Source organism: Rhinatrema bivittatum, chromosome 2 (assembly GCF_901001135.1).
Source record: "Rhinatrema bivittatum chromosome 2, aRhiBiv1.1, whole genome shotgun sequence".
In the NCBI taxonomy this organism is placed as follows: Eukaryota; Metazoa; Chordata; class Amphibia; order Gymnophiona; family Rhinatrematidae; genus Rhinatrema; species Rhinatrema bivittatum.
The window spans coordinates 420,718,716-421,007,073 of record NC_042616.1 but is presented as its reverse complement, the minus strand read 5'-3'; the positions used below and the strand labels follow the sequence as shown (position 1 = coordinate 421,007,073).

The window sequence follows — 288,358 nt, the reverse complement described above, 5'->3', positions numbered from 1 at the left end:
CTGAGCAGGGTCAGGAGGTGATTCCTTGGCTGGTTGGGATTTCCCTCTTGGTTGATTTTTCTGGGTTTTTACATTTTTGTGGTAGGAGTCTTGTGATACCCTTGGATATCTCCTGGGCCCAGGGCAGGGGGAACCCTGTGTCTGAGAGTGACCTGATAGGTAAGACCTGCCCCACCACCCCCTCAACAAGGAAGGAGGTATGGTGATGATCTGCTGCAAGGAGCAACTCCGGTTTAAATTCTGTTGGAGGGGAACAGACTTAATATGTGAGATGCAGGACGAAGATTTTTTTGTTGTCCCTTCCTACCTGAGAGGAACAACTGGAGCTGCTTATTCCTAAGTGGATCCCTCTCATCTGGTGTCCTGGAGGAAAAAAAAGAGAAAAGAAGGAAAACTACCTAACTGTTGGTAGGAACTTTTTGACACCTTCGAGGGCACCCAAAGAGTCTTCGCCCCTGGGTAGAGAGAGGGATTTTGGACTCTCTCTGCAAAGCCTGTTTGCTCATCTTTGGTTGGGGTATTCCTGCTACCTAAGGATATCCTATCTCCCTGGGGTCTTCACTTTTCCTCACCCTGAAAAGTGGAGATGCCTCTGGTCCCTGTAAGATGAAACTCCTGCACAGATTGAGGGAAGAGACTTTAATGAAAAGGTCATTGTGGTGCTGAGGACTAAGTTGTGTCATTTACTCATCTAAAATAGCATCAGTAAAGACTTACATTTTGGGACTTATATCTGAGTCTGGAGTGTTTTTTGGCACTTGTAGCCCATATGAAAAAACATTACCCTTCTCCCCAGGAGAGAAGCCTTGAAAAAATACATCTTTCCCTCTACCAAAAAAGAATCCAGGCCTTGGGGTTGAGACTGTGTTCAAGTTAGCCTAAGGTTCCATCCCCAAAGAGGCAATAACAAAAATCTTTTATGGCCCCATCGGAATGTAGCAGCACCTGTGGTTGAGGTTACATCAAAATGATTTGGAAAATATTTAAAAAAAAATAGCATTATATCATTTTATATTTCTGCATTATTATCGAGATTTTGTAAGCTGTCAGTTAATGGTCACTAAATCCTGCCTTGTGCTACATATTTATGACCAAAGAATTCTAGGCAACTCCGTGCCACTGGGCGAGACATTCCGTTTTTCTAAAATATTTTAACAAGTATGGTCAGGGGTGTCCAGCTAGTCAACTCGCGACCTCTCTCTCTTCCCTTCAATTCTCCGGCACATTGGCTGTCCTCAGCAATCTTTTTTTTTTTTATGTTTTATGTAATTGATGTTACTCTATCGTTGCATCAGAAAAAAAATCCCCCAAACTTTTATTGATTTGTTGTCACAGTTTACGTTCCACAACACACCCATCGCACATTACTATTGCATTTCATCAGGCAGGTGTCGAAAATGGAATGGACCAATGAACTGGGATACGCTCACGTCTATCCGCCGCCTTATTTAATTGGTTCTCACACGCATCTATACAAATGATTGACAGCAGAAGTTTAACGCTCCCGGCTTGCCTATTGGCTATTGTACTTCAACGACCCGTCCCATACATTGACGAACCATTCCGTTCCCTATTCCGATTGGCCGAATTTGACGTTGTTGACGCTGCTTTAGTGGTTTTGTTGCAGCTATAAAAGTAATTAGCGAGGGCGCCTTGTGTCAATACAACATTTGCAGTCTAAGTTGATATGTGATTGGAACGCAGGATCCGAAAGGAAAAATAACCTACCAAAAAAAAAAAAAATATCGCGATGTGAAATTTTATTTTTTTTTAAGAGGGGGGTGGGGAAGCAGTTTAGTTCTCTTGGAACCGGAAGCGGCTCGTGGCAAAAACCAGAGTGGATTCGGAACTGGTGAATGATTTAAGTTCTTAGCAGGGAGAGCTTTCCTGCTCCACTGGAAACTCGGTACCCCATTCGCCAGAGGCGTCAGGGGCTGACGAGCACACAGTTCCTGAATAAGTAATTTCTCCTGTCGGCGGATTGGTGCCCTGCTCGTACGCGCGCCCTATCAAACACTGAGAACGACTGCTTCTGTCGGGAATCGATCAAGTTAGGGGGCGCGCGCCGGGATTCGTCCTTAATGATTCGGATTAATACAGAGTAGTAGGCGCTGATCCTCAGTGGGCGTGTCCGCGAATAAATTAGTCTAATTAGGTTTTGACGTTGCGTTTTTGAATCCTACGAAGGGGTAACTTGGGGAAGGGGGGAGGGGGGATAAAGATGGCGTCTGCAGCCGCAGTCGGGCAGAGCCGGTCCCCACCGTCGGGGTCGCCGGCTGGAGAGTCTCCGGTGCCGGCCTACATGTTCGCACCCGAGGCTGGGGCCGGGCTGAGCGGGGCGGAACAGGAGGACTCGGACTGTAGCCTGGACGGCGAGGTGCTGCGGAATGGCGAACCCGAGTTGGATCTCACCAGTAAGGTAGGCCTCTGGCTGGGGCGGCCTCGGCATTCATGCTAAGTGCTAAAATGCCCACGTTATCCTCAGACCGGTTCCGCTTTGTTACAAAGCATGCTGGGAATTATAGTCTTAGTTGGGCAGCTGAACTACAAGTCCCAGAGTGCATTGTAAAGTACTCCAGAATGTGTTTACAAGGCTCCTAAATCACATTGTAGTTTGATTTGTATGTAACGGGGGGGAGGGGAGAAGAATCATTGACAGGAAACCCTAGTTGCACAGTTTTACTCAGTTTCTCCACTTTGAGAAACCAGAATCTCCTGTGGTGAGTAGCTTAGCTCCAAGGTCCTTTTATTTTATTTAAAAAAAATTGCCTGATAAATCTTCTTGAACAATGTTCATTCCCAAATCACCCTTTTAGTCCTCTGTAAACAGTACTGATCTCGTGACAACAACAGCAATAATCACTCTGGAAACAGTATGGGTTCCAACTAGCAGGCCGATACCGTACAGTGCGCTCCGGTGGAGTGCACGGTTAACCCGCAATTGGACGCGCGTTTTCGACATGCTAGCTTTACCCCTTATTCAGTAAGGGGTAATAACGCGTCGAAAACACGCATCCAACCCCCCCCCAAACCTAATAGCGCCTAATAGCAAATGCATGTTGATGGCCCTATTAGTTATTCCCGCGCGATTCAGAAAGTAAAATGTGCAGCCAAGCCGTACATTTAACTTTCAGAAATTAGAACCTACCCAAAGGTAGGCTTTAATTTCTGCAGGCACCGGGAAAGTATACAGAAAAGCAGTAAAAACTGCTTTTCTGTACACCCTCCGACTTAATATCGTAGCGATATTAAGTCAGAGGTCTTAAAAGTAAAAAATAAAAAAATTTAAAATCAGCTCGTGGGTTGAAAACCAGACCCTCAATTTTGCCGGTGTCTGGTTTCCGAACCCATGGCTGTCAGCGGGTTTGAGAACAGTTGCCGGCGAAATTGAGCGTTGGCTGTCAAACCCGCTGACAGCCTCTTTTTGCCGTGGGCCCTCATTTGAATACAGAATCGCGCACACAAGAGAGTGGCCTGTGTGTGTGAGCCGGGAGAGCGGGCGTTTGCCCGCTCTCCTGCAACTCTTACTGTATCGGCCCAAGTAAGGGTTAATAGCGCGTCGAAAATGTGCGTCCAACCCCCCCCCCCCCCCCCCCCCCGAAACTAATAGCGCCCGCAACATGCAAATACATATTGATGGCCCTATTAGTTATTCCTGCGTGATTCAGAAAGTAAAATGTGCAGCCAAGCCACACATTTTACTTTCAGAAATTAGCGCCTACCCAAAGGTAGGCGTTAATTTCTGCAGGCACTGGGAAAGTGTACAGAAAAGCAGTAACAACTGCTTTTCTGTACACCCTCCGACTTAATATCATGGCGATATTAAGTCAGAGGTCCCAAAAGTAAAAAATAATTAAAAATAAAAAAATTTAAAATCAGCCCATGGCTCGCGGGTTGAAAACCGGACGCTCAATTTTGCCAGCGTCCGGTTTCCGAACTCATGGTTGTCAACAGGTCCAAGAACTGATGCCGGCAAAATTGAGCGTCGGCTGTCAAACCCACTGACAGCCGCTGCTCCTGTTAAAAAGGAGGCGCTAGGGACACACGGGCCCTAATTAGCATATTTTTATTTACTGTATCGCGCGCACAGGACACTGGCCTGTGCTCACCCGCTCTCCCGTGTTTCTTTCTGCATCGGTCTTTTAGTTTTATTGATAAGTTGTAAATGTGAGTTAATGGCTTGTTACAACTCAAATTGAGTAAATAGCCATCTTATTGTTACAAAACGAACTTTAATAAGTTTGGGACCTTCTTTCCTCTTCCAGCAAAAGTCCTCTAATTACTTCAGTCAGTTCTTTGGGTAACTTGGCATCTCACCACCCTCTCCAATGAAGAAATATTGCCTTTTGGTTCTGAGTTATCCTCCCTGTAGTTTCATTTTGTGACTCCGCCCCCCCCCCCCCCCCCCCCCTTGTTCCACTCTGTTTTCTTCCTGATGGATCAGGTTCAAAGTTTGTGCATCATTAAAACCTTTCAGATATCTGAAGGTCTGTATTGTATCTCCCCTGCACCTTCTCTTCTAGGATATACATAGTTAAGTCCTTCAGTTTCTCATAAATCTTTCAATATAGTCCCCACACCATTTTGGTTGCCCTTCTTAGGATGGAGGTGGTCCAGAAAAGGGTGACCAGAATGATGTGGGGTCTGTATTGGAAGCATTATAAGGAAAGGCTGAAGTATCTGAATATGTATACCCTGGAAGAGAGAAGGTACAGGGAACATGATACAGACCTTCAGATATATGAGAGGTTTTAATGATGCACAAACTTTTCTGTTAGGAAACAGTAGAACTAGGGGTCACAAAATGAAACTCCAGGGAGGACAACTCAGAACAGGAAATATTTCTTCAGGGAGAGGGTGGTGGATACCTGGAATGCCCTTCTGGAAGAGCTGGTGAGACAAAAACAGTAAACAAATTCAAAAGGGCGTGGGATAAACACTTTAGGGATCCACAGGCTAGAGGTTGGAAATGGGGGGGGGAAGGGTGCATGGGGTAACCTGCATGGAGCAGCAGTTACTACCCTTAACAAAGCACAAGGATTAATTTCTTCAACCAATTAGCCTTGATGCTTTTGCTGCATCTGTGACTGCTCTTTACTTCAGCAGGGGAAAAAGGGGAATTGCATGCAGACAACAGCCAATGCTAGGCCTTGACTCTTATTTACTAATGTAGTGATATGCAGACATCAGGCTTGTAGTGATATGCACAGGACTGCTTCTAAGTCCAAAAGCAGTTGCATTCAAGCAGCTTTGTCAAGAAGGCTGCTCATCCATAAAAAATGTTGCTTGCAGTAATTTTGTTATACATTTGACAGTTGCTTGGTTTTGATTGTAAATATTATTGCCCTTTCAAAGGGCTTGGGGGGGGGTAGCCTGCACGGAGCAGTGATTATTACCTTATGAAACTTGCTGGGCAGACTGGATGGACCATTTGGTCATTTTTTTGCCATCAGTACTATGTTAAACTGCCTCTTCGCTATGTATTTTGATTCCCTAAATCTTCCCCATCGGAATGGGCAGAAAATGTATCCCAATTTACTTCCAGCATAAAAGTCCAAGTTCGCAAATCTCTCTAGTCTTCTCATTCTGTGGTACCAATAGGGCACCTGGATTCTCACTTGCATAGGTAGCACACAAGCAAATCACACTTCACATATTTCTCTTCCCTGAGAATGGATGTCCATTCTAAATTGATATGTCCTCTTCCCAGTCCTTTCTAAGTGAAAAGGAACCTCCTTTAGATACCTGACTGTGAGTCCTAGGACCCTCAAGTCTTCAAATATGCAAAAAGTTCACTCGGAGGGGGAAACCAAACTAGAGGCAGGAAGTGTGGACAGACATCTCTTAACCAAAAGGTTTCCAATAAATCATGGAAAAAAATGTAGGGATAAGGTACTCTCTCTTTACTTGTCCCAGTCTCTATCAGAGAGACCCCAGAGTCCTAATCCAGGCAAAATAATAAACATGGACCAACATAGGACATGCTACGTTTTAGGAGGTTAATGTGGGAAATACAATTAAAAAATCCATGCTCTGAGATGGTGGCAGGGGTTTATGAAAACTTCAAACACACTCCATCTCCCTCTCCCATAGAGGGGAACCAAACGTCTAGTTAACTAACCTCTGTGCCTCCTTGGGAATTTGGCTCACCTCATCTGGTAAGAAATCCTATGGATTCTTGCACATGTAGTGCTTCCTGACTCTCTAGAGCCCAGAGAGGGAGAGACAGTTATATCATAGGTGGAGATTGGGGTGGGGGGGGGAGGCTAGGACCTATTCAGCTTTAGTCTGGAGCATTTGGGGGTTCCTCCCCCACCCCCCCCATGTCTTCACCACCTTTCCCTCCCCCTTCCCTCAACTTAGCCTGTGTCCAATGTTTTTCTCCATGTTGAAACGGGAGCTGAAAAACCTGGCCTCCTTTACCCAGTTCCTCATGACTCAGTGCCAACTGGATAATAGAGGTTTTAAATCTACTGTACGCCCTGTGTGTTCTGTAACCTTTAAAGCAAAAACAGTAATGATATACTGTCAGTCTTGTGTAATAACTGGTTTGGTCCTGAAGGAAACTGAATTATAGGTGAGTTCTCATTAGCCTAACGTAAGACTAAAATAGCAACGATGATGATGATGTACATGGGCTTTCAACACTACAGATGTATGTAACTCAGTAGCTTCAAAAGTGTCCAACTTAATTTTATTATTTAGATAATTTTTATGTTCATCCAATTAAAGGGATTGCAACCTATAAATGATCCTTTGTTTCAAAATGTTTTTTGTTTTTTTTAAATTTGTTTGAAGCACTCTTCTAGGACACTTCTGAATTCATAGAAGTAGCTGGTTTGCATAGTCACAAATAACCTCACAGGGCTAGATGCACTAGGCATTTTTCCCCATAGAGACAGTGTGCAGGCAAAACTTTTAGGACATCAGTCCCATAGGATGGGATCAGATTGGCCCAGCATATATGATAGCCTGGACCAGCTGTATCTTGACAGAAGGGTGACTTGTAACTGTTGCTATTGACTGCTCCAAGAAGACCGGGGGAATCATTCCTGAGCACTGGATCAACTTGAGAAAAAGCTCTTAATCTGGGCTGCTGTGCTTTATAGCCCAATATGGTTTGTCAATGGAAAAACACCACTGAACGGAAAATCTGAAGACCACAAAGGCTGTAATGGAACAATCATCTGTAATTTTGCAAAGGCAGCCCTCTCCTTTAACTTAACATGAGACTTCCTAGTCAAGCCAGAATCTGGCTGTATTTCCAAATTTCTAGCTTCTGCTACTATAGAAATTGCATTTCCAAATCTAATTTCTTGAATTACATCAATGCTTTTATATCCTGTTTGCAAAATCACTGTTTTTAATGTTCAAAACTAATTTGTTGACTCAACCAACACTGTATTGCATCAGTAACTGCCATGTGTCATTTATAAGCGACTACTAACTTTGCACAGTGGGATGGTGCAGTTTTGCCGCCTCTTGGCAGAAAAGTTTAAGCCCTTTCAAGTTAATTGGGGATCATCTGTGGACCGCAGTCTTCAAGTCTTGCCACAGATTTTTTTATTGGATTCAGGTCTGGGCTTTGGACCACTTGAAGGCATTCACGTTCTCCTGCTGAGCCACTCCACTTTTGCTTTGTGCTTAGGATCCTTGTCCTGCTGAAAGACTAATCTTCTCTCCGGTCCTAGGTCTGTGGCAGACTGGAACAGGTTTTTCTTCCAGGATCTTTCTGTACTTTGCACCATCCATTTTTCCCTCAATCTTCACAAGCCTCCCTGACCCTGCTGCGGCAAAGCAACCCCACAACGTAATGCCACCACCATGCTTTATAGTAGGGATGGTGTTTGTTTTATACCACACATCTCGCTTGGCATTGAGACCAAAAAGTTCTACTTTGGTCTCAGATCACAAAACCACCTTCCATAGGTGTGTAGTGGCCCCCAAGTGTTTGGATTTTTTTTTTTTTGTAAATGCTATGTAGCACATCAGATGGCTTTTCTTCAGCAGTAGCTTCCTTCTTGCCAACCTCCCATACAGGCTGCATTTTATGGTGTAATCTTGGAAGTTGTTGAAAAGTGAACATCTTCCCCATTCCTGAACATACCCAGATCATTCCAGACCAGTGGGTTTATTCATCCCTACCAGCAGATGGAGGCCGAGAACAAACCCTTGAGGCACTGCTACATAAAAGTGCTACCTGCAGTCCTTCAGTATTTCTCTGTCTCCAGCAATGGTAGAGGTTCAAACCTGCAGTCCTAACTGACCTGGAAGCTTGTGAAGTGGTGTAGCTCCCTGAGGTGCCAGGTTCTGTTGACGGGCCATCCCTTGGATACCCCTGGCTGTTTCTGGAGCCCCTAATAGCCAGGGGCTAGCTCACTCTTGGTGCCCTGAGGTCCCCTCCAGCCCACCGCTGGACTCTCCAGGGAAGTATGTAATCGGCTGGGGGGCTGTACCGGGAGCGGGCAGCCAGACTCCGGAGCTGTTGGGGCTGGTAAGGGAGTGGAAACAGTATGGGCAAATGCAGGAGCCTTCTCCTGATTGGGGGGGGGGGGGGGGGACTCGGGATTTCAGTGTGCCGTGTTTTTTTTTTTTTTTCCTGTAAACCTGCGTTTCGTGCGCTCTGCCTGCCCGTCTTGGCCTTTCTCCCGCACTCTGCAGCAGCGCTTCTGGGCAGCTCGGCCATCACATGGTGAGGCCCACTTACCACAGCAGCGCGTCTGCTTAACGGGGGGATTGAATTTCTGCTGGGATGGCAGAAAAACTGCAGGCAGCAATCTGCAAGGCCTGTGGGGCCTGAGTCCCCTCTCCCTGTGCACAGGTTGTGCCTCGGAGGGGGGGAGGGTAAGGGCTCTCCAAGGGTCCCAACCTCAGGAGGGCCTCCTGATCGGGGGGGGGGGGAAGGGTCCGCAGCAGGGGTCAAGGGGAATATTCCTTCACCTGCTGCTCCTGTGGGAGATCGCAGCAACGCTGAATCCCCTCCTCTCCCCTCCTCTCCCCTGCAGTGCAGGGATGCGGTGAGGAGGGGGGAGTCTCCATCCAGTAGCCCTGAGCAGGCCTGGGGGGGGGGGGCCCGGGAGGCTTTTCCCCAGAGTTTATTTTGCTGATGTACAACGCCTTCCTGGCTTGGAAGGCAGTTGATTGGAGAACCAGGGCGAGAGGTCCTCTAGGTTGTCAGAGATCACGCTCGGGGTTTGCGGGCTCTCTAGGTGGTAAAGCCAAGCGTCGTGGAGCACCGGTCTCTCGTCTGGACCCTGTCCCCAGGGACTTGGATGACTGGAGGACCCAGAGGTAGACTCGGATGGATGATTCGGATTCTGTGGATGCTTCTGAAGGCTGATGGTGATGACCCTCGTGTTCGCCTTTTTAAAAGGGAGGAGTTGCATCTTCTTATTCCCCAGGTGTTAGACAAGCTGGAGGTCAAGTTGGATCTAGAGGAGTCGGACGGCAAGACGTCAACCCAGTTCTTGATGGTTGGTGGCGTCCTCCCAGCGCTTTTCCCATTCTTAAGAAGATTCAAAAGCTTATTAGCCGGGAGTGGGATTCCAAGGAAGCGGGCTTGAAGATGGGAGAATAATGTCCAAGCTGTGTCTCTTGCCGGACGAGCATTTGGATCGTCTGAGAACACCTCGGGTGGATGCGGCAATCTCGCCAGTGACCAAGAAGACTACCATTCCAGTAGTGGGGTCGGCCGTTTTGAAGGATGTCCAGGATCGCAAGCTGGAAGGGCATTTGAAGTACACGTTCGAGGTGTCTGCCCTGGGCTTCCAGGCAGCCGTTTGTGCCAGCTTGATGCAACATGCCCGCTTATGTTGGATTCAGAATCTGTAGGAGCAGACTCCCTCGGGAGAGCTATCCCCCCAAAAGGCAGTGTGCTTTGAAGCGAGAGTGGCTTTTGTGGCGGATGCACTGTATGACCTTGTGTGCATGGCGACCAGGAGTATAGTCTCGGTTGCTGCACGACAACTCCTGTAGCTGCACATCTGGTCGGCAGACATGTTGTCCTAGACTCAGTTATGTAATCTGCCTTTTAAGAGGAAGCTTCTTTTCGGAGAAGATCTGGATCAACCGTTGAAGTCCCTGGTTGAAACCAGGGGCCTTAGATTGCCGGAAGACAAAAAGGGTAGTAAGAAGCCTTATTTGTCTCGTACACGTTCTCGAGAGTCCTGACTATTTTGGTCAAGCAGAAGGACCTCCTCTTCAGATTCCAAGCAGCAGTCTGGTCGCCAGCAGTCCTTTCAGGACTCAGGCAGATCCGCCAGAGGTGGTGCTGGTCAGAGGGCTGGAGCTGGTTTGCTGTCCCAATGATGCCAGGCTGGCTCACTCCTCTGACGGTGGTAGGGGGCAGTCTGTCCTTTTTTACGAGGAGTGAGTCAAAATCGCCTCCGACCAGTGGGTTCTAGGATGGTTATGCCTTAGAATTTTCATGGCCTCCCAAAGAAGCCTTCCTGGAGTCTGTTCTTCCTGAAACAAACGGGAAGCAATAGAGGGGACTCTTCAAAGGTTGATAGCTCTGGACTCCATACTGCAGGTGCTGCCCAGTGAACAGGGGCAGGGAAAGGTGCTCCATTTATTTATGGTTCCAAAAGAGGAGGGCACCTTCCGCCCCATCTTGGATTTACAGAAGGTGACCTTGAGCCTACGAGTGCCACACTTCAGGATGGAAACGCGTATAGTGATTGCGGCGGTCCACAAAGGATAGTTCCTGACGTCCTTGGATTTGACCGAAGCCTATCTGCACATTCCCATTCTGAAGGACCATTAGAAGTTTCTGTGCTTCAAAGTAGTGGGTCAGTATTTTCAGTTTTGGGCTCTCCCTTTTGGCCTAGCTACAGCCCCTGGAACATTCACGAAGGCGATCGTGGTCGTGGCCATGGCTCTGAGGAAGGAAGAAGTGTTGGTTCATCCATACTTGGACAATTGGCTTATCCATACGAAGACTGAAGAGGACTATGTTCGTTTGGTTCGGCGAGTGATGCAGACTCTGAGTACCTTGGGATGGGTGACCAACGTAGTAAAGAGCCACTTGGTTCCATCTCAGTCTCTAGAGTATCTAGGAGCCTGTTTCGACACCCTGGTCGGCCAAGTGTTCTTATTGGCGGACATGGTACCGAAAGGTGCAGGAATTAGTTTCTCGTCTGCTGCGTCTACCAGTACCACAGGTCTGGGACTATCTGCAGGTCTTGGGTTCCATGGCATCAATGTTGGACCTGGTTCCATGGGCGTTTGCTCATATGTGGCCCCTGCAGAAGGCACTTTTATCCCGGTGGAAACCGGTGATGGAGCAGGTTTTTTTTCTTCAGCTCCCCCTTTTTCTTTCTCTCTTTATTTTCAATTTTGAAACTTTTTCCAAGATATAAACTCTTTACAGAAAAATTTGATGTCTAATACATAGAAATCTAAATAAAATAACTTAAAACACCTGAAGTTCAAATTGCATCTTAATGCATTTTAGACATCATAATTATAGGATAATAAGGAGATAACAACTAAAGCATTTTACAAGAAATTAATACAACATTTTCCTATTTGTGACTAATTAACTGACCACTACACGGAACCCCCCTCATTCTACTCCAAAACTGCTGCTGATACCTGTGGGGAGTGAGCAACCAAAAACTCTTAACTGTTTAGGCTCTAGAAATATATAATTATTGCTTTTGTAGAGTATGCAAGCCCTACAAGGGTATTTTAAAGTAAAACGGGCCCCAATCTTAATTAAATCTGCTCTCATTGATAGGAATTCCTTTCGACGTTGTTGTGTCAATTTATCCACATCTTCAGCTCCCCCTTTTAAAGGAGGCCAGGATAATCCTGGATTGCTGGCTGTCAGACAAATTTGGTGAGAAGAATGGACCTTGAGATCCCGGATTGGGTAGTGGAGACCATGGATGCCAGTCTCAAGGGATGGGGAGCAGAGTGTCTGGGTCGCTTGGCTCAGGGCCTGTGGTCCTTGGCAGAGCAGACCTGGTCCATCAGTTGATTGGAAACGAGCAGTCCGCAGAGCATTAGTCGTGTTTCTGTCTGTGGTGTGGGTGCTGTCAGACAATGCAACAGTAGCTTACATCAGACACCAAGGAGGAACAAGGAGCCATGTGGTGACTCGAGAAGCGCAGTTGTTCTTTGTGTGGGCAGAATGCCACCTAGAGGGAATCACGGCCTCCCAAGTTGCAGGAGTTGACAATATACAGGCGAATTTCTTGAGCTGTCAACAGCTGGATCCTGGGGAGTGGGATTTGTCCCTGGAGGCGGTAAGAATCAATTTTACTGTCTCAGCCAGAGATTTATCCCAATCTGTACTTTTTTGAAGAATGCTATACTGGGGCTCCTTGTTTGACTGCTTCATATTCACTTCATACAAGAGAAACAGCTCTATTCTAGAGAGTGGGTTCTATTTAACTAATGGGCTTTATTAAGGCAATTTTTAGAACCAGATCTAATTTGGGTTTGTTGTGACATGGGTGTGAAGACTTCTGCAACTGAGACCTTCTATTTTTGTTGTGTTTAACTTTTAATTACATTTGGCACATTTCTATAATTGTTCTTTTATGATAGTGTAGTGTGTTGTGTAGATCAGTGAAACAAACTCCTATACTAATGCATTTTGACTTGAATTGTTAAACAGCAAAATATGAAAAATGTCCAAGGGTGCAAAGACTCGTAAGGTACTGTATATTCGTTTGAAGGCAAGGTCTCCAGATCTGTATTCAGTACTCTAAATGAGGTAAAATTGTCTCCTTTTTCCTGCTGACAATTCCTCTCTGTGCACACAAGCATCCCTCTGGCTTTTGGTTGTCGCTTTGTCAATGTGTTTGGCCACCTTAAGATCATCAGATATGATCACCCTCAGATTATTATTGTTTTGTACCCAGAAGAACTTCACCCCCCCCCCCCCCCCCCCCCCCCATATGCAACCCAAATTCATGACCCTGCATTTTTAAGAAATTAAATCTCAGCTGCTAGACTAGATAGTTCTCAAGTTTCACTAGATCTCTTCTCATGTTTTCCACACTTTCCAGGGTTTCTACCTTGTTGCAGACTTTGGTAACATCTGCCAAAAGGTCAACATTTCCCAATAGCCCTTCTACAATATTGGTAACAAAAATGGGAAACTGGACTGAACCAAGTACCAATCCCTGTGGTACAACACTAGCAAACCCTTCCCTTCTCCAGCGTGAACTCCATTTATTACCACCCTTGTCACTTTGGAGCCCATACATAGGGTGCTCAGTTTATTTATAAGCTTGCCTATATGGCAGCATGTCAAAGGCCTTGCTGAAATCCAAGTAAATGACATCTAGCACCCTTTCCTGATCTAAGTTCTGATTACCCAATTAAAGAAATTGATTAGAATTGTCTGAGATTTACCTTGTATAAAACAGCAGTAATAGTTTGATTTATTACTATATGTTGTATATACTTTAGAAGGTGTGCAAAAATATGCCTTTTGTCTTATTTTTTTTTTTAATTATTTATAAATTTTAAGTATTTAACAAAGAATACACTTTGCTTAGAAACGTAAGAGTAATAACCATACGCATTAATTAAATCCAGTACCATTCTAAGGAAACCCTACAGTCTTAATTAGACCACAGACAGAGGTAATATTAGGGGCAGAAAAAAGGAGAAACCAGAGACAAATATTCCCAGGAAATCACATTAACATGGTACAAGTCTGTGATCCAAACCATAATAGTTCTAACTTACTGACAATACTAGGGAACCAGAAGCCATAGCTTTCCTAGAGTTTACAAACACTTGCAATTATTCTGGAGCGAAAAACATATAGCTATCACTACTCAGTTTGATAAAACATGTAAAAGGATATCTTAATATAAAATTAGCTCTTAATGCAAGAACCTCTTGACAGAGGGCTAAAAAACCCCCACCCTCTCTCTTGGGTAAGTTGAGAGAGATCAGGAAAGATCTGAATAGCAGAGCCCACAAAGATTAATATTTTTAAAGAAACTTTTCATAATGAAAGATCAGAGTCTGGGGAGAACAAAAAAAAAGAAACCAGTAAAGTAGTTCTTTTAATGATCTCTAAATTTGAAGTCTCAAAGCCATAAGATCTAATGCCTCAACTTGTCTCTGTCACTCTAGGGGGTTCACCTTAGGAAAATTAGTAAATCTTAAATTAAGATGATGCGATCTATTCTCAAGAAATGCCACTCTTCGCTGAAGACTACGTCATTCTTTTAACATCAACGCTGCTACATCCGGGGTAATGTCGCACTGAGCCAGTGGCAGGCGAACGACAGGCGGGCTGAGGGAAACCTCTTCCCCACCCCCCCACCCCCCCCCAAGCTGCTGCTAGCTCTCCTCTGCCAGGGCTGGCAATGGGGGCCACGAACTCTGAATTAAACCTCTGTCCGGCTGGCAAAGTAGGCTCTGAAGGGTAAGCACAAACTTTGCGTTTTGGAGGCATATTGAATAAAGAAATCCTAGAAATAAAGAAGAAAACTCAGGCAGCCGATCCATGACCTGTACATGCTGCCATCATGTTTCTAACTTTAAGAATCTTATGAAAAAATGTCATACTGCAGAGAGAAATCAGATGGTTATCAATACGCATTCGTGGCTAGAGAGATTTTTTAACATTGTTGAGAATTCACATATTCAACATTGTACATAAAATACAGTTGCCAGGTAGCTATTAAGTTTAAATAGGTAAAGCATGATATACACTGGATGTACAGATGACCGATCACCATTCTAATCACAGAATTGTATTTAATATTTACTCCCTGGAGGAGTTTTGCGCACAAAAACTTAAAATTCTGCAAACTTTATATTGGTCAAAATAACACAATTTACATGATAGTCTTTAAGTAATTACATTTTAAATTAATTCAGAAAAAAAGTTATTACTTAGAGATGCAGAATTTTCCTAGAAATTCACTCGCTCTCCCTACGCCCCTGGCCACTTTATACCCTCTCAGGCCCCAACTCCTCCACCTGCCTGTATTTATTTATTTTATTTAGATTTATATTCCACTTTTTGCACTCTTTTCAGCGCTTCAAAGTGGATAACATTGAGTATCTCTCCCCTCACCTCTAGGCTCAACCCCTTCCACTCTATCACCAGTCCCAGAGCTTGACCCTGTTCTCAGTACTGCCCCTCACACAGGCTCCCTCTGTTGCTCCCTTTCTCTAGTACACAAACACATACCCTCATACAGGCTCCCTCACTATCTCACACACACATCCCCCTCATACAGGGTCTCTCTCTCTTCCATACCCACCCACATAAGCTCCCTTTCTCTCAAGCACCCCCTTCACGCAGGCTGTCTCACACATACACAGGCTAGCACCCTCACATACACATTCATGCTCACCGGGGCCTTCATCTTCGAGTGTGCCGTTTGCAGCATGCCGGGGTCTCCTGTGCCATTTTCTGTGCAGAATTGCCAAATTCTGCGCGGGGGGGGGAGAATTTCTGCGCTCCGTCTTGTACTGGTTTGTAAAGTTGGCATAGAAACACTTTGTTCTTTTTTCCAATTTCTAGTGGTAGCCAAGGGAATACTGTAGACTTTTTTTTTTTCTCCTTTTTTCAATGCAGTAGTTCTACTATGTTGGATTGTTAGTAATATCCTTAACCGAGTGCTGCACAATAGCTCAATAGGCTTTAACCCTTTGGTAGTCATGTGAGATATTGGCATGGATGATGGTAGATAAGGACTTACTGGCCTACCCAGTCTGAGTTATGTCAATTCTACTCAAGCCAATGATGTATCCCAGCTGAAACAGGCTTGACCACCTGTAGGATATTGCTCTGTATTGAAGTCAGTTTGGTTTTCTTCCTTATCTTCTATCATTCTGAGAAGGTGAACATTTCCATTTCATGTTTATACCCTGCTCTTCTAGATACGAAACATACAAGTGCTTTTACTTTAACATCAGGCCTTTGCTCCCTCCTCCAAACTTTTCAATATTTTACCCAACTCCTCAACCCTGTTCTTGCCATTATCCTCTGTAACGGTGAAGTGTACTTTCTCCCATAGTTATGACAAGTATTAGCATATCTCGAGCTGAGATTTCTCTAGAGTACAGCAGATGAGTAATATTATACTGAAGCTCTACAAAAGCACTGGAGTTTGGCCCCCCTAAGCCAGTAAGGATACTGCATATATTGTAATGTCATCTACTTCTACAATAACACACTTCCCTTCGGTCGGTATGACTTGATGTCCAATCGGGTGAGTACAGATTTTGGAAAGCCACAAGCTTTGCATTATTCTGCCATTCTCCCGGTTCCCTTGGAGCTATGAAAACAGCTCATCAGATGGATTTCACCACTTGTGACTAATCATGCCAGAGTGGAGCTGGAAAAATGGAAGAATGTAGATCTGTTCAATGGCACATTACAATCTAGAAACTTTGACCAGCAGTCAGAGTTTAGGAATCCCTGAGACAGCCATAATTTTGAAAGTGTTTTGGTGGTATGCTGTTGACCTGTTTTGCTACTATTTTGGCCAGCACTCCATCTCTAATGTACTTGAGAGCATGGACATGCCAGTCTTCCAAAACTGAAGGGTGTCTCAGTCATCTGGCTAGGCCAGGACTGTGACTAAGGATGAATCCCCTCATGGATGTTCTAGCTAGACCTGTGAGTGGCTTCCTCTTATGTACTGAAGTTTAACCAAAAACCAAAAGTCCACTGAATTTGTGTTCTTGATCTATGTTTCAAAGTGGTAAATTGTATAAAAGGGTTATTCAGTTTAAATTTCCATATCCTAAATAGGATAAGGTATTTCATCTGTGTGTTGCCCCCCCCCCCCCCCCCCCCCCCCCCCCCCCCCCCAGAAGGTACAAGTGACAAACACCATAATGTTGGAGGGGAGTGAATGGGAGCTTCATCTAGTGCACTGTGGGGAGGATGAGTAGATGCCTCAGTGGCTACATTCCAGGTGCTAGGTGTACTGTGCCCAGGATGGATACCTGAGTGTTTTGTGTGGGTTTTTTGTTTGTTTGTTTTTTTTCCTGGCCTGATACTCCTGTTTCACCATTCTTCTGGATTTTTATCCTGTGGTTTAAAAAAAAAAATAAAATCCAGTGAGTCAGCCCAATTCTTGAATTCCCTTAAAGTGGTCTGGTGAGATTGGTCAGAGTGAATTTTTTTTTTTCATGTGGTCCAGCTTCCTAGCACATATTGTGTTACAGTCTGTAATACAGTGTAATAATTCATACTATTTTGAGAAGAAAATTGTGGACCTTCAGACGTCTATAGATTGAATGCTTAGCTAAGACCCAGTTGCTCTACAGACAGTTAACATGTTCTCTCTGCAGCTGAAAACATTTTTCCTTATTGGATTTTGATAGAATAAATGATATTTTCCTTAATTAAAAGCTACAACCTGTAGCCTGGACCCTTATTCTTCTTGGATCATTAAGGAATGCAAAGCAGTTATTACTTATTGTGAATAAATCTGTATGAAGGCTGTTTTTCTACTTGTCTTTAAACAAGTGACAATTAGGCCTTTATTGAGAGAGCCTTCACTATCATCCTGTCTGAAATGTTCCTTTCTTGGCTAAAATAGAGAAAGTGGAAGCTACCCAATTTAAATATTTTGTGGATGAACCAAGCCCTGGATTTGTGGCAGTTGGATTTCCAACCTGGCTTTTTGACTGAAACTGCTCTTATTCTAACAGATGACCTGCATTGTCCCCTCGATATCCAATGCAATGTTACTTGTCTTCTCTCACTATGCAGGTTTAGATATCAATCCTAATCTTATTGAGCTTTCTCTCATTGGGGTAGAGAGATCTGCTTGGGAGTGGCTTAATTTTTGTATTTAGTTCAGAGGTCACAGTGAGTTATGTTGAAGTCTGGACGGTAAGCTTTATATTTCCTGTCCTCTTAACTTAAGTGTTCTACTGGGGTCAGTATTTTATTCTCTGCTTTTTAACACCTGTTTAGCTGTGGAGACTGGGAATTCTCAGGCATTTCAGGGTTATGCAGATATGGGGGGTAATAAGACATTAGCTGGCTTGCAAAGTTAGCCGGATAAACTTATCCTGTTCACCTTGGCAGGATATTCAGTAGCACAGCTGCACCATTGAATATACCTCCCTATCTTATGGGCCGATACAGTACAGTGCGCTCCAGCGTTTGGATTCGCGTTTTCGACGTGCTAGCTTTACCCCTTATTCAGTAAGGAGTAAAAGCGCGCACATTTTACTTTTAGAAATTAGGCGCTAATTTCTCTCGGCACCGGGAAAGTGCACAGAAAAGCAGTAAAAACTGCTTTTCTGTGCACCCTCCGACATAATATCATGGTGATATTAAGTCGGAGGTCCCAAAAGTTACAAATAGTTAAAAATTAAAAAATTAAAATGGGCTCGCGGGTTGAAAACCGGACGCTCAATTTTGGCAGTGTCCGGTTTCAAAAACCGTGGCTTTCAGCGGGTTTGAGGACAGACGCCGGCAAAATTGAGCGTCGGCTGTCAAACTTGCTGACAGCCGCCGCTCCTGTCCAAAAAGAGGCACTAGGGACGCGCTAGTGTCCCTAGTGCCTCTTTTTACCGCGGGCCCTAATTTACATAATTTACTGAATCGCGCGCACAGGAGAGCGGACGCTTGCCCGCTCTCCCGCAATTTTTACTGTATCAGCCTGTTAGCTGGATAACCTGATGCATCTAACTTTAGGGATTACTGTACAGCAGGGGGTAGGCAATGTCTGCTTGGAGTGCCACAACCGGGTCTAGTTTTCGGGATGTTCACAAAGATGCATGAGAGATACTGTATTTGCATGCTCTGCCTCCATTGTATGCACATCTCATGCATATTCATTGTGCATGTCCAGAAAACTGGATTGTTTGTGGCACTGTAGGACCAGAGCTGCCCACCCCAGCTCTACAGCAAGACCAGAGGTCGGATAAGTTACCCAACTAACTTAACTCTGTCCCATCATGACCCTACATTATCTGGCTAAATCATAGCTGGTTAAGGAGCTGAAACATTCAAAAGTCAGCACTTAGTTCAGTAGCTCACAGATTAGTCTACTGAATAAGGATCCCATTATGTCCAACTAAATATCTTGCAGAAACTAGGGATGGGGAGGCTGTTGGACACTTTAACAACTGTTTTAAGATCAGGCAAGTCATAGGTTCTTTGGTTTGGAAATTGTTCCCCTTTAGATGATTTTCGATGTCCGGTTGTGAATAAGGTAAAACAGTCATCAGCCTGTGAACAAGTCCACAGTGTAGCGGTACTCCTTGACTCAATATGCTGTCCCAGATTGAAGCAGTAGTGAAGACCTGCTTTTTTTTACCATCTCCACAGGCACACAACTGCCTTTTGCATCCATATTTGGAACATGATCTCATTCTCTCTAGATTGAACTATTGCAATTCCTTGTTGTAAGTCTATTAGACGTTTACAACTCATTCAGAATTTTGCAGCCAGATTGCTAATGTTGGGACCATATTTCTTTAATTTGTGCTCTTCACTGGCAGCCAGTTCTGCGCTAGATTCAAGATTTTTTTTTTATTAACTTTCAAAATGTTAAAAGTACTGGCTCCAGACGATATTAAGTAGTGTTTAATGTCCTACATTCCAGCTCATGTACTAGTCAGTAGAGAGAGGCTGTTTTAACTGTCTTCAGTATTAGAAATAAGGCTAACTAGTACTAGATGCAGGACCTTTTTTAGCATAGCTCTGGAATAGTCCAAGGCAATACATCTTATATTTAGTTTATCGACTTAATGAATTGACTTAGTCACGTTTCTTACAATAAATCAATGCAATGTACAATAATAAACATAAAATACAACAAAATATATAAATACAAGCAGCTAATATAAAAATTAAATAAAGTAAAAGCATACGTCTTAAAATGAAAAACATTAAACAATAGGCAAACTAAAATCCCACATTGAAATAGGACTTTATAAATAAAGTTTGGTAAACAGCCACATTTTGAGTTATTTTCTAAACTTCTGAATCTTTTCAAGTCGCCAAGGACAAAAGCAAGGAGTTCCACAGAGAAGGAGTAAGAAAAGTAAAAGCCATCTGAGTGTGTTCCAGAATTTCCTTTGAGGGAAGTGTTAATAGCACAAGCTGAGAAGACCTAGTAGGTGTGATTGAATTGGCAAGATAAGAGAAGTATGATGTTAAGCTTTTAAAGTTAAACAAAGGATCTTAAACTGAATGCAAGAGGAAATGAGAAGCCCATGAAGTTCCAGAAGAGGGGTCACTTCGTCATACTTGCACTTACCAAAAAAAGTGTTGTATTTTTCAGTAATTGAAGACAAATTGAGTGGCAAGTAAGGCCATAAAGGTTGTTACAGTAATTGATGCAACTAAGAACTGCATGAGTCAGACTTTAAATCAGAAGGTCCTAAAAAGAGGTGAAGTCAGTGTATAAAACATAAAAAAAAAGAATGCTGAAGTGAGTGTGAAATATGGGGAGGAAAGAGTCAAACTTAATGCCCAAGGAGGTAAATACCTCTTTTAGCTCAATGGTTGAGCCAACAAGGAATGGAGAAGGATATCTCTCAGGGTTTTTGTATCTAGAAAAACCACATGGCCTTAAATCTGCGAGAAGTAGGCCAACTGAAGACTTCAGACACATGCATTAAAATTAGATAAGTACTTCAGTTTCTTAGAATCAAAGAGGCTAAAATCTGTACATCAGCATAAAAATAGGTCAAATGCCGTATTGAAGATATAGAATCCCAATCTACTTAAAGTTCTGTCAGTGAGAAAAGTTAAACCAATTCAAAGCTATACCTTTCATACCGATGTCTAATTGCTGAAGCAAGAGATGACAATGTCAAAGCTGAAGACATGTCAAGCGAGAACATTTTTGTGTTTCTGCTTTTCTAAATGACATTAGCTTGAAACTTTAAGTTGTTTTCAGATTGCTTGGGGTGGAAAACCAAGATCTTATTGAGGTAATCATGGAGCTGAGAGAGAATGAGCTTTTCAATCATTTTAGAAAGAATCAGTAGATTCGAGATGGGTTTAGAGTTACCCAGGTCCTCAGGATCCAAATCTGGCTGTTTTTAGAAAAGCCTAACCTTAATAGACCTTAAAGTAGGAGAAAGGAATCCTGAAGTAAGGCATTTTATAATGGATGCCAAAATCAGGAATTTTCCAGAATTTAAATGGTAAAGGATTTAGGCAGGAAGAGTTCATCTGCTTTAGCAGTTCAAGACCAGTAGTGGTTACTTTATTAAAGGTGGCCAGTTTGCTGACTGGTACTAAAGGTATACTATTAGAAGGAAAGGTCTGAGCTATCAAGATTAAAATGCCCGACTAAAAGATTTAGGTCTGAGCCAGCATCCCAATTAACGGTTTGTGATAGACTAGACTGAATGTCTTTATATATATATATTTTTTTCAAATCAAATTGCTAGATTTTCAGCTGTAATAATGGAGCTATGAGAAATGGAAGCCTGTTCCTCAAGCTTGAAAAGCTGCTGAGGGCGATGGGTCTGTCTTCCTTCTTTCCTGCTGAAAAGAAGGCCTCTTCTTAGCTTGATTTGCTGTAAATGATTAATACTGTTTCTTAGTTTCCCTCTCCCTGCCTGACCTAGATTTTCTCCAAATGCTGTTTCAATAAATGAAGACCAGAGTGATACCAATTAAAATAAACAGTACAAACAAACAGAAAAACAGTACTTAATGACATGAGATTTCTGACCTAACTAATTTTCCTGACTGAGGCAGAGAGATAAGATTTCGGGAGGAGGCAACTCACAATAAGAGCGTACATGAAATAGTTTTAATGGAGGGCTCAGAAATGGTCACCAGAGGTGTAGAAGACATTTAAAACCAGGGTGTGCCCATCCTTATCTGTTGAAGTGAGTCCATTGTATCAGTGAGATCAGTCAAGATAGTAAAACATTTTTTTCTGTTTCAGCTAATTCATCAGCATGAATATTTTTTTTTAATATTTTATTAGGTTTTTTAAACAACTTTACATTGTGAAAAAAAACAGTCAAATATTCTGTATTGAAACACAAGATCATATCAGGCAATACATTTACCATAATGCTATCCAAACAGTAATATCTAGTCGACATTGCGGGAGGTCTAACAAAAGTAATAATAAATTCATAATAAATCTGTAATCAAATCTTACAGAAAAAGAGTATATCAATTTATTGCAGAAGCATGAATATTAAAATCACCAAGAACCAATACATTTTAGATTGTAAGCCCTTTTAGGGGATAGTGAATTACCTATTGTACCTTATTGTAAACCGATATATCATCTCTTTTTGAAATGAACGTCAGTATATAAAAATCATAAATAAATAAAAATGAGAGCTGCACAATATACATTCATGATATGAAGGTCAAAAGAGCTTGACTACTTGTTAGCATGTCAACCTCCACCTGTTACTAAAGTCATTGGCAAACGTTTATTGAATTGTAGAAACAAAAACTCTTGAGTATTACTTGTAACCTGAGAGCATGTGTAATGAATGACTGCTTTAGAAAAGCTTGAAGACTTGGCTATTTTTCTAAGCTTTTGATGTTGCTTTATTGGACTTTGTACCCAGGCTGTTGGATCTGGTCTACTGGGCTCTGGTGTGTGTATTGTATACAGATCTGTGCATTCTTTATTGTGCACTAAGTAAAGACTTTATTTTGTTTTTGTTTTATTTTCTCTTTGTTTGATGTGACTGCTTCGGGCAGTTTTGAAGAAAGGGTTTTCATTCCTGATTGCTATAAGTAAAAATGTTTTCTTTCATGGTCATCTTTTGTGCTATAACAAGCCTTGCATGCACCTAAATTCTTTATTGGGATGCATATTCATGTCCTGGTTCTTGGGTATCGGTTTTTCTAGTGGTCAAGCAGTACAGTTTTAATAGACTAGCTATATGCAGAGGTGAGAAAATTCTGGGCACCAGAAATTTAGCTCCTGGTGCCGCCTGCTGTTGGTCCAGAACAGTTCCTTGTTGGATTACAGGGGAGAGCAAATAAAAGTGCAAAAACATAGAAAAAAAAGGCAAAAATAACCAACAGAGTTAAATTCTAAGACTTCCCATAACAATCCTTGAATTAGAAGGAAAGCCAGCTTGCATGCCCTGTGCTTCCACTTTCACCCCCTCCCCAGGATGCAGCTCTCTAGACTAGGACTGGCAGTGGCACCCAGTGTGGAACTGTTTGAAAGGGGACCCCAATGGAGGAGAGGCCTGGCTCGGTCCCATGCTTGCTCATTCCTGCCGCTCTTTCTGCTTGAGTGCAGCGCTGTGCCAGGATGCTGCTCATGTCGGAGGTGCAAGTAGAGATGGGGGAAGCCATTGGCTGGGATCACACTTCAAGAGCATCACCTGCAGACTGCAAGCTTGAGCAGTGTTTTTTGAGAGTTGTTTCTAAAACTTTCAGTGAATGCCCAAGTTGTCTAAATGTTTTTTTTTTTTTCACACTGGCTCTGTTTTGGCTTTTTACTTTTGGGTATGTTTTTCCCAGTATCCATGATCAGTTATGTTGCTTTCAACGTCTCTTGATTTTAGTGTGGTCATATGCTAGTCCCTTTTTCTGTGCTTTAGTCTTATCACAGAATAGGACATGATTATAGCCTATTGTCATATTGACTTGTTTCATGAGTCTTCATAAATTCTCTGTAGCTAAGTGCTTTTTCTCTTTAAATTGATGTCCCTGTCCCCATAAGGGAGATATTTAAAGGAAGAGCAGAAATCTCCATGCATGAGTAGCAGGAAGTTGGATAAGTGTCTTGGCTGAATTCTGCTATTTCCTTCTGAGCCATATGACTAAACAGCCATTTTGTTTTGCTTGCTTGTTGTCTTTTCTCTGTAGATAATGTAATAATATATAGAGTTCAGTCAGTATTATATTTTAATGATTGGTAGTATTTTTATGATAATTGATGAGGTATGATTGAAAGTGAGTTTTGTGTTTATAGTGGATCATATGTCCTTTAAGTAAAGGTGTCTGAGAGGAGGAGATAAAGATGGGAATGTTGAGAAAAACCTAGTGAGCTCCATTATAATATCACTGAGAGCTAGTGACGTGTATGAGCGTAGATGTTTGGGTACAGCTCATGTGTTTTTTTTATTTACTAGCTATTGGTGGTGAAGGAGGCAGTGCCCTTTAAAAGTGATACTAGAAAATTTCATTAGGTGTCGTCTTTTTTTTTTCTTTTCATATCCTATTTGCCTGGGGTAGCATACAGAATTCATTATATTGTGTATGCATTTGTAATATAACAAGGACCAGTGGTTCTCAACCTTTTTCCCCATCATGACATACCTGACAGACAACACACTCGTGTGACAGTGTTCATTATAATTTGCTGCAGAAATTAAAAAAAAAAAAAAAAAGCTCCATATTACTTTTATTGTTAAGACTGACACAAGGGAAAGACAAGAGTACTCTCTCTGAACAGATATTATATAAATAGTAAACATCCCATACCAGAACAGCATCAACTTCCAGCACTCAAACAAAAACCACCTTACCTAAGAAAAGGCAACACTGAAAATATTACACCAGGCCTTAAAATTCCAATACTTCTATTAGGAAAACGGAACCAGCCAGGCTGCTATAGAGTCCTACACAGAAACTACATGCCAGCAGAATACCTCACCTCAACCACATGTGCAGACCCTCACCTAACAAAGAATAAAGAGACCATAAAGCATAAATAGAAATGTACAGAGAAAAACTGAACTGGAAACTGTAACAAGCCAGAGTCTCTGTATGCAGTGCAACAAAGGAAAAAGAGAAATCACCAGTCCTCATAAAATAAAGCAAGAAATATAAAATCAATAGCAGTAAAAACATACTAATAAAAAAAACAGCTGATGAATAGAATATCCAATAATTAAACTCTTTTATAAAAAATTTCTAGACACAATAAAATATTTCAAAACAGCAGACAAAAAGACCCAATGGCTACAAATACAAAAATCTGCTCTCCATACCTGGAAACATTTGATTTCCAGGTGCCCTGAGATTATGAATTAGGAGGAGGAGACTGAGTTGCTTGCAACTTTCTCCTCACACAGGCTCACAATCATACACATATACATATGCTCTCTCTTTCTTACTTAGTTTCTCAATCACAGTTACACACATGCTCTTTCTCTTATATACACACAGGCTCTTAATTGTACATACACATGCTCTCACTTACACATACAGATCTCAATCACACACATTCATATTATTTCAATCACACACAGGCTCTCTTTCACACAACAGGCTCTTAGTACATATGTGAGTGAGTGATTATCTCGCGCACACACATACACAATCTCACACACATGCTCACTTATTCACTCTCTCGTGGTCCCCACTGAAGAACAACTAGCAGCAGCAACAGCCTTCTCTTCCAGTCCTCGAAAGGAGTCCCATTGGTCATGGGGGCTGACGTTGCTCCTCTCTCTTTTTTTTTTTTTTTTTTTTGCTCTGGGCTGCCCTGCTCTTCTTTGGGCCGATGCTTCATGTACTTTACTTCATGGATGCACACCACTTCCTCTTCCGGGCCACGGGTGAGAAGAAGAGACCATGCTGGTGCCACTAACTCCAGCTGTCCTGCCACGTTCCGCCTCGGCTATCAGCATTGTAAGCCCAGGCGGAGGAAATGTTCCCATTTTGTTGGGGCAGGGGGAGCAGCATAAAATCTTTTTCAAAAAAACCAAAAGGAGATTAAAGTGTTTGGGGCACACAGTGAGAGGAGGCCCCTCGCTTATTTAAGAATGACTGATGATTAAAAATACAAGTACTTGATATGGGCAAAATTTCAACATTGCATAAGCCTATCAGAGTCTTGATATGATGGTCATTCTTTTATGAATTTACATTGATATGCAATTTCATGTATACACCTGCATCCTATCGAGTGAGATCTATATAGGGTTTTATATATAAATTGGTTACATAAGGAATGGCGATACATGGCTTACTTATCCCCCCCATCATGTCTCAATTTAGGATATATTCTATAAATGCGAAAAGGCTGAACACATATACAAAGCAACAATTATTACATAGGGGACTTCAATATCATTAGATAACTCCTCTGGAGGGAGCCAAATTTCTAAGACACAGAACAAAACTCAAAGCTCTCATAAATACTTGGAATCTTATTGATGTTTGGAGACATTTTCCAAAGACAAGCATTTTATTCCAGGCCTCAAATCTTACTCATGAATAGATTGTATACTGGTTGAGAAAGCAATCGTTAATCAAATGGTGGAAACAGATATCGGTCCTATAACTTGGTTCGATCATGCCCCTGTATGGAATGATGGTTGGTTTGTTGTTTTTTTTTAAGAGTAGATTTTTTTTTTTTTTTTTAGATTAAATGATACTTTCAGACATTGAATATTGTCTACAACTTCAGGATGAAAACTCTGAATCTTTGTCTAAACAATGTGGATGATATATCACCAATACTACTTTGGGATTGCTTGAAGGTAGTGATTTGGGGTAAATCTTTGAGGGTTTCCTATTAAAGAAAAAAGAGGGAAATTCAGAATTTGCCTTCTAATTAGGATATCTTTAGAGAGCCTTCACAAGAATAATTTGAATATAGAGATATGGACACAATTGTTAGGCTAAAGAACTTGCCGCCTTAGATTCTGATACTATTGCACACAGAAGAAACTAAACTCATTTTGAGGGTGATAATAAGGCTGGTAGATTTTTGATGAGAAAGTTGAAAGCTGTAGGTACTCAAAATCAAATTGTAAAAATTAAAGGGAACGTATGATACCATCATGACTTCAAGTACTGATGTCAGAAAACAATTTATGCAGTTGTATGGTGAACTGTATACTAAGGACTCTATGGCTTCTGAGATAGCCAGATACTTGGAAGGGGTAGCATTACCAGGTTTGTCCACTGACCATTCAGCTTTTTTACATCAAGAAATAAACTGTAGCACTGCCACAGTCAATTAAAGATCTCAAAGTTGGTAAAGCACTTGGGGTGGATGGGTTTACTGCTAAATTCTATAAAGTGCTTGCACCCACTATAATTCTACCCTTGACGAAAATGTTTAATTACCTCAAAGGTAATTACTGCTGAATTCTAACAGTGGGAATTTTGGTAATAGCTAAACCTGGTAGAGATCAAACTATGGGTTATATAGACCAAATTCTTTTTTTTTTTTTTTTAACTGGATCCAGAAATTGTCTGACAATCCATGGGTTTGTGTGAATGGAGGATATTCTGAGCTATTCCCAGTAGACAGGGGGACGTGTCAGGGTTGCCTGCTTTCCCCTCCACTTTTTGCTTTATTTTTGGACCCCTTTGCAATAAGGGTTACAGCAAATGATTTAGTACAAGGTGCTGATACTGGAGGTTATATGGTAAAAATGTGTATCTTAACTAGAATGAGTTATCTATTTCAAATTTTGCCAATTCAAATTCCAAATACTAGGTTAAAGCTCTGGCAGCAATGCATTTTTTTTAATCTTATCTGGAGGAGGTGGCCTCCCAGGGTTTCAAAACAGGTGATGTACCAACTGAAATTGAGAGGTGGACTTAATGTACCAAAGAGAATTTGGTATTATGTTGCATCTCAATTGTGGGCTTTTATTGACTGGCATAAAACAAAAACCAGCAAAACCTGGGTGATCCTGGAACCAGATATTGTGGGAGTAATGCCTTTATGGGCCTTAATATGGCAGCCTAAAAACTTGGAGACCATTATTGGAGATTGCCTCAGACTATCCTTCTTTAAAGTTATGGGCTCAATGGAATGTACACTTGGTGGGAAGGAGAGAATATTTTTAGTTTCTCAGCATTCAGACAAGTTAATCCATGACCAGTGGGTTATGCACCTCTGCCAGCAGATGGGAGACGGAGCAAAGCTGATGTCACAGTACATATATTCCCCCAGATTTGGACCTGAGAAATATCAAAGCTGTCTAATCAGGGAATATTGTGTATGGAACATCTTTGGGAGGGGAATGATTTACAGAGCTTTGAAGATTTAAAGGAAAAGTTGATACCTGAAGCTAGAAATTATTTCCTTTTATTCTCAAATTCATCACTATATAAAGATGGCAAAGATTGAGGATTTGGCTAATGGCAAAACTTTTTAGGTTATTGTAATATAGCTGACAATTTTAAAGAAGCTATCACAAAGATTAAATTTACTAAATAAGGAATTGTAGACTCCCCTTCCAATTAGTGTGCAATGGGAAAGATCTAGGTGAAAAGCTAACAGATTGAGAACTTTTAACATACCAGTAGAGTTTCTGTTTAGTCTTCCGTTCTAGAAAATGTTTACAAAGTACTATTCAGATGGTATTTAATGCCTAAGAAGTTACATGCTGCCTATTCACATGATAAATAGTGGAGGGGCTGTGGTATGCTTAGATAATTTTCATGTTTTATGGCCTTGTCCTATCATAACAGTTCTATATTCAAAAAACCTTAAGTATATCTTGGACTAGAATTGTAATTCCTTTATCTGAGTATGCTCTTCTAAATATTCCCAGTCTGCAGCTTAATTATAATCCTCCTTATTGTTACAACAGATATTTATACCTGCCACATATGAGATAGCATCACATTGGAAAGATACTAAAGATCCCTCCAGGATGCATGTCGTTCATAGCTTAGGTAGGATATATAGTCTTGAGTAGAATCGTGCTTTTTCAAGAATCATAACTATACCAAATTCAACACTGTATGGGCCCCATATGATCATTGGAGACAAGTACAATAAGTAAGAGGGGATTGATTGTGAAATCTAATGAACAGTTTAATTGTTTTGTTTAGGTGATGTATTTTATGAGATCTGTTTGATATGCTTTTGATTATTGAAATACTTCATATTATTCTCTCACCATTGTTATGTATTGCTATACTTTGCTTGTGTGGGAGGTGTAGGGGAGGTTTTTTTTAAGGGGGTAAAATGGTCTTGTGTTGAAACTCTCTTGTACTTTAAATATGTCAACTGTTGTATTCTTGTATTATCTGTTTTAACACAAAACGTAAATTTATAAAGAGCTAAGAAATTCTCAAAGCCCCACCAGTTTTTCAGATTTTTAAACAGATGGGGCAGAGATGCATATGGACCCATGACAACAGAGCAGCATTACAGAGGCTTTATAAACTGACCGAGGGTGCATAGTGCTGTGCACTGTCTATTTATTTAAAAGGGTTTATATACCACTTTTACAACTACATTGGTTCCGTTTTCCTAACAGGTGGTGTATTGGTGTCTTAAGGCCTGGTGTAATATTTTCAATGTTGCATTTCTTAGGTAAGGTGTTTACTGTTTGAGTACTAGAAATTGGTGCTGTTTTGGTGTGGGATGTTTACTATTTATGCAATTTCTGTTCAGACAGTATACGTAACCTTTCCTTGTGTCATTCTTAACAATAAAAATAATACTGGACCTTTATTTTTTATTTCTGCTGTGAATTGTAAGCGTGGTCTGTCAGGTGTGTCACGATGGGGAAAGAGGTTGAGAACCACTGGTCTAGGGTGCCAGATTTTGAAACTTCAAACCAAGGAGTAGCAAAAGCTGTCAATCTGCCTCTGTTCACTTCAAAGGGGTGCTGCTATGAGATTCTGGGGGTAGAGGGAATTCAACTATCCAGTCTCAAAGGTCTCCCCACATCTTGCTCTCAGTCCTGCCTCTGGGTGCCAAAATCATAAACCTGGTCTTGTCCAGAAGGAGCCCTCGTGCATTGCTTCTGGTCCAAGACTTTCATTGTAGTGACCAGTCTAAGGTGTATGTTGGAGGGGGGGAAATCCCCAAGTAGTTGTGTGTGAAGGTTCATAGCACCAGATTCCTGCCTGGGGGCTGACTGAGCTGGGAATTATGGAGCAAGAGAAAACTGCTGAGTCGGAAATTAATTGACTGGCTATCGCAGGGAAGGAGACCCCAGCAGCTCACCCACAGTACCAGCTTTGTGGCTGTGACTTTTATATGTTTAGGCCAATACAATAAAGTGCATGTGAAAACGGGCGCTCAGTGTTGTCCGCTTTCCTAACATGCACTCAGCCTCCTCTCTTGAGTGCGCGATATTGTATTTAAATGAGGGGTCGAGCTAAAAAGCAGGCACAAGGGACAATAGCACATGCCCCTAGCACCTTCTTAGCAGCAGAAGCCCAGGAGAGGTGGCTGTCAGCGGGTTTGGAAAATGGATGCTCATAAAATTGAGTGTCTGTCTTCCTAACCTGACCTGCTGGCACTTTTACATTTTTTTTAACCTCTTGGTTCCTCAGATTTAATATCGCCATGATATTTGGGCTGCTGAGAAGTTAAGCTAATTTCTGAGCATAAAATATGTGGATCAGGTGCACAATTTTTTTTTTTTTTCTGAATCCCGGGCGAATAACTAATAGCACTAATCACATGCATGTTGATGAAGCTATTAGTTTTGGATGCACTAAACCCCTTATTATATAAGGGGTAGTGGACGTGCTTCCAACCGTGGGTAAAAGTGTGCTCAGCTGAGCGCACTTTACTGTATTTATTTATTTATTAGGCTTTTATATACAGTTATATTAAACTAGCTGTCACATTTCAATGCATACACACATTGGAGTAAAAATCTAAGAATAATAAAAATGAGACGCAGTAATAAAAAAAAAAAAAGCATAATATTAAACTATGGTTTTAAGAACAGATAAGTCAAATTTAAAAATAAAATTAAGTAAATTAGTTAATAGTATTAATAGTATAAAATAAGCTAAACAAATCATGGTATTTGCCTATTGGTAGTGCAGGTGACAGACAAAAGCATTCAGATAATTGCTGCTGGTTTTGTTTCTCCAGTTATTGCCTATGAGTCATTTCCATGGCTCACCAGAGTTTAATTGTGCGTTGAGTAAAAAAGAACTTTCTCCGATTAGTTATAAATGTGCCCCATGCTAACTTCATGGAGTGTCCCCTAGTCTTTCTACTATCCGAAAGAGTAAATAACCGATTCACATCTACCCGTTCTAGACCTCTCATGATTTTAAACACCTCTATCATATCCCCCCTCAGTCGTCTCTTCTCCAAGCTGAAAAGTCCTAACTCCCATAGGGGAGTTGTTCCATTCCCCTTATCATTTTGGTAGCCCTTCTCTGTACCTTCTCCATCGCAATTATATCTTTTTTAAGATGCGGCGACCAGAATTGTACACAGTATTCAAGGTGCGGTCTCACCATGGAGCGATACAGAGGCATTATGACATTTTCCGTTTTATTCATCATTCCCTTTCTGATAATTCCCAACATTCTGTTTGCTTTTTTGACTGCCGCAGCACACTGAACCGATGATTTCAATGTGTTATCCACTATGACACCTAGATCTCTTTCTTGGGTTGTAGCTCCTAATATGGAACCCAACATCGTGTAATTATAGCATGGGTTATTTTTCCCTATATGCATCACCTTGCACTTATCCACATTAAATTTCATCTGCCATTTGGATGCCCAATTTTCCAGTCTCACAAGGTCTTCCTGCAATTTATCACAATCTGCTTGTGATTTAACTACTCTGAACAATTTTGTGTCATCTGCAAATTTGATTATCTCACTCGTCGTATTTCTTTCCAGATCATTTATAAATATATTGAACAGTAAGGTTCCCAGTACAGATCCCTGAGGCACTCCACTGCCCACTCCCTTCCACTGAGAAAATTGCCCATTTAATCCTACTCTGTTTCCTGTCTTTTAGCCAGTTTGCAATCCACGAAAGGACATCACCACCTATCCCATGACTTTTTACTTTTCCTAGAAGCCTCTCATGAGGAACTTTGTCCTGGAATCTGCAGGGGGGGGGGGGGGGGGGAAGTCCAGTAGCCAGATTTAAGCCACCAGCAGGATGGGGTGAGCTAATGGCTTCCTGCAGTCTTCGGCCACCAGAAGATTGGGTGTGCCATTGGCCCTGCATCCTTTTGCACCCTTCTGCTGCTGGCGGGATGGGTTGATCAAGCAGTTGTGCAATCTCCTACAATCTTCGACCACTGGCAAGGTTGGGATGTGCTGGTGGCTGCGCAGCTGCCTTCATTGCTTGGCCACTGGCAGGATGGGATGGGCCAGCGGTGGCTAGATACAAAGGTTGTGGAGATAGGTGCCCCTCTTCAAATTCTGCTTTATCAGGTAATGCCGGTGGCAGTTGCATCCACCAGGGGTGTGGGTTGTGTATACAGGATCCTTCCCGTCTTAAAGGATCTGGTCAGCGACAGAATGCCTGTTTCCGATTAACCTCTCAGAGATATGTACTGTTTGACATGGGTTTCGTCTTCATATCGCCTTCAGGGAAAGAATTCTGATCCAAACAGACAACCAAGTGGTAATCTACCTGAACATGCAAGGATCTTGTATCATTTGCCAGTAATATTTGGGAATGGCCTTTCAATCAGAGCTGGTCTCCAAGCAACTTACTTTCTGGGATGTCTAACTTGCTGGCGGATTGCCTTAGGGTTTTTTGCCCCATTGAGTGGGGTGGATAGGGTGTTTAAACTTTTGGGTTTGCCTGTCCAACAGCTTGTTTGTATCGAAAGACAACACAGAGGTTGAGTTTTGCTCTATTCTTCAAAGCAAGCTCAGATTTGCTCTGGATGCTTTTCTGCTCAGATGGGATTCAGATCTGCTGCATGCCTTTCCTCCCAGTTCCATTAACAGTGATGACAGTGCAGAAGATTCGCAGGCTAGGTGCCTCTTATCCCTTATTGCTCTAGTTTGTCCTGGGCAGATGTAGTTCTTTCAGTGTATAACAGAGGAAGTGTGTATGTGTGTATGAGAGTGAAAGAGGGAGTATATGTGTGAGAATGAACATGTGCATGTAGCTGACCCCACTGGGTTTAGATTGACTTCTGACTCAAAAGGCGGGTTGTCCGTCATTTGAGCTGCCCTCCCTTCACTTGATGAAGTGAATGTTTGGCATGCAGTAGTCTCATTATCTCTATCAAAGGAGGTTGATAATATTGTGATTTCAGCCAGAAAACTGTCTCAGGGCATATGTTCCATTTTTTATTTTTTTAAATGGAAGCGTTTTTCATTCTGGTTTCAGGCAGGGCCCCCCTAAACCTGTGCCTGTGCTCAGAAAGATCTGCTTTAGTATGTTGGTCAAAGTGCATCTCTGTACTGTTGTCACTTACCACCCTTAAGGGTATGGGAAGCAGATTGGTGTCAAAATTCATGAAAGGTTTGTAGCATACGAGGCCTCCGCTTGCAAAGCCGCAGATGCCATGAGATCAAAATGTCTTGGCACAACTGATACCTTCCTATGAACCATTGGAAGTCAGTCTCCTTAAAGTTGTCTTATCTGGAAAGTGGTATTTCTAGTTGTTTTGACTAGAATAGTCAGCAAGCTTCAAGCATTCATTACTCTCTGTACCTACGGTTCTTCCACAATAGGGTGGTGCTCCACGCTCACCTTAAGTTTCTGCCAAACATGGTTTCTGCATTCCATTTTAATGAAACTATTGTTTAGCTCACATTCTTTCCAAGGCTTTACTCACTGGACTGTAAAAGGTGTTATCCTATTGTCTGACGAAGGTGATGTCATCTGGATTCTTAGCTTTTCATTTTCTGTGCTCCTAATAGACTGGGAATAGCTATTGCCAAAAGCATGTTGTCCAACTGGCTTGCAGACTGTGTTGTGCACTGCTATGCTCTGGATTGCCTCCAGCTCTCTGTTAAGGCTCACCTAAAAGCTGTGTCCCATTTGAAAACATCTGTAAAGCTGCAACTTGGTCTTTGGTTCACACCTTCACATCTCATTGCTGTCTGAAGAATCTCTCTCAAGAAGTGACACTAGTTTTGGGCAAGCAAGTTTGTGCAGCCTGTTCACTTAGAGGTAGAGCTGTAAAAAGTACCCCGGATTTTACAAGATACGCACGTAGCCGCGTGTATCTTATAAAATCCAGGGTCGGCGAGCGCAAAATCGGCAGCCTGCGAGTGCCGAGCCGCACAGCCTGCCTCCGTTCCCTCCGAGGCCGCTCCAAAATCGGAGCGGCCTCTGAGGGAACTTTCCTTCCGCATTCCCCCCCCCCCCCCCCCCAACCTTTGGGCAAGTTACGCCTGCCGCCTCGCATCCCCCGGCACAGGCCGCAGTGCCGGAGGACTCGGGACCGCCCTCCCGACACGCCCCCCCGGATGCCCCCTCCCGCCCCTTTTACGAAGCCCCGGGACTTACGTGCGCGCCGGCGGCCTATGCAAAATAGGCCGCCGGCGCAGGGCTTTTAAAAATCTAACCCTTAGTAGTCCAGTTTTGGGGTGGGGTGGGTTGCTTTTTTCAGTAAGTGCTTGTAAAAGATTACATAGAGACCCCTATAATCCCTTAAGAGACTAGCTACAGTTACCTAGCCCATCCAGATTAAGGCGCACAGGAGGGAAGCCAGGGCAGCTCCTTGGGGAGAGACAGAAAAGTTAAGGTCCAGGAGTGAGTAGAGGCCCTGGATGAAAGGAAGAAAAAGCATGCCTTTTTTTTTTTTTTTTTTTAAATTTGTACTTTATTGCATTTTTTTGCATTTATACAAGAAATTTTAACAATGTGATATACACAAAACAGATTAGGAAAATAACATTCCAGCAATATATAAATTCTTAAGAAATCCACTTCTCATAATCATAATCTGATAAGTGTGTTTCGCAAAAAAATGCAATAAAGTACAAATTTAAATAAAAAAAAAAAGGCATGGGATAAACACAGAAGATATCCCTCTTCCTCCTTCTTTCTCTTCCCTCTCACCCTTGAGTCCCAGCCATCCTCTCAGGAGAGGAAAATGGAGGAAAAGAACACAAATCAAAGTGGGCTCTTGACGTTTTGTGAAACGCGCATTTGCTGCAAGATACTTCCTAGTAGGGAGCGTTACACGCTCTCCTGGGACTTCGCATGTGCAAGGACTGAAGAAACAGTTTTTAGTATGGCACATGGTAATACCCTTACACCAGTTTTTCCACAATCTCTGATCTGTAGTTCCAGTAAAGGGTAGGTCACAAACACAACTGGATAGCTTGTTAATGAATTACATTGTGTCTTGCTTTTCTGCTTTGTTTACTTTTAGAAGTAGAACTGGTGTCTATGAAATGATTAGTACTATGATGGTCTGGCAGATTGAAATCAGGGCACAGGTCTGCATGGAATGTCTAGAGCTGGTCTTATACCTAACCAGTTCCCTACTCTGCAGATTGGTCCCTTGGGTTCAGGGGTCCGGTAGGGCTTTCCTTTTAGCAAATGTCATAGCTGGTGCTGACGTCGGGCACAGGCAGGGTGCTGGGTTCAGATTGGGAATGGATCCAGGTACGGCTAGGAGCTGGGTCCAGGTATGGGCTGGGAGCTAGATACAGGTACAGGCTGGGCAAGGTAACCCTACTAGACTTGAAGGCCACTGAGCAAACCAGGAGAGCCAAGAAGGCTGCAAGGCAAGGAAGCCTGGAGGGCCACAGAGCAAGGCAGGAGGCCTGGGTATTCTGCAAGGCAAGATAAGGCTGGCCAGATCAAGGAGCAGAGATAATGCCATGAAGAAGCAAGGAGGGACTGGACAAGCTGAATTAAGTATGGCTGGAACTGCTGCATCAAGTGATCAATGAGGAGCTGGCCCAGGGAGCTGGGAGTGAGACTTGCTGAAGCCCTCTGCTGGTGGGGAGGCTATATAGTAGGTGAAACTGTCAGATGCCTTTCAGTTGGATTGTTACATAGTTCTCCATTTATTAAAAAATACAAAAACCCAACTAACCAGGTTTTACTTCAGCTACCATACTGGTCTGTTGTGAATTTTTGTTGCAGACCAAACCATAAGGTCTAAATGAAATTGTCTACTTGACTTAACAAATGGCAACTTATGTAAGTGGTACAACAGGTTAGGACAGGGATGGGGTCTTTGTAATTAATCTGTTTTTATATTGTGGACTTTTCTTAGAACCATAATATAAATTCATAAGCAATACATAAAACCACAAACTGTGTATATAACAGCAAAGCATACATTACAGTACAGCATAATCCAGGGATGCTTAAATCAGTGGTCGGGGGCCCCCCAGCCAGTTATGTTTTCAGGATATCTGTTTTGTTCTTGGTGACTGTTTGATTTATTGTTTTTATTAAATGTCTTTGATACTATTATGCTTTGCCTGATATTTTAATTTTTTGTAACTAGATGTTAGCTTTTATATTGATTGTGTGTTCCTTTGTAATCCACCTAGTATTTTAGATAGGTGGGATATAGATTAAATAAATGAATGACTATACATCAGATTATTTGCATGCACTACCTTTTTATTAAAATATGTATAACTCTCCTATATTACCTCAGTTATGCTAGGTGAGCTACAGCTAATGGATATTGCAGTAAAACAAATAAAAACATAGCAAAATACAAGACTAAGGGTTGAGCATTGTTTTTGTTTTAAAATAAACTCATTAATCACTACTTAATTAAAAGCTTCATCAAATAGAAATGCTTTAAGCTTTTTTCTAAACTCTTTTAACATCTTGAATATTCCGGGTCTCTAAATGGATGTCATTCCCTAATTCGGGCCCTATGACAGAGGGAGCCCGTTTCCTGGTCTCTTGAATATGGGCTACCTTAAAAGTTGGAACATCTAATACATGATTATTGATGGGGAACACAAGGCTCTCCTTGGAGTATACACAGAAAACAAATCCATTAAATAATTGGGAGCAATACTGTACAAACAATAAACAAGGGTAAGAACCTTAAACTTCAGTCGCTGCTCCACTGGCAACCAATGTAATTGAAATATGGTGCTGAGCTCTTCACTATCCTGTGTGCATCAGAGTCTGGCTTTCCTTTGCAGCTGGTGCTGGTGAGTCCAAGCGCAGAGCAGTATGACAGCCTTCTGCGTCAGCTGAGGGAGAGGATGGATGAGGGGCGTGGCGAAACCATCCACGTCGTCGGGCAGGGATCTGGTGAGTCTTCCCTTTGCTGCTTTTATTAGGCAGAAAAGATTGTGTATCTTGCTGTAACCTGGCAGTTTCTCTGTTTGAAAAGTGGATAAGAATCCTTCTTAATACGTGCAGTGACATCACAGTGCTAGCACAGACTCGACTCTGAGCTCAGTAAAAGTCTTAACTTTGCAAACGTGGGTGTTTTCCATGTGCGCGCATTGCCTCATGAGCCCCTCTCAGTCTTTCTTTGTCTAAGCTACCATTTGGATGGTGTTCCCTAGTCTTTCTGGACATTTTTTGGCCATACTATTTTTGGCCTTTTCTCCACAGGTTCACACTTTGTACACCCCTTATTTTCTTGCCACTGCCTTGGCAGCCCCTTCACAGAACTTAAAAAAAAAAAAAAAAATGGAGAAACTAAAGGCCCAAAAGCCTGCAGTCAGTGGGTTTAAGGCCAGTGAGTGTGGACATTGTATGTCCATCTGTAATATCCATTCTGTCTACATAGCTGCCTGGGGCTAGATCACGATGCCCCTAGCTGCCTTTTGTTGTGGTTGGATGTTCCAAGGATGCAGCAGTGCCACAACTGGAAAATGGAGGCCCTGCTTGAAGGTACCCCCTAGGTAAGACCCCCAAAGCCTCTGCATGAAAGTGGGCAGCTCAGCCGCTTTTCCTCTGGGAGCAAAGAATCTATGGGCTTAGTGGTGCCACAAGAATCAGAGGGGAGATTTGACTTTGTTCCTCCTGCAAGTTGGGGAAGCCTCCCCCCCCCCCACCCCCCCATGGCACTAGTTTACCACTAAGCATTAGGAGTTGAGTGAGGCGTGGAAATACATGGCACAGGATGAAGTGCACAGAAGAGCACCTAGACTGCGTAAGAGCCCCCTTTCAGCGCCATCTCCTCAACATCCAGGAAGTCAGTGCCATCTGTGTGGGGCTCTGCTGGAGCAGACCCTTCCTCAGTGCTGAGATGGGAGAACGCTTTCTTGGCGCTGGTGGCTTTTTTTTTTTTTTTGAATGGGAGATCCCTTCCATGGCATTGAGCCATCTGTTCTACACAAACCCAGCACCTTACATATTACTGCTAGAAAGATCTGATGATGCTTGTACCCTTATCAAAAATGCTGCCAGCTTTCCAGGGCCCTATGCCCCCTTGAGATATAGGTTGAGCATTGCGTTCTAAATCTAGCAGACTATGGTCACTTTAGGCACAACTTCTCTTTCCTTCTGACCAGCAAACAGAGCAACTACTTGATCCAATCTTGTGAAGGGATTCGTGACGTGTAAGTACTGTAGGCAAGCCCTGCACACATCCAGGAAATGGAGGTCCTTAGGATAAGCCTGTGAAGACTCCCATCTGAAAGTTGGTAGTGCGATAGTCTGAGTTACATGGAATAGCAATACCACTGTGGGTAAAAACAGTACTGTTCGAATAGAGAACCTTTTGCCAGAACCAAGCAGGCATGGTCCCTTACAATAAAGGTCCTGCAATTTAGATATCTTCCTCAGAACAGACAGCCACCAGGAATGCATTATAAAGTAAAATCTGGATCTATGTAGACCCTAATTAGTGTCAGAAGAAATGTTAAGGCCCTAAGCATAAAGGTAAAGTCCCATCAGCTATCATCTGAGGGTGAAGCTGATCTACTCTTTGAAAAGGAAACTTCCTAGTTTAGACCTCAGTCTGTAACTTGCTATAGCTACTGCCTGAACCTTGAGAGAATTTAGCACCAGATCCTTCTGAAGGTGATTCTATGGGAAGGCCTGGCTCAAGGACTGTAGTTTGGAAAGGAGATACGGACCTCTCCTTATGCCACATTTCAAATAATTTCTATATCTGATAAAAGCTAGCGAGGTGGGCGGCTTTAGTGCCTGTACAATAGTAGATCAAGGAAAGAAAATTAGCATATAAGTCTACATCTTTCCATCTCAGCCAGAAAGACTTTGACCAGAAAATCCTATAGGTTCAAGTGGAAGAGGTTCTCGTGGTTTTGTTTCCCTTCTCCTGCGGCTTGAGGGGCTTGTTCCAATACCTCTTCTTCCTCTTGTTCTCAGGCCACAGCACCTCTTCAATTAAGTTCAGTCTCTGCATTGTTATGGCATATCACCAGCAGGCATAAGGAACTCTGATCTCTCTACACCCTTTAGTATCCAAGTTCATGAAAAATCTGGGGCATTCTAAGTATTGTCAGAATCTCCAGTGCCTTTGGTCCTAAATGTTGTCCTAGCTCAACTCATGAAACCTCCCTTTGAGCTTCCCGAATTGGTTGACTTGGTTTCTCACTTGAAAAGTGTAGTTCTTGGTTGCTGGCACTCCAGCATGAAGAGTAAGCCAATTAGTCACTGGTTTCCTATTTGCCTTACCTACAGTTTTTGTTTTTTGTTTTTTTTTTCATTACAGGGTTGTTCTACAAACTTGCTACTTTTGGAAGGAATTTGGAATATCTGCATTCCACATTAACCAGGCTATTGTGCTGCCAACTTTTATTTTAGAAACTTCATGTACACAAAGGAGAATGGGCTCTTCATTCTTTGAAATGGTTCTGTAGGTAAAAAAAAGCAAAGCCAAAAGGGCATCATTCCAAAAAATGGAAAGTAGACCCAAATCAGCAAAATAGGAAAGAGCATAAGCAATGGTAGATTTATGTAAAAAAAAAAACAACCCCCAAAAATCTGTAACTAAACAGGCTGAGAATTTGAAAAAAAACTTGCCAGGGGGTTCAAGATGGTATCATCCTAGGAGGAAGATACTGGTTGAGTTCCAGTACCCTGCTTTAACGTCATATATTGTGTTAGTACTTTGTTACTATGGGCAAGTGTAAGCTTAAAGCACGGTCCTTCCTGGTTTCAACCCAATAGGTCCTGGGAGGACTTTGGAGTCCTGAGTCTCAACAGCAGCATTCTTGTGCTGATACGGTGCAATTGGAGAGGCAAGGAAATCAGGGTTTGACTTCTCTGGGTAATTCCAGTCGTCCCCCGTCCCCCCCCCCTGGGTCCGGAGACTTGTAACCAACCTATGATACCTCCGGGGTGCTTGAGTCTTGATGGTGGACCGAGCATTCCTCATGTTAGGCGGTAGAGTCCAGCATGATTGGGACTCCATCTTGACATCACTCCCTTTTGCCAACTGGGAAGACCTGGGTTCTCTGCAGCATGCGTACTCAGGTTAATTGACTGAGGAAGTACAGCTATAGGTGCTGAAATCAGCATGCAGTGGTTCTTTGAGAGTTCATTCCTGTTCTGGTTTCTCTTTCTCTGGGCTGAGGTTGGTTAAATCTTCCTTGGTGGCTATGCTAGTTACAATGGAGGATTTTGTGTGCTCTTTGTCAAGAATTTAGGAAGTGCTTTCTGGCTCTGTTTCCAGTTTGTGTATTATTTTCACAAGCAGTTCTGAAATTTCAGGAACAAGAAAAGAAGAGTCTTTGAGAACAGGCAGTTAAGTGCTATCGCTACTCAAATCTCTCTACTGTTCTGAATACTAAGAAAGCCTATGGAAAGTCAATATTTATTTAAGGGGTTGAGTAGAAAATTTGGAAAATCTATTAATATATGAAAACTTGAGGGTGATTAACTTTCCTCGACTTGGAATGGCTTCCTCTGTACGAGTCCTTTAAGAAATATCTTGTGGAAAATTTGAAACCTTCTCAGGAAATCCCTCCTTTGGCTAAAGTTTATTTTTTACCTACTGCAAAGAGGTCTACTGTGGATGTGGAGGATGTACCAGTGATAGAATTTTCAAGGTCAGTTGATATTACTACCTTGTTAGAGACTTCTCAGGAAGATCTTATGAGAACTGGAATGTTGCTAGTGAGTTTTGTATTGGATATGGAGATTTGATCATTAAATTGTATTTTCAAAATAGAAGTATCCCTTTTATATTTAGAAAAATACTCACTGAGAAACGATAGTTTCTTTTTTACGAGAGGAGGAAGAAATGTTACTAAAACCTCAGTGTTAGCATTGTGTGCCACTTCCCATTGTTTATCAGCAGTCTTAAATTTTGTTTTTTGCCCATTCTCTTCTACTATAGGCTGGCTTGGGCCTAGAGAGGTGGTTTTGTTTTTCCTCCATGGTTATGAATATTTGAGTTTGATAACTTTTTTTTTTTTCTTTTTTTGACACATTTTAGAAACACCCCCCCCCCCCCCCATTCGAGAGCTTGAGCTGAAAATGTACTTGTATGTTTTTTTTTTTTTTATTAATTTAATGGCTTTCTTGCAGTTGTCTTTGACAAAACAAATTTGTTTAATAAATATAAAATTGGGGGGAAAAAATCTTTCAAGTACATTTTGAAGCAAAAAGCCTGCAAGGGAGACAGGCCACTAGATGACAGTGGTTAGGGGGACAAGGAAATAGAGGCGAAGAAACTTAGTTTTTCTGCTGTCTTACATCACATCCATACGGAAACACTTTTTGATGGTGTTGACTGTGAGCAACTTGATGGAATCCCTGGAGGATATAATAACTCTGACTGGTAGAGTAAACAATAGCAAATCACTGGGACTTGATGGTATTCATCCCAGAGTTCTGAAGGAACTATTGCAGATCTGTTTCTGGTGACTTGTAACTATTATTTAAAACACACTGTACCAGAAGATTGGAAGGTGACGCCAATTTATAAAAGGGATCTGAGTGAGCCAAAACTATAGACTGGTGAACCTGACATCAGTGCTGGGTAAAATGGTAGAAGCTATTAAAAACAAAATTACTGACCATTTAAATAAACATGCTTCAATGGGAAGAGTCAACATGGTTTTTGCATAGGGAAATCCTTGCCTTACTAATTTACTAGGCTTTTTTTTTAATTTATTTTTTTAAAGAATTTAAATAGGAGGACATAGGTGAGCTGATGGTTATGTATTTGGGTTTTCAGTAGGCATTTGACAGTCTCTTATGAAAGGTCATGGAATCTGAGGCAGTCTCCTATTGTGGATTGGTAGCTCTATATAATAGGGAACAAAGTAGGACTAAATGGTCAGTTTTCCGAATAGAGAAAGGTCATCAGTAGAGTGCCCCTAGAGTCTATATTGGGACTTCTGCTATTTAATTTATTCATAAGTGATCTGGAGAAAGGACAGACAAGCGAGGTATTCAGACTTGCAGATGACACAAAATTGTTGTCATTACATGGCAGTGGATTGTCGAGAACTGCAGAAGGGCCTTGTGAGACTATCTCTCCTGTTGACCATACCAGAAACCTTGGAATTACAATTGACAAAGAATATCCTACAAAACCCATTTAACAAATAAAATCAAAGAAGGTTATCACAAATTGACACTCAGACACCTCAAACCCTTCCTCATTCAAAATGACTTTAGAACAGTTATGCAACTGCCTCCTTTTTACCACCATACGTCCACTACAAATATTCCAGAACGCAGCTGCCAGGATTCTTTCAGAAACCAAGAAACAAGAACACATTACACCTACTCTCATATCCTTGCACTGGTTCCCTATTAAATATAGAATAGAATACAAAGTTTTATCAATCCTCCACAAATTAATCACAGGACAACAAAACCATTGGCTAACCGAACACATTGAATTGCATGCCCCTAAAAGGAACCTTCGCTCAATGAATAAAGGCCTCCTCAAAATCCCTTATGCAAAAATCACGCATCTAATATCAACCCGAGAGAGAGAGCTATATCCATTGCCAGCCCATCTCTATGGAACTCCTTACCCCTAAATCTAAGAACTCAATTTGACACCAAAACTTTCAAAAAAGACTTAAAAACATGGCTTTTTACCAGAGCTTTCTCAGATGATCTCAACTACCAACATCAACAAACTCCCAACCAGACAACTACAAAGAACAGACACCACCCTATCAACTTAGGATGGACCAATAAAACCACAAATTCTACAACAGACATCAAAGAACTTTTTTCCCTTATAATCTAACCCTTCCATTGCCTCCCCAATGCTACCCAACTTTACCTTTAAATTGTATTTGCTAAATCTCTGTCGTCACTCTCCTAATGTAAACCGTTATGATGGTAAAACCGAATATACGGTATATAAAACATGTTAAAATTAAAAAATAAATCTAAATGTCAGATGCAATTTAATATAGACAAGTGCAAAGGTAGGGAAAAATCCCAGCTATGGTTACACTGTGCTGGGTTCCGTATTTGTTACCATCCAAGAAAAGGACCTGGGAGTCCTTGGGTATGATACTTTGAAATCTTTCGCTCAGCATGCGGCAGCAGTCATAGCAAATAGAATATTAGGAATTATTTGGAAAGGAATAGAGAAAACTGAGAATATCATATTGCCCTTGTATTAGATCCATGGTGCGACCATGCCATAAGTATTGTGTGCAATTCTGGTCATCCCATTCTCAGAAAAGGTACAGAGAAGGGTGACAAAAATGATAAAGGAAATGGAAAAGCTCCCTTAAGGAGAGAGGCTAAACAGATTAGGACTCTCTATCTTGGAAAAGAGACAATTGAGGGGTTATGATTGAGATTTATAAAATCATGAGTGGAGTGAAACATAAATAAAGAGCAGTTATTTATCCTTTCAAACACTATGAAGCTAGCAACTGGCAGATTTAAAAAAAATTGTAGGAAATTTTTCACACCTCGCACAATAAAGCTATGGGATCTTTAGCTGGAGGACATGGTCAAGGCAGCTAGCATAGTGGGGCTCAAAAGAGATTGAACAAGTTCCTGAAAGAAAAGTCCATAAACAGTTAATAACTGGTAGATTTGGGAAAGCCAGTACTTATTCCTGCATGGGCTTCGATGCACGACGCAATACCCCTATCTTCGACGCACAAGCCAAGGGATGAGGCCTCTGTGCACATGGTGCCATGTTGTACCACACAATCCGCATCGACAGATGCATCATCATAAACACGGAGCAGCTTTGATGCATTCATCGCGGGAAAAACGGGGTGGGGAGAGCTGATTTCACACCTGTCCTAAGTCTGCATGGACAAAAGCACAAATCTCCAAGCTGGTCTATAGACCCCTTCAAGATATATTACCTCAGCCCCCTTGGGTCTTGCCTCCCAGACCTGTTTCCATAAGTTCTTGATCATCTTCATCTCAGGACAGCCGTTCTGTATATTCAGGTTTATCTTCTCCCCCTCCTCTGTTTCATACTTCAGGAGTAACTCTCGCCCAGATGTCTGCTTCCTGACGGGAACGAGGATCCTGGGAAGTTCAGCCTTCCTCAGATTTTATCTGCGAAAGTAAGACCTCGCAGAAGCCATTCCTGTTCTCCCCACCCCCCCCCCCCCCCCCCCCGGAGGAACATCACTCAAAACCAATTGCTCTCAGCAGGCCATAGACCAGATCATCTCCATTATTAAAGACCTATCCTCAACTCTTCAACCACAGTCTTCTCCTCCCCATCATCCAAGTCCAGCAGGAGATGCAAATTCATCACACACTGTCCACTAGTGCAACCTCGATTGGCTCCGGAGGAACAACCTGAGATAGGGCAACACACTCTGTTAACCAGTCACCAAGACTTCCACCGAACCATTCCTTGAACAGCTTAACGGGGAATCCATCTGACCCACCGGAGGAGTCCCCGACCACTCCTCTCCTTCCAATGATCTCATTTACTTCAAATTTGTGGAGAAACTAGGCAGTGTACTGGGCATGGAAATCCAAAAAATTCCTGACCCTTATGAGGAAGTATTTGGAATACTGAAAATACTCGATGTACCAGCTGAACCATCAGCTCTGCTGTTGCATAAGCTGCTGGATGCTGTATTGTCTAGGATGTGGGAGTCCCCTCAATACTTACTGTTTCCAGAAAACTGGACTTAAAATTCAAATTGCTGACGTTTGCCATATACAAAGTTGTTCAGCTCCCTCAAACATCAGTACCGGTTAAGTCAACGATGAAATGAGCGAAGAAATCCAAACTCCATGCGTTAACGCCTCCTCTCAAAGAGCATAGGATTCTGGATGAATTTGCTAAGAAAACCTTCCAGAGTGCTATGTTATCTTTAAAAATACAAATAAACCAAAAAGACTCAGGATCCAAAACCTTCAAAACTGTATACACCCAATGTGCTGATAATTATATATTATAGGTAAGACTCAGCGAGCACTGAAGACTCGACTAATTGAACATCGGTCCTGTATCTCCACGGAGAGGCTGACAGCCCCATTGACAGCTCACTGTCTTCAACATCAACATACTTTTGATAATTTGAAAGTTTGCGCTCTTGAACAATTATCCCCCAGCTGGCGTGGTGGAGATTTCAATAACCGTTTATTACGTGCGGAGCAACGTTGGATCCACTGTCTTGATACAGTTGAGCCTAAAGGGTTGAATTCAGCAATGGAACTTCAAGTATTTTTGTGAAAAAATTCTTTTTCATTTTTTTGAATCTGTTTCTTCTCTGTCAGGATCACGCTACTATTTTGACAGCGCTGCTCATTGTTGACACGTCACCATGGTAACGTTTCGTCAGTGAGACGGGACGTCACACGTCACCACGCATACAAAAACGCAGGCTTTTTAAAGGGTTAGCGTCTCAGGGTTGTTCTGTCCCGTTTTGAAGATTGACTTATGGGAGACTGTATCGTCCGGGATGAATGTTAGCTCGGAGTGTTACAGCAACGCCAAGTATTTGATATAATTCTGTGCAGATTACATATTTGATACATGTTTCCTTGTTTTCAAATAGCATCTGTTCTATATTTATTGAAATCATTGCAATTGACTCCTGAAGAAGCGATTTTTATCGCGAAACACCGGCCGATGTCTGGCTTTATTCTTCAATCACATTTAAAGGAACAGATGTCACACATGCATTGATATTCCATAACAATTTATTTATTTATTTATTTAAGGTTTTTCTATACCGGCATTCATGAAAGCGTTCACATCATGCCGGTTTACATGAAACAGGGGTGTGAAGAATTGAATATAGACTTTCATTTAACTGACAACAAAGCCGCAAGTGACGAGTAGTCCGGACGGCAAGTTATCCTACTGCCGTTGTCTGGCTTGCTGATGCGGTTCCATCAAAAACTTTAAATATAATTATCAGCACATTGGGTGTATACAGTTTTGAAGGTTTTGGATCCTGAGTCTTTTTGGGTTTTTTTGTGTTTACGGTAACAAGACAGGTTGTGGTTCTTTCTATTTTTGTTTATCTTTAAAAATACAACAGCACCAATTTTATATGGTGCAGTATCTGTACAAAATCTTAACAGCTACTAAAACCATTCCTGCAAAACGAATTGGGAGAGAAAATTACTCCAACTTCTGACATGCAAGAGGATCTATGTCATTTGTTCAAGGCAGTGTATGAATCTTTTGAAACTTCTTCACAGACCTCGGCACCTGTGAAAGCTGCTCGTTGAATAGCCTGGCTCCGCTCTAGTTCAATCAGAGAAAGATGCTCATGACAAACTAGCCAATCTTCCCTGCTTGGGGGGTGATCTATTTAGTGAGAAATTGAAGAATACAGTAACCCAGTTAAAAGATCAGAACGTGGCAGTTCAATCTCTGACAGCAGTTTCAGATCCCCAGCCATCATCTAGACATATCTATCAGTATAGAAGACATATTTTATAACCAGAGGAAACCATTTTAAATATTTTCCACCTTACAGAACTCAATAGTTCCAGTAGTTTCAGCAGCCGCATTTGCAAACTCAGTCTGTTCCCCCTAGGGGATGCCAAAGGGACAGAAAACAGCAAAATTCCTTTCATCAATCTCTTCAAATGCCCCCACCATCTTTTTGAAAGAAGCCTAGCCACAGCCTCACCTTCAGGTAGGAGGCAGGATAACAACCTTTGCCTCACACCTGAACCGAATCACTTCGGATCAGTGGGTCCTACGAATTGTCTACAAAAGTTATTGTTTACATTTCCTTTCTCAATCTCCGCTTCCACATCATATGGCCCAATTTAAGGACACTTCTCAATTGCCTTTTCTAGAACAGGAAGTCTGTGCCCTAATCCAACAGGCCATTCAATTGGTGCCCAAGCATCAGATCAGCAAGGTATACTACTCCCAATACTTCCTCATTCCCAAATATTCAGGAGGTCTCCGTCCTATTCTAGACTTACACTCCCTAAACAAATACCTTCGGAAAGAGAAATTCAAGATGACATCCCTCAAACTAGTATTCCCATTCATTCAAGAGAATGACTGGATGTGTTGGACCTCAAAGATCCCTTCACCCGCATTCCATTATATCCGTCATGTTGACAGTTCCAGTGCTTCTAAGTGAATTTGAAAAACTACCAATACAAAGTTCTATCCTTTTGGTCTATCCTCTCCTCCTAGAGTGTTTACTAAATGTCTGCTTGTGGCTCACCTCAGACATCAAGGGATCCACTTATTTCCTTATCTGGACAATTGGCTGATAGGGATATCTGGTCAGGTGAAACTGTCAGGTCTAGGATCCCTAGGATTCCTCATCAACTATGGGAAGTCTGTACTCAAACCAACATGTTACAGTTCAGAGGGGCAAGAAGACTCAGTTCAGTCTCGAGCATTCCTTTCTCATGAGAGGATTGACCACATTCATGCGTTAAGTGCAGAATTACTCTTCAGATCAAAAGTCACTGCTCGCCATATTCTGGTACTGCTAGGTCACATGGCTGCAGCCATCCATGTAGTACCCCACACTCTCCTACACATTCAACATCTCCAGTGGGGCTTGAAGTCACAATGGACCCAGTATATTCAGCCAATGTCCACCACTGTAACCTTAAAACATGCAGAGGTACATAAATTGGTGGTTGGATCGGGAAAGCCTATCCATGGGAGCACCTCTTCGAGATCCAACCCATACCCTAGTTCTCATTATGGATGCCTCCACTTGGGGTTGGGGTGGGGCTCATCTACTTCACTACAAAACGCAAGGTCACTGGTTACAAAACTAACTTTGCTACCAGATAAACCTGTTGGAACTCGGAGCCATGAGATATGCAGTAATGGCCTTCACACATCTAATGAGGTCATGCCCTCATGATTTATTCAGACAATCAAGTAGCCATGTTTTATATAAACAAGCAGGGGGGCTCGGGATCCTGGCTCCTTTGCAGGGAGGCAGTTTGGATTTTGGGAGTGGGCCCTCAATACCATCACCCTGAGAGCCACATACTTACCGGGGATAGCGAATACACTAGCTGACTGTTTCAGCAGAGTATTTCATCTTTGCAAATGGTTGCTCAACCTGTCTACGGCAAGCCAGATCTTCCAGGGGTGGGGTCGACCTTGGATAGATCTCCTTGCCACAGAGCAAAATCGAAAAGTACCTCAATTCTTCTCTGTTTATCTAAGCCGATATGGAAGGATACAAGATGCCTTCCTAATGTCATGGTCACAAGGTCTTATGCATTTCCTCAGATTTCCCCTCATCCCATGAACAGTTCAAAAGTTGATTCAAGACAAAGCTCGCATGATTCTCATAACTCCTACATGCTGAGACAACCTTGGTTTGCTTATCTGGTGCAATACTCCAAAACTGATCCGACAGATCTCAGTCCAGATCTCTTGACCCAGGAGGAGGGCTCCCTTTATCCTTTACACTCCTCCCTCCATCTGATGGCCTGGATGTTGAATGTGAGATCTTACAGGGCTTAATTCTTTCAGCAGATATTCAAAGAATTATAGCAGTGAGGAAACCATCTAGACATAACTACTCTTTTAAATGGAAAAGATATGCTGAGTGGTGCCATCTTTGAGACATTAGCCTCTTCTCTTTGGCACCCAAAGATATCCTCAATTACTACATTTTTCCCAGTCGGGCTTAGCAACATCATCAGTCAGAATCCACCTAAGTGCTGTAGCCACGTACCACTAGAGAGACTAGGAATCTTCAGAGGTTTCTCACTCCTTAATCTCTCAATTCATGAGAGAACTCTTTAATCTCCATACTCCAATCCACAAACCTGCAGTGCCTTGGGATTTGAATGTAGTCTGATCAACTCTAATGAAATCTCTTTCCCAACCTCTGCAATCTGTAGATTTAAAATCTCACTTGGAAAGTGGTCTTTCTTGTAGCAATCTCTTCAGTCTGAGGAGTAAGTGAACTTACAGGCCTTAGTTCATTTTTCTCCCTGCTTGGAGTTTCATCACAAGGTAGTACTCAGGACTTATCCCAAATTCTTAACTAAAGTGGTTTCAGCCTTTCGCATCAATCAGGACATTTCACTACCAATCTTCTTTCCCAAACCACACACAAATAAGAGAATCTCTACTCCATTCCTTGGACAGCAAATGAGCTTTGGCTGCTTATAAACAGAGGACCCAGCCTCATTGCCAATCCTCAGTTATTTGTCTCTCTTAATTCTAATTTGCTAGGAGTAGTGATCGCTAAAAGAACAATATCCAGCTGGATCGCAAATTGCATTCAGTTCTGTCACACTTAGCTCAAGTGCCCTTATTGAGTTCAGTTTCTGCTCATCAGCTGCTACTTGATCATCAGTCCACACCTTTACCTCGCATTACTGCTTAGACCAGCTAACAGCTTCAGATAGTGTGGGACAAGCAGTATTATCAAGTGTGCTTAACCAGAAAACCATGTGCTCGGGGGATTAAGGTGTAAAAAAATAAATAAATTGTAATTCGGATAATACAGCAAGAACGAAAAGGTCATTTGCCTCTCCATGCCTTATATATTTTTCTTTTCCCTTAAGCTTGAGACTCCCAAATAGCATGGCTCATTCATTCTGCTTATCAATGGGGAAAAAAAGCAGTTTTGTTTACCGTAAACTGTGTTTTCTTAAGATAGGATGAATTAGCCATGCCTACCCTCCCTTCTCTCTGGACATGTTTTTCTCTACCTCTTTATGTAATTGGAGCGCTGCTTTCTAGCTTTATTACTAACTGAAGAGATCAGTACCTGCTTTACGTGGGAAGTGCTGCGCAGGTGCAGCAGAATCAAAAAATTTGACTCAGAATAGAACGTCCACGAGAGTGCAGTCTGACATCACCCATTCCCCCCCCCCCCCCCCCTTTAGGGTGTCAAAACCGCTATAGTACTGGAATAAGTTGTTAATACAGTGTGCTGTACTGACTTCCCATGCAGCCTTTGCGGAGAAGCAATATTTGATTTTCCAAATCATATTGGTGGATCTTAAAAATAGCCATTGGTTCTCTGTGCTGATCACAGACCAGATTTATTTGTCTTTTTATAACCTGCACTAGTCTAGGGTTTCAAGGTAGAGTACGGCGTAACGATCACAAAAAAAAAAAAAAAAAGTTAAGATCTTGTTAAATTGAACTGCTCCCTTGTAACACAAGATATTTGCAACACTGAATTACACATGCCCTATGAGTGGCATTGTGCAGACTGGTAGTAATCAGCAGTGACCTACAAACAGTTCTGGTTTTACCTGGATCCCTTGCATGATGGTTCTTTTTTGCTCTTTGGCTGCAGATGGAAGAGAGTATGGTCTCAATGAGGCTGACATGGAGGCCTCTGTTGCCACAGTGACCAGCATGGCCGAGCAGATTGGGGCCAATATGATTCTGCTGCGGGAGCACCAGGAAGCAGGGGGCAAGGTGCGGGATTACCTTGTGCGGAAACGTGTGGGTGAGAATGACTTCCTGGAGGTCAGGTGAGGAGGTGGATGGAGGGTGGGTGGATGTTTTTAAAAACAATGCAGTTGGTGGGGAGGCTGCTTTTCTTCTTTTTTTTTTTGGTGACTGTTTTCGTATCTTGTGAATTGTACCAAGGCTGCACACATCATTGTGGTGTGCTAGAAATGTTAAGTGCATAGGGATCACATTCAATTTAGTTTTGTTTGTGGTTTTTTTTTGGCAATTGAAGTTTTTTGTGAAAAGACTCTTGTTGCCCTTTTTCTAAGGGTAAACATCCTAGTAGCAGGCCTTGACAAATTGTCTTTGAATCTAGGAGCCAGCCCAAAAAACTTAGGAGGTAATGGCAGAGACTTTATTTCCCATACCACCCCCCCCCCCCTTAGTTGTCCCCATCAAAGCTGAAGAGCAGGAGATGGGGAGAAGGGTAGAGTGGAGGGTGCTAAGGATCCTCTTTAAGATCTTACTTAGACTGTGTTCCATTCTGTGTCTGAGTAAACGTTTAGTAAATCAGGCCCCTGATGCACCTTTGCAGGGTGCTGGTAGAAGCATGAGCCAGCAATGTTTGTCGCTCCGATGCACACACAAACATACCCTTAAGCTTGCTGTCGACAGTGCATCCTGTGATAGCTTAGACTGAGGAAATTGGCTATTCCACCTTTCCCTGTGACTTGGGTCCCCACCAGTCTTCCTTTAATACCCCTCATCCAGTCTCTCACGTAATCTCCAACTCTGTCCCCAGCAGTCTTTTTTTTTCTCTCAAACCCCCCCCCCCCCCCCCCCCCCCCAACTTACCTAGCTAGCCAGCCAACTAGCCCAAATCTCCCCACTCCTACTCAGCAGGCTTGACACGCCACCCAGGCTCCAACTAGCAACTTCTCCTCCCTCACCTAAAGATCAGCCTTGCTAAAACGTTTTTCCATGGATCTACACATCAAAGCGGTTTGGCTCTGTTTTGGGGAGCAGCATGCACTGGACAGGGTGGATTTATATTTTGGGTGATTGCTGCTTTTTCCCTCTCACTCCTTGAGTAGAAGTCTACTTCCATCCCACTCTCTCAAAGTCCTAAAGAGGGGAGCGAGGGATCCCGGATTGCCCTGTCAGATCCTTTCCCTCACCTCCCAGCCTGGTTACCTAAAGCAGCCATGGCTTGATTCTTCCCAGCCCTCTCCTCCCACACTAGCTTCCTGTTTATTATGGAAACCGTGCGAGGCTGCTGCAGGGCCTTGAACATCCAGGCAGCTGGAGTCCCTACGCTGAATTTCTTTTTTTTTTCCCCAAAGTTGTTGCTTTTGCTGCTGGATCAGGACACCACTGCCTCTTTAGGTAACAAGCGGGTGGAAGGCAGGCCCGGATAAAGTTTTATAGCAGTAGTGGTAATGCTGTGGCATCTTATCAAAATTTGGCACCAGAAGCAGTTTCCTATGCCTAAATTCAGGGCCTGGAACTAGGAGCATTTGTTTCCCTCTTGGACAGTGCTGGGCTGTACCAAAGGATTATGCATCACCTGGGCTTCTCAGTGGGGTTCTGTGAGGGCTAGAATAGGCCTAGACAAATTTTATGCTGCTGTCTTAGCTGCTGAAACAGAGGTTCTCCTCTAGTTAGCACAGAACAGCTTTCAATGGGTTTGGACCACATGGTACAGGAACCTTCCTTTCTAGTCTTATGAGACTAGAGTGCAAATTTCTGCACCATGCAGACTTGTGTAGTGTTGACTAAGGGAGCCCTTGTTTCAGCAGTAGGAAGAAAGTCCTGGGTGCCATGGGGAAATTTCTAGTTACCATGGCAGTCTTGAGTCCCAAGGATTTGTCGAATTCTGCTTATTAGTCATGCTAAGGGGCTGCAAGACCACCTCCCAAGCTTCTGGAACTTTCAGAAGTTAGCATATCCCATCAGTGGTGCAGCTCTGGGTTCCAAGCTCCTTGGTTCTTACTTGCTGTGAGAAATGGAAGATAGGCACCTGGCTTGATGTATGGTGACAGTAAAGCCAGCACCCAGAAGCAAGACAACCCCTTGGGCTGGTGTTTCCAATAGCTTTATTTATGGGAGAGGTAGTCAAGCATCCTGGGACCAAATAAATAAAGGTCAAGCCATACAGTGAATTACTACTCAGTTTTTATATGTGCAACATAATACTTCAAAAAATAAGATTTTGTTTTGCCATATGGTTTGGATAAGTGTCAGGGTTACCCCTTTGCCATAGATTTACCCATATATAGTGTAATTCAGCCCTTCACCTGGCTGGCTCAGATTCCTTAGTGCTGAGTACAAATTACCACAGTGTACATTCGAGGAAGATGTTTGATCCTTTCTTGTGCATATGGTTTGACAATTGCTTTTTCAAACACTGTGCTGACAGTTGCTGTTCTGCACCCCACGGCACTCAAGCATGCTCGCTGGCCCCTGGTGGCAAGCAACCTCTGTTCCCTGTACGTACCCGGATCAGTCCAGACCATGGGTTATGTCGTCCTTCCAGCAGATGGAGTCAGAGCAAAAACTGACAGGACACCCACCTATAAGCATGTGCACTCTCTGCATCCCCTCAGTATTTCCTCTGACTCAGCAGATAAATAACTGATTGTATGACCTGGGGCTGCAGTTATATTTGTAGAACCAAACCTTCCTGCTACATTAGTGGAATAAACTGACAAGCTGCTGAGATCAGTTACATTTTTATCTTGTATTGTTGTTTGCTCCAAATGGTGATGGCCTCCATGGGCAGCAGTTTTACATTTGGTGGGTGGAGAGGGACTTAGTAGTAAAGTTCTAGTGTTCTCAAACTTACAGCTATTTTCAAAAAGCAGTGCCCCACCCTTTTTTTTTTCCTGAAAACCCGGCGGTTTCCTCTTGCTTCTATTGAATTCACGTTCATCAGACTTCTTGGGCTATGTCACCATGATCCTTCAGTCACAACTACCTAGGGTTTTACCACACTTTTTGATCCTTCTCCCACCCTGTTTAAAACCCAGCTGTCTCAATGACTTGCCTGTGCCAGAGCAACTGATTGTGGCTCCCTCTAGAATGCAACACGTGTGCACCTTGAGCTTCCTCACTAGATGTCAAGATCGCTGGGCTGGGGCCGATACTTGCCTTGCAGAAAGGGGCAAATAAGAGCCATAACTTCAAGTTAAAGGGGTAGCCATGAAACGCTACTGTGGCTCCTGATGTCCCCAGTGATGGAAATATCAATTTGAGACTGTATTCCCCTTTGGGTTGAATGCCTGTAGAATATTTTGTGTGAAATACAATGTTGGGCCAAAAAAAAAAGGGAAACAATTTAAAAAAGAGGCAGTAAGCCAAGAAAAATAGTAAGCTAGTATTTTGAAGAAGTTAGGGCACTGTGTATTGGAAATAGTTTCACAGCATTTACAGTGTGAAACTAAAGAATGAAAAACAATGTTTGGAGAGATGCAAGCTTGTGATGGGTCTCTCTTATTTGGTCTTAACATGACCTCCAAATTATCTGCCTTTCATTTGATTGATAAATACAATATGTGCTGGAAATGCAAACAAAATGTATTTTAAAACTTGTTGGAAGGCTGCTATTGTAGCTGGTTGAGTCCAAGTACCCAGAAGCTGAGAACCATTGCCATGGAGTGGCCAGCAGGAGAGTCTGAAGAGCAGTCATCCCCAAGGGTCGGGATTCTCAAACCTGTCCTGGGGATCCCACAGCCAGTCTGATTTTTTTTCCAGGATGTCCACAATGAATATGCATGAGGCTAATTTGCATATACAGAGGCTCAATGTTATGCAAATTAATCTCATTCATATTCATTGTGGACATCCTAAAAACCTGACTGGCTGTGAGAGTCCTAGGACAGGTTTGGGAAGCCCTGCCGTAGGGGATTGTAAGCTCTCATGGAATTCCCAGGCTTGGGGATCCAACCTGGATTGCTGGTGCTGCCATACAGCCATTCACCTAGCCAATTTTTTAACTGGTTGTATTGGTGGTTGTGGGGGGGGAGGGGTAAATGTTTTAATAGGGAATATCTGCAAAGCATCACTAACTTACCAAATACCTTATAATGAAAACTAAAGGTTAAAAATGGAATATTTGTTCCAGGTTTCCCTTGACCACACCTCAGATTTCAAGAGAATCTGTACAGAAGTTTATTTTAAAATTTTGGGAGATCAAACTTCCTACAATTTTTTCATTGTTTTATCACTGGCATGTAATTTCTAAAACCATTGTTTATGGTCTAGGCCCATGTGCTATCAAACTTGGAGGAGTAAATCTTCCCTTTGTTAAATTCAGATAGTTGTCTTAAACCAGCTCTTATTACAAATAGTTTTCTCAGTAGGATCCCATTTTAAGGCTGCCTGTAATGACAAGGTGTGATTTGACTCCTGGCTCTTATTGTCTGCAGGGTGGCAGTAGTGGGCAATGTGGATGCAGGGAAGAGCACTCTGCTTGGTGTGCTGACCCATGGGGAGCTGGACAATGGGCGGGGTTTTGCCCGGCAGAAGCTCTTCCGTCATAAACACGAAATTGAGTCGGGCCGCACCAGCAGCGTTGGCAATGACATTCTAGGTTTCGATAATGTCGGAAACGTGGTGAACAAGCCGGACAGCCATGGGGGCAGCCTTGAGTGGACCAAGATCTGTGAGAAGTCCTCCAAGATCATCACCTTCATTGACCTAGCCGGGCATGAGAAGTACCTTAAAACTACTGTCTTTGGAATGACTGGGCATCTGCCAGATTTCTGCATGCTGATGGTAACTCCTTGGTGTCTGCTGCATTTTCCACCCCAGATGTTCCTGTTATCTTGCACACCTATCTCATCACATCCATGCTTCTCTGTTACAGAACTGCAGATAGGGGTTACTGAGTCCACATTATAAATGAGGCATCTCTTTATTGTGATACCAGTTAACTTCTAAATGTTTCATTAATAAATTTAAAAAATACATTGAGATTGTAGGCTAATATGAACTAAACTTCCATGCCAGGTCATTTATTGGAATTATGTGCTTTGAGGAATTTTTTTTTTTTTTTTAAGGCGGTCATTTTCTTTACAAATTAGAGATGCACACTAGTAAAAAGAGTTAATTCTTTGTAGTTCAATCATATGTTAGAGCTTTGGCGCTAGATCAGTATCTAATTCATTGCGATATGACCTGTTAAGCCATCAGTTGCTGGGAAATGGCAGATCACTTTTCAGAAATCCTCTTTAATGTCTTGGATTTCTTTGCTTGATTTGATATTCTACCTTACATTTGAGTCTTTCAGTATTTTATATCTTTTTTAATAAACTACATTCCATGGGTTAATTTGTACTTCACCACCATAAGCTGTGTGTTTTATAACTCAACATCCAGGGCAGATACCCTTCTGTTTTTAGTGTTGTCCATATGGAAAGGATGTGGCTTGTTAGCCATCACCCATTTTTTATTTTGTGAGGTTGCAAATCCCAAAGTTATCTTTAGAGGAATATTTGTCATTTCTTAGGGACTTCCCAGTTACAGCAATATTTCTGCAAATATTTGCAGAAAGAAAGGCAAGATAGCAACCATAGGGCCCTATTTACTAAGCATTTTTCCCTAGATAAAATTGGAGAACACATTTAGTAAATAGGCCCCATAAATCAGTTCTTCCCTGTCTTCCACAGTTATAGAGGGACATTGAGAGATTTTTAAATCTCTATATATGGTAATAAATTAGCAGATTGGCTAAACCCACATCCTGTGATATCACAGGATACGGTATTGATTGCTAATTGGCACAATCTCACAATTACTCATACTATGATATAATTTTAGGTGCAAGTTCGCATAGCAGACAAGTTTAAATAAACTCTCGTTACTTTAAGGATATGAGCTAGGGTCTTCAGAGCATTTAATCACACTGAGTATAGCATAACAAATTTTTGTATCTAGGAAAATTGTTGCCATCTTTTCCAAGCCTCCCATGACCATTCTAATTTGAGGAGTTTGTGTGTGCAGCTCAGATTATCATCTTGTACCAGCAAGTTCTCACTCCCTGTGTCCTCATCCTCTGGGTTTACCCATGATGTTACAGGATATTGGCAACTGTGTACTTAAGAGAAAAACAGACTTACAGCTTAATGATTCAGACCCCAATCCTACTTCACAATGGACAACTCCTTATACCCTGCAGCCATGGTCACAGTGAATTTTAGGGGTATATGTGGTTGTTCTGGTTTTGTCTCTACAGAGAAATATTTGGGCAGCTCTGTCAAGTAGTTTACCATTAAGCTTGAGAATGCAGGATGATCTGAAACTATTCAAGAAGGAATTAAAGACGTGGTGCTTTCAACAAGCATATGGAACTCATAACTAGGATATTATATAAGGCTGCAATCCACATGAGAAATCTAGTTTTATTTAAGGATTTTCTATTCATTTTAATATTTATCTAGCTTTTATTCTTTTAATTACTATTTTATCTTATTTTATTGATGTTTTATTGTATTTTCTATTTCTTATTCTTATTTTTATTGATTGAATATGTAAACCGTAAAGATAGATCCTTGTGTTCTGAATCACGGTATATAAGAAATGCATAAATAAAATAAATAAATGTAGAAGGAAAAGCCAATCTTATGTCTGTCTTGCAGCAAAGTTTGAACATGGATTGCTTGCTTGTTTTGTAAACAGGTTGGTAGCAATGCTGGCATTGTTGGCATGACGAAGGAGCACCTTGGCTTGGCATTGGCACTCAATGTCCCTGTGTTTGTGGTGGTGACAAAGATTGACATGTGTCCTGCAAACATTTTGCAAGGTAAGGAAGTTATTTGCAAGTACTCCTAGTGTGAGCCATATCTTTTCTGTCACCTGCCCCTCCAGCCTCATGATACCTCAAGTTGTCACCACAGAGTAGCTGGGAGGGCAAGTCTCTGGCTTAGGAAGCAGGAGCTCCTCCCCTAAGATCTCATGCTTACCTTTGTCCAGGACCCAAATATATCATACCTGCTAATTTTGGTCTAAAACATCTGCATACATTGTGCTTCCGAACCACAAGCAAAGGCGCAAGGAACCCTCACCCACCCAATTAGCGAAATATAAATCCCTCCTACACTCCTACCATGAAAATATTCTTAAAACCAAAAGAGACTTCTATTCTCAAAGAATCCACGACCTACAATTTAACCCCAGAGCCCTCTTCTCATTTGTGTCTGACCTCACCAAAATCTCAACCACCTCCATCCTAAATGAGGAAGCCAAAACAAACTGCGAAGAACTTGCACAGTACTTAGACGATAAAATATCGAAACTCACAACACGATTCCCCCACATCCACATCCCCTATTAAAGCCCCCCACTAAAACCCATAATGCCGAACTAAACATCTTTGAGCCCACTGCTGCCACAGAAATAGAAGCAATTCTAAAAAAAAAGACCAACCACACATCCATCAGACCCGATCCCTTCCAAATTCCTCCTATCCATCCCCAATATAATTGCCAAACCCTTAGCTAGTATTAACAGTTCCATCACCCTTGGAATTGTGCCTTCCCCCCTCAAACAAGCCATTGTCAAACCAATACTTTAAAAAAAAAAACAAACCCCAAACTCGACTCGTCAGATCTGGCGAACTACCGCCCCATATCCAATCTTCCTTTCAAAGCAAAAGTCCTTGAAAAAATTAAGTCAACTAACAGACTACCTAGAAAAACACCACCTTCTCTTCGCATCTCAACACGGATTTCACAAACATCATAGCACAGAGACTCTGACTACCCTTATCAACTGTCTCCTGAAAGGTCTAGACAAAGGACATTCATACATAGTGGCCATACTTGACATTTCCTCAGCCTTCGATACTATTAGCCACAACATTCTAATCGAACGGCTATCTGAATTAGGCATCTCTGGAATCCCACTGCTCTGGTTTAAATCCTTCCTAAGTAACAGGAATTACAAAGTCAAAATAGGTACCAACGAAACCAAGGCAATTAACATAACTCGAGGTATACCTCAAGGTTCCTCTCTCTCCTCTACTGTCAAACATCTACTTACTGCCCCTTTGCCACCTCCTCTCAGAGCTCTCTCTCTCCCGCATTTCATATATGCAGATGTGCAATAGTTATCCCCATCAATGATTCCATACCTAAAGCCCTCGAGGCTTGGGATTCTGCCCTGTCGGCCATCAACCTCCTTACCAAGATCCATCTAGCCCTTAACACTAACAAAACAGAACTTATGATCGTTGCCACCCAACACAATACCATTAATACTACCCCCCCCAACACCCTCCCGCCCACCTTCAACTTCTCTCCACACTTACGTGACCTAGGCGTCACCCTTGACACCCATCTCAACTTAAAAGAATTTATCAACACCATCCTAAAAATATTTCAAGCTTCACACTCTAAAAAAAACAAAAAAACCCAAAAACCCCCCTAAAACCTCTATTGCACCTAAACGACTTCCACTCTGTACTTCAGTCCATCATTCTCTCCAAAATAGACTACTCAAACAGCATCCTACTAGGCCTTCCCAAAAACACCCTAGTCCCGCTCCAATTGCTCCAGTGCTGCTGCACCATCCTGACCGGTACACGCAAAAAAGAGCATAACAACCCCATCCTCAAAACTTCACTGGCTCCTGATTTCCGCCAGAATTAATTACAAGACACTCCCTCATTCACAAAGCACTTCACAACCCCAACATGCACTGGTTTAGCGACTCCCTACTATTCCATCCCACCACTAGGCCCACTAGATCGCAATACCTAGCAACATTGCAAGCTCCCTCACCTAAACTCACCCACCTTGCGTCCACAAAAGAATACTCCCTATCTATTGCTGGACCCGCCTTATGCAATACCATGCCCCCTGATCTACAAGAACTATGCCCCCAAAAATTCAAACAAAAACTCAAAACATGGCTGTTCAAGCTTACAGAAACAATACTTAACCCACTTTCTCTCCCTCTCTATCATAATCTTAATTTGTTTCATCACCCTGCAATTAGTGACTTTATGACCTTATGTGACCTATTTGCCCTACACTTTTGCTCCAATTTCAACCTTTCACTATCCTGTAAATAGCCCCTGTAATTAGTGATTTTGTGATCTTTATGTAATCTTTGATCTATATGATCTTTGTAATTGTTATGGCTTGCGTATCCTATTATTTCCTAATTGCTAGTTGCCTGTTATAGCCTCCCCTTATAGACTTAATACACCTCCCCCCTTCTTTGACCTTTGATTTATGTGATTCTTGTGATTGGTTGATGTGTCTGTAACGATTCGCCTTTCTTATTTTACCCAATTTGCTTTCTGCCTACTATAATCTCCTTTGTTATAGTTTTAATAACTTGTCGTTTGCCTGTTATTTCCCATGTCATAGTTTTTAAATACCTCTCCCCTCACCCCCCCCCCCCCCCCCCCCCCCCCGTTCAAACTAAGTTCTTTGTAAAGCTCTGTTGCGCTGCATTACTAGTTCTAAGGAAACCGATGTGATGTTCCTAACGAATGTTGGTATATAAAAATGTTAAAATAGTCTTCATATAATTCCATTTGTGCTGCTGTGGGCTTCAGCTTCCTTTTATAGTCTAGTACAGTTTAAATCAAAAACAGTGGGATTGTGTTGCTGACTGTAGTTTGATAGTAACTGTAATTGGGATTTGTGGGACAAATTTCTGTGGCTCATTGGCTAGTGATTCCCAACTCAGTTTTGCTCCTCAGGCTGGTAGGCTGAAATGGCATACTCAACTGCTTTGGGAAGGGACGGTGAAAGACTGCTACTGTATTATAGCAATGGTTATCAATGTGGGCCCCTGAGGTCCCCAAAAATACTGGAGGTGGTGTTCAATTTCTCTGAGAAAGCAGTAAGAGCCGCCTTTCTGGAAGTTGAAACAAAATATTAGAAAACTAAAGTTTTGAATTTTTCATCCAAGGGTCCCAATGTGCTTTACAATGTAATGCTTTAGAAATGATATCCATGCAGTCTAGTGGGGTGCCTGGCAGTTGATCTTTGGCACCTGGTCTGCATGGAAGCCTCAAAAGGTGAAGGGATGGAGAAATCTATTGTTTTTATTTCACCAGCAGGGGGGGGAGAGGCATATTTTGCATGCTATTCCATTCAAGATACTTTTCAGACTGTCATTTGTCCTATGTATTTTGATTTATATTGGTATTTTTAGTCACTTCAAAGTGGATTATATTAAAGTACTGTAGGGTATTTCCCTGTCCCCAAAGGGGTCACAATCTAAGTCTGTACCTGAGGCAATGGAGGGTTGCAGTGACTTGCCCAAGGTCACGATGCACGGCAGTGGAATTTGACCCCTGGTTTGCAGCCCGCTACACTAACCACTAGGCTCCTCCTCCGCTCTTTATCCAGCCTGCCAGTCTTTAGAAATGACAGAGGTTAATCATCTGCAGGCTATCCGGGTAAATTACTCAGATATTCTTACCTGGGTAATTTAAGCTGTATATTCAGCACTGAATAAACCCAACAAACATTCAAGACTGCTGCTTGGCACAACTAAAGTTATCTGGTTAAACTAACTCAGCCAACTTTTGAATGTCCAAGTTATCCTCGTAAGTTAGCCAGATAACTTCAGCCTGTTCAGAAATATCCTTAGAAAGCTGTTGTTCCCGTCCCCCCACCCCCCTTTATCTGGATAAATTTACTGGGGTGGTAGTAACTTATCCAGTTTGAGGATCAAAGAAAACATCCTGAGACCTTTTCAAACTACAGCTTTGCTTTTTTGTCTTGTGGAACTAATTATTTTAGAAAACAAGATGGAACACTGTACCATGTGCGGATACATTTTGTACAAAGCGCTCTATTGAAGTGTTTGCAGAGACATCACTAAGACTCATATCTGTGAGCAAACACAGAACAGAAAATGGCAGCAGGACAGAAAAGGGCTATTCTGGCAGTGTCCAGGAAAGCTGTTAAGGAGTTCCGAGTTGTGCAGTGACAGCATGTAAAGAGAATTTTCAAAATTACAGCCCTTGACTGTGAGATTAAAGAAGGATTTGGTCTAAATATGGCCAGGATCGATAAAGCAGAGTTGAATCTCAACACAGGAGGACCTCGTAGGGATTACTTTTCAGTTTCTAACTAAAGGAAGGTGGTTTGTCTTTTTTTTTTTTTTTTTTTTAAAGAATATTCTGTTTAGTCATTAGGAACTATTAAAGTTTGTGGATAGTCTAGAAAGCAAGTATAAGAAATGTCTTGTGCGCAAGATTGTAAAGTGGGCCTTGTTCAAGCTTGATTTTTCTTCTCAGTAGGCTTTTTGGTACACTAAGACACACGTACTAATTTGAGATGCCAAAATGCTTTCTCGCAGACTTGCAAAATATAGCACTGGTAGTGATTTTCCTGGGACAACCATGAGTGCCACTGGATGCCTATCTTCATGCTGCTATCCTTTTTTCCTTCTTGGTATACTGAATGCCCTCGAATGTTGTTCGCTGTTAGGGAAGTAGATGAGATTAGCAGGGTGCAGCATAAGTCTAGTGAGATGTCTTGGTATTTATAGAGCTGGAAGAAGCCCAGTAAGATTTTGTTACTTGTACAAATGTGGCAGCAACCCAAATACCCGTTATGAGTATACCAGAGGGTCACACTGCTGGTTTTGTTAATTTATCCCTCCGTGAATAAGCTGACCAAGGCCGGGGAGGTATGGTGCTGCTGGGGATGTGAGAATGTGGCCCTCTCAGCTTACAAAATGAACATGCTGCTTAGGTAACGGTGCTCAACTGAGGTACATGCCCACCCAAGGTTAGTCATTGATGCCGCATTGGTTGGTATAAACCTTCTAGGTATGATTGATTTTTGAATGGTTGGTGAGCGAGAACTCTGGATAGACGGCACATAGAACAGGAAACCATGTTCATGTTAGCATTTTATTGGGAATAGTGAAACTAGTCACTACTTTTTGCACAGAAAAAACTAAAGCATACAGTAAATCCTCAGGGGCCAGAAAGCTGCATGTTTACCAGAGCAGGTTCTGAATCAAAATTTCATTGCTGTCATAGTAAAATTGCCTGGGTGGCACTGCATTCAAAGATTATAATCAGGATTTTAGTTAGGAACTTTTCCTTACTAAGTAGGAGAGGGAAGTGCAAAAGAGCACTGAGGTTCGTTGCTGTGACAAGATGGGTGGGTATCAATTGATCTGATATACAGTAGCTTGCAAAAGTATTCGACACCTTAAGGGGAAAGCAGACAGTCGTTCAGCAGCGCATGGTTCGGAGAGAGGTATCTTCAAAGGATACTAATGATGCATTAGAATTAGGGCATCCAGACAGTGAGGTTCCAATAATAACAGTAGTCCAAGTGCCTGTAACTAAAAACTCACCTGAGCTAAAAAAAATTCTAACTTATCCCTATCAATTAAAAAGCAGAATGAAAATACAAACAAAAAAACAAACTTTGCAATGTTTGTATACTAACGCCAGGAGTCTAAGAAGTAAGATGGGAGAATTAGAATGTATAGCAGTGAATGACTTAATTGGCATCTCAGAGACATGGTGGAAGGAGGACGACCAATGGGACAGTGCTATACCGGGGTACAAATTATATCGCAATGACAGAGGAGCACCCGGGAGGTGGTGTGGCGCTTTATCCAGGATAGCATAGTCCAACAGGATAAACATCCTGAATGAGACTAAATGCACAATCAAATCTTTATGGGAAGAAATCCCTTGTGTGTCGGGGAAGTCTATAGTGATAGGGGTATACTACCGTCCACCTGGTCAAGATGGTGAGACGGACAGTGAAATGCTAAGAGAAATTAGGGAAGCTAACCAAATTGGTAGTGCGGTAATGGGCGATTTCAATTACCCAAATGAGACAAAAGAAGCAAACCTTGCACATAAGCAAGCAACCCAAACCGGAACGTGCAAGGATAAAACTTAGTTTCACCAAAAATCAAGTGTATAAGTCCAAAGTTTATTCTCACAATCAGTAAGACATGGCAACTCCGCATATGTCTAAATAACAGTGTATCAGTCCCGACACGGTCCCGTGTTTCGCTGGAGGCTGCATCGGGAGGGACCACAGTAACAATAGAATCTGCAATATATAAATACATACAACCTTGGTGAAACAACATATAAGGCTACAACTACATCATAATCATACTATATATGCATACCTTTTAAATGGAACATGGAGCGCAAGCACCCTCACCCTGTCAACCTATTTAAAGAAGCAGGCTTGGCGCCAAAACATGATGTTCCGCAGGAATGAGGTAGACACCAGGGGGACTGGATGCCATAGTCCGTGTGGCCACTGCACTATGTGCAGTCACACTTCAGTAACTTCCTCTTTCACCCACCCTAATTCAGGTCAAATTTTTTAGCTACAAGGGGTATCTGATTGTACAACCAAAGGGGTAGTATATGTGGTACAGTGCCCTTGTCCTCTTATAAGTGGGAAAAACCTCGAATGGTGAAAACCCGCATTATCGAACACTGTTCCAATATTAGACTCTTGAGAATTGATGAACCATTAGTTTCCCATTGGACTCACTTGGATCATTCTATTTCTGAGCTCACCTTTTCAGTTTTGGAGATCGTTCCCCCCTCTATGAGGGGAGGAGATTACGCTGAATTGTTGGGTAAAAGAGAGCAAAGGTGGATTTTCACACTCAATACCATTCATCCTAGTGGTCTTAACAAAGACATCGAATGGCACCTTTTTGGCTAAATGGTGGGGGTGGGGCTGGATCTGAAGCTCTCGCGATGGCATCTGTTTTGGCGCCAAGCCTGCTTCTTTAAATAGGTTGACAGGGTGAGGGTGCTTGCGCTCCATGTTCCATTTAAAAGGTATGCATATATAGTATGATTATGATGTAGTTGTAGCCTTATATGTTAAGTTTCACCAAGGTTGTATGTATTTATATATTGCAGATTCTATTGTTACTGTGGTCCCTCCCGATGCAGCCACCAGCGAAACACGGGACCGTGTCGGGACTGATACACTGTTATTTAGACATATGCGGAGTTGCCATGTCTTACTGATTGTGAGAATAAACTTTGGACTTATACACTTGATTTTTGGTGAAACTTTAAGTTTTATCCTTGCACGTTCCGGTTTAGATTTCAATTACCCCAATATTGACTGGGTAAATGTATCATTGGTACATGCTCGAGATATAAAGTTCCTGGATAGAATAAATTATATTTCTATGGAACAATTGGTTCAGGAACAGACGAGAGGGAGCAATTTTAGATCTAATTCTCAGTGGAGCACAGGATTTGGTGAGAGAAGTAACAGTGGGGCCGCTTGGCAATAGTGATCATAATATGATCAAATTTGATTTAATTGACTAGAAGGGGGACAGTAAGCAAATCCATGGTTCTCGTGTTAAACTTTCAAAAGGGAAACTTTTAGAAAATGAGAAAAATAGAAAAAAACTGAAAGGAGCAGCTACAAAAGTAAAAAGTGTGCAAGAGGCATGGTCATTTAAAAAATAAAAAAATAAAAAAATAATAATAAATAAAAATACAGTCCAGATGTATTCCACACATAAAGAAGGCAAAACGATTACCAGCATAGTTAAAAGGGGAGGTGAAAGAAGCTATTTTAACCAAAAGATCTTCATTCAAAAATTGGAAGAAATATCCAACAGAATAAAATAGGATAATGCATAAGTGTTGGCAAGTTAAATGTAAGACATTGATAAGACTGGCTAAGAGAATTTGAAAAGAAGCTTGCCGAAGAGGCAAAAACTCACAGTAAAAACGTTTTAAAATATATCCGAAGCAGAAAACTAGAGGGAGTCAGTTGGACCGTTAGATGATCGAGGGGTTAAAGGGGCACTTACAGAAGATAAGGCCATCACGGAAAGATTAAATGATTTCTTTTCTTCGGTGTTTGCTGAAGAGGATGTTGGGGAGGTACCCGTACCAGAGAAGGTTTTCATGGGTAATGATTCAGATGGACTGAACCAAATCACTGTGAACCTACCTTCCTACGCCAAGAGACATCCCTCCACATGTCCAAGAAAAGGAGTCAAGACATGGCTTTTCAGACAGGCCTACCCCGACACTAACCAAACCTAATTTCTCCCCCCAGCTCCACCCGCCCGACCTTTCTCCCCTTGCTCCCACTCCTCTCAGCCCCCCCCTGCCCAGTCATCCACCCTTACTCCCCTTCCCCTTCCCCATCCCCTCTCCCCCCCCTAGCCATCCCTAGATCCCTGGGCCTCCCGGCCGCCACCTTCTCCCCTAGTACTCCTCTCTCCATTTACACCTCCAGTTTCCCATTAAATAAAATATATCCTAGTGAATACCGTCGCCCAATTGATACGGCCGGTTTTCCAACACTTCCGTAAGACTACTTAAGTTAATAGTACCTGTACATACTTCAACTGTACATAGTCTCCCTCTTTTCTATTTTATATTTGTTTTATATTTCATCTAGCTATGCCTTTCCCCCTCCCGCTCCCCATCCCCCTTTTCCCACACACCCCTGCCCCCCTGCCTATCCTCCCCCACCTCTCCCTCCCCCTTCCTCCCCCCTTTTTGTTATTGCTTCTTTGGTTCATTTTGTATTCTGAATTTTGTTTCTGTTATTAATGTTATATTGTTATATTGTTTTATTGTATTTCCCGCCTGAGTTCTTTGTAAACCGGCATGATGTGTTTCACGAATGTCGGTAAATAAAAAGTTAAATAAATAAATAAATAAACCTAGAAGAAGTGATAGGTCTGACAAACTGAAGAGTAGTAAATCACCTGGACCGGATGGTATACACCCCAGAGTTCTGAAGGAACTCAAAAATGAAATTTCAGACCTATTAGTAAACATTTGTAACCTATCACTAAAATCATCCATTGTACCTGAAGACTAGAGGATAGCTAATGTAACCCCAATATTTAAAAAGGGCTCCAGGGGCAATCTGGGAAATTAGACCGGTTAGCCTGACTTCAGTGCCAGGAAAAATAATGGAAAGTGTTCTAAACATCAAAATCACAGAACATATAGAAAGACACGGTTTAATGGAACAAAGTCAGCATGGCTTTACCCAGGGCAAGTCTTGCCTCACAAATCTGCTTCACTTTTTTGAAGGAGTTAATAAACATGTGGATAAAGGTGAACCGGTAGATGTGGTGTATATGGATTTTCAGAAGGTGTTTGACAAAGTTCCTCATGAGAGGCTTCTAGGAAAAGTGAAATCATGGGATAGGTGGCGATGGCCTTTCGTGGATTACAGACTGGCTAAAAGACAGGAAACAGAGTAGGATTTAAAGGTCAATTTTCTCAGTGGAAGGGAGTGGTCAGTGGAGTGCCTCAGGGATCTGTATTGGGACCATTACTTTTCAATATATTTATAAATGATCTGGGAAGAAATACGAGTGAGGTAATCAAATTTGCAGATACAAAATTGTTCAGATTAGCTAAATCACAAGCAGATTGTGATAAATTGCAGGAAGACCTTGTGAGACTGGAAAATTGGGCATCGAAATGGTAGATGAAATTTAATGTGGATAAGTGCAAGGTGTTGCATATAGGGAAAAATATCCCATGCTATAATTACACAATGTTGGATTCCATATTAGGTGCTACTACCCAAGAAAGAGATCTAGGCGTCATAGTGGATAACGCATTGACATCATCTGTTCAGTGTGCTGTGGCAGTCAGAAAAGCAAATAGAATGTTGGGAATTATTAGGAAGGGAATGGTGAATAAAATGGAAAATGTCATAATGCCTCTGTATCGCTCCATGGTGAGACCGCACCTTGAATACTGTGTACAATTCTGGTCGCCGCATCTCAAAGATATAGTTACGATGGAGAAGGTACAGAGAAGGGCAACCAAAATGTTAAGGGGACTGGAATAGCTCCCCTATGAGGAAAGACTAAAGAGGTTAGGGCTGTTCAGCTTGGAGAAGAGACGGCTGAGGGGGGATATGATAGAGGTGTTTAAATCATGAGGTCTAGAACAGGTAGATGTGAATTAGTTATTTACTCTTTCAGATAATAGGACTAGGGGGCACTCCATGGGGTAGCATGTTGCACATTTAAAACTAATCTGAGAGAGTTCTTTTTCACTCAACGCACAATTAAACTCTGGAATTTGTTGCCAGAGGATTTGGTTAGTGCAGTTAGTGTAGCTGGGTTCAAAAAAGGTTTGGAGAAGTCCATTAACTGCTATTAATCGTTTACTTAGGGAATAGCCACTGCTATTAATTGTATCAGTAGCATGGGATCTTCTTAGTTTTTGGGTGCTTGCCAGGTTCTTATGGCCTGGATTGGAAACAGGATGCTGGGCTTGATGGACTCTTGTTCCGACCCAGTATGGCATGTTCTTATGCAAATGACCCTTACACAGATTGTTCCTGACAGTATGTTTATTGCAAACCAATATGCTCTTAAAGTAAATTTTCAAAATCACAATTTATTATTTCTGTGCATTTTTTGTAAAAAAAAAAAAAAAAAAAAAAAAAAAATTAAAACCTGAAAAATGCTGCTTGGATAAGTATTTGACCCCTTCAGACTTACCCCCAACAGTTTAAAGTCTGTTGGGGTAAGTTTCTACCAGCTTTGCACACTGCTTGGGAGTGATTTTTGCCCATTCTTCCTGGCAGATTTGCTTCAGGTTGTTTGGATGATGCTTATGGACTACAAATTTCAATTAGTGCCACAGATTCAAGATTGGCTTGAGATCTGGACTTTGACTTGGCCATTATAGAACATTCACTTTTTTGTTGTTCACCCACTCCTGTGTTGCTTTGGCCTTGTGCTTGGGATTATTGCCCTGGTGAAAGATGAACTTTCTCCCAAGTTTTAGTTTTTTAGCAGATTAAAGCAGGTTGTCTTGCAGAATCTCTCTGTATGAGCACTATCCATCTGCCCTTCAATTTTAGCAAGATGCCCAGTCCCCGCTGAGGAAAAGCATCCCCACATCATGTTGCTGTCACCCCCATACTTTACTGTTGGGATGGTGCTTGCTGAGATATGGGCAGTGTTAGGTTTGCACCACATATAGCGTTTTGAATTTTGGTCAAGCTCCATTTTTGTCTCACCACAAAATCTTAGCCCACGTTTTACCTGGGTCACTGATGCTTTCTGGCAAACTCCAGATGTGATTTGATGTGGTTTTTCATCAGTGATGGCTTCTTTATATCCAGCCTTCCATGCAGGCCAGTAGTATGGGTGGTATGCCTATCTCTATGTAACCCATTGTGGGGTGGTTTCTGTGGGGTTTGCTTCAGCTGATGCCTCCCCTTTGGCCTCCTGTTGTGTCTGGGCCCTCAGCGTGGTATTGGCATGGCTCATGCGTGACCCTTTTGAGCATTTTTGCTCCTGCGATCTTAAGTTCCTGACCTGGAAGGTTATCTTCCTGGTGGCGATCACTTCAGCGCACAGGGTTAGTGAGCTTCAGGCATTGGTTACATATCCACCCTACATGAAATTCTTTCATAAGGTGTGTACACAGGACCACCCTAAGTTCCTGCCTAAGGGGGTGACTGATTTTCATCTTAATCAGTCCATCATTCTGCCCACCTTTTTTCCAAAGCCTCACTATCACCAGAGAGAACAGGATCTGCACTTGGACTGCAAGAGGGCTTTTGCTTTCTATCTCAAATGCACAGCAGGCCACAGGCAGTCCTTGCAGCACTTTGTCCTTTGACAGGAAAAGGCTGGGCGTTGCAGTGGGCAAGCAAACTCTGTCCAACTAGTTGGTGGATTGTATCTCCTTCTGCTATGCGCAGGTGGGTCTTCAGCTTGGAGGCAATGTAAAAGCCCACTCTGAGAGCCATGGTGGCATCAGTTGTCCACTTGCGAGCGGTTCCCATTGCTGAAATCTGCAAGGCTGCAATGTGGAGTTCCCTACAAACGTTTGCTGCCCACTACTGCTTGGACAAGGATGGTCGACATGACAGTAGCTTTGGCCAATCTGTCCTTCGCAACCTCTTCCAGGCTTAAGCCCAACTCTCCCTACCTAGGGCCCATTGTTCAGTTTCAGGCTGTCTCTCTATGCTATCCACAGCACTTCAGTTTTTGTGCTCGTTGGCACCCGGTTTGGTGCCTGTGGATCATGGTGGTTGGGAGCAGCCTGTGGCTTGGTATTCACCTATCTGAGGATTACCATCCTGCTTGTGCTAGGAGAAAGCAGAGTTGCTCACCTGTAACGGATGTTCTCCTAGGACAGCAGGATGTTAGTCCTCAGGAAACATGCCCACCACCCCATGGAGTTGGATTCTCCTGCATTCTGTTTTATTTTTCGTTTGTGAATTCTGTTATGAAACTGAAGGGGGACCCTGCATGGATGAGTGGTTAGTGGCATGCTGGGCATGCTCTGTGTGCCAGTCAAAGTTCTAGAAACTTTGACAAAAGTTTTCTGTGCTGGACTCCATCTGATGTCACCCATCTGTGAGGACTAACATCCTGCTGTCCTAGGAACACGTTACATGTAAGCAACTCTGCTTTTCATATTTAGTAGCCTGTCTAACCCTTGTTGGCATTTTTGCAGTCTGCTGCTCATCCTAGTCAGGTGTACAGTAGTTAACCCCCACTGCTGTACTCGTTCCTGTGATGCATGGAATTTCTAACCTTAGAGATTCCAGATTGCAGTTTCCTTTAGAATCTGTATCCTATTTAATCAAATATTTAACATATAGTGCCATGCCATTACCACTTTTCTCTATCATTTTAATATTTTGTACTCTGGTGTTGGTGGCCCCATTCATTGTTTTTTTTGGGTTTTTTTTATCAGGTCAATATCTTTGTCTAGAACCATATGTTCTAACGCTCCAATCTTATTTTTTAGATTTCTGGATCGCTTTTTGGCTAAGAAAGTGTAGATTTCCAGAATTTGTATAGATACTTAAATGTGTGTTTTTCTACAACATGCTTACTTTACTGTTTGGTTTTAGTAATCTGGAATCATTCATGTATGTCTGCTCTGTTTAAATGTACCTGGGTGGGGATGACTGAAATAAAATTAAATTTGTTTGCAGAATATGTACTCCTAACTCCTGATCCACAGGATTTCTTACCTGAGTTTATGGAATTTTGGAAGTCTTTTGCATCTGAAGATTAATTTTGGTAAATCAGAGGCATTGCCACTGACCAATGCTAGTAAAACTAAGTGGAAAGGCGAGTTTCCTCTTAAGTGGGCAATGACTACATTAAATCTGACCTACCCAGAATTTTAACACACTGTACCAGTAAACCTGAAAAGCCAAAATGAAACCAAATATTGCTCTTAGAGAGAATCCCACAGCAGCACTCAACTCTAGTCCTTGAGAGAAGCAGATTAATCAAATTGTTAAAACAAAATGTGAAAAGTGACGTCTTATTGTGGATAAACTGAAAATCAGACCTATTTGAGTCCTGTCCTACTAAATTTGAATCCTCACATATGTGTTTTGGTAGGTTGAGGGAGTCTGTGGTGTATCATCTTTTGGAAAAGTCTTTCAGATCCTTGCAGTAATCTGTAAACGTTCTGCCTCTCCTGCTGGTGAAAAACTTGATCTAAAATGATACAGGTACCACAGACTGGTTAAAAAAAATTCTGCCTTGGTTTCTCCACTTGCAGTTGCATAATTAGACACATATAATGGAGGATGTCTGGTTATGTGTTGTAGGTCTTCTGCTGACTTGTAGCTTAATACTCTTAAGACCTTTTTATCAAACCAGAGTGAACAAATGTGTGCCAGAATTGCGGGGATATGTAAATATTGTGGAAGAAGATCCCTCCACTACTCATGCTTGCTCTTTGTCCATTCTTTTTATAAAGAAACTCTGAAGCTGCTACAGCGATTGCTGAAATCCCCTGGCTGTCGAAAGATTCCTGTGTTGGTTCAGAACAAGGATGATGTGATTGTTACCGCCTCCAACTTCAGTTCTGAAAGGTATTGCATCCAGAAGAGAGAGAAGATGGCTAGGATTATTAGTTTTCTCCAGGGTGTCCTTCCAGCTAGAGCATGCTCCAGGGTTATAGATTGATGCTTTACTGTAGGACCCAATGTCTGACCAATCTTGAAGGATGACTCAGAAAAGTTACCTTTTGCTTGTACAACTATTTTCTGCACTTGATCTGAGAAAAGACTAAGGATGCACATTGTCAATGGTGCACTTCCAACTAGGAGGGGGAAAATGGAAGAAAAGAATGTGTCCATAGAAGGTATTGATATTGGTGTTAAATTGGTGCAAGAGATGTCATAAATTAGGTAAAAGGGGCTGTTTTGAGTGTGTGTGTATTAGATAATTTGTCTTTTTTTTTTTCTTTGGGATTGGGGAGGGATATCTTAGTAGTGTCCTAGAAATATGGAGTGAAAAAGTAAAAACTTGCTCAGTATGATACATCAAGTACATCATGGTGATGGGATTTAAACTCAGGTTTCACAGCTCCTGGCTACAAGCACAAGGCTTCATAGCTACTGCCAGGAAACTGATGAGATCGCTTACTGGATATTTAGTAAGGAGCTCGGAGCTCTCACTTCTCCCCCTTGCCTCTTCTGTCCTGCCTATCCTCCTAGGATGTGTCCAATATTCCAGATCTCAAACGTGACAGGGGAGAACTTGGATCTATTGAAGATGTTCCTGAACCTCTTGTCCCCACGTTCGAGCTCCCGAGAGGAGGAACCAGCAGAATTCCAAATTGATGACACGTACTCTGTCCCTGTAAGGAGTGGGGTCTTACAGTGAGGGCCTTTGTCTTTTTATTGCAGTGTTGAAAAAGCTGAATGGATAGGCAGAGAAGTGTGAATTAAGCTATTTAGAAACAAAATTACAGTAAATCAGATCAAAAAATCATTTCATGGTTTAAGAGCTGGGTTTGGGTTGCTTTGGGGGTTTGATAGCTGGGTCTACATCTATGCTGTTTACTGAATCACCACCAAGTAAAGATAGAATTGGCCTGATAGCCCAGTGACTAGCAAAAGGGAGCAGCAGGCTTCATTTCTAAGTTAACTTGGGCCTGGGCTCATACTGAGGTAGCATCTACAGCTTCTGGGGTTATTGTGAAACCTACATGCTAAGAACACCCAACGTCTGCCCAAAAAGCAAGATTGTCGGATAAGAGCCAGATTAAAAAGAAATGCCTAACCCAGCATAAACTGGCTGAAGAAAGGGAGGGAATGTTTGTGCACTATGCGAGTGACCATGTTTGAACCCTCTTCACCGTCCTGTTTCTGTTGCACAGGGTGTGGGGACAGTGGTGTCGGGGACAACATTGAGGGGCTTGATCAAACTGAATGACATCCTGCTGCTGGGCCCTGATCCCCTTGGGAGCTTTGTTTCCATCGCTGTCAAATCCATTCACCGCAAGCGCATGCCAGTTAAGGAGGTGCGCGGCGGACAGACTGCCTCCTTTGCCCTGAAAAAGGTGTGTGCGCATATAGTCCATCGTCCCAGCACGTGTACCTAATAAGGCTGTAGTGTATCGTGGTGTATTGATGGCATCTAAACTACGAGACCAAAGGTAGTGAGGTCCCTGAAACGTGGTCACTGCAGCCTTGTTGCACACTTTTACGTATTTAATTGGTTTTGATGTAGTTGCTGCCTTTCGGGGAGTGTAATAGACCAGTGCCTCCCAGGAAGCCTTTGGATGTCACTTCCTGTCCATTGATCACTTCCTGCAGTCCTTCCTCCATCTCTTGGTCTCTGATAGGGAAGGACTTGCAGCAGCAGGAGACAGTGGAGGGAGCAATAAACCTGGAGTGGGGAAAGAATAAAAGGTGTTCAGATCTCCTGCAGTGGTAACACTAAAGCTAAGCTCAGCAGCACAGTGCTGGTTTTAGCTGATCAGAGCAGAACCTTAATGCTGGTGTGGTCCCAGCATTTTTAGTGAGAAGACTGCATGCTCAGGACCCCTGGGGTACCACAAGAGGATTCCAGAACTGTACTGCGATAATTTATAATGTGCATGCAGTAATACCCTGCACCAATTACAGTGGCACTGTAAGTTGTATAGGAAATTCCTTAAGCAGCTCCTCTAAAATTTTTGGAGCAGCTATGTTTGGAACCATGGCTTCCTGTGGAATGAGATCTGAAATTTTTTTTTCTTTTTTTCAGGCAGTATATATGATGTCATTTATGACATCTGAGCTAGTGAGCCAATTGGCTCACAGGAAGGTGAGGTAATTAATGCCACGCGCTAATGGAGCAGCTCCCAGAAATTCAGAATTGTAGCACATCAGCGTGAGGAATTGAAAGGCTAATTACTTAGCTGGAAGTTTTGAGCTGATAGTCATACATGCTTTTGAAGTACTGCATAGTACACAAAAGGTACTGCTCCTTGTTGAAAAGGGAATGGAGAAGGGGATATTTACTTTTTGGAAAGTAACTTCCCATGTTTACTTTTTTGCCCTGAATCCCTCTCTCCTTTCTAGATCAAGCGCTCATCCATCCGGAAGGGCATGGTGATGGTGTCCCCCCGGCTGAACCCCCAGGCATCCTGGGAATTTGAGGCCGAGATCCTAGTGCTGCATCACCCCACGACCATCAGCCCTCGCTATCAGGCCATGGGTATGTCTTGTGTTCTCTGGCCTGGTGCCAGCACTGGCACGGCTTCTAATTCCTGCTTGATTTATTCAACAATTTTTGGTGGTTTTCTGTACTTTTAGACAGTATAGAGTACACTTTGATTGTCAATTGACAACATTCAGATTAAAAAGTTACCAGTTTAATTTGACAGTATTCACTGGACACTATTACGTGACAGTTTGAAATGGTGAAGGTAGTTTTCACCTATTATCTGTCTCAGTAGATCGAAGTGTACATCTTCCCATAGTCCAGAATGCTGTTCCCATGGGTATCAAATGTTCTCAAATGTATGAAGACAGTCTCTTCCCTTATATTCAGCAGCTTCATGGTTTGAATCTAGATTTATTTGCTTTCTTTCTATAGTGGTTTTGGGGGACTGACAGTGTGACCTAGTGACTACAGCACTGAGCTGTGGAACAAATTCCTTCAAATTTAATCTTTAAAGCACCCTTCTGAATTAACTTATCCCCCCTCCCCCATAGCAGTATATAACACCACAACCATCTTACATTGAAATGCAGCCATTAAATGTTTGTTATATAGCATCTCTGTCATTTTCTGAGTGACCTTCAATAATCTGCTTAACCTTTATGTGCTCCACTTACATTAGAAACTTATATTAGCTGAAAATGTTTTTCTGCCTTTGTGAATATTTCTGATAAATAGCGCTGTGCCTGAAATGAAATACTATTCTCTCGCAGCTAAGCAGGTCAGAAAGAAAGGCCTGTGCTTATTCTTTCTCCTGCTTCTGGCTTGTGTGAACGCGTATGGTGCCCAATTAGAGAGCAAATGTGATGTGAGAGCTCTGAATTTGCCATTAAACTCGCCTGCTGCCTGGCTGACTCTGAAGGCTGCTTTTCTGTATCCATTTTCATCCACAAAAGACAATGGTAAATGTGAAGGTTTGTTCCTTTCTCTGAAAAGCACTGTAGCCACATATGTTATCATTATGTGCTGACAGATTTCTAGAGCTTTCCAGAAAAACTTCTCTGGGCACAACCTGCACTTGTCTTTCAGCTGAATGTAACAGATATGTTTTAGATCTGCTGCAGTTGTGTGTGCTTCAGTGCCTTTTTCTCCTCCCTACTTTAGGTTTTTTGGTGCTTTAAAGCTTTTTTTTCCCTTTTTAGCTGTTCTGTCAGCAGTCCTGCTTTTAGACTATAGCTTCAGACAGGTTTCCAATTACTGTCCCCATCTTCTCCTTCAGGCCATCTTTTGTCTGATTTTTTTTTTTTTTTTTTTTTACTTTTAACTTCATGTTAATTTTTTTTCGGATACAGGCAGAGAAGTTTAATAGCAGCTTCATGTTTTGCCTGAACTGCAGTCAAATGTCCATAACTGATCATTACAAAACCTGTCTCCAGAAGTCCAGCTTTGAATTTTCGGTATTGCTAGAGAGACTCTCTGAAGAGGGTCAGCCCTTCTGCTGAGACAGATTGACTATTGAGCTTAGCACACTTCAAGAAGGAACTCGGGCAGAGAGCAGTGGCTCAGCACATGAATAGAGAGTTGCTGGTACAAGCTTGACTCCACTTGGAGCATTGAGTGATCCACCTAATTCTGCCTCCTCTATAGTGTAAAGCATCTTAGCAATGACATCTCTCCCAAGTAAGAGCCAAATAACCTTGAAGAGGGAAGCCTCCCAAGATCCTTGGTGCTAACTGATTCTGAGGCTCCAACAGTCAACTTTTAGCACACAAAGGCAGACTTGGATGTTTATGTACAGTTTGGACTGCTGGACCTGAGGCAGCATGGGTTCACCTAGGGAAGATCCTATCAGGCAAATCTGTTTTGTTTTTTTTTTGATTGGGTGACTAGAGAATTAGATCAAGGAAGAGTGCTTGATGTGATTTACTTGGATTTCAGTAAAGCTGAATAAGGAATAGGAGGATTGTGAATAAAATGAGAAGCTTGAGAGTGGGAGCCAAGGTGGTGGAGTGGATTTCAAACTGGTTGACTGACAGGAGACAGTGTGTAATGGTGGAACCTACTCTGAAGAGAGAACAGTGTTAAGTGGTGTGACACGGGGATCATTTTTGGGACTAGTTCTGTTCAGAATATTTGAATGATATTGCGGAACAGATAGTATCAGCAAATAAACAAATTAGACCTAAGATATGCAACAGAGTTGGACATCTCTGAAGGAGAGAGAATGAAGTGATTTAAGAAAGCTTGAAGAGTTGTTGAAGATTTGGCAGCTGGGATTCAGTGCCAAGAACTACGTTGCTTTGTCTTCAAATCGCCAATGTGACAAGGTGATAGCTAGATCTAGAAGAATACTGGGTGGCATAGAGAGAAATAACTAGAAAGAAAAAGGTGGTAATGCCCTTGTACATTTCCTTGGTGAGGCATCACCTGGAATATTGGATTCAGTTCTGGAGCCCATATCTCAAAGGATAGACAGGAAGGCAGTCCAGAAAAGGACAAACAAAATGGTGTGGGGGTCTGTATTGGAAAATGTATGAGGAGAGGCTGAAGGATCTGAATATGTATACCCTGGAAGAGAAGCGATGTAAGGGAGATATGATAGACCGTCGCCTACTTGAAAGGTTTTAATGATTCATGAACTTTGAACCTTTTCTGTTGGAAAGGAAACAGAACTGGGGGTCAGGAAATGACATTCCAGTGGGAACGACTCAGAACCAACATCAGGAAATATTTCTTCATGGAGAGGGTGTTGGATGCTGGAATGCCCTTCCGGAGGAGGTGGTGAGGACGATTACAGTAAACTAATTCAAAAGGGCATGGGATAAACACTAGATCCCTAAAGGCTAGAGGTTGGAAATGAAGAAAAGGGTGCTTGGGGGTAACCTGAACGGAAGGCATGGGAATTACTACCCTTTAACCAATTGGCTTTGATGCTTTTGATACAACTGCAACATTGCTCTCTGCTTCAGTAGTAGTGGGGGGGCGGGTGGGAAGGGGAATTGGATTAAGACAGCTAATGCTGGGCGCCGATATTTTTACAGTCTGGGTTACTAATATACAGACATTCATACGGCCAAGTCCAAAAGCAAAACACGTTCCAGCAGCATTGTCTGAAGTACCAAGAAGACTGCTCACCCTGTAAAAATGTTGCTAGCAATAATTTAGTTATGGCTTTGACAGTTTTCTTGGTTTGGATTGTAAATATTACTACCCTTAACATAAGACTTGGGAGTAACCTGCAAGGAGCGGCAGTTACTGCCACAAACTTGCTTGGCAGATTGGATGGAGCATTTGGTCTTTTCTGCCATCATTACTATGTTACTATCTCCAGTATATACTGAGAGTGACTCTAACCAGCCATGGAAGTACCCCTGTGGCGAAGTTTGGTTAGGTGAAAATATTTTCAGAACCTTCTTTGGTCTTCTTCGGAAGACCTCTCGTTCTTTAAAATTGTATTCAGGTAATGGTCCAGACAATCTGAATTGACTTGCATGACGAGCGTGAGCCCAGGGCATCCTTGTTTAGTCTCTTGGAGTACATGAATGCCCCAGAAGAGTTGGTGACAGGATACATGAGACTCTACACTCTGTTGGTAAGAAGGCAGATACCAAATATGTCCAGCAGACTGAAGGATTTGATAAACCCCAATCACTGCAACAGTCTGTGGACAAATCCACATTAAACTGTGCTGAGAAGTCTGTCTGCATGAGTTGTCCCTAGGACATGATTGCCAGACCTTAGACCATTTTGGGAGAAAGCACTTTCAGTATGCTGTGCGCCAGGCCCACATAGCATCCTATCAGATCTGTATGACCTTTTTGTGTTTTTTAATAAATGAAATGAAGACTTGCACATCATTTTGGAAAGTGTACAGGAATTTGACTGCCTTTTTTTCAAGCGGATCAAGGTGAGCTTGTTCACTTACGATTCAGTGAGCAGTGTGAAAAGCACTTTATACGCTGGGCATATGATGCTTGATAAACATAAGCTTAGGACTGTGTATGTGGTCTTCATGAGGACGCACAGGAAAGACTTCCTCATGCAGGAGGAAATCGCTTTGGAGATGAAGTGTAGGAGGCCATGGATATTCTGAAGGACCACCATATGATGATTCAGACTCAGTTCTTTACTACAATCTCCAAGCCAATCCATCTCTTTTAGGAGGTTCCAGAGTCAGGAACACAAGAACATTTTTTTTTTTTTTAAACAATAAAACACTTCCAGGGTCTGACTTGCCCCAGGCAGCAACACAGCTTCAGGCCTCACTATCATGAAGGATGAAGCTCTAAACCCCACAATACTACCTACTCAGGTAGGTAGTTACTCAGCTCTGAATGAAGTTGGGCTTTTCACCTGGAGTAAAGTGAATAAATTCATGCAAATGTGCCTGGAGCTGTCATCTCTATTCCTCTTGGTATTTAGTTGAGTGAACACTTTTATATATTTTTTTAAGGTAGGGGATTGGCACCTGCTTAGCATGCTGGCTTTTTTTTTTTTTGTTTGTTTTTAAGTTAGTCTAACTTTAGGCCTGCTATTTTTCTGATCAGTTAGTTAAATATTTTTTACAACTGTTTGGCAGGCTAAGTCACAAACGTAACTGAACAAACCCTTTTGAATATTAACCTCCTAATTTTTAAATAGAGATTTGCTGTGCGAGCAGGGCCTTAGACCCTGTCTCTTGTGCTACACAGAAATTGTTTGAATACAGTCTACATATTTGAGCCTGGTCTTAAAACTGTTAGGGTTCACTTGAGTGCAACTGGCGCATACCACTATTATGTGGAAGCAATTTCTGTGCAACCTGTCTTTATGGGACCTGAATGTGGTATTAACACAGCTGGTGAAAGCCCGCTTTTGAGCCTCTGAATCCCTATGGGCTCAACTACCTGACCTGACAAGTCGCTTTTTTTTTTTGGTGGCAGTGACTTCTGCGCAGTCTGAGAGCTTCAGGCCCTTCTAACTTATCCACATTACACTAAGCTGCATACATCCCACGTTTCTGCATTAAGGTGGTGTCTGACTGATAAAAGTGGACATCTGTCAACGTCCTGGCATTCTTCCCCCAAGGCTACATGCCAACAAAGCTGAATGAGCCCTGCGTACTTTGTATTGCAAGATACCGTAGCTGTCGCCTTCTACCTGGAGTGGACTAAAGACCTTAAAAAGCAGCAGATTGCATATCTTTTGCTTATGCCCAAGTAGGCCTGACCTTAGAAGGGCATGTTCAGGCCCATAGTGTCAGGACCATGGCTGCATCAGTGACCCATCTGAGGCCAATCTCCATAGAAGTGAGGTACAAAGCAGCAGCAGACTGGTCAGTCCACGCATTCGCATCATGTTCATTTTGATACTGATTCCTGATCCAACAGCAGGTTTGGACAGGATTTCTTGAGGGTTCTTTCTGATGGTAGAGACCAACTGTAGGCCTCCTCCTTTACAGCCCATTCTTTTATTTATTTTTTTTTAAGGAAAAGTTAAAGCCCATCAAAGTTGTACTGCCCTGCTAGTGGTGGGCATGTCTCCCAATTTCTGCTTTACCCCATGCTATTTTTTTTTTTTTTTTTTTTAAGGCAATCCTTAGTTGAGGATGAAGTAGGTGAATTTCCAGTCTTCAGAGAAAGCAAAATTGTTTACCTGTAATGGTGGTTGGTAAACTGTTGTTTGGACAGTCTCCCATGCTTTCCGTCCTCCCCTTCTGGACTGGAGTTCATTTGCTTAGTTTCAGATCTGAGGCATGTTGCTCAAGTGCAGGAACACAGGCACTGCTGCGCCTGCCCAGAGGTAGCTTGATTTTTTTTTTCTGGACAGTTCTGGAAACATCCGGTGCCAAGATGCGATAACCTCACCCATGTATGTGACTGGTGAGCTGCTGACTTCAGAGAACACCTAATGCAGGTAAGCCACATGGGGGCATGATGAGGCCAGTTTGTACTTCAGAAACGGAAAAATGAGATTTTTAAAACCACCTGAAGGGGCTGTGATGCCAGAAATATATTTTGAGAAGGTAGTTTGGGAGTTCTTGCATAGTCATCATTCAAAAAAAAAGACAGATGCAGCCTTTGAATCAACCACGTCATCTTGGTAATGCTACATAAACTTTTTATTTTAATTTTGTGAAATAGTGCATAATTACTCGGCATTATACACACATTTATATTTGCATAAACTGAAAACATTTCCTACTAACAAGGACTGCTACTTTAGTTTCTGTTCTCCCATCTGTGCATCAGAGAAGCCTGAACCAGCCAACTGGATTGCTTGACAGTTTTGTAATGAGTAAAGCCCTGTTGTGCAGCCTCACTTTGTCCATGTAAAACATTTGTTCTTAATCCTTGTGCTTTTTCAGTCAAAGGCTGTTTTTTTTGCCTTTCGCTGTGTTTTCGTGCAAGAGAATCCTTTATTTAAAAAAAAAAAAAAAAGTAACTTGCCCCTGCTTCTGTCTGAACTCTGTAGTGCACTGCGGCAGTATCCGGCAGACAGCCACAATCCTCAGCATGAATAAGGATTGCCTGCGCACTGGTGACAAGGCCACCGTCCACTTCCGCTTCATCAAGACCCCCGAGTACTTGCACATTGACCAGCGCCTGGTGTTCCGAGAAGGGCGTACCAAGGCTGTGGGCACGGTCACCAAGGTGTGTGCCAGAGGCCATGTATGTGCATGTTTAAATAATTCTAATTCAATGTTCATTTTTCCCCTACTCTTGACAGCTGCTATGTGCTTACTGATGTAAACTGTTGGCCCTAGAGGTGACTCTTTTGGGTTTTATTGACATGCTGTAACTTATAAAACTCAAGTTTCATAGCAATATTGGAAAATTCAGAAGTATGAGGAAATTGCCTGAAAAATTGGGGTAAATCCCCCTTAGGAAATTCATTATAGGACCAAACTCTGCTCTATTACCTGTTCCTGTTCATACCCATATCGGTCCAGATAAGTGGGTTTTGCATCCCTACCAGCAGATGGAGGCAGAGAACAAAACTTTGAGGCATTGCTACACAGCCGGGAGTGCCTCCTGCAGTCCCTCTATTTTTCTGTCTCCAGCAGATATGGTAGAGGTGCAAACCTGCAGTCTGACAAAAAAAAAAAAGTTTTTTGGGAAATACAGAAGTTGGACTGAGGCTCTCTGAGGTGTTAGGTTCCTTTGTGGACAATCCCTCAGGTGGAGCTGAGCGACTGGGGAGTTTAGAAACCTCTGTAGCTTTCTGGAGGTCCTGATAGCCAGGGGACTGGCTCCCTTGTTGCCTCAGAGGTAGTCTGTCTCCTACAAGCCGCTGTCCTTTTCAAGGGAAGTAACCCTGTTCATTTTAAGTTCGTATTTAAAAAAAAAAAAAAAAAAGCAATTAGCAAAGCGGTTTATCTTGGGCAGAAACTTCAGTCTGGGCACAGCGGTTGGTGCTCTTTAGGCAGTGGGAACTGTCTGTGCCAACAGGAGGGGGAAAGATAGCTGCCCTTTCCTTTCTTCCGCCAGTGATCCAGGAGAAAGAAGGTTTGACGCATGCTACTTGGGCCAGTGTGGCTGTGCCCAAGCCACATATGCAGCCTCTTTTTTTTTTTCTCTTCATGCTCAGTCCAAATGTATTTCTTAATGGCCGTATGGGTTATGTCTCAAACTGCGCATGGTGGCATGCAAATCGTGAGGTGTCTGGTCTATGAGACTCCATGCACACTCTCTGTACTGGCTGCATATCGGGGAAGAGGGAACCTCTACGGAAGCAGCGATCTATAGAAAGGCCCTCGGGTCTTTGGGGGCCACGGTCCCAGGGAGATCACAGGGTGCAGGCATGCCTGCAGGGGATCATGGGCAGGGAGCCTAGGGATTCCCCTCTTTTACCTGTAGATCAGAGTGCCAAGGAGGGACATGGGGGGGGAGTCTGAGAGCCTGTTCGGTTAGGGGGCCAAGGATCTGGAAGAATGTTCTCTGGAATTTGTCCTTCTGCATAAGGCCTTCCTGGTGAGGAATGAAGCAGGAAGGAAGTGGCCCAGAGAGAGGCAGCCAGGTTGCTCTTCTAAAAGACCAAAGGAAGTGTCCTCAGGAGGCTATGGAGACCTGCTACAATGCCTGGGCCTGGATCATGCAGGATTGGAGGCCAATCTCAGGGATTTGAATGATTCTGATCTGCAGGAAGACCCGGCGGACACAGAAGCCGCTCTGAACGTGGATCCTGATAAGATGACCCTGATCCGGATGAGTTAGTGGTGATGGAGGGGGAGGACCCTCGGGTGGTCTGCCTATTTTAAGGAGAAGAAGCTATGTCCCCTCATTCCCCAGGTGTTGGAGGAACTAAGGGTTAAAGGGGCTGCATGGTCCTAGTGCTGTTCCCTTGCCTAAGAAAATTCAAAAGCTGGTGAAGCAGGAATGGGACTTCCCAGAGGTGGGCATGAAGTTCGGCAGGGCTAGAGCTAAGCTTTATCCATTTATGGAAGAGACCTTGGAGCTCCTAAGGGTGCCTAAAATGGATGCTGCAGTTTTGGCTGTTACCAAGAAAACTACCATCCTGGTAGTGGGTTCAGCTGCTCTGAAGGATGTGCAGGACCGTGCCGTGATTTGTGGCAGTATGATGCAGATGGCCTGTTTGTGCTGAGTTCAGAAAGCACAGGAACAGGCCTCAACCAGGGCTTTCAGTCCCATGCAGTCTGCATGCCTGGAAGCTGGAGTTGTGTATGTGGCGGATGCACTTCGGCCAGAAGCATTGTCTCGGCGGTGGTGGCGGCCCACAGGCTGTGATCGGTTGACATAGTCCAAGTCCTAGTTGTTGTGTAATATTCCTTTTAAAGGGAAACTCCTGTTTGGGGAGGATTTAGATCAGTTGATGAAGACTTTGGGGGGAGTCCAAAAGAAACAGATTACCTGAGGATAAGAGGAGCAGCAAGAAGACTTTCCCATCCCATTCCTGTTTTCAGGATGATAGACTGTTCCAGTCAAGCCAGAATTGCTCAATCTCGGGACCAAAGTAGTCTTTGGGATGACAGCAGTCCTTTCGGGGCTCCTGCAGATCCTCCAGGGATGTTGCCGGTGAGGGGGCTGGAGGAGAAATGTCAGCACAGTTTAATCCAGGGATGCCCATTCCTCTCTAGAAGCGGTAGGAGACAGATTGTCCAGCTTTTGAGGGCCAAAATTACCTCGGACCATTGGGTTCTGGAGGTGGTAAGATTGCTATGCTCGAATTTTCACACCCTGTCAGGAAAGCCTTTCTAGTGTCCCACTGTTTGTCTCGAAGCAAGCGAGAAGCAGTGAGGGGGACTCTGCAGAGATTACTAAATTTAAATGCAATAGTTCCAGTCCTGCTGGTTGAGCAAGGCAGGGGAGGTACTCCATTTATTTCATGGTCCCCAAAAAGATCTGCACCTTTCGTCCCATTCTAGATTTACAAAAGGTGAAATAGGCCTTACAGGTTCTGTGTTTTCGTATGGAGACATTGTGCACCATTATAGAGGTAGTCCACAGAGGAGAATTCTTAGTGTCGTTGGACCTGACAGAGGCTTACCTCCATATTCCCATTCGGAAGGGCCATCAGTTTCTTCGGTTCACGTTGCTGGGACAGCATTTTCAGTTCCGGGCTCTTTCCTTCGGCTTGGCCACAGTGCCCCGAACCTTCACTAAGGTGATGAAGGTGGAGGCAGCCTTGCAGCGAGAAGGGATTTTGGTCTATCCGTATCTGGACGATTGGCTCATTCAGGCAAAGACTGAGGAGGAATGCTTGCAGTCTCTTCAAATTATGGACACCTTGAGTTTGGATTGGGTGATAAATGTAGAGAAGTCACCTAGTTCCAACCCAGTCATTGGAGTATCTGGGGGGCACTATTCGATACCCAGAAGGGCAGAGTGTTCTTGACTGTGGACAGATTGTCAGTTACAGGCACAGGTGACACGCTTGCTACGTCTGTCGGTACCAACTGTCTGCGATTTTATTTACAGGTTCTAGGCTCCATGTCTTCCATGTTGGATTTGGTTCCTTGGGCATTTGCACACATGCAACCTTTGCAGAAGGCGTTCTTGTCCAGGTGGAATTCATTGTCTGAGGAGTATCATCTGCCTTTGCCCCTTCTAGGGGAATCCAGGTCCAGTCTATCGGGTGGCTTTCGTGTCACAGCCTCGAAAAAGAGTGGATCTGGAGGCCCCGGACTTGGGTGACACTGACCACGGATGCCAGCCTCAAGGGTTGGGGGGGCGGTGTGCCTGGGGTGGTCTGCCCAAGGTCTTTGGTCAACAGTGGAGATGTCCGGGTCTATCAATTGACTGGAGATGAGGACGGTCCACCAGAGGTCTTTCTACCCTGGATCAAAGGTCGGGTGGTTTGTGTGTTCTTGGACAATGCAACAGTGGTGGCGTACATCAATCAAAGAGGGACAAAGAGTCATGCTTTGGCTCAGGAGGCTCAGCAGTGTTTGCTTGGGCAGAACGTCACCTTGAGGGAATAGCGGCTTCTCATGTCGCAGTAGTGGACAACGTGCAATTGGATTTCCTCAGCGGACGACAACAACTAGATCCAGGGGAATGGGAGTTGTCTTCGGAAGCCTGGAATCACATCTGTGCCAGGTGGGGCATTCCCCATTTGGATCTCATGGCAACAAGTGACAACACAATGGTGGTAAGGTTGATCAGTCACAGAAGGAAAGTCTGCTGGGAGGGTCTGGATGCTCTAGTGTCCATGGCAGACGGGAGTCCTACTGTACATATTCCCTCCTTGGCCATTCATCGGTCGAGTTTTGCAGCGCATAGACGCGCATCCACAGAATGTGATGTTGGAGTGGCTGTGGCGACTGTGGTTCATGGATCTGCTACATCTCACAATAGGGGGATCCCTCAGGATAGCTCACCTGCCAGGGTTGCTTCGACAGGGTCCCATTTTTTTGGATCGGGAGGATAACTTTTTTTTGTCTCGCGGCTTGGCTTTTGAGAGGCAGCACCTGAGAGGATATTCAGAGCCAGTTATTTTCTCTTTACTTCAGGCTAGAAGATCCTCTACTTCTCTGGCATACGTCAGGATCTGGATAGTTTGAGTCTTGGTGTCTACAACAGTGACTGGATCCTCTGACTGTGGAAGTTCCTCATATCTTAGCCTTTTTGCAGCAGGGATTGTCTAAAGGTCTAGCCTATAGCTCACTCCACGTTTAGGTTTCAGTCTTGGGTTCCCTTAGGGGCAAGTTGCAGGGAAGGTCGTTGGCCTCTCAACCTGATGTAATTCAGTTCCTGAAGGGAGTCAAGCATTTGCTTCCTCCGATTCGGAAGTTATGCCCGGATTGGAACCTCAATTTAGTTCTGTGAGTGCTCTGTGGGGCCCCTTTTGAGCCTTTAAGGGGAACATCTTTGAAGGACCTGATATTGAAGATAGGTTTTCTGGTGGCCATGTGTTCTGCCAGATGGATTTCGGCGCTTCAGACACTGTCTTGCAGGGATCCCTTTTTGTGTATTCCTAACAGGTTGTCATTGCAAACAGTCCCCTCCTTTTTATCGAAGGTGGTTTCCTCCTTTCATATCAGTCAGTAGAGCTTCCGGCCTTTCCGGAGTGGTCTAAGGATAGGGAGCTGCATCTTTTGGATGTGCGGACTCTGTTGCGCTATCTGAAGGTCACTAACAGTTTTCGGTGATTTGATCACCTTTTTGTGTTTGGTGCAAAGAAAGGCAATAAAGCTTCTAAAGCCACAATCTCTCTGTAGCGGAAGGAGACTATTTGCTCTACTTATATTTGTAAGGGTTGCAAAATTCCAGTAGGCCTAAGAGTGCATTCTACAAGGGTGCAGGCAGCCTACTGGGTGGAGTGTCAGTGGGTGTCTCCTCAGATATATAGGGTTGCGGCGTGATCCATGCCTCGTGCTTTCACCAAGCATTACAGATTGGATGTTCTTTTGGTGAAAGTGTTCTACATGTGGGTCTTTCGGGTTCCCACCCAGTCTAGGTGTGCTTTGATATATCCCACTTGTCTGGACTAATCTGGGTATGAATAGGAAAGGAAAATTGCTTCTCACCTGCTAATTTTCATTCCTGTAATACCACAGATCAGTCTAGAGCCCCCCCCCCCCCCCCCCCCCCACTGCTGTGAGACTGAATTTCCTGATTGCGACAATTTTTGAAATATGGTTCACCAAACTATAAATATGTTGAGTTAAGTGGTTATCAGACTGTTTTGTTCTCTGGAAGTATGAGAAACTTCAGTTCAGGGGGTTCCAACCCCGAGTTACCTGTTTGCCCTGGGAAAAAAGGGTTGTAGTGGCTAATCTTTGGCTTGGGTACAGGTCAATGCTGAGGGACTGCAGGTGGCACTCTCGGCTATGTAGCAGTGCCTCAGTTTTTGTTCTCCACTTGTCTGGACTGATTTGTGGTGTTACAGGAATGACATTTAGCAGATAAGAACCAATTCTCTCTTAGCTAATAAGAAAATACTTTAGAAATAAAGTGAAGACAGGCTGCAATTAAATGTCCCTTTTATTTGTCAGATGTGCATGCTTATCTGACAGACCAAGCGGTCAGCCCAAAATGAGGAACCAACTCTGTTCATGTAGTACAAATTCAATTTTATATACTTTAGATCATATTATGTATCTTATTAATCTTATCCAGTAGAAGGGGATAGCAGCAAGCATTTTGACAAATCACCTTTCTGTATCTGTGCTGCATAAAATTAATATTCTAATACTCATGTACAGTGATGTATTATACACATACTATGGTCAGCTAAAGCAGTAAACAACTTACAATATCTTGAATACTTTGTGCTTCTAACCTATATGTATGAATGCTAAGCTGAGTTATCTTTGTTTCCCTGGCTTAAGCAGTTCCAGCCATATTGATAGGCCACACAGTGGAGTCTTAAATCGTTGGCAGCTGCTATCACCTACTGCAACAAGTAGTACTGGTATACTGGCTTATGCTTGTCTCTTGTGATTTATCACTGTCAGTTATTACAGACCACCAATAACTTGCCCATGAACTCCAAGCCACAGCAGATCAAGATGCAGTCAACAAAGAAGAGTCCTCTGGTAAAGAAAGAGGATCCCGCAGCAGCAGGGGAGGAAGCACAAGGATCCTTGCCGGCAGCATCAGCGTCTGCTTCTGTACTCTCCCAGGTAGGTGCTTGGCTTCCTTATGCTTTGTTAGCAGTGTGCCGTGCTCTGTTCTGGGTGCAGGGTTTCTCCTGGATCCTTATCTTGAATGTACACACATTCATTCCCTGTTCGGTGGGTAGAAGGTTGCTCATAATCCTAATGATTTCTTGCTTTTTACAGTCTTTTGTCTCCTATTTTTCTTTCTTGTACATAGCGATCAAAAATGAACATTTCCTTTTCCTCAGTTTTGCGAGAAGTGAAAAACATCACTCCTTTGGTTTTTTCATACTCATTCTGTGTCTTCTCTGGGTCTGGAATGCTGTGTGTGGTTTGTTCTGCCATCTCTTTCTCCTGCCTTTCTGGTCTTCAAATGGACTCTTTCTTGCTTATTTCTTGCTTTCTTTTTCCCCTGCTGCTTGCCTGCCAGGCTGCTCCTGAGGATGACCTGCTCAGCAGAGAGGGAAATAAGGAGAATAAGGTATTTCTAAAACTGCAGTGCCAGTTTGATTTAAAAGAAATAAACTGGATGGCTATGGCTTCTTATCTTGAACGTATCATAAGAAATAACACTTTAATTTCTAAATTGTTTTAGTGGTCAAAATTCAGGTCTGACAGTTAAGCCTATGGGCTTTCTGGTGACAATTGGAGGTTGACCAGAGGGCAGTGCTGTAATTCTTACAGTTGTTGTACCTCAGGTAGTCAGGTCCAGGTAGGCCCTACAGTTCTTGGCCTATCTGTGGGAGAAACAGGAAGCTGTGAGGAATGGATGTCTGGTTTATGAAGCACCAGGACACGTTCAGCTAATCTGGTTTCTTCACTGACTGACATGTCTGGTACGGTAGTGGTGGTTTAGGTGGAAAGACAGTTGGACCGTTCCACCATCTGCTGTGGAGGGAACCCAGTCTCACAGTACTTTCTAAAAAGGGGGAGAAAGTATACTAAAATGCACCTACAAAGTAACACTTTCAAGTGCTTTATAAGATAAGTGATGGTGCAAATGGGTCTTACTGTTTAATACTGTCATTGTGCATAGATTTGGTTCAGCTTGATCCACTTCTTTCTCTGTCCTCCGGACGAAACCTATGCAAGGTAACATATCCCCACTCTCATGGTAACATACCCTACTTCTTGGGGGAATTCTGCGCACAAAAACTTAAAATTCTGCAAACTTTATATTGGTCAAAATAACACAATTTACATGAGTCTTTAACTTTTCTGTATTAGTTTAAAATGTAATTACTTAAAGATGCAGAATTTCCCTAGAAATTCACTGTAAGTGGTCCCTTCCACTTGCTCTTCCTACTCCCCTGGCCACTTTGCCCTCTCAGGCCCTAACTCCTCCACCTGCCAGTATCTCTCCCCTTCACCTCTAGGTTCAACCCCTTCCACTCTTATCGCCACTCCCAGAGCTTGATCCCGTTCTCAGTACTGCCCCTCATACAGGCTCCCTCTCTCTCTTGCCGCGCACACACATCTCCTCATACAGGGTCTCTCTCTCTTGCATACACACCCATACAGGCTCCCTTTCTCTCTCTCTCACGTACACCCTCACACAGGCTGTGTCTCACACATACACAATCCCTTCACATAGGCTAGCACCCTCACATACACACAATCACCTTTTCATACACACAGGCTCCCATTCCCTGTAAGTACCCGGATCAGTCCAGACTCTTGGGTTTTGCCTCTCCACCAGCAGATGGAGACAGACGTTTTGACAGACTCTGCCCTATACCCTAAGGTGCCACCCACAGTGTCAGTATTTCAATGTATCAAAGCAGAACTCTTAAATAGTAGAATAAATCACCTACACCCCCTCCCCAACCAGGGTAAGAGAAACCGCATCACTTAAATTATCCTGCTCATAAACTTCAAAATGAACAGAACTGGTGAAAACTGTGGAACAAGCAAGAAATACTCTGCAAGGCCAACTAATATACACTAGAACGCATAGACTCTCAAGCAGAGCAGGACTCTGGACTGATCCGTGGTACTAGAAAATTAGCAGGTAAAAACCAATTTTCCTTTCCCTGTATGTACCTGGATCAGTCCTGGGATGTACCAGAGCTCTTCTAACATGGGTGGGACCACGAGAGAGCTGCTCAAATCACACCAGCACCAAAACCCGCAGAGTCTGGGGCCTGGACATCCAAACGATAATGTCTAGCAAACGTGTGCAAGGACTTCAAAGTGGCCGCCCTACAGATCTCTTGCAGCGACACCAGTTGACATTCCACCCACGATGCCTCTTGCAAACAGGTAGAATGTTGTTCGTAGACCAACTGTATTTGGGTGACCTTGTAATAAGTAAGCTGAGCTAATAGCCTCTTTCAACCAGCGAGCGATCGTCACTCTCGACGCTTTATGTCCCTTCTTAGGATCACTCCAGAGCACAAACAGATGGTCTGACACTCGAAAGGAATTAGTGGTTTCCTAATAGCTTAACAGAACCTGATGGACATCCAGCTTCTTCAAGTCCCGGGGCTTAGGGTCTGAATGATCGAGACCTGGAAAAGAAAGGAGCTCCACCGACTGACTAAGATGAAACGAGACAAATTTAGGGAGAAAGGAGGGGACCGTCTGCAACGAAACTCCCGAATCTGTAATTCTCAAAAAGGGCTCTCTGCAAGATAATGCCTGAAGCTCCGATACCCAGCGAGCCGATGAAATAGCCACAAGGAAAACAGTCTTTAGAGTAAGATCCTGTTTATAGCGGGACTCAGGAAGGCAACTTCAGACAGCTGTTTAATCTAAAAAGCAAGTTTTTTTAATAGAAAGACAGGGACAAAGAAAAAGCGGAACAAGAAAATGAGGAAGTTGTTGTTCCACGGAGAAGCGAAGAAATTACAATAAGGGTTTCAGTGGCGCTTCTCAGAGCGGAGCTGTGTGTCCGAAACTTTTAAACTTTTTGCAATGTCCAATAGGAATGTTCTGACACGCATCCTGGGTGTGTTTTCTACTTCCGGTGACCAATGGGGATCGTTGCTTTTAGTCCAATCAGGTACTGACAAGTACTGTCTCTGGGGAGTTGGCTACTTCCTGGTGCTGGACTTGTCAAAGCACATGGTAGACGAAGAGTTTGCCAAAGCACATGGTGGCGGAATAGGTTGCCAATAAGTTCAGGAAATACAATATACTGTCTAGCCATATACAGTCCTTCAATGTTACCCTCTTTAGGGGCTCAAACGGCACCACACATAATGCCCTGAGAACAAGGTTAAGGCTCCAAGAAGGATACGGATTCCGTACCGGCAGGCGCAAATGTTTCACCTCTCGGAGAAAATGCGCCACATCCAGATTGGCTGCTAACGGTAGTCCATGAGGTTTACCCCGAAAGCAACCTAGGGCTGATACCTGCACCCTTAAAGAATTACATAAGCCCTTAGACAAATCAGCCTGCAAAAAGGATAAAATATCCGACACCGAAGCCCGAAAGGGGTGCACCTCGTGTTCTCAACACACCAAGACTCAGAAATCCCCCACACCCTGGCATAAGCTAGGGAAGTAGAGGGCTTCCGTGACTGTAAGAGGATAGTGACCACTGCGTCCAAATATCCTTTGCTTTTTAGACGTTGCCTCTCAAAAGCCATGCTGCGAGACCAAATCAGTCCGCCTCGTTCATACAGACAGGTCCCTGGTGTAGAAGATTGGGAAGGTCCAGGAACCTCAAAGGACCCACCACCACTAAGTTGGCCAGGTCCGGGGAACATGGATGCCTCGGCCACTCCGGGGCTACCAGGATTACCTCCGGGTGAATCTCTATCCGTTGCAGCACCTTGCCTATGAGAGGCCACGGCAGAAACACGTACAGGAGTATGTTTCTTGGCCAGGCGAGAACCAAGGCATCTACACCTTTGGCTCCTGGCTCTCTGCGTCGACTTATGAAACGAGGAGCCTTGACATTGCCATCGGGTCCATCCGTGGGGTGGACCACTTGTCGCAAATGATCTGGAACTCTTTGGGAGAGAGTTCCCACTTTCCTGGATCTAGTCTATGGCAACTGAGAAAATCAGCCTGAAGATTGTCGAGGCCGCGATCCTGGCCAGGTGCTGTTCCACCCAGCATATCAACTGTTGCGCCTCCACCGCAACCAGTTGACTTTTGGTTCCTCCCTGGCGATTGATGTAAGCCACTGCTGTCACGTTGTCAGACAGAACTCTGACAGACTTTCCCTGCAGGAGAGGTAAGAAAGCATGTAACGCTAAGCGGACCACTCTGGTTTCCAGGCAATCGACCACCGACCTTCTTCCGCCGACCACTGTCCCTGCACAGACTTCTTTGACAAACTGCTCCCCAACAGGATAGACTGGCATCCATAGTAACCACCGTCCATTCAGGAACCTCCAGGGACGTGAGGAGCCACTAATCTAGACTAAGCCGCGCCGAGTCTATAAGAGGAAGCTGAAGGTGAAATCGCTCTAACACCAGATTCCAACGGGAGAAACTCCAGAGTGGACGCCATCGACCCCAGGACTCGTAAATAAAACTCTGGGAGGTTATTTGGATAACAAATCTTGGACTTGCTCCTGTAGTTTGTCGATTCGCTCCCTCATCAGAAAAACTCTCCCCTGATGTGTAGAAAAGGGCTCCTAGGAACTCAGACTGGGAAGGGATCAGGTGACTCTTGGCAGGATTGACCACCCACCCAAGAGATCACAACAGTTGAAGTACTCATTGCACCGCCGACTGGCAGAGAGACTCTGATTTCACTCAAATCAGCCAGTCGTCCAGATAAAGATGAACATACAGCCTCTCCCTCCGGAGCTGAGGTGCCACCACAATCATCACCTTGGTAAAGGTCCTGGGCACTATGGGCAGTACGAAAGGTAGGGCCCGAAATTGAAAATGCTTTCCCATGATGGAGAAGTGCAGAAACTTCTGGTGGTCGGCTCTGATGCCGATGTGCAGGTATGTTTCCGTGAGATTTAGCAATGCCAGGAATTCTCCCCTGTGAACCGATGCAATGACTGATCTGAGGGTCTCCATGCGAAAATGGGGGACTCGAAGGCACCTGTTGACCCTTTTGAGATTGAGGATGGGCCGAAAGGTGCCTTCCTTCTTTGGTACCATGAAGTAAATGGAGTATTGTCCCCTGTGACACTCCACGGGAGGAACTGGACAAATTGCACCCAGATTGAGGAGTCACTGCAATGTGTCCTGCACCGCTTTTTGCTTTTCTGCGTACGAGCACAGGGAGACAAGAAACTGGTCGTGAGGGTGTCCCCTTGTCTTTTGATGCTAAGGACCCACTGGTCGGAGGTTAATTTGACCCATTCCTCGTAAAACAGGGACAACCTGCCCCCTACAGACAGAACCAAGGAAGGGGCCATCCTGACATCATTGGGAAGATTTAGGTCGTCCTGGTGCTTGGGGAGTACCTGCTTTTCCAAAGCATTGCCCCTGAAAGGACTGTGACCAAGATTGTAGTCTGCTTGAATTCTGGCGAAAGGAAGACCCCGACAACCGCGAGGTCTGAAATCTTCTATTCCCTCGTGAATGTGATCTAGGGGGAAAGGAGCTCGGTTTAGGCTTGTCCTCTGGAAGCTTATGGACCTGGTTTTCCCCTAAGGATTGAATCATATCCTTTAGGTCCTTTCCGAAGAGAAGTTTGCCTTTAAAAGGCAGGGATCCCAGCTGAGCCTTAGACGAAACGTCCACTGCCCAGTTCCTAAGCCACAGCAACCTGTGAGCAGAGACCGCGGATACCATAGACCTAGCCGAGGTTTGTAAAAGATCATAAAGCGCATCCGCACTGTAAGCCACCGCCGCCTCCAGACGACCGGCTTGGATAGCCTCTTCTGAAAGTGCGGAGCAACCTTGTAACTGTTGGACCCAGTAGTGACCTGCTCGCAAGGAAAAACTACTGCACAAAGCAGCTCAGACTCCCAGCACCGAAACCTCGAATATTTTCTTAAGCTAGACCTCCAGCTTACGATCTTGAAGGTCCTTGAGGGCTGTCGCCCCCGAAACCAGAATAGTCTTGGTGATGGCCAACACCACCGCATCCACCTTGGGGGACCCGCAAGAGGTCCAGAGTCTCTTCTGGTAAGGGATACAACTTGTCCATAATCACCTTACTGATCTTGAGGCTTAAGTCGAGAGTATCCCACTCTCTAAATAACAAATCAGTTACAGAGAGGTGAAATGGAAAGGACTTTGTCAGACCCTGGAGACTGACCATGACTGGATCAATCCCCAACTCCTCCAAAATAGCGGGAATAAGAGGACCAAGCTAGTCTTTCCTAAAGAGGCGTACCACCTTAGGATCATCTCCCTCCACCTGGGGGCCAGGGTTAGATGAAAGACCCTGAACCTCCTCTGCAGCATCCTGAGGAGGCCAGGTCCCTGTCTCTGGGTTCTCTGGCTCCAAGGAATCGAAGGAAGAATCCGGTGGCGGATGGGAGGAGCCGGTCCGGAGGGTGCGCTTAGGTTTAGGTGCCCCCTCCACCACCCTAGCTCGCTTGAGGGGTAGCGCTGCTGTTTCTCCAGACTGGCCTGCGCAGAAATGACCACTGTCCCCTGCATGTTTCTTCACTGGCTTTAAAAGCCTTATGTAGCAGGAGAATAAACTCCGAAGAAAACGAGGAGTCGGAAGCCCCTTCGGAGCCCTCGTCCTCTGTTTCAAAATTTCCAGCCCCAGCACCACCCCCTTCGGGGGCAGAGGGCTTCGGGGAAAGTGGAGGAGGGGATTCCCCCCCCCCTCCATTGCTGCCCATGTCGCCGCGCGAAAGGTGGACAAAATGGCTTCCATTCACGCGCAAAGCAGGAACAGATCAAAGGCAGCCGGCTGCGGCCGTTTGGGCCTCACAGGCAGTCGACGCAGCCCTGAAACGCTGACCCCAGCCATTAGGGACGTGCCTTCCCCCCCAGGGAGGCAAGCGGAACAGACCCCCTCGCGGGACACGTGAGCGCACGAAGGCCAGATAGGCTGCACCATGTGGCATCAGGGCTAAAATGCAGACCGGCCTGACCACGCAGCAGCCGAGGCAAAGGGAAGGCACGACTGAAAGAGCCACTGCTAGAAGAAAAACAGTGCGAAGCGAGAAGGAAATCCGCAAAAGAAAAGGAACGGTCAGACTTTTTTTTTTTTTTTTTTTTTTAAACCTGGTCAGCCGCTGTCCACCACTCAGGTCCTGAACCAACTGAGGAGAGTGAACTGGGCTCCCCGGTATCACCTCAGTGGTTTGGTTTGGGGGAGCTGCAGTGGATCCTCGACCTCTGGCTCCACTAACATGGAATAGACTTAGTTTTTGGGTACTTGCCAGGTTCTTATGGCCTGGACTGGCCACTGTTGGAAACAGGATGCTGGGCTTGATGGACCCTTGGTCTGACCCAGTATGGCATGTTCTTATGTTCTTACATCCCCCCCCCCCCATTTTTTTATTTTTTTTTTAAACAACCCAGACGCCACAGACTAGATCCAGGAGATTGGGAACTCTCTCCCGAGGCGTTGCCTCTCATAGGCAAGATGCTGCGACAGAGATTCACCCGTTGGAGGTAATCCTGGTAGCCCCGGGGTGGCAGAAGCGTCCATGGTTCCTGGACCTGGTCAACTTAGTGGTGGAGGGTCCTTTGAAGTTCCAGGACCTTCCAATCTTCTACGCCAGGGACCTGTCTGTATGGACTAGGCAGATCGATTTTGTCTCGCAGCATGGCTTTTGAGAGGCAACGTCTAAAAAGCAAAGGATATTCGGACGCAGTGGTAATTAACCTCTTATGGTCGTGGAAGCCCTCTACTTCCCTAGCTTATGCCAGGGTGTGGGGGATTTTTGAGTCTTGGTGTGTCAAACACGAGGTGCGCCCCTTTTGGGCTTCGGTGTCGGATGTTTTATCCTTTTTGCAGGCTGGCTTGTCTAAGGGCTTATGTTAACTCTTTAAGGTCCAGATATCAGCCCTAAGTTGCTTTCGGGGTAAAGTTCAAGGACTACCGTTAGTGGCCCATCCGGACGTGGTGCATTTTCTCAGAGGGGTGAAACATTTGTGCCTGCCGGTACGGAATCCGTGACCACCTTGGAGCCTTAACCTTGTTCTCAGGGCATTGTGTGGCTCCATTTGAGCCCCTGAAGAGGGCAAAGTTGAAGGACCTTTATTTTAAAGACTGTTTTTTCCTCGTGGCTATTTCATCGGCTCGCCAGGTGTTGAAGCTTCAGGCATTATCTTGCAGGGAGCCCTTTTTGCGAATTACTGATTCGGGAGTTTCGTTGCGGACAGTCCCCTCCTTTCTCCCTAAAGTTGTCTCGTTTCATCTTAATCAGTCGGTGGAGCTCCCTTTTTTTTCCAGGTCTCGATCATTCCGACCCTAAGCCCCGGGACTTGAAGAAACTGGATGTCTGTCGGATTCTGTTAAGCTATTTGGAAACCACTAATTCCTTTCGAGTGTCAGACCATCTGTTAGTGCTCTGGAGTGGTCCTAAGAAGGGACATAAAGCGTCAAGAGTGTCGATCGCTTGTTGGTTGAAAGATGCTATTAGCTCAGCTTACTTATTACAAGGTCACCCAAGTCCAGTTGGTCTACGAGCACATTCTACCCATTCGCAAGCGTTGGCATGGGCGCAATGTCAACTGGTGTCGCCGCAAGAGTTCTGTAGGGCGGCCACTTTGAAGTCCTTGCACACCTTTGCTAGACATTATCGTTTGGATGTCCAGGCCCCAGACTCTGGGGGTTTCGGTGCTGGTGTGATTCGAGCGGCCCTCTCGGGGTCCCACTCATGTTAGATGAACTCTGGTACATCCCAGGAGTCTGGACTGATCTGGGTACATACAGGGAAAGGAAAATTTGGTTCTTGCCTACTAATTTTCGTTCCTGTAGTACCACGGATCAATCCAGAGTCCCGCTCTGCTTGAGAGTCCATGCGTTCTAGTGTACATTAGTTGGCCCTGCAGAGTATTTCTTACTTGTTCCACCGTTTTCGCCTGTTCTGTTCCTTTTGAGGTTTATGAGCAGGATAGTTTGTGGCGAGGTTTCTCTCCCCCCCCCCCCCCCCCTGGTTGGGGAGGGGGTGTAGGTGATTGATTCTACTATTTAAGAGTTCTGCTTTGCTGTGGGTGGCACCTTAGGGTATAGGGCAGAGTCCGTCAAAATGTCTGTCTCCATCTGCTGGTGGGGAGGCAAAATACAGGAGTCTGGACTGATCCGTGGTACTACAGGAACGAAAATTAGCAGGTAAGAACCAATTTTCCTATCTCTCACAAACACTCCTTCACAATCTCCTCCTATAGGCTCCCTCTGGCATCCACACAAGCACCCCCTCACTACACACATTCACTCACTGGGGTCTTCATCTTTGGGAGCGGAGTGCGGCACATGGGGGCCTTCATCTTCACCTCAAACAGCAAGCGCTTCCATTTGCGGCATGCTGGGGTCTTCTCTGCCATTTTCTGCGCAGAATTTGGCAATTCTGTGCGGGGTGGGGGAACTTCTGCACAGTAGCGCAGAATTCCCCCAGCTGTTTCAGGGCATTAAAAAAAATAAATCAATAAATAAAATAGTTCCTTAAGATATTGTCTCTTGTTTCTGAGTGTATAACCAAAAACTACCCATTGTGAAGAATAGAAAAAGCAGTAACTAGCCTACCTTTGCTTACCTTCTGTCTTGCAGCCGAAGGTGGGCGGCAGCGGGCGGCGGCGAGGTGGACAGAGACACAAAGTGAAGTCGCAGGGGGCCTGCATGACCCCAGCCAGCGGGTGCTGAGTCTCCCATCACTGCAATCATGCTTCCAGTCCCTGAGGAGGCACCATTTCCCCCAGAGAGAAGAACGAAAGCAGAATACCAAAAGGCAGCCCCCTTTCTCCTCACTCCAAAAGAAAAGAGGTGACCCTTCCTCACCCTGAACCTCAAATCATCCGTTCAAGTCTGATTATGTTTTATAAGTGGTCAATAATGGACATAAAAAACCCAAGCTTGTTCAAACCAAGCAGCTTGAACTCCCAGTGTTTTGGTTGTATCCCGTTGGCCGTTAGACATTTTATTGTTCTTAGAGTGGGTTTTGTGCTGCTTTTTATTTTTTATTTTTTAAGATGAAGTAGCTGGCAGCTCTCCAAGTGAAGAAAGTGCCCCTTGGGTTTTTGTTTTTAGCCGTCTGTTCTTTTCCACGCCTCCCTTGTATTTATTTGCATTTTGTCTAGTTGGCAGACTGCCTTTCCCAGTGTGACTCTGTGTGCGTGTGTAACTAGCTTCTACTCCCTCTGGCTCCTGCAGTGATGGCACAAGCACTGAACTGACATCACAGCCCTTGCCAGGAAAGAATGTATGATGACAGTGGAGGAACAAATAGGAAGTTAATGCTAACTGGACAGGAGAGACCTTCTCATTTTTATGACACATCACCAGTCAGCTACAATAAAGTATCTCGTCAGATCTTCTCATACAATATTTTGGGGGTTTTTTCCTGTTTTTATTTTTCAAGCATTTTATGTGTGGAGGAGGGGGGAGAGGATACTCTTAAAAACTGAGCCATCTGTGAGCTGGAGGTCATTCTGGGGCACTCCAGTTTATCCTTGTACAGGTGCCACATTGGGGAAGGGCAGTGAGAGGAGACAGAAGGAAAAGGTGGTAATCACATCTTTTCAGTTGTCCCTCTGGTGACCAGTGACTGTGTGCAGAGGAGATGCTTCATGCCATCCAACTCATGTCAGCTGTGTTGACTGACTGGATAAAAAAAACCCCCTTGACTGTACCCATTCCCAGGCTGCGCCGTGAACACAGCTTCCCCAGCTGGGATGCCATCAGCCTGTGACCAGCACAAAGTATGCAGGTGTATTAAAAAACAAACTACTCCCCCAAAAAACACCCTACTCAAGTTAGGCTGTAAAGTAAGGGTCAACACTTAAGATTTTTATATAGGTTAAAACTGGAGTAAATGTGAGTGGCCCCAGTTAGCGGTCTCATTTGTACAAAGTTTTGATTTTTTTTTTTATTTGGAAGAATCTGTATTCTTCCCAAGATGCCCCGTCTGCTCTTATCAGTATCTTTGAGCTCCTTTCGCTCATCAGCATGAGAACAGGGTTGAAGTGGAGCCTGGTTCGGAAAAGCTGTGGGTTCTAAATTTTTATATAGTACTGTGTCCCTGGATCCCTCTCTTTCTTGTAAAAAGAAACTGCAATACACTTTTTTTTTATGAGGATTTTTTAAAATTTGATTGAACTCCATAGAAAGGTGGGACACTGTCTTTTTGTTTGTTAAATATTTCCCTTTTCATCATGCTCATAGCTTACCATTCAGTCAGCCATCACTTTCCTGTGAGCTTCTGTCTGGAAGCAAACGCTGAGGCCCTTCATGGCTTCAGCTGAACATTGTTATTCCTTGTGTGTAAGTTTACTGGAGTTCTGTGTAAAGGATCACAGAGAAGCACATGGTATGCTAATGAGCATATCACTTTGAAGGAAACCTTTTATAGTTGAATTACACCTGCACAAGCATATGGTTTGGGTCTTTCATGGAGGATTCTTGGTCAGCAGAGCTTTTCTGATGCATAAAACTCCTTTTTTTTAGGTTGGCTACACTATTGGAGTAGTGTCTACAATTTGTAAAGCAACATAATAGTATGCCAGATGTGCTGTACAGATCTGTCTCCATTCTGCCATGTTCTTTCTGAATGTTTTGGGTACCACTTGGGGGGAAAAATCTTTCTTTCGGTCGACAAGCAGGCATGAATTAGATCTTTACATCATCTGGCTGTACCAACACAGACCCAGTTCTTAGAACACTGTAAAAACTTTATGGAGCATGCATGAGAGTTTCCATCTGCACTGCCTTGTTATATTCCTTAGTGTTTCTTTGTCAGTGCTTCCACATTGATATTTCCTGGTCTCTTGTCAAATTTTTTTTTTCAGCTTTTGGCCTTATTTTTACTGCCTTGTTGCTCTTCTGTTTTCTTGCCACTACCACAGCAGCCCTTCAAGCAGAACTTTTCAGTTTAAAAAAATCTACCCTTAGTAGCTTCAAGGCTTGTATCTGTGGATGCTGACTGTCAGTTATTGGATACACACACACCATCTCCTATTGCTGCCTGGGCCCTGACCATGACTCCTCCAACTACTCTAGCTGTGGTGGAGTGGCCCCTAGGGTGCAGCAGCGCTGCACCTTGAAGATAGAGGTTCTAAGTAGGGTTCCAGCAAGACAGAATTTCCAAGCCTTGGAATGAGTCTGAACAATAGAGCTACTCCTTTTCTAGGGCTCTTGACAAAGGAAGCTGAGACGAGATCCCTCCCCATCTCTGTCCCATATGCAAGAGAATGCTATCCCCTTGGTGGTGCTGATTTCTGGATCTGTGGGTTGGGCATGGCATGCAAACGTGAGGGGCCAAGAAGAGTGCCCAAATGACATGAGGACAACTGTCTCTCCCCACCCCGCTGAAAAAAGTCTGCACCATTGCCTTGGGGCTTTGCCAGAGAAAAATAGCCTTATTGGCACAGATACCGGTCATGGCTAATGTGGTGCTAGTGAGCCAGCATGGCCAGAAAGTGGGAGGAAGTCCCCTGGAGATGGTGGTGTGTCAGGGTGTAAAGGAATGATTGTTAGAGGGGACTCCTGGCCATGCTAATTAGTTTTGTTGTCCTCCGGGGTCATGTAACTTTTCAAGTGCTAAAATGGGGTGGTGATGGCTAAAAGTTTGGGAAGCTGTTTTCCAGGGGTTTTCTCACCTTTGAGGAAAGAGAATCTTGAGCCAGCTGCATAAATAAGGAGAGAGGTATCCTGCTCCCAACCAAAATTGGAGGGACATCCTGACAGAAAGCATAGAAGCTCATACCTGCTAGGGGAATCCATAACACATGAGCGGATCACCTAAGTAATATGTTACAACCTCAGAAGTGGTCCCTGGATCAAGGAATCCTGGACAACTTGATCAGTTGCTGGGGAAAGTCAGTGCTTGATCTATTCACCTCAGAAGACAACAGGCTCAGAGGCGCTCTGCTCTATGCCTTTGAGCAACTTCAGTGAAGCGCCCACCACTTTTGTGCTAGACTAGAGCATCCATGAACTGTGAACCCACCAATTCCTCTCAGTACCAGGACCATCTAAAAGGTCCTTTTGGAGCGTGATATTCATATCTTGTATGACTGTGAATTCAGTCTTCAGGTTTGTAGGGAATATTTCTGACTTATTTCACAGGAGGGGGGCAGGCTGTGCCAGCACTAGCCCTCACGCTGTGCATGTTGAACACACAGTAATCTCCTCTTTCCCTTTCCCAAAGAGGTGGGGAAACTTTCAACAAAAAGATCCTACAGCTTCAACTGGAGGAGGTTTTTGGCCCTATACCAAGCCAATCAGTTGGATCCCTTCTCATATTGCCAAGGAATTTGCTTCAGCATAGATTCTTCCTCTTGACCTTAGGCTTTGGTATTACTTCAGTCAAAGTTTATCTTAGTGCTATTGCAGTATAACAGGAGCATGGAGAAGGGGTTCTGATCTCTCCATTTCCTGGTATCCAGATTCATGAAAGGACTGTAGCAAGCCAAGCCTCCAGTCATTAAACCTATAGTGCCTTGGGATTCAGTTTAGCCCTACCTCAACTCATGAAACCTTTCAACTTGAAGTTTCTCACCTAGAAAGTGTTTTCTTGTGCCTGTTACTACGGCATGCAGTGCAGGTAAATTATAGGCTCTAGTTTCATATTTGCTACACCTGCAATTTTTTCACAGTTTTTCCAAAAGTGGTAGCTGCGTTTTAAGTCATTGAGCTACCTCCATTCTTTCCAAGACCACATGCATAAAAAAAGACTGAGCTCTTCACTCCTTGGATTATAAGAGAGCCTTGGTCTATTAAAAAAAAGGACTCAACCTCACTATCAAGCTTCTCAACTGTTCATGTCCTTTGATTGTGATAGGTTGAGAATGGCAGTTGCCAAACGCATTCTGTCTGATTGGTTAGCAGACTGTATAGCACAGTAGTTCTCAATCCAATCTGTGGGACATAACCTAGCCAGTCTGATTTTCAGGATATCCACCATGAATATGTACAGGAGAGACTTGCATGCACTGCCTCTGTTTGTATACAGATCTCATGCATACATGATATCCTGTAATCCTAACTGGCTAGGTGTGTTCCAAGAACTGGGTTGAGAACCACTGTTCTCGTGCATTGTTATGCTTTGGCTGGATTACAGACTCTGTCAAGGCTCAAGTGAGAGCAATGATGACTTCAGTGGTTCACCTAAGGGCTCCATGCATCCCTTGAAGACATTGCAAAGCTGCCACTTTGTCATCAGTTCATACCTTCATGTCCCACTGACTCGACAACATGTCTTGGAGGGACAGTTTTGTGCAGCTGCTTGGCCCAGGAGTCCACTCTCCACTGGTAGGGGGTCTGGGTTGCTTGTTTTAGTATGTGCTCGGCTACACCACCTTCAGCTTGGGATGCTCTGTGTAATGGCTAATTCATGCTTGCTTGTTGACAAAAAGAAAAGCAAGTTTGCTTACCTGTAAACAGGATTTCCTTAGCAGGATAAATTAATTAGCCATACTTAATGTCTGTGCGCCTCCCCGGAGATTAGACTACCTTGCTAAAGCTTGAGCTCTGGCTGAAGAGGCTCATGAGACAGTACGTGTGCATGGGACCTCCCGCACATGCTTAGTAAAGTTCTTATTGAATTGTGGGTTTGTTTCAGATCTATTGGATTATGTCATCCGTGCATGATGGCTAATTCATCCTGCTATGCATGGAGGACCCTGTCTATAAGTAAGCAAACTTGCTTTCTCGTGTCCCACACCAACTTTCCTGATTGTTTAGTTTTTGTTTAATAAAAAAAGAGGGTTCTATTGCAGCCAGCTCCATAGAATTGTTGGGGGGTATTCATTCTAGCATGAGAATGGTAAAGAGCAACATGAAACCATTTTGTGTTAGGAATAAAAGATAAGAAAACTTAGAACTGGAGCTGGAGTTTCTGCTGTAGCTGGTGTGTTCCAGCCAGAAAACAAATGCTAGACTTTTATCTCTGTTGTGAGCCTATTTACTCAGTTCATCTGACCAAAATTCAGGTTTCCACTGGGCATTATTGCTAGTATTGCTGTGTATTGTCTTTCCAGTCCATCCATATGTATGCAGACCTTTTACAGAGACAACTTACAGACTAGAAAGGTCAAACTTTAGTTACCTAATTCAGATTTTTATGATGGTGGGAAAGATAAAATCTGGCATGCTGTCAGGTTGGGAGGTGGGCTTTTGTATTTAAAAAAAAATAAAAAATGGAAATGTCCTGTATAAGCATTAATTTAAAGTACAATCCCCCTACAAAAAAAAATGTTACCACTGTTTGAGGCAAAATGTTTCTTATTTTTAACTGGCTTTGTAATAGAACAAACAAAGGCTGGTGAAACATGTAAAATAAAGGTTTGTTCCAATTTGAGCTGTGTTCTGTGATTACAATCTCAACTACTCATGATGCTGGAGCCATAAGTCTGCCATAAAAGGTAAATATGTAACAATACCCAATAAATAGAGCCTTTATACGGTATGTAAGAAATTATATAAACCCAAAAAATGATTTCTTACGTTTTGTGTTGAACATAAAATAATTGTTGTATTTAATAGCAACCATCATAGAGCACTGAGGCCCGGATAACAAACCAGGAGACCCTAAGAGCAAAATGCTTCAATGTGCTGAAGTATAATCATCAGTTGCTATTGTGGACTCAAATCATGAATCTCATTGAATAAGCAGATATGATGCTATTCTGCACTGGAAATAACAGAAAGGTACTCAGATTAAATGTTCTTTTGTCAAAGATCCATAATCTGCTAAGTCACTGAGAGGCAGGAGGTCTACAGCAAAAAAAATGTTTCATGCCAAAGCTATGTTAACCTGTTATTAAGACACTGTTTTAAACCGTGTTAGCTTGCTGTTGAAACGCCCGACTCTGCAGGGTTTCGGAGGAATCTCCTTCGGGGGTCCAGCTGGTTTTTAAAGACTGTTGTGTGCTTGAGGTGTCAATTTGTGGCTCAGCTCCTCAGTCTCGAATGGTCAGTGCTGTTGTGAGTTTTACCATCCTTTCTTGACAGGTTTGACAGCCTCTGACCATTCTATAAATTTAGGGGTGGCACAACATCAAGGATACTATAATGTATTAGGATGACTGCACCAGCACAGTGTCAGTAGGGAAAATTTCAGTCTAGCAGTAGAGCACCAGAGTTGGATACAAATGCCCAGGCTTAGGTACATGTGCTAAAAAGGGCACAGCAGCTCTAAATGTCTATTTTGAGTAGCACAGGGAGAGGTAGAGTTACTGTAAATTATTAGGGATGTACATTTGTTTAAATTGAATGTGACATCTGAAACGGGTTCTATTCATTTCAGTTGTGGAGTCAATGAAACAAGAGCCCATCCCACAAATGAAAAATATCCTATTAATTGCATCCCCCATTCATTTCTATGGGCCAGTGCCAGTTCGTAATTGAATGTAAAGCAGTCAGCCAGCCCTTCCCTATGAGTGATGTGACCTTGCAACCTTGTCAGAGACTGGTGGGCACTGAGCAGGACATTGTTAGCAAGAAGACCACAGCGCCAACATATCAGTTTTTCTATTCTAGCCTATTCCTGTATGCTGGACCCAGTGAAACTGATCCTGGAGTGTGGGCATGTGTGAGGAGTACCATGCATTTTTTAGGGAGATATTCCATCTTTTACTACTGAAAGCACCAACATGAATCAGCCAAGAAATGTGCAGACCAAAGTACTAACAGGCCAAGACTCTCTCAGTGGAAAAAGGAGAGGCCTTGCCCAGATGAGAACTTTACCCCGAAGGATACTTTATCAAGGTCTGCCTGTTTGTATGTTCCTGTGTAAATAACCAAGCCAGAGAGAGAATGCTCATAAACAGGAGTCATGGCCTGGCTAAGAGAGTCCAGAGGTCAGAAAGACCCCCACCCTTGTAAGAAGGTGGAGCAATCTGAGACGAAGAAAAACACTGACATACAGACGTCGTAGTACTTCCCCTGAAGAAAGGGTGAGGGGGGGGAAAAAACCTGCAATGTGGCAAAGACCCTCCACCCACCATGAGCTTATGCATATTTATCAGCTGGAAAGTATAAGATGAGGGGCAAAGAAAGAGAAGGGGGCAAAACCAGAAGAGTAACCCTGAAAGAGACCCCTAAAAGAAAGGGAACCAGCAGAGTGAATGGGGAAGCCCTGAGCAGACCAGCACCCCTTGCTATCGAGGAGGGAGAAGACTAGGTGTGGCCAGGAGCCAGCCTGCTCAGGTGCGGTGTCTGAGACTGGGAGGGGCGAGAGCAAGTACCAGAGCCAGAAGCAAGTCTCGTTCCCGGACCGCCACCAGCTCTGCCACTATCGAGCCCAGGAAGCAAGCCGCCTTCCCTGGGCACATTCTCCAGACCTCCAGCCAGTGTCTGCTTCAGAGGTGAACAGAGGGATGAAAATCTTGAGCACCTCAACATCTGCTTCTCTGCTATCAAAAGTTAGTGAAAGCTTGTTATGGTTTAACTAAATGTCTGAAATAGCTTCTTGTGGTATCTAGTCCTTACTATATGCTTACAGAAAAAAAAAAATCATTCACTTTGATGATAAATTTCAAATCAAGAATCAAGTCAAAAGTCTTGGTATTGGCTTAGACAGTACCCTCTCTTTTTGACCTTAAGTCAATCAAGAAATTAGAAAAGGATTTTACAGGTTGAGTGTTTTGTCTGGGCTTAAGCTTTTACATGTTCCAGAATTCTGTACTGTCATATAAGCCTCAATATTCCCAATTATTGACTACGGTAATAGGCTTCATGTTGGCCTCCTACCCTTGATAATACAACCACTTCAGCTTTTGCTAAATTCTGCTGCATGCTTAAGCAATGGTTGAGACAATTTGGGCATATTATCCCAGTTTTGAGTGAGCTACACTGGCTCTCAATTGGTGAGAGTTAAATATAAAATTATTACTATTTTTAAACTGCTTACCTACCAATCCTGTCAATGGGCAAATGCTATCTTGAAATTTTACCAGCCCTCAAGAAATATATGTTCTTCCCAATGGGGCTTATTTAGATGTTCCTTCCCCTAAAGTTGAACACTTACAAATCACCCAAGAATACTTTTTTTCAGTTGCCAGCCCAGCTCTCTGGAATTCTCTAGCAATGGAGTTACATCTATGTGATTTGGTTAAAAGCTTGAGCGAGTGTTTAAAGACCATTCTGTTTAAGGCAGCTTGCTTTATCTGTTAATTTTAATTTGTTTTAATTTGATTATTTTTTATATAATTTTGTATATTGTGCTTTTATACTGTTTAAGTTCTTTTGCTATTTTTAATGTTTTATGTATGTATTTCTGTTCATCACCTAGCCCTATTTTTTAGGGTTAGGCAATTTATAAATTTTAATAAACGTAAATAGATTGGGTTGGGCCTGTTGTCAGATCCTCTACCGCTAACAAATATATGCTCACAGTGGACCTGCCTGTTTACCAGGTGCGGCGAGTGCATACCTGTCCCTAACACTGCTGAGACCATAGCCACCCTATTCTTGAATTACGTGTTCAGGCGCTGGGTTCTGCTTATGAAAGTAGACTCAGCTCAAGGTCCCCATTTTATTGGACAGGTAATTAAACATGTCTAAACTGTTGTGTGTGAAAAGTAAGCTCCACATATCATATCACCCCCAATCATAAGGACAAGTGAGAGAATACAGAAAACCATAAGCACCATTCTAAAGAAGTATATGGTTCCATCGGCTAAGGATGGGGATGTCAAATTACCTCTAGTGCTAATAGCTAGCCAAGCCACACCACACCATATAATGGGGTTCTCACCATTTGAGATGACAGGAAGATAAATTACCTTATCTATGTATTTGTTTTACAGGATGCAGGATCCTAATTTGGCTAGTGCTATAACTTCAAATGAATATGTTACACAGGTGTGGGAACCTTTGCAAAAACACTTTTGCCTTTACCTAAAAGCAGTTGGAGACTGTCAGGTAGAAAAGTCTGTTTTGATTTAAAAGCTATTTCTGAAGAGTACAAAACTGGAGACAAGGGCTTTTACTATAATTACAGTCAAAACAAAGCCAAAGAAAGCAAATTTTGGCCTAGCTGCAAAGGACCTTTTGTAATTATGAATAAAGTCTCACCAGTCGCCTATCGTATTCAAGTTAAGGACCTCTTCACCATCAGGATTTCTCTTAAGTGGGTCCACATTAATCAGCTCAGACCTTGTCACCCGCATAAAATTTGTGGATTAAAATGATGTGCCCCTGCCTTTAACAATAAAGCAGAAGTGTAGTTCTCTGCTGTTTTTCAGAGGAAAAGCTAATCCCTGAGGGCAATCATCCTAATGCTGCTGCTGACAGGAGCAGAAGCTGCCAAGTTGGTTGAGCCTGATCTTCCTTTCAATCACCCTTTTTAAAAAGTAAGGGTCCTAATACACACATGCGGGAAGGTCTTGCTGTAAAGCTATGTGCTTGCGCAACCTGTATGAGGCACCACTTTGTCACTTTTCAGACTAGGGAAAGGGTTGCACACACATTTATCCCAGGACAAGCAGGATGATAGTCCACATATGGGTGACATCACTGGACGGAGCCCTATCACGGAAAACTTTCTGTCAAAGTTTCTAGAAACTTTTGACTGGCACACTGAGCATGCCCAGCATGCCATTATCCCTCGAGCCACAGGGGTCTCCCTTCAGTCTTCTTTTTTCCATGCTGCAGTTAGCCTCGCAGTCAAGGAGTCCTGTGTGTTTTCACACAACTTTTCCTCACGGAAAAATTAATACTTTTTCTCAGAAAAATCTCCTCATTGGGGTCTCCCAATCGTGGATCAATTTTTCTTCGATCAGTGACTAAAATAACTATTTTACAGTCAATACCGTTCAAAATATGTATCTGTGACTGCAGGCCATAGACGGCTGTCTGACCTTTCACAATGGCAACCGGCTTCAAAAAATGCCCTAATTGCCCCTGTACAATGTCTTATCACCGATCCTCACATCGAGTGTGTCTTGTGCCTCAGTCCCGGACACAATGTTTCATCATGTCCCCAACGTGCTGAGATGACTTCCAAAGGTAGATGGGGCCCATCTAGATAAAATGGAGCATCTTTTCAATATTCAGCTCATTCCATTGTCATCGGCACAGTCGTCACCGGCAGGAATTGCAAAAAAGGTAATTTTGAAAACCCACTGGGTGCATGGGATAGTGGGGACCCACTATCCCCAACTCCATCGAAGGCATTGACGAAATCAGCTTCAGTGCTCAAAAAAAGGGAGCACCGTGAGAAGCACAGTCATCTGCATCAACGGGAACAGCCCAGTGCCGATTCCAATCCGGGGGTGAGTTCAATACCTATCGACCCACCTGCTAAAAAGCCCAGGATCGAAGATACTTAGATGCCATCGATACCAGAACATAGGCAATCCCCACTGACATTGGTGCCAGTTACTGAGCTTCCACAGGGACCTGTGGTGCAGCCAGATTTGCCTCATCTGCCACCCCCTATAGCTGCTCTGTCCACATTAGCTATCAGGGAGGAACTGGATGGTTTTATCTGCCAGGCAGTAGTTGATGCCCTCCGTGAACTCCATCCACCGGTGCCGGTTCCCATACCTCCACCGGAGGCATCGATGCTTCAACCCTTACTGTCCCGGCTCTATTCCTTGATCGGTGTTCTACCAACTCAACGGGTGCCATCAAGGCCGAAGACACCAATCAAGCACCCGAATCTTCCGGTTCTGATTCCGGACTCTTCGGATGCCGACTCCCACCATCAACCATCGCCTCTTCAACCGTGACCAGGACCGTTGGATCTCTCAGGATCGAGCCACTCGATTCTGGCACAGATTCCATCGATGCCAATTCCATGTCCATCAATACCAGGGAAAAAGAAGCAGAAATCATTGATGGATCCATCGAAGATTAAATCTCTATCGATGCCATTCTCCATTCCTCCATCTAGTCCACGTCCACACACTTTATCTGACACTTGGGAGGATGTGGACTCAGGATGTCTTCATTGGAAGAATCAATCAGACCCTTCACCACAGGCGGAAACAGTGGCGTAGCCAGAATTGATTTTTTGGGTGGGCACAAGGTTAACATAGGTGGGCACAAGGCATGCAGGTCTACTAGTTGTTTTCTTACTGATAAATAATGCCATATACTGCACCCTAGAATGGCTTTCTAAGTAGTTTGCAACAGCCATTATGTGTCATGTATGAAAATTTAAAATAATTTACTTCAATTATTTCAAGTATAGAAAACAATCAAATCCAATCATATAATAAAACAAAAATTAATGTATTCTTTCATGAACCATCTTTGCAGAAACCCAGAAATCTTCATAAATACAATAAAATATAATTAATCATCAGAACAGGTGCAGCGCAAAGCTGCGGCAATTCACATTACAAGTAACATGAAAAAAAAAATTCAAATTCTGGTGTAATCTCAGCAAAAAATAACCCTCCACTGCTATTTTGTGAAGTAACAAACTCTTGCAAAGAAAGAGGCATCTGGAACCTTGCCAAACAATCACAGCACTGACTCTCAGGATTCAAACAGCAACCTTATGAAAAAGCAGCAATGCAAATACTACACCAGGCCCTAGAACATTAATACATCACCTACGAGAATAACAGAACAGGCTGGACTACTACTACAGAGAAACTATATGCTAGAAATACTCATTTCTGTCACAAACAGGCAAAACTGAGACCGACCCTTACCTAATATAGAAATAAGAGACTATAAATTAGAAACAGAAACATGTAGATAAAGCCAAAATAGAAAGCCTGAGAAACTAAAATGTCTGAACAGTGGAATACTTAAGAAAGAGCAAAATACAAAAATATAAGAATGCACATTCCCAAAGATGACATATTTAAATTGCTAACATCTCTCTCTCTCTCTCTCTCTCTCTCTATATATATATCTCTATATATATATCTCTATATATATATCTCTATATATATATCTCTATATATATATATCTATATATATATATCTATATATATATATCTATATATATATATAATTTTTTTTTACCTTTGTTGTCTGATCTTTGTATTTTTCTAATCAGTTGGTCCTGGTCTCTCTTTCCCATTTTTTCCCTTGTCGCTCATTTCCTAATTCCTCTTCAGTGTCTTTTCTACTACTGTCTTCTTCCCTTCCACACACACACACACACACACATATATACATAAATGCTTTCTCTCACAGACTCCCTCACACACTCAGGCTCTCACTCTCATATGCTCTCCCCCCCCCCCCCCCCCCCCCCCCCCCCAGCTCACATTCTCTGCAGACACACATACAAGCTCTCACTTTCTCACCCCTCCCCAGGCTTATATTCTTATGCACACACAGACGCACATCCAGGCACCCATTCTCATCCACACACACAAACCCATTCTCCCATTCTCACCCACACATACACACATTTAAGGTCCCATTCTCACCCACACATACACACTTTCAAGCACCCATTCTTACCCACATATTCAAGCTTCCATTCTCACCCACACACACAAACCCAGGCTCCCATTCTCACCCATATATATACACATTCAAGCTTCCATCCTCACCCACATATTCAAGCTTCCATTCTCACCCACATATTCAAGCTTCCATTCTCACCCACACACACAAACCCAGGCTCCCATTCTCACCCATATATACACACATTCAAGCTTCCAACCTCACCCACATATTCAAGCTTCCATTATCACCCACACACATTCAAGACTCCATTCTCACTCCCATACGCACCCAGGATCCGATTTTCACCCACACACACACAAGGCTCCCATTCTCATCCTCACATACACATTCAAGCCTGTGCACAGTTTCCGCTTCCTCCCCCCAGAGCAGGAAGATCAGCTGCCTCTCCTGCTGCCACTGGCCTCCTGCTATCTTCGAGCCGTATGGCCGACCGATCTTCCTGTTTGGGGGGGGGGAGAGCGGAAGCGCCGTGCAGTTTCCGCTTCCTCCCCCCAGAGCAGGAAGATCAGCTGCCTCTCCTGCTGCCACTGGCCTCCTGCGTACAGCCGACCGATCTTCCTGTTGGGGGGGGGGGGAAGAAGAGCGGAAGCGCCGCGCACAGCTTCCGCTCCCCCCCCCCCCCCAACAGGAAGATCGGTCGGCTGTACGCAGGAGGCCAGTGGCAGCAGGAGAGGCAGCTGATCTTCCTGCTCTGGGGGGAGGAAGCGGAAACTGAGCGGCGCTTCCGCTCTCCTCCCCCCCCCCCCCCCCCCCAAACAGGAAGATCGGTCGGCCATACGGCTCGAAGATAGCAGGAGGCCAGTGGCAGCAGGAGAGGCAGCTGATCTTCCTGCTCTGGGGGAGGAAGCGGAAACTGTGCGCGGCGCTTCCGCTCTCCTCCCCCCCCCCCCCCCAAACAGGAAGATCGGTCGGCCATACGGCCCGAAGAGAGCAGGAGAGGCCAGCTGATCTTCCTGCTTTGGGGGGAGGAAGTGGAAGCTGTGCATGGCGCTTCCGCTCCCCCCCTCCCCCGCAAACAGGAAGATCGGTCGGCCATATGGTTGTAGGACGCTTCCCCACGTGTGCCGTGATGGCGTGCCAAGCATGGGTTCTCCTCTTCGCTGTCGCGGGGATGGGATCCCGCGACAGCCTTGCAGTTCTGGTGTCAGTTGGGTGGGCCTGGGTCTAAATTGGGTGGGCAGCTGCCCACCCAGGCCCACCCGTGGCTACGCCACTGGGCGGAAAGAAGGAAATCACCTCCTGAGGATCTTTCTTTCTCTAATTTTGTTAAGGAAATGTCTGAAACAGTTCCTTTCTACCTGCTCACAGAGGACACTAGCCATAAAACTTTAGAAGTCCTACAATTTGTGGAAGCTCCTAAAGAGATTGCCATTCCAGTGCATGAGGTTCTAGTTGATCTCCAAAGACGCCTTTGGGAGCATCCATGCACAGTGCCACCTGTAAATAAAAGAACGGATGCCACTGATTTAGTGCAGCATATTCCTGGATTTCAGAAGCCTTAACTCCCACATCAGTCTGTTATAGCAGAGTCTGCGCAGAAGAGATAAAAAAGGATTAAACCACACTCTTCCACACCCCCTGTAAAAGAACAGAAGTTTTTAGACACCTTAGGTCGTAAAATGTTCCAAGGTTCCCTACTGCTATCCCAGATTGCCTCATATCAGCTATATATGATGTAATACCAGTGAAATTTATGGAAACAAATGCAGGACTTTTCAGAAATTCTTCCACAACAGCATCAAGACTCTTTTAACTCCATCATTCATAAGGGTCTAGAAGCTGGAAAACACGAGGTCCGGGCAGCCTATGATTCATTTGAAACATTATCCAGAATGGCAGCAACTGGAATCAGTGCCCGAAGATGGGCATGGCTCAAAGCATCCGACCTCAGGTCTGAGGTCCAGGAAAAATTGGCTGATCTGCCCTGCACAGGTGAAAACCTATTTGGTGATAAAGTACAAGCGGCAGTTGCACAGCTGAAAGATCACAACGAAACTTTGCGCCAACTCTCCATGATACCTGCAGAGACTCCATCTTCTGCAAGGTGGCCTTCCAGAAAGGATGCGAGAGAACCTTTCTACAGACTATGTAGGTACTATCCGCCAGTTACTCGTGGTAGAACATCAAGACCATCACAAAGAGGTCAACCAAGACAGGCAAAATCATCTGACCTCAGCCTCCACCTCAGACAGGTCAAGCATCTGGGTTTTGAAGAGATTCCAGGGAACAACAGCTGCTCCAGAAACCCAAATCCAAATTTGCCCATTGGAGTTCCTACTTTCTACCCACCTAGTCAACCATCACCACAGATCAATGGGTTCTATCCATTATAACACAAGGTTACCATCTGGATTTTCTCACAGTGCCCACAGACTCTCCACCAAAGTCTCTTTGGATACAAAAAGATCATACCACTCTTCTACAAACAGAATTATTCACCCTCCTGAGAGCCAGTGCCATGGAACCAGTTCCCTGACCTCAGCAGGCCAGAGGATTCTACTCCCAGTATTTTCTCATTCCAAAGAAAACAGGAAGACTACATCCCATCTTCGACCTCCGAAATCTCAACAAATTTCTTTGAAAAGAGAAATTCAGGATGCTGTCCTTAGCCACCACACTTCCCCTTCTTCAAACAGGCGATTGGCTCTGTTCTCTGGATATTCAAGACACTTACGCTCACATTCCAATATTCTCTCCTCATGGCAAGTTCCTACGCTTCCTGGTGAGTCATCAACATTTTCAATACCGGGTCCTGCCATTCGGACTTGCATCAGCACCCTGAGTATTCACAAAGTGCCTAGCGGTGGCAGCGGCACACTTATGCAAGGAAAGCACGTGTTTCCTTATCTGGACGACTGGCTCATAAAGAGCCAATCAAGACAAGAAGCTCTCACTTCTCTCAAGCTCACAATCAATCTGCTTCACTCGTTAGGATTTCTTATCACCTACCAAAAATCCCACCTCCTACCATCTCAACTTCTTCAGTTCATCGGAGCAGAATTGATCACCACCGTATCAAAGGCTTTCCTACCAAAAGACCGTGCAGATTCACACTCCAGATTAGCGAAATCTCTGCGCACAAAACAGACGGCTACAGCCCATCAATTCCTCACTCTACTAGGCCACCTGGCCTCCCCAGTCCACGTTACTCCTATGGCCAGATTAGCCATGAGAATAACACGCTGGTCTTGGAGATTGCAGTGGCTCTAAGCCATTCAACCACTGTCATCACCAATTCACATAACCCACCAGCTGCGTTCATCTCTTCTCTGGTGGACGAACACGAAGAATTTTCTCACCGGCCTACCTTTCCAACAGCCAGTTCCGCAAGTAACCTTGACTACAGATGTATCCAACTTAGGTTGGGGAGCGTATATCAACAATCTTCAAACTCAAGGTACTTGGACAAGCCTTGAAGCAACGTTTCAAATCAACTTTCTAGAGCTTTGAGCTATATGTCATGCTCTCTATGCATTCAGGACTGCCTTTCACACAAGACTGTTCTAATCCAAACAGACAACACAGTTTCCATGTGGTACCTGAACAAACAAGGACGTACGGGCTCTTATCTCCTTTGCTAAGAAGCTGCACAAATTTGGGACTGGACCCTGACACATTCCATGTTTCTCTAGGCCACTTATCTGGCAGCCATACACAACATAGTTGTAGACCGCCTCAGTTGTTAGTTCCAACCCCATGAGTGGCTCCTAGATCCTTTAGTAGTGACCTGTATAATCCAATGTTGGGGTCAGCCAACAATGCACCTCTTTGCATCCGAGCTGAATTACAAAGTGGACAGATTCTGCTCCCTGCACAAACAGAGAGACCAGTTAACCAAGGATGCCTTTACTTGCCCCTGGAACTCAGGTCTTCTATACACGTATCCCCCGATACTGCTAATAATCAAAACTCTAGTGAAGCTACAACAGGTCAAAGGGTTAATGATACTCATAGCCCTGTATTGACCTCGCCAAGTATGGTTTCCCATCCTCCTTGACCTCTCTATCAGGGAACCAATTTGCCTGGGCACAGCACCCACTCTCATAACTCAGGATCAGGCCATCCCAACCTTCAGACCCTGTCCCTCACAGCCTGGATGTTGAAAGCTTGCTCCTGCAACCACTCAATCTTTCAACTAATGTCTCTCAAGTGCTTGTAGCTTCACGAAAACCTTCCACACGAAAATCCTATCATTGTAAGTGGAAAAGATTCCTCATGTGGTGCACACAGAAAGGTCTTGACCCTTTTTCATGTCCCACATCATCTTTCTTAGACTATCTCTGGCACCTTTTAGACTCTGGTCTCCAGACTTCCTCAGTAAGGGTACACCTGAGTGCAATCTCAGCTTACCACAAGGGAGTAGGGGATGCTCCGATATCAGCGCAACCCCTTGTCAGTAGGTTTATGAGAGGTTTAATTCAACTTAAACCCCCTTTGTGGCCACCATTCACAGAATGGGACCTTAATGTAGTCCTAGCAAGGATAATGCATTCTTCTTTGGAGCCCATAGATTCCTGTGATGTTAAATTTCGTACAGGGAAAGTTCTCTTCCTAGTAGCTATTACATCTGCTAGAAGAGTTAGTGAGTTACAAGCACTTGTAACTTACTCACCCTACACCAGGTTCCTACATGACGGTGTGGTCCTCCTTACTCACCCTAAATTCCTTCCTAAGGTGGTTACGGATTTCTACTTGACAGTCTACAAACTTGCCCACGTTCTTTCTAAGACCTCACTCTCAGCAGGGCAAAAGCGTTTTACACACCTTGGACTGTAAATACGTGCTAGCGTATTATATAGATCGCTCTAAAGGCCATAGAAAATCCACCCAGCTCTTTGTTTCTTTTGACAAAAACAAGCAGTAGGCAAACAAACTCTCTCCAACTGGCTAGCAGATTGTATAGACTTCTGCTATGAAAAAGCAGGCCTTTCTCTCCAGGGCTGAGTAAAAGTGCACTCAGAGCAATGGCAACCTCAATAGCACACTATCGTTCAGTACCGATTGCTGACATCTGCAAACCTGCAACATGGAGCTCTCTTCACACATTTGCAGCTCATTACTGCCTGGACAAGGAGGGATGACAAGATTCAGCCTTTGGACAATCTACCTTAAAGCACTTATTTCCAGTATAATTCCCACTCCTTCCACATCCAACCTGCTGTGATTTCAGGCTGCCTCATTTTTTTCCAACAGTACACCAGTTGTTGTGCCTGTTGTACAAGTTGTACGCTGTTGGTCTAAAACAAAGATGACTCAGCCTGTAGCTTGCTAATCACCCATATGTGAGGACTATCATCCTGCTTGTCCTAGGATAAAGCAAAATTGCTTATCTGTAATAGTGTTATACCAGGACTGCAGGATGTAGTCCTCATGAAACCCACCTGCCACCCTGCGGAGTTGGGTCTGACATGTTTTATTATTTTATTTTTTGCTAATGCTTATTGCTACAAACAAGACTGAGGGAGACCCTGTGCCTCGAGGGATCATGGCATGCTGAGCATGCTCAGTGTGCTAGTCAAAAGTTTCTAGAAACTTTGACAGAAAGTTTTCCGTGATAGGGCTCCGGCCAGAGCTGTCACCCATAGGAGAGGACTACATCCTCCTGTCCTGGGATAACACCTATTACAGGTAAGCAATTTTGCTATACTTTACCTCAAGTCTGAAATAATGTCCCTAATTCATATTTCTACAGAATGCACCATAGGATAACTACATTATTTCCTTATTACCCATATATGTTTCCTGTTACTATTACCCATTTATTTTTCATTATACATTTTGCTTTTCATTATAATGGATTTTATTCACTATTATCCTATCTATTATATGACAAAGAATCATAACAATAGAATGGGAATAAGTACCATGATTACTATTATTGTTGCATTATTCCTACTGCATGTTGATGATGTCATCATTAGTGGTCAATCATGTTGTACAGCTGAGGTCTGCCTAGTAGTTAGGCTTAAGCAGGATGAGCCAGCAATGGAGCTTAAGAAGGGGAAAATATAGGGAGATATTCCATGTTTTACCACTGCAAGCATCAAATATGAATCATAATAGCCAAGAAATATGCAGACTAAAGTACTAACAGGCCAAGAGTCAGTCTCAGTGGAGAAAGAAGTGACCTTGCCCAGATGAGAACTTTAGACTGAAGGATACTTTATCAAGGTCTGCCTGTTATATGTTCCTGTGTAAATAACCAAGGCAAAGAGACAATGCAACAGTGAATTCGGAGGTGAACTGGAAGTGTCCTGTAGCAAACAGGTCCCTGCCCCCTAAACTTGCTTACAATTTATTTATTTTTGTTCTGGTAGGAGGCTGTATATTGAGTTCTGCTCTCACAAAGGGTTTGTTCAAAACTTAAATCACTTGTTCTTCAACTTTATAAAAAATCTTTTGGCTGCTATTTCTATAGTATTGCTGCACTGGTCTCACCAACTGAGAAAGGAAAGCAGTGCCTGGCAACTAGCAGTGGCACTTTGCTGCTTTTATTTTCTCCCCAGGGGAAAGTGTGAGAGTGGGGAGAGTTGCAGCAGCTTAGTGGTGTCGTCTTTTTTTTTTTTCCTGCTGCCTGAGTGGGCACTGCAACACTAGTCCATGTCAGCGCACTAAGCACTGCAGTAAGAAGCATATTAGGCACACTGGCAATGTTTTCTTTGTAAAGCCTGTGAGCAGAGTACATTCAGCTGTGCACTAGTGCATACCCAGCAAGGCACTGCATTGTCTATGTAATTCTCCACACTCACACAGTGGTACAGTTGGTGGTGTACACACAGACAATTACAGTAAGGACAAAATCCTGTTATCAGCAACCCCAGTAGGCAGTGACAAGTTCCATGATGTCAGGGCTGTGCAGAGACTGAAGGAAAAGTGTTGGCAGAGGAGGCACTAAGCAAGAGAATCCTGCATCTAAATTGAAAGGGAGTTTTTAAAATAGGTGAGGCAGGCAGCTACCGCCAGAGAGGATGTGACAATGCCACCAGCACCTATTTCTTTTTCTGTTTTGGAGATGAGGGAAAGGGTGGTAGACAGTGGCAGGGCAGGAGAGATAGCAGAAATCCAAGCCCAAACACCAGCAGTGTACTCTTCTTATTTAGCACTGCTGAGGCAATGATGGCACTAGCTGTATATTATTCTGAAGAAGAAATTAGAGAGCTATTAGTTGAAGAAAATTGAGGAGGATTAGTTACTAGCATCATCGCCTCCATTTCAGTGATGGAGGAGACAGAATAAACTAGTGCTGGTCAGGAAGAGCAGGCAGCACCCGTAGAGAGCATGACTGATGCCCCTGACATTGTCTCTCAGTGTCCACTCTCTACTTCAATTCCAGTGCCAGCATCCACCCCCAAGGCTGTATAAAAGGGATCAAAAAAGAAATCCATGATGTGGAGACACTATACTACTGTTTGGCTGTGTATTTACTGGGCCAAGGATATCAGCTGAAGCAAGTGGGGGCATTTTAACCAATGCTGGCATACCACATCACCTGCAGAAGCAGCATCCACTAGCACTGGCCTCAGGGGAGGGTAGCATTATTAGCCAGGGGACCCCCTTCTTCCACTCAGAGGAAAGTGGTTGAAAAAGGGATGTGTTCCCCAAGTAGATCCCACACCCTTTCAGTAGCAATAACCCCCTGCTATGCATCAGGAGTGACAACCCACCATGAAGGAAATGGGGTGGTGTTTAGTAACACTGTCCTGATGTAGGGGACAAGCAGCAGCAAAAGTTGTAACAAGGGACATTGGGGAAATAATCGCCCTTGATGCCCAGCTTCCCCAGGTAGTGGAGAATGTGGACTTTAAGCACTTGCTTTAGGTGTTTTTGCCAAATTACTAAGTCACTTGCAGGACAACCTTTAGTAGGAAGATCATCCTCAGCCTGTACAATGGGTGCCATAGTCATATCTAGGTGCTGCTGGCTAAGGCAGAGAGGAGTACTGTATATTTCACCAGCACCATCTGGACCTCCACAAATGCTATGCACATTTATCCTTTCCCTGATAGCACACTGATGGACCTGGCCGAGGTAGGAGCAGGTACTAGCACTAGGGGGAATTGAGCATCAGGGTGCAGGTGGCCTTTACTAAACACCCAGTTCTCTAATTAGGCTGGCAAGCCAGGAATTTTCAGGCAGGGTTCTTTGTCACACATAATAGAATCTGATTAAGGCAATACACAATGGGGGCTCTCAGGATAGCTGAGGTTTTGCACACAAACTACATCTGCTAGTGAAAGTTACTCCTGGCTGGGGGGGTTTAAGGGCTATGAGAATGAGTACATGCCAAAGCTTTTAGAGAAATGCAGGAAAATAGCAGGGCACTTCCATAGAAATGTGAAGGTGGGGCAGCTTCTCTGGGAAAAGCACGAGGATTGTGGAATGCCTCACAAGTGTCTCATTGTCAATACCGGCATCTGCTGGAATTCCACCTCCATGGTGCTGCAGAGGTTCGAACAGCAGCAGCCACCCTTTCATTGATCTCTCAGGAAATAGGGGTAGGTTTCAATTGCCCCTTGGGATATCAGAATTGGGCAGTCATGAGGCAGCTGGTACAAATCCTGAAGCCCTTCAAGGATGCCATGGAGTCCCTGTGTTCCACAAGCACCACTTTGCATCATTTTCTCCAGAAAATGTACTATAGGGAAGACAAGTTGGAGGGCTTCCATCCAACTAAGACAATGGAAAATGAAGGAGTGCAGTTTGTGGACTCCTTGCAGCAACAGATGCAAGACAGCTTGACTGAAAACAATACATACAAGCTTGCTACACTTTGTGAAAGGGAATCTTGTCCTCTAGTTCAAGTGTCTCACACCCATGAAGGAGATGCTGGAACAGAAAGTATCAGGAGGAGCACCAGAGCCATGGACAGAGTACAGATGTAGCATAGGAGGAAACATTGGCCACCTTAGGAAATAGTAGAAACGGAGCAGCACCCTGTCAGCTAGCACTTCCTCCCCCACAATATGCTGCAGCCCTGTTAACCATAAAGAACCATCGTTCCTGGCTACAGCAAAAGCAGCTGGCAAGAAAGCCTCACCCCATCCAGGCAAAGCTTAGCACAAATTTCTGTGATACACTATCTCACTGAGCCCAGTGAGGATATTGACACAGATGTAATGGCATATTGGCCATACATGTCCACCATGTGGCCAGACCTGGCCAAAGTGGCATGGCATTATCTTTCCTGCCCACCAACCAGCATGGTCAGTAAAAATATGTTTTTGATGACTGGAGACAATAGCCCTCATGATTCAAGACTGGTGCCCTAATTAATAGAAAAGCTTGTCTTTTTGAAAGTCAACCTACTTTTGTTTGCATAGCCAGAGGAATGAAAGCATGTTGAAGGCCTTGCTCCCATTCTGCCTCCCAGACACCTTATACCACCCCAGAGGCTTGACTATTACCACTCTGCCTGCCTGTAATACCCCTTATACTATTCCCAGTGAACTTGGTGCTACTGCTCCACCTACCTTCTAGACCTATTATGTATAAGCATTATAGTTTTGGTGCATCCGTGTTTGCTGTTGGTAGCTTCTCCATCTATTTTACAGTTTTGTTCTAACCCCTCTACAATAATCCCAGTTTTGCTCTTCTACTGTGTTTGGGTTGAAAAAGACAAAAGAAACATGTTTCTCAATCCAGAGTTTTGCTGCCTCATGCTCAGTTACCATATCCCTAATATTAACATAGAGGACATGCTGCCTCTTGCGTTGCTACCATACCCCAGAAAATCAAGAAATGGAAGAGCCAGCGCTCAGCTACAGAATATGAGAAAAACTTTCTTAATGAAGCAGGCCTCACAACTTACCAAGAAACTTGGTGGAGCCCTCTTTTGGAGCCGTAAGCTGTTCTTCCCAGACTAGCTTTCTTCTTTGCTCCTCTGATAATGCATTGGAGAACTCCTGCCAATGTTGGTGCTCTTTCATACAGCCTTAGGCTAATCATGCCACTTTAAGGTACCTACCTATACTGTACAAAGTAGCACCAAGAGTTCTTTACCCCTTCTGATTTCTCCCCACAAATTTCATAAGAATTGATGGGAAAACCCCACTGCTGGTGCCCAAATTAGGCTGCAGTGCTTCCCCCATTGACTTTAATGGCAAAGAAAAAAAAAACATTTTTTTCATTGTGAAACTAATGAAATAAGTTTAGGTCCCCATAAAATTGAACTTTTTTTTTCTGCACATTCCTATAAATTATTCAATTGCACAATTTCTGCATGGGTTTTGAAGTTTACCAAATATATATATATGTGAGTGTGTGGTATAAGAAAGTTGTTTCTTTTGTCTTTCTCAACCATATAAACTTCAGACTTCAATGAGGCTCTTCGTATTGGACAGTGCATATTGACATTTCTCATATTTTTGGAGGCATTTGCAATCATTGCTCATTGGGCACCTGCTGTATACCCACTAGCAATCTAGCGGATTGTTTTCTTGCATGGTAATAGAGCAATAGGTAGAATGGCTATAGCAGGCTCAAGCCTGCAATGTTATTTCAGCACAAATGGATGCGCCAGTAACAGGTGTGTTCTGAAGCTAACACTTCTTCCTTCACTACTGGGCTCAGTGCTGAACGTTGTTTAAGACGTTTCTATGGATAGGATTAAAGGCCTTTAAAGTACAAGCCTAGGCACTGCTGCACCGCTACTTTCCTCAGTTCTGAGAACACAACTTTGACTAGGGAAGAACAATGCCAAAAGGGGAAGTGGGTGGGTTTGTTGCAGTGGTGGCTTGCTGTCTTTACAGAGGGTGAAATTACTCCATAACTGAGTTTCCTTTCCTCTCCACTAGGACAGACAGGCCAGTCCCTGTAAATGGGTTATGCACACCAACCAGCAGATGGCAACGCAGATCAAGTGACTTGCAGCTACAACACTCATATAGCACTGCACAGACATCAGCCTGCCAGTATTCCTGGAAAAGCAAACTGTGAGCAACTGGATAATACTGTCCCAGGCACTGCCCCCTGCACGTTCCAGCTCAACCGACCCTCGCAGGCATGGTCGTTGTTTAAAATTCCTCACCCCAAAACCCAGCCTTCAGCGCTCCTCACGAACACTGCACAAGCAATGGCTCTCCCCCCCACCCCCCAAAGGCATTCAAAGCCAAAGGGGTGTGTGTGTGTGTGAAGGGTGGTGGAATAAGGGGAAAATAATCATAGAAGATCCAAAGGAGTCACTCGGTGGAAGCCCCTTGTTCCTACCGGCTCCACTGAAAGATATAGTACAGGTTTATCTTACGAGCCAGATCTTCTTTCAGCACAATTTTACATCCTTGGAGGCTAAAAATAGCCATATGTATGCTCAACTGAGGGAGAATCCATCTGTCACCTCAGGAGCTGCCCACCCAGAATCTTCCAGTCCCAGCTTCCAGCAGGGAAAGCTCATCCACCATCTGTTGGAGATGGAGACTGCTGGCAGGCTGAGGTCTGTGCAGAACCATATGAGGTGACATTAGCTTGTCAGTTGATCTCCATCTGCTGGCTGGCATGCATAACCCACTTGTGTGGACTTGCCTGCCTGAATGCAGAGGAGCACCTATTACAGATAAGCGACTTTGCTTTCCCTGATAAGCAGTTTGCTGTAATCTCTCAAATGGAAAGCCCTAGCTAAGGCTCATCTCCACCAAAATTAGGGGGAAAACCAACATGATCACCAAAAATACTTTTTTATTGCAAGAATAAACATTGTGTGTTTGTGTGTGTAGGGGGTGGGGGTGGGTGAGGGCATGTGTTCCTTTTTTTCCCTTAATAAATAGGAAGAATAAATACAAAATACATACAGGGCAAATGCTTGCAGGTCTTTTGTAAATCCAGTTCTCTCATATGGCAGCAGCCAGTCCTGTTTTTAGTATTTTAAGAAAGTTCTCTCACATTTCACCTCCTCAAAAAAAAACAAACACCCTATTAAAGCCCTCTCACTGATAAGTCTAATGCAAGTTGTGATCAAAATGTGCTTTTATTTATTTATGCAAAGACAGACATAATGGAGCCCATGAATTGCTGTTTTCACTTGACATACAAACAAGATTTTATTGCAAACATTAGAACCCCCCCCCCCCCCCACACTTTTTAGTCAAAGTCTCTTTTAAGAAATTCTTCAGCTGTTGTTTCTGTCCAGCTCAGTCACTCTTACTGTTTCCCCCCATCCCCCACCTGCAGCTGTTGCTCTGCAAAGATTTTGTACAGCAAATTAAAAATTCTGCCTCCACATGCCTGAACCCTCTCCCTCCCTATTCTGTCATCAGAAATGTTTGATGAGCTGCATAGCAAGCCAGCAGCTCCAAACTTCATAGAGACAGGAACTGGCATGGTCTTTGCAGTCTGTGGTAAAAGAAGTTAAGGAACCGAGGTCTGGATCGAGGGCAGATGGGAAATTGTGGTGTACTGGCACCGTCACCAGAGTCCTTTAGTGGGCAGCTTAATAATTTTCAAAATATTTAAAAATTGTGATGAAAGCTGTAGCCAGACCGATGCTTTCCTCATGCAGCATGCAATGTAAGACCCTCTAACACCAGTAAGAACATTATGGGTGCAAGCTAGCAATATTTATCTCTGCTACGCAGCTCTACATCACCCATCTCTTTTACACCCACTAGAGTGAAGCTTTTATTGTTTTTTCACAAGAGATTTGTAAAATTAAACAGAGAGCCTCTGCTCATCAAAAAGGCACAGGTGAGCTCCTTCCCCTCCATGGTAAGTGACTTGTGGAGTTTCATTAAATCAAGCAGCAGTCCTGTAATAAAACACAGATGCGCGGAGTTTGCAATTTTTGTCTCTGCAGCACATCTAAATCAATGAATTTTACATTTTTATTCTGACTTTTGCAGCTTGAATAAAGGAGTATTGGTATGGTACAAGGAAAGGAACAGTTATGCAACTAAAGCAGGACAGGGGTTTCTGAGCTCAGAACACAAGAGGCTCCAGTTTCCAAAAGATTTCTACCATTAGGTCTCCATGGGAAACCTCTTAAAATAGGACTTAAACCTTGCTACCATGCTGCATCCAGGTGAGCCCTGGAAGCATGGCTTGTAAAAGTAATAATACATTCCTATTCAGAGAATTTACAACCTGAAGATCACGATACGAAGGAGAAAATTCAACAATTTAGCCCTTCAAAGATAACACTTCAAATACCAGGCAAGAGCATCCGAAGGCAGCCAAGCCTGCGAGATTCACACAATACTGCTCACTGGCAGAAAGTCATGCACAGAACTGAAAACATACTCACACTATAATTTACCCCTTTCTAGCAAAGTTTGACAAGCCAAAGCCTTAGGCTGCCATTTTAGCAGTCTGGAACCAATGTTTATTAGAACAGCCCCATTCTGCTATAAGCCGCTCTCGCCTCCAGCTAAAACCAAAAGACAACAGCTCTCAGCCCGTTTGCTACAATGAAAGAATCCGCATTTCTAAAACTCTTTATATGTGTCCTCCAATTTCCCCCCAGAGCATCCCACAGGTAGATACACACATCAGTACCTCATTGGTCCAGTCTGGTGCTGACAAGTCAATTGGGAGGTTTAGTGATTAGCACTCTGTGCATGGTATACCTGGCTCCAGCCAATACAGTCTATAGAGGATATCTGGTGACCAAAAGGGCAGAATCGGGGAGGCATTCCACTTAGCTACATTATTTGGGTTTTTGGAGGGACAGAGAAAAAAAAAAATAAGAGAAAGCAATGAAGACCAAGCTTGATTAGGATTAGCAGATGACCCCTTCAAACCAGGCATGAGCTAAACCAGTCATGGGTATCTCTCTCTCTCTATATATATAATGTAATGATCTGTTGTATTATAGGAACGAAAATTAGCAGGTAAGAACCAATTTTCCTTTCCTGTACATACCCAGATCATTCCAGACCAGTGGGATGTTAGCAAGCCACCTTATACTGGGCGGGCCTCCGAAAGACCCACTCGCTTACTCTCACTGAAGGCCCCGTTCCTCCTGACATCCAAACTATAAAAAACTTGGTGAAAGTGTGAATGGAAGACCAGGAAGCCGCCCTATAAATCTCCTGCAGAGAAAGAAGTTGACACTACACCCAGAAGGCTGCCTGTGCCATTGTGGAGTGGGCTCTCAACCCCACAGGAGCCTGCTTTCCTTTAGAAATGTACGCAGAAGCAGCTTCCAGAATCAATCTAGAAATGGTAGCTTTCAATGCCTTGTCTCCCTTCTTGGCCCTGGCAAATAAGACAAAGAGATGGTCTGACCGTCGAAAAGCATTAGAAACCTCCAGATAGCGGAGAAGGACGTGGTGAATGGCCAACAAATGCAGCTCCCTCTCCCAGGAGGAATCATGGGACCAGTCTGGAAAAGCTGGAAATTCCACCATCTGACTGACATGGAAAGAAGAGACCATCATGGGCACGAAGGAAGGAACTATTTGCAAGGATACCCTGGTCCCGGAAATTCTCAGAAAGGGTCTCTACAGGATAAGGCTTGCAGCTCCAAAATCCTCTGTACTGAACAGATAGTCACCAGGAACACTGTCTTCAGAGTCAAATCCTCTTCAATGGTTCAAATGGTGCTTTGCATAGAGCGCGGAGTACCAAATTTAAGCTCCACTTTGGGCATATTTTGCACACTGGCGGATGCAAATGCTTTGCCCCTCTAACAAACCTGATGATATTTGGATGCGTTGTCAGCTTCTGACCCTGGGCAACATCTTGGACGGGTCCCAAAGCACCTACCTGAACTCGAAGCGAGTTACCAGCTAAACCCTTAGCTAACCCCTGCTACAGGAAATACAAAATCTAGGACACCCCTGCAGCCACAGGGCTCAGGTTCCTCTGTGGACGCCATGGAGCCCAAGACTTGGAGATAATCCCAGGCTGTTGGCACCATCAAGCGAAGAAGGCCTTTCATCTAGGTCTGTAACTTCCGCACTGTCTGTCGCCAGGAAGATCTTGCCCTGTTGCGTGTTGAACCGCGCTCCTAGGTACACCAGGCATTGTGTGGGTACCAACTGGCTCTTCTGCAGATTGATGACCCAGCCAAGAGACCATAGGGTAGTCCTCACTCTCGAGAGATCTCTCGCAGTCCTCCTGAGTCTTCACCTGGATGTGCCAATCGATCAGATATGGATGCACCAAAATACCTTCTTTGCGCAGAGCTGCTGCTACTACTACTATCACCTTGGTGAACATGCAAGGAGCCGTGGCCAGCCCAAAGGGAAAAGCCCGAAACTGAAAATGCCAACCCAGCACCTTGAACCTCAGGAATCTTTGATGGTCCTCCTGGATCGGAATGTGCAGATAATCCTCCGTTAGATTTAAGGATGTGAGGAACTCCCCTTTGCGCACTGCCGCAATCACTGTTCAGAGTGTTTCCATGTGGATCTTGGGAACTCGTATGCACCGGTTCACCTTCTGGAAGTCGAGGATAAGACAAAAGAAAAGTCTTGGGAACCGCGAAGTACACTAAGAACCAACCCTGGCCCTGCTCTGCAGGTGGGACTGGACAAATGGCATTGAGATTGAGTAACCTCTGGATAGTTGCCCACATGGCCTCTTGCCTGCCGCAAGAAATCACCCGAGACTCTACAAAGGCGTCGCACTGGAAACAAGAAATCTAGAGCATAACCGTGCCGGACTACCTCCAAGACCCACCTGTCTGAGGTAATCTTCTCCCACTCCTTGTAGAAGCTGGACAATTTGCCTCCTACAGCTTCTACTTGGGAGTAGGGGCCTCTGGCCTCATTGGGGAGGCTTACCGCCTCCTGAGCCCTGAACTGTACCTTCTCTGGGAGTCCAAAGACTTCCACAAAAGGACTGCAGGCAACTAGAGCTTTGCCTGGACCCAGGGGGAAGAACAGGTTTACCAGAACGAAAATGCTGGGAATCCCTAAAACGAGCTTGTGAAGGAAAAACCTTCTTACTCTGTTTCCTATCTTCCAGCCACCTATTGCCCCGTCTCCCCCAATAGTTTCACCAACTGGTCCAAATCCTCCCCAAACAGGAGTTTTCCCTTGAAGGGGAGATTACAGAGGTGCGCCTTAGAGGACAATTCGCTGACCAGTTCCATAACCATAAAAGCCTGCGAGCCACCAGAGGAAACCATACTATGCAGAGAGGTACAAACCAAATCATAGAGAGCATCCGCCACTTAAACCACTCCCACCTCAAGGCGAGCCGCTTGCAAGGGCAAAGAGTCACCTGCTGCTACCATCTCCGCAAACTTCTGGATCCAACACAGACAGGCACGCTGCATCATTCTGGCACACACCACCGCATGCAGGCCAAGCGAGGAGACCTCAAACGAACGCTTCATCTGAATTTCCAGTTTGCGGTCCTGTATGTCTTTCAAAGCAGCCGCCCCCAGTCACTGGGATTGTTGTCTTCTTGGTGACTGCCGAAACAGCTGCATCCACCCGCTGCACTTTCAAAAGGTCCAAGGTCTCCAGAGAGAAGGGGGTACGTTTTTGCCATCACTCGGCCCACTTTCAAGCTGAAATCAGGAGAGTCCCACTCCCTTGTCACCAGCTTCCTGATCTTCTTGGGTAGGGGAAAGGCGGTTGTCTGTCCTCGTAGACCATCGAGCACCGGATTTGATTCCCTCACTATCCGACTCTTCCTGGGAGACCTTATCCTTCAACTCTTCTAAAATTTGGGGAATCAATGGGCGCAGCCCCTCCAGCTTGAACAGCCGGACAACTTGAGGGTCATCCCCCTCCAGGATTAGGAATCCATCAAGGCCGGGTCATCCGTGTTGGAACCTCCCAGGTCTGCGGAGGGATCAGATCCCAGGGCTGTCCCCTGTCTCGGGGGGGCCACCTTGCAGCACCCCCATAGTGTCCCCACTGGAGGCCGGGTCACCCCATGCCTGACAGAGCCCCAGGAACCACAGGGGATCCTGAGAAGAATATTTGGATTTCCCGCTGGACGGGTCTGCTGCCCGCTCCACTGACCTTTTAATTCTGGATTTTTCATTGGCCAAAAAGGCCTGATTAAGAAGCAACACAAATTCAGGCGAGAAGTCCACAGGCTGCTCCCCCAACCCCCTGCAGGGGCTCAAGCTGTAGTGTCTGGAGGCGCGCAAACCAGCTCCATAGGGGAAAGGGGGGGGGGTAACCCCCCCGGCACCACAAGGTCAGAATCCTTGACTTCCAAGGCAGAGGCAGGAGGCCCGGCCAAATGGAGGCCTATCTTAACTGAGCGACCCCCTCCCGAGGGGCCCTCCTCTCCTGACCCACAGTTAACACAGAAAGAGTGCAAATCCAACCTGCCCCCTGCTGCGCGTGCCATCTTGGATTTCGACGCCATGCAGCGAACCGCGGGAGAGCTCCTTTGAAAACGACACCCACTGAAAATGAGCCGCACTCTGCCACCCGCCGGTGTACCAAAGTGCCTGCGGACCAAGCCCCGCAACTGCCTGCCCCGAAAGCGTCACTCACACCACGGGATGTGAGAAAGAACCAGCGCACACCCCGAAAGAGCAGAGAGAGCCCCCTCCCTTCAGCAAGCGATTGCGTCTGATGTCGTACCCGCCCGGAGCCCTGGGCTGCAGACCCTCACGCCCCAGACACTGACCGGTCTCCTTCTCAGGCCGCAGTACCCACTGCCCGGCCAGGCCCCAATTAAGTCCAGAGGGCTACCTGAGGAACTTCTTAGGTTCTGATGAAATCACTTTTTTTTTTTTTTAAATAAACTTTAGTCAACCTCAGCAGGACCAGAGGAAACCAGGAACAGCTTTGGAGGCCAAGGTTAACCAGAAGCCTCTGGTTATCAGGCCCTCTGGCAGGGGGCAGGCAAAACACAGTGAGGGGTATCTAACCCCCCGGATGCCCGGCTCCACTGGAGGGATGGCCCGCAAAGGTGCCCAACACCTCAGGGAGCAAAATCTCAGCTGAGCTAATCTAAACTAACTACACTTTTTTTTTTTTTCCAACTAAACCCTAGACTGCAGGTTTGCATCTCTACCATCTGCTGGAGTCAGAGGGATACTGAGTGACTGCAGGTGGCACTCTCTGTTATGAAGCATTGTCCAAAGTTTTTGTTGTCTGACTCCATCTGCTGGTAGGGATACACAACCCCCTGGTCTGGAATGATCAGAGTATGGAATTGTAGTCCCAGATTCAATGAGAAACGCAGGCCCCAGGACCTGGCCAGTCACACTGCTCACATGGAGGACAAATGTTTAAAGTAAATCCGGGTTCTCAGATTGGCTAAAAAGTACACACTGGGTTCACAACACTCATGCTCTTAGCCAAATTATAAAAGGGGGTTTCCAGGGTCATATTTACACTCTGCATCACCCCGACACTGGTGATGCAGAGTGCTCTGGTAATCCAGCGCAGGGCAGACCTGTGACAAAGGCAGAGTGAAAACAAGTTTTATATAAAGAAGGCAGGCCTGCAGCATTATGATGTAAAATTTTGGAAGGGGGAGATTTCCAGCTCAACACACAACTGACCTCTAGAAGAGCTACAGCATCATAAACCTTCATTCAGAAACACCCTTTTTATTTTTTTTTAATTTTTATAATCTTCTCCCCTCTCACACTAGTTCAAGATTAATCCCCCAGTGTGCCACAACTGGAGACAGTGGTCAACAAGCCAGGGAAGTCAGGCTTCTACTTCCAAACCATCAGAAGGATGCCATTACCCTGTCTGCGTGAGACATTAACTATATGCAAGTAAGAAATGTAGGCAGTGTCTGCTGTTGCTCAGCTTGGCAAGGGCTCAGATAAATACATACATATATAAAAATACTGGGGGAAAGTGCATCTTACAGCTTATCCGAATACTGCATCTTCTTGGACTAGAGAGAGAGAGAGAAAGGAGAGGAGGTGCTGATGAACCACTGAATTGTAGAGAGAGAGATGCACACAAGGCCTTCTCAGTGCTGCAGGCGAGACTGCACTGCCATATCCCATCAAGAAGCGAAATTACGGCTTAATGAAAGACAGGCTGACAAAGGGCTGGATTGCTGAGGAGTTCCTTGCAGTCACTGCCTGAGGTGGCATCAACTCGCGTAGGAGAGCAAACAGATGCAACATCATACAAGGCTGAAGACAGCTGGAACGGCCCAAGCCTGCTGGACATTTGTGCTCTGTACAAAGGAAAGGCGGCTTTTGAGATCCCTGCGTCTGTCAGCCCCATCTCCCTTCCCCAAATAACTTCTGTGTTTGGTATCCTGGCCACACCAGCTGCTTTTTCTGAGGGGATCCACACATATGCACGGCCTGAAAAGTAAGCTCCACGAGAGAGAGAGAGAGTTGACTTTATGTGTTGCATTATATATATATGAAAAAAAGGGGAAGGAAGGAAAGAAGTTTCTTTTGCTTGTATGAATGCAAAGCCTGTACAGGACTCTTGTGGTTTACAATTGAGGTGAGTTCCTACCCAGGCAGCAGCTGAAAAGGAGACAGCCCCAACTAACCAAGGTGAGACCACAGAGAGGTAAAGAAATGCAATTTTTGTTTATATTTATATTCCACTTTTTGGCACATCAAAGCGGATGACATTCAGGAATAGCAAGAATTTTCCCTGTCCCTAGAGGGCTCACAATGTAAGTCTGTACCTACTCCTGGGGGAATGCTGCGCCACTGCGGATCGCAGAATTTGCGCAGAATTGTCAAATTCTGCGCAGAAAGTAGCAGAGGAGACCCCCGGCATGCTGTGAACGGAGCGCATCCCACGGCACACGCTCCGTTCATGGCGAAGATGAAGGCCTGGTGCGCTGTTCGCAGCACACGGGGACTTTCCCTTTTCGCCGTGAACTGAGCATGTCCCACGGCATGCCAGTGAGAGAGAATGTGTGTCAGAGAGGGGAGGGAAGGGTGAGAGAGAATGTGTGTGTGAGAGAGGGGAGACAGAGAGCATGGTTGGTAAGAAGGGGGGGAGGGTGAGAGAGAGCAGGAGGGTGTGAGCATGGGAGGTAAGAGAGGGTGGGTGGGGGGGATGCTTGAGTGTGGGTTTCAGAGAGAGGGAGCCTATATGAGGAGATTGTGAAGGAGTGTGTATGTGTGTGAGAGATTGGGAGCTCATGTGTGTATGAGAAAGGGATTGTGTGTATGTGAGGGTGCCAGCCTGTGTGAAGGGATTGTGTTTGTGTGAGTCAGAGCCTGTGTGAAGGGCTGCGAGAGAGAGAGAGACATAGGTAGCCTGTGTGAGGATGTATGTGTGAGAGAAAGGGAGCTTGTGTGGGTGTGTATGCAAGAGAGAGGGCCCTGTATGAGGGGATGTGTGCATGTGGAAGGGACACTTACAGTGAATTTCTAGGGAAATTCTGCAACTTTAAGTAATAACTTTTTTCTGTAATTTAAAATGTAATTACTTAAAGACTGTATGTAAATTGTGTCATTTTGACCAATATAAAGTTTGCGGAATTTTGAGTTTTTTTTGCGCAGAATTCCCCCAGGAGTACCTGTACCCGAGGCAATGGAAGGTGAAGCCACTCGCCCAAGGTCACAAGGATTTGAACTCTGGCTTCTCTGGTTCATAAGCCTGCTGGCTCTAACCCTTTCACTCCCCTGCTTCATTTTTCCTCTCTAGCCCCTTCCCCACACTACAGTCAAATTCATATTATCCCCCCTTTCATCCCACCAGCAGATGGCTAGAAGACATCGCCGCCCATGCTGAAAGATGTAATAGTGCTCCCCCCCTCCCGCCCCCAACTGCCAGCCAGCTGGGCTCTCCCAGAGCGTGATCGTTCCCCCCTCCCCCCACACAGAGAGGTGTTAACTGCATCTGCCAAAACACACAGCTGCCAGACGACATTAAAACCGTGCTTCTCTTGCAACACATGAACACAAGAGCACTGGGGACGTGGGCCCCCAGTGCTCACCAGGCAACCACTTGTCAAAGCTGTTTACTTGGGTAATCGAGCCAGGCTGACCACTGCCCTCCCTCAGAGCGGCTAAAAAGTACATGTGCATGCCCCGGGCACATTCAGGTCAGGCAAGTAACGTACGCGCACTAAATGGGGCGCACTTTTTTTCCTCCCCCTGCAGAAAAAGGAAACCCAAAGGCCATAGGGGCTTTTGGCACCAGGTATCTGCCTAAACGAGTTTCCAAAACAAAAAATATGCACAATACAGGTTGCTTTGGAAAGTGCCTACCAGGTCTGCTTATACAAAATTAGCTGCAAACTTTGCATCGAGGGGGGCTACTAAAAACTTCCCTCCATATAGCTTTTTTTTTTCTATGATGCATACAGTTAAATCCCTCTTATACGTGACAGATGTTCTTTCACAGATAACATGGAAAAATAATAAAACACCACCTGTTGTGAGAGCACACAGAAGGATAGCTTACTATCCCAATACTATATGGATAAATAATAATACTTTCAATATTTGGGGGAGGGGGTGCCGTAGCCTCCTTCCCCCCCTTACAGAAGTGCCTCCAGGTGGCCCAGCTTCACCAGGAACATTGTAATCCAGTCATATGTGCACTGAGCTTTTAAATTCAAGTCTCACTTGTCTAGCAGATCTAGTCCTGCTTCTTTTTTCATCCGAGAAAGCCAAACTATAAATCCCAGAAAGCAACAGGACTTACAAAAAAAAAAAAAAAAAAAAAAAAATGAGTGAGCCTGTTGCTGGGATCATGCAACCGCTCCAGCTGGGGAAATGAAGCTTTAGCCAAAAATCCCATTGCTTCCCGTGCTGAAAGAGCATCGTATCGCCTTAGATGTCCACAGTGACATCGCATCACCAGGGACAGAGCAGACAGGTCCACGTTCATGGTTCACTAATGACAGAAAACCACAGCATTAGCTTTACTCCCCCAAGTTCAACGAACGAAAAAGGCGAGATAAATGCAAGGGGCCCCTTCAATTCCTCCAGCCAGGCTGGCACGGACTGACCTCGCACCCTACCCCTTCCCATGCTAGCAGGGTAGGGTGGCTACATTCTCAGCATTGGGGCCTGGTAAAGCAAAGCACAAAAAAACTTATGAAAAATCATTTACAGAAACAGCAGACTAACATCACGCTTCTAACATAAGTAAGCATCAGGAAATTTAAGTGTTCCAGCTGCCGCTGCTCAATATCTTTCTGTGCTGTCCTTACGTCAAACAGTTTGCTCTGCTATCAGTTATATGATATATAGGCTGGAGAGGAAGGTCGTGGGGGAAGGAGTATGATGAGAGAAACGCCAGCAGGAAACAGGCAGAGGGGGGAACAAGGAGGTGCACAGATACAGAAGGGGGGAAGGAGCATAGAAGTAAATAAATACTAAAGAACAATGCATAGGGAGAGCAGAGGCACTATGGGTTCTAGAATCCTCTACTATATGTTCAAATGGAAAAAAAGATTCCAATCTTCCGTATTTCACATCCTTGTTATTTGTGATGTAATAATAATGAAATAGAGGAGCATTTCTTCCTTTACTGTTTTCTATAATGTGTTTATCCCCCCTTCCAAAAAAAAAAAAAAAGATTAAATTAGCTTTTTGGAATTACAGTACAGTGCACTGCAATTAAAGTTACATAACAGAAACAGCTCATGCCACCCCTCCCAAACCGTGATCTATCTCACAGCCCTGAGGGGTAGGATGGCCTCATCATCCCTTAGTCTGAGAGCCACTGCTATAGACTACCAAGCTCTGCATACCACCACAGCCACAACAATGAATTTCTAGGCTTATGTTCATTGATGTAAAAGCCATGACATTCCTGCAAGGCGATATCTGTAAATGATTTCCAAATATTACATTTACACAAACACACATACACACATATATAATCAGGACCTTGTATGGCCTATTACAGCCTTCCTTAGAAAGCAAAAACGAAAAGCATTTCGTCTGCATAGAATTAACCTGTTAAAAATAAAATTAAAGCGTTTTATAAAAACTAAAAGCCCAAAAAAACCTGTTGCCATTTGTTAAAAAAAAAAAGTTGTTTTTTTTTTTTTTACTAAGTGACAATTTAATTGAGAGCTGCAGTTGCAAGGCATTTTAAATAGTTGAGGTCTGTGTTTTGTCCAACAGATTTCCGAGCGCATCAGTGCATTTGCAAATCTGGTCTCTGGTCCTGTGTGCCACCAATGATGACCTCCCCACTCTTGTCTTCTCTGGTCGGTGGAACCACTCCGAGTACGCCCTAGGCAGCCAGCTCCTCCTCGGACTCTCCGTGCACCCGGAAACGATAGATGCAGGTGTATTCTGGATGGCCCCAGTTGCTCAGGATTCTCAGCTCCACGATCTGATAAACCATGGGGTCTTCACTCTTTAAGAAAAACACAAGAATTGGATTTAGGTTGAAAGAAGACCCATCCCATCCAACTTTCTGATTGCCTCATAGCTCTCTCTATAGGATAATCCAGGACAGAGAAAACAAACAAACACACAGTGAGCATCTGCAGCTAAACTTCCTTCCCAACTTCAGCATAGCCCCCGATTTCTCTCTAAAAACTTCCTCAGTGTGCTTCTGAAGGTATTCAGTGTTGTAGCTGCAACTGCTTCTATTGGCAAAATGTTCCATAATTTCAACCCTTACTGAGCAGAGTCTACCTCCTTCTCCAAATAGCTAAATCTGTGACCCCTAAACCCTTTGAGCAGTGGTGATCAAACTTTGGGCCTGGACCTAAAGTGAATTGCAGAAGATTTACAAGATAAAGCCCCATGCTGCTCACTCAGCTAGGAATTAGGGCTGCACGCAGCAGGACAGCATAGCAATCCATCCGCCTCCATAAAGCACCACAATTGTGAAGACATTTTATTTGGTTTCAGGTCCTGTGGCTTTCACTTTCGCTTAAAGATGGAATAATTTGGGAGTTAGTGCCTGCAGGTTCCATCAATATACTTATACAGTGCAATTAAATCCTCCCTTGTGCTGTTCAACTGTATCTGCAACTTTCTTATGTCTGTGTGAAGCTGTGGTGAGGCCTACAGAGATGGTAACTGCACAGCTGCTTTAGTTCATGTGCTTGCAGGTAGAAGTCACAAAGCAGACAAGATATTCCATCACAGCAGCACCTGACTGTGACTATGACAAAAGGAACTGGCTTTTGGCTTTTATCCTCTCTTTCTTTTTGCCCAACAGCTTCCTTCTGCTTCTCCATTCTTCCAGTCCAATCAGAACTGGCCTTTATAGGAAAATTGGTTCTTACCTGCTAATGGAGAAATTACTTACCTGATAATTTCATTTTCCTTAGTGTAGACAGACGGACTCAGGACCAATGGGTATAGTGTGCTCCTGATAGCAGTTTGAGACAGATCAGATTTCAATCTGACATCAGCCCTAGTACATATACCCCTGCAGGAAGTGCAGCTCCTCAGTAGTCTCCTTGAAAAGCAATTGTGGATATGTGTGTGACTGACTGATTTCAATAACTTGGATAACTTGCTTAACTTTATAACTTGGTTGACTTGATTAATTTGAATTGGTTGAATTGGCTATAGCTGGAGACCGCCAGTGCCCTCAACCGAGAAACGTCGACACCCGGTAGGATGGGTGTCCTAGTTGGAGGAAAGCATAGCTTACCTGTGAATCACTCTCTCTCGGGGATGACACCCGAGAATTCCATGAATAACGGCAGCCGTGCGTGGTATGCCGAGTCCATCTGTCTACACTAAGGAAAACGAAACTATCAGGTAAGTAATTTCTCCATTTCCTAGCGTGTAGCAGATGGACTCAGGACCAATGGGATGTATAAAAGCTACTCCCAAACCGGGTGGGAGGCTGCCCATGGCCCACTTAGTACTGCCCTTGCAAATGCTGTGTCCTCTCGAGCCTGAACATCCAGGCGGTAAAACCTGGAGAAGGTGTGGATGGAGGACCATGTCGCTGCCTGACAGATCTTGGCTGGTGACTGCATCTTGGTTTCCGCCCAGGACACTGCCTGGGCTCTAGTGGAATGGGCCTCAATTTGTAAAGGCGGTGGCTTGCCTGCTTCTATGTAGGCCGCCTTGATGACTTCTTTGATCCAGCGGGCTATGGTTGCTCGCGAGGCCGCTTCCCCTTGCTTCTTCCCGCTGTGAAGGACGAACAGATGGTCCGTCTTTCGTACGGATTCCGACCTTTCCAGGTATTGGACTAGGAGTCTGCCGACGTTGAGGTGGCGTAGACTGCAAGACTCTTCCGAATTCTTATGCTCATCTGGCGATGGTAGCGAGATGGTTTGGTTGAGATGGAAGTGAGAAACCACTTTGGGGAGGAAGGACGGGACCGTGCGTAACTGGATGGTTCCCGGGGTGAGTCTGAGGAACGGCTCCCAGCAGGACAGTGCTTGTAGCTCTGAGATACAACGGGCCAAATAGAGTGCCACCAGGAAGGCTGTCTTCAATGTTAGTAGTCAGAGAGACAGGCCGCGAAGAAGTCTGAAGGAGGCTCCTGCTAAGAAATCTAGGACCAGGTTGAGGTTCCAAAGAGGCACCGGCCACTTTAGGGGTGGTCGGATCTGCATGACTCCTTTCAGAAAGCGGGAGACATCCGGGTGAGAGGCTAGGCTGCCGCTCTTGCTCTTTGTTCCGTAGCATGACAATGCGGCCACCTGTACCTTGATGGAATTGAGAGACAATCCCTTCTGTAGTCCGTTCTGCAGGAATTCCAAGATCTCAGGAATTTTGACTGAGCGTGGAATGATGTCGTGGTCCTCACACCAGGCTTCGAATACTCTGCAATTCCTTATGTATGTTAGGGATGTGGAGAACTTGCGTGCTCGGAGCAGGGTGTCAATTACTGCCCCCGAGTATCCGCTCTTCCTCAGGCAAGTCCTCTCAATGGCCAGACCGTAAGAGAGAATCGAGCTGGATCCTCACGGAGGATAGGTCCTTGTTGGAGCAGGTCTGGGTGTGGAGGTAGCGGGAGCGGACTCCCTGTCAGCAGCCTTCGCATGTCTGTATATCATGGTCTTCTTGGCCAGTCCGGGGTCACTAGAAGTACTGGTCCCCTGTGGTGTTCTATCTTGTGGATGATTGCTCCCAATAGGGACCATGGTGGGAAGGCATATAATAGAGTTTCCTGTGGCCAGATCTGTACCAGGGCATAGATTCACTGGGACTGAGGTTTTCCAGGAGGTCCATGGTTGGTGTTCCCCAATGGTTTACTATCAATTGGAATGCTGTGGTCGACAGCCTCCATTATCCTGGGTCTAGACTTTCTCTGCTGAGGTAATCCGCAGCAACGTTGTCTTTCCCAGCGATGTGGACGGCCGAGATCTCTTGAAAGTTTGCTTCCGCCCATGACATTAGGGGCCTATTTCCAGAGACACTTGCTGGCTTCTGGTTCCTCCCTGATGGTTGATGTATGCCACTGTTGTGGCATTGTCTGACATTACTCTGACTGATTTGTCTCGGAGTCTGTGACTGAACCGTAGGCAGGCTAGTCTGACTGCCCGGGCTTCTAGGCGATTGATGTTCCATCCCGACTCTTTGTTCCATTGCCCTTGGGTGGTTAGCTCCTGGCAGTGTGCTCCCCATCCTCGTAGGCTGGCGTCCATGGTGAGCAGGATCCAGGTTGGTGAGGATAGTCTTACTCCCTGGCTCAGATGGCCCTTCTTGTAGCCACCATCGTAGTTGGGTCTGAACTTTGTCCGGGAGCTGAAGACGTATGGTGTAGTTCTGGGACAGCGGATTCCATCGTGATAGTAGTGAGCGTTGTAGGGGTCTCATGTGAGCTCTTGCCCATGGCACTACTTCCAGTGTGGATGCCATGAGGCCGAGGACTTGGAGGTAAGTCCCATGCTGTGGGTCGAAGCTTGCTCAACAGGCTTCGTAACTGGGTCATCAGTTTTGATCTCCTTGTCGGTGTCAGGATGACCTTGTCTTGTTTGGAGTCGAATTGGACTCCCACGTATTCTAGAGATTGGGAGGGCTGCAGACAGCTCTTGTTTGTGTTGACCACCCACCCAAGGCTCTCCAGTAGATTTTTGACTCTGTTGGTCGCCTGGAGGCTTTCCTCTGGGGATTTCGCCCTGATCAGCCAATCATGTAGATACGGTGTACGAGGATTCCTTCCTTCCTCAGTGCTGCTGCAACTACCACCATGATCTTGGTGAACGTCCGGGGTGCTGTGGCTAACCTGAATGGTAGTGCCCGGAGCTGATAGTGATGGTCCAGGATCGTGAAGCGTAGAAAACGTTGATACTCTTGATGGATCCAGGGATGTAAGGAACTCTCCCGGTTGTATCACCCTTATTATCAAGCGTAGGGTTTCCATGCGGAAGCGAGGAATCTTCAGGTGGCGGTTGACTGACTTGAGGTCCAGGATGGGCTGGAACGTTCCTTCTTTCTTGGGAACGATAAAATAGATGGAATAATAATGTCCAGTATTTATTTGTTGTGTGGGCACCGGTGTTATAGCCTCTAAGGCTAGCAATCTGGTCAGAGTAGCTTCCACTGACATCCTCTTGGAAGGGTCGTGGCAGGGGGATTCCACAAACTTGTCCAGAGGGAGGTGGTGGAAATCCAGGTAATATCCCTCTCGAATGATGGCTAGGACCCACTTGTCCGAAGTTATCTCAACCCATCTTTGGCAGAATAAGGCAAGTCTGCCCCCTATGGCTTCTTCCTTTGGATGGGTCGGCTGATTTTCATTGTGGAGTGAGGCTGGGGCCTGGGCCCGAGCCGGCTCCCCTTTTGTTGTGCTTGTTCCGAAAGGACTGGCTCCTGCCTGCGGGGCGAGCCGCTTGATATTTGCTTTCGTATGGGTTGAAGCGCTGAGATCCTATGCCCCTGGAAGTTCGGGGGAAGGGTCGCTGGTTTCTCCTATTCCTGTCTTCCGGTAGCCGCGGTAGTGGGGATTCGCCCCATTTGTTGGCTAGTTTCTCTAGTTCGCTTCCGAACAGGAGGGTTCCCTTGAAGGGCATCCTTGCGAGTCTCGTTTTGGAAGATGTGTCGGCCGACCAGTTTGGCAGCCAGAGTTGCCTTCTGGCTGCCACTGCTGATGACACTCCTCTAGCTGCGGTGTGCACCAGATCAGAAGCAGCATCCGCAAGGAATGATACTGCTGGTACCGGGGCTTCCCCAGGAGTGTTGTTCCTGGTCTGTGATAAGCAGGCGCATGTCACCACAGCGCAGCAGGCTGCGATCTGTACAGACATAGCGGAGATGTCAAAAGACTGTTTGAGAATGGATTCCAGATGTCTGTCTTGAGCATCCTTGAGTGCTGCTCCTCCCTCAACTGGGATAGTAGTGCGCTTCGAGACCGCGCAGACCATGGCATCCACTTTCGGACATGCCAGGAGATCTTTGGCAGCTGGGTCCAGAGGGTACATGGCTGGCAGGGCACGCCCCCCTTTGAACGTAGTCTCCGGTGCATCCCATTCCAGGTCAATTAGCTGCTGGACAGCTTGTAATAGTGGGAAATGACGGAAGGTCTGATGGAGTCCCCCTCTAGTAGGGGATTCGTCTTAGATTCGTCTTAGGTTCCCCCGAGGCACTTGTGCCTGGGATAGCGAGCTCTTTCAAGCTGTGTGTGACCAGGTCTGGAAGCTCGTCCTTGGTGAAGAAGCGCCTCATGGTTCAGTGGGGCTCTGTCCCCGGAGGGAGCTCCCCTTCCCTCCAGTGGTTCTGATTCCTCATCTGAGTTGTCCGTGTCCCCGAAGGTGGGGCTTCTGGGCATTGGAATCACTTCCCTGGGCATAGAGGGTCCCGGGATGTTGAGGTCCTCTGGCAGAGGTTGTAGCCGTATAATTGGAAGTCCCGGTTGCATGTGGACGAAGGTATGCAGGCCTTTGAAGAATTCCACCCAGGAGATAGATGCTGAATCTAAATTAAGGGGCGCTGTGTCCCTGGGGAGCCCCATTTGTGGGAGGGTCCTGCTGGGAGACGCCAGGTCCGGCGTACTGTTCAAACTTGAACCCGGTACCAGCTGGGGATGGACATGGGCTGGATCCCCCAGGGCCTCCTCGCACTGTATACACAGGGCCGTGGCTTCCTCATGCTGTGCAGCTCTAATGTGGCATGCTGGGCAAAGGCCCTGAGCCTTGAGCTTCTTTTCTGGTGGCGCCATGGCTTATGCGTGTAAAATACAGGGCCCAGGTGGCTTAGTTATGCGCTCCAGTGCGTTGAAGTTGTGCGCATAGGCTTGGTAAGCACTCAGGGAGAAGTGTGCGCTGTTGTGCGCACAAATCGAAGTTATGCGCCCAGCAAAGTAAGCGTGTGGCTATGCGTATCGCTTGTGCGCACGGTACTTGGGCGCGTGACGTTGTGGATCAAGATATTTGTGCGCACAGCTCGCCTCTGTGCGCACGGGTCGGGGCGGCGAACAGATCAAAATGGTGACGGCGACCACGCGGACAATATGGCGACCACCTCGGAGGGTCTCCACATGGGAGGACCCTCGGATCTGACCGGGGTCTAGCCCTGCTAGGGCAAATCAATCCAGTGGCACTGGTCCCGGCTGGCGACCTGTGCGACTCCTCGAGCTTCGGAGACCGGAGAATTTTAAATAGATTTCTACCTTACCTTGTCTCGGCATTTCTCGGTCTCGTTCCGGGCAGGCTTTGGCTGCGGGGGGGGGGGGGGGGGGGGGGGGGGGGGGGGGGGGGGGGGGGGGAGGGGGACCCAATGGGTGTCACCGCAGGAGAGCGGGGCTCATCTGTAGAGATAAGATTTCTTCTTGTTCTGGTTTTCTTTGCTAAATTACTCTAACGCTGTGCTAGCGTGCATAGAGTCCCGAACTGCTATGGAGATGGAAAATACTGAGGAGCTGCACTTCCTGCAGGGGTATATGTACTAGGGCTGACATCAGATTGAAATCTGATCCATCTCCAAATATCAGGAGTAAACTATACCCATTGGTCCTGAGTCCATCTGCTACACGCTAGGAAATTTTCGTTCCTGTAGTACCACGGATCAGTCCACACTGCTGGGTTTTGCCTCCCTTCCAGCAGATGGAGACTGAGAAAAACTTTGAGCACCACCTCTTAAGCCAGTGTGCTACCTGCTTCTCTTCAGTATAAAAATTATCAAAGCAGAAGAAATTGAACAGCCTGAGAATAAACCAGCAATGGACAAGAAGAAATAACCCAAGTAACGATGTACATGTGAAAAAATGAAGAGGATAAAAGGAGAAAACCCATACCCTTCGTCAGCCGGTAAGGTACCTACTGACAAATACTGCAACAATATCCAGTACAGACCGAGCAACTCCCCAAAACAAAAACCTGGAACCCAAAGGGTGGGCATCTGGACTGATCCGTGGTACTAAAGGAACGAAAATTAGGTAAGAACCAAATTTTCCTTTCCTTGTACTTACCCAGATCAGGCCAGACTGCTGGGATGTACTAAAGCTTCCCTATCTGGGGTGGGACCTGGAGAGTCCCGCTCGAATGACACTGTCTCCGAAAAGAACATCCAGAGCCTGGACATCCAATCTGTAGTGCCTGGCAAAGGTATGTAAGGACTTCCAGGTTGCTGCTCTGCAGATTTCTTGCGGTGAGACTAACTGACTTTCCACCCAGAAAGTAGCCTGTGACCGAATCGAATGTGCCTTAAGACCCTCTGGAACAGGCCGACCACGACATATATAGGTAGAAGCAATAGCCTCTTTCAATCAACGGGCTATGGTCACTTTAGATGCCTTATGCTCTTCTCTTAGCACCACACCATAGGACAAAGAGATGATCCGACAATCGGAATGGATTAGTGACCTCTAGGTAACGCAACAGGACCCTCCTGACATTCAGCCATCTCATTTCTCTGGAGTAGGTGTATCCCTCTTGACATTTGGAAAGGCTGGAAGCTCCACCGATTGATTCAAGTGAAAAGCAGAGACCACTTTGGGCAAAAAGGAGGGCACCGTCCGTAGAGAAACCCTGGAATCTGAAATGCGTAAAAAAAGGTTCCCTGCACGAAAGGGTTTGAAGTTCAGAAACCCTCCGAGCCGAACAGATTGCCACCAAAAAGACCATCTTGTCTTCAGAGTCAAATCCTTCAGGGTGGACTTCCTTAGAGGTTCAAAAGGCATATCACACAAAACTGAGGACCAAATTAAGGTCCCAAGACAGGCATACCAGACGAAATGGAGGATTCAAATGCTTCACCCCCCATAGGAAATGAACCACATCCAGATATGCCTCCAGAGGTGCCCCTAGAAGTTTACCTCTCAGATACCCCAGTGCCGCAACCTGCACATGAAGGGAATTAAATGACAACCCTTTGCTGAGGCCTTTTTGCAAAAACGCCAGAGTCTGCACTACAGAGGCCTGCCGAGTTAAAGTACCATGCTCGCGACACCACAACTCGAAGACCTTCCACACCCGGACATAAGCCAGAGAGGTAGAAGTCATCCATGCTCGTAGCAGAGTGGCAATAACATCTTCTGAATAGCCCTTTTTCCTTAGGCATCTCCTTTCAAAAGCCAGGCCGCTAGACAAAAGCGATCCGCCTGGTCGAAAAATATAGGGCCTTGACGCAGAAAGTTTGGAAGAGGCCATACCAGCACCTCCGGGGCCACAAGAATTCCCATCCTGGATGAATCTCTATCCTCCTTATAAGCTTGCCTATCGGGGGCCATGGAGGGAACACGTAAAACAGCACCCCTTGCGGCCATGGGAGTACTAGGGATCGACCCCTTCCGCGCCGTGTTCTCGTCTGTGACTGAAGAAAAGGGGGGCCTTGGTATTCATCCGAGTTGCCATCAAATAGAGATAAGGAAAACCCCGTCTGCGGGAGATGAGAGACATCGCCTCCAATGACAGTTCCCACTCCCTGGGGTCCAGTTTTTGGCAGCTAAGAAAATCTGCTTGTTCACTGTTGATCCCCGCCATGTGGGATGCCGCCAGTAAGGTTAAATGTTGTTCTGCCCAGGTCATCCGCCTTTCTGCTTCAAGAGTTACTTGACAACTCTTGGTCCCCCCCTGGCGGTTGATGTAGCCATTGTATTGTCCAAGAGAACTCGCACAGCCCGGTTGCGAAGGAGTGGGAGAAAGCTCTGTAATGCCAGCTGTATGGCCCTGGTCTCCAGGCGATTGATGGACCACTGGGCTTCCCTCTGATGACCATTGTCCCTGGGCCGACTGTGATTGACAGACTGCTCCCTAGCTGGAGAGGCTGGCTTCCGTGGTCACTATCACCCACTGAGGCACCTCGAGGTCCATCCCGTGCCTCAGGTGCTATAGGACCAGCCACAGCCCCTTACTGTGAGCAGTAAGGGAATTTGAAACTCCTCTGACTTCGGATCCCAGCGGGACAATTACACTGTCTGTAAGGGTCTCATATGAGCAAAGGCCCATGGAACCAACTCCAGCATGGACGCCATGGAGCCAAAGACCTGTAAATAATCCCAGACTCTGGGCAAGGTCCAAGAGACGATGTACTTGTGTCCGCAGGAAGACCTTATCCATGTGAGTTTCGAATCTCGTCCAAGCTCTGTGAAGGGAGAAGATGACTCTTGGTGCAGGACCTTTTCCACCACCTGCTTGCAGAGGTCCTCCGACTTCACTCTGATAAGCCAATCGTCCAAATAAGGGTGAACCAACACACCCTCCCTTCTGAGGGCTGCTGCCACAACCACCATCACCTTGGGGAAGGTTCAAGGCGCAGTAGCCAGACCGAACGGGAGGGCACAAAACTGGAAGTGCCTTCCAAGGACCATGAAGATAAGAAATCTCTGATAATCCTTGCGGATCCCGATATGCAGATACACCTCCGTCAGATCCAAGGAGGCTAGGAACTCCCGGCACGCTGCAATGACCGAGTGCAGGGTCCCCATCCGAAAACGTGGCACCTTGAGACCCTTGTTCACCCTCTTGAGGTCCAGAATAGGGCGGTAGGAGCCTTCTTTCTTCGGCACCACAAAATAGATGGAATAACACCTTGCTCTGTTCTTCCTGGGGGATGGGGACGATAGCCCCTAGGAACTCTAAGTCTGTCGCGTGTCTGCTGAACAATCTGCTCCTTTGTCAGTGAACCGCAGGGCGATATCATAAAGAGGTCTCTGAGAGGGCGAGCAAACTCTAAAGTGTAGCCGTGTTCTATGATGCTTAGAACCCACTGGTCTGAGGTGATCTTGACCCATTCCTGGAAGAAGAGGGACAGCCATTCCCCGATGACAGGGATGGAGGAATGGGTCGGTCAAATCTCATTGCGAGGATTTGGCTCCAATGGAACCTTGCCCCAGCCCATCTCTGCTTGCTTGACGCCCTTGAAAGGACTGAAACCAGGACTGTGACCTCCTCGATGCTTGTCGGTGGACCGGACCAGGTGCCCTGCTCTGGTGGAAGCGTCTTTGCCCCCTAAAGTGAGCGCGCATCAGAAGAAAACCTCAACCACAGGAGTCTCCTTGCAGACACCGCAGATACCGTTGTTCTTGAGGAAGTATGAAGCAGGTCGTATAAGGCATCTGCCCCATAAGCCACTGCCGCCTCCAGTCACTCCGCTTGCGCAGATTCCTTAGGTGGGAGATCTCTTGCCCTCAGCAACTGCTGTACCCACCTGAGGCTCGCCTGAAGTATGTAACTGCTGCAGACGGCAGCTCTGATGCAGAGGGCAGAGACCTCAAAAATCTGTTTGAGGAGAACCTCAAGCTTTCTGTCTTTGAGATCTTTAAGGGATGCCGCCCCTGCCACCGGCAGAGTGGTCCTCTTCGTGACCACTGAAACTGAGGCATCTATTTTAGGAACCTTCAGAAGGGTCTAAGATCTCCTCTGGCAAGGGGTACAGTTTGTCCATAGCCTGGCCCACTCTCAGGCTCATTTCCAGAGAATCCCACTCCCGGGCCATCAGTTGTTGAAGCATCTGATGCAAGGGAAAAGTTCTGGCTGGGCCCCGTAAGCCTGCCAGAACCAGGTCAACAGTCTCTTGACTGAATCAGCCTGGGGAAGGGCAAGTCCCAGCTCCTCCGGAACATATGGATCGAGGGGCTCCAATTCCTCCCTGTGAAATAAGCGGACGACTTTCGGATCATTCCCATTCTGGGGCAAAGGCTTCTCTAGGACCTCATCCTGATCAGTGCCACCGCTGAGGGGAGGAGCCTGGACCGTATCAGAGGATAATGGACTCGCAAGGTCCGCCAGCCCACAGGGAGATTGAAGCTGTGCCGCTCCGGAAAGCAGAGCCCCGGATCTTTTGGACTTGGACTGAGCCTGAGGGCTCTGGTCGCCTGGGGACCTTCTTGGGTGGACCAGAAGAGGGACCCTGTGGAGGACGCCCCCCTGCTGAGACAGGCTAGCCAAAAAGGCTTTGTGCATCAGAAGCACAAAGTTGGGAGTAAAAGAAGGCTGGTCTGTCAATTCCCCCCCTCCAGGGGAATGGGCTCCTCCTCAGCAAAATGGTCCCTAGCGTCTCCCAGACTCCCTGCAGCAGGAGACAGCGCCAGCGTGAGATCCCCTCCCCCAGCTGCCTTTTGCTGAGCGGCAGAAAGCGTCTTTAATATGGCCGCCGTTCCTGGGCTTACAGGGAATGGATCAACCTCACCCTACTGCGAAGTGGGACGTTTACCCGCACCGCGGGCCCTGCCCGATGTCCCCGGCATCCATCCTGATGAGCCCTCCCCGCTGGGGAGGCAATGAGAACAAATGTCTGTGCGAGGGAGCCGCGAGGCTGCCTCTCCGCAGGCCGGGTAATGCATCTCACGTGGCATGGCCGCCACGAAGATGGAGCGGTCAGACGGGTGCCCTCCCTGCAGAAAACCCCCCAGAGCCTGCTGACACGGTCCCCACGAGCAGCCGCCCGCTGGGAAAAGCCTGAAATCAGCTCTGCCGCGCGCACTCCCATGCCATTCGACTTTTTTTTTTTTTTTTTAAAGGTACAGTACTGTTAGAAGGGCAGGCTGCTCTAGATCCCCAGAGAAATGGGGGTGGGGAGGGACCGGACCACTGATATCACCCCTGGCGCCTCACCAACAGCAGAGAGCACTGAGGACTTACAAGCCCAGCTCCCGCAGTACCTGCTACCAGGGAAGATGGTCCCACCAGGACCTGCCAACCCACCCCTTGGGAGGAAGGAAAAAAATTGCTTCTTCTGACCTGCTGGCAACAAGAATAAAAAATGCTCCAAGACTTTTTTTTTGTGAAAACGCAAACTAGTTCAGGACCGCAGAATTTGCACCACCTCCATCTGCTGGAGACAGAGAAATACTGAAGAGACGCAGGGAGCACACTGGCTTAAGAAGGGGTGCTCTCAAAGTTTTTCTCTGTCTCCATCTGCTGGAAGGGAGGCAAAAGCCAGCAGTCTGGACTGATCCGGGGTCGTACAGGGAATGGGGTTATAGTGCTATGGGCCTTCATTCACAGCGACTCAAGTGCTTCCTCCCCCCACCCCCCGACCTTGACTAGCTCAGTTATTGCAGTGACAGTCCTCTAGCTGAGTGTCACGGGCCATGGTTCCCGCTGGAAGCCAGCTAAGTATGCTCTTCGTCAGTCAGTAGGTGTTACTGTGAGCAATGGCCGAGACTCCTTCCCGTGGGCTGTGAACACTGCCTCAGCAGTGTCCCCAGCCCCTGCCCTCCTGAGAAGCAGGAACAGAATCTTGAAATTGAACTGGGGTCTCCTGCATCACCTTTATATACAGTACCCTCTTGTGTCCCAAATCAGTTATGCCTCCTCCTTGCCCCACACACCTGAAGCTGGAAGGTCTGGATGGGATCTCCATCCTGATTGTAGGTAAACTGTCCAAGGAGGATTCCTTCCTGCTTCGTCTCCTCCTCCAGTCCCTGTGAGACAAACACCATCACAAAATGAATGGCAGGGTGAGGAAGGAGAAAGTACATACAGCACATTCAGAAAATATTCAGACCCCTTTAACCTTTTTCACATTTTGTTATGTTACAGTCTTATTCTAAAACGGATAATATGCATTTTTTCCCTCCTCAATCTACAAAAAATACCCCACAATGACAAAGCAAAATCAGGATTGTAGAAATCTGTGCAAATTAATAAAAAAACAAACCTAAATATCACATTTACACATGTATTCAGACACTCTGCTATGACATTCCGAGTTGAGCTCAGGTGCATCCTGTTTCCACCGATCATCCTTGAGATGTTTCTCCAGCTTGACTGGAGTCCACATGTGGCAAATTCAAATGATGGAACATAAAGTCGAAGACATAACCTAGTCTTATAATTAGCAACTGTTTATTTAACCTACATTAGGCACTGTATCTTTTACTTATACCTATATTAGGCAATGTATCTTTACTGGTTAACCCCATATTTACTTATCCAAGTTATATCGACCTGTTCTTTGTAAGACATTTACTTGTCAATGTTATTGTTCTGTTAAAATGTAAACCGAATTGATCAGTAATTCTGTTATTGGAAAGTCGGTATATAAAAATGCTAAATAAATAAATAATTTGGAAAGGCACACACCTTTCCTATATAAGATCTCACATTGCATATCAGAGCAAAATCAAAGCCATGAATTAGAAGGAACTGTCTGTAGATCTCCGGGACAGGATTATGTCGAGGCACAGATCTGGGGAAGGAGTACAAAAAAAAATTGCTGCAGCATTGAAGGTCCCGAAGAACACAGAGGCCTCCAACATTCTTAAATGGAAGAATTTCAGAACCACCAGAACTCTTCGTAGAACTGGCCTTCTGCCCTAATGGAGCAAATCAGGGGAAAAGTGCTTGGTCGGGGAGGTGACCAAGAACCCAAAGGTCACTCCGACAGAGCTCCAGAGTTCTGCTGTGGAGAAGGGAGAACCTTCCAGGACAACAACCATCTCTGCAGCACTCCACCAATCAGGCCTTTATGGTAGAGAGGCCAGACGGAAGCCACTCTTCAGTAAAAAGCCCAAGACAGCCTGCTTCAAGTTTGCCAAAAGGCACTTAAAGTACCCTCAGAGCAGGAGAAACAAGATTCTCTGGTCTGATGAACCAAGATTGAATGCTTTGGCCTGAATGCCAGCATCATGACTGGAGGAAACCAGGCACTGCTCATCACTTAGCAAATACCATCCCTACGATGAAGCATGGTGGTGGCAGTATCATGCTGTGCGATGTTTTTCAGCTGCAGGAACTGGGGAGACTAATCAGGATCAAAGGAAAGATGAACAAAGCAAAATATAGAAAGCCTTAATGAAAACCTGCTCCAGAGCACTCTGGACCTCAGGCTGGGGCAAAGATTAACCTTCCAACAGGACAACAACCCTAAGCACACAACCAAGACAATGCAGGAGTGGATTTGGGACAAGTCTGTGAATGTCCTTGAGTGACCCAACCAGAATCTGGACTTGAACCCAAACATCCATCTCTGGAGAGACCTGAAAATAACTGTGCATCGATGCTTCCCATCTAACCTGACAGAGCTTGAGAGGATCTGTAGAGAAGAATGGGAGAAAACCCCCAAATTCAGGTGTACCAAGATTGTAGTGTCATACCCAAGAAGACCGGAGGCTGTAATCACCGCAAAAGGTGCCTCAAAGTACTGAGTAAAGGGGCTGAATACTTATATAAATGTGAGATTTCTTTTTTCTTTTTAATTAATTTGCACAAATTTCTACAAACCTGATTTTGCTTTGTCATTATTGGGGTATTATGTGTAGATTGAGGAGGGAACAAATGCATATTATCCTTTTTAGAATAAGACTGTAATGTAACAAAAAATGGAAAAAGTGAAGGGGTCTGAATACTTTCTGAATGCACTGTAAAACTTAAAAAAGGGATCAAAAAGATTTATATTTATCAAACTTATAATCTGAGTACAAGTTAAAATATCAATACAATAACCCATAAAATAAAAATGGTTAAACACAACAAAAATACACAGATTTAAAATTTGCACATTAAAATATGGCAAAATACCCAGAAAATAGAGAACCATCATAATTAAACCAACCAGTCAAGGCATGGAAATAGTTACGGTACTCCTTTAAAATGCCTGCTCAAAAAGCCATCTTTTGACCTTACGTCTAAAGCTCAAGAGATCCTCACAAACGGATCTCTCTAGGCAGGGAGCTGGATAATTTAGAAGCAGCCCCCGAAAAGGAGAAGTTTGGTTACCTGTTAATTTCCTTTCCTTGAATCCTGCTACACTAGCTCTGATAAGTGGGTTATTCCCCTTACTAGCAGACTGTGGCAGAACACACAACTTTCTTTTCAATTTCATCACTACTACTTAGATGTGGTGCAGCTCAGAGAAAGCCAGTATTCCTACGATAAAAGCACTGAACATATTATAAAAATGAGAAACAAAAAAAATTGAGAAAATAAAGATCCTTTTAGACCAAAATACCTGTCCACTAACTAGGAAAACAGAGAACATAAAATGGAAGAGGAATCAGACAGAAGATAACACTTAAAACAAAATATAAAGAGCATCTCTTTGGAGGAAAATATGTACAGCACATTAACCTAAAAGGAAGCCCTCTTCACTTCTATTAAGGCTCAATTTCCCAAGAGGTGTAGCAAGATTCAAGGAAAGGAAATTAACAGATAACATTTCTTCTTCCTTATCATCCTGCTACACCAGTCCAGACAAGTGGGAAGTACCAAAGATCAATAATCTGGAAGGGAGGAACATCCAATCTGTAACGCTTAGAGAAGAGTGCAACGACAACTACGTGACCACCCTGCAAGTGTCCTCTGGAGCTATAGCCATCCTTTCTACCCAGGAAGAAGATTGAGCTCTTGTAGAATGAGCCTGAAGAATCTCAGGAACCCAATGCCCTTTGAGCAAATAAACTGGAGCAATCCTTGATCCACTTGTCAATGTTGCTTTAGAGGCTGCCTCCAAACAAAAACAATCAATATATATCCATCTTTCAGAAGGAATTAGTGACTTCCAAATACCTAATGAGAATCTGATAGACATCCAAAATTTTCAAAGACCTGTTAGTTCCCTGACACTGTTCTCTGGAGGAGGCTGGCAGAGAAATGGTCCAATTCAGATGAAAATTAGACCACTTTTGGCAAGAAAGAGGGGACTTGATGAAGAGAGACCTAATCTACTGCAAATATCAGAAAAGGATCCTTCTAGGACAGGGCCTGAAATTCAGAAATATGTCTAGCTAAACAGATCGCTACTAGAAAAAACACCTTTATAGAGAGATCCTTGACTGAAACATGTTTCAGAGGCTTGAAAGGAAGACATTCCAGAGACTTGAGAACCAACTTGAGAACTTACTAGGGAATTACCAGCCTAAAAGGAGGACTCAGTTTCTTTACTCCTCAAGAAAAATGAGACATCTGAATGGGAATTGACAGAGACCTCTAGGAGACCGCAGCCACCTGAACCAGGTCATGTTGAAGAAAGGTTAAAATACATAGGATATCTGACCACCATGGAGACAATGACCACTTTCTACGGAATGCTTCAAAATTATGCCAGACCCGAATATAAGCAGACATTCAATAGGTAGAAATTACTGAGGAAGAGCAACCTTTCCTTCGTATGCGTGACCTCTCAAAAGCCAAGCCATAAGATAAAATGAAGACATATCTTCAGTGGCGATTGGGCCTTAAACTAATATGCACAGAGTTTCCGAGAAATGCTGAGGCAGATCCATCTGTAACCTCATCACATATGCATACCAAGGTCTCCTCGACCAATTTGGAGCCACCAGGATCTTGCAAACACTGTCCTTCACTATTCTTCTTAAGATCCTCCCAGCTAGAAGCCAGGGAGGAAATATACACTAATTCACCTTTTGGCCATAGTTTGGTCATGGATAGTTTTGGCCAGAATGTCCATTTCTTCAGAGCTGAACTCCCTGCAATGACTGAAAAAAAAGAAAAGCAAACCTTGGTGTTCTTACATGTTGCCATAAGAATCATGTGAAGAGTACCCTATTGGTCCACTATCTGCTGAAATGCTTCTTGACTGACCTCACATTTACCTGGATTTAGGAGATCTCTGCTAAGAAAATCAGCCTTAATGTTCTATCGTGCAATATGAGCCACCAGTAATTGCAGAAGATTTTCTTCTGCCCAAGGGAACAGGAGACTCATCTCCTTGGACACCCTAGTCTCCAAATACCTCCTTTCCTGTTCACATAGGCCAACACTGTTGCATTGTCAGAGAGCACTCTGACCGCCCTTCCCTTTACTAAGGGAATGGAAATTCAAGAGGGATATCTTATAGCTCTGGTTTCTGACATGTTTATGAACCAACGGCTTTCCTCCTGAAATCAGAGCCTTTTAGCTATCTGATCCAAAGAGTGTGCTCACCAACTCAACAGTGACAAAGAAAATTGGTTCTTACCTGCTAATTTTCATTCCAGTAGTACTGGGTTGTGTATCCCTACCAGCAGGTGGAGTCAGGAGCAAAACTTTGGGCACTGCATATATACACAAGTGCCACCTGTAGTCCCTCAGTATTGGCCTGTACCCAAGCACACCAAAACAAACGGGCGAAGGGTCGAAAAACCCCGCATACCACTTCACCCCAAGTAAAACAATAAACCAAAACAACTGCTCCATCAAACATGTCTGCAAAAAAACCGGAGCTTCAAGAAAAACATAGCGACAGTCTAGCTAAAACAGTCTTTCGGTATCTGAGATAAGAGGTGGGCCTCTGGACTGATCCTTAGTACTACTGGAACGAAAATTAGCAGGTAAGAACCAAATTTTCTTTTCCCAGTATGTACAGGATCAGTCCAGAGAAGTGGGATGTACCCAAGCCACCCTACACTGGGCGGGAACCCGAAAGACCCGCACGCAGCATCAGAAGCCCTAATGTCCAGGTGATAATGCCGAGCGAAAGTGTGCAAGGAGGACCACACTGCCACTCTGCATATTTCCTGAGGTGACAGTAGCTGTCACTCTGCCCAGGAAGAAGCTTGGGCTCTGGTGGAATGAGCCCCGAGACCCAAAGGAGCCTGGCGTCCTCGGACAGTTATGCCGAACAAATGGCTTCTTTAATCCAATGCAATATAGTCGCCTTAGATGCCTTTTCCCCCTTCTTTGGGCCCCCAAAGAGGATGAACAAATGATCGGATCGTCTGAAGTCATTGGTAACTTCCAAATAGCGCAATAAGACATGCCACATGTCCAAAAGATGAAGATTGCTGTCAGGAGATGCCTCTCGAGACCATTGTGGGAATCCCGGTAGTTCCACCGTCTGATTTACGTGAAAGGCTGAGACCACTTTAGGCAGGAAGGCCAGTACCGTCCGCAAGGAGACTCCATCGTCGGAAATCCGAAGAAACGGATCCCGGCACGACAGAGCCTGTAACTCCGAGATCTAGTGAGCCGAGCAAATGGCCACCAAATACACAGTCTTCAAAGTCAGATCCTTCAGCGAAGCCCTGCAGAGAGGCTCGAAAGGAGCGCCACAGAGGACACGCAGCACGAGATTAAAACTCCAATCCAGACTGACTGAACGGACAGGGGGCCACAAATGTTTGACCCCCTTGAGAAAACGGGCTATATCCAGATGCAGTGCAAGTGAGAAGCCGTTAAGCCTGCCCCGCAATGCGCCGAGCGCTGCAACCTGAACCCAAAGGGAATTGAAAGCTAACCCCTTAGCGAGCCCCTGCTGCAGAAAGTCCAGCACCCGAGAAACATCGACCCGCAGGATCGCAGGAGCGTTGGTGACACCATGTCTCAAACAGTTTCCAGACCCAGACATAGGCCATAGAGGTGGCTGGGCGTCTGGCCTGCAGCAGAGTGGAAATGACCGGTTAGGAGTAACCTTTCAACCGTAAACGTCGCCTCTCAAAAGCCAAGCCGTGAGAGAGAAGTGATTCTCCTGATCCGAAAATATAGGTCCCTGCCGAAGAAGCTGTGGCAGATGAGCTGGAGGTAATGGGCCCTCTAGCGCCAAGCGAACCAGATCTGCAAACCACTGGTGATGTGGCCACTCCGGCGCCAACAGGACCACCCTTCCTGGATGGATTTCTATGCGCCTGAGCAGGCGACCGATGAAAGGCCAGGGAGGAAAGGCATACAGGAGAATTCCCGTGGGCCAGGGGCACATGAAAGCGTCTAGCCCCAACGAGCCCTATTCTCGGCGACGGCTGAAGAAGCGTTCTGTCTTTGCATTCACCCGCGTTGCCATCAGATCCAACTGTGGTACGCCCCATCTGGCGCAAATCCGGTTCCAGGCTTCGGGAGACAGCTCCCACTCTCCTGGATCAAGTTGCTGTCTGCTGAGAAAATCCACCTGCAGTTCTCCACCCCCATGACCTGAGAAGCGGCAATTCCCTCGAGATGACGCTCCGCCCTGGTGAACAGAAGCCGCGCCTCCAGCGCCACCGCGGGGCTTCTTGTCCCGCCTTGTCGATTGATGTATGCCACCGTTGTTGCATTGTCAGAGAACACTTGCGCCATTCTGCCCTGGATCCATGGAAGGAAGGCTTGCAGAGCCAGGCATACCGCTCTGGTCTCTAGGCGATTAATGGACCACGAGCCTTCAGTCTTCGACCAGAGGCCTTGAGCCGACCTCCGCACACTGCTCCCCAACCGGAAAGACTGGCATCGGTGGAGATGATCATCCAATTCAGGGGATCCAAGTCCACCCCTCGATCCAGATTGTCGCGCGAGAGCCACCACGACAGACTGTCTCTGGAAAAAAAAAAGTGGCATCTACAGGTGGAACAGCTCCGAGACCGGACTCCACCGTGACAAAAGTGCACGCTGTAACGGACACAAGTGTGCAAACGCCATTGGAACCAAATCCAAGGTGGACACCATGGAACCCAGGACCTGGAGATTTATTATTTATTTGTTTAACACATTTATATACCGTTTTACCAATCAAAGATTGAACAAAGCGGTTTACAGCCATAAAAATAAAAATCAAAATAATAATAAATTGAAATAAACTAAAATATAAAAGATAGATTAAAAAATACAAATATCATCTTGATCAATAAAATTTAAATCTCTAAAAGGAATAGAACTATTACATTATAAAAAAACACAGAGAGAAAACTTAAAGAATTAATGTAAGAAGCCTAAAATAGATAAATACTACAAACAGCTAAATTCCCTGAGTTAATCCACTATTGTGCCTGTTCTGAACTCCCAAAAGCTTCCTTAAACAAATAGGTTTTTAAGGTTCTTTTAAACTCCTTTCTATTATAAATTTGTCTCAAGCCATCTGGAGATGATGCCACACCGTGGAATTGTCCCGAAGAAGAAGGGTGTGAATCTGGTCTTGTAACTTCGTCACTCGGCCCTCCGCCAGAAAGACCTTTCCGCAACAGGTATCGAATCTCGCTCCCAGGTAAACCAGCTCTTGGGTGGGTTCCAAGTGACTCTTCTGCACATTGACGACCCATCCGAGTGACCTCAACGTGATCAGGACCCTGTGCACCAATCTCTCGCAGTCCTCCCGAGACTTTGCGCAAATCAGCCAGTCATCCAGAAAAGGATGGATTAAAATCCCTTCCTTTCGAAGGAAGGCTGCTACCACCACCATCACCTTGGTGAAAGTGCGAGGGGCCGTCGTGAGACCAAACGGCAGGGCTCGAAATTGGAAGTGTTGACCCAAGACCTTGAAGCGCAGAAACCTCTGGTGACTCAGCCGGATTGGTATATGAAGATACGCCTCCGTGAGATCCAGGGACGTCAGGAACTCCCCCTTGAGAACCGCAGCCAGCACTGTCCGCAGTGTTTCCACACGAAAACGAGGAACATGAAGACAACGGTTTACCTTCTGCAAGTCCAAGATGGGACGAAACGTGCCCGCTTTTTGGGGACCACAAAGTAAACAGAGTACCGACCTTGTCCCTGCTGTGCCTCCAGGACTGGGACAATCGCTCTGAGGTTGAGAAGTCAATGTAGAGTCTCCTGGACCGCTTCTTGCGGGAGGACACCTGGGACTCCACAAAAACTTCCCGAACCGGACGCGAGAACTCTAGTGCGTACCCATCTCTGATTACCTCTGGAACCCATCGGTCTGAGGTAATCCTTGCCCATTCCGTGTAAAAGTTGAATAATCTGCCTCCGACAGCTTCGACGATGGAATGGGTGCTCGTGGCTTCATTGGGGTGTTTTACTGTTTCCAGTGCAAGATGTCCTGTGTCCCTACTGGAGCGGTGACCTCCGCGAAAGGACTGCTGGCGTCCAGGATTTGGTTTAGAAGCAGGTGGAGTGGAATATCTGCTAGCCCTAAAGCGACGAGAATCCCTAAAGCAAGAGCGCGATGGAAAAGTCTTCTTTGAGGACCTCCTATCCTCTGGTAACCGGTGCCCCTTGGATTCACCGAGGAGCTTCACCAGCTCCTCCCCGAAAAGGAGTTTGCCTTTGAAAGGCAGATTGCAAAGCTGTGACTTAGAAGACAAATCTGCAGCCCAATTCCTAAGCCAGAGGAGGCATCACGCCGCCACCATAGACACTATACTCCTTGCCGAAGTCCGCACCAGATCATACAGCGTGTCTGCAACGTATGCAATGCCCGCTTCCAAGCGTGCGGAATGTAGCGCACCCTTGCCGCCGGCTCCAGAAGTAGACGCCGATTCCTGGACCCAGCATAGGCACGCCCTCTGCATAAGGCTAGCGCATACTGCTGCCCAAAGATGCAAAGCTATCACCTCGAATGCCCGCTTCAACTGGATCTCCAATTTGCGGTCCTGCACGTCCTTCAAGGCGGAAGCCTGTCACCGGGATGGTGGTCTTATTTGTGACTGCAGAGACCGCGGCATCTACCTTTGGAATCTTCAGAAGGTCCAACACATCCGTCGTCAGGGGGTACAGCTTCGCCATAGCTCTGCTCACCTTTAGTCCTGCGTCCAGAGCTTCCCACTCCCGTGTCACGAGTTTGCGTACTTTCTTAGGCAGCGGGAAGGATGATGTAGGGTTCCTGTATGCCATCGAGGACTGGATTAACTCCTTCATTATCCGATTCCTCCTGGGCAACTTTAAGCCCCAGGACCTCGGGAATAAGGGGCCGCAGCTAGTTTCGTTTAAAGAGGCGCACCACACTAGGGTTGTCCCTCTCTGCAGGTGGGGTATCAGGATTGTCCGTATCATCAGTATCATCTCCCTGGTCAGGCGATGGATCCGGATCCGTCCCCGTGACCGGCCCTGAGTCCAGGCCCGATGCTAATCCCGTAGGTGGGTCCTGTGGCCCACGGGGGCAAGCCTCCAACGGGTGAGGCCGCTTCATAGAGCGCTGTTGAGGCTCCTCACCCCGACCTCTCTTAGCCGGGGTTGCCGTGACTTCATCCGGGAGTCCAAGCCTTTTAAAAGTCGAGTGCTTCCTCGCCAGGAAGGCTCAATGCATGAGAATAAATTCAGAGGAAAACCCCTCTGGGTCTGCTCCCCCCTCTGGGACATCCATAGGTGCCGCATCGCCAGCCCCCCCCCCGTGGGATTCTCCCCCCACCTGGGCTAAAACGGGAGGGGAATCCTCCTCCCCGTCTCCAAGGTAAAACTCATTCTGTCCCTCCCCACAGGAGAGGGTATCAAGATCTGACGGGCCTTCTAGCCCCAGGGAGCAGGCCGAACACAAGGAGGCCAAATCCAGGGCCTGGCTGCGTGCGCCACAGGTGCGGCAGGCCGGCGATTTGGCGCGCGGGCCTATCCCCCCCAAGCGTGCAAACACGCGGATCGTGGTGAGGGGGAAAAAAAAAAAAAATCGGGCCTGACTGAAAAAAATTAAAAGTAAAAGCTAAGACTGCAGGTGTGCATCTCTATCAGCTGCTGGAGTCAGAGAAATACTGAGGGACTGCAGGTGGCACTCTTGTATATATGGCAGTGCCCAACGTTTTGCTCTCTGACTTCGCCTGCTGGTAGGGATACACAATCCACTTCTCTGGACTGATCCTGTACGTACTGGGAATGAGAATTAATGGAGGAGATTCCAGACTCTCACCCTTCAACAAATTCTGAGCAGCTGCCCAACAAGAAAGGATCTTTTTCACTAGATCTGGCAGGAAGCAGCACTTGTAATCCTGAGACTGAGGTGACCAATGAGAGAATAGAGAAGACTGGAGGGGTTACATGCGAGCTCTTGTCCATGGGACTAGATCCAAGGTGACAGCCATAGAGCCAACAGTTGAATATAATCCAAAATTCTGGAGGCTCTGAGTAGAGAATGCTTGCTCTTGATGCACAATCTTGAAAACTTGCTCCGATGTCACGTACACCTGATACACCTTCATAATGAATAGAGCTCCCAGATAATTCCAGCAACTGGGAAGGAAGCAGTTTGCAAAATTGATGACCTAGCCAAAGCCTTCTAAAACCTTGACCACTCTGTTGGATGCTCCTAGGCCTTCTTAACAAAGCGGACCCAAAGCACTAGCAGAGCATGTGCAACTGCAGGCTCCACAACAGCCACAACCTATCTTCTACATGGGGCCAGCTGAAGCAGCACAGGACAGTTCTAGATTGGAGCCAGTTTTTATTTTATATTTATTTATTTTTAATTTTTATATACCAGTGTTCCTGTATGACATACAAATCACATCCGTTTACAGTGAAACATTAAAATAAAGCAAAAGAGCTTCGCACGCAGGCGCTACATGGAACAAGGACTACAAACTGGGATAAGGGAGACTATTCTAATTAAGTTATGGAATGGTCCTGAAAACCGATAAACAGCTAAAAACAAATCAACAAAAACAGATAACTATAACACGTAGTCAGTACAAAGAATGGGGAGAAGGGCCAATTACAGCTTGTAAGAGTAAACAACAGAGATCTGCAGCATAGAATACTAGAAGGGTATATCGTGCCCAGAACAATCTTAAATGAATCGGAAATTGCGGAAATATGGAGAAGCGAGCAGGCAGGATGTGAAGCGAAGGTCTTAGGTTCCTGGATAAGCTTGGCAGAAAGGCCAAGTTTTGAGTTTCTTTCTGAAAGTCGAGTGGCAAGGTTCTTGTCGGATGTCTGGCGGGAGCGCGTTCCACTGTGTCGGGCCTGCTGTAGATAGGGCACGTTTCCTTAGGGAAGATTTTGCTGGAGGGGGGGGGGCGCATAGTGTGCCTTTGTATGCTCCTCTGATAGGTCTGGATGATGTATGTGGACGCAGTTGGGAGCTTAGGTAGAGCGGGGAGATGTTGTGCAAGGCTTTATGGATAGTTAGAACTTTAAAGAGGATCCTGTTTTTAATGGGCAGCCACTGGAGGTTCTTAAGGATGGGGGTGATGTGATCTCGTTGGTGTTGGTGAGAATTCTGGCTGCGGAATCCTGAACCATCTGGAGTGGTTGACTATTGCAATGCCCAAGCAGGAGGGCATTGCAATAGTCAATTTTAGATAGTATGATAGATTGTAGTACCATGCGGAAATCGTTGAAGTGAAGTAATGGTTTGCGTTTTCTAAGCACTTGCAGTTTGTAGAAACAGTCCTTGGTGGTGGTGTTTATAAATTTTTTTAAGTTAAGCTGGTTGTCAAGGGTGACTCCTAGATCTCTCACATAAGGAGATTGATTTAATTTTGGGATGGCTGATAGGGGGGTGCCAGACGGGTTGAGAAGCTCGTTGTCGTCATCTTGTGTGATGATTAGGATCTCCGTCTTGTTGTTGTTAAGGACTAAGTTGAGGCTGGAGAGCAGTTGATTGATCGAATGCAGGCAGTTGTTCCAATGCGTCATAGTTTTGTGTAAAGATTCTGTGATCGGGATGAGAATTTGCACGTCGTCCGCTTAGAGGAAATGAGTGAGCTTTAGATTGGTGAGAAGGTGGCAGAGCGGGAGAAGGTAGATGTTGAACAGGGTCGGTGAAAGTGAGGAGTCTTGGGGGACTCCAGGGTTGGAGATGATCGGATGTGATTCCTTGTTATTTATCTTTACCTTGAATCGTCTGTTAGACAGGAGGACTTGAACCAGCTGAGGACCGTTCCCTTGATGCCTATGTCTGCAAGGCGTTCTAATAGTGTTGAATGGTTTACCGTGTCAAAAGCCGCGGAGAGATCTAGAAGAACCAGGAGATAGGGTTATTTTTTCTCCAGGTTTGTTAGTATGGTGTCTGTAAGAGATATAAGGAGGGATTCTGTGCTTAACGACTTGCGGAAGCCGAACTGTGATGATGCGAGAATGGTATTTTCTTCCAAGTAATCAGATAGTAGCTTGTTGACTACCTTTTCCATAAGTTTAGCAATCAGTTAAGAAACACCTCCCCCAGAAGGCTAAAAACACTTATCCCCTTGAAGTAAGCAAAGGCTATCTGCCTCACAAGCCTATTCTTTTTATTTTTTTAAACTTTAGAAAGAGCCTCTGAGGGACAAACAAATAAACAAACGGGGGAGAGAAAGCAGTCTCAGAAGATCTCTCTTCTTCCTTCCTAATCCTGTATTGATTTTTTTTTTTTTTTTTTTAATTCTGCCAGAACCAATCCCCTAGGCACTACCAAGCCCCCTTGGGGGCCAGGAACCTTCACAGTGGTGCTCGTTAACCTGAAGAAACAGGTGCATGGCCCTCTAACCACTGAAGATGACAAACAAACCCCTACTCTAAAATTCCCAGCAAGAGAAGCAGGCGCAGTAAAGAAATCATGCTGCATCACCACTAAATCCTACCATCCACTGGAGGCAAAGAAAGAGTTGCTTACCTGTAACAAGGGTTCTCTGAGGACAAAAGCATGTTAGTCCTCACACATGGGTGACATCATCGGATGGAGCCTGGCACGGAAAACTTGTGTCAAAGTTTCTAGAACTTTGACTGAGCCTCACTGAGCATGCATTAGGCCATGTGGGGTCCCCTTGTCTTATAATATGGAATTAAATAAAAACAAAGAGAGAAGAAATCCACATAATGGAAACCCACCTCCGTGGGGTTGCAGATGGGTTTTGTGAGGACTAAATCCTGCTGTCTTCGGAGAACACCTGTTACAAGTAACCAAATCTGCTTTAGTCAAGGACAAGCAGGATGGTAGTACTCACATGTGGGTCAATTTCTAGCTACAGGCTACCCCCCCCCCCCCACCAATTGAAAACAGGACCAACACCCCCCCAAAATAAGTGCCAACAGGCACAACAGCAACTGGTTTTGTTGGTAATGGGGGGGCTGGGGAAGAGGGCAGCCTGAACACAAATAACAGGTTCAAGGCAATTACAGAGTTGGGTTTTACACCTTAAACAAGTTCCGAAGGACAGATTGGCCAAACCTACTGTTGCTTTGGCCATCCCTATCCAAACAATAATGTGATGTGAATATGTGGAGAGCGCTCCATGTCTCAGCTCTGCAGATATTCAAAGGAACTACTTGCAAGTGGCCCACCAACGCTGCCATAGCTCGAACAGAATGAGCCTTGACATGGTCCCCAAGATGCAGTCCCACCTGGGCATAACAGGAGATGCAGTCTATTTTGCAACGGCAATGCCCAACTTATTCCTATCAAAAGAAACAAAAAGTTGAGTGGACTGTCTATGGGCTTCTGTCCACTCCAGATAGAAGGCCAAGGCTCTTTTGCAGTCCAAACAGTGCAGGACTTGTTCGCCTTAGTGCAAATGGGGCCTGGGAAAGAAAGTTGGCAGGACAATGGTTTTATACGCATAAATAGTTTGAAAATGACCCCTTAAAAAGTAAGATGTAGAAGGAGCAGAAGAGAAGACAACAGCGTGTACACTCGTCAGGCTTTTTGCTCATCTGGATGTTTATAATCCACCCCTGCTATGGTTCTTTTCTCTTCCTTGACTTAATGCTCCTGGCGTCACAGTTCCCACAGAGAAAGGCTTTTAAGTGGAGCTGGGCGTTTCATCTAAAGGAGTGAGGAAGTGGCAGACATCATAAAAAGCAAGTTTGCTTACTGTAAATGTGATTCTCCGTAGACAGCAGGATGAATTAGCAAAACAGACCCATCTCTCTAATTCCATAAGTTTTTACCACTGAGCATGCATGGGAATTTCCACACATGCACTGCCTCATGAGCTATTCAGCTCATTTTAGATCTTGGCTTTAGCAAGGGAGTTGACTCCCCAGGGAGGCAGATAGGCCAATTCATCCTGCTGTCTGTTTACGGTAAGCAAACTTGCTTTCTCCATCGACATGAAGGCTGAATTAGCCATAACACGTGAGGAATCCCAAGATGAGGGTTGCGTGGTGAAACATTTACTGAATAAGCAACTCAGCTCCCCAGTGGAGAGTGGACTACTGGATGAAAAAGCTGCGCAAAACCGCTTGTCCAAAACTGTCACTTCTTGATAGATTATACAGACAGTAGTGGGACGGGAAGGTGTGAACTGATAACCAAGCTGCAGTTTTGCAGATGTCCCTTAGGTGAGCAACTGACGTAACCATGGCTCTTACCTAATGAGCCTCAATATAATTTGTGATCTGAAAGCCAGCCAACATATAACAATGCGTGATAAAGTCCGCTAGCCAGTTGAACAAAGTATGTTTGGCAATAACCACGCCCAATCTGCTAGGATTATAGGATATGAACAGCTGAGAAGCCCAATGATGATGTTGGGTTTTTCTCAGGTAACAGGCCTTCCTATAGTCCAGCGAATAGAGGGCATTCTCTTCTTTGTGCTCATGTGGTCTTGAAAAGAATGTGGGCAAAACAATTGTTTGATTCAAATGAAATGCAGATACCACTTTAGGTAGAAACTTAGGATGGGTCTGAAGAACCATCCTATTGTGAAAAAACTGCAATTACGGAGAGTATGAAACTAATTTTTGCAGTTTGCTTACTCTTCTAGTCAAAGTGATAGTGACTAAGAACACTACCTTCCATGTATGAAACTTCAAGGAAGTGGACGCCAGCAGCTTGTAGAGAGGCTTCATTAGTTGTGTAAGATCACAACATTAAGATCCCTTGTTATAAGTGATTTCACAACTGGAAGCTTTGTATGTCACAAGATCTTCATGAATTTTAATACAAGAGGATGAAGGGAGATCTGTTTTATAGCAACTTAAGGGTTGTAAGCAGCGATGGTAACAAAATGCACTTTCACTGATGTTTATAATCCACCCCATCACCTTGGCATTCACTCTCAAGCTTCGCATTTTATTCAGAAGTCTCCAATGCAGGACAGTATCAAAAGCTTTGCTAAAATCAAAGTAGACCAATTCTCTAGTAACCCAATAAAAAAAAAAATCAAGATTTGTCTGACAAGACTTCCCCCCCCCCCCCCCCTGGTGAATCCATGCTGCCTCAGGTCCAGCAATCCACCCGATTGTAGATAGTTCACTATCTTTTCCCTCAGCAGATGTCGCTGTCATGTGTAATGGATTTCTTATAGCCAAAGATGATGTCCTTGAAACCACTGGGTGTGGCCTTCTCGGAACTGAACAATCGTATATCTTTGAATATTTTCCTTTTCTTAGCAGTGAAAAGTGCTGTTGAGTTTCTGTCGAGGTGGCAAGGCAAAAATAAAAATTTTTTTTAAAAATTAAAAAAACAACAACATAGAAACATAGAAATGACTGCAGAAGAAGACCAAACGGCCCATCTAGTCTGCCCAGCAAGCTACGCAATTTATCCATTTTTCCCCCTTTTTTTCTCTCCCACCTGTTACTATTGGCTTCCAGTACCCTCCACCCCTAATTCCCCTCCACCCCACCACCAATTTAGAGAGCAGCGCCGTATCTGCATCCAAGTGAACGTCCAGCTCAATTAGGGGTAGCAACTGCTGTAACAAGCAGGCCACACCCTTACCCCATACTCTTACCCACCCCTGTTTTTATTTTTTTGTTTGTTTTTTTGGAGATAGCAGCCCTCCATCCTTCCGCTCTGTGAAGGTGGAACACCAACTGCTGGCCACTGGCATCCCGCTCCGTGAATGCCTCTGTGGCTACTGCCGCTCCGTGCAGTGTTTGAATGCCTCTGTGGCTACTGCCGCTCCGTGCAGTGTTTGAATGCCTCCTCTTTATTCACGCCCTCTAGACTTGATGGATCCACAGTGTTTATCCCACGCCCCTTTGAAGTCGTTCACAGTTTTAGACTTCACTTCCTCCGGAAGGGCATTCCAGGCATCCACCACCCTTTCCGTGAAGAAATACTTCCTGACATTGGTTCTTAGTCTTCCTCCCTGGAGCCTCAGCTCGTGACCTCTGGTTCTGCTGATTTTTTTCCGATGGAAAAGGTTTGTCGTTGTCTTTGGATCATTAAAGTTTTTCAAGTATCTGAAAGTCTGAATCATATCACCCCTGCTCCTCCTTTCCTCCAGGGAGTACATATTTAGATTGTTCAATCTCTCCTCGTATGTCATCCGATGAAGACCCTCCACCTTCCTGGTCGCCCTTCTCTGTACCGCCTCCATCTTGTCCTTGTCTCTTTGTAGATTCGGTTTCCAGAACTGAACACAGTACTCCAGGTGAGGCCTCACCAAGGCTCTGTACAAGGGGATCATCACTTCCTTTCTCTTACTCGATATTCCTCTCTCTATGCAGCCCAGCATTCTTCTGGCTTTTGCTATCGCCTTGTCGCATTGTTTCGCAGACTTCATATCGTTAGACACTATCACCCCAAGGTCCCTCTCCTGCTCCGTGCACATCAGCCTTTCTCCCCCCATCGAATACAGTTCATTCGGATTTCCACTCCCCATATGCATGACTCTGCACTTCTTGGCATTGAATCTCAGCTGCCATATCTTCGACCACTCTTCCAGCTTCCTTAAATCCCATCTCATTCTCTCCACTCCTTCCGGCGTGTCCACTCTGTTGCAGATCTTAGTGTCATCCGCAAAAAGACAAACCTTACCTCCTATCCCGATTGCGAGATTAGATTGAGAAAAGATAGAGAGGAAGCATGGACAAAAAAAAAAAGACTGAGGGGCTCATAAGGCAGCATGCACATGGGAATGCCCATTTATACCCAATGATAAACTTTACTGAGTTAGAGAGATGGGTCTGTTTGGCGCCACTGGACGATATTACTCATGTGTTATGGCTAATTCAACCCTGCTTGTTAAAGGGGAATCCTAGGTTTACTGCTCCTATAGATGCCAGGTGTTACCCTTGGCAGGCAGAGCACTTTCAATGAGGCACCGCAGTGAGCAGATCCTATCATTTGCCATGTTGTGCTCCATGCCAGACGCCCTCATCAGTCAGGCAGAGAAGCTGCAATGGTTGGGCTTTCTGGATTTCTTTGGCCCAATTTCTGGCCTTGGCATCATGCTCCAGTTTCTCCTTTGTGAGGGAACATTCACAGAGCTCCTCTTACAGCTATCAGCCATTAATAACTTGGATAGTCACTAACTTCAAGAAAAGGCTTGCTAAAATAGAAAACTTCATTGATATTTGTTTTAGGGGGATCCTAGAAACATTTTGGGTTCTTTTTGCCTTCCCTGTCCTGAATATTCCTATGACTGAAGCCTCCTGGCTTATAAAAGCACCATCCAGCAGTCCCCTCAAATCTCTCACTGGTGGATCAGTGAACATCAGCTTACCTGTTTCAGCATTTTCTTCATTCCTGATTGCTCTTTGTAGTTTTAAACACCTGGCCCAAGAGTGACCAGAGGCCTCCCCGGCACTTAGCAGAGGCTAAGCCACTCCTGGCTTTCCTTACTGCACGCATGGTCTTACAGGTCCGATTTCCCCAAGAAAAACCTAGGTGCCACAGGTTAAAGCTAGGTCTGGAACAGCCCACTCTCCTAGGTGACCTGGAGTAACCTTAGCCCAGTACACTTGGTATGGTGCCATACCATGACATGACTGACTGCTACAGGGGAACGAAGAACGAAGACCGATTGGACATGACAGTACATGGGGCTGGAGCAGGCCCCAGTTAAGGAATGAACACAAAAAAGCTGGGTCAGGAAATCTTTTAAGGTTCCTAAATAATAATTCATGTGAACTGGACACTGTTTCAACCAACAGGTTTTTCTCAGTACAGGTGCAAAGTGCTACTGAGCCTTGCTCTGCATACTAGCAGGGCCAGATTTAAAAATGTAGCATCTGTAGGCAAGACCAGAGAGAGTTGATTCCTTCATGGAGATCAGAGAGTTTGGGGAAGGGGGGGGGGGGAGCAATATTCCGCTGCAGTTCCCCTTTCCACTGGTACCAGCACACAACTCTAAAGCAAACAAAAATCCGGCTTCTCTTTGATGTGGGTATTTGACATCTTCCAAAACTGGCACCCTATGTTGCCTATACTTAAATCTAGGCCTGCACACTAAGCAAAGTTACAAGAAAATCGACAAGGTTCATAAACAATATGGCTGAAGCCCGGCATTTTCTTTCCAGCTGTAGAGAGAATGGAGTTTCTCCTCACTACAGCTGGTTGGCTGCAAGCTTACATTTATGTGCACAAAAGAGGTGAGACAACCAAACTACAATCTGAATAATACTTTCCTCTTCAGTACATTTAGTAGATCTGGTGTTCATTTTTTTTTTTTTAAATTAAAGTGAGGAAAGTATTTAGTGACACACTGAAAAGTTATTAACAGTGCATCAGTTAGTAAGAAAAAAAAACCTCATATGGATTGCTGGCAAGAGGAGTAAAATAAAAATAAAAATATTTAAAAATAAGTCAGTCATAACAATGGAGAAAGATACTCACAAAAACAGCAAAGTCCTTGGGAGCACTGGGGATGGTTCTCTTGGGTGAGAGGGATTTCGAGATATGTTCCAGCGTGACAGCGGTAGGACGGATTCGACTGGACAGACGAATCACTGCAAAGCCTTGAGACCCACTGAAAGCCCAGCAGTTACCAGGGTTTGTGTCTGGCTACAGATGAACAAAAAAAATTATATTAAAAAAAAAAATTACAAAAAATGAAACTAACCCAGTTCTAGAAGCCATATTGGTGCTAGAGATAAACAGGAGGAGGTCCATATTCAGACACAGCCGGATAAGTTTATTCAGCTAACTTTACTATCCAGACTAACTTTGGAACCACATTCAATAGTGCAGCTGCAATACTGAATACAGCCAGCTCTTTAGCCCGACCAGTCTTAGCTGGCTATGTCATCTGGCTAACTCTGAATATCAAAGTTAGGTGGTTACATTACTACAATACATTCCAGTAGGCCAGACCTCAGGGATCAACCCTGGCAAGGAGCTTGGACTTTCTTCACTGATGTATGTAGCTCCCATCAGTGAATAAAGTCCAAGCTCCTTGCCAGGGTTGATCCCTCAGGTCTGGCCTACTGGAATGCATTGTAGTCATGACTTCTTCACAGTCATGAGCAACTGGTTCAGGTGCCGGCATAAGAGTAGCCGAATTCAAGTTTTTGCTGTCTTGTATTTGAATTTCAGGTGTTTCACACAGTAAGGAACTCCTCACAGTTACGCCCCCAGAATGCCTCATTCTAAAGTCTAACTTATTAGCCAGCTAGACTTTAGCCAAATATGTGCCCAGATATCCAATTAGCTGGCTAACATCTCAGTTAATTGGCTAGATGCTTTTGAATATGGACTTCAAAGAGTTCTGCAGGCTGCAATACTCTTTAGCGAACCAATGTAAGAAGTGTCTGAATGTGAGGATGTACCCGAACTTCAGAGTCCATGTAGGTTCTTTCTTCACACCTGGCTGGTCATATCTAAAAGGGCTCCACAGCTCATGTGCAAAAGCATTTTGGGATGCTGATGCAATAAAAAAAAAAATAGTGTTAATCTGCAAAGAATTCCTATCAAAAGAAGAAAAATAAAAACAAAAATTTCCCAAACCCATAATGTGTCTGGAGTTTCTCACATGTGGGAGCTCCAAATCACTTCTGAGATGTTAGTGGGCAGATGTCAAGACAGAGCTGGAATCCACCTCCTAGGAAGGGCAGCAGCCTGACAACAAAGGAAAATTTGTTCTTACCTGCTAATTTTCCTTTCTTGTGTACCCCAGTTCAGTCCAGACAAGTGGATTTTGCATTCCTACCAGCAGATGGAGTCAGAGAACAAAAGCTTTTCTGAAACTGCTACATAAGCTCGAGTGCCACCTGCAGTCCCTCAGTATTGACCTGTATCCAAACCAAGATGTAGACAAATTCAAAGGCTAACCTAACTCCCCTCCTCTAGGTGAGCTGGGGAATAAGCCCTTCAACAACTTTTTAGTCTTCTCTATGATACATATAGCAGAGATATCAGTCTTTCAATAGGGTGGGGCACTGGACTGATCTGTGGTATTCCAGGAACAAAAATTAGCGGGTAAGAACCAATTTTCCTTTCCTGTTCATACCTCAGATCAGTCCAGACAAGTGGGATGTACCCAAGCTCCCCTAAACAGAGCAGTTCATCACATGCTGCACTGACCAACCACACTCCTCCTCAGTCTTTGCCTGGATAAGCCAATCGTCCAGATATGGATGTACCAGAATCCCTTCCTGTCTCAGGGCTGCTGCCATGACTACCATCACCTTTGTGATGGTTTGGGGAGCCGTAGCCAACCCAAAGGGAAGAGCCCAAAACTGAAAGTGTCACCCTAGCACCATAAATCGAAGAAACCTCTGATGGTCTTTTCGAATGGGAATATGAAGATAGGCTTCAGTCAGATCCAGGGATGCGAGGAATTCTCCTTTGCGGACTTGCTGCTATTACGGTATGTAGTGTCTCCATCCGGAAATGTGGTACTCACAAGGCTACATTTACCTTTTGCAAATCCAAAATGGGACAGAAAGTGCCCTCCTTCTTTGGCACCATGAAATAAATGGAGTACCTCCCCAGGCCCTGTTTGCTCAGCGGAACCGGAGTTCCTGGCGGAAGTACGCACCAAAATCATACAGTGCGCCTACTACACAGGCCACGCCAGCTTCCAGCCGAGCCGACTGGACTGATCATCCCACTAGACGCCTGCACCTTCTGAATCCAGCAGGCCCACTGCATCATGCTGGCACACACTGCAGCTTGAAAGCTTAACGCAGTCACTTCAAACATGCGCTTCAACTGAATCTCCAACTTGCGATCCTGAACACCCTTAAGCGCAGCCGAACCCGCAACTGGAATCGTGGTCTTCTTGGTCACTGCCAAGACCGCCGCATCTAGCTTAGGCGTCTTTAGGCGATCCAAATGTTTCCTCATCCAAGGATACAGCTTCACCATAGCCCTACTGACCTTTAAGCCTGCTTCTGGGAAATCCCACTCCCGGCTGATCAGCTTCTGTATCTTCTTAGGCAATGGAAAAGCTGTAGGGGGATCCCGCAGTCCATCCAGGACCAGATTCAACCTTCATTATCTGACTCCAAGGTCTGCTTAACCCCCAATTCCTCTAGCACCTGAGGAACGAGAGGCCACAGCTCCTCCTTCTTAATTAGCTGAACCACCCAAGTGTCATCCCCCTCCGGTACGGTCTCATCAAGATCCAGATCATCCTTATTCAAATCAAGATCAGGAATCTGACTCTCCATCAGGATCCCCGTCCGGATCTGCCCCCTGTGGTGACACAGGATCCGGCATCTCATCCGAATCATCCAGGTCCCTGGAGTCTTCATCTGCTCCGGCACGACACAGTCCCAAGCGCTTCATAAAATCCCCAGAACTGCCCGCCGATGCCATCCTCTATCTTTTGGGCGAGCTGGAATGTTGCACCCTGGATCTCTTGACTCCTGCACCCTTCCTAGCCAGGAAAGCCCTTTGGAGTAGCAGGATAAAATCCGGGGAAAAATCCTCCAGATCATCTGTTCCCTGTGGAAGGAGTCTGTCCCTCGAATCTGCTCCCCCCTCATGGTCATTCCTCAGCATCCTGCACCGCAGGGTAGAGAGGAGGAAAATCACCAGTGCCCCGGCCCGGAACAACCCCCACACCGCGATCCTCTGCAGGCCTGGCTGAAGGGAAGGTCCCCCCTGCACTACTGGCGCAGTTCCGGAAGCATGGGAAGCCTTCCTAGACTTTGGATCCTCTGTGGAGGATTCCTCCGCTCCCGAAGCACAGCCTGTGCAGAGGGAGCAGGAATCGAGTCGGGCCGACCAGAGCCTGCAGGCCCTACATGCCAACATGGCGCCACATGGTCAAACTGTTGTGCGGCCAAAAACGCACTGCTAGAAAGCAGGTCACACCACGAGGGAGCTCTTCAGCACTGCGCACTTGCAAGTGGCATGTGCGGGAGCTGCAGCAGGCCAAACACACCAAAAATTCAAGCTGCACAGCCAAAGTTTCTCCGCTGGTGAAAAATCCAAATCACGGCACTTGCCCCTCCTGCTCCAGCAGTCCTTGACAGCTCCCGCTGTCCAACCGCCCCGTTCACAGTAAAGACCAAATCTCCTGGCTGCATGCACTGCTGACACTTTTCTTCTACTACTTTTTTTTTTTTAACGAATTTAAAACACAGTTAAGTAGAACAAAAAGGGTACTTCCCTTTCCCAAGGCAGCGGCAGGCAGAAGGAGCCTATGGAGATTAAGAGGGAGCCAGTCCCCTAGCTATCGAAGTCTCCGGTACCACGGGCTACCACAGCCAGGGGTGTCCAACCCCCCATTCACCCTGCTCCATTCAAGGGATGGCCCACAAAGGAACCTATCAGAACCTTGAAGAGCTGCTCCAACATCTAAGGTCCAAACTCCAACTTTCAGTCAGAACTGTAGGTTTTTGCACCTCTACCATATCTGCTGGAGACAGAAAAATACTGAGGGACTGCAGGTGGCACTCTCGGTTATGTAGCAGTGCCTCGAAGTTTTGTTCTCTGCCTCCATCTGCTGGTAGGGATGCATAAACACACTCGTCTGAACTGATCTGAGTATGTTCAGGAAACCCATTTGTCTGGACTGACCTGGGGTATGAACAGGAACATTTCACATTTCTTCCAGCTTCCAAACGCAGACGGGAAGGAAACCCCCCCCCCCCCCCCCAAACAGGACTGTAAAAGTCTGTTTTCTGAATGAAACTATTTTGTTAGACTAGAGCAAAATTGTAAAGTGCCTGATTGTGGTAACAGTCAGCATATTAAAACAAGACTTGTGTCTTCCTACACTATCTCATGGCTTCAGTACACTTGGGGAAAAGTATCTCTTAATATTTAACCTCTAAATGTTTAAGAAAGTAAGAGGATGTTCAATGTCAAAATTTAGGTGCCTAAATTCAGAACGATTCTACAAGCAATTATTTTCTCAAAGTTAGATTATTGTAATTCCATCTTACTGAGTCTCCCTTCCTCCTTCACCAAGCGCTTCAGATGGTACAAAATGCGGCAGCTCGAATACAGACAAACACCAGGAGAAGAGACCACATCACTCCAATCCTAAAAACCTCCATTGGTTGCCAATTCACTTCAGAATCATCTACAAGTCCATTTCCATCATATACAAAACCATCCATCAACTTGCTCCAATTGACCTACATAACCCTCTCCGATTACATAACTCTTCAAGACCGACAAGAGACGCATACAGAGGATCACGCCAGGTACCTCCTACCAAAACCAAACATATTACCTTAAGAGATCGGGCCCTTTCTACAGCCGGTCCACCTTTATGGAACTCCATCCCCCCCGATCTTAGACTGGAACCCTGCCTCTCAATTTTCAAGAAAAGACTCAAGACTTGGCTGTTCAAACAAGCATATCCGGACTCCAAATAATTTAACCTCTCACCATCAATACATAAAACTCAGCCATTTCAATGTTAACTATTTGTAATTATCGTTAGCCAACGTTAACCTTTCCTTTCCTTTTATTTCTCTCTTCGCCCAGTTCAATCATCCTTGTTATTTGTAACTGCTTTTTACCGCACTATAGTTCCAGTTTGAAGTTTATTATGCACCCCTGTTTTATTGTGAACCAGCATGATGTGATTGTTTTCATGAATGCCGGTATAATAAAAAAACCTAAATAAATAAATGGAATTTTTGGCCTCCTGAAATGTAGGCACCCAATCCTGGGATTCAGCAGTAAGCTAACTTGCCTCCTCCAACCTGACCCCCCCTCACTTTTAAAGCCCATAATTAAAGAGTCTAAATTTAGGAACTTGGCAGCAGTTAGCTGGGAGTTTGTTCTGTATAAAAATGTCTTATGCCCTGGCTGTGTTCATCTGTCCCGTCAGTCTCTACTTCCCCCGATTGCAGTACGCCAGGTGATGACACGAGGGTGCTGTACCGGCAAAGATGGGGAAGGCTGCAGAGGCCATGGAGCAATCGCTTTGGCGCAAGTGTCCGGATCACCTGGGAGAGCATGCGGCAGAGAGTGTTGTATCAGTGAGAAGTCACCCAATGAGAATGCTTGACGCCCAATGGGTCAAGCTTGCCCAGCACAGCTACTACTGAAAGGGGTTGTGGAAGTAAAGAGCAGGGAATGGTATCGTAATGCCACACAGAGGTGGGCAGCCCGGATGGGAGAGTCGCACCAGGCCAAGTCTGCTGAGGAGGGAATGCTGGATTACATCTGTATGCCACCCAGGCATATAGTGCTTCCAATGTGTCTAATTCCTCCCACTGAAATAACCGGAGAACCCTGGGATCATTGCCCTCTACCTGTGGAGTTACATCATCCAGAACCGGATCCCCCCAGGGGTCTTGAGGAAGAGGAGGAGGAGGGGCAGCTGGTAGAGAGAGCTGCGAGACCACCCGCACCCGAGAGGTTGATGGGACCACAGCTGAGTCAGCCGTGACCCCCAGCCCCCCTTGGGACTCTTCCACCCTAAGGACTTTCGGTGGGGGGAGGGTAAAACCGGGTCCAGAGGCTGCTGGTGCTGGCTCAGCCGAGCCAGATATGCACTATGCATCAATAAAATAAATTCCGTTGAAAAAGGCCCGGGGGAGGAGGGGGCAAAGCAGGGAGACGCCCCCCCGAGGCAGATCCCCATCAGGTAAGTCCATTGGTGTTAAAATCGGAGGCGAGGGAGCCAGCGCCAGGTCTAAATCAGCAGCCGAATGCACTGAGGCAGCATCGGAAGAATTAAAAATGGCTGCCGTTCCCGCATTGGCTGGGAACGGGGCTGGCCCTGCAACCCCCTGGTGCGATTTAGCGTGCGAAATGGTGCGTTCGTCCGGCCGAGATGAGCCCTCCCCTCCGGGGAGGCAACTGGCACACAGACCCTCCCAAGACATGCGGGAGGCCAGCTCCCCCCATGTGGGGCATTGCGCAGCGCGCGGCATGGAAGCAAAGAGACCTCCGAAAACTGCCTGCAGCGGAGAGACCACGCTGCGCCTTCCACACAGATTTGACCCCGGAGAGTAGGTACAGCACCAAGACTCTCTTCTTGCCAAAACTGTGTCCTGTGAAAACCTTCCTTTTTTTTTTTTTCCTCAGGCTGCCAGAAGAATGATGCTTCTTCTGACCTCCAAGGGCTGCTGCTGACAGGCAGCGGGTCGGCAAAATGGGGGAGAGGCTGGACCACCAGCTTACACCCCAGGCAGAACAGTAAAATCCACACTTACCCCAATCCAAGGAAATGAAACAGCAAAGATACAATGAAAGAGAAGAGAGAGAGATCAGTCCCTGGCGAGAGCCCTGCCTGCAAGCTCAGACCCCAGCCAGGCTCCCAACTTCCCTTAACTCTTTTTTTTTTTTTTTTTTAAAGAGTCAAATCCATCCACAAAAGATAAAATAGAACTAGAGAATAACAACTAATTCTGAAAATTAAGAGGAGAACCGTAGGTGAGACCCGCATCTGCTGGAGTCAGAGGAATACTGAGGGGACACAGAGGGCGCTCTTTCTATTAGGGGTCCGCCTTCTCAGCTTTTGCTCTGACTCCATCTGCTGGAAGGGGGACATAACCCACCGTCTGGACTGATCCTGGTACGTAGAGGGAAGCTGGATTACATCTGTATGCCACCCAGGCATATAGTGCTTCCAACGTGTTTCTTATTGGCCAGCTCTAACTACCCAAGTCTTAAAAGTTAGGCACCGAGACCTTTTGACAGAATTGCTCTTCTATCAAATGACAGTCAGATAATGGGACAATCATTGTTTGATAGTGGATAATTCTCAGGTGGCGTCAGAGAGCAATTCAGAATTTTGTTTGTTTTGTCTATGCAGTAACTGAGTGGGTCAGCCACATTTCCCCCCCTTCAAGCCACAGAGTGAGCAGTTACGCAGAGGTTGCACCTGCTTATATAGGGGCGCCTTTCGAGTTTTTCTCTGACTCCATCTGCTGGAAGGGGACATAACCCACTGTCTGGCCTGATCCGGGTACGTACAGGGAACCTGAAGGTTTGCTCCTTTAGCAACCTGATACTTTCACCAATTGGATGACTGCTTCCGAACCCAAATCCCATGCAAGCCTTTGGGGCCTTTTCCCATGTAAGACGAGACAAAGCTAGTCTTACCATCATGCTCCCGGAGGCCTGGCTTACCTGCAAGATAACACGCGGGGACTGGGACTGGTACCACAGAGGGATCCCGAAAACACTCAGCAGCGCGGTCTTGGTCTCGTACGTCTCGGAACATCGTGTGCTAAGCACACTTGCACCTGGCGCGGAACAAAAAAAAAAAATCACACAAGTGGAACAAACTACAATGTCTTACTACCACAAGAACAATCTCCACCAGTTAAAAAGACAGGACAACAACCCTGGCCATATATGCTAAGTCCACAGCACTGCGTGATACATAAAGAATAGCCTGTGGGCAGAGCTGGGTTATCCAAGCCACATCCCCATGTCTTACGCCGGGAATATCCCCTGGGCAGGACTGGGATATTGAACTAAAGTACAGACTGTAACATCCCTGCAGGGGGCATGCAAGAAAAGGCTAATTTACAGGCAAAGGTGCCCATTTACTCCTTTCCAAAAGCATCAAAAATATGGCATGGAGGAAAACTACAGTCATCCTTTGGTTTAAAAACAAGCGTAGATCCTATGCAGGGACTTTATTATAATACACCAGTTTTCCAGGATCATTTCTAGCGATCCACTCAACCTCATCCAACAGGAAGGGCTTTGCATTGCCGTTTTCTGGCCTTTCTCCAACTCTCTGCTCAGCGGTCTGACGCAGGTAGGCAAAGGATTCCTCTACCCAGTGTTAAGGTCTCGTTTTACACACCTGACGACTCCAGCGCATAATCCACCAGTCCAATACGGTCCTCGCTGTACCGGCTCAAGGCGCGTGCCACAATTGCGTGGACTTGCTAGATAGAAAGGAAAAAAAAAGAAAAAACTATGACAGGCTGGTCCTCTGGACACTGCAACAGGAAAGGTAAGAGGCTCAGCACACAGCTGGTTATTTACTCTTTCGGATAGTAGAAAGACTAGGGGGCACTCCATGAAGTTAGCATGTGGCACTTTTAAAACTAATCGGAGAAAGATCTTTTTCACTCAACGCACAATAAAGCTCTGGAATTTGTTGCCAGAGGATGTGGTTAGTGCAGTTAGTATAGCTGTGTTTAAAAAAGGATTGGATAAGTTCTTGGAGGAGAAGTCCATTACCTGCTATTAATTAAGTTGACTTAGAAAATAGCCACTGCTATTACTAGCAACGGTAACATGGAATAGACTTAGTTTTTGGGTACTTGCCAGGTTCTTATGGCCTGGATTGGCCACTGTTGGAAACAGGATGCTGGGCTTGATGGACCCTTGGTATGACTCAGTATGGCATGTTCTTATGGAAACGAGATATCTTCTTTTTCGTTTTTGGGTTATATACAGCCTACACTTGCAGTTTTAAAATACATTTTAGCACTCATTCCTCTTTAAGCTTGAGAACAGCGGTAACAGTGAAAATTTTGTAAGTGAGAGAGTAAATGTTCAGGGGAAGACTGCAGGCACAGAGGGGACATACCCTGAAAAACCTGGGAGAAAAGTTTAGCTTTAGAGGTTTGCACTTTTCTGCAATCTGAAAAATGTGTCAGCATTGCCAAAATGTTGATCAAAGAACCAGTTCCGTGCAGGCCATTGCATGTGATCAGCCCTGTGCAGCCCATTGGATAGTGTTTGTGTGTGCGTGGGTGGGGGGTGATGATGTTTAACTCCCTACCAGAACGGGACACATCTGGATGGGAAGCAAAGGCTCTCCATGGTCTCTTCCCCTGTAACAAGCCAGTGCTGCAACTTGGGACTTCAAGGTGATAAGGGCCAAACCTTTAAAGCCATCCTGTAAAAATTCCAAAATCAAAGGAATATCCACCTTAAGCGGTTGAGTACCTCGCTCAGTACACCAGGGCTCAAAGACCCTCCAAACAAGCTTGAGAAGTAGAAAATTTTCGGGCCAAAGAAACGTAGAAATTACAGCAAGCAAATAACCATGCTTCAACAACTGAGCCCTTTCAATGGTCAAACCAGAAGATAGAACAGACCTGAATGTTCATGCAGAATGGCCCCTGATGTAACAGATCCATCCAAGACGGTAGCCAGAGAGGACTACCCACCAGAACCTGAAAGATCCACTCACAGAATACTCTCAAAAGGACGCATCCTCCTGTGCCTGCACATCCAAACAAAAATGTCTGGTGAAAGTATGAAGAGAGGACCACACTGCTGCCCTACAAATTTCCTGAGGTGAGAGCATCTGACACTCTGCTCTTGTAGAAAGTGCTTTCAGACCCACTGGAATCTTGTGACCCTTACCAATATACGCATATGGTGTCCCTTTAGCCAACAAGCAATCATGGCATTGGATGCCTTATCACCTTTCTTCGTGCCCCCGAACAGCACAAAAAGATGATCCACCCGCCAGACAGGATTAGTGACCTCCAGATACCACAGAATAATCCGATGCACATCTAAAAGATATAACTTCCTTTCCTGCGGGGAATCCTTGGACCAGTTCGGGAAGACCGTTCTCAACATGACTCCTCATTAGAAGTGCGCAAGAAAGGATCCCTGCACAATAGAGCCTGAAGCTCCGAAATCCTACAGGCCGAACAAATAGCCACCAAAAACACACAGCCTTCAGGGTGAGGTCCTTCAATGTCGCCCTTTTCAAAGGCTCAATAGGCGCACCACAGAGCACTCGCAGAACCAAATTCAGGTTCATTCTGGACACAGTTTTCGAACCAGCGGTCGCAAATGTTTCACCCCCTTAAGAAAGCGAACCACATCAGGATGAGAAGGCCAGAGACCTACCCCGCAACTTGCCCCTAAGGGAACCCAAGGCCTCAACCTGAACATGGAGAGAGTTATAAGCCAAACCCTTCGACAAACCCTCCTGTACGAAGGCCAGAATTTGTGGAATGTCCACCTGTAAAAGATCCAGCTGCCTTGGAAGACACCATGACTCAAAAGGTCCTCCAGACCCTGATGTACGCTAAAGACATAGCTGGCCTCCGAACATAGAGAAGGGTAGCAATAACTGGCTCTGAATATCCCTTCAGTCACAGGCGCCATCTCTCAAAAGCCAAGCCGTGAGACAGAATTGATCCTCCTGATCTGAAAATATGGATTCTTGTCGCAGCAAGTTTGACAGGTGGACCAGTCTGAGAGGGCCCTCTTGCGTGAGTTGTACCAGATCCACACACCATGGACATCGTGGCCACTCTGGAGCCACTAGAATCACTGGCCCTGGGTGGGACTCTATTCGCCGCAGCACTCACCCGATCAATGGCCATGGGGGAAACACGTACAGGAGTGTCCCCGACAGCTAAGGGCATACAAGAGCATCCAGTCCCACTGCGCCAACCTCTTTTCTGAGACATAAAAACCTCGTTGTCTTTGCATTTACTCTTGTCAGCATGAGGTCCAACTGGGGAACACCCCACCTGGCACAGATGCGGTCCCAAGCTTCCCCTGGATCCAACTGCTGCCTGCTAAGGAAATCCACCTGCACATTGTCCGACCCCACGACATGGGAGGCCGCAATTCCCTTGAGATGATTCTCCACTTAGACAAACAACTACCAGGCTTCCAGGGCCATCACTTGACTCTTCGTTCCTCCTTGCCAGTAGATGTACGCCACTATGGTCGCATTGTCCGAGAATACCCGGACCATCCAGTCTCTGATCCAGGGAAGAGAGGCTTTCAGCGCCCATCGTACCGCCCTTATTTCCAGGCAATTGATTGACCAGGCGCTTTCCTGTTCTGACCAAAGTCCTTGGGCCGTCCTCCCCAGGCACACTGCTCCCCAGCCTTCGAGACTAGCATCTATGGTCACCACCACTCAGTCTGGATTTTCCAAGTCTCAACCCTTTTCCAGACTGGGCCGTGAAAGCCACCATGACAGACTGGACCTGGAATCTTAAGGGAGTGGCAATGGCATCTGATACTCCTCAGACACCGGATTCCATCTGGACAAAAGCATGTTCTGCAATGGTATCAAGTGTGCGAAAGCCCACGGCACCAAGACCAACATGGAAGCCATGGACCCCAGAACCTGTAAATAATCCCAGCCATCAGCAGCAACAATCTCAGATGCATCACATGAGACTGCAACCGTGACAATCTCTCTGGAGTGAGAAACACCTTGCCCTTCTGGGTGTCAAACAGTGCCCCCAGATACTCCAATATCTGGGTTGACACCAGGTGACTCTGCCATATTGATCACTCATCCCAATGACCGCAAGGTATCCAACACTCGCTGAAGCGACCGCATGCACTCCCTCCTTTGTCTTCGCTCGAATGAGCCAATCGTCCAGATAAGGGTGAACCAGAATCCCTTCCCGCTGAAGGGAGGCAGCCACTACTACCATCACTTTCATAAAGGTGCGTAGGGCCATGGCCAAGCTGAAGGGAAGAGCTCGGAACTAGTAGTGTCATCCCAACACCACGAACCGAAGAAACTTTGACGGTCCTTTCGAATGGGAATATGAAGATAGGCCTCCGTCAAATACAGCAACGCCAGAAACTCTCCTTTGCGGACTACAGCAATCACCATTTGCAAAGTTATCATTCAAAAGCGAAGGACCTTCAGGGTCCTGTTGACCTTCTGTAAGTCGAGGATGGGCCGGAAGGTCCCTTCTTCTTGGGTACCACAAAATAAATGGAGTACCTGCCCAGTCATTGCTCTTTTCGCAGGATGAGAACTATGGCATTTAGCTACAACAGCTGCTCTAGAGTTCCCCACACTGCCTCCCACTTGCTCCAAAAGGCCATGTGGGACTCTAGGAAGGCTTCCCTGATGGGGTGAGAAAACTAACTCTTATCCGTCATGCACCACCTCTAGCATCCAACAGTACGAGGTAATCTTGACCCACTCCTCGTAAAAGCTGGACAATCTGCCCCCTACTGCTTCTATGGAAGAATGGGTGAAGTTGACTTCATTGGGATGACTTTCTACCCCAGGCCCCTTGGCTGGCACTATCCCTGGAAGATCCACAGGAGCCTCGAAAGAACTGCTGCCTTCCACTAGTCTGCTTTGCTCCCGCCCCAGAGGAGGACTTGCCAGTGCAGAACCTACGCAGCTTCCGAAAATGGGCCCGCGATGGGAAGACCTTCTGGGCGGACATTTTATCTTCTGGCAACCTGTTACCTTTGGACTCCCCCAAAATCTTCATCAGCTGGTCCAAATCATCCCCAAAAAGGAGCCTTCCTTTAAATGGAAGATTACACATCTGCACCTTGGATTACATGTCCACCGACCAATTCCGTAGCCACAAAAGCCTGGGGGCCACTACTGCCGAGGCCATGCTCCTGGCCGAAGTGTGCACTAAGTCATACAGTGCAATGCAAATTAAGGCACTCCAGCCTTCAAGCGTGCTGACTGGAGAGCCTTGTCCTCTCCAAAGGAGGCTTGTTCTTGAGACTTTTGCACCCAACACAAACAAGACCTCTTTTCCATGCCCAAGACTTCAGAACGATCATCCAAGCAGTCATTTTTGCAAAATTAGACTACTGCAATTCCCTATTGCTAGGTCTGCCCTCTTCCTACTCCAAACCACTACAGATGGTTCAAAATTCAGCAGCTCGATTACTAACAGGCGCAAGAAAGAGAGACCACATATCCCCCATTCTGAAAGAGTTACATTGGCTACCCGTCCACTTCCGTATCACGTACAAAGCCATTTGTGTCATCTTCAAAACTATTCATCAACGCATCTCCCTCGATCTACAAATCCCCCTCCAAGTATACAACTCGACAAGACCTACCAGAAATGTCTACCGAGGCGCCCTCAAAGTTCCCCCTGCGAAAATGACCAAACACATCACTCTAAGAGATCGTGCCACCTCCACTGCTGGCCCTTCTCTGTGGAATTCCATTCCCACAGATCTCAGACTGGAACCTTGCCTCTTAACTTTCAGGAAAGGACTTAAGACTTGGTTATTCAAGCAAGCTTTCCCAGACACAATCTAATATCATGTCATAGATACAAACCAAGGACTTCAAATACTCAGCCATTAATCATGCCATTTTTACATAGCATTTAATTTATTTGTATACCGTTCAACCGTTTATTCTTTCCTATCTCTTCCTTCTTATCCAAGTTCTGCTACCCTTGTTATTTGTAACTGCTCCTTCGATCACCACAGTTCTAGTTGATGTATTTAATGCACTCCCGTTTCATGTAAACCAGCAAGATATGTGCTCATGATTGCCGGTATATAAAAATCTTAAATAAATAAAATAAATAAAAATGCTACCACAAATGGCGGCACGGAGACTCAAAGCAGAGACTTCGAACATCTACTTCAAGTAAATCTCCAACTTGCTGTCCTGCGCATCCTTCACAGTGGCAGTCTCTACTACCAGAATGGTCGTCTTCTTGGTGACCGCTGAAACTGCTGCATCCACCTTCGATACCCGTAAGAGTTCCAAGGTCTCTTCCATCAGAAGGTAAAGCTTGGCCATGGCTCGGCCCAACTTCAGACCTCCTTCCAGAAAATCCAATTCCCGGTTCACCAACTTGCAGATCTTCTTGGGCAAAGGAAAAGCACTAGGAGAGCCCCGCAGTCCCTCCAGGACTGGATTCACGCCCTCATTATCTGACTCCTGAGTCATCTTAATCTCCAATTCCTGCAACACCTGAGGAATAAGGGGGTGCAACTCCTTCTTGAACAAGTGGACCACCCTCGGATTATCTCCTTCTAAAACCGGGCAATCCTCCTGATCCGGATCCTCCTTATTCACCTCCGGGTCCACGTTTGGAGTCGCGTCTGCATCCTCATCCGGATCAGCGTCCTGCAAATCTGGGTCCTCCTGCAAATCATTAGAATCACCCAGATCTCCGGGATCAGCCTCCGAACCTTTGTGACTCAGACCCAAACAGCACAGCAGATCCCCAGAAGGCACCACCTTAGGACATGTAACAGTTTACGGGATGGGCCTCTCCTTAAGACGTTTAGCCCCCATCCCCTTCCTAGCCAGGAAAGCCTTGAGGAGCAGCAAAACAAACTATGGGGAGAAACCGTCTGGATCGGGATCCGCAATCCCCTGCCCTGAAGACTGTCTGCTGGAGACAGGGAAATACTGAGGAACTGTAAGTGGCATTCTCGGTTAAGTAGCAGTGCCTCAAAGTTTTCTCCTCTGCCTCCATCTGCTTGTAGGGATGCATAAACCCACTTGTCTGGACTGATCTGGGTATGTACAGGAACTGCCACTTCAGCCAACTGTCCCTATAGAAATGCCTGCAATCCCTGGAAAAATTCCACCCAGGAAAAAGAGGCTGGGTCCATTCCAGGCCCCATAGGCCCAAACTTGATGTCCTTTGAGCCAGTATCCATGAGGACTTGAGCCATGAATCAATCAGGGGAGGGGCACCCTTGGTGTCTCCCTCAGTCCCTCTCCCCTCAGACAGAGGAGATGGACCATTATCAGCAAAATCGGAAGAAGGCAAATTTCCACAAGCATCCAGGCAGCGCTGACACAGGCTTAAAGAAAGTTCCGGCTGAATGGCCCCAATGTGGCAGGCAGCACAGACAGACGGGCATTTACATTTTTTTGTCTTGGGCGCCATGCTGTAAGTGTAGAGCCCAATGAAGGCTCATGCCTAGCTTTCCCGCACATACAAGCTCGCTCAAAATGGACACAAAAAATATACATCCAAATCTACGTGCCTAGGCCGCTCGTCCAACTAGATGCCCAAACTGGACGCCAGAACTGCTGCCAAAACTGGATGCACAAGATGTGCATCCAGAAGTAAGTAAATAAATAATGTATAAATACCTGTGTATAATTTAACTCTTTTTTTTATTGTTAATCTTTTAATTTAATACATTTTCATAATCCAAAAATTCATTTTAAAAACTGTATCACCACTATCACTCATACCACATTCACACATGCACAATCACATTACACAAAAAATATTGCACCTATTTCTAATACAACAGTTCACCTATTACTAACATATTAAAATACATCCATATATCATTTATCAAAGATTATTACAATCGGATAGCACCAATTTTGTGTCTTAGTTCCCTTTCGTGCTCTTGCTATTTATGAACTCCCGACGAAAAGCTTCTGTTTCACCGAGGTGGTTTCCTCAGGGGACCATGATTAACTCATTTCTTTCACTTGAAAAACTTTCACTTGCTTATATGTAGCAAATTTTGAAAGGAAGTTTATTTATGTTTCACAATTTTGGGGTGAGATAAAGATATGGAAACGTTTTATAGACGATATTTTCTGTATATTTGTTGGTAGTAGAGATAGGTTGGAGGAATTTAAAACATGGATTAATACATTGGATGAAAATTTAGTGTTTGACTCCACGGTTAGTCAGCAGAGGGTATCTTTTTTGGATTTGTATGTTTATAAGAATTTAGGAAAACTTCATACAACAATCTATAGCAGGGGTCAGGAACCTTTTTGGCTGAGAGAGCCATAAACGCCACATATTTTAAAATGTAATTCCATGAGAGCCATACAATATGTTTAAAATTCAATACAAGTAAATGTGTGCATTTTATGTAAAATCACACTTTTAAAGTACAATAAGTCTCTGAAAATATTACACCAGGCCTTAAGACACCAATACATCTCCTATTAGGAAAACGGACCAAGTCAGGCTGCTATAGAGTCCTACACAGAAACTACACGCCAGCAGAAAACCTCACCTGAATTACGTGCTGTCCCTCACCTAACATAGAATAAAGAGACCAAAACGCATAACAAGAAGCATGCAGAAAAAACTGAATTGGAAACTGCAACAAGCCAGTCTCTGTATGCAGTGTAACAAAGGAAAAAAGAAACATCACCCATCCTTATAAAACAAATCAAGAAATATAAAATCATCAGCAGTAAAACTGTACTAACAAAAAGAACATATTTCGAAACAGCTGATGAGTGGAATATCCAATAATTAAATAAAAACTCATATAAAACATTTCCAGATACCAACAAAATATTTCAAAATAGCAGACACAAAGACCCAGTAATGAAAAATAATAAGGATACAAAAATTTTTTTGCTCTGCATACCTGGGAACGTTTGATATCCAGGTGTCCTGAGATTGTTCTGAATTAGCAGGAGGTGGGGTGGTTTGCTTGGAACTTTCTCCTCTCTCAGTCACATACCAGCACACTGGCTCTCAATGACACACCTATACACACATGCTCTCAGTACTCACATAAACACATGTTTTTTCTCTCTCACTTATATAGGCTCTTAATTACACATTTACACACATGCTGTCTATCTTTTCACGCTTACACACACACACACACAGGCTTTCAATCACATAAATACATGCTGTCTTTTTCTCTCACACACAGACTCTCATTCACATGCTTACAAACATGTCCTCTCTTTCTCTCATTTACACACAGGCTCTCAATCACATACTCACATGCTCCCTCACCTAAATCAGCTCTCAATCACACCAGATACACATGGTCTCTCTCTCTCATTTAAACACAGGCTCTCAATCACATACTCACATGCTCCATCACCTAAACCAGCTCTCAATCACACAGACACACATGATCTCTCTCTTACTTATACACACAGGCTCTTAATCATACATACACATGATTTCTCTCACACACAAAGGATCTCAATCATACACACATACTCTTTCACACAAACAGGTTTTCAATCACAAACTTACACATACAGGTTCCCAATGGTAAACTTACATTCATGCTCTCTCTCTCTCACAGGCAGGCTCTCAATCACAGACATACTCTCTTTCACATGTACAGGCTCTCAATCATTCACATACATGCAATCTCTCACTCACTCTCACACACACACAGGCCCCCTCCCCCCCCCCCGCGGCCCGGAAGAGGAAGTGGAGAGTATCGGGTGCCTGCGCAGCAAGAAGAGGCCACGCTAGTGCGCTCGGCATCGGCGCGAAGAAAAGAAGACTGCAGCTCGGCTTGGAGGAAAATGAAGAGCTTCAACCGCGGCCGATGGGACTCCGCCTCCGCGAGGGCTGAAAATGAAGAGGTTAGCGAGTGAATGAGCGAGCAAACACAACTTGCTCGCTCATTCACTCTCTCTCTCCCCCACCCCGGGAACTCGCGGCAGCAGCCTCCTCCTCCCAACGCTAACCTCTTCATTTTCAGCCCTCGCGGAGGCGGAGTCCCATCGGCCGCGGTTGAAGCTCTTCAGTTTCCTCCGAGCCGCGCTGCAGTCTTCTTTTCTTCGGGCCGATGCCGAGCGCACTAGCGTGGCCTCTTCTTGCCGCGCAGGCACCCGATACTCTCCACTTCCTCTTCCGGGCCGCGCAGGGGGGGGGGGGGCGGGAAGAAGAGAGCACGCCGGTGCCGCTGACTCCAGCTGTCCTGCCGCGTTCCGCCCGGGCTGGCAGCATTTTAAGCCCGGGCGGAGGAGGACCGGGGAGCAGCTGGGTCAGCGGGAAAGTGTGGCGACTGTCTGCGAGCCAGATGTAGCCCTCAAAAGAGCCATATCTGGCTCGCGAGCCATGGGTTCCCGACCCCTGATCTATAGGAAGAAGACAGATAGGAACACTACTTTAGAATTCTCTAGTTTTCATCCGAGACGTCTCAAGGAGAATATCCCAATAAGCCAATTTTTGAGGTTGAGAAGACTGTGTACCACAGTAAATGAATTTAAATTAAAGTCACAAGAACTGGTTGATAGATTTTTAGAAAGGGGTTATAAGAGGAAGATTGTTAAGAGAGCATACAAACGGGCACTCTATGCAAATAGAGAGAACCTGTTAATAACTGGTAATAAAACCCCATTGACTAGAATGGTATGTACGTTGCCTTTTTCTCACCAAGTGATGCAAATTAAAGATATAGTTTATCGGCATTGGGCTATTATTAAAGATGATAGAGTGTTTAAGGATTTCCCCATTTTTGCTTATAAAAAGAGACGTGCCTTGAGGGATATGCTAACTTCGACGATTTTAACTACATCAAGATTGTCAAATGATCAGAAAGGACAATATCAATGTGGTCATTGTGTAGTATGCCCTCAGGTATATATGACAGCTTCTTTGGTAATACCATCTACAGGTCGCACGTACTATTTGCCTAGCAAATTTGATTGTGAGTCAGCTCAAGTAATATATGTAATTTTATGCCCATGTGGGCTTTATTACATAGGGCATACCAAAAGAAGAGTAAAAACTAGAATTATTGAGCATCTTAGTAACATACGTACACAGAGAGAAAATGCCCCGTTGGTACAGCACTGGCAAGAGAAAAGGCATGGTGTTCAGGATTTAAGATTTTGTGTACTCAATCAAGTTGAATTAAGCAGAGGAGGAAATATATCAACAGTGTTGACAAAGAAGGAACAACGATATATATTCCAGTGGGGAACGGTGACTCCTGGTGGTTTAAATTTAGAAATAGAATGGAATGCATTTCTATAGAGTGGTCTCTCGATGTTAGTGATAGCATTTTGAGTTGGTAGGTGGAGGTTTTGAAAAGTTGAGGTTCATGTGAGGGAGCGATACCCAATACAAGTGAGAGGAGGGATATTTAAAGTAAAAGGGTGTGGGTCGGACGCAATGCACAACCGCGGCGTCTTGGGAAAATGGAGTAAGTGTGGAAGGTACGCTAGAAGGTGATTTTGCTGATTTTGCTGAATTATATAGAAGATGCACTAAAAAATTATGCAATTTAATAGTAGACATGAGATTTATTATGTGTTGTAGATGAGAATGTAGCACGGCAGTGGACGGCGCATTCAAATCAGCGTTTAAAGTTATATTGATTGAAGGTGCGTGAAGCAGCCGTGTTCACAAAGGTGTGTGAAGCAGCGGCGTTCACAAAAGAGTTTAAACCTTAGAAATGCTGATTCACGGAGCTAGCGGTATTTAAGATAAGAAGTGTAAGTAAATACCATTGGAAGGTTAGTATATGAGTAAGAATATATTTACATGAATTTATGTTGCATATGGTGGTGGATTAATATGTTTTTCTGATGGATTGGTAGGTCGTGAAAAACGTAGAAGAAGTTGAGAATAGTAGTGTTAAGGAGTTATACAGAGCAATATATAGGTAAGCATTTTGCTGGAATTTAAGGACAGTGACTGGATAAATGGTTTATCTTTATATATAACATATTTCATGATTTTAGTATATGATTAATAATTAAACATTTATATATTTAGGATTGTGTTTTATCAGAGATAGCACATGCAACAAGCATCCTATGAAATCAAATAGAAAAGTTCCCGGTTTTTCAAGTGAAAGAAATGAGTTAATCATGGTCCCCTGAGGAAACCACCTCGGTGAAACGGAAGCTTTTCGTCGGGAGTTCATAAATAGCAAGAGCACGAAAGGGAACTAAGACACAAAATTGGTGCTATCCGATTGTAATAATCTTTGATAAATGATATATGGATGTATTTTAATATGTTAGTAATAGGTGAACTGTTGTATTAGAAATAGGTGCAATATTTTTTGTGTAATGTGATTGTGCATGTGTGAATGTGGTATGAGTGATAGTGGTGATACAGTTTTTAAAATGAATTTTTGGATTATGAAAATGTATTAAATTAAAAGATTAACAATAAAAAAAGAGTTAAATTATACACAGGTATTTAAACATTATTTATTCACTAGAATTATACCTGTGGGTTACCCATATGATGTCATCCAGAAGTAAGGACACCCAAATTGAACGCACAGATGAGAACAGACGCACAGACGGGCGAGGAAGCGCGTGCTGATAGTCTGCAGCAAAAAAGCATGTGAAAGTACTCCATGGCCTACCATGCACCAAAATGGGAGAAGCCTGGGAGCAAAGCCTAGCCAAACGGCTGCTCAACCCACCATACCTGCACTCTCTCCTCACCTCATTGAACTCCCCAGAGATGTGAACGGGACAGCCGAACACCGAGGAAACAGACCTTTCTCCTGCTGACTTCCTGTCGCTCACTTTTTAATTTATTTTTTATTAAAAACTTTTCCCTGAGTTCAGTCCTCCCTGGCTGAGAGCAGGAATGGGTCCTGGCTATGGGGGGGGGGGGGGGGGGGGGGGGAGAGGGCTAAAATCTTTCCCACTGAGCACCTCTCAACCTGCAACTGCTAATTGGAATTTAGGTCCAAAGCAGTCAAGGCTACCAGACTGAGGGCACTCTACACAGTATCACCTCAGGAGGCAAGTGGTACTATATAGACTTTTTCTTCTTTAACTCACTCACAGGCAATCCCGCAAAGAGAAATACATGTCCACCATCTGCTGGAGATAGAGAATACTGGAAGGCTGATATTGGGACGGGACTATATAGCCGTGATGTCAGCTTTTGCTCTGTCTCCATCTGCTGGCAGAGGTGCATAAACCACTCATTGGAACTGACCTATCCAAACACTAAGGAACAGCTGAATATGGACCTCACTGTTTTTAAAGCTGAGAACCACAGCCCTAATGTAGCATCCTCCATTGTCACAGGAAGTGGCTCTGGTACTGGCCTATATGTGATAAGGGATGTGCAATGGGAGGAATGGAGGCTGTGAGTGATAAGAGCCAGATGACAGAGAGAAATTGTAAGGAATGATGAATAGAAAAGCAACAGATTTTGGTTTTCACTGCAGAGAGATTTCTCACCTCCTCTGTGACACCTCCTCCCTGCAGCACCACCCCAAGGCTGGAGGCAGCACGTTCTGAGGATTTCTTCCGCTCTTCTGACACGCCTGCAAGGATCTTCCGCTCCAGGTCCATCAGTTGCCTCTGCAGGTCCTCCTGTCGCACGAAAACCCCAGCCAAGGACTCTCCACCGCCCCCATCCTGTAAAAGAAGTCTGTGAACCCACTGTGGGAACTGGGTCTCCAACTGAAAAAAATGACAAAGACGGGAGAGTTCAGCCACAGGAGAATTCAGCAAAGGCACAGATGGATTAATCAAGCTGATATTTGAGTAGCAGGCCAGCAGCACTAGGACCTGAAGTCCTTCATTTGCTTACAGAGCAGGTAAAGCCTGGGCAGGGGCAGTGAAAGCTTCCCCCCCCCCACAGGCAACCTCTCTAGTAACCAGGGGGGGGGCACGGCAGTCTCTTTGCACCTCTGACCAGGCTTCAACTAGAAATGTGGGACACCTTGGGTGAACTGTTTAGTGATGTGAACCCCTGCCTAAGACTATTAAACCACTTTCAAAGAATAATGTCATTCCAGAATGTACCCAGATCAGTCCAGACTCCTGGGTTTTGTACCTCTGCCAGCAGATGGAGACAGATAAAAGTTTTATTGAAAGTGCTATATAACCAAGTGTTCCACCTGCAGTCCCTCAGTATTTTTCTGTCTCCAGCAGATAGTGCAAAACCTGCAGCCTGAAAAAAAAATAAAAAAATAAAGGAGAAGAAAAGAAGAGATAGTAGACTTCAAGTGGAGCCTCCCAAGGTATTTATTTGTTTTTTTAAATTCCCTTGTTCATCTTGTTTGGCTAAAGTTTTGAAGGAAAAAAAAAAAAGAAGGTTCTTTGCCCAGTTAGGGAGCGTGGCATAACTCAGAGTTCCTGGTGTGAGGACCATGGGGAATTATTACAGAGCGGGCAGGTCTACCAGTGCTTGTTTTTTTCTTATGCCACTGAATCTTGGTTCCAGCCTCCATCGTCAACGCATGGTTGGGGATTATGCCGTGTGCTTTGGTGTACCGGGCCTGTGGGAGGTCACGATCATGGCTCAATTGGTAGAACTTATTTTCTGGCTGTGCTTCCGGAGGGGAGGGAGTGTCAGCAGGGCCCTTTCCTCGAGATTCCTTTGCTTCTTCAGCGCGCCACACTACAGCTACGCCCAGGACCTCTGCCCCCAAAAAGAGAGGGTCGTCGGCCATTTTGAACGCTGCCACACAGTCGACCATGTGGTCTGCTGCGGCTGGGGGGTGGGTCTTCTGAGTCTTCGCCACTATGCCTGTCCCCAGCTGCATCAGTTCCTGACAGGGGTCAGAAGGATTCGTCTGAAGATTTCTCTTTAGATGCTAAGCCCACAGGAGTTAGTTTCTCCCAGGAGCAGAATTTAGATGACAACTGTTTTCTTGTGAATTTGTTCTGCTGATGCACAAGGCCTTTCTAAACAGGAAAGCATCAGTAGAACATGGATCTTCACGGGCTCTATGGCCCAGGAAAAGGAGAGTCCTAAGAGAAAGCATGCCTAGTGGGTTCGGTGGCTATCAGGTTCTGGTGATCTGCAAGGCGACCCGAATGATTCTGAGGATCTACAGTAGGCTCCAGGGGAGGTCCCAGTGGAAGGTGCACTAGATTTGGTTGAGGACCCGCAGGAAGCTCCTATGGTGGAAGATGACCCTAAGGTAGTTCGTCTTTTTCGTCGAGAAGAACTTGGGCCATTGATTCCATGGGTTTTACAGGAGCTTGGAATCAAAGTGATGTAGGAAGAGTCAAACCTGGGAGGAGCAGATCTGGTGCTGGATGGCCTGAGAGGACTGGCTAAGGCATTCACCTTTCATATGTCAGTGAAAAAGTTGATGGTCAGGGAGTGGGATACTCCTGGATCAGGACAGAGTTGGCAGGGCAATGGCAAAGCACTATCCTTTGCTGGAGAACATCTTGGAGTTGTTGGTTCTTCTCAAAGTGGATGCTGTGGTGTTGGCCATCATCAAGAAGACTACCATCCCGGTTTCAGGTTCTGCCGCATTGAGGGATGTTCAGGACTGGAAGTTGGAGCTTCATCTCAAAAGGATTTCTGAGGTTTCTGCTCTGATCATAAGGGCTATGGTGTGTAGCAGTCTGGTGCAAAAAGTATGTCTTCGGTGGGTTCAATAGTTACAGGAGTCACAGGCTAAGGGGGGCAGTTGTGGCACAGCTGGATGACCGTTCGAAGGCAGCAGTGTCATATGGAGCTGATGCCATCTGTGATCTTGTCAGGATATCTTCATGGATTATGATGTTACAGTGTCCGCCAGGTGCCTGCTATGGTTGCGGAATTGGTTGGCGGATGATGGTCCAAGTCACAACTCAGGGCACTTCCTTTTAAAGGAAAGCTGTTTGGAGAAGACTTGGAGCAGATAACGAAGCATCTGGGGGAAACCAAGATGCACAAATTACTGGAGGACAAGCCTGAGGGCAGAAATCTTACCACCATGCAGCCTAGATTTCGGGATAACAGGTTTCGTCCATCCAAGAGTGCTGGAGGTCCACAGTGACAGGTTTCTGCCATGACTTCATCCTGGGGGCAGTCCTTTCAAAAGGGGGGGGGGGACGGGACAGAAGACTCTCCAAGGACAATTCTGGTACTAAGCCTTTGCAATGATGTGAGGCCGGTCCACTCTTTGGTTCTGGCTGTCAGGGAGCGTTTATCACTTTTTCACGAGGAGTGGGCCAAGATTACCATGGACCAGTGGTTCCTCAAGGTGGTAAGAGATGGCTGCACTTTAGAATTTGCTCATTTCCCCTTGCGGTCCGTTCTCAAAACAGATAGTGGTTCGAAGTACAGTGGATCCGTTAAAGCTTCTGGGAGCTGTAGAACCAGTTCTGGTGGAGGAACAGAAAACGGGACAGTATTCCATCTATTTCGTGGTATTGAAAAAGGAAGGATTGTTTCAGCCCATCCTGGATTTAAAAAGAGTAAATGTGGCCCTCAGGGTTCCACGATTTCTCATGGAAACCTTGAGGTCAGTTATCACAGCACTATGTGGAGGAGAGTACTTGGTGTTTCTAGGCCTTAGAGGCTTATCTGCACATAGCCATCAGGCAGGACCACCAAAGGTTCCTGAGCTTTATGATTCTCAGGGAGCATCTTCAGTTTCAAGCCATTCCCTTTGGGCTAGCAACAGAGCCATGGATGTCACAAAAATGGTGGTGGTGGTGGCGTTACAAAAGGAAGCTAGTGCATCCTTATCTGGACTATTGTCTCATCAGGGCAAAGTCTGAGGATCTCTGTCGGCAGTCTGTGCGACAGATGCTATGACAGTTGAAATCACTAGTCTGGGTAGTGAATTTTTTGAAGAGCCAGCTCATTACCTCTCAGTCTCTGGAGTATTAGGAGTGCAGGTTGATATGCGGGAGGGGAAAGTGTTCCTAACAGAAGAGAGGATTCGGAAGCTTCAGGATCAGGTTCAGCGCCTGCTGACACTTTTGATGCCCAAGGTTTGGGACTATTTACAGATCCTAGGCTCCATGGCTTCGACCTTGGAGTTGGTCCCTTGGGCATTCGCGCATTTGCGGCCTCTTCAGAGGGCTCGTCTCTCCAGGTGGAATCCTTTGTTGGGGGAATTTCATACTCCTCTTCTGCATGAAGGGGAAGGCAGGGAGAGTGTCTTTCCTGGTGGCTAATTTAGGCCAATCTGGAACATGGAGTGCTGTTGGAAGTTCCAGATTGGGTAGTTGTCACTACCGATGCCAGCCTCACAGCTGGGGAGCTGTGTCAGGATCAGATGGTGCAGAGGCGTCTTGATCTATCAGTTGGTTAGAGTCAACACAGTGGTGCGGTTCACGTTACTTGCTTTTCTTCTAAGAATACAAGGTCATCCGGTGAGGGTTCTTTCAGACAATGTGATGTTGGTGGCTTATATCAACTGTCAGGTTAGAACCAGGAGTCAGCCAGTGGCTCAGGAGGCGCAACAATTGATCCTCTGGGTGGAACAGCATTTGGAAACAATAGCAGCGTCGCACATCGCCAGGGGTGGACAATGTTCAGGCGGCCTTCTTGAGTCACCGGGTATTGGACCCAGAAGAATGGGAACTGTCAGAGGCAGCAATGTCTAATTCGCAAGCATTGGGGCTCACCGTATATGGAGACTAGAGACAATACAAAAGCACCCCTGTTCTTCAGTCGAAGAAGAGAGCACGGTGCAGAGGGCATCAATATTCTGGTTCTGCCGTGGCTTCTCAACGTGCACACTTTCGTCAGACACTATCGTTTGGATGTTGGGGCTGGGTTTGGTGAGAGTGTTCTGCAAGCAGGACTCTCCAGGTCCCAGTTTAGTGGGCTTAGGTACATCCCAGGAGTCTGGACTGATCTGGGCACGTACTGGATAGGAAATTTGATTCTTACCTGCTAATTTTCATTCCTGTATCACAGATCAGTCCAGAGACCCGCCCATAGAAAGATGGGGGAGAGTTGCCTGCTCGGTTTGTCTGTTGGTTTATAGTTATTTCAGAATTGTTAGCTAGTCACTATGCTGTTTTACTTTGCTTGGATTCCTTTCCCAGAGAGAGTTACAGCGTCACCACCCTCCTGTTTGTAGGGTATTGGGTGGGCTGTTAAATTTAGTTGATTTATGGGCATCTTGGTTTGGATCAGGTCTATACTGAAAGACTGCAGGTGGTGCACTTGGTTATATAGCAGTTTCAATAAAACTTTATCTGTCTCCATCTGCTGGCAGGGGTACAAAACCCAGGAGTCTAGACTGTTCTGTGGTAATTCAGGAACCAAAATTAGTAGGTAAGAACCAATTTTCCAACACAAATCTAAAGTCTCTAGGCAATTTGCTCTTTAAATGCAGTTGCTTACGTTGAACAGGTGTTCTCCTAGGAGAGCAGGATGATAGTCCTCACAGATGGGGAACATTATCAGATGGAGCCCAGCATGGAAAACATTTGTCAAAGTTTCTAGAAGCTTTGACTGGCATACTGAGCATGCCACCATCCGCACGTCCATGCGAGGTCCCCCTTCAGTCTCGTACCTTAGCAAAAAATACTAGCGAAAAAGAAATTAAGAAACGTAGGAGAACCCAACTCCACGGGTTTCCTGAAGACTAACATCCTGCTGTCCTAGGAGAACACCTGTTACAGGTAAGCAACTGCGCTTTCTCCTAAGACAAGCAGGATGGTAGTCCTCACAGATGGGTGAATACCAAGCTCCAGGCTGTTCCCACAACAATCAAGACCAACAAGTACCAAAGAAGGTGCCAATAGGCACAAAAAGAACTGAGATACTTGTAGGATGGTAGGGAGACAGCCTGGTCTCAAGTAGAGGGCCTTTAGATAGGAAGAGATACATTTAAGTCTGGAAGAGACTGCGCAGGACAGATTGGCCGAATTCACCATCTTGTCGACCATCCTTGTCCAAGCAGTAATGGACAGTGAATGTATGTTGGGAGTTCTATGTCGCAGCCCTGCAGATCTTGGTGACAGGGACCGCCCGTAAGTAGGCCACCGATGCCACCATATCCCTCACAGAGTGAGCGATAACCCGGGTTTCTAGCTGAAACCTCAATTGCGCATAGCAGAATGAGATGCAATCTGCTAGCCAATTGGATAAGGTCTGTTTGCCCACCAAGTGCCTCAACCTGTTCTTATCGAAAGATAAGAACAGCTGAGTGGACTATCTATGGACTGCTGAGCATTCCAAGTAGAAGGCCAGAGCTCTCTTGCAATCCAATGTATGCAAACCCATTCCCCTTGATGGGAATGAGGCCTTGGAAAAAAGGTGAGCAACAAAATGGACTGATTGAGGTGAAAAATCATTCATGACCTTAGGAAGGAACTTGGGACCACAAGATGATGAAAAAATTCTGTGTAAGGTGGGTAAGTCTTCAAGGCCTGAAGCTCGCTTACTCTGTAAGCCAAAGTAACCGCCACTAGGAATAGGACCTTCCAGGAATTTCAGCTCACAGGTACACATAGGCTCGAAAAGAGAATGCATGAGCTGTGCCAGCACAACACTGAGATCCCAGGAAACCATGGGGGGGGGGGGGGGGGGGGGGGGGGTCGTAGAGGTGACTTGAGCTGCAGCAGGCCCCACATAAAGCAACCTACGATAAGCTGCACCGAGATGGGTGTGCCAGCAACACCCTTATGGTAAGCACTAATCACGCTCAGATGAACTGACTGAGGTAGCTTTAAGCCTGGCCTCGGAAAGGTGCCACACAGTCCAAGAATCTGGGAAGGGGGGGGCATGTAAATGGATCCAATCCATGCCCCTCACACCACATTGAGAACCCAGTTCAACTTGTAAGACTTCCTAGTGGAAGGCTTCCTGGAAGCTACCAGCATCTGGGTGACACTTTGAGAGAGCCAGGGGCTGAAGAATCAGTTACTCAACATCCAGGCTGTCAAGGCTAATGCCTAGAGGTTCGGATGCCACAGGGTGCCCTGATTCTGTGTTATCAGATTGGGAGCAGTCCCCAGGCAGATGGGATCCATGATCGGCAGGTCCTGAAGGAGAGGAAACCAGATCTGCTTCATGGTCTCCTGGTCCTGCTGGAGCTTCAGGAGCGTTTTCATGAGAAGCGGAAGAGGAGGGTACACGAACAGGAGACTCGTGCCTCAATGAAGGGGGAAGGCATCAGCTGGTGGATGGTCCTGAATAGGGCGCAAAAATTGCTCACCTTGCAGTTGAACGGGGAGGCAAACTGGTCCACCTCTGGAGTTCCCGACAGGTAGAAGATTCAGGCTGCCACTTTCGGGTTCAGCAAACACTTGTGCAGTTGAAAAGAGCGGCTTAGATAGTCTGCCAGCATGTTCAGTGTCCCGGGCAGGTACGTTGCTTGTAGGGACATGCCTTGCGACAGAGCCCAGGACCAGATTTGCACAGCCTCCTGGCAGAAGAGGAACGATCCCGTGACTCCTTGCTTGTTGATGTACCACATCGCAACCTGATTGTCCGTTCAGATCAGGACTGCCTTGTGGGACAAACTCTCTCGAATGCCCAAAGCGCATAACGAATTGCCCGAAGCTCCAAGAAGTTTGTCTGACACAGAGCTTCTTGAATGGTCCACTGACCCTGCGTGTGGAGGTTGTCCACATGGGCTCCCCAGCCCTGGGGAGAGGCATCGGTGGTGAGCATTATTTGAGGCGGAGCAGCCTGGAAGGTGATTCCCCACTCCAGATTGGAGAGGTTGTCCCACCAGGACAGAGACCCTCAGAGGTTGTGTGATGGAGATACAGGTCTCGAGGTCCTGGGTTGCCTGTTGCCATTAAGACCGTAACGTCCATTGTGCTTTGCGCATGCATTGGCAGGCTAATGGGGTAACATGAACAGAGGCTGCCACGTGGCCCAATAAGCGAAGCAATAGGCGAGCACTCATGCACACCAAGGCTGCCAGCAAGGATAAGGCAAGAGCTCGATTACAGGGCAAGAATGCTTTCGCTTGAGCCGTGTCCAGTCTGGCTTCAATGAAGTCCAGCTGGGGAGACGGGTAGAGGTGGAACTTCTGGCAGTTGATAAAAAAATCCCAGAGACTGCAGTACCCGCATGATCAGGGCCAAAGCTTCCAGTGCACCTGCTTGGGAGTCGCTTTTGATCAGCCAGTCATCTTAAGGACAGGAAGATGTGCACTGCCTGCCGTCTGAGGTGTGCTGCCACAACTGTCAAGCATTTGGTGAAGACGCGAGGGGCTGAAGCCAGACCAAATGGCAGCACTCTGACTTGGTGAGCCTTCCCCACCACAAAGCGTAGATATTTCCTGTCTCTGGGAAAGATGGCGATGTGGGTGTAGCCATCCTTGAGGTTGAGGGAGCAGAGCCAGTCCCTCTTTTTGAGCAGGGGGATCAGAGTACCCAGAGAAACCATTTTGAACTTTTCCCTTCTGAGGCATTTGTTCAACACCCTGAGATCGAGAATGGGGCACAAGCCCCCAGTTCTCTTGGGTATCAGGAAATACCTTGAATAGAACCCTCAACCCTGGTGGTGATGGGGGATGGGTTCTACTGCTCCTGCCTGTAGGAGGGCAGAGAGCTCTTTGAGAAGTGTGTCCTGTTGGGCAAGGCAAACCCCACAATGAACATGGGGAGGGGGGGGGGGGAAGCCCTTTGGGATTTCTCTGAAGTTCAGTTGATAACCCTAACGAACAATAGTGAGGACCCATAGGTCTGAGGTGATGCTCAACCAATGATGGGCAAAGCAGAGAAGTCTGCCCCCCCTCCCCCCCACTGGGGAATCGGGTGGCAGGGGTAAGACGTGCTGACTCATGCTCCCTCGCCTCAAGTCAAAACCTTGTAGTCGAGGCCTATAAGGAGGCCGGATGGGGTCTAGGAGTTCTCTGTTGGTGGGAGCGGCCCTTGGAAGCAGTACGGGGCATGTGATACTGGGAGACAAGGGGATATTTACACTGCCTATAGAAAGACCTCCTAAAACTGGGTTGGGGAGGCTTCTGTGCGGAGGACAGCGGGTCTGAAGCACCGGCTGCTGACTGTTGAAGGGTTTCAAGGTGATCTTCAACTGGGCTACTGTAAAGGGGGGAGGTCAGCCAACTTCTCCTGAACCTCTGGCCTTAGGTTGGATGCATGGAGCCAGACCATCCTACGGGCAACAATGCCCATGGTGGCCACTCTGGCAGCGATCTTGAATACATCTTAGGTGGATCTCACCTTGTGTTTTCCTGCTTCGAGACCTTGTTGCGTGACGGTGGACAGTGACTCCTGCCAAGTTTTTGGACCTGCTTCCATTAGGTTCCGATTGTACTGAGTCATGTACAATTGGTAAGAGGCTATGCAGGCAATGAGCATGGTGCCCTTAAAAACCTTCCTTCCCAAGGCATCGAGCTACCTATACTCTCGCACCGGAGAAGCCGAGGCAAGGGTGTGGGAGCGTTTGGCTCGTTTGAGAGTGGACTCCACTACCACAGACTGGTGGGGGAGATGGCATCTCTCGAAGCCCAAGGCCTGTTTCATCAAATAGGTGGCATCTGCCTTCCTATTTAAGGAAAATTAGTTTCTTACCTGATAATTTTCATTCCTGTAGTACCAAGGATCAGTCCAGGACACCTGGGTTGTGACTCCGCACCAGTAGATGGAGACAGACTAAAACTTGTGGGCGGAGCCATATATGCCCCTGTGCCAGTCACAGCCCCTCAGTCATACGGAATGTCAAAGTAGAACACAACCAGAGAACTAAACTAGCTATAAACCGCTAATAGAACGGGGAAGAAACACCCCTCCTGGAAACGGACTCTCCAATCGAGAGAGCTAAACAAGCGGAACAGAATAATTCAGAACAATGAGCGGACTCTCCATTACTTCAGCGCAGCACTGCGGGCGGGATCCTGGACTGATCCTTGGTACTACAGGAACGAAAATTATCAGGTAAGAAACTAATTTTCCTTTCCCTGTACGTACCAGGATCAGTCCAGGACACCTGGGATGTACCAGAGCAACCTACTGAGGGTGGGAAGCAGAGAGTCCCGCTCGGAGTACCCTCTCTCCAAAACCCCCGGAATCAGTAGCCCGGACATCCAACCGGTAATGCCTGATAAAGGTATGCAACGACTTCCAGGTAGCCGCCCTGCAAATCTCCTGAGGCGACACCTGCCAAGCTTCCGCCCAAGACGCCGCTTGAGAACGAGTCGAGTGAGCCTTAAGGCCCACGGGAAGTGGTTTTCCCCGCACCAAGTACGCCGAACCAATGGCCTCCTTGAGCCAACGGGCGATCGTTGTGCGTGACGCTGCGGCCCCTTTCTTTGGACCAGAGAACAGGACAAACAGATGATCTGTGACGCGAAACGGATTAGTGACCTCCAGATATCGAAGGAGGGATCTCCGCACGTCAAGCTTCCGCAATTCCCTTGCTTCTGGAACGGAGTACTCCCTCCCCGCGAAAGCGGACAGCTCCACCGATTGATTCACGTGAAAAGACGACACCACTTTTGGAAGAAAGGAGGGAACCGTCCGCAAAGAAACTCCGGAATCTGAAATACGCAAGAAAGGTTCCCTACAGGACAGGGCCTGTAACTCGGAAACACGCCGTGCCGAGGCAATCGCCACCAAGAACGCCGTTTTCAAAGTGAGATCCTTAAGAGTTGCGCGTTTCAAGGGCTCAAACGGCGCCGTGCATAGAGCGGAGAGAACCCAATTGAGGTTCCAAGCCGGACAAGGGAGACGCAATGGAGGGCGAAGGTGCTTAGCACCCTGAAGGAAACGAGAAATATCCGGATGAAGCGCCAGGGACGTACCACGGACCTTACCTCGCAAACAACCAAGCGCCGCCACTTGGACCCGCAGAGAACTGCACGCCAGACCTTTGGCCAGACCTGCCTGGAGGAACGCCAGAATGTCGGAGACGGAAGCCGAAGTGGGGTCCACCCCACGCTGCATGCACCATTCTTCAAAGACCACCCAGACACGGACATAAGCCAGAGACGTCGACTGTTTCCTGGAACGCAGCAAAGTAGCCACCACCGCATCTGAGTAACCTTTTCTCTTCAGCCGATTCCTCTCAAAAGCCATGCCGCGAGACAGAAGTGATCCGCATCCTCCAAACAGACGGGGCCCTGATGGAGTAGGCCCGCCATGCCTTGGAGCCGAAGAGGTGCCGTTACCGCCAGCTGGACGAGGTCCGCGAACCACGGCCGGCGCGGCCACTCCGGTGCCACCAAGATCACATTGGCCGGGTGCAACTCTATGCGCCGTAGAATCTTGCCGATCATCGGCCACGGGGGAAACACGTAGAGTAACACATCCGTCGGCCAGGGAAATACCAACGCGTCGACGCCTTCTGCCCCCCGTTCTCGACGTCGACTGTAAAATCGCGGGGCTTTTGCGTTGTGCCACGTGGCCATCAGATCCATGTGGGGCACACCCCACGTTTCGCAAATGAGAAGGAACGCCACGTCCCCCAGCTCCCACTCTCCGGGATCTAGGCGATGACGGCTGAGAAAATCCGCCTGAATGTTGTCGACTCCCGCAATGTGAGATGCTGCTATGTTGCTGAGATGCAGCTCCGACCAGGCCATCAAGCGCTGAGCCTCCTCCGCTACCTGGGGGCTCCTTGTTCCGCCCTGGCGGTTGATGTATGCCACGGTGGTCGCGTTGTCCGACAACACTCGGACCGCCTTTCCCCGCAGCAACGGCAGAAAGGCTTGCAGGGTCAGACGGACCGCTCTGGTCTCTAGGCGATTGATAGACCACTGGGCTTGTGACACTGACCATAGGCCTTGGACCGAGCTCCCTAGGCAGACCGCTCCCCAACCGGAGAGGCTGGCATCCGTGGTTACCACTATCCAATCGGGTACCAGAAGGGAGACTCCAGACGACAGATGACTGGGATCCAGCCACCAGAGCAGGCTGGACCTCGCGCGTCCCGCTAGAGGAAGTGGTAGATGGAATTCCTCCGAAACCGGCTTCCAGCTGGACAGTAAGGACGACTGTACTGGTCGCAGATGAGCGAACGCCCAGGGCGCCAGCGTTGAAACCATAGACCCTAGGACCGTAAGGTAGTCACAGACTCGCGGTTGGCAGAGAGACAATAAGCGCCGAACTTGAGATTGCAGTTTGCATACCTGGTCGGGCGACAGGAACACCTTGCCCTGCTTCGTGTCGAACACTGCTCCCAGATATTCCAAGGTCTGCGTGGGTGCCAGATGACTCTTGCTGAAGTTGACCACCCATCCTAGGGACTGCAGAAGATGGAGGACCCTGGCCACCGCTGTCCAACACTGATTCTCGGACTTCACCCGAATCAACCAATCGTCCAGGTAAGGATGGACCAGGAGACCTTCCCGGCGCAACTGCGCTGCCACCACCACCATCACCCTCATGAATGTACGAGGGGCCGTCGCGAGCCCAAACGGGAGCGCCCGAAACTGGTAATGCCGTCCTAGAATGCAGAACCTGAGGAAGCGTTGGAACGATGGCTGAATGCCTATGTGAAGATACGCCTCCGTGAGATCCAGGGAGGCCAGGAACTCGCCGGGCCGAACCGCGGCGATGACTGATCGAATCGTCTCCATTTTGAAGTGAGGAACGCGAAGGCATCGGTTTACTCCTTTGAGATCCAGAATTGGTCTGGACGTGCCGTCTTTCTTTGGGACGATGAAGTAGATGGAATAACGGCCCTTGCCGTGTTGGCTGACCGGGACGGGGGAAATAGCACCTAAGCCTTCCAAGCGTCGGATGGTGTCTAGCACCGCCACCTTCTTCTCGGGGGCCTTGCAGGGCGAGACGAGGAACTTGTCCGCTGGAGTGCGAGCAAAATCTAACGCGTAGCTGTGTCTTATCACGCTGAGGACCCACTGGTCCGAGGTTACACCGGCCCATCTCTCGAAAAAGGACATCAACCGCGCCCCGACGTTGGGAACAGAGTGCTGGGGCTGCGGCGGGAGATGGGCCGACCACCTTTCATTGTGATGACTTGGCCCCTGTGATCGCCAGGGGTCCGCCTTGCCGTCCGAAGCGCTTCCCCCGAAAGGACTGCTGTTGCCACTGCGGGGTACGGGAGGAAGAAGACCTATACGATTGCCCGGACGACCTCTGAGGATGCGACTTCCGGGAACCCCGAAAGCGGGATCTAGCTGAAAACGAAGAACGCGACCTGGATCTATCCTCGGGCAGCCTGAAAGCCCTGTTTTCCCCCAGGGACATCATTAAATCATCTAATTCCTTGCCAAACAGCAACTTACCTTTGAATGGTAGCGCCCCGAGGTGAGCCTTGGAAGAGCCGTCCGCCGCCCAGTTACGTAGCCACAGGAGGCGACGCGCCGAAACAGCAGCCACCATAGATCTTGCCGAAGTGCGCAGCAGATCGTGGAGCGCATCTGCGCCATAAGCTATTGCCACTTCCAACTTATCCGCCTGCGCTGCCTCGCCTGCAGAAAGATCCGCATTGGCCTGTAGAACCTGAGCCCAGCGCAAGCTAGCTCGCATAGCGAAATTCGTGCAGATGGCGGCTCGTACTCCGAGCGCGGAAACCTCAAAAATCTTCTTAAGCTGAAGTTCCAGCTTCCTGTCCTGAAGATCCCTGAGGGCTGTCGCTCCCGTGACTGGGATGGTGGATCTCTTCGTTACCGCAGAGACCGCTGAATCCACCTTGGGCAGTTTGAGAAGGTCCAGCGCATCCTCCGGGAGCGGGTAAAGCTTGTCCATGGCTTTGCTGACCTTCAGACCCAATTCTGGAGTGTCCCATTCGCGGAACAGGATGTCCGTGGAAGAAAAATGAAATGGAAAGGCAACTGCCGGGCCCGTGAGGCCTAACAGGACCGGATCCATGTTCGCCTCCTGCCGAACCACTACCGGAGGGGCCTCTATTCCCAGCTCTTGCAAAATGGCCGGAATTAGAGGTGGCAGTTCCTCCCTGCGGAAGAGCTGGACCACCTTGGGATCGTCTCCCTCCACTGCCTGTGATCCTTTTCCTGCGCCGGGCGGAGCAGATCCATCCGCTGCCACCTCGTCGGCCCCCTTTAGGGGCTCTTCAGGGGAATCAGTGTCCGCCCCAGTGGAGGAATCTGAGTCCGCCTCCTGTGGGACGCCACGCGGAGGCCGTTTCCCCCTCGAAGCGCTCGGGGGCACCTCCGCAACCCCCGATGGCCTCTTAGACTTTTTCAGCCGTGGAGCCTTGCTCCACGGCTTGCTCCACGCTTGCTTTTCTTATATTTCAGGACTTTGCGCAGCAAAAGCGCAAAGTCCTCTGAAAACGATCCGGAATCGGAAGAAACCTCAGCGGGACTTTCCGGGGACCCCGGGTCCCCCGAGGGACCCCTCTCCGTTGCGATTCGCTGAGGAGAAAGCGCGGGAGGCAGGGCCACAGGCCCTGCCGTTTCCCGCGCCATTTCGCGGCCCGTGGCCAAAATGGCCGCCACACCCGCACTGAGCGGGAAAAGCTCCTGGGGCCTCTCTACCGCGCCCCCCCCCCGCTCAACGGCGCTCGCGCAGGTCGCGAACGAGCCCCCCGAGACGCCCCGGACGACCCCTCATCGCCCGGGATGCAGGCCGCGCATAGGCCCTCGTGCGAGAGACACGCGCGCGCGCCGAGCCGCAGGCCCGGCAAGTCGAACCGCGAGGCATGCCGGCGAAAACGGCGCGAAGATGGGGAGCAACGGCAGCAATCAAAATAAAAATTTGCACAAACGGCCTCCCCCCTGTCAGCGGCGCCCCCCCCCCCGAGAGCGGCGACGCGAAGAAAACAGAGAGCTGGCTCAAAATAAAAACACACTTTTTTTTTTTTTTTTTTACAACAAAACCTGTCGCTGACCAAGGTCCTGGAGCCCTAATCCAGCAGGGGTTAGAAAAACCGGGCTCCCCGGTGTCACCCCTGACGCTGCTACTTGGAAAAAGCCGGGTCCTCGACCCTAGCAGCGGCCTCAACCGGGGGAGGGTAGTCCCCTCAGGACCTCTCAACCCCCCTGGGAGGCAGGGCGGACGGGATGTCAGGGACAATTTAGCAAAAGGACCCAATTAAAAAACCACCGTAGCCTAACTGGCCTAAAACCAAGAAAAAAATAACCAACCCTGAAGGAGTACCAGAACCAGGGCAGGAAGGAGCTGTGACCGCACCTGCACCATCTACTGGAGACAGAGTAAGACTGAGGGGCTGTGACTGGCACAGGGGCATATATGGCTCCGCCCACAAGTTTTAGTCTGTCTCCATCTACTGGTGCGGAGTCACAACCCAGGTGTCCTGGACTGATCCTGGTACGTACAGGGAACTGGGGTTATGGATTTCAGGTGTTCCCACATCTGAAGGAGATCCTTAAAAATATCGTGGATAGGAACAGCCACTATCTCCTTTGGGGCATCAGCAAATTGGAGCACCTCTAACATCTCCTCCTTGAGAAACTGGAAGGGGATGGCCTCGGCCATAGTCCGCACAAAGCCCATGAAGTAGATGTCCTCTGGGGGAGACAGATGCCTTTCCTCCAGGGGCAATGGCTCAGAAATCTCAGAGGAAAGCTCTGAAGAGTCATCTCCCCACAGATCATAGGAACCCTCCTCATTGCTGAGGTCCCCGTGGGGCTTACACGGGTGAGGTTTGCGCAAATCCCCTGACCTAGGCACCAAGGGAACAGAAGGCACCGATGGAGTAGGCGGTCCTGATGGAAGCGGGGGCACAGAGGGCCCTGGGAGGCTGGACAGTCCAGCAAGGACTCGGGAAACGAAGGCCTCTGGACCAATGCACCAGATAGCACTGGCGTACAAGTGTGCATCTTCTTCCTTGGAGGGCCAAATGATGGGAATTGCATCCGAGGGGGCCACTGGTGGCAGTAGGGGAACAGAGGGACCCCCTCAGGCACCGGTTGCGTCGGGTTTGCTTCAAGCAAAACATCCAGACACTCTAGCAGGGGCGCCAAAATGGATGGCATGAACACTGGCACCATTATGGGGGCCGGTGGCAGTTCAAAACTCCGTAGGGCTCATAGCACTGCACAGTGTGGTCCAACTACTCCTGGAAGTCCTGTGAGGACAGGACTGATGGGAGGGGGAAAACAAGACAACACCAGCACTTTCTCGGAGCTCAAAGGAGGCACTGTGCCTGGCACCATATCAGTGGGGAACTCCTGGGCCTGTTGGAGGGTGAAGCCTCCTTGCTACAGGGTTGCTTCGGTGGCGTTCCGGCACCAAGCATCGATGGCAACCGCTGTCTGGGTTTCTGGGCTCTCCCACAATGCTCGGTCAGGTCTTTTCCCGGCGTTGAGGATCCCCGATGCCCTTTCTCAACGCCGGGAAACGCCGGTTTACTACCCCTTCCCCCCTCTCCGCCCCTTCCCACAAAGACTACCGGGAAACGCCGGTTTACTACCCCAAACCAAATGTGCCTGATACTTCACTTTCGATGCATATCCAGCATAGCTCTCTGCTTCAACGGCAGGGGAGAAGAAAAAAACTGATACCTCACGCATATCCAGCATAGCTCCCTGCTTCAACGGCAGGGGAGAAGATAAACAACCAATAAGGGCTGTATAACATAATCTGGGTAAAAACAAATAAGCATGGGTGTAGCTTGCTTATTGCGGCGGTTACTACCCCTACTACCTCTAACTAATCAAGCTAGATATTTCACTTGGATGCAGCTCCTCCACCGCTCTCTACATTAATGGCGGGGGTGGAAGGGAATTAGAACCAAGAGCTAAGAGAAACAGATAAGTATGGGAGAAGAAAGAGGGAAGCTTGCTGGGCAGACTGGATGGGCCATTTGGTCTTCTTCTGCAGTCATTTCTATGTTTCTATGAAAGTGGAGAGACCATGGAAGAGCGGTCACCATCTCCACGGTCCTTAGATGATGTTGCCGGAGAAGTGGAAAGGGAAAGCAAGTCCAGCAGGTCCTTTCAACCCTGGGACGTCGAAGATTCCTACGCAGGCGTGGATGGAGCAGACTTTTTGAAGCTGAAAAGTTTCTCCATTTTATCAAGACATGCACGACAGCCCTTGGGGGTCATCTGGTCACACAGCTGACACCCTCAGACATCATGTGATGCCCCCAGGCAGAGGATACAAACCTCTTATGTTCTTATGTTCATGCGGGTCCAGATTGGACATGGTCTGTGGGCACAGGAGAAAAATGGTCACCATGGAAGAAAAGACAACCGGCAAGCGGTCAATGGCCGGTGGGCCACAGAGGAGACACTGGGAATCGACCGCAGGGAAGGTACAAAAATTAACCTACCGCACCAAGCAGAGGACACCATCCGGATAAGGGGGACCCAGTGTTTGGATGGAGAAAAAAAAAAAACAGGAGAAGACAAGAAAAAATGCTCTTAAGAGCTGAACTCAAAACATTGTGTGGCAAATGCACCATAGAAAAGAAGAGCCTGAAGGGGTACTTCACGTGAACACGCGGATGGTGGCATGCTGGATATGCTCAGTGTGCCAGTCAAAGCTTCTAGAAACTTTGACAAAAGTTTCTCTGCCGGGCTCCATCTGATGATGTCACCCATCTGAGAGGACTACCATCCTGCTTGTCCTAGGAGAATCATCTTTTTTTTTTTTTTCAAAATAATTTTTATTGGCAAGGAAACACAACCAAGCTGCAAAGTCTCTGAAACGGAGACTAAAGCAAGTCTACAATAAACAGAGTACAATTATATAACAAGGAGTCTCATAACATAAGAGAACTGAAGCATACCGCTTAACAGCTGGAGCGTCTCCAGCCCATTTTACCATTTTTGTAAGCCCTATACCTCCAAAGTCCCTACCCCACTCATCCATCATTCACACACCAGTCACTACATCCTCCTCAAGCAGACCCCTCTCCGCCCCTTCCCCCCTCTCCGCCCCTTCCCACAAAGACCAGGGATTGCATCCACTCAGAAGTATAACTGCTATCCTGTAAGCCAGCTTGAACAGTAGCTGGTAGCAAAGGAACACAGATATTCCAACATGCACTATACAGTTTGTCAGGTTTCCATTTACCCATCAAGAAGTCCAGGTCTCTATAATTGAAGAAGTGAAGCCATGCGCTGGAACCATGCCGTGGCAGAGGGTGGTGTATTTGGGTCCGCCCACACAGATAATTTGGTGTGGCAAGCCAGCAAAACTGCCACTCTACTAAATTTGTCTTCTGAGCAACTTGGGTCAGCAGAGCAGGCCTGTGGGCTGGACAGGAGAAACTTTTCCTATGGCGGTATCAGAACATCAGTGCATTGGGAAATGACATCAGAAATGATGCACCAAAAGGATTGCAAAGTCTGACACTGGAAGAGGCGATGCATCAGTGTTCCCTCATCCAGGCCGCATTTGATGCAAAGAGGAGAGTCCGTACTTCCCATCTTGAAATGGCGGAAGTAGTCACAGTAGATGCGATGCAAGATTTTAAATTGAACTTCCCGAAGTTCACTAGACTAGTAGTCACAGTAGATGCGATGCAAGATTTTAAATTGAACTTCCCGAAGTTCACTAGACCATCCTGTAAGCCAGGATATCCGGGACTTGTTTGTGTACAGCTTCAAAGCACTGTGCCAAATACTGAGAAGTGAGTGATGTAGCGAGAACACTAGACCATTTTGTTGCCAAATAGTCCAAGCGACTGTCCGCCTTCAGAGTCCGTCCAAATTTAGCCCATTCGGCTATAGTATTAGCGAGATTGGCCGTGTCAAAGACTTTGGTAGCAAAAGCCGATTCCGCTCCCAAAACGTCAGGCGTCCATTGGAGGAAAGATAAGTAATGTCAGGTTTGTAAGTACCCAAAGAAATGTTTGGCTGGCAATTGATAATTTTTGGTCAAGGTAGCAAAGTCAAGCAGCACATGTGTAACATGGTCATAGAAATGGAAGGCATAAACAGCATCTTTATGTGCCCATAGCTGAAAAAGAGCGCCACGGTCCCTGCCAGGGACGAAGCCCACATTTCCCAAGAGGGGAATCAGCAACGAGGCTACCCCCTTCATGCCACCCTGTGTGCGCAGCCACCACCAAGCGCAGATACAAGGATACAATAATATCTTAGGATATTCCAGCATGCGTCTTGTGGTCACACTCGTTTGGATAAGGCTCAGTAGTGACCAGGGGGCAGCCATCCCCGCCAGCAGACCCAGTTCACAATATTTATAAAAGTCCATGAGCCACTCCCCCACAAAGCGCAGTTGGCAAGCGTCAGTATAGAGCTGGAAATCCGACAGGCCATATCCCCCCTTTCCCCTGGGGCATGTCAGCGTCGCGTAGCTAAGGCACACCCTCTTCCCTTTCCATAAAAATTGTTGGATTATGGCACACAAACGCTTGAGATCCCCTGCCCTCAACCAACATGGAATCATGTGCAGAACATAAAGAATCTTGGGAGTCACCACCATTTTAACAAGAGTGCACCTGCCAAAAAAAAAGACAGAGGGAGGGCGCCCCAAGCCTCCAACTGTAGCCGTATCTTGTCCAAGATACTAGTAACATTAAGTGCATTCAGGCGCCCCAGGTTCCTAGGGATCCAGATTCTCAGGTATTTCAACTGGTCAGGCGCCCACTTAAAAGGAAAAGGGCCATCCCAAGATTGCTGCAGCCGGGATTCCAAAGCCAGGGCTTCTGACTTCGCAAAATTAATCCGAATATCCGCCACCTGCTGAAACTGTTCAAAAAGGCCAATAATCACAGGGATGTTGGTACGGGGCCAACCCACAAAAAGCAAAATATCGTCAGCAAACATTGCAATTTTGAGGGGGTGATTGTCAACACAGAGCCCCCAAACTTGTTGATCTCCCCTCAGCCGAATAGCTAAGGGCTCCAGGGACATAAATAGCAAAGGTGAGAGGGGACAGCCCTGGCGGACCCCGCAGTGCAGGTCAAAAGGAGGGGCTCGGTACACCATTCACCAAAATGCTGGCGCTGGGGTTGCTATATAAAATCTCCAACCACTGCAAAAAATGCTCCTGCGAAACCGTACTGACGCAGCGCCCAGAACAAGTATTCCCAGGACAAGGAGTCAAAGGCTTTTTCGGTGTCCAAACTGAGTATCACTGCCTCCACCCCAGCAGGATAGCTAAGAGACTCTATCAGAAGGCGCACGTTGTGCACTCCCTGTCAGCCCTGGACAAACCCAGTCTGATCACTGTGGACTAGGGAGGGAAGTATAGCGTTAAGCCGCGCAGCCAATATTGCTGCTAATAGTTTAATATCAACGTTAAATAAGGAAATGGGTCTATAAGAACCCACTTCCAGCAGGTCCTTGCCCATCTTTGGGAGAACAACTATGACTGAATGGTTCAAAGTCACCGACAGGGAATTCAATTCCAACATTTCATTATAAAATGTTTGGAGGGGAGCTAGCAGGGTGAATTTCAAAATCTTATAGAACTCAGACCCCAAACCATCCTGGCCCGCAGCCTTCCCCAATTTGAGCTTCTGGATTGCCGCATATACCTCTTGTTCGCTAATGGGAATATTTACAGCTCTCATTTGATCTAATGTGAGGCGTGGCCATGCGAGCGTATGGAACAGGGCCTCTGTGGCTTCTGGATCTTTATGCTTTGCCTCATACAGTTGCTGTTAATATTCAAGGAACCTCTCTGAAATATCGACCGGGGTAGTCCTATGAAAGCCATAACGGTCCTTAATGCCCGCTATAAAAGTTTCTTTTGGTCTCTAGGCCTCACCAGGTGGTAAGAGGCTATGCAGGCGACTAGCTCTATTCCCAAATTTATATAGCTGATATTGGTAGTGTCTAAGAGATATGGATGCCCACTGGTGAAGCAGACAATTCAAAGTTTCCCTCACTTGATCAACTTGGCCCTTAGCTTCTGGGGTCATATCAACCACATGCCGCTGTTGTGCAGCCTTAAGTACCTGTGTAAGGTGCAATATCTCAGCATTGTGCTTTCGATTAGACTGGGCTACATAAGCTATGATCTCTCCACACATGATTGCCTTCCCTGCCTCCCACAATGTTGCGGAGAAGATATCTGGAGTAGAGTTAACCGTCACGTATTCCTTCCAGCAAGCCTGCAGATGGGTGTGAAACGCCCAATCCAAATATAGATCCGGACGCATGCGCCACGAAAAGGGAGGTCTCGGGCCTTGACCACATTGAAACAGGACTGTAACCGGTGCATGGTCGGAGAGGGACCTAACGCCTATGCTCGCCCCCTCCACTCTGGCAAATCACTCGTCAGAAACGAGCAAATAATCTAACCGCGAGTATGCTTGATGTGGGTTAGAAAAAAAGGTGAAGTCGAGTTCTCCAGGATGAAGCCACGCTACACGTCCAGAAGCTGCAATTCATTACACAAAAACTTGACCCCCAAATGCTGGTCTTTAACAGCAATGGTTTAAGGCAGCTTGCAATCCAGCTGTTTATTAGCTACCACATTAAAATCACCTCCAACCACCAAAACATGGTCAGAAAAATCAGCCAGCAACGCCACAAGATGCGAGAAAAAAATCCTGAGAGTAGATATTAGGAGCATAAACATTACAGAATGCCACCTTTTGTTGGCACAGAACCCCGGCTGCAACCACGTATCGACCTTCTTTGTCATGACAGGCTCTAGTGAGCTGGAATGGCAATTGCTTGTGAATAAGGATGGCCACTCCCCTCCCGTGAGCCGTGTAGGAAGAATATATGCATTGACCCACCCACTCTTTTTTAAGTTTCCGATGTTCAACATTGTTTAATGGGTTTCCTGAAGGAAGACAACTTGGGAATGCATGCGATTAAACATAGCCAATAGTTTTTTCTTCTTGATAGGGGAGTGTGTGCCATCCACTCTCAATGTAGTGACTCTAACCTTTGCCATGCCACTCATCACCACAAAGTATTTCTGGCTAAGCCCGTATATAGGGCTCTGATCCTTTATAATTCCAAGTCTCGCAGCCGCCCCCCCAGCCTAAGCCACGAGAGCATATAATGGTGTACATAGCTAGCCTTGTTCCCTGGTCTTTGTTTCTGCAAACCAATCCCCTCTCCATACCCTACCTCCCATCTCCCCTTCCCCCCCCCCCCGCCCCCAATCATTCTCCAATCCATACCCACCCACCCACCCACCCACACAACCAGATCCACACTCACCAATTCCAAGAGGCGCAGAGCCTTCCCTCTCCCCATCCAGCGAATTGGTGTGACTGAGGGATGCCCCCCTCCCCAAACCAGCGTACTAAACCCTACAATAACAACATCCGTAAAGGTTAACAAGGCGCTCCATGCATGACAGTGCTTCAGAACCCAAGAACACCCCACCATAAGTTATTATGTTCTCCTGGTCTATTTTATCAGAGTCCAACGACACACCGGAGCACCACTTGCACTCAAAATTTATCAGCATACACAACAAAAGTGCAAGAAAAAAGTGAGTTCCTGGTAGAGCATTTGAACTGTTGCATATAATATTTTTTATTTCGGCAACTCCTTAGTTCAGATACAGACACTGGCTGAAGGTCCCCCAACACGGTCTCGTGTTTCGCCGGGTGGCGGGACATGGCCATGTCAGACTGATACAGATCGTTGTTAAAATTAATCCCCCCCCCCCCCGAAGCAGCCGGGTGGCGAAACACGGGATGTGTATGCTATTTTATCAGAGGCCATGCTAGGGGTGTGTGATCTTGTGCCACCATCAATGCGAGGCCAAAACACTGCATATTTATTTATTTAAAAACTTTTCTATACCATCGCTAAGTTATATACCATCGCAACGGTTTACAAATAGGCACATAGACTAAGGTAAGTAAATGTAGGATATCGTACATTCTAACAGGTGCCAATAAAGTTTGGTTACAATTTCATAAATAAAATCATTATTTGAGTAATGTTGGTCAAGTCCAGGTATATTATTGAGTTACTTAATTCTGTCCAGCATAAAGGAGCTGCGGTAGTCCACAGGATGGCAAGCCTTTTAACTTAAGTGAAACGTAGAAAAACAAACAGGCCTCCTGCCCCTCTCATTCTTCTCCTGCGCGAGGCAGTGCAGCGATAAAACTGTCTGCCTCCTCCTTGGATGTGAAAATAAGGACTTTATCATCATGGAAGACACATAGCTTAGCCGGGTACAACAGGCCAAATTTAATCCCCCGCTTGTATAATTCGGTACAGGCCGGCGACATGATTTTTCTCTTTGCTGCAGTGCTGGCCGAAAAGTCATTGAACAGTAAAATCTTGCTACCGTGATATTCCACCGTTGGTTTTTGCTTAAAGGCCCACAGCAATTTCGTTTTGTGGGTCCAATTTAATATTTTGGCCATCACCGGCTGCAACCTGTTGGCACCTTCGTGCAATGGCCTGAAGCGGTGAGCCCGCTCACATTTCAAAGCATCAGTGGGAAATTCCAAGCCCATTTGCACCAGGAGCCACTTCTCTACAAAATCAAGTAGCTCACCTTCCTTCACAGTCTCAGGCAGGCTTATAATTTTAATGTTGTTTCTCCTCTCCCGGTCTTCCAAATCTTCAATTTTAAGAACATAAGAACATAAGAAAATGCCATACTGGGTCAGACCAAGGGTCCATCAAGCCCAGCATCCTGTTTCCAACAGTGGCCAATCCAGGCCATAAGAACCTGGCAAGTACCCAAAAACTAAGTCTATTCCATGTAACCATTGCTAATGGCAGTGGCTATTCTCTAAGTGAACTTAATAGCAGGTAATGGACTTCTCCTCCAAGAACTTATCCAATCCTTTTTTAAACACAGCTATACTAACTGCACGAACCACATTCTCTGGCAACAAATTCCAGAGTTTAATTGTGCGTTGAGTAAAAAAGAACTTTCTCCGATTAGTTTTAAATGTGCCCCATGCTAACTTCATGGAGTGTCCCCTAGTCCTTCTACTATCCGAAAGAGTAAATAACCGATTCACATCTACCCGTTCTAGACCTCTCATGATTTTAAACACCTCTATCATATCCCCCCTCAGTCGTCTCTTCTCCAAGCTGAAAAGTCCTAACCTCTTTAGTCTTTCCTCATAGGGGAGTTGTTCCATTCCCCTTATCATTTTGGTAGCCCTTCTCTGTACCTTCTCCATCGCAATTATATCTTTTTTAATCGAGCAGCTCCCATTGCTGAGCACGCAGGTCAGTCACATGATGTTCTGCCTCTGCTAATCGGTCGCCATGATGTGATACAGTGTGCTCTGCTTTGTCCAATCACTTGGTCTGGCTCTCCACTGCAGCTTTAATTTCCTCCATCGAGGACTGTATTTTAATAAGACGGAGCTCAAGGGCTGTCGTAACACACTATGAAATTTGAAGCAGGGCACCTCAAGCACTTTCGCACCAGAAGGGGCCGCCGCCATTTTAAAAGAGCAAGGCCGGCGACCTGCACTCCTGCAGCCACTTATCTGTCTCATCGCCCACGCACCGCTCGTGCAGCTGGGGGCGCTCGGTCTGTTGACGATGGGACCGGGTAAATATCAGCAGCGTCCGGCGCACTTTTGCAGGGTTTTTCCGCCAGCTTGGGGAGCGGGAGCGCAGAGCTCTGCGCCCGAGCTGCGGACTCGGCTACGTCATCGCCAGAAGTCCTAGGAGAATCATCTTTACACAATTTTTCCTCTTGATCCTCTATCTTGTGGTTGGAGGTACATAATATCTACTTTTTGCTTATGACAGAATTATCAATTTTCCTTTGACTGTGCAATTTGTAGGATATTACATAGGATTTCTCTCTCATTAATACTGATATTTGTAAAATGATCAAACAAAATGTAAATTAAAAATAAAAACATTTTTTTCCCCCACGGTTTTCAAGACTCACCTCCTCCCGCATGCCTTCCATCTGTCCAGGAAAAGAATTCACGCGCTCGGATACGCCTCTCTGTGCCTCCACAACGGTTCCCAGCTCTAGTCGCAGAGCTGCCAGCTGCTCCTGTAACCGTGCCAGATCTTGCAGTGCGTTCGCCTTCTGATCATCTTGCCTTGCACTTGGGAGGAGAAAGGAATAAGAAAAGAAAGCACAGCCATAAACCAGACCATCGACAGGAGCCAAAAGGTTACAGAGAGTTTTAGGATGTGAGGGAACAGGACGACAGAATCAAATTCTTCCTCACAAGGGAACTCAATGCGATCTCACGACCTATTGAAAGTATTGACAAAACCAATGATGAGATTCCCTGCCCCACCATGAGATTTTATACAGTCTGTATTATAGAACAAAAACTGCTAGATGTCTACAAAATCATGAAAGAACTTGAATGGGTAAGCGTGAAACTTATTTACTCTTTCGGATAATACACAGATTAGGGAAATCGTTGCACACCTTTGCTAGGCATTACTGTTTAGATGTCTGGGTTCCGGACATCTAATCCTAACTCAGTATGGCTTTGCTCCATGTTACGTATATATAAACCATCAAGACAGCTCCGATCTATGGACAAATGTTTATTAGAAATACCATCTGTCAGAATCGTTAGTTTAGCCCTAATACGAAAAAGAACCTTCTCTGTAGCAGGTCCCACATTATGGAACTCTCTTCCCGAAAATATCCGCCTATTATCAAACCACAAAGAATTAAAAAAAAAAAATGTTAAAAACTTATCTGTTTAATGACGCTTACAGAATATAATAAGTAACATCTTCAGTCATATTACATTAAGGTCTACCACTTTGTATGAACTTATTTTTATTGTATTATTTTGTCTTTTAAATTATGTATGTGTGCCTGTAAACCGCCTAGACGGACATGTACATGTCACTTTGTGCGGTATATAAAAACTTTTAAATAATAAATAAATAAAACAGGGGACATGCCATGAAGTTAGCAAGTAGCACATTTAAAACAAAATCGGAGAAAATTATTTTTCACTCAATGCACAATCAAGCTCTGGAATTTGTTGCCAGAGGATGTGGTTAAGGCAACTAGTGTAGCTGGGTTTAAAAAAGGTTTGGATAAGTTCCTGAAGAAGTCCATAAACTATTAATCTATAGGGAATAGCCACTGCTTGCTGTCGGCATTAGGATACTGGGCTTGATGAACCCTTGGTCTGACCCAGTATGGCATATCTTATGTTCAGATGAAGCAGCAGAAGGCTCGTTTTGGAGCACTGTGACCTAGATGTTCTGCGCTTTACTCCAAATTTCTCTAACAGGGGGCAACATCTCTGTGGCCTGGCTACGAGATTTCTCATCAGCCACTTAGGTCATGACCTACAAGCTGGAAACTCCTGACTTAAAGGTCCAGTCACAAGGGCTTCCCAGGAACCTGGCTGCTTCATGGGTTTAACCCTGAACGACTGACCGGAAGACTGGAATTTCCAAGCTTGGTCAACTATGAAACAGACGTGAGTGCATATGCACCATTTGCTTTTATAGAAGGGCTGGGAGGAAGAGTTAAGTGTTAGGTCGCATATGGGAATTTCTGTGCTCACTGGAAGGATCTCAGCTGGGTCAGTTTGATCTTCTTTCTACAGTCATTAACTTTGTTACTCCAAGCTCACCTTCCACTATTTAATGCAATTACACATTTGCTTTTGTACGCAGACACAAACACTTGGAGCTAAATGTTTCAAAGCCATTTACATGCGCAAAACCCTGTTTTATTTATGAAAATGGCTCATTAGCAAACTTGCTGGTCTGTGTGTGCAAAAAGTGCATGAGTAACTTTATTTTATGTGTACTTTTCTGCACACACAAAATAGAGGCATTCGAGGAGTGGAGCTCGAATTTCTGTGCATACTTTCATATTTTGAAAAGCATGCATAAATTCACACACATTTCGCCATGCTAGGAACAGGAGTATCTTTGTGGAGGGGCAGATTCCGCACCTACTTTCCGAGAATTATCAAAGTGAAAGCAAGCCCGTACTGTCTTTTTGAAAATCTGCAAAAAGTCTGTGGGCAAAAAAAGACCCACACATTTTCCTATCTTTGAAAAACTCCCCTCTTTATGGCAGCTCACAGTTATCATGGTGTAGTTTGCGCACCTCCATGTCCCAACAAGTGACTCAGAATCTCTGAGTAATCCTTACACTTGGGTGTGCCAAGCTGTTACGCTGTTTACGTTTATCCCTCTCCCTTACCCCTAAAGTTCCAATGGGATCAGATTCCCCTCCACAGTACCACGAGCTCCAGACTTTCACCTTGTCCCTTCTAATGATGAGTGAAATCGCCTGGCACCTCCCCCCCCCCATGTTTCCCTGCTACCCGGGGAAAAGCCAGCAGGCCACGCCACTGGCAGATTTACCTTTTCCACTCCGACTTCATCTGCAGCACCTGTGCCTCCATTGCCTGCAACATTTGGGAGGGGAAGGGGGAAGAAGTAAAAGCCTAGTTATTCCAGGGACGAAGGCTCATCTTGCTTCATTTCTTCCCTATGGCTGCAAAGACCACTCCAGTGCTGGGGCATCCCCGCTGTGTCTTCAGACACAGCTGCCCCTCACCAGCCAAAGAGGGTACTCTATGCCTGCTTACCCACCATGCACTGCTGGACCCAATACCTCATTCATTAGCAGGGAGGCAAAAAAACAAAATGACCGGGGGGGGGGGGGGGCGCTTCTTTTTCTCCTCCCCCCAGTCTGATATGAAGTTTTACCAACACAACAAAATCCTGTCATTTATAACTAGGGTACAGCACTAATTTGGACCTCTCTCTCTAATGCAGTGTTTCCCAACCTTTTGAAGCCCAAGGCACACCTACATTAACAAAAATGCTCTCCATGGAGCAGAGAGTGTGGGCATGGAGAGGACTCCTATGGCAAAAGGAAGAGCTACAAAAGCACTGAAAGCACCCACTAGTGTCTCTTCCAAATTTTAAAACAAAGGGAGAGAGGGGGCAGAGACACACATGAACCTACAACACTGGACCAGCTTCCTCTACATGCAAAGAGCAGGAGAAGTGCGGTGCGGAGCAAGCAGACAGCTCCATTAGTTTCTCTGGCTGCTGCACGTGGCTGTCAGAGCTCCTCCACTGTTGCTGCTCTCAACTTTCACAGGGGACAATGCAATAAGACACGCGCTGAAAACATGCGCTCGTATTGAGCGCCTGTTTTCCCAATGTGCACGCAGCCACATCCCGAGAGCTTGATGCAGTATCTAAACGAGGCGCTGCATGAAAAAGGACATGCTAGGGGAGAATTGTGCGTCTGCAGCGATCAGTTGCATCGGGAACCCACAAATGCAATGGGCACTCAATACGAGCGTCCATTTTTATCCCACTTCTTTGTTATTTTGCTGAAGTTGCTATAGTGCAGGAAAATTGGTTCTTACCTAATTTTCATTCCTGGAGTACTACGGATCAGTCCAGACAAGTGGGTTTATGCATCCCTAACAGCAGATGGAGGCAGAGAACACCTGCAGTCCCTCGGTATTGACCTGTACCCAAGCCAAGATGTCTACCTTAAACTCCAATAAACCTGGGGCGAACAGATACTTAAAGGTTGGAGCCCCCTGAAAAAACTAGGTCCCCTTAATCTGACAGAACACACATCTGAAATTATGTACACTTTTCATTACTCTGAATATATCACATATCAGCTCAGCAACATCCAGAAGCGAGGAAGTCTTCCGAAAGATGGGGACGGGACTCTGGACTTATCCGTGGTACTCCAGGAACGAAAATTAGCAGGTAAGAACCAATTTTCCTTTCCTGTTTATACCCAAAATCAGTTCAGACAAGTGGAATGTACCCAAGCCCCTCTATTCTGGGAGGGAACTCGAAAGACCCGTGAGCTATACACTTTCCCCAAAAGACGCCTCCTCTGGCGCCTGCACATTCAAGTGGTAATGCTTGGTAAAAGTGTCAAGCGAAGACCACGATGCCGCACAACAAATTTCCTGCGTAGAAAGCAGTTGACCCTGAGGTTGCTTGCGCCCTAGTGGAATGCACTGTCAAACCCTCCGGCACTGACCAGACCATACAGATGTAAGCTGAAGCTATTGTCTCTTTCAGCCATCATGCAACAGTGCCCTTGGACACCTTATTTCCCCTTCTTAGTGCCACTGCACAGGACAAAAAGATGATCAGATCTCCGAACGGCATTTGTCACCTTAAGATATCACAAAATAATTCTGCGATCATCCAGCAAGCAAAGCTCCCTCGCCATAGGAGCATCTGCAGACAAATATGGCAAGGCCGGTAACTCGATCACCTGGTAAAGACGAAAGGAGGACTCCATCTTAGGCAAAAAAAAGAAGGAACCGTACGTAAAGAAACCTCTTTCTCCGAAAAACGCAGGAAAGGATCTCTATACGACAAAGCTTGCAGTTCGAAGAACCTTCTAACTGAACAGATAGGCACCAGGAGAACAGCCTTCAGGGTTAAGTCCTTTAGAGAAGCCCTCCTAAGCGGTTTAAAGGGAGCACCACACAGCGCCTGAAGAACTAAGTTCAGAAACCATGCTGGACAAATCTTCTGAACGGGAGGACGCAAACGTTTTGCCCCTTTGAGGAAAGGGACCACATCCGGATGAGACACCAATGGTCTTCCCTGAATCCTACTTCGAAGGGAACCTAAGGCTGCCACCTGAACCTGAAGGGAATTATAGGCCAAACTGTTAGTCAAACTGCTTTGCAAAAAGGCTAGAATCTAAGGAATGTCCACCTTCAAATGCTACACCTTGTTCTGCAGACACCAGGATTCAAAGACTCTCCACACTCAGACATAAGCCAAAGACTTGGAAGGCCACCTTGCCTGAAGCAAAGTCGCAATCACAGGCTCCGAATAACCTTTCAAGCGAAGCCATTGCATCCCAAAGGCCAAGACGCTAGACAGAATCGATCCTCCCAGTCTGAAAATATGGGTCCCTGCCGTAACAGCCCTGACAGATGGGCCAAGCAAATTGGACCATCCACCACCAGAAGGTGGTCCGCAAACCATGGCCAGCACAGCCACTCAGGAGCCATCAGAATCACCCTGCCCAAATGAAGCTCAATGAGCCACAGCACTCGACCTACAAGAAGCCACGGTGGAAACACGTACAGCAACAGGTGTGTCGGCCATGGGAGAATGAGAGCATCGATGCCTTCCAATCCACTTCCCTTCTGCGACTGAAAAACCGATCAGTCTTCGCATTTCGCATTTAGGAGCAATGGATTTCCATTTTACCCCTAAGACCAGAATAAGAGCCTCCTGACTGCTCTGTTTATACTAATAATGTCTCCGCTATCTCTAGCCTTTCCTTCCTTCCAGCAGTCTATGCCTCCAAGTTTAATTTCCCTGTTAAATGTAACTTTGCTTTTTCATGTTCAACCTTTTGTTTTTGGTTACTGTTCTTGGTTCAGTTCCCCTATTCGATGTGAACCGACCTGATATGGTCTCTACCATGAAGGTCGGTATAGAAAAGTGTTAAATAAAATAATAAATTTCCTGAAGTCGCCATGAAGCCCACTGCTGGTCTGCCCGGCCTGGCCTGAGTCAAGGAAGTCCACCGGCACGTTGTTCACTCCGGCTACATGAGAAGCTGCTACCCTTGCCAGACATTTCTCCGCCCAAACAAAAAGTTCTTGTGCTGCTAGCGCTATTAGACAACTCTTCATTCCGGCCTAATGGTTGATATATGCCATTGTCGTCACATTGTCTGAGAACACTCGCACCAACTAGCCCTGAATGAGCTGGAGAAACGCCAGTAAGGCTTTGCACACTGACTTGGTTTCCAGCAGATTGATGGACCAGGTCGCCTCCTCTGAAGACCATTGCCCCTGGGCCGACTTTCCTTGACACGTCACCCCACCACCCAGTCGGGCACTTCCCGATCCATCCTCCTCTCGAGATTTTGTCAAGACCGCCACCACGAGAGACGGGAACTAGCATCCTCTGGCAATGGCAAAGAAAGCTGAAATTCCTCTGAAAGCGGATGCCAACGGGATAACAGCGCCCTCTGCAGCGGGTGCATTTGAGCAAAGGCCCATGGAACTAACTCCAGCGTAGAAGCCATGGAACCCAGAACATACAAATAATCCCGGACCCTGGGAATCAACAGACGCATCAGCCGAAGGACCTGACTCTGCAACTTGACTAACCACTCAGTAGTCAGAAACACCTTCCCCATCTGGGTATCAAAGCATGCCCTCAGATATTCCGACTGGCTCGACTTTAAATGGCTCTTTGTCAGATTCATCACCCAGCCCAATGAACCCAGGAGCTGCCGGACCCACTGGACTGAGTGACAACATTCCATTTCCCACTTCGCCCATACTAACCAATCGACAAGGTACAGGAGCACCAGGATACTTCCTTCCTGGGTGATGCCACAACTACCACCATCGTCTTTGTGAACGCGTGCAGTGCAGCTGTCAACCCAAAGGGAAGGGCTCAAAATTAGAAATGCTCCACCTAGGAGTCTGAACCTCAGGAACCGCTGGTGTTCGGCCCGAATAAGGATATGGAGATAAGCTTCCGACAAGTCCGACAACACCAGAAACTCCCCTTTGCACACTGCCGCTAGCAATGAAACTGCAGCACCCAGAGGGCAGCATTAATCTTCTGCAGATTGAAAATAGGCTGAAAAGTCCCCTCCTTTTTGGACACCACAAAGTACATGGAGTATCGACCCTGCCCCCTCTCCAGAGGAACAATGCGCATAGGAGCTGTTGCCATTGCAACAACTCCCGCACTACCTCTCAAATGGCCTGGGAGAAGCAGCAGGAGATAAAGGCATCCCTGAGCGGATGAGAAAATTCCAAGGCATAGCCATCTCTCACCACCTCCAGGACCCACAGGTCCATTGTGATCTTGGTCCACTCCTCTTAAGAGGGACAGCCTTCCTCCAATAGCTTCTGGAGAGGAGCGGACCAGCCCGCCTTCAATGACCAATCTTACTTCCGCCTCCCCCTTGGGGCCCTACCATTCTTTGGAGACCTGCATTGGGCTCGAAAAGACTGCTGACTGCCAGAGCTCTGCTTTTGCACCGCTGTCCCAGGGCTCCTGCTAGCATGAAATTGCCTTGCTTCTCTGAATTGAGCTCAGAGATAAAAACTTCTTGGGGGTTTTCTTGTCCTCAGGCATCATATTACCCTTCGAACCCTCCCAATCTACCAGCATCTTCACTGTTGTCTGCAACAGAAAGGCCTTAGGGGGTTGCCTTAATCCCTCCAGGTCCGGGTCACCCCTTCATTATCCAAGTCCTCCCAGGTTTGTTCCGGCAAGGGATATAGCTTAGCCATAGCTCTGGCTACCTTCAGGTCCCGATACAGTAACTTCTTCACTTTCTTGGGTAAAGGAAAACCGCCTTAGGAGGCCAATGCAGTCCCTGTAGGACCAGGTTCACCCCTTAATCCCCAAATCTTCTACCACCTGGGGAACCAGTGGACCTAACTCCTCCTTGCGGAACAAATGAAGTCACCCTTAGCAGTCGGGACTTCATTAAATAGGATCCACTAAATCTCTGACCGGGAACTTGTCCGGCACCACCGCCATATCTTGCCACTGATCGGGCCCCATGTGACATGTCCCCTTCCTCAGGCGTGGACCGTCCCAGCCCAAGGAGAAGCAGGATCTCTCCAGAGCCCACCTACGTTTCCCCCTGAGGTTTTTTAGTCAAAAGTGCTTTCCTGGGAAGCGGCCTCCTGGATCCTGCCTCCTTCTCAGCCAAATAGACCTTGTGAAGAAGCAGGACAAGATCCACTCAAAACTGCTCCAAATATGAAGAGGAGCAATGCTGCCCATCGCCCCCCCTGGCCCCCCGTCCCTTCCCTGTCACCAGCAGGTCTTAAATCATCGGGTAAAAGTGGGGAGGAGAGTCTCAAGGCTCTGAAGCAGACTCAGCTCCTGCTACGCGCTTGTCCTTTTTATTTTTGCTTGACTGCTGATATTAATTCTCAGACACTCAACTGAGGGAGGGAGCTACTGCTTTCAACACAGGAGGTCAAAATGGCCTATTCAATCCAGGCAGGCTAAGATCCACAAGCACAGATGCATGTCCACCACCTGCTGGACACTGAGTAAAACTGGCTGGCTGGTGCATGAGCACTATGAGGGTGACGTCAACAAGTCTTTGTTCTCCTGCTCCACCTGCTGGTTGGAGTGCACAACCCACTGGTGTGGACTGGCTTGCCTGGATGAAGAGGAAACGTAGCTGCAGACTTTACACTTCTGAGTAGTTTTTTTTTTTTTTTTGTGTAAATCATTTTTATTAAGATTTCCGAGAGGGTCACACAACATTCAGCGGGAGGCAAATGTACATAACCAGGGAGACAGACTCCCACAAGGCATAACAGATAACAAACAGCCATAGTAAATAACCAGGGAGACAGACTCCCACAAGGCATAACAGATAACAAACAGCCATAGTCTGAGTAGTTTTAAATGTTGTGCTCTCAGAGCAACTGAAATGTGGATGGGGGTGACTATCTTAGTTTTTAAGAGCCTAAACTCCCATGATGCATCAGAGATGATGGCATCACTGCACAGAATTCTGGAGGAGGCACGAGTGAGTGCCAGGGACAGGAAAAGCATGCAGGAGACTATCAAACACTTCACAGGTGACAAGAATGCTGCCAAAAATGAAGGCAATATTTTGAGAAAAGACAAGCACATGACTGCAAAATGCAGAAAAGTGCAGGAAAAAGAACACGATGCTATCAAAATAATTAAAACAGGAGGTACAGGAGTGGGGTGAAACATTTCATTTTTGCGGGGTCCTCTAATCACCTTGCAGGATATTGGAGCTTTGCCTCCATTTACCTGAGAAATCTGCTCAATCTTCTCCATGAGACCTTGCAGGTCTTTCCGCCGTTCTTCTCTCAGTGCCACAAGCTCATTCTAGCCGGAAAGAGAATGACAATTATTGACAACACAATAGAAAGAGAGGCAAGAGAGGGCAAACAAGATACCAATGGAGCTGTATAGAATAAACAAACTGCAAAATAAAAAAATTAAAAAAAACCCCCACATCAAATCCAAGCTTTTTTTTTTACACATTTTTTAAAATTTGCTTTTATTTTTAAGAATTGTTATCACATTAGGAATTATTTAAACAGGATCTTTAAACCTTACATGGAACCAAACATACTGATCTCTTCTCAAATTGTGAGTTTTTCTAGAAGAAATATATAAAAAGACTCACATTTTGAAAAGAGGAGATCAGTATGTTTGGCTCCATGTAAGGTTTAAAGATCCTGTTTAGGGTTAATGTAATAAAAATTCTTAAACAGCAACATCCCCCATTCAGTTGGCATAACTGCATGTGACAAATTTCTAAAGACATCCACCCAGAACTACCAACACACCCTGGAAACTTATAGGAAAATTGGTTCTTACCTGCTAATTTTCGTCCCTGTAATACCACAGATCAGTTCAGACAAATGGATTTATGCATCCCTACCAGCAGATGGAGATAGAGAACAAAAACTTTGAGGCACTGCTACATAACCGAGTACCACCTGCAGTCCCTCAGTATTGACCTGTACCCAAGCCAAGATTAGAAAACCATTCCCCTTTCCCAGGGTGAACTAGAAAACCCAGGGTTGGATTCCCCTGAACTGGAGACTATAAAGCTCTAGCACCAACGTCCTGTCAACTGCTTAACTCAAACTTAACTGTTGCAATTTCTAAGGAAAACTCTTCAATATAGAGCAGATGAGTACCAGGAAAATCAGTCTTTCGGAAGTAGCACCGGGGCGGGTCTCTGGACTGATCTGTGGTATTGCAGGAACGAACATTAGAAGATAAGAACTCATTTTCCTTTCCTGTACATATCCAGATCAGTCCAGAGAAGTGGGATGTACCAAAGCAACCCTACACTGGGCGGGAACCTGAAAGACCCACTCTCAACACAATTTCACCAAAAGTTGCATCCTCGGGCGCCCGAACATCCAATCAGTAATGCTTGGTGAAAGTATGAAGTGAGGACCACACTGTGGCCCTACATATCGAGGAGACACTAAGTGACACTCCGCCCAAGAGGCTACTTGCACTCTAGTGGAATATGCTTCAAGACCAATCGGTAGAACGTGACCTTTACAAATATAGGCTGAAGAAATAGCTTCTTTCAATCACCGGGCCAAAGTAGCTTTTGACACTTTCTCCCCTTTCTTCGCTTCATCGAACACCACAAAAAGATGGTCCAAACATCTGAAAAAATTGGTGACCTTCAAATAACGCAAGAGAGCATACCGAAAATCCAGAAGATTAAGATCTCTACCAATTGCAATATCCAGAGACCACTCTGGAAACCCTGGCAATTCCACTGTTTGATTCACATGGAAAGCAGAAACCACTTTTGGCAAAAAGGAACGCACTGTACTCAGACACTTTGTCATTAGAAATATGCAAGAAAGGGTTGCAGCAAGAAAGAGCCTGAAGCTCAGAGGTACATCTGGCTGAGCAAATTGCCACCAGAAAAACTGTCTTTAACATAAGACAGTTCGAGGAGGCTGGACCTAAAGGCTCAAAGGGAGGCTCACAGAGAACCCTCAAGATTAAGCTAAGGTTCCAATCTGGACACACCTTGCAAACCGGAGGTTTCAAATGCTTCACCCCCTTCAGGAAGCGGACAAGATCGGGATGAGAAGCCAAAAGGTCTGCCCTGCACCTTGCCCCTGAGACAACCCAAGGCCGAAACCTGGACCCGAAGCAAGCTATAAGTCAAACCTTTGGACAAGCCCTGCTGCAGAAAAGATAAAATATGCGGCATGGACGCCCGCAGAGGATACAACCGTTGCTGCACACACCTGGTCTCAAAACACCTTCCAAGTCCTGATATAAGTCTAGGATGTTGAAGGATGCTTGCCTGGAGGAGTGTAGAAATTACCGGCTCGGACTATCCTTTCATACACAATCTCCTCCTCTCAAAAGCCAAGCCACAAGACAAAAGCGATCCTCTCAATCTGAAAATATGGGACCTTGCCACAGCAACCCCTGCAGATGAGCCAATCACAGAGAACCATCCACCGTCAGATGCACCAAGTCCGCAAACCATGGATAACACAGCCACTCCGGCACCACCATAACCACTGATCCTGGATGAGCTTCTATGCAACTTAGCACTTGCCCTATGAGCGGCCACTGAGGAAACATATACAGACGTGTACCAGGCCACTGGCACACTAGAGAATTTAGACCCACTGAACCGACTTCTCTTCTGTGATTGAAGAACCTTGACGTCTTTGCATTGGCTCTTGTCGCCATGAGATCCAGCTGAGGCACTCCCCCATCTGGCACAAATGTGATTCCAGACTTCCGGGGACAGCTCCCACTCCCCGGGATCCAGTTGCTGCCTGCTTAAGAAATCCGCCTGCACATTGTCTACTCCTGCAAAGTGAGAGGCCACAATCCCCTCAAGGTGATGCTCCGCCCACACAAACAGCAGCTGAGCTTCCCGAGCCATAGCATGACTCTGTTCCTTCTTGGCGGTTGATGTAAGCCACCGTCGTCACATGGTCCAAAACACTCGAACCATTCGACCCTGGGCCAGAGGCAGAAACGCCTCCAGAGCTCTGCGCACTGCTCTAGTTTCCAGATGATTGATGGACCAGGTCTTCTCTGCCACTGACCAGAGGCCCTGGGCTGAACGTCCCAGGCCCACTCCTGCAACTTCGCCAACCTGTTTGCTGTCAGATATAACTTGTCCCTCCGGGTATCGAAGCTGGCTCCTAGGTACTCCAGAGATTTAGATGTAACAGATGACTCTGCCACATTGATCACCCATCCCAACAAGCTCAAGAGAAGCCTCACTCGCTGTACCGAACGAGTGCATTCCTCTTCAGTCTTCAGTCTTTGCCCAGATGAGCCAATTGTCCAGGTATGGGTGAACCAAACACCCCTTCCCCCCTCAAGGCCACTGCTACCACCACCATCACCTTTGTGAAGGTTCAAGGAACCGTGACCAGACCGAAGGGAGGGGCCTGAAACTGGAAATACTGACCCAGCACCTTGAACCGCAGGAACTTCTGGTGGTCCTTTCGAATGGGAATATGCAGATAAGCATCGGTGAGATCCAAAGACGCTAGGAACTCTCCTTTGCGGACTGCTGCAATTACTACTGTGCACAGTGTCTCCATCTGGAAGCGCGGCACCCGCAAACTCAGTTGACCTTCTGCAAATCCAAGATGGGATGGAAGGTGCCCTCTTTTTTTGGGAACCACAAAATAGATGGAATACCTTCCCTGCCCCTGCTCGCTCAGAGGCACCGGAAGGATTGCTTCCAAGCTTATCAACCTTTGCAGAGTCCCTTCTAGGGCTTCCTGTTTGTTTCGAGAAGAAAAATGTGACTCCAAGAAGGCGTCCCTGAGCGGACGAGAAAATTCTAAGGCGAAACTGTCCCTTACCACCTCCAGTACCCACCGGTCGGAGGTAACCTTGACCCACTCCTCGTAAAAACAGGACAATCTGCCCCCTACTAACGAGGAATGGGCGACCCTAGCGTCATTGAGACTACTTTCTTCCTCCGGCCCCCTGACCAGAACCACCTCTGGAGGACCTGCTTAGGATCCGAGGAGGAAGATCCTCTACCGGACCGAAATCTCGTTGACTCCCGAAAGTGGGGACAAGCGGGAAAGTTTCTTCTTAATGCCTTTCTCTTCCTCCAGTAGTCTATTGCTCTTGGTTTCCCCCAAGGACTTCATGAGTTGATCCAGGTCCTCCCTGAATAGAAGCTTCCCCTTAAAGGGAAAGTTACATAACTGAGTCTTGGACCACATGTCCGCCGACCAATTGAGCAGCCATAGAAGCTGTCGTGCCGCCACCACCAAGATCAAACTCCTGGCCGCAGTGCGCACCAGATCACATAATGCATCCGCCACATAAGCCAATCCCACCTCCAGACGAGCTCCCTGTGCAGGAACAGTACTCTTGAAGACACCCATTCCTGCGGCTTCTGAAGCCAACATAAGCAAGCACGCTGCATCATGCTAGCACACATCGCAGCCTGGAAACCCAAGGCTAACACCTCAAACATGCACTTCAATTGAATCTCCAATTTGCGATCCTGGATATCTTTCAGAGCAGCCACCCTTGTCACAGGAATCGTGGTCTTCTTGGTCACTGCCGAAACCGCCGCATCCACCTTAGGCATTTTAAGGCAGTCCAAATGCTCCTCCTCCAAAGGATAAAGTTTTGCCATCTCTCTCCCAACCTTCAAGCCCAACTCCGGGAAGTCCCATTCCTAGCTAATGAGCTTCTGAATCTTCTTAGGTATGGGGAAAACACTAGGCGGACCCCACAGACCATCCAGGTCCCCCTTGTTATCAGATTCCTCCTGAGTCAGCTTCACCCCCAATTCTAACACCTGAGGAATAAGGGGGTACAGCTCCCCTCTTTTAAATAGGCGGACCACCCGAGGGTCATCTCCATCAGCCCCAGATCCCTCAACGAGGTCCAGATCGTCCTTGGTCGCATCTGGGTCTGGACTCTGATCCACATCTGGACCCCCCCATCTGGATCTCCAGCTGGAGAGGATGCCATATCCCCATGAGACTTATCTGAGTCCTCCAGATCTCTAAGCGATAGCTCCACACACGTGGCCCAGCTCCACCACAGCTCATCAGAAGGTCCAGAGGGCCTCCCTGAGGCTTGCAGAGATCTCTTGGATGGTCTCTGTTTACTTGCCTTCTTGCCAGAAAGGCCTCGTGCATGAGCAAGACAAACTCGGGGGAAAACCCTGTGGGCCTCAGATGCCTTCTCAGGGCTAATGGGCTCTGACTCCGCAACTGCAACACAACCCTCCTTGAAATCCTGTCCCACAGGAGAAAGAGGTGGAGGGGAGTTACTGGATTCCCGGCGCGCCAGCACCCTGACTGCAACCCCCTTGGAAGCAGCGGAAACAGGCACTCCCACCTTGGACCCTGACACGGGCCCCGCCAAGCGAGAGGCCCTCCTGGCCTTAGGACCCTTAATGGAGGCTCCTTTCCCACCCCGAGGCACAACCTGTACACAGTGAAAGGGAATTCAAGTGGGCCGACCAAGTCCTGGAGGCCTCCACACGCAGCATATCTGCCATCCGACCTGTTTACACACAAGCCGCCACACAAAATGTGCCCCATCATGCCGCACCACGTGGCCGCCTAGATAAGACAACGCACCACCTACCTGAAACTGACAGTGCACGGCGAGACAGATAACGGCAGGAAATCACGTGCACCAAAAACAGTTGCCCGAACAAAAACACAGGCGGCGGCGCACAAACTAGAACTGCTCCCCACCAGGGAAATCTCAGTAATTGCATGCCAGCACATGCTGCTCCCACTCCCTCAGCAACTCCAACACATCCGGAGGTCGACCGCCCCAGCACTGCACCTCAGGCCAACTCTCCTGGCACTCCCTCTTCTATCCTCTCTCTTATTATTTATTTGCTTTTATATACCAATGCCCGTTCAAAACATCGCATCGGTTTACAATATGATATATAAAAACACAGTTATAAAACAAGACAAATAGTTACATCAAAGGCATGAGAAAACAATTAAAATATACAATAAAAGTGAAACTAAAAGAAGACCGATAAAACTGTAGGCTGTATAAAAAGAAGCTCTGCTTTACAGCTTAAAAGTTTTATACAAAATTGAGCAGAGTGTTGGCAGGAATTATGTATAGGCTTGCTGGAACAGCCATGTCTTTAAATTTTTCTTAAAAATACGAGTGTTAGGCTCTAATCTTAATTCTTGAGGTAAAGAGTTCCATATGTGAGGGCCTACTAACGTCAGGTCTCGTTCTCTCACAGAGGTGAGGTGTGCTAGTTTTGGGGATGGAATTGGAAGCTACCATTGTTGGCTGAGCGCGTAATTCTTTGGGGAGTCTGAAAATAGAGGGTGGCGATAAGCCATTCTACATTTTCATTATATAGTGTTTTATGGATTAATGTTAGACTTTTGAAGAGAATCCTATGTGATATTGGGAGCCAGTGCAGATCCTTTAGAATAGGTGTTATATGATCATTTTTCCAAGTATTGGTCAGGACTCTGCCAGTTGTGTTCTGTAATAGTTGAAGGGGTCTGATCGTAGAAACTGGAAGGCCTAAAGGTATGGTATTACAATAATCAATTTTTGAAAAAATTAAAGCCTGAAGAACAGTTCTGAAATCATTTAAATGAAGGAGAGGTCTTAATTTTTTTAATACATGAAGTTTATAATAGCAGTCTTTTATGGTCATGCTTATAAATTTTTTTAAAGTTTAGTTAACTGTCTAGTATAATACCTAGGTCCTTTACTTCGTGTAAAATGGAATATTTAATTTGTTTTGATTTAATATCAGATATGACTATCATTTAGTTTATGACAAATTAGAAATTCTGTTTTGGACATATTTAGGGATAAACTCATCTGGGTTAGAAGTTGATTTATTGCAGAGAGGTAGACTTCCCAGAGCTTTAGGGCTCTGGCTATCGATTCAGTAATAGGAATTAAAATTTGTACGTCATCCGCATAGATGAAATGTGTTAGCCTCAGGCCGGCTAGTAGCTTACATAGTGGCAACGTATATATGTTGAATAATGTCAGGGATAGGGAAGATCCTTGAACCAAATCTATAGGTTCAGGTTCAGAATTACCTATTTTGACCTTATAGCATCTATCTTTTAGATATGACTCAAACCACTGCTGAGTAATATCTGTTAGGCCGATTTCTACAAGTCTATCTAATAAAGTTTTATGATTGATAGTATCAAAAGCTGCTGATATATATATATATATCAAGCATCACAAGGAGATATGATTGGCCATTGTCAAGTCCTCTAAGGACTGTGTCTGTAAGGGAGACCAGTAAGGTTTCTGTGCTAAAAAATTTACAATAACCAAACTGTGAGGGATACAGTATGTTGTGTTTCTCTATATGATCTGATAGTTGCTGGTTTACAACTTTTTCCAATAGTTTAGCCAGGAAGGGAAGGTTGGAAATTGGTCTAAAATTGGCTGGGTCTGAGGGGCTTAAGTGTGTTGTTTTTTTTTTTTAAAGATGGGTTTGAATATGGCACATTTTATTTTATCAGGAAAACTACCTTGTGTTAAGGATATGTTGATAATAAAAAAAAATTTTCAACAAAACTTAACTGAAAAGACAAAATGGCAAGAAAAACCCAAAGCGTATAATTCCCTGAGGGAGCCAGCAGCGGACAGAAGGGGACTTCGGGACACGAAAAGGAAGCCAACCCCTTGGCTATCAGGGGCCCCGGAACCAGTCGGCTGCCTCAGCCAGGGGTATCCAACCCCCCCTTTCGCCCAGCTCAACCCGTGGGATAGCCCCACCAAGGAACCTGGCACCTTGGGGAGCAGCTCCAAATCTCCAAAACTCCAGATCAAGCAGGACTGCAGGTTTGCACCTCTACCATCTGCTGGAGACAGAGAAATTCTGAGGGACTGCAGGTGGCACTCTCGGTTACGTAGCAGTGCCTCAAAGTTTTTGTTCTCTGTCTCCATCTGCTGGTAGGGATGCAAAACCCACTTGTTTTAACTGATCTAGGTATGTACAGGAATACAAAATTAATCAAATTTATCCTGACCCTAACTACTTCAGCTTTAATAATGACATCTATCTACAGGTCACAGGCACTGCCATGGACACCGGGATGAAACCATAGGATGCCAAACTTTTCATGGCAGAACTGGAAGAGTTTTTTTTTTTTTTTTAAATAAACATTGTCTGAAAATGTCATCTTTTGCTCATTCTGCTCTGACCTGAAGACTGAAGCGAAAGCTCCAGGAAGCCCATAAGTTCCTCAAAGCCCCCCCCCCCTCCCGAGACACCCAAAGAAATAAAAATAAAACCATCTCCCCAAGTCCAGATGCCCCTCCCAATACTCAAATGAAAGAAAAAAAAACAAAAACCCCTGTTCCTCCAAGTCCCTGCTCCCCTTCCTCAACCCCCACCCCCCCCCCCTCCCTGATGAATGGCACACGCAGCACTGGGATGCGGAGCCAACAGGAGAGCTGCCATGTCCCTCCTTCCAGGGAAGTGGGGATCCTCCGGATTCAGGAGTACAGGCTCCGGAGGGGGTGGTGGATGCCATTCAATTTAAGGGGTAGGGGGACGGGTGTTTGTAGCAGCATTGGGACTTAGGCAGGAATTTTTTTTCTTTTTACACTGCACACCAGGAGAGAAAAATCGGGACTTGGCGAGATGGCTTTTTTTTTTTTTTTTTTTTTTTTTTTTAAGTTCTTTGGGTGTTGGGAGGGGAGGGGACTTAGCCAGTTAGCTAACTGATAAGTTTAGTAAATATAGCCAGTCAAATGTTTGACTGGCTAGACTGATCTGAATTTTCAGCTGAACATCTAGCCGGTTAGGCTCAGCTGAAAGTTTGGTTAAAGATAACTAGCTAGAATTAGCTGGTCATCTTGTCTGCCATTGTTTTCAGACTCTGCACAGAAATGCACCGCCGTGCCTGCAATACTGGATGGCATTCCAAAAAGTGGGAGAGGAAGAGATGACGTGAACTTCCAGGCAAGGATGCAAGGTGTGGAGTGGGGCGAGGAGCAGTGAAAAGGAGAGGCTTGGAGGAAGCAGAGAAGCATAAGACTGGAGCAGAGGTGGTGAGCATGCTGAAAAAGTGTTCATAGGGTAAATAGGCATTGCATTTTAAGACTCCGAAATGAGGGAACTGAATGTGGAAGTAAAAAAATTAAAAAAATAAGATTACAACATCTATAAGAACAAACACGAAAGTAGTAAACGTCAGGATGGCCCTGCAGCATCTCCCTACCTGCAGCTGGAAGGCTGCATCCTTCCTGAGGTCCTCCCGCAGCGCTGCCTCCCTGCGGCTCACAAGCCCTTCCATGATAGTGACCATCTCCTCGCCGTGTGCCCCAGCCCCTGCGCTGCTGCTGCCACCCTGCCTTTTCAGCAGCTCCTCCAGACGGACCCTCTCCTCCCCCCGCCAAGAGTTCAGATCCGCCGCCAGGGCCTGGAATCGACTCTCCAGGGTCTCCAGTCTTGCCAGCAGGCGCTGCTCGACCTGTGCGGCGAGGAGGAGAAACGAACACGTGAACATGGCGACGCAACAATGGTTGGCTGTCCAGACTGATCCAGGCCACAGAGGGGCGATGGGCCTGCAGCCGTCAGAGCAGGCTCCAACGTTGAGGGACTGGGCTCCTGCTCTCCCCGTGCCATGGACCCTTTGATGTTGACATTATGGGCAAACAAGAGTGGGGGGAAGGGATACGCAGGGTGCAGTGTTAATAAAAGTTCGTTTTGCCCTTTTTTGGTGAGGAGGTAGCGGGGAGGCTAAAATTATCATAGCAGAGAAAACTGTTGGCATAACCAAAATGTTTGAGAAGCATGCTGCTCATTTCATAGGACTTTCGGTGCAGAATAGACACCATTATGGCAGGCTCTCTCTGGACTGCCTCAAATAGATTGAAAAATTAAGAAAAAAACCCAGACTAAGCAAAGTGAGGATTTTTTTACACATTTAAAAGGCAGCTTGCTGTTTCTTTGTCCGAGTTTATACCCCCAGATATGTACCACAGGTCAACACTGCAAGCTTTCGGCAACGCCAGATGAGGCATGGCAGGAGAGCAGCCCCTCAGCAGCCTGCAAAGTGCCCAGTGCTGGTTTGGTTTATTTCACCATATGATGGGAAGCAATGCTTGCCCAGCATCTCAACTCCCCATAGTGCCAGCCATCTCTCAAATCCCCAGCATTTCCAGGGAACATTTTTATTCCCCCAAATCCACTCCTCAAATTTTCCGGTCCCTCGCTGCTCTCTTTACCAGAGATGCTGTATTCTTGGTTTCCTCGTTCTCCATCCATGAGCTGCTGCTCCTTGGAGGTACCTTGGCCTCATGGGGGACCACAGAGGGCGATGGGCGAAGAATCCTGAACCCAAGGGGGTAGAGATACCAAATTCCTGGCACAAAAAAAAGGGAGGTTCAGGTTACAAGCACATAACATTTTTGCCTAAGGTTTTCTTCAACTGGTCCTAGCTGTCTAAACAGGTGTTAGTGAGAGAGAAAGGATAAGAGGGAGAGAGAGATAGACAGACTGACCAAAGGAAAATTGGTTCTTACCTGCTAATTTTCGTTCTTGTAGTACCACAGATCAGTCCAGACTCCTGGGTTTTGCCTCCCCTCCAGCAGATGGAGACAAAGAAAGTTTTACTGACATTGCCACTTAACGCAAGGTGCCACCTGCAGACCCTCAAAATTTCTATGTAACCAAGCCAAGAACAAATAACCAACATCCCCTGAACGAGCAGTGGGAAGTGGAAAAACAGAATATGGAAAACCTTGCTCAAAGCAATCCCTGTGCTGGTCTCACAAAACCTGTGCCATTCTTCAGAATAACTAGTAAGAAAAATACAGATTGAGTGGACTCTCCAAAAATCTCCCTTTCTTCCAGTGGGCAGGACTCTGAACTGATCTGTGGTACTACAGGAACGAAAATTAGCAGGTAAGAAACAAAATTTTCCTTTCCCTGTATGTACCCAGATCAGTCCAGACTCCGGGGATGTACCAAAGCTTCCCTAAAAAGGGTGGGACACTTCCAAGTAGCCGCCTGCAGATCTCCTATAGCGAAACTTACTGATACTCTGCCCAGGAGGTTCTCTGGGAACTGGTAGAATGCGCCCTAAGCCCCTCTGGAACTGGGCGACTGACAAATATATGCAGAGCCAATCGCTTCCTTCAGCCATCTCGAAATCATAGCTTTAGATGCTTTTTGTTCCTTTTTTGCACTACTCCAAAGCAACCTCGTAGCGAAGCAATGCACGCTTTACATCCAAAAAAGGCAACTCCCTTGACTGAGGCGCCAAAGAATCTAACACCGGAAAGGACAGGAGCTCCACTGATTGATTTAAATGAAATGAGGATACTACCTTCGGCAGAAAAGAAGGAACAGTTCTTAAGGAAACCCCCAAATCCGAAATTCTCAAAAAGGGCTCACTATATGACAAGGCCTGAAGCTCCGAAATCCTTCAAGCTGAACAAATCGCCCACTAAGAAAACCTCCTTCAATGATGAGATCTTTCATGGTCACCCTTCTAATAGGCTCGAACAGGGCCACACACATACCCTTAAGAACTATGTTAAGGCTCCAAGAAGGACACAGCTTCCAAATCGGAGGATCTGGAGTGCAAATGTTTTGCACCCCAGAGAAAACGGACCACATCTGGATGGGCAGCTAGGGAAGACCCTCGTACTTTACTGAAAAGACAGCCTAGGGCCACCACCTGGACACAGAGAGAGTTAAAGGATAAACCCTTCACCAAACTGTTTTGCAGAAAGGCAAGAATATGAATCACTGAGGTTCGCATAGGATCTACTCCTTGCTCCAGAACTCTCCAGACCCTCACATATGCTAATGAAGTAGAAGTCTTTCTAGACTGTAAGAGAGTGGCGATAACTCCTACCGAGTAACCTTTTTCTCTCAGACACTACCTCTCAAAAGCCAGGCCGCTAGACAAAAGTGAGCCGCCTGACCTGAAAACATGGGCCCCTGATGCAGGCGATTCGGCAGATGAGTTAACCTCAATGGAGCCCCCACTGCTAGGTTGATTAAGTCCGCGAACCACAGACGCCCCCAGTCACTCTGGTGCAATGAGGATCACATTGCCTGGATGCATCTCTACTCATCACAAAATCTTGCCCACCTGTGGCCAAGGCGGAAACACAGAGCAGAACATCCGACAGCCAAGGAAGCACCAGGGCATCTACCCCTTCCACTCCTCATTCTCTTCTTCAGCTGAAGAACCGCTGGGCCTTGGCATTGCGATAAGTTGTCATTAGATCCATGGACGGTGAGCCCCATCTGCGCCATATTAGAGACATCACTTCCTCTGACAGTGCCCACTCTCCGGGATCCAGCTGTTGCCGGCTGAGAAAATTCACTTGCACGTTGTCTGTGCCTGCTATGTGAGAGGCTGCTAACAAATGTTAGATGCTGCTCTTCCCAGCTGATCAAGTCTCAAGCTTCCTCAGCCACCACACAACTCTTGCTACCACTCTGACGGTTAATGTAGGCCACCGTCTTCGCGTTGTCAGACAGCACTCTCACAGACTTCCCTCCCACCAGGGGGGAGAAACACTTGTAGGAACAAGCGTACTGCTCTCGTTTCTAGGCAACTGATGGATCAGAGCACCTCCTCTCTTGATCATTGGCCTTGAAAGGAGAGGTACTGACACACGTTCCCCCAACCAGAGAGACTGGCTTCGGTGGTGACATCTGTCCAGACCAGGATTTTGAGGTCTACTCCTCGCCTCAACTTCTCCGGAAGTAGCCACCACGGGAGCCTGGCCCTGGCTGCCTCCGTAAACAGGAGAAGCAGATGAAACTGCTCTGACAGCGAGTCCCATCGGGACAATAAGACCGATTGCAGCGGTCTCATATGAGCAAAGACCAATGAAACCAACTCCAAAGCGGAAGCCATAGACCTGAGAACCTGCAAATAATCCCAGACTTTGGGCACCTGCTTCCTCAACAAACCGCAAACCTGAAATTGTACTTGGAAAATCCGCTCTTCGGTGAGGAAAACCTTCCCCATCTGAGTGTCGAATCACGCCCCCAGGAATTCCAAACTCTGAGAAGGGGAAAGATGGCTCTTGGACAGATTGACTATCCATCCTAACATCCGCAAGCACCGGAGAGCCAGGTCCACTGCTTCCCAGCAAAGAGATTCTGACTTTGCCCGAATCAACCAGTCATCCAGGTATGGATGAACCAAGATCCCATCCTTCCAGAGTGCTGCAGCCACCACAATCATCACCTTGGTAAAGGTCATGGGTGCCGTCGCCAAACTGAAGGGCAGAGCACAAAAGTGAAAATATTCCCCCAGAACACTGAACCTCAGGTATCTCTGATGGTCTGGCCTGATACCTATTTGAAAGTAGGCCTTGGTCTAATCCAGTGATGCCAGGTACTCCCCCTTGTGCACCGAGGCAATCATTGAGTGCAGGGTCTCCATCCGAAAACGAGACACCTTAATGGCCACCTTCACCTTCTATAAGTTGAGAATTGGATGGAAGGTGCCCCCCCCCCTTTCTTGGGAACTATGAAATGGAGTAGTGGCCTGTCTCTTGCTCTTTTATGGGGACAGGAACGATGGCTCTCAGCCTGTGAAGGCAGAAAACGGTGTCCCGGATTGCAAGCTTCTTTGCCTTGTAAGTGCAAGGGGAGACCAGGAACAAGTCTCTTAGTGGCCAAGCAAATACTAAAGTGTAACCTTCCTTTATCACAAGTAAGACCAACTGGTCTGACGTAATTTTGGTCCACTCCTCGTAGAAGAGCCAACCGTCCCCCTTCGACTGGCTCCAAGGAGTGAACCAGCCTGGAATCATTGTGCAGATTTGGAACTGCCTTGGGAAGAGCCATCTCTTCCTAGCCTTCTCCCTCAAAAGGGCTTGTGCCAAGTCGATTGCCTTCCCGAAGGCTGTCACTGGGAATTTCCCGAAGCTCTAGTAGGCCAAAAATGCCTATTTCCAAGAAGTTCTTACTGGAACGCAAGATTTGGTGAGAGTGGTAACTGTGGTGGGGCCACTTGGTAATAAGTGATCATAACATGATCAAATTTAAACTAATAATTGGAAGGGGGACAATAAGTAAATCTGCAGCTCTAACACTAAACTTTCAAAAGGGAAACTTTAATAAAATGAGGAAAATAGGAAAAAACTGAAAGGTGCAGCTGCAAAGGTTAAAAGTGTTCAACAGGCATGGACATTGTTTAAAAATACAATCCTAGAGGCGCAGTCCATATGTATTCCACACATTAAGAAAGGTGGAAGGAAGGCAAAATGATTACAGTAATGGGTAACTGGTGAGGTGAAAGAGGCTATTTTAGCCAAAAAAACATCCTTCAAAAATTAGAAGGATCTCTCTGAAGAAAATAGGATAAAGCATAAGCATTGTCAAGTTAAGTGTAAAACATTGATAAGACAAGCGAAGAGAGAATTTGAAATGAATTTGGCCATAGAGGCAAAAACTCATGCCATACCTCGACCGCCCTTCAGAGAGCTTCCCTCCTGTCTGCTTCTTTTTTTTTTTAAACAAAGCTTTAAGAATCAAGAGAAAAAAAAAAAAAAAAAAAAGGGCACTTCCCTCAAAGAACTGGCAGCAGGCTCTTATCCTCCTTCAGAGTGTTGAACCTGGAACCTCCAGGCATCCACCCCTGACTGGTGGCAAGGTACCGAGCAATTAAGGGTCCCCAACTCCCTGCTTGTCCGCCTCCAAACCAGGGGGGGATGGCCCCACCAGGACCTAACAACCCCCTGAGAGGCACGCTTGAGTACTTTTTTTTTCTCTCTTCTTTCCCAGACTGCAGGTTTTGCACCTCCACTATCTGCTGGAGACAGAGAAATACTGAGGGACTGCAGGTGGCACCTCATATAAAGTAGCAGAGACAGTAAAAAACTATCTCCATCTGCTGGAGGGGAGGCAAAACCCAGGAGTCTGAACTGATCTGGGTACGTACAGGGAACATATATATATACACATGTAGGACTAAGTTTTCAAGAATTATATATTTATATATATATATTTATACTTTTGCTATTATTTCTGTTGTCTGTAAACCACCTTGACATATATATATATATATATATATATATATATCTATATATATCAAGGTGGTTTACAGACAACAGAAATAATAGCAAAAGTAAGAAAATTAAGTAAAAATACAAATAAAAATCAGATGAAAAATCACAAGATAAGAAACTAAATTAATTTATGAGATCCATATTGAATAACTGGATGAGCAGGAAAGTTCCCTGGACATTCAGCGGCGTATGCCTAGATAAGTGTTTCACTGAATCAAGTTATCGTGCTAACTCTAGGATGGCTGTTTGTTCGACCAGCCCCAGCTAACCTTGCTCAGGCGGCGCTGTACATCAGCGCTGCCTGGCCAAGCGAAACCACAGACCCAAGAACACACTTAGCACCGCGTCTCTGGACCCTGGGTGAAATTTAACTGGGGAACGGAAATATTCAGATCTCGGGTTTTGTCTGGGCAGCTACAAAAGTTCCCCCATACAAACCCTTAGAATATCATTCTCTATATAAACGAAAGCAAAACGTCTCTCATTTAACACAGGGAGGGTAATTTTCTAAAGCAGTTTGATAGGTGAAGCAGTGCTTTACTCATGGAAATGCCCACCTAATACCAGGGTAAATTTATGCACGTATTACTTGTGTGCATGTCCAGCTTACCTAGACTGGACAGAGGGATCCCTGGGGGGGGGCATGCAAATTTCCTCAAACATTTTCCTGTACACAAATTAGCTGGTGCAATCTTGTGTTGGCAGTTACCTGCTAATTTTCGTTCCTGTAGTATCACGGATCAGTCCAGACTGAGTTATGCCTCCCTTCCAGCAGGTGGAGAAAAACTTGAAGGGCACCCTCTCTTAACCTTTTGTGCCCCCTGCATCCCTTCAGTATATAGATTATCGAAGCAGAATAACAGATAACCATAACAACAAATCAAACAATAATAGAACTTTTAATTATAAAAAATTGAAAACAACCTGTAGCGTTCCTTCTTAGTGATCTGCATTAAAAAGGAATATGAGCGCGGACTCTTAAAATACCCACTCCCAGGGTGGGCGTCTGGACTGATCCGTGGTACCTCAGGAACGAAAATTAGCAGGTAAGAACATCCTCAGAGTACCCTTTCTTCCTCAATCTCCTCCTTTCAATAGCCAGGCCGCTAGACAAAAGCAATCTACCTGGTCAAAAAATATAGGGCCTTGACGAAGGAGATGCGGAAGATGTCCAAGTCATAGGGGGCCGTCCACCGCCAGATTGATCACATCAGCGAACCACGGCTGTAGAGGCCATTCCGGAGTCACTAGAATCATGGTCCCTGGGTGAACTTCTATCCTGTGCAGAACTTTGCCCATTAGTGGCCAAGGAGGAAACACGTACAGAAGAACTGAGGTTGGCCAAGGGAGTACCAGCGCATCAACCCCTTCTGCGACTGAAGAAGTGAGAGGCCTTGGCATTGTCTCATGTCGCCATCAAGTCCATGTGGGGTGTGCCCCACCTGCGGGAAATTAGACCCATGGCCTGGTCCGAAAGTTCCCACTCTCCTGGATCTATGCGCTTCAGACTCAGGAAATCCACCTGTTTGTTGTCTTTCCCAGCTATGTGGGATGCCGCTAGCAGCGCAAGGTGTTTTTCCCCCCAAGCCATGAGTTCTTCCACCTTGTCGGCTACGGCTTGACTCTTGGTGCCTAGACAGTTGATGTAATGCGACAACGGTAGTCTGTCGGACAGAACCCGGACTGCCTGATTGAGGAGGCACGGGAGAAAGTGTTGCCAAGCCAGTCGAACTGCTTTGGTTTCCAGACGACTGATCGACCAACTGGACTCCTCCGGGGACCAACGGCCCTGGACTGAGTGGGATTGACAGACAGCTCCCCAGCCGGAGAGACTGGCATCTGTGGTCATGACTATCCACTTTGGGACTTCGAGATCCACCCCTCGAGAAAGGTTGTGCAGGCACAGCCACCACCCAAGACTGGACCTGGTATGAGTGGTAAAGGGAACTGGAACTCCTCCGATTTGAGGTCCCAACGGGAAAGCAACGCTCGTTGTAAAGGCCTCATATGAGCAAAAGCCCAGGGGGGACCACCTCCAGAGTGGATGCCATGGAGCCGAGGACCTATAAGTAGTCCCAGGCTTTGGGAGGCTGGAGAGACAGTAAGCGCCGAACTTGTTCCATCAACTTGTTTGTCTGTCCGGGGGGAGGAAAACTCTCCCCACGCTGGTATCGAAGCGGGCGCCCAGCAAGTCCATCATTTGAGATGGGCCAAAATTGCTTTTGGCCTGATTGATCACCCAACCGAGCAATTCCAGGAGCCCGACGACCTGGCCAATAGCTTTTATGCAGAGATCCTTGGACTTTGCCCTGATGAACCAGTCGTCTAGGTAAGGATGAATTAGAAGGCCTTGCTTCCTCAGGGCTGCTGCCACAACCACCATAACCTTGGTGAAGGTGCGAGGGGCTGTAGCCAGACCAAATGGCAGTGAGCAGAACTGGAAATGCAGACTTAGTATCATAGAGCGAAGAAATTTGTGATGATTCCTCACGAATGGGTATGTGCAAGTATGCGTCCATCAGATCCAGGGACGCCAGGAACTCGCCCTTGCAAACCGCAGCTATCACGGAACATAGGGTCTCCATGCGGAAATGTGGTATCTTGAGAGCCCTGTTCACCTTCTTTAGGTCCAGAATAGGCCGAAAAGATCCTTCCTTTTTTGGGACCATGAAATAAATTGAGTAACGCCCGGTTCTCCATTCCGCTTGGGGAACCGGCTGTATCGCCCCGAGAGCCAGGAGCCAGTCGAGGGTCTGCCGTACGCCCTGAATCTTGGTTCTTGCACCGCAGGGGGTGATCATGAAGAAGTCTTGGAGTGGCCGAGAAAATTCCAAAGTGTAGCCGTGTTCTATGATGCTTAGAACCCACTGATCGGAAGTAATTCTGACCCATGCCTCGTAGAACTGGGACAAATGTCCCCCCACTCGAGGTAGCGAGGGATGGGCCAGCCTGCTCTCATTGGGAAGACAGAGGCAAGGGTTGTGGTCGCACTTGTGTCTTGGGTTGTTCTGCGCCCTTGAAAGGAAGAATTCCAGAATTGCGTCCTCGGTACCAGGTGTCTCTACCCTGTAGCTTGTGGTCTAGCCTGGTAAAACCTCTGCGGTCCTCAAAAACAGGATCGGGTTGATGGAAAATCCCTGGAAGACCTCGGCCTGTCCTCAGGGAGCTTGTGAACTCTGTTTTCATTCAAAGACTTCATCAATTGCTCTAGATCCTCACCAAAGAGGAACTTTCCATTAAATGGTAAAGAGCCTAACTGAGCTTTAGAAGAAACGTCTGCTGACCAGTTACGCAGCCAAAGGAGCCTCCGTGCAGATACAGTGGAGGAGATAGTGCAGGAGGATGTACGAAGGAGATCATACAGCGCATCTGCTCCATAAGCCACTGCCGCTTCTAAGCGCTCCGCTTGCTCAGATTCTCCGGGAGGAAGATAGACGTCAATAATTGTTGTACACATCGGAGGCTCACCCGCAGCATGTAGCTACTGCACACCGCTGCGCGAATACCCAGGGTGGAAACTTCAAAGATTCGCTTGAGAAGGACCTCAAGTTTTCTATCCTGAAGATACTTGAGGACCACCGCCCCAGCGACGGGAATGGTGGTCTGCTTTGTGACCGCGGACACAGCAGCATCAACCTTAGGGGACCTCAAAAGGTCGAAAGAATCCTCTGGCAAGGAGTAAAGCTTATCCATAGCCCTACCTACCCTCAAACCGGCATCTGGGACTTTCCACTCCCAAGTCATCAACTGGTGCAGCATGGGATGCAACGGAAAGGTTTTTGCTGGGGCCCGCAGCCCTGCTAAGACAGGATCCACAGAACCTTGTGGTAAGGAAACTTGGAGGAGATCCACCCCTAATTCAGATAAGACTGAGGGAATAAGAGGTTCCTGCTCCTCCCTATGGAAGAGGCGGAGTACCTTTGGGTCATCAGCATCCAGAGGGAAGTGTTTTATCAGATCCTCTTCGGAGCCTGTGCCGGGAGGGGGCAGCGAGTCCGGAACCCCACCATCCGCTGCGTCTGCTCCTGCTGGGGACAGACCATGTAACTTAGTGACTCGAAGTGCCACCTGGGTATCTGAGCGCTTAGGGATTTTATTTGGAAGCTCAGTTGAATGACTCAATCGCAAAGCGCCGCCAGGGGATCGGGCTCACCCTAAAACATCCTGGTCAAAAGGATCTCCAGGACTAGAGATAAATCGGGAGGTAACTCCCTTGCTCCCAAAGCCCTTGCTTCTGCCTCTGTTTCTAAAATGGCCACCGTTCCCACGCTGAGGGGGGAATGGATTGGCCCTGGGCTCCTGAGGTGCTGATCTTTTTAAGGCACCTCAGGGCTGCAACAAGCTGCCTGAGTCTTGAAAAGAACTGCCCTCCCTGCCAGAGAGGCACTGAGAGCAAAGGCCTGCACAGGAGAGTCTGGAGACAGACTCCCCCCCGCAGGTAGTGCAGCAAGATGGCTGCGGCATCGTGACAGTGAAGGGGAAGCTGAAAAATCACGGCAAAAAAAAAAAAAAAAGAAACGGCAGGAGATCGAAGGAAACACTGTTAGTGAAAAAAAAAAATATGTGCCCCAACTTGAATTGCATGGCCAGAATAGAGAAAAAACAACAGCAGGCTGCTCTCTTGGTTTTTTTGTTTTAATTGGTTCAGGGCAGCGAAGGGAGAAGAGGGATCGGACCACCGGTATCTTCCCCTGAGCCTTACCTTGCAGGAGCCCCACGGGATAACCTACCCCAGCTCCTGAGCCTCCTACTCTCTCTCCCCCCCACCCCGGGAACTCGCGGCAGCAGCAGCCTCCTCCCAACGCTAACCTCTTCATTTTCAGCCCTCGCGGAGGCGGAGTCCCATCGGCCGCGGTTGAACCTCTTCATTTTCCTCCGAGCCGCGCTGCAGTCTTCTTTTCTTCGGGCCGATGCCGAGCGCACTAGCGTGGCCTCTTCTTGCCGCACACGCACCCGATACTCTCCACGTCCTCTTCCGGGCCGCGGGGGGGGGGGGGGGGCGGGAAGAAGAGAGCACGCCGGTGCCGCTGACTCCAGCTGTCCTGCCGAGTTCCGCCCAGGCTGACAGCATTTTAAGCCCGGGAGGAAGAGGACCGGGAAGCAGCTGGGTCAGCGGGAAAGTGTGGTGACACTTGTCTGCGAGCCAGATGCAGCCCTCAAAAGAGCCATATCTGGCTCGCGAGCCATGGGTTCCCGACCCCTGCACTAGGTTATTAAACTCATTTACCACGTGTACAAACCAAATAAAAATACAACCACATATCACTAAAAGCCCTTCAAACATATATTCTAGGTGTAGGATCCACAGGTATAGATTGAGAAAATCCTCTCTCTCAATCTATACCTGTATACAGAGGAGATACAACTTTTCACTGAAAGTCAAGAAATTTGGTTTGTTTTTTTTTTGTTTTTTTTATTTTTAAGATTTGTTCTAAACTCCACCAGGGATGCAGATATACAGAATAAGAAGAGCTCACCTAGGCAGATGCCTGCCAGGAGCAGCAGGATAAGGAGGGCCTTCTTCACAGCAGAGGCATACCTGGAAGTGGCAGAGATACACAAGAGGTGATTTGTGTGAGAGAAGAGCCCAGCGGTGGCACCACTTACCCAAACACCTCCTCCCCTCCCCTACCAGGGGACCTCCACCCCGCCTTGGAAGAACCAGTCTCCATGTCCATTCCGTCTTTGCCTTCTCTGCCAAGTAGCAAAGGTGCCAATTAGTGTCGTTTGGGAATGATGTGAAGATGGCCGCCATGAACGGAACAGAGCAGAGGTAATCAGCTCCTCACACACAGGCCCCTAAACTATGAATGGACAAATACTTTCCAGAGCGATGCTGGCAGCCTAAAAGTGGAAAGGTTGTGTATATCCCCGTGCCAACCCACTGACCTCTTAAGCACCACCACTCGCTGGATGCATAACCACCCAGGCCTAGCACTGACCCCCACACTGACCTTGATAAGACAAAGACGTCGAGAAGTGATGCCATGGTTGTCAGACGGTACCACGTGGTTCCAATCCACCAGTACAGCAGCCCAAAGAGCCTCCCTGTGCAAACACCAGAGTCACACCAGAGAGAGTCCATTACACAAAGGGACAGAATCCAAACACACAGGCATAGCACACAGAAGAAAAAAACATCCTCGAGTCGTTTCCCTGCATGGTACACACCTCTCTCAACCTCAAAAGTGTACTGCTGGGTTCGGCAAATCCTGAGCTCAAACTATAGGAAGAGGAAATGCTAAGAAACCGAAGGCCTGTGTGGAAAGGAAGCAAGCTGCACTCAAGGCTGGCTCTACAATTTGAAGGAAATTTACTTTTCAGGTTAAATAAAAATCCCCCACGCCCTGGATGAGCTGACCAGCACACACCTTATAGTCACGTTTTCGTTCCTGTACAGTTGGGCCAAACACTGTAGCCCTTGAAAAACTGCACCATATTCCAAGAGACAAGACACGTGGCTTCTCCAGAGCAGGCTCTATCATCATCCAAAGTTTAGAAAGAATTTCACACCACAGGCATGAAATTCTGGGCAATTACTTTCTACCTTGATGTTAATTGGTTTCCCCTCAGTTACATTGTAAACCGGTACGATAAGACCTAGTCTTGAGCATCGGTATAGGAAAAGAAATTAAATAAATAAATAAATAAGTAAAAGACAGGCAGGAGCTCATCAGGCCGTGCGCCCCTCTGAACAGTGTCCCCAGCCCCAAATGATCCCAGGTCCTCGGAACCTGCTACTGAGCCAGCCTTTTTTTTTTTTTTAAAGCCTGTGGCACGTGCCCTCCCCAATCCAAACGGCTGGATTTTATATCCAGCTTCGCTGCAGCAGCAGAGATCGCTGAAGCCACAGAGGCTCGGCGGGATGGGCCAACCGGGGCCTCGGGTGTCCATGATCACTGCTGCAATGGGGCAGTGCCCTCACACGGAGGGAGGAATTTGAAAATCCCCTTTCTAGGCACCCAGAGCAGTGTCCCGCTTTAACTGATAACGGCTAAATTAAACACAACTGCAACAGCAAGAGATCAAGGCCCGCTCAAAGGACTTAAAAAATACATAGATAAATAAAACAAACACACCCGGGAATTAGGCTGAAAGAGTTGGCTTATGTTGTGTACAATCACAGCGTTCCCACAGACACGGGGGCCTGGCTAACAGCTACACAAGCTTCTCACTGCTACACAAAGCTGGAAACCCCCACACACACACACAACACTAAGTTGTCTTCCTGCCTGCCGTCATCCAAACAAACAAACAAATTAGAGGCAGAGTTGCCAAATGGCTCCATTTCCCCCCCCCCCCCCGAGATTAATCCAGGCCTAGTTTTAACCCACAGCACACACGGACTCGTAATTCTGATGACCCCAAGGAAAGCAGGCTGGCACTTCCATACACGCGGCCTGAGAAAACCAAGACAGCGCAAAACGGAGGTAGCTGATCAGCCTGCGAGTAGCAGGTATGTACTTTAGGTTGATAACAGGTTAGCTACCACTCACAAGTGATGCCTGGCTTGCCCATCACCTAAAGACCTTAGACAATTTAAAAAAAAACAACCCTCTTTTTTGGTTGTTTTGCACATTTATGTTACTTTGCCCATTACAACACATCTCAGAAAATAGGGGCAGGATGGCTGGGGCGGGGGGGGGGGGGGGGGTCCTTCATAGAAAATTTTCAGTGAGAGAAGAGGCAAAAAACTCCATTCTCCCACACCTTTGACAAATAAAAGTGTCAAATGATATAAACTTAAAATGAACCAGAAATTTATGTTTCAAATGGTGAAAGGTAACCATGCATGGCTCTCCAGAGCGAATAAAGGACTCGCTCTGGAGAGCCATGGGCCCTGGCTCTCCAGAGCGTGTCCCGGCCTCCCAAGATGCCATGCAGGGGGACAAGGCATCACTGACCCGGCTCTGCTGCTGACAGCGCAAAATGGATGCGTCCAGCCGCAGCAGCAGAGCACACCCACTTACACCTCAGCAGATTCTGATGTAACTGATGTTAATAACTTGTCCTCCAGAGACGCTAAACAAATCACAAACACCTTCCCTTCAAGGTCGCTCTGACAATCCCAGGGCCCACCAGCTGACCTGGCAGCCCTCACACTAACCTGGGGAGGTGGCTATCAGCCACAGGAGAGAACCGGCCCGAGAAATCCAGCTCCTCACACCAGAACCGGATCCGTTAGCATCCAGGGAATAGTGTCCTAAGAAGGAGGGAGAGTCAAATTCAATATTCCCATAGGGATTCTGGCTTCATGAGTCTTTTTATGAAAATCTCAGGTAGATGTATCCAGTGATGTGAAAATGTCTAGAAAATGAACAAATACTGAGATCCAGGGCCCATAAATGCAACTAGTTACAGGTATAACCATCCCAAACTGGTTTCTACCCTGACAAAGCAAGCAGTAGTAGTAGATAGGAGATTACTCAGTCCTGCAGCATCCAAGGGCCATTCTCCTTGCAGGCTCTAACTAGAGTCCAGCAGGGGCAACGTGGAGCTGCTGCTGAGAGGGAAGGCTGGTGCGGCCCCGGCAGGTAAAAAAAAACAAAACAGAGCACTGCATGCGCTGCCCCGCGGTGAGGGAAGAGAGGAGTTTCACCTGCAGCACAACACAGCTGTCGAGCTCAGGAAGGAAGGAGGTGCCCATTCCACCTCCTGCCAGAAGGCGAAAGAACCGCAGGCGGGGGAGGCAAAAGAAGAACAGAATGGGAGAGAGAGACAGAACACAAAAAAAGAGGGGGAAAAAACGTGTCAGCTGGAAACAGATTAAGGCGAGGAAGGAGGCAGCGCTGCTGTGCATGATCGCTCGGAAACCAATCGGCCGGGATAACGGAGAGGAATGGAGGTGGGGGGGGGGGGGGGGGGGGGGATGAGCGGTATAAAGCCCTCTGCTTTGCGGGCCAACATCCTCTTAACATTAACAAAATGCACAGCGAGAGAGAGAGAGAGTCTCGTTGCCAAGCACACTGTCACAGGATTAGTCCAGATTTATCTTTTTCCTATAAAGTAGTCCCCTGAAAGTGTGCATGCCCTTCCTACTTTTAAACACATATTTAAAAAAATAAAATGCATTCTGGAGGGGGAGGGAATATTTCAGAAACTATGAATGCAAATTTTTTTTTTTTATTATTGTTTTATCAATTTTTCTAAAACATCCAAAACAGAACTTGTTGATCATTCCCCAGTCTTTCACAGATGAGAACATGAGTTGCACAGGACATCCATGATGTACAATCTGAAAATCCCGAGAGTGTGTTCAAGGGGTACAGCGAGAGAGAACATGTGCCATTTCCCACCTCGGTACTTGAGAAGACATTTTTATGTACTGATGTGCCTAAGAAACGTATTTCACTTGTTTATAAGGCTATCACTGGCAGTGTGATGGGCGCCAATCCTCCTCTATCCTGTGTTCGACAGTGGAATAGGGAGTGACCTTTACAATTGGAGGATGATGATTGGAGAGTTCTATGGCAATGGGCTCCCAAAATCTCACTCTGTTGCCGTAGGGTGGAGTTAATGGTCAAGCTACTGCATCGTACTTATAGATACCCCCCTCTATAATGCTGCCTCTCTCTCCAGGTTCTTCTCATTTATGCTGGAGAGGATGTGGGCTGGAGAGCTCTTTCTACCTTATGCAGTGGTCATGTCCCCCCTGGAGAGGTTTGGATGGGGTGGGTGTCAAACATTTTGGAAAAGGGGATTCACTTCATACCGGAGCTGTCTCTTCTGTGGCTCTGGAGAAATAGGATCCAGCTGACCCCACAGAGGATCTTAGCTGGCCAGCTTATTATACATGCTGGGAGGTTCACAATAGCACCATTATGGAAACAAGTCACTACTACGGCAGTATGACACAAGCAGATTTATGACATTGCGCTAACAAGAAATTGACATACAAGCTGAAGAACAAAGATGGGATCTATGATAATGTATGGAAATGCTCTTGAGATTATTGTAATGTGGCTAACAAGTAGTGATGTTATAAATACTGGCATGACAGCTATAAATTAATCATCCTACTTTATATATTCATTTGATTTTGACTTTGGTGGCTTTTATCCTGCACATTTAACACTTGGGGAGGAGTTCCTTGCTACTGATCATCTATTGTACCTCTGCTTTCCATGCAATTGTAATGGAATACTCTGTGTGTTGTACTACTTGTTATTAAATTGGACCAGTCTAGACCAGTGGGTTACGCACACCAACCAGCAGATGGCAAAGAGTGATGACACTCTTTGTATACCTCTATGTTGATACCAGCCTGCCAGTATTTCTGTGACAAGCTAACCGTGGATAACAAATATAATCAACAAATAGTAAAATTAAAAAAAAAAAAAAATCACAGTTATTTTAAAGCAGTGGATGTCCAGAAAACCCAAAAGAATAGTTTCTGAAGAGTAAAAATGAAAAATCACTCACCTGCAGCAAAGCCTAGATGTTCACTGTGCTTCATATTGCCTCCTTTGCCTGCAAAGACATCTTCTAAAGGCAGACAATGAAATAAAGGCACTGAAAAGACCAGCAGCACAGGGAGGATTCTGGACCAGTCCAAGTGGATTCAAGGAAAGGAAGTTATCAGGTAAGTTCACCTTCCACTTCATCCAGTTGGATGTACCCAAGTTGCTCCCTTATAGGGCAGGATGCTGCCCAACTCCCTTACAAAACTGCCAAGGCAAAGGAAGCATCCTCTCTAGCTCTGACACCCGCTTAACAGTTCTCAAAGGGAGAGACCAATCTCAACTCTGTTCATGAAGTCGCCTGCAGCTTTGTGAAGCAAGCCTGTAGCTATTTCGGCAATGGAACACCGGAATCCACACAAAGTGCCATAATCACTTCATTAATCCATTGTGCCACCATAGCCCTAGGAGGCCATTTCTCCCTTTCAAACTCTGATATATACAAGACAGATGTTGGAGAAATACCCATTCCAGAGACTGTTTGCAAGGGTGATGATTAAAATGAAATGACCCGAATCACGGTAAATCTGGAAGATGTAGTAGGTCAGATTGACAAACTGAAGAGTAGCAAATCACCTGGACTGGAAGGTATACATCCCAGGGTCCTGAAAGAACTCAAAAAATGAAATTTCAGATCTAATAAGTAATTTCTAAACTTTCATTAAAATCATTCATTGTACCTGAAGACTGGAATGTGGCCAAGGTAACCCAGATATATAAAAAGGGCTCTAGAGGTGATCCGGGAAACTATAGACCAGTGAGCCTGACTTCAGTGTCGGGAAAAATTGTGGAAACTGTAATAAAGAATTAAATCACAGAACATATAGATAAGATGATCTAATGGGACAAAGCCAGCATGGATTTACCCAAGGGAAGACTTGCCTCACAAATCTGCTGCATTTTTTTAAATGAATGATGTATTTAGGGAAAAAAGCCTTGCTGTAGTTACACGATGTTAGGTTCCATATTAGGAGCTACCTCCCAGGAAAAGATCTAGGCCTTATAGTGGGTAATACATGGAAATTGTTGGCTCAGTGTGTTGTTGTGGTCAAAAAAGTGCACCTGGGTTTAAAAAAAGGTTTGGATAACTTTCTGGAGGAGAAGTCTATAAATTGCTATTCATCAATAAGGAATAGATACTGCTTGTTATCAGCATTAATACCTTGGGATCTATTTAATGTTGGGTACTTGCCAGGTACTTGTGACTTGGATTGGCCACTGTTGGAAACAGGATACTGGGCTTGATGTATCCTTGGTCAGACCCAGTATGGCATCTCTTATGTTCTTATGATGATCCAACCTTCTAAACAGTCTTGTGACCTTGAGACATCATCCAAGGGAAGAAGAAAGACACATTCTGTACCTGCTTTTTGTTCACCAAACAAAGATAAAGGAAATCAGCTGACTGAGATGGAATTCTAAAACAAGTTTTGGAAGGAAGGAGAGAACCGTACGAATGTGAACTCTGTCTTTTGTAACCAGCAGTAAAGGTTCTACTCGTTTAAGTGTCTGCAACTCTGATATCCTCCGAGCCAAAACAGCAAAGAAAAACATCTTCAAGGTAAGCCGCCATAGAGTGTCAGACTGAAAAGGAGCAAACAGAGATCCTGCCCAGATGGCCAAAATAGCATTTCAGACTTCAGGACAGGAACTGAATTTGAAGCAGAGGCCTAACATGCTTCACACCCCTCAAGAAGCGAGACACATTTGGAGTAGAAGACAATGGTCTATCTAGAAGAGGTCTCCTTTAGCAAGAGAGCTAGCTGCCACCTGTACTTTCAATGTACAGGTGGAAGCCAAGCCTATAGTAAGGCCTCCCTGCAAAAGAAATCCAAAAGCAATGGAACAGACATGCCCCCAGGAGTGCACTGATGACCTGGGCACCAATCCTCAAACACTTTTCATATGCAGACAGGAGCTAAGAAAGTGGAAAACTTTCAAACCTTCAGGATAGTAGCCACCATAGCTTGAAAATAACCTTTCTTCATCAAATGGACCCTCACAAGGACCAAACCATAAGACAAAATCGATCCAGATCTCTGTATAAATATGGGACCCCAGGACAAGATGGTTTGAGAGATGGAAGTGTTAGAGAAGTGCTGCAAGGCAGACACCATAGGTCCTTATACCACAGTCGATATGGCCAACCTGAGCCAGTAGCACTACTAGTCTTGGATGACAAACAATCCTTTGAAGTACCATGCCTATCATGGGTCGAGGGGGAAACACGGATAAAAGTGCTGCTATTAGCCAGTCCTGTATTAGGATATCAGACCTGGATGAAGGAAAGCCCTTCTTTCAACTAAAAAAAACTTGCACACCTCCACATTTATGCTGGTTGCCATCAGATCCAGCCCTGCAGACCCCATCTGACGACAATTAGATCAAAGCGTTTTTAAGAGAGACCATTCCCCGGGTCCTTTACATGACGACTGAGGTAATCTGCCTGCACAGTGTCTATGTTTACTCTTAGATACCACCCAAAGAAGAAGCAGGCCTATCTCCAACAAAACCTAAGGACTCCTTTACGGAATATGTATGCCACCACTGGGGTGATGTCAGCCATTATCCTAACCGCCTGCCCTAATATTCAAAGGAAAAAATTCCAGGAATCGCCTTGGCTTCTAACAGGTTGAGGAACCAGCAGTGTCTTCTGAGGTCCACTGTCTTGGAACAAACCTGACAGACTGGCATCCAATATTACCAAGATCCATACTGGAGCCGCCCAGTCTACTCCCCGGTCTAAGTGCTTGTAAAGTATTCACCACTGCAAGTTTGTTTTGCTGACTCCAGCAGCGTCAGATGCATAAAATAGTCTTGAAATGGGAAATTCCATCTGGAAAGCAAGACCTCTGAAGAGGATGCGTGTGCGCTCGTGCGCACTCCCATAAGCCCAAGATTCCAATCTGTCACCATAGATCCAAAGAATCTGTAGGTAGGATCATACCAGTGGAGACCTGGGTGACCCAGACACTTGTATTTGGTCACACAACTTCTGAATTCTCTGGTCTGCTAGACGAACATGTCTTATCGTCGTATCAAACTGAGCTCTCCGACACTCCCGGGTCGAAGACTGCTGAAGATAGGTCTCATGGAAATTGACCATCTATGTCAACTCCTGATGGTAACTATTACTGACTGGCTGGTGTGCTCTCCTGTTATGACTCCACTCATATTAATTGCCCAGATACGGCCAGACCAAAAAACGTTTTCCTTGCGCAGCACTGCAGCAACCACGACCACCACCTTTAGATAGGTCCTTAGAGTGGATGCAAATTAAAGGCCAGCGCCCAAAACTGAAAATACCAACACTGCAAAAAAAATGGAGGACATGCTGAAGATCCTTCCAGATTGGAATGTGAAGACAAGCCTCCTCAATGCAGGTCAGGAGTCATTACACATTTTATTTCTTTTGAGAGATTCCAAAATGATAATGCTTAGGTTACCGAGCAAATGTCCATAACAATCAATCAATCTCTGGAGATCTGCATTCAAAGTCCAGACAACCCTTTCCCCACAGTATAAGAGAAGGAATTGACTTACTCATACTGGCCATTAAGGGATTCTATATAGAACTGGGAATTCCACAGTTTCCGCTTCTGCAAGGTTAATTGCCCGCGGAGATCGATAAAACAAAAACATGGGAAGCCAGGTTGTCCAAAGAAGAGAGACAGCATCAACCAACCTCAGTCCAGGGAAAAAGTTTCCCTGTCTCCCACTTTCCACTAAAGATATTCATGAAGGAAACCAATGCAAAAGGACACCCTCTGCTAACAAATAGTTCTCTTCTTTGTGCTGCCTTCCGCCCTGCATCTCCCCAAGGAACCAGAAGGACTGCAGTCAACTTCAGGGATACTCCATGACCCATGAAAGGGTCTATCAAACATCTGAAATATTCGATCCAGCGAGAGAGAGAGAGCTGCTACAGTAGAACCCGGTAATACAATTTGCAGGGCCGAGAAAAATCAGCAATCAGCAAAAATTTTGCAATCACGAATAGAATATCTATTACTTGCTTTAATAGATCCTGACCAGACTGGTTTCATTAAGGGCAGACACTCCACTGGTAATACTCGCCATTTATTTAATATTATCCATATGGCAAATACATTTTAAGGTTCCTGGTATTTTTTTATCCTTAGATGCGGACAAGGTATTCAATATAATTTCCTGGCAATCCATGTTTCTTATTTTACAACTTTTTGAATTCCCGCCCCAATATATTTCTTGGATTAGGGCCCTATACAAGGCACCTCAAAAGCCAGAGTACTGGTGAATGGCAAGTTATCTAATTCTTTAAAAATTTCCAGAGGTTCTAGGCAGGGACGCCCCCTTTCCTCCTCATTTAATTTGGCATTGAAACCTCTTGCCCAACAGATCAGGGAGGCGACAGAGGTTGCAGGTTTTCATGTCGGCTCTGAGATATAAAATTTCCTTATACGCAAATATATCTGACGCAAGTGCGGAAATCTGTTCCGGCTCTTTTATCCCTGATTAGGCAATATAGTGTTATCTCTGGCTATAAAATTAATTATACTAAGTCAGTATACTTTCCAATTGAACCTCAGGATCATCTTGTGCAAAGGGTGGGGGATTTTACTTTAGCTAATACTAGTCTGTGATACTTGGGGATTCTGGTCCCTAATCTTTCTGACTTGTATACTTTGAATTATACCAAAGTACTTTCTCAATTATATTTGAAATTGAAGCGTTGGAACACATTTCCCTTATCCTTATTGGGTTAAAATGTCTGTACTCCACCGATTACTGTATTTGTTTCAACATCTCCTCTGTCCAGTTCCTAAAGAGGCGTTTCAACATAGCCTGACTTACTTTCAGTCTCCCACTCGCTGAAAAGTAAGTCTATAACAGACTTATGAAACGGGAAAGACCTTGTAGGACCTCTAAGGCCCACCATAACGGTATCCACCGCACCCAACCCAGAGTTCTCCTGAGGGGTGTCAATACCCAGCTCGTCCAGAACCGCAGGTATAAGAGGGGTTAGCTCCTCTCTGTGGAAGAGTCGCACCACTTTGGGATCATCACCCTCGACAGCCAGCCCCTGAACTGAAGAACGCTCTGTGCCTTGATCCCCAACATTGGAATCAGCCCCTGGGGGGGTCCTGCCTGAGCGAATTGTCCTGAGGCAAGTCCTCAGAGGAACTGTCTGTCGGGGGTGGGGGCGGAGTGGCCCACCGAAAATGCTGGGCCCTTGAGCCCCCTACCTCCTCCGGGGCACTTGGTCTCTTCACCAAACTGGGAAAGGCTCCCCTGTCCCCTTGTCGCTTAGCTGACCTCTTGGCCTTAAAGGCCTTATCGATCAGTAGAATGAATTCCAAAGAAATAGAAGAAAAGGAGATATCTGAACCCTCCTCAGACTCATCCCTGCTCAGAACACGTGGCCCTTTACGAGATCGGCCCCTGCCTACGGCGACAACAGTGAAGGGTATTCTCCCTCCCCCCCAGCACACGCGGGAGACTTAAATGCCGACAAAGTGGCCTCCATTCCCACGCTGAGCGGGAAGGGATCCTCAGGAGGCTGCCGCACCGGAGAGCACCCACCAGGCTCCCAGCGCCCACTCAATTTTAGTCCCGATCCGCTCCCCAAGGAGTCCTCCCCACCAGAGAGACAGCAAGAGCACAGGCTGCCGTACATTGCCACAGGATTCGCAGGCCATACCACATGGCATGGCTGACCAGAGAAATGCGGCGAAGCGGGAGCAAAGAGGAGCCACCAGAGAGCCGCTCAAACTGAGCCGGAGCGCGAGCACATCGGAAATCGCCTTTTGTATTTTGTCTTTTTTTTTTTTTTAAGAACTTCATAAAAGCGAATAAAAATAAACACCTCCCTGGAAAAGGCAGCAGGCTCTGTCCGTTTCCTGCAGGGTGAATGAGTCGGGACCCTCGGTGCCAACCCTGCCAGGCGCCAAAGGGATGAGGGTTAAGCAAAAGTCCCCGACCCCGAGCCCCTCTGCCTCCAATACCAGGAAGGATAGTCCACCTGGGACCAGACTGCCCTCGGGAGGGCAGCCCCCCCCCCCCCCCAAACTAAATGGATTCGACATCTTACTGATCATCTCTATCAGGCTGCTAGGATAGCTATTGCTTATTACTGGAAACCAAAACCTTAATTTGAACATTGGAAAAGAGTGATTGCAGAAGTGGCCATTATGGAGCACACGTCCTACACTCTTCATAACACTGCGCGGCGCTACAAACCCATTTAGAGACTACTTTATTGCGAGGACATGTTAAGCTACTCATAATATTATTATTTGCTAGAATGTATCTTCCTTACTTTTGTTTTCTCACGATATATTTGATTTCTCATAGTATTTTTCTGCATTTCTGTGTCTCTAAATAAAGAGTTTAAAAAAGAAAAATGGAGGCTTTACCACTTGTACTTTCAGCCACAAGCAGCGCAGAGCGCGGTTTCTCCCACGCTGTGCAGCTGCCACCATTCCAGGCATTTCCCTGGAGTACCCCGGGTTCAGCACAGCTGACCTCCTCCTTTTAGAATCCCTGAACAAAAAACTCCTCTGTCTTTTTTTTTTTTCAAAATTTTAACCCCAGTTTAGCCTAAGCAGTTTAAAGAGAGAGAGACAGCAAGCACAAGAAAGGACTTGGGGGGAGAGGGGGGAAATGAGCAGGAAACCCTGCACTCCGTGGGACACTATTGCTGAACCGAAGAAGCGGCTGGTGACTGCAGTCTCCTTGGGTCAGCGCGCTCAGTGCTGCTGTTTTGTTTTGTTTTTTTCCCCTCTGTCAACACTCCAACTGCCCCTGGCTTTCAGAGCTGAAAAGAGAAGAAGGCCTTAGCTTGCCCTCAGTTCTCCATGGGGGTCCAATATGGCTTCCTTTCCTGGGTCTAACAAGCGGAAACCAAAGCAGCAGCAGCAGCCTGCCAGGCAGACCGGGTGTGATCATGACTGCAAATTCCCTTAGGGAAAACCTGCGTTGACATAGCTGCTGCCACAGCAATGTGGCAGGCACCGTGATTCCGAAACAGGTCTCTCAGGCCCCCAGGAAAGGAGGGCTGAAGTACCCTTCACTGCTCCACAGCCTTAAAAAAATGGTCACTGGTGCTCCTCACCAAAGTGGATACAGACGAGCAAAACTTCAGCCTGACGGAGCGCTCAACCGCAGGCCTCCCACAGACTCCCTGGCTCTGCTGCTGTCGCGGCCGTTCCTCACACCTCCCCGTGGGGTTCTTATCTTTTTTTCGATTGCCCTGAGCAAGAGACTGAGTCCCCAGAAATAGAAACAATTTTGTTCTCTGTTCTGGCTACACACCCAGGCTCCCAGTGACTGTGCGACCCTGAAAACTGGCCAAGCAACTCCTGTCACGGATCCCAGCCACCGAGCAGCAAATGTTTCTCCTGTAGGATTTTTTTGTTTTTAAACTTTATTGCTGCTTCACCAAAAACTGTCCAAGATTAAAAGGAGAAGTGTAAAGAAAAAAGGGACAGCCTGCGAGCCAGCAGGGATGGAGGGGGAACAAACAGAAACAGCTGGAAACCTACCTGGAAGCCCCTGGTCCTGATTAGCTATACCAGGAGAGAGAGAGAGCACAAGGCTGTCCCAGGCTCTGATGCTCGCCTCCCCCCCCCATCAATTTAGCCAAGAACCCCATTCAGAAGAAAGGCAGACCAAATCTGTCACTTCAGAAGTCCCGTCCCCCCCCCCCTTGTCTATTTTCTTATTCAGCCTACCAGGTCATTGTCCATAGCATGAAATGCTTGCCTATCATCTGCTGGAGAGAGAGAATACTGGCAGGCTGGTGTCAGTATGAAGGTATATAAGGACTGACATCAGCGAACCTGTTGATCTCTGTCTCCATCTGCTGGTTGGCGTGATTAACCTATTGGTCTGGACTGGTCCGACTGGATGAAGAGGAATATCACAATACAAAGATAAAAAATGTTATACAATTTATCTGCTCTCAAATTCCTGCTTCTATTGCTCAAAAGAGATCATCCTGTTAGATAGCGTTCCTCCATACAGCATGCATTTTTGGAACTTAAGCACACATGCATAGTTGATAATGCCAAGACTCTGGGTACTTTATGCCATGGGTTGACACCATTTCAGCATACACAAGTACTTTTAGCCATTTTTCAAAGACAACTTCTGCAGGTAGCTTGAGTTTGAAAATTGGGCTGGGTTTGTGCAGGACTAGAGAAAAGGGTGCAGGATATCAGAGGCCCATTAATTACAAAGAATAATGATTCGGAATAAGCTAACGCCATCATACTGCACACATCAGCACTGTGCCAGAGTTTGGAAGGAGGGGTGCAACTTAGCCAACTGAGCAACCTGATTTCTAATTTCTACTCTACATCTCTCATGAGGAGCGATCCAGCCCTACCTGTGTAATCCTCCTCCGAAGAGTAGCCGGATGAAGATCCGTACAGGTCGTAGGCTGTCTTTGCATCCGATAATCCATTGGTAGTACCGCCATATGCGCCAGCTGTGCTGCTGTGTGCGCCATCTGTGCCGCTGTATGCGCCGGCTGTGTTGCTGTATGCGCCATCTGTGCCACTGTATGAGCCGGCTGTGCTGCTGTATGAGCCAGCAGTGCCGCCGTATGCACCGGCTGTGCTACGCCTCTTCCGAACCAAGTCAGCTTCCTCTGCCAAGAAATGAAGCCTTTAGTTAGCAATGGGTCAAACGCATGCCATAGGCATAGGAGGAAAGAAGGCAGCTGTGCACAGGCAGGAGGGAGGGAGAATGAGCGAGCAGGCAGGAACAGCTTCCTAGGCTGAATTCACACTAATTAAGTTCACGACAGAATAGATGTTCATGGGTTAAGTGTCACACTTCATAGGGCTGGTACTCTGCGACACCTGCAGAATGAGGTAGTTTCCCCTCGCGGGATACCTTCAATAACTGTACATTAACTAGAGCAGGATCTATTTCCCTGTTGGCCAAATTGGCAGAACAAGCAGTTATTTTTGCAAGTGATTAAGTTTATTGATGAGGGTAACATCAGTTCTTGTTTCACTGGCAAGGGGGCAAGGCACCCCATACCTCAGGGGCCTCTGAAACCAGGGGGGGATGGTCCCCTCAGGACCTGACAACCCCCTGGGAGGCGGGAGACTGGTCCTGCAGGTAAACCACTGCAGTCCTCCATCCCAATCGAACGTTAACCTTTTTTCTCTTTTTAAACACTACTATCTACAACTAAACAACTAGGCCTCAGCACAGACTATAGGTTTTGCACCCTCTCCACCTGCTAGGAGACAGAAGAATACTGCCGGACTGTAGGTGGCACCAGCCTAGATAAGGCGGAGTTTTGTTTGTAAACGTCTGTCTCCATCTGCAGAGGGGGAGCAAAACCCAGGAGTCTGGACTGATCCGGGTACGTACAGGGAACTGATAATTTCCCAAGTCCAGAGTAGATTTAGTTCACACCTATTCATTGGTACTTCAAGGTGAGTTACATGCAGGTATTTTCCTGTTCCCAATCTAAGTCTGTGCCTGAGGTAATGGAGGGTGAAGTGACTCTACCAAGGTCATAAGGAGCATCCATGGGATCTGAACCCTGCATTCCCTGGTTCTCAGCCTGCTGCTCTAATCACTAGGCTACTCTTCCACTCCCGAGTATTAACCAGGGCCTGGTTAGTTAAAAATAAGCTCCAACTGAACTCTCAAAAAACAGGGAGGTACTATAAATTGTGGAAAGTCCCTGACTGATTTGCAATATTCCCGATTCCAGAGGCAGTAATATTACCAGAAAAGGAATATGTCTGTAGTTTAGCTGTCACTCTTGACCATGCACTAAAACTAGATGGGCATATAGCAGTTGCTTACCTGTAACAGGTGTTCTCCGAGGACAGCAGGATTTCAGTTGTTACACATGGGTAACATCATTGGATGGAGCCCTGGTCCGGAACTTTGTTCTCAAAAATTCTACATCTTTCACATTTACCCTTACTGAGCATGTGCAGCTGTAATCGTCACCCTGCCCCCTAGGCAGAGTCCCTCAGTCCGTGATATAGCTCATACAAGGAGAAACCAACTCCCAGGGGAGGCGGGTGAGTTTCGTGAGGACTACTATCCTGCTGTCCTCCGGAGAACACCTGTTACAGATAAGCAACTCTGCTTTTTCAGAGGACAAGCAGGATGGCAGTCCTCACACATGGGTGATTCCCAAGCCAGAGGCTGTCTGAGCGGGACAAAATGGGAAAACGCAAGTTGCTGAAAGCACCACCTCTCTCCCTTTTGCCTCTGAGGCAGCCGACCCACAAAGGGGTCCCTAAGCGGGAAAAGAGTTGGGATCTACAAAAAGAAAACCATAGAACAGACTGAGATACAAAACTCAGATGCATAGCAGAAGTGCTAAGGCAGGGGAGCGATGAGCGTGCCAGCAAGAAACATACTCCGCATCATGAAATACATTACAAGCAGGGTTTTGGATCAGTAAACCCCGACAACAGTAGGTCTAGAACCTCCTGGATACAGAAAAGAGTCTAGAGATGTAAACAAGAGAAGGACTCTTGGATGAAGACCTCATAGTTTCCTTCAGTGTTATAAGCAACTGAAAACCCATCTGAGGCTCGAGAGCTCCCATGAAAGAAAGTGCAGACCACTGGCATGTGAAGGACAGAACGCATCTGCAGAAGTGCGCCTATGTTTGGGTGATAGGCACAATGGGCAGAAAAATCCAAACAATGCTTGGAAGAATAATCAGCAACAATGGCAGGGTTTGTGACGACCCTATGTGCCAGAGCACCAGACAGAGGAAAAAACAGTTTGTTACCTGCTGATTTTCATTCCTATAGTACCACAGATCAGTCCAGACTCCTGGGTGTATGCATCCCTGCCAGCAGATGGAGACAGAGAAAGTTTCACTGACACTGCTTCATAACCCCTGGTGCCACCTGCAGTTCCTCAGAATTTACCTGTACCCAAGCACAAAAACACTTTCAAAACTTGTAAGACCATCCAAAAACAATTTAACAAAATTTAGAAAAAAACTTTTCCCCAACAACTCTGTATTCCATACCATGAAAAAATTGTAATTTGTATCAAGATATTGCAGCTGAGCAGACGACTCTCCATCTCCGGGTCTGGACTGATCAGGGGTACTACAGGAACAAAAATCAGCAGTTAAGAATCAATTTTCCTTTCCCAGTACATACCCAGATCAGTCCAGACTCCTGGGGTGTACTAAAGCCCCCTACTTAGGGTGGGACCTGGAGAGTCCCGCTCTCAAAATACTCACGCCAAATGACAGAGTTTCTGGATTCCCTACATCTAGACCAGTGGTTCTCAACAGGTGTGTCGGGTCACACTGGTGTGTCGAGAGGTCCTGGGGAGGTGAGTTGCAAGGCCAGCAGATGGCTGCCTCCTTATCAGCCCTGGTGGGAGTTGGTTGACTTCTCTTACATTGGGCCTGATGGGAGGCTACTCTCACTTCCTTCTCTTCTTTCTGGTTCCTGTGAATGCAGAGTATATGTATACATTTAGCTATTCAGTGTGTCACACCTGAAAGCATTACCTGCTAGGTGTGTCTCAAGAAAAAAATAGGTTGAGAACCACTGATCTAGACGACAGTACCTTGCAAAAGTATGCAGTGACTTCCAAGTCACCACTCTGCAAATCCCCTGTGGTGAAACCAACTGATCCTCCACCCACGAGGCCGCCTGAGACCATGTAGAGTAAGCCCTCAAACCTTCAGGCACCTGATGCCCCTTGAAAATGTATGATGACCCAATAGCCTCCTCACAATGGTAGCCTTAGAAGCCTGGGAACCCTTTTTCGAACACTCCATAAAATGAAAAGATGATCAGACTTTGTAAAATCAATTGTTACCTTGAAATATCTTAAAGCTCTACGGACATCCAAAAGGATGTTCTAATGCCTCTGTATCATTCCATGGTGAGACCAAACCTTAAATACTGTATGCAGTTCTGGTCACCACTTCTCAAAAAGGATATAGCTGCACTGGAGAAAGTGCAGAGAAGGGCAACCAAAATGATAAGGGGCATGGAATGGCTGCCCTATGAGGAAAGGCTAAAGTTAGGGCTGTTCAGTTTGGAGAAGAGACAGAGGAGATATGATAGAAGTCCACAAAATCATGAAAGGATTTGAACAAATTAAGGTAAATCAGTTATTTACTTTCTCAGATAATAGAAGGACTGGGGGTACTCCCTGAAGTTAGTAAGTAGCTCATTTAAAACAAATCAAAGAAAATTCTTTTTCACTCAGCATATAGTTAAGCTCTGGAATTCATTGCCAGAGGATGTGGTTACAGCAGTTAGTGTAACTGGGTTTAAAAAAAGATTTGGATAAGTTTCTAGAGGATAAATCCATAAACTGCTATGATGGTAATTAATAAGCAATAGTAGCTTGTGATCCATCTAATGTTTGGGTACTTGCCAGGTACTTGTGACTCGGATTGGCCACTGTTGGAAACAGGATACTGGGCTTGATGGACCCTTGATCTGACCCAGTATGGCATATATCTTATGTTCTATGTTATATAAAAGCTTAAGCTCTTACGCATGAGGCGCAGAAGAATCCAAACTCGGAAAGGCTGGAAGCTCCACAGACTGATATACGAGAAACGCAGATACCACCTTCAGAAGAAAGAAGGGCACGTCTGCAAAGACACTCCTGCATCTGAAATCTGTAGGAATAGATCCCGGCAAGACAAAGCCTGCAACTCAGAGATTCTCCTCGTTGAACAAATGGCCACTAGTGTCACTCTGCGAAGAAGCTCAAAAAGGTGCTTCACACAAGCCTCTGAGAACGAGATTAAGATTCCAGGATGGACAAACTCTCCTCACCAGAGGGTGCAAATTCTTAAACCCCTGAAGAAACCTAACCACATCAGGATGAGAAGACAGAGAGTAACCTTCCAATTTACCTCGCAGACAAGCAAGGGCCACTACCTGAACCCTCAAAGAATTGAAAGCAAGGCCTTTAACCAAACTTTCATGAAGAAAAGATAAAACCTGAGCTACCGAAGACCGTAAGGCCTGCACTCCATTAGAAATACATCAGGCCTAAAAAAAAAAACAAAACGCAGACATACAAAGTAGAAGTCAGTCTAGCCTGCAGAAGAATAGCAATGATTGCTTCCAGGTACCATTTGCTTCTCAAACGCCACCTATCAAACGCCAAGCCACTAGACAAAAGCGATCGGCCTGGTCTGAGAATATAGGACCCTGAAGAAGGTGGCGTGGAAGATGACTGAAGCGTAATGGCCCGTCTACCGCCATGTTGACCAGATCCGCGAACCACGGCTGATGAGGCAACCCATCAGCACTTCGCCCGGGTGACTCTCTATACAACACAACACCTTGCCTACCAGAGGTCAAGGCAGAAATATGTAAAGCAAAACCTCCCGAGGCCAGGGTAGAACTAGAACTCGTCTTCAGCTATAAAAGTGAGGCACCTTCACACTGAGACGAGTCGCCATTAGATCCACATGGGGACAGCCTCACCTTTCTCGGATGAGCTGCATTGCTTTCTCGGACAACTCCCACTCCCCTGGATCTAGCAAACTGCAACTTAGAAAATCCATTTGGATGTTTGACCCCCCGCTATGTGTGACGCCGCCATCTGGACCAAGTATTGCTCTGCTCAAAGAATTAACTTCTGAGCCACCAATCAACTTTTGGTTCCTACCTGCCTATTTATGTATGCTATGGTCGTCGCATTGTCTGACAAGACTCTCACCGACTGGCCTTGAACTAAGGTACAAAAGCAAGTAATGCTAACCTCACTGCCCTGGTCTCTAAGTGATTGATAGACCAAGAGGCTTCTTCTGCAGACCAAGTGCCCTTGGTTGACTGTCGCCGACATACTGCTCCCCATCCAGAGAAACAGGCATCAGTAGTAATTACTACCCAATCTGGGACCTCCAGATCGACACCACGAACTAGATCAGACATTAGCAGGCACCAGACAGACTGTCCTGAGCATAACCCTCGAGAGACTCGGGTAGATGAAACTCCTCTGAAAAAGGATTCCAATGTGCCAGCAGAGCCCTCTGCAGCTGTCTCATATGCTCAAAGGCCCATGGTACCAACTTCACGTTGAAACCATCTTTCCCAGAACCTGTAAAAAAAAAAAAAAAAAAAAATCCCAGACTCTAGGCACTTGCGAAGTAAACAACTGCCTGACTTGACCATGTAACTTGCACTCTCTCCTCCATCTGAAACACCTTGCCTTTCAGTGTGTCGAACCGGGCACCCAAATAGTCGAGAGTCTGAGACGGGATCTGGTGGCTCTTTGCCAAATTCACCACCCAAACTAGGGATTACAGAGTATTTATCACCTTTTGCTCTGCAACACGACAATTGTCCTCTGACTTTTGCCTTGCCTAGCCAGTCGTCCAGGTAAGGGTGTATCAGCACTCCCTCGCGCCATAATACCACCACAACTACCACCATTACTTTGGTGAATGTGCACAGGGCCATGGCCAGCCCAAAAGGTAGAGTCTGAAACTAGAAATGCTGACTCAGCACCATAAACCTCAGAAAACGCTAGTGATCTGGGCGAATGGGGATATGTAGGTACACTTCTGTCAGGTCCAAAGAAGCCAGACATTCTCCCTTGCACACTGCCACAATTACCGACCACAAGGTCTCCATCCGGAACCTCGGGACCTTTAATGCCACATTCACCCGCTTCAAGTCCAGAATCTGATGGAAAGGGTCTTCTTTCTTTGGAAAGTAAATGGAATACCGACCGTTGCCCCTTTCGTCCTCCTGTAGCCCCACCTCCTGTAGAAGATCTGAATGGCCTTCGACCCCCTCAAAAGGAAAGCCATCAAGACTGACCTTGAGGAGTGAACTGCTTCTGTGAGGTTGGGGCTCCTCTTGCAGAACGAGACCTCCGAACGTCCCGGAAACGCGTCTGAGACTGAAAGAATCGTCTGCCCTTAGGCTTGTCCTCCGCAACTTATGCATCTTATTCTCACCCAGATCCTTCATTAATTGCTCTACGTCCTCACCAAACAAAAAAGTCATCCCTTAAAAGGCAGAAACCCCAGTCGGGACTTAAATGACACATCCGCTGACCAGTTAAGCAGTCATAACAACCTCCTGGCTGATACTGCAGAACCCATAATGCGAGACGAAGTCCTCACTAAGACATACAAGGCATCCAAAAAGTAGGCCCCCGCTGCCTCAACACTCGACCTCTACTGACCATCCTGGAGCTGCTGCACCGAACATAGACAAGCTCTTTGCACGAAACTGGAGCAGATGGCCGCCCGCAAGCTCAGGGCAGACACCTCAAAAATCCTCTTGAGGTGAATCTCCAGTTTTCAATCCTGCACATCCTTCCAACGCCACGGAACCCGCGACAGGGATAGTCACCTTTTTCATGACCGCTGACACCGCAGCATCCACCCTATCCACAGGATAGCTCAGGTGAGCGAGGAAGCACTTTGGTCAACCTAGTGAAGTAGAAAAAGTTAAAGGCAGTATACTGGCCAGAACTTGACGAAAAGCAGGGAAAAGGTGGTACACACTAAGATATACCACAAATGCCCTAGCTTTTCTCCCCTCCCCCGACATTCCGACTGGAAGTCAGAAGGAGCGAAGAACACAAGGAGGCAGACCCCGGGGCTCAAAGGATATTTATTTATTTAGTGCTTTTTTATACCGGCATTCATGATACAGATCATATCATGTCGGTTTACAAACAACAAGGGTCGTAACCTAACAAACTATTAACATGGAATAGAGAAGACAAAAAAGTTACAATGAACAGGGGTGCCGGAACTGGGAAGAGGAAGATACAGCAGGCAGTAACTTGATAACTGTATCAATTATTTACAAATTGTTGATATGAAAAACCCCAACCAAATAATTCACCCCTGAGTCCAGTAGGGAGTTGCCCCCCCCCAAAACAGATGTAGACCTCTCAGCATAATAGGAATAGCCGAAACTGAGAGCGAACCACCTGGTGAAGAAGTCCAAAAACTCTCCACCAAGAGACAGAAAGCAGGGATACCGTAAGTGCAAACCTCTGAAGAAATGGTATTTCATTATCATCCTGGAAACTCAAAAGGTACCAGGGTAAGATGAGTCTGATCTGGGAATAGACTGCCCGTCAACCTGGCCTAGAGATCAAACCTAAGCCCATGATTATTTATACTTCCCCCAAGGAATCATGCAGTCCAGTCACTAGAACAACTGTTGCGTGAACCAGGACCTCCCTGTCTGCAGACAGAACGATCCTGAAAAGGGGAAAGTATAGCCTGCAAGCCACCGCAAAAAAAGTGTAGCACACCTCTATTGCAGTGTTCCTCATCCCTTAACACATGCAGCCATAGATATGGCAAGAAGTTGAAAGGCATACCTGCCAAACGGGATGCAAATGGACCAGACCGTCCTCACTGAGGTAGGGTCCTGCATGTGAGAATAACTGGCAAGAGTGATCATCCATGAAAAAACACACATTGTGCTCAGCAAGTATCAAAAGGGTGACTCCCATGGGTGCAGGAGAAACCCCTAATCTAATCTTCGCTGGGGAGCTTCCCTCGAAGATGACGGGGAGATCGAATCCAGAATAGCTCCTTCATGAAATGAATCTACTGCCTTTAGAACGACCTAGGAAAGAGTGTTATCATCGACCTGCTCTCGGATCTCAAGGGGAACAGAGAGCGATTGCCAGTCAAAAACAGTGAAAACCCTTTTCCAGGAAATGGAGAACAAGGGGCATCCGTCTAAGGGGGAACCCATAAGGGTTGCCTCTGGAAACCCAATCATATCTCACCTTCCCGAAGGGACAGGAAGGGCCTCCCGCTCCCAAAAAAAACCCACAAAAACACAAAAAAAAACTTTCCTACTCTCCAGGCAAGAGTGGGATACAAAGCAAACCAAAAAGGCTGCTGGCAGGCACCCACTCAGACAGGATAGGCCATCATAGTAACCAACAAAAGGACCTCAGCAAAAACAGTCCAAACGACCACCGCTGCCGGCCCCCAACATCTGCAGATCCTGGCCCGAAAGTAGGTGCACTGATCCAAAAGAATCGCGGCTCAAGTTTGGTGATGGACCTGCAAGGGATGCAGCCCCAGAGACTTCCCCCACGAAGGGGATTCAAACAAAACTAACATGGGAGGGTTTGAAAGGCATACTCCTCTTCTGTGAGAGGGGAAGACAATTACCCTCCTGGTACCCATGCCCATAGTGGTTTGACCAGGAATGCAGTCTCTGGTCAGTCTTATGGCTGCGGAACACAAACTACTGTGCTTGCTACGAGGGAAATACACATCCATACACTAGAGGGAACTGGAAGAATAGCGCCCTCTGCTTTAAAAGCACAATGGAAAGCACTTGTGTAGTGTTTCCCTGTCCTGCAGACGGCAGCGCACATATGCTCCCAATTGCCACGCTTGTAGGTAGAATCCTATGGCACAGCAAGGCCTAGCATCACCAGATAGAGTTGGCAGCTGCACATAGCCAAAAAGCAATTAGAGAGTGTGTGATGGCACTCTCCTCGCTTGTGTCTCATAGCACCCTAAGGTGCAAAACAGAACAGGAAGCTGATACCTTGAGGAAACAATGGTGGTCCCACTATTTCTGGCATGGCTGGCTTTGCATGGTACAGAGAAAAAGCAGCTTGCCAGTGCTGAGGTGCTTGGAGAAGTAGACGACACCTGCCGTACCCAATCACGCATGATGGGCTCCATTGTTTATTTTATGTATTTAATGCTTTTTTTTTTATACCGGCATACATGATACAATCATATCATGTCGGTTTACAGGGAACTGGGGTAAAACACAACATAACCTTAAATATTAAACCAGATAAGAGGCAAATGTTACAATAAAACAGGGTAATGGAACTGGGGGAAGAAGAAGACAAAGCAGAAAGTAACTCAGAGACATAAACAAATATTTACAGTGTGCTGCGTGATCGGTAATGATAGCTATGGCATTGTTGCACTAACTCCTAGTGGAGTCAGCATGTACAGTGTCCAATGGCATCTCCATTGCCAGTGGGAGTCAAAACTATGGCGGTTCATGGTGGTGTTCTGCGGCATCGCCCCATGGTACCCAGAGTACCTGATAACGCTTCAAGAGACTGATCGCAGATCTTGAAAGGGAGTCATGACTAACTCACTGCCTTGACACATGACAATGTCAGGGAAGCTCATGGTGACCAATGGTGATCAACAGTGCTCTGTGATGGTGTCCTATGGCATCTGACCACTTCTACTGGTGCCTAGAGTGGCGACAGCATCCACAATGCCAATAGCGCTCACCAGCAATAGATCACATCTATGGCACCAAACGATGCCACGACAAGGGCTTCTACGAGGCTTGACTGCACCATAGGCACAGGCACTCAAGTTCGATGGCATGCAGTGCCATCAATGGTTCCCTCGGCTCATCTAAGCACCCAAGGGCGCTGATGTTGTGAACTCAATGGCATCTACTGCCAGCGCCCATGGCTGATAGCAGCAACTCTGGCGCTCTTCAGCATCAATGGTGTTCGAAGCCCTACGACCCTAGCATCTTTGGCGCTGGATGGAGGCTTAGGGCACACAAGAGTGGCAGCATCCATATACCATTGATGGCACACCACAATCCCCCTCAGTGCCCTGCCTTAACACCGCAAAGGGGCTCATCGGCAACCCAAATGCTCAATAGCCTCGAGGGCACTGGACCATGGTGCATCCTGGACACCTCAGCGATCAAGTGTGTCTCGGGGCATGGCTTCTCCAGGCCAATGCCGCCAATGCTGATGGTGACCCCACTGCTCGATGGCGCCAAGGAGGTCCAAGGCCCAAAGCCCCTTTCATCAGAGGACTTCTGTGGCACTCAAGAGCTCTCAGGACCCCCAGGCCTCGGTGGTCGACTTTGAGGGGGAGCAGGGCACTCAATGATCCCTGGGTCCCCTGGTGGCGATGGGCTCGAAATCATTGAGAACAGCCACGAATGGCATTGCTGGCAACACGCCTGATTGCCTCCATGATGCTCAATGACATTGAGACTGACATCCTGCTTGTCCTCAGAGAATAAGGATTTTTAGGCATTTGTGAGTGGGATAACCAGGACAGAAAAAAAAAAAAAAAGTCTGCTTTCTTTCTTCACATATATTATGAAGCCATCTGACAAATCTTACAAAACAGGATTCAAAGTCTTCGTTAGGGTCCTTAACTTCTAGGACGTAGCCTAGGATGAGAATTGTGAGCAAATACGGTTGCATGCATTGGGGAAATTGTGCAGTCAGTTGCGGCTGGTAGGACATGTAGCTTCTCTCTGAATAGCCACTTGCAACCACAGCAAAACCCTGGTCTGGAAATCTTCAGATGAAGAAAAATCCTTCTTGCTATTGTAATAAATTCAGTATGCAGACTGAACATGCATGGGATAAGCATTATGCCTTAACAGTTTTAGTACTAATACAGGGCCCTATTTACTAACCATTTTTCCCCCAGACATACAAAATGGAGGAAAAAACATTTAGTAAATAGGCCCTCATAATGTACAGAACAGGGACTGACCATGTAGAAATGTGGCTAGCAACAGACTATCTGGACAGACTCAGACTGACAGCAGAATCCATTTTAATTAGCATTCATTAACTATCACAGTACCTTGAATGTTAGTAAGCTGATGTTAAATTGCTGTAAATTAATGGGTACTAGAATCTAGACACAAGCAACCACCTTTGTGCTGGCATACTCAGCTCCTCCAGAGATCACCCTTTCCCCCTGCAAGTATTCCCTACAGCTGCGATCCTCAGAGGCATGCAAATCCCAGACACTCCACAGTCCTGTAAGTGCCATTAGCAGCACTACAGTGGCCACACTCAGCACAGCTACACTCACCCCAGAGAGAGTCCTTGTCCGGCTGCTGCTCCAAGAAGGAGGCCCTGGCGGTGGGCTCCTTGGCACCTCTCACATAGGTGACAGTCTCTTTGTAATAGGAGGAAGTATGGGTGCTTGGCCGTGGGATGGGCGATGCTCGCTTCACACTGTTGGATTTCTTTCTAAATGTCCTGCGTGAGTTAAGAAGAAAAAAAAAAACCAAAAAAAAGAATGGCTACCTCTGAGGGATTCTCAGCTTTTTCAGGAAAGAAAGAGGTGCAGAGAAAGAGAGGCCTGAGAAGACAATCAACAGAGGGAAGAACAAGAGGAAGAGAGGATAAGGAAAGAGAAAAGGACAAAAATATACAGCAATTTTAGATTACCTGACAGTCCTTGTTCTGTTAGTTCTCCACACCAGTCTGTGCCCTCAGGTCATTCTCTGTCTCTCTGCATGGGCAAGGTCAGTAAAAAATCTCATCACAGCTCCAGTCCCATTGGCCCAGGCTCTTGCTCTCTCTCTTTTTCCCCCAAACTATATACTTCCAAAGCCATGTATTATAAAGAACTGAAGTGACAATAATTCAAAATAGCCCCATTAAAAAAAAAAAAAAAAGGACCAAAAAGGGAACAGGACATGAAGCATTGCTCTGGACAGGCAAGGAGAACTAACAGACTAGGAATGAACATGGATAAGCCAAAATTCACATTCTGTAGCCCTCTCCCCTCCCCACTTATCTTGTTTACTTACTTACACCTATTTATATTCCGCCAAATTGCCAGAACCTTTGTTCAAGGAGGATCACAGTATGCTAAATTTACAATAAACAATATGTTAAAGCCTTATTAAATAGACAAGTGTTTGACAACTTTCTGAAACACTTAGAATCTGGAACCTGCTACAGCTTCGCAGGGAGACTGTTCCAAAAGCAATGGCGCGACTTGCGAAAAAGCACAATGACTAGTCTGTTGCAGCCGAGGTACTTCTGCCCCAGGAACAGACAGATGCTGTTGATTAGCAGAGCTCAATGCACGCTTAGGACAACGCAATGCCAACAGCTCCTTCAAATATTTAGAGCAATTCCCAGGTAGAACCCGCCAGATCAGAGTTAGGATCTTAAAACTTGACCTACTGCTCGAGAGGGAGCCGGTGGAGGTTTCTCAAAATAGGGGATGTCCAGACATCAGCCTAGCAGTGGCATTCAGTGTCATCTGTACAGCTTGAAGATAAATGTTTCGGAAGGCCAATACAGAGGGCATGACAATAGTCTAATGTAGATAGAACGACTGCACGAATTAAAGTTCTGAAATCACTCTTGGCCAAAACAGTTTAGGTAACGCGAAATGTGTTTTTAAAAAGGCTTTTTTTTTTTTTTTTTACTACAGTACATAGCAGAATCTGAAAATTAAAATCTGAATCGAGCTGTACATTCAGATCCTGAGCAACTTCCATTGAGACAACTGTAGAACCCTCCAGCTGGGCAGATAAAGGAGGGGTAAGTCCCAGCAGCATGCGTGACAGGCAAAACCTCTGTTTTAGCAAGGTTAACCAATCAACCATTTTGTCTCATCCACTGATTCACCATCCCTATGGTACCGGAAGTCACTGTAAGAGCATCTTCCACAGAGTTTACATAAACCTTAAAAAAAAAACAAAACCCAAAACCCTCAACTTCATATCTTCCAGAAGATGACAAAGCATGCAAATAAATGTTAAAACCATCGCAGATACAGATGAGCCTTGAGGCACCCCAGGACAGATAGAAGTTCAAATAGGGGAAGACCGTCTCACCCTTAATTGCTGTGATTGGCTCAATAAAAGAGAAGGAAATCTCTGGGTCTCACCAATTCCAGCTTCTGGAAGTCTCTGCAGATGTGACAGACCCAAAACCTGCAGAGACGTCTAGTCAACCTACAATAACCAAATGCTTCTTATCTGAGTCACAAAAGTATAGGGGTAGATTTTCTAAATTTGCGCGATTGCGTACTTTTGTTCGCGCACCAGGCGCAAACAAAAGTACGCCGGATTTTATAAGATACGCGTGTAGCCGCGCATATCTTATAAAATCCGGGGGTCGGCGCGCGCAAGGGGGTGCACATTTGTGCAACCTGCGCGCACCGAGCCCAGCGAGCGCTGCCTGGTCCCTCCGAGGCCGCTCCGATTTCAGAGCGGCCTCGGAGGGAACTTTCCTTCGCCCTCCCCCCACCTTCCCCTCCCTTCCCCTACCTAACCCACCCCCCCTCGGCCCTAACTAAACCCCCCCATACCTTTGTTTCATGATTTTCGCCTGCTAAAAGCAGACATAAATCTACGCGCGCCAGCGGGCTGCTGGCGCGCGATCACCCGACCCGGAGGCCTCAGCCACACCCCCGCAACGCCGCGTCACGCCCCCGAAACGCCCCTTTTAGAAAGCCCCGGGACTTACGCGCGTCCCGGGGCTCTGCGCGCACCGGCAGCCTATGCACAATAGGCGGGCCAGGGCCCTGCGCGCATAAATCCGCCCAGATTTACGCGCGCAGGGCATTTAAAATCCGCCCCATAAAGTTTCAGTGCTGTGGCCTCAGAGAAACCCACTCTGAAAATTACTAAGCATATTATTGTCAGGAACTCTGATGACAAAATTACACCAGATCATGATTTTGTGTTTTTGGTTACCTCCCTTCACTTCAAAATTTGAAAAGTGTAACACAATTTCCACCCCCACCCCCAACCTCTCCATTGAAGCTCTCTAAACTAAACAAAGATGATGCAAAACAGGTCAGGCCGGGCTGAGTTTCCGCTCCTTGCAGATGAGGAAGGTAGCAGGATGATAGCAATGAGAGAAGCCTCAGCTTCCTGCCTTTTGCTAGCTGCTTCCTCTCTGTGCTGCCAGGATCTCAGGGAGAGCATCTGTGGTCAGGCCCGTCACACAGACCTCATACAAAAACAACAGCTGAGGCATCTCCTACTTTACCCGTCCGGCTTCTTTCCACTGGAGGCGGCATGGCTCCTATTCCAACCAACCCTTGTTGCAAATCCAAATGCTTTTCCATCCTCCCATTAAGTTAAGCCATTCCCCCCCCCCCCCCCCCCACTCTGTCCTTCACAAAAGGCCGGAATTCATCTATGCAATGAAAGAGTTACATTAAGCCCCCTCAACACACACGCTTACAAGAAACAAACACACACACATGCGCGCGAACACCAGAGCTCCCCTACCTGAGTGCACTGTCCTTGTAGGGGGTCAGAGGCTCGGTCAGTGAGCTACCACCATTACTGCTGTCCTCATCGCCCTGGTAATAGCCCGTGGTGACAAGGCGCCGGCTGCGGCGAGACATGACAGGCAAAAGGTTGCAGGGCTGGTCTGCAGTGCTGAGGGGAGGGATAGAAAAAAAATAAGATAGGTGAGCAAGTGATACTACTATAAAAGGAAGAGGTAAATGCTCATGAAGAGAGGAGTGAGTCAGGAGATGGAACAATAATGAAAGGGAAGAGAAGCAGAGATCATACCAGATCATATCTTCCAGTCTCTGTAGAAAAAATAAAGCAGATAACAGGGAAGAGCTATGAGGACTCACATCAGCCTTATTCAAATAGGACTGCCTCATTTGTACCTACTGAAAAAAAATGTATTTATTTATGAACTTTTAATATACCGATATTCGTAGGTCACATCATACCGGTTTACAATCAACTCATGGAGAAAAGAAAAAGAATTACATATAACAGGGGGGGGGGGGGGGGGGAAGGGGAGCAGAGAAGGAAAAGGGAGAGAGAGGGGGGCCGGGTGAAAGCAAGCGCGTAGGGAGCGTGAATAACAGAAGTAGGAGAGAGTGAGAAAAAATAAATAGGAACTGAAATAAATACATTTATTGAATGACACACTAAAAGGCTGAAGCACCAAGCCATGGCAGGGCTATAATGCACATTAAACAGCGTGTAGCGCACAATATAGTCCTATCTTGGTGATATCATGCAAGATTTGCGATATGTTGCATAACTCAATCCAGATTCCCTCCCCTATTGCAATGAGTTGCTTTGCATGGGATTTGCATGCATGAACAGAAAGTGCTTCTGTATTGGTGCCTTGTCCTTTGATAATCCCTGTAATGAGTGATGTAATGGAAGGAAGAATTGTAGAACCGGAGAAAGTTACTTTGCTAAGTGTTTGGAGATTAATTGCTAAAGTAGATAATAAGTTGACTAGCTCAATGTCTCAGATACATACCTTCTCTGTAGAAACAAGAGCAAAAGTTTGAAGATCAAGATAATCGATTTAAAAATGCAGAACATTCTGTTTCTATGTTAAACTCGCAACTAAATTTGTTACAGGTTACTTGTACATCCTTTATTAAGGATAATCTTATTCTTCATAACCAGATAGAGGTTTAGGAAAATGAAATGAGATCATTTAATCTACATTTGCTGAATTTTCCTATCTCTAGATTGCTTTCACCTAACGTTTATTTAAGAAGTATGTTTTGAAGTATTATCTTTTGAAGCAGATAAAATTCCTGTTATATCTAAGATGTATTACCTTCCAAATAAGAGAATGATCCTTGCTCAGGAAGGGGATATAGATGTCTTGGAGAGTCCTGGTGTTTCCACCTTTTTAGAGGACTCCATAGACAATATCCCAACTAGAGCTACTTTGTTGGTTTCTTTTCATTAAAGCAGGATAAAGATTTGGGTTTTTTTTTTAATATTTCCAAAGTAAAGAATTGGTATTTTGTGGACAAAAGATTCAGATCTTTCCAGATGTATCCAGAGCAACTCAAGCTCGAAGGAAACATTTTCTTTTATTTAAACAAAGAGCTCTAGTTTTAGGTGCTGGTTTTTTCTTAAATTCCTATGCAAATGTTTAATTACGTATTAGAACAATAAATTTGTCTTTTTGGATCCTTTGCAGCTGGATCATTTCCTAAGGGATAAGTCTCAGAAATAAGGTGTTATTTAATATGGATAGTAAGGAGTAGATTGGTTGTAAAAATGCTACTGACACACAAATGGTTTTGTTCCTTTATTCCCCCTAGACGTGGGCTAAATAAGATAAATGTATATTTAATATTTTAATTATTGATATGTTTTCTTTATATTCCTGGATTATTTCATTTTAATAAATGTTATAACAAACAAATAAAAAAACAATTTAATCCATCCTTTTGCTTGCTTAAAATACAGGTAGGTCCACAAACTTATTCAGGAAGATATAGTTCCATATATAACTAGGACAGCAAACCTGTCATTGACAGAAGGCACACTCCCAGTCCAATTAAAAAAATCCCCTGTTCACCCAATTTTAAAAGCATCCAATCTAAACCCATGTAATGCAAGCCATTATAGATCTATTTCCTCATTATCATTTATAGCAAAAATCATCAAGAAAGCTGTTCATAAACAGCTATCAAGAGTATTTGGAAGAATATGCACTTCTAAACTTTAACCAACATGGCCAGTCGCATCGATTAGTGCTATTAGACATTTCAGCAGCCTTAACACTATTCCTCACCAGATACGCGACATGTTTAGCATAAGAACATGCCACACTGGGTAAGACCAAGGGTCCATCAAGTCCAGCATCCTGTTTCCAACAGTGGCCAATCCAGGCCATAAGAACCTGGCAAGTACCCAAAAACTAAGTCTATTCCATGCAACCATTGCTAATGGCAGTGGCTATTCTGTAAGTGAACTTAATAGCTGGTAATGGACTTCTCCTCCAAGAACTTATCCAATCCTTTTTTAAGCACAGCTACACTAACCACATCCTCTGACAACAAATTCCAGAGCTTAATTGTGCATTGAGTGAAAAAGAACTTTCTCCGATTAGTTTTAAATGTGCCACATGCTAACTTCATGGAGTGCCCCCTAGTCTATTATCCGAAAGAGTAAATAACCAATTCACATCTACCCGTTCTAGACCGCTCATGATTTTAAACACCTCTATCATATCCAACCTCAGCCGTCTCTTCTCCAAGCTGAAAAGTCCTAACCTCTTTAGTCTTTCCTCATAGGCGAGCTGTTCCATCCCCTTTATCATTTAGGTCACCCTTCTCCAAAGCAACTATAACTTTTTTGAGATGCGGCGACCAAAATTGTACATAATATTCAAGGTGCAGTCTCACCATGGAGCGATACAGAGGCATGATGACATTTTCTGTTTAATTAACCATTCCCTTTCTAATAATTCACAACATTGTTCTGTGTGCTGTGGCAGTCAAAAAAGCAGACGATTTCAATGTGTTATCCACTGACGCCTAGATCTCTTTCTTGGTTGGTAGCTCCTAATATGGAACCTAACATTGTGTAACTATAGCATGGGTTATTTTTCCCTATATGCATCACCTTGCACTTATCCACATTAAATTTCATCTGCCATTTTGATGCCCAATTTTTTATTTATTTATTTATTTATTTATTTATTTAAAGCTTTTCTATACCGGCATTCATGATACAATCATATCATGCCGGTTTACATATAACAAGGGGAGCAATAACTTTCTTTTAACCAGTGTCGAGGAAGTAAAAAGTTACAATATAACAAGGTTGTTGAAACTGGGAAGGAAAGAGACAGGGAAAGACAAGAATTATATAATCTTTACAGAGGTAGCTTATTTACATTGTGCCGTAATGTCCCTTAATGGAAATTATTTACATTGTGCAGAAGTGTCTCTCAATTGTGCAGTAAGGTCTCTCCATGGGTGTTACCGTAGGTAACACCCATGGAGGTAACACCCATGGAGAGACCTTACTGCACAATTGAGAGACACTTCTTACTGCACAATTCCAGTCTCAAAAGGTCTTCCTGCAATTTATCACAATCTGCTTGTGATTTAACTACTCTGAACAATTTTGTATCATCTGCAAATTTGATTATCTCACTCGTCGTATTTCTTTCCAGATCATAAATTATTTATGATATAATATATTGAAAATTACGGGTCCCAATACAGATCCCTGAGGCACTCCACTGCCCACTCCCTTCCACTGAGAAAATTGTCCATTTAATCCTACTCTGTTTCCTGTCTTTTAGCCAGTTTGCAATCCACGAAAGGACATCGCCACCTATCCCATGACTTTTTACTTTTCCTAGAAGCCTCTCATGAGGAACTTTGTCAAACGCCTTCTGAAAATCCAAGTACACTACATCTACTGGTTCACCTTTATCCACATGTTTATTAACTCCTTCAAAAAAAAGTGAAGCAGATTTGTGAGGCAAGACTTGCCTTGGATAAAGCCATGCTGACTTTGTTCCATTAAACCATGTCTTTCTATATATGTTCTGTGATTTTGATCTTTAGAACACTTTCCACTATTTTTCCTGCCACTGAAGTCAGGCTAACTGGTCTGTAGTTTCCCGGATCGCCCCCGGAGCCCATAGATATATAGTGTTGGATTGGTTTAAATCATTCCTTAATGACTGAAAATATAGGACGACAACTGATAATGGGAAGTCTAATTGGACTGATGTAAAAAAAATTAATAAAAGGGGGGGGGGGGGGGAAGGGGAAGTCCCTCAGCGATCCTCACTTTCTGAGACAGTGTTTAATGTGCATTTGTCACCATTGTGCAAGTTGCTTGAAGGTTTGGGTCTGAACGTCAAGATTTTTGCTGATATACAGTTCTATTTCTCAGTTAAAAAAATTTCTTGGCATTCCACTCTAAAAGAATTAGAGATCTACTTACATGCAATCAAAAAGTGGATGTACTATAATAGGCTTTCTTCAAATGTGACCACAACAGAAATTATCTACTTAACTAGGTTATCACTTAACTCTGAGCTCCCGATGGGCTGGAAATTTCAATTGTCCAGGTTGCTCGTGACTTAGGGGTACTCCCTTATGGTAAATTAAATATGAAAGCTCACATACAGAAATTAGTGACATCAGGATGCCACAAATTATGAGTTTTAAAGATGACTTAAGCCTTTCTTAAAACCCAATAATTATCAGTTTAGTTTTACAAACCCTAATCTTTTCAGGAACAGATTATTGCAATTCCTTACTATTGGGAGTTTCTGTGAAAACGATAAGGCCTTTACAGTTGCTACAAAATTCTGCAGCAAGAATATTATCTGGACTAGGGAAATAATCATATCACACCCGTATTATATAATTCACATTGGCTTCCTATCAATGCTGGAATTCATTATAAAGTACTTATGGTTATATATAAGATCTTAGATAAGACAGAAATTGGAGGGTTGGCAGCAAGTTTACATGTTTGTACACCTCAATGTAGTTTATGATCATTAGATTAGGGTTTCTTATCGGTTCCAATGGTGCAACAAGAGCTCTTGGGTGAAGTGAGGGATGTGTGCTATATCTGTAGCAGATCCTAGTTTATGGAATAAATTACCTAAACAGTTGCGATTGTGGTAAGATTAAAAAGTAAGAGCTAAAAACCTGGTTATTTAGGAGAGCTTAAGGAAGTGAGAGAAAAACAGAGTTGCTTACCTGTAACATGTGTTCTCTAAGGACAGAGGCATTAAATGGTCAGAGGATTAAAAGGTCAGTTTTCACACTGGAATGCTTCAGGGATCTGTACTTTTTAACATTTATAAATGATCTGGAAAGAGGTACGACGAGTGAGGTGATCAAATATGCAGAATGGTTAAATCTCAAGTGGACTGTGATGAATTGCAGGATGACCTTGCGAGACAGGAAGATTGAGCTTCCAAATGGCAGATGGAATTTAACGTGGACAGGTGCAAACTGATCCATATAGGGAAAAATAATTTGCTGTAGTTACACAATGTTAGGTTCTATGTTAGGAGTTACCATCCAGGAAAGAGATCTAGGCATCATAATGGATAATATATTGAAATAGTCTGCTCAGTGTGCTGTGGCGATCAAAAAAGCAAACAATGTTAGGAATTATTAGGAAGAGAATGGCAAATAAAATGGAGGATGTCATAATATCTCTGTATCGCTCCATGGTGAGACCGCACATTTAATATTGTGTGCAATTCTGGGCACCGCATCTCAAAAAGGATATAGCTGCAATGGAGAAAGTGCAGAGAAGGGCGACCAAAATGATAAGCGGAATAGAACAGCTCCCCTATGAGGAAAGGCTAAAGAAGTTAGGGCTGTTCAGTTTGGAGAAGAGACGACTGAGGGAGGATATGATAGAATTCTATAAAATCATGAAAGGACTTGAACAAGTTAATATAAATCAGTTATTTAATCTCTCAGATAATAGAAGGACCGGGGGGGGGGCACTCTATGAAGTTAGCAAGTAGCTCATTTAAAACTAAATCAGAGAAAATTCTCACACTCAACATACAATTAAGCTCCGGAATTTGCTACCAGAGGGTATGGTTAATGCAGTTAGTGTAGATGGGTTTAAAAAATATTTGGATAACTTCTTGGAGAAGTCCATTAACTGCTATTACTGAAGCAGACTTGGGGAATAGACATTGCTATTACTGTCATCAGTAATGGGATCTACTTAATGTTTTGGTACTTGCCAGGTTCTTATGGCCTGGATTGGCCACAGTTGGAAACAGGATGCTGTGCTTGATGGATCCTTGGTCTGACCCAGTATGGCAATTTCTTATGTTCTTAAGGCTTTCGGGAAGCCACCATGACCCGAGACACTTCCTCAGAGATCGAGTGGTTGCAGAATTAACCTCTCATCATCCAGGCTGCGAGAGACAGGGCCTGGAGGTTGGGATGCTGCAAACTGCCTCGTGTGATGAGATCTGGGGAAGTCCTAGACTGATTGGTCTCCAGATAGACAACCTAAGAATGGAAACCAGACCTATCTTGGCCAGTAAGAGGCTATGAGGATCATAGTCTCCTTGTCCTCACGAAACTTCAATAGAATCTTCACCATTAAGGGAATAGGAGGATACGCATACAAAAGACCCTCACCCCAATGACGGGCAAGGGCATCCAAGGCTGGTTTGCCGTCTGACCTGTACAGGGAGCAGAACCGAAGCACCTTCCTGTTGCAAAGGGACGCGAATAAATCATGTCCAGACTCCTCCAGAGGTGGAATATCTGATTCACCACCCCCTGGTCCAGGGCCCACTCATGGGTTCTGAAGACTCGACTCAGCCTCTCCGTTACCACATTCTCCATCCCTGTCAGGTACATGGCCCTGAGCACCATCACGTGGAACAGGGCCCCATGACCAGATTAGACCATTTCCTGACACAGGAGGTATGATCCCATACCTCCCTGGTTTGTTAACATACCACATAAGTACCTGGCTGTTGGTTTAGATCAGGACAACTTTTTGGACAGCCAATCTCTGAAAGCCTATAGCATGTTCCTGATCACCCAGAACTCCAGGAAACTGATTTGGCAATAGCTTTCCTGAGCAGACCAAAGCCCCTGAGTGCTGAGCCCAACTACATGAGCTCTCCAGCACAAGGTTAGGACAATTTGAGTAGGAGGACTTTGAAAAGAGATCCCCCATTTCAGATTTGAAAGTACTCGCCATCAGGACGATGAGTCCTGGAGAGGTGGTGTGACGCGATGCTTTTCTGGAGGTTCTGCATGGCATGGCACTACTGCAACCTCAGGGTCCATTGGGCTCTGTGTACGTGTAATCATGCCAAGGGAGTGACATGGACAGTTGTGGCCATGTGGCTCAGTAGCCTAGGGTGCAATGTGCTAGGCTGATACTTGCTGGCTCTGCTGAATCTCTGCCGCGATGGTCAAAGTGATGGCTCTTTGACAAGGCAGGAAGGCCTTGGCCTGTGCCATGTCTAGGTGGGTTCCTATAAAGTCCAATTGAGGTGACGGGCCGAGATGAGACTTCGGGTAGTTGATGAAAAACCCTAGTGACTCCAACACGCAGATAGTCAAGTGCATGGACCAGACGACCCCTGCCTGAGATGTGCTTTTGATCAGCCAATCTTCTGGATAGGGGAAACCATGCACCCCCAAAGCTTGAGAAGGTGCGCCGCTACCACGGCCAGGCATTTTATGAAGACTCATGGGGCTGACACTAGTCCAAAAAACGGCAACACCCAGTACTGGAAACATAGTTCCCTCTAAGCTGAGTGTATGAGCAATTGCTCATACATTTTGGAGTGGTTTTCAAAGGTTTTGCATGGTTACTCACAAATTTTTCTTTGTGCTATATACAGAAATGCAATGCTAATACTGATGTTCAAAAATTGTTGGTATAAAAAAAAAAAAAAAGTTTTCCAAAGGCCAAAATACAGCCAAAGTTAGCTCACTCACACCACGATGCTTACAACTCCATGGAAAAAAAGACTGGAGGAACCCCATGTGGAGACGAGGTTTAGGGCATGCTCAGTGTGCCAAATCAAAGTTCTACAATCTTTGACATAAGTTTTCCATGTCAGGGCTCCATCTGATGACGTCATCCACGTGTGAGCACTACCATCCTGCTTGTCCTCGGAGAAAATTAATGCCTAATAAAAGATAAAAGCTGAATGGCCTTGAACAACAAAAGAATCATAATGCCACTTTGTTTTACCCCATGGTGTTTTGTTGTGAGACAAAACAACGCAGCAATGCACCTGCAATGTTTTGTTTTGTTTTTTGGGTGGGGGGGGGGCGGGGGAAGAGGTCCACTATCATGGCTCTACAACCCACCTGCAATAGTGGAGCCCTTCCCACCATAAAAAAAAAACATCAGGGTTTACTACATTGAGGCCTAAGGGGACTAATTTATTAAAGCTGCTCTCACATTCTGTGTCTAAAGTAAAAAACGCTTAGTAAATAGGGCCCCTGTAAATCTCACAATATCCATTTTTCCTCTCTAGCCTCAATCTTAGTTTCTTCTTCCGCTGCCTCCCCCTTGTCACTGTTCTCCTCTATTCTCTCTGTCTGTTCAGTCTTTTTTTCCCACATCTTCCTGTAATGGATTCCTCTCCTTCTCTCTTTACGAATCCAATGCAAATCCCGAGGGACAGAACTGGTTTGCTGCCGCACCTAGGCACCGATTCGATGCTGGTGCCAAGCTGCCCCCTTCCCCCAGCAAACATCTAGGATACGCATGGCGTTTTCTAGGGCTCAGCTCACCAACAACCTTCAAAAGTGCAGTCAATGTGGCAACTAAGCCAGCACTCAAAGGCCCTGCCCTCCACCCCCCTCCCCCACAGGGAAGCCCAGAAAGGGGGCAGTGTGCTCACTGCACTGCGAGGACTGCTGCTGGACACAAGGTCTGGGGAAGGAGGTAGCAGCAGTAGCAAGAGGATCACTTTCCAAAGTCCAGGACAGGATTGCAGGGTGGGTGGGGGGGAGGCAGGAAATTTGTTGCCCCAAAATTCTGCCACCCCAGTCAAAGTCTAGCAGGTCTGTGTGTAAATCCAGGCCTGCAAATCCCAAATACTGGATTAACAGAAGTTGCTGCAGGGTAGAATTGAGGAGCTTTGGCAGAACTGTGTAGGGGTCCCGGTACTGGAATAGCAGAGGAGGCTGCAGCGTAAGACTGTGAAGGAGATCATATGAACCAGATGGATTACAAATAGGAATCTGCCGTATCCATTCATGTTCTATTCATAGAGCGACAAAATTAACCTTATTAAAATGACTGTTCTACAAAGTTTTCTTTAACTCTTTCAGTATATGCCTTCTACCCGTGCTACTTAAAATATTTTCCTGAGGTTGGCGCTCTGTCTCTTACTTTTTATGGAACAGAAAGTACCTAGTATCAAATTCTTTATCCTGATAAAGTCAACTGACCTAACTCCTCTATTATCTAGCCTGACCTGCCTGCATGTGTGGATCATGGGATCCCATCCTTCGCAGCTCTGGCTGTACCTGTAAAGGGCCCAAGCCAATAGTCATTGCTTGGCTGCTCTTTTACAACATTCATCCATACTGGCAAGTTTACACAAATAATGCTACTACTGCCTATACTTTTAAAAGCTAGTCAACAGACTGCAAACTGCTCTGCAGACCATCAGAGATCCTGTCTCCTCTATCTCCACTCTCATTCACAAACGTTGCCCACAACATACTTCCCTGTGACAGGGATTTGGTATAAGGTGAGTATCCAATTACTAGGGCAACCCTGGAATGCACCCAATATTAAATCATTTTAAAAGTTGGTTGGTAAAATTTCAGTTACTTGCTCATATGTACCATCTTTTATCTCCAGCGAAACTTAATTAGGTGTACAAAGGTTAGGCTACCATACCATCCCAATCTAATTAAATCGATACTTATGTGACCACATCTGGCCTCTGAAACTACTGTGCATATTTACCACTGCTTGGCTACAGAGCATAAAAATTTAAAGACTGCCTACCTTTATTCAGAAACAGAGCTCTGAATTTAAGATTGACTGGATACAAATGCCTAGCACCTGCTTTGGCAGTCGATACTAAGACCATCAATATGACATTAGAAAAAGGAACGTGTGTATAGGCTTCACCACCAAGCTTAGAGATAGTAAATCTGGAAAGGAAGGCTAGCGTCCATCCCCCCTCTCCTATGCTGAAGAGGTTATGATCATACAGGCTCCTAAGCTCAATTTTAGATTTGTCCAAGACTTTTGAGCTGTGGTGGAGTGTGAAATCATTCTAAATCACTGGCTCCCCAATCCCCTTCTGTGCATGCTGAGCCACTGGGGAGAGTAAACCATGCCTCAGAGATCATCAGAAAGCCGGCAATTCAGAGGATTCATGCTGCTCGACTAACTAGCGCTTTCTTTTGGAAAAACTACCCCATATCTAGACCTTTGGTAAAAGTTTGGATTAGAATGAGCTTCACCAAAATCAACTTACCTATGCTCTTACAGTACTGTTGGATACCTATAACCAGATCTGGAATTGACACTACAGAATTAGAGCTACTTTGCCCTGCCGATTTAATTTACCAATTCTCCTGCCGTTTTTAATTGGTATTAAAGTACTTGCTCTGCTGCAAACAGTATAAACTATTTTGTATTTGTCAATGAGAACATTTTAAGTTCTGCACTGAGGTGTGTCTAAATGAGAAGATTTATTACTGGTTAATTTTCTTTTCTTGAACCCTGCTAAACCAGATCAGATGAGTTGGGGGGAGCGCTCCCCCTCCACCAGCAGATGGATATCATTACCACTACTTAACCCATTATGTTTCACATTTTTTAAGAAGCTGTGCTCTAAATGGCACACTGGGACATATTGGATTAAAAATGGTATAGCAAAGAGAAACCAGTATGTCTATGACAAAGCACTAAAAAAACAAACAAAAAATATACAGATCATAAGCTTGACAGAAACATTCAACTTGTCAATAAAAGAAAAAAAGGCAAACAAATCCAGAGAGAAGATCTTCTTAGAGCACACTAACTGTGCACAAACTAAAAGTAAAAATAGTGTAAAACATGACAGAAGAGTTAACAGGAGATAGCAAAGAAAGGCTAAGAAAAGGAAAACTATCCCTCTGTAATAAATATGTACCAGTCATTTGAAAACATTACCTCTTTTTTTCCTCTTACAGCCCAACTTCCCAGAAGGGTCCTGGACTGGTGCAGCAGAATTCATGAAAAGAAAATTAACAGGTAATAAAAATGTCACCTTCCATTTCATCCTGCTACACCAGTCCTCAAGTGGGAGGTGCCAAAACCTAACTAATGGACCGATACAGAAAACTTTGCGGGAGAGCGGGCGAGTGCCTGCTCTCCTGGGCGCGCGATCCAGTAAATAAATTTATGTAAATGAGAGCCCGCGGTAAAAGGAGGCGCTAGGGACACTAGCGTGTTCCTAGCGCCTCCTTTTTTTTTTTTTTTTTTTTTTTTTTTTTACCGGCGTCAGTTCTTGAACCCGCTGACAGCCATGGGTTCAGAAAACAGACGCCGGCTAAATTGAGTGTCCATCTTCCAACCCGCGAGCAGATTTTACATTTATTTATTTATTTTACTTTTGGGGCCTCCAACTTAATATCGCTATGATATTAAGTCGGAGGGGGTACAGAAAAGCAGTTTTTTCTGCTTTTCTGTACACTTTCCCGGTGCCGGGCAGGCATTAATTTCTAAAAGTAAAATGTGCGGCTCGGCTGCACATTTTACTTTCTGGATCGCGCGGGAATGACTAATAGGCTCATCAACATGCATTTGCATGTTGCGGGCGCTATTAGTTTCGGGGGGGTTGGCCGCGCGTTTTCAACACGCTAACAGTGCGCTCTGCCGGAGCGCACTTTACTGTATCGGCCCGTATGCTGGGAGAAAGGAAGTAAGGGCCACTCTGAATGCCTGCTCCAAAGGCTGTGTCCAAAATGTAGGGTCCAATACCAAGAAGTGTAGTCATGCATCTGGGATGCAGTAAACCAAAAGGAACAGCTCTTTGTGATGGAGTGCGTAGTGCACAACAACATCTAATCTGTAATGCTTAACAAAAGAAGGCCATCTTACAAATATCCACCAGTGCTATAATAATCGCTTCCACCTGGGAAGAAGTCTGGGCTCTAATTGAATAAGCTTGAAGAAATACAGGGCCTGATTAACTGATTAAATATGCTGAAGAAATCGTATCCTTGATCCAGCTCGCCAGAGCAACTTTAAAGGCCACCTCACCCTAACGAGGCCCTTCAAATAAAACAATCTATCCGTCTTATGCAAAATATTAGTGACTTCCAACTACCTAACGAGAACTCTATGGACATTCAAAATATCTCAAAGATTTGTTGCCGATAAAGAAATTAACTGTAATGAAACACTGACATTAACTAAGAAAGGAAGGTACAGGATTAAGAGATTTCAAATTTGACGCAAACACCAAAACAAGGAGAGAACCTGAAGTTCAGAATAAGTCATGACAAACAGATTGCTACTAGAAAAAAAACCCAAAAACAAACATCTTTAAAAGACAGGTTCTTAACCGAAATATGATTCAGAGGATCAAGGGAAGGAAACCCTAGTGTCCTCAGAAACAAGTTGAGATCCCATTGAAGAACCACTTGCCTAAAAGGAGGGTGTAATTTCTTCACTCTTCATCTGGATGAAGGGAGACAGATCCCCTAGACTCTACTCTTGAAAGAAGAGAAGGCTTCTGCTTGAACCTTCCAAGAAAGTTTAAAACCAAACCTTTACCAATACCTCGCTGGAGGCTAAAAACAGAAGAGTAACTGAATGCCAAGGAGAAAACAGATCATTCACAACAACATGTGTCAAAGAGACACTAGACTCCCAACCTAAGTTGAAGAAGTGGAGATCTTATGGACTTCCATTTTAATGGAAATTACCAAAGAAAAAGTAACCTTTCTTCTGCATGTGAGCCCTTTTAAGAGTCAAGCTATATGATTCTCCAAGGTGATGGGACCCTGTAACAGGAGCCCTCGAGAGCCCAAGTGACAAAGCAGATAGGTATCTATAATCTCATCAGATCCACATACCAAGACCTCCAGGCAAACTGTAGCTACCAGGAGTACGTGAAAAAATGTCCGAGTTTAATCTTAAGAATCTTTCTGTTAATGGCCAGTATGGGAATACTAACTCCCTCCCCTAGCCAAGGCTGCATCAGGGCATCTATCCCTTCAGATCCAAACTGCCCGCAACAGCCAAAAATTGACACACTGCAGTCTTGCAAGCCGCCTTAGATCCATGTGAGTTAGACCCCACCGGAACACAATCTGTTAAGACTTGTCGTGACTGAAATCCCAGTCATCTGTATCCAGGAGATTCCTGCTCAGAAGATCAGCTCCCTTTTCCTGATCCGCAATATGCACGAACAACTGTTGAATATTTTCTTCTTTTCAGTGGAATAGGAAACTTGCCTCTTGACATTGCTAGATTAAGGGGTACTTTCTGGTCTATTCACATATGTCACTGCTGTTGCACCATCTACTTTCCCCTTTAAACAAGGGAATTAAATTATAAGGCTAGCTCCTTATCATCCTTATTTCCAATCTGTTGACAGACCAAGAGTCCTCTCCCTGAGACCAAAATCCATGAGCTACTTAGTCCAGAAACTGTGCTCCCCAATCAGACACACTCACATCCATTATGATTAGGACCCAGACTCTAAACTCATTCCCTTCAATAGATTCTGAGGGTCCAATCACCAGGGACGATTGTCCCTCACTGACATGGGCAAAGGAAGATGGAACTCGTAATCCTGAGAATGGGGAGATCATTGAAACAGAGGTGAAAAACTGAAGTGGTCTCAATGGAGCCCTGTCCCAGGGAACTAGATCCAATGTGGTTGGCGTCTAGTACAGAAGCTGAAGATAATCTTGGGGTTGGGCTCTCAAAAACAGCGAACCCCTGCACTTGCTGCACAATTCTTAGGCAGTGCTCCTGCCGTCGGGTTTACTCTTCCCAGGATTTCCAAGTACTGAAAAGGAAGATGTTTGCTCTCAGCAAAACTGATTAACCAGCCCAAGCTTTCTAAATGCTAGAGGCTTGAAGGCTTATTTGTAAGCCATTTAGCTCTGATTAGCTATTTGTCTAGATAAGAATGAACCACTCTCTTCCCTCAAAAAGGCCACTACAACTACCCTGGCATTGATAAAAGTTCAGAGCTGTGACCAAGTGAGAAGGAAGTGTTTTTAAATAAAAATGCTCTTGTAAGATGCAGAAAAAGATACCTCTGATCTTCCACCTCAAGGCCAACGAGGGAGAAAGGACTCAAAACGGCCCAATGCTCCCCTGCCACAGAACAGACTTATTGCAGCACACACAGCCTGAAATGTTCTGCCTTCTTATTTTATTTTAAAATCTTCCTTATCCGGTTGGAGAAGCAAATAAGAGGCAGAATAGTGGCAAGAGGGAGGACAAAGGATCTTCTCAGGGAATCCACTCAAGTAGAATGTTCTCCCTCTGCGACCGGCTGTGTTCACAAATGGGCTCCCTAAACTGGCAAAAACCAGCAGTTTGGCCTGCAGCTCAAACCAGAACTGCTCAAACACACTTCCAGGCCAAATAAGCCAAATCTGGGAGCCAGATCCTGCTGCACCTGATGAGAGCATCTTACCATCTCTGTTGGAGGCAGAGGATACTGGTTTTTTCTCTGTGCTACACCACCTCTAAGTAGTAGTGATGATGTCACAAGGCAAGCTGTGTGCTCTGCCTCCATCTGGGCTAAAAAGGAGCCGCGAGAATTATCTGTGCCTTGCAAGATCTTCTCTTCCCTAGTACATAGCTGGTCCTTAATGCCTCCTTTTTGACGGGGAAACCCTTTGGTATAGTCGGGGGCTCCTTTTCATGCTCACCTCTTGCTGAGACTTAAGAACATAAGAACATAAGAAAATGCCATACTGGGTCAGACCAAGGGTCCATCGAGCCCAGCATCCTGTTTCCAACAGTGGCCAATCCAGGCCATAAGAACCTGGCAAGTACCCAAAAACTAAGTCTATTCCATGTAACCATTGCTAATGGCAGTGGCTATTCTCTAAGTGAACTTAATAGCAGGTAATGGACTTCTCCTCCAAGAACTTATCCAATCCTTTTTTAAACACAGCTATACTAACTGCACTAACCACATTCGCTGGCAACAAATTCCAGAGTTTAATTGTGCGTTGAGTAAAAAAGAACTTTCTCCGATTAGTTTTAAACGTGCCCCATGCTAACTTCATGGAGTGCCCCCTAGTCTTTCTACTATCCGAAAGAGTAAATAACCGATTCACATCTACCCGTTCTAGACCTCTCATGATTTTAAACACCTCTATCATATCCCCCCCTCAGTCGTCTGCACTCTATTTTATACACAATAATTTAAAAAAAAAAAAAAAAACAAAACCCAAAAACACCCCACAACCACTCCACACCTTTCCTTTGTGCCCTGCTCAACTATAACCATAAGTCCTGGAGACCTCTAACTTCTTCAAAACCATTAATGGCTGGCAATCAGGCTGGTGGATGTCAGCGCAAATGTCGAATCACTCAAAATACGGTTAACCCTTGGAGTTCAGGGGATCACGAGCAAGTTGGTTAGCTGGAGACTAGAGAGACGGCAGATGAGGAGTAGAATGGAAGTTACAGACAGACATTGTGGCACAAACCGGTAAGAATACTTTGTAAAGCAGCAAGCGGGCTGCGAACCAGGAAAGTCAGGGCTCAAATCCCGCTGCCGCTCCTTGTGACCCTGAGCAAAATCACTTCACCCTCCCTTGCCTCAGGTACAAACTAAGGGCCGGATAGTAAATCAGGTGACCAGATATCCTGTGTCTATGGGAAAGATGCTTAGTAAATGAGGAACTTAGATTGTGAGCTCTCTGGGGGCAGGGAAGTATCTACAGTACCTGAATGTAATCTGCTTTGAAATTTACAAAAGGTGGAACACAAATCAAATCAAATAAGCAAACTCAGTCCCCTCTGCAGGCCCCTCGTGGTTGGGCCTACATCTCAGCATGCAGACTGCCAAGCAGAGGCTCACCCAGTCAAAAACCCTGATTAAACTTGCTAACTAGGAACAGTCATGTCGCCGTGTGATGTCTGGTGTAACTAATGACCCTTAGGAAAGAAAATGATGGACTGTGGTTTTTCTCCCTCCGATCTGGATCACAGGCTGTTAACAAGCCCAAGACCTACTGCATTTTATTTCTAACCTGCAGCCTTTACCATTGTTCCAGCTACTTCCCTTTCTCTCAGGTGGGGGCTATAGGAGGAGCTGCAGTTGCTGCTGAATTTCGGGTCTGAGCTTAACTCGGGAGACAGGCCTTGGGAAAAATTTCCTCTCTCTGGCCAACGCACCCTCACCCTGTCCCTACAAGTTCTCTTCCTCTCTTGTGCTCCCAGCACTCTGGGGGTGCCTGAGAGGTGGGATATTCCTTTCTTGGGTCTGACTGACTACTTAAGTCACGTGCTTTCGGAACCAATCTTCAGTCTCACAGGGATGCTGTTTTCAACGGGACCCTTTTTTGCTGCGATCTCGTCCTGCTGCTTTCAGGTTCTCTCCAGTTGCTTAAGGTGGACAGTAGGTGCACACTGGGCCGCAGGAGACTCCCGGCATTGCTGCTGTGCTACTAGTGTCTCTCAAGCTCGCTTATGCCACCAACACCCAAACCTACCCATCAACTGAGCGTGTGGCTGGCGACCGGTAAGCGCCAAGACCAGGTAAGGTAGAAACTTTTACTTCTAAGTCTCCGGTCTCCAAGGCTCGATCAGCCATACCGACCTTCCTCCGACGAGGTTTAAAAATCGGTTGAGCAGCCTTCTTCTGGCTAGACCCCGATCTGGTCGAGGGTCCACACACGTGGAAACCCTCCAGGAGGGGGGGGCCGCCATCTTGTTGCCGGGGTTGTCTGCGCCATCTTCCCCCCTCGCGTCCGGTACACGCGGAGCAGGCCAGAGGCCCGAGGCGCCTAACTTGAGCGCTTCCGTAGGGATATACACTTAACTGCGCCTCAAGGTGGTGGCGTGGATTACAAACTGGTTGTTCAACAGGAGACAGCGTGTAATGGTAAATGGAATCTACTTTGAAGAGAGCGCCGTATTAAGCAGAGTATCACATGGATTGGTTCTGTTCAATATCTTTGTGAGCGACACTGCGGATGATACTAAGAACTGCAACAGAGTGGATATGCCTAAAGGAGTAGAGAGAATGAAGAGTGGTCGAAGATTTGTCAGCTGGGATTCAATGCCAAGAAGTGCAGAGTCTTGCATCTGGGATGCAGTAATCCAAAAGAGCTGTATGTGATGGGGGGAGTGAAAGGCTGATATGCATGGACCAAGAGAGGGATCTTGGGGTGATAGTGTCTGGGGATCTGAAGATGGCAAAGCAATGTGACAAGGCAATAGCTAAAGCCAGAAGAATGATGGGCTGCATAGAGAGAGGAATAACCAGTAATTAAAAAAAAAAAAAAAAAAAAAAGAGGTGGTGGTGATGATACCCTTGAACAGATCCTTGGGTGAGGCCTCACCTGGGAGTATTGTCTTCAGTTCTGGACCCTGTATCTCAAAAAGGATAGAGGCAGGATGGAGGCGGTCCAGAGAAAGGCGACAAAAATGGTGTGGGGTCTATATCGAAGACCTATAAGGAGAGGCTGGAGGATCTGAATATGTATACCCTGGAAGAGAAGCAATGCAGGGGTGATATGATACATAAGAACATAAAAAATTGCCATGCTGGGTCAGACCAAGGGTCCATCAAGCCCAGCATCCTGTTTCCAACAGAGGCCAAAGCCAGGCCACAAGAACCTGACAATTACCCAAACACTAAGAAGATCCCATGCTACTGATGCAATTAATAGCAGTGGCTATTCCCTAAGTAAACTTGATTAATAGCAGTTAATGGACTTCTCCTCCAAGAACTTATCCAAACCTTTTTTGAACCCAGCTACACTAACTGCACTAACCACATACTCTGGCAACAAATTCCAGAGCTTTATTGTGCGTTGAGTGTAAAAGAATTTTCTCCGATTAGTCTTAAATGTGCCACATGCTAACTTCATGGAATGCCCCCTAGTCCTTCTATTATTCGAAAGTGAAAATAACCGAGTCACATCTACTTGTTCAAGACCTCTCATGATCTTAAAGACCTCTATCATATCCCCCCTCAGCCGTCTCTTCTCCAAGCTGAACAGCCCTAATCTCTTCAGCCTATCCTCATAGGGAAGCTGTTCCATCCCCTTTATCATTTTAGTTGCCCTTCTCTGTACCTTCTCCATCGCAACTATATCTTTTTTGAGATGCGGCGACCAGAATTGTACACAGTATTCAAGGTGCGGTCTCACCATGGAGCGATACAGAGGCATTATGACATTTTCCGTTCTATTAACCATTCCCTTCCTAATAATTCCTAACATTCTATTTGCTTTTTTGACTGCTGCAGCACACTGAGCCGACAACTTTAAAGTATTATCCACTATGATGCCTAGATTTTTTTCCTGGGTAGTAGCTCCTAATATGGAACCTAACATCGTGTAACTACAGCAACGGTTATTTTTCCCTATATGCAACACCTTGCACTTGTCCACATTAAATTTCATCTGCCATTTGGATGCCCAATCTTCAAGGCTTGCAAGGTCCTCCTGCAATGTATCACAATCTGCTTGTGATTTAACTACTCTAAATAATTTTGTATCATCTGCAAATTTGATAACCTCACTCGTCGTATTCCTTTCCAGATCATTTATATATATATTGAAAAGCACCGGTCCAAGTACAGATCCCTGAGGCACTCCACTGTTTACCCTTTTCCACTGAGAAAATTGCCCATTTAATCCTACTCTCTGTTTCCTGTCTTTTAACCAGTTTGTAATCCATGAAAGGACATCGCCTCCTATCCCATGACTTTTTAGTTTACGTAGAAGCCTCTCATGAGGGACTTTGTCAAACACCTTCTGAAAATCCAAATACAGACCTTCAGATATCTAAAAAGTTTTAATAATGTATGGACTTCGAACCTTTTCTGTTGGAAAGAAAAACAGTAGAACTAGGGGTCACAAAATAAAACTCCAGGGGGACGACTCAGAACAAAGGTCAAGAAATATTTCTTCACAGAGAGGGTGGTGAAGGCCTGAAATGCCCTTTCGGAGAAAGTAGGATGAAGAAAACAGTCAAAGAATTCAAAAGAAGTATGGGATAAACACTGTGGATCTCTAAAGGCTAGAACAGTGGTCCCCAACCCTGTCCTAAGGACCCACCTGCTAGTTGAGTTTTCAGGATATCCACAATGAATATGCATGAGAGAAAATTTGCATGCACTGTCTCCATAACATGCAAAATCTCTCATGCATATTCATTGTGGATATCCTGAAAAATCCGACTGGCAGGTGGGCCCACCCAGGTCAGGGTTGGGGGACCACTGGACTAGAAGACAGAAAGAAAATAAGCATGTAGGGGGGTAACTTATTGGTATGGGGGTTACAACCTTTAGCAGAAGGCATGGAGATTACTACCTTTAACCAATATGCGTTGATGCTTTTAATGCAACTGAAACATTGCTCCCCACTTACACGGTAGTGGGATAAGAGGAATTTGATTCAGACAATAACCAAGGGCCCTGACTTCCATGGTCTGGGATACTGCTACACGGACATAAGGGAAAAAGCACAGGACTGCTTCTACGGCCAAGTCCATAAGCAAAGCACGTCAAGCAGCACTGACTGATGCATGGGGGTAACCTGTGCGGCAGATACTACCATGGGAGGCTTGCTGGGAAGACTGTATGGACCATCGTCCTTTTGTCATCATTTCTATGTTTTTATGGATGACTGGTAATGAATCCCAAGTTCTAGAAGTACCAGGAGACCGGGTTTCTCTGCCCTAGTAATTAAATAATTGTGCTGCCCCTTTGCTCACAGCCACCAAGCTGATCCCTCTAATCACATTTTTTTTTTTTAACTTGCATCTTGTGATATGCAATTCTTCAGTGTTTGTGCCATGCCTTACACAACACTATGCTACTCCCTGTACTGCATCTGATACTATAAGGTGCCCAGGGTATAGTGCCATATACAAACCAAAATACATATATTTAAATAAGTAGCATTCTCACAAAATGACCGAGACCTCTAGCCACTTTAATTTGGCACTTTTTTCCCTTCCTTGATTACTGAATATCATATATTTAAAAAAATAAATAAATTGCACATTTTGAGAGAAAATATTTTTAAAAATCTAAATATCTCTACATATGGAATTAGATTAAGAAATCAAATTCTGGTAATCACACTTCTATGCTCCCGTTTTATTTATATTTAGCTCACGTCTTATCGGTAGCTCAAGTAGAGTTATATGCAGGTACTGTAGGTATTTTCCTTTCCCCAGGGGCTTATCATTCAACAGGCCAATGCAATAAGGCATGCTCAGCACAGTGCACAGTTTAACCTACAGTTGCTTGCACATTTTTTGTGCATAAACTTCACTGCCAAAGCAGCAAGGAGTTTTGTGTACAACACTGTGCATTCAAGTTAGTGCCCTGGCATGCAAATCCAATGCTAACGCTAACATTAGCTACTGTATTACCCTCCCAATGTAGAGCAGTAGATTGACTTAACTCATGTTTTCTTAGCACTGGAAACTTAACTCTAAGTTCAAAGTGGGGTAAAGTTTCCAGGGCTAATGTTAATCTATGAGCAGAAGCTGGAGTTCCAGTGCCAGGACCTGAATTCTGTATTTTATGCGCAGAAAACATGGCTTATGCGCACAAAGCAGGTTTTCTGCACATAAAATATGACTGCTGAGCCTAAATCATGTTTTGCTGTGCACAAGATCTTTTCTATACGCACATTTTCTGTTTTTGTGTGCTTTTTTTTTTTTTTTAACTCCTGATGCATTAGCATACCATTAGCTTGCTTCATTGTGTGTTAAGAAATCACATTTATTTCAGTTTTAACTGCATTCAGAAACTGTGCACTGCACTGGCCCTTAAGTTTGTAACTGAGGCAATAAATTGACTTACCCAAAGTCACAAGGTGCAGTTCACCTGGTTTTTAGCCCATTGCTCTAACCACTAGGCTACTCCCCCTCTCCTTCCTTCTGCACAGTTCACTACTCGGTGTTGGGGTTTTTTTTTAATCAGCTCTTGGCAGGCAAAATATAAAAAGCTTGTCAGCAGTGCTGGCTAGCGTTCTCACTTATTTTTAGCCCCTTATAAGGCTACAAAACACTCCTCCACAGCCCCTGAATCCTGCCGGTATACCCTTGCCCCTGCCCTGAGGTCATGCAAATATTCTTGCTGTGAAATCTGGTGGTGGTGATGGGAGGTGGAGGACAGCTCGGTGATGGGTATAGGGGCACGCAGTGCAAATGCACCAGGGATCTCAGCATTCATTCTGGGCCAGGAACACAGTTCAGCAATTTTACAAAAAGCGAAAGGATGGCAGTTTTGCTCTCTGCAACTCAGGCAGGCGGCAGAGAATAACCACAGAGGTGTGGCAGAAAAACAAGGCACGGAATCGAAGAGTGACTGCAGCATCCTTTGTACCCAAACCTCCACAAATGAGTGACACTATCACATCCTTAGGAGGCTACTGGAAAGCCTGGGAGGCTCGCATATCCCCTCACTCACATGGCCCCTGGTGTAGGGCTGCAGGCCACCTCACCACTCAGGTGCCTGCAGAATTGAGACATGACCTATAATCCTATTCCACTTCTGTGATTCTAGCTGAGCTTGGACATCAAAGCAACTACTCCTCTGCCCGCCAAGCACTGCTGCACGGCAAAAGCTCTCCAGACAACAAAGTATTAGAAGGCCCGACTGCATTATATAACAGGTTTTGGCTTGACATAGGCAGAACTTACAGGTCCGTGCCAGTCCTTGTATCAAATTTTGTTGTTAATGTTTATTTCGCTATGCTGAAAGTTTACCTCTTTAATAGGTTTTAAACAGTAATCTAGTTTGGGGAGGCTGCAATTTTTCTTGTAATCGTCCCTCTTTTTTTTATACAAGCAACGTAATTGTCCCTGAACTGCACTGACACATTTAAAACTCCTAAATTACTTGCCTCCTCACATATGTGCCCAAAGTGAGGTTCAAAATAATATTAAAATAAATACAGCACACAGCTCTGAAAATTATAACAAACTGGAGCAAAAATACTGAACAAAGCATACATATCTTGAAATGAAAAGCAAGCAATAGAACAAACAGACCAAAATAAACTTAATAAAAAGAAGCAAATCAAAATACAAATGACAACACTATGAGCCACCCCTGTAAGTCAAGAATTAGGCAAAACACCTCAGCCCCAACCAACTCAAGTAAAAAAAAAAAAGTCAAAAATATAACTTAAATCAAGCTAGAAGAGACTTAACCCATTTCCATACTTCCCATCTGCAACCAAGTGAACATCCAGCTCAATTAGGGGTAGCAACCGCTGTAACAAGCAGGCCACACCCCTGCCCCATACTCTTACCCACCCCTGTTTTTTGTTTTTGGTTTTTTTTTTGGAGATGGCAGCCCTCCATCTTTCCGCTCCGTGAAGGTGGAACACCAACCACTGGCATCCCGCTCCGTGAATGCCTCTGTGGCTACTGCCGCTCCGTGCAGTGTTTTGCTGCCTCCTCTTTATTCACGTCCTCTAGACTTGA

The 288,358-nt window shown here is 45.8% G+C and overlaps 2 protein-coding genes across 6 annotated transcripts; one reads left to right on the top strand and one right to left on the bottom strand.

Annotated features, from left to right (window-relative positions):
• The first annotated feature begins 1,661 nt into the window (after positions 1–1,661).
• Positions 1,662–102,072, top strand: GTPBP1 (GTP binding protein 1). 5 transcript variants are annotated; one of them, XM_029590198.1, is made up of 13 exons: positions 1,663–2,419; positions 36,707–36,818; positions 50,171–50,351; positions 54,699–55,047; positions 56,950–57,073; positions 71,006–71,120; positions 71,748–71,892; positions 72,413–72,595; positions 73,602–73,737; positions 80,137–80,315; positions 86,582–86,749; positions 87,156–87,206; positions 96,327–102,072. In XM_029590198.1, exons 1-13 carry the CDS (start codon positions 2,222–2,224, stop codon positions 96,417–96,419), a joined length of 2,034 nt encoding a protein of 677 aa, XP_029446058.1. In that variant the 5' UTR covers positions 1,663–2,221; the 3' UTR covers positions 96,420–102,072. The 5 variants fall into 5 exon arrangements, with proteins under 5 accessions (XP_029446063.1, XP_029446060.1, XP_029446058.1 ...); XM_029590203.1 differs by lacking the exon at positions 54,699–55,047 and having other exon boundaries at positions 1,662–2,419; positions 50,171–50,295; XM_029590200.1 differs by lacking the exon at positions 72,413–72,595 and having other exon boundaries at positions 1,662–2,419.
• A 28,197-nt stretch (positions 102,073–130,269) lies between these two features.
• On the bottom strand, positions 130,270–288,139 carry SUN2 (Sad1 and UNC84 domain containing 2). The gene is made up of 18 exons (XM_029590197.1): positions 288,095–288,139; positions 265,694–265,846; positions 262,519–262,688; positions 251,080–251,343; positions 240,359–240,454; positions 238,206–238,299; positions 237,729–237,790; positions 227,434–227,570; positions 226,425–226,676; positions 217,480–217,557; positions 211,045–211,088; positions 208,622–208,787; positions 184,475–184,699; positions 171,677–171,761; positions 170,989–171,104; positions 163,336–163,503; positions 144,611–144,703; positions 130,270–132,331 (listed from the first exon to the last, which is right to left on the bottom strand). Exons 2-18 carry the CDS (start codon positions 265,810–265,812, stop codon positions 132,206–132,208), a joined length of 2,295 nt encoding a protein of 764 aa, XP_029446057.1. The 5' UTR covers positions 265,813–265,846; positions 288,095–288,139; the 3' UTR covers positions 130,270–132,205.
• Between the last annotated feature and the right edge of the window lie 219 nt (positions 288,140–288,358).

Coding starts and splice junctions, on each gene's coding strand:
- SUN2 (XM_029590197.1), bottom strand. CDS start 265,812: ATGTCTCGCCGCAGCCGGCGCCTTGTCACCACGGGCTATTACCAGGGC. Junction 238,300..240,358: donor GCTGATAGCCACCTCCCCAG/GTTAGTGTGAGG, acceptor GTGTTTGCACAG/GGAGGCTCTTTGGGCTGCTG. Junction 217,558..226,424: donor ATGCAGCCTTCCAGCTGCAG/GTAGGGAGATGC, acceptor CTTTCCGGCTAG/AATGAGCTTGTGGCACTGAG.
- GTPBP1 (XM_029590198.1), top strand. CDS start 2,222: ATGGCGTCTGCAGCCGCAGTCGGGCAGAGCCGGTCCCCACCGTCGGGG. Junction 71,893..72,412: donor ATGACACGTACTCTGTCCCT/GTAAGGAGTGGG, acceptor TCTGTTGCACAG/GGTGTGGGGACAGTGGTGTC. Junction 87,207..96,326: donor AGGGAAATAAGGAGAATAAG/GTATTTCTAAAA, acceptor TCTGTCTTGCAG/CCGAAGGTGGGCGGCAGCGG.